A 288,358-nucleotide genomic window follows, 5' to 3' on the forward strand; every position below is an offset into this window, starting at 1 on the left:
GGTGGATTGGCCATGCTAAATTGCCCTTAGTGTCCAAAAGGTTTGGGTGGGGTTGCTGGGTTACGGGGATGGGTGGAGGTGTGGGCTTAGGTAGGGTGCTCTTTCCAAGGGCCGGTGCAGACTCCATGGGCCGAATGCCCTCCTCTTGCACTGTAAATTCTATGATGGCCCACCTCTCATGGTTTAAATTTTGTCAGCTGAGATTCCATTCCTCTGGATCTATGAATACATGCACTCAAGCACCAAACTTGCGAACACAACTTGAGCTCTTCGGCCATGCCGAGCAAACACGACCGTTCCAAAAGGGTAGCTTAACACTAATGCATGGAGTCACCAACCTTCTGCCACCATCTTGGATCTTCTGGGCTTCTCCTTAGCCCTCTTTGATTACGAGGGATTCTCTTGAGCCCTCTTTGATTACCAGGACTTCTTCTGAGCCCTCATCAATTAAAGTATTCTCCCCACAGCCCTTTTCCTGTTTCGAGACTCTTTTTCTTATCCTCTCTTTTAAAATTAACTGGGACCTCATCCTGTCCCTCTGTCTTGTCTGCAACTCTTTTTTTGAGGATTGCTTCCTGCCCCTTCCCCATTTGGAACCTCTACCTGTCCCATTCATGGGACATTTTGTACAGTCATATTTCCAGTCATATGACTACTACTTGTGGTGTTGGGTGTTCTGACACACAGATGAGCCAACACAGTTGCATATGGTACAACGCTTCTTTATTTAAACTCACTATTTACAGTTTGGTCTTTGCACTCTGCACGTGGGGGGTTCCCTGCTTGTGGTGTTTCAACAGCTCTTTCTTGTTCCCTTCTCCCCAGACCTACTGACCACCAGGTGTCGTGCTCGTGCTTTTTATGTGGTTGGTGTTCTTGTCTGTGATTGGTTGTGGTGTTGTGTACTCTGATTTGCCTGTTAGTGTGTCCATCATGATGTGTGTGTTTGAATATCATGACATCCCCCCTTTTTACAAAGATATGTGCCTACGTGGTAATAAATATGGTCGTGACGTGAGTGCATCTAAGAGTGTGTGTGTGTCGTGTGCAGCATGTGTCTATGACGGAACTATGTACATGGGGCGATGTCGAGTGCGTCACATGAATCCAGTTGTACCATAACATAACAGAAATGCGAACGAGAGAAGAAGAAAAAAAACTTGAACAGTTGTCCAGTCAGACGACATCTGGAACGATAAACAACAACAGGTTATCATGTAAAATTGTGCAACTTGTTAAACATATGAACTGTATTATAAGTCCAGTCTAATGGGTTTGCGACGAATTCGGGTTGACCGCCTCAAGGGTGGATCAAGAACCACCGGCTGCTGTGCAGGCATGGCCATGGGTGGCGATGGAAAGGGCGTGATGTGCGGCAGCTCCACAAAGTCATCCTCGGAAGCCTGTTGAGGATCTGGCGTGCTCTGTGGCTGTGAGCGTGGAAGTCGGCGAAGGGCGCGCCGATTGCGGCGACGCACGGAACCATCCGGCATGCGAACCAGGAACGAGCGGGGAGCCACTTGTCGGAGGACTTCGGCCGGTGCTGACCAGCCACCATACGGTTGATGGATGCGTACCTTGTCTCCGGAGGACAGGGGGGGCAGGTCCGTCGCTCGTGTGTCGTACCGACCTTTCTGGCGATCACGCTGCAGTTGCATGTTCCGAAGAACCGCCTCATGGTCTGTTGTCGGTGCCAGGACGGAAGGTACCGTCGTCCTGAGGGAGCGACCCATTAGTAGCTGCGCTGGCGAGAGGCCCGTGGATAACGGGGCCGATCGATAGGCCAGCAAGGCAAGGTTAAAGTCCGATCCGGCATCAGCCGCCTTGCACAGGAGCCGCTTTGCGATGTGGACACCCTTTTCAGCCTTCCCGTTCGATTGTGGATGCAGAGGGCTGGATGTCACATGAGTAAAACCATATGCTGCGGCAAAGGACGACCATTCACGGCTGGCAAAACAAGGTCCATTGTCTGACATGACAGTCCTTGGAATGCCATGGCGAGCAAACGTTTCCTTGCAGGCCCCAATGACTGCGGACGACGTCAGATCATGGAGAGGCATGACTTCCAGGCAGTTTGAGAAGTAGTCTATAATAACAATGTAATCTCTGCCGAGCGCGTGAAATAGGTCAACACCCACCTTCGCCCAGGGGGACGTCACCATCTCGTGTGGTAGAAGTGTTTCCGGAGGTTGCGCCGGCTGAAACCTCTGACAGGTTGTGCAGTTGAGCACCATGTTGGCTATGTCTTCATTAATACCCGGCCAATATACCGCCTCCCGGGCCCTTCGTCTGCATTTTTCGACGCCCAAGTGGCCTTCGTGTAGTTGATGAAGGATCATCTGGCGCACGCTGTGTGGAATAACGATTCTGTGCGATTTCATAAGGACCCCGTCTATATTGGTGAGATCATCCCGCACATTATAAAACTGGGGGCACTGCCCTTTTAGCCACCCTTCCGTCATGTGGCGCATCACTCGCTGCAGAAGGGGGTCAGTCGCCGTCTCTGCGCGTATGTGGGCCAGACTAGGATCATCAGCTGGCAGATTTGCTGCTGTCAGAGTCACGTGTGCCTCAATTTGACGCACGAACCCCTCTGCATCTGGTGGTGTGCTCACTGCTCGGGAAAGAGTGTCCGCCACGATGAGTTCGTTCCCCGGAGTGTAGATCAGTTCAAAATCGCACCTCCTGAGTTTAAGTAAGATGCGCTGGAGGCGAGGAGTCATGTCATTCAGGTCTTTGTTAATGATGTTGACCAGGGGGCGGTGGTCAGTTTCGACCGTGAATCGTGGCAGGCCATACACATAGTCGTGGAACTTGTCCAGTCCAGTTAACAAGCCCAGGCATTCTTTTTCGATTTGCGCGTAGCGCTGTTCGGTAGGGGTCATGGCTCGTGAGGCATACGCAACCGGGGCCCATGATGACGTGCTGTCTTTTTGCAGGAGTACCGCTCCAATACCAGATTGGCTGGCGTCTGTTGAGATCTTTGTAGGGCGAGTCGTGTCAAAGAAGGCCAGCACTGGTGCCGTGACCAGTTTGTGCTTGAGCTCCTCCCATTCCCGCTGATGCGATTGGTGCCAGTTGAATTCCGTCGATTTTTTTACGAGATGGCGCATATTTGTTGTATGAGAAGCCAGGTTGGGAATGAACTTCCCAAGGAAGTTGACCATGCCCAGGAATCTTAAGACAGCCTTCTTGTCAGCCGGTCGTGGCATGGCTGTGATGGCGCTAACCTTGTCTGCATCGGGACGGACCCCGGACCTTGAGATGTGGTCCCCGAGGAATTTCAGCTCCGTCTGGCCGAAAGCACACTTCGCACGGTTGAGACGCAGGCCATTTTGTCGTATGCGGGTAAAGACACGTCGTAGACGATGCATGTGTTCCTGCGGAGTGGTGGACCAAATGATGATATCGTCCACATATACACGTACCCCTTCGATGCCTTCCATCATCTGTTCCATAATGCGGTGGAATACTTCAGATGCCGAAATGATGCCGAATGGCATCCGGTTGTAGCAGAATCTGCCAAAAGGGGTGTTGAATGTGCATAGTCTTTGGCTGGCCGGGTCCAGTTGGATCTGCCAGAATCCTTTGGACGCATCCAATTTAGTGAATATCTTGGCTCGCGCCATCTCGCTGGTGAGGTCTTCTCGTTTCGGGATGGGATAGTGTTCCCGCATGATGTTGTTGTTCAGATCTTTTGGATCTATACATATACGGAGCTCGCCAGAGGGCTTCTTTACACAGACCATGGAGCTGACCCATGGCGTGGGCTCCGTGACCTTGGATAGGACCCCTTGGTCCTGAAGAATCTGCAGTTGTGCCTTGAGGCGGTCTTTGAGAGGCGCAGGAACCCTGCGAGGTGCGTGAACGACAGGGATGGCGTCCGGTCTGAGTCGAATCTTGTACGTGTGTGGCAATGTCCCCATGCCTTCAAAAACCTCCTGGTTGTGAGCGAGGAGGGAATGGAGATTCGCGTGGAACTCAGCATCCGGGAAGTCGGATATCTCATCTGGAGAGAGAGACATAATGCGCTGTACCAGGTGAAGGACCTTACACGCTTGTGCGCCCAGTAACGAGTCCTTTGATGAGCCAACAACTTCGAAGGGGAGTGTGGCCGTGTACCTCTTGTGAGTCACCTGTAGCTGGCAAGATCCTATGGACGGGATAACGTTCCCGTTATAGTCAACCATCTTAAGCCGGGATGGTGTGATGGGTGGTTTGACCTTCATGGCCTGGACTGCAGAGTAAGCAATCAGGTTGGCGGATGCGCCGGTGTCCAGACGGAAGGCGACGCGCGATCGGTTGACCGTCAGGGTGGCACACCACTCATCGGCTGGATTGATGGCATTGACCTTGTTGACATCAATGACGGAAACTCGGAAGGCATCCTGGTCATCTGCATCACTTAACTGGAAGTCTTGATGCGTGGGCTGGACGGTCCTGACTCGTGTGCGAGGTTGTCGAGGATGCGCCGGATCCATGGGTTGAGCCGCACGACAGCGGGCTGCGTAGTGGCCCATCATGGCACATCTGTGGCACTGTCGGTTTTTTGCAGGACATTGCCCTTTTAAGTGTAGACCTCCACAATTGCTGCACGTCATGACGTCACGGCGTTCGTTGCGCCACTGCGCATGCACAGTGCGATCTTGCGGTGGGCGCGCCTGCGCAGTGCGTCCCTCGTTGTGGCCGTTATTTTTGGCGCGCACCTGCGCGGGAGACCGCGAAAAGCGCGGGAAGCGGCCGCTGTCGTCCGGGCCGTGGGTCGGGAGGTAATCGACGGCCTGGATGCGTTCGACGTCGTGGGCGGCCTGGCTTGCCGATTCGACGGCTGGGGACCCCCTCCGTGCCAACTCGGACGCCTGAAATCGGGCAAAACGGCAGGTAGCATTTTCATGGAGGACACAGGCTTCCACAGCAGACGCTAAGGTGAGGCTTTTCATTTTAAGAAGCTGCTGGCGTAGGCCACTAGAGGCAACGCCAAAAACAATCTGGTCCCTGATCATGGACTCTGTAGTGGTGCCGTAACCGCAGGACTGCGCTAGAATCCGGAGGTGCGTCAAAAAGGGTTGAAAAAGCTACTCCTTACCTTGCAGGCGTTGCTGAAAGATGTATCTTTCAAAACTTTCATTTACTTCAACTTGAAAGTGCTGATCCAATTTGAGGATGACCGTGTCATATTTGGCCTGGTTTTCGCCTTCTTCGAACACCAGTGAGTTAAAGACATCGGTTGCGTGCGGGCCTGCGTAGAAGAGGAGCATTGCAATCTTCGAGTCATCCGAGACATTCTGTTTTTCGGTGGCACGGATGTACAGGTCAAATCGCTGCCTGTAGAGCTTCCAGTTGGTGCCTAGGTTCCCCGTGACTTGCATCGGCTGCGGTTTGCCGGTGTGGTCCATGTCCAGAATGGCAGGTTAGTAGGCAGGTATCGATCCACTCCTGTACCATGTGGTGTTGGGTGTTCTGACACACAGATGAGCCAACACAGTTGCATATGGTACAACGCTTCTTTATTTAAACTCACTATTTACAGTTTGGTCTTTGCACTCTGCACGTGGGGGGTTCCCTGCTTGTGGTGTTTCAACAGCTCTTTCTTGTTCCCTTCTCCCCAGACCTACTGACCACCAGGTGTCGTGCTCGTGCTTTTTATGTGGTTGGTGTTCTTGTCTGTGATTGGTTGTGGTGTTGTGTACTCTGATTTGCCTGTTAGTGTGTCCATCATGATGTGTGTGTTTGAATATCATGACACTACTGTTTTCCCTTTCTGTGCCAGCGAGCTGGGCCCAAAGAACCTACAAATGCAGAGCTGTGCACATGCAGCCCGCTCCGAGTCTAACTCTGAGACCTGTTGGACCCTGTAGTTCCCGGCCCCAGCTCTCAACTTCAAGGTTAGCCTGGCTTTCATAACAGGCTAGACAAAGGTTTTATCAATATTTGGAATAATCCTCTTGCTTTTTTACTCTATTACATGCCAAGAGACCAGCAAGGCGCTCAATCCGATTCAAGAAAGCTGTCAAATGATACAGGAAAAGCCTCAACATCAACCATGATAATTGGGAAACTCTAGTTGAGGTCAGATGCAAATGGCGACTCTTGCTGTGGGCAGGAGTTTGCAGCGACATGTGGTTTCAGAAGCTCCAAAGCAGACACCTACTCTGCAAACAAAGCAGAGATCGTCCTGGATCACCGGCAAGGGATAACTTCATGTGTGGTGCTTGTGGCAGCCTTTGCCTTTCAAGTGTCAGCTTGTTCAGCTTTCAAATCAAGTGTGACAGATGATTTCATCTGACCTGAGGCTGCGTTCCCATCAGTTATCACACATTGAAGGGCGCCAATCAATCGATGCTCTATTAAGGAAGTCAAAAGTCCTATTTGCTGAATTAACAGTCTTCTGAACTTGTTACGTTTCCATCATAGTTTTTGTGAACCTTTAAAATTTTGAGGGGTCTTGACAGATTGGATATGGAGAGGATGTTGGCAGAATCTCAAACTGTTTAAAAGTAAGGTGCCGCCATTTAATCCAGAGAGGAGGCAAATTTATTTTCTCTCTCAGAGGGGAATGAACTTCTGTCTCAAAAGGCAGTGAAATATTTTTAAGGCAGGGCTAGATAGATTATTTAAAAAATATATATATATATTTTATTCAAATTTTTTTTCCTTCGGCCAAACAAAACAGTAGAAAAATGTTTCCCTTTTTACAACAATAAAACAATATAAATAATAGTGACCGTTTTTTAACAAATAAATAAATAATATATAAACTAAATGGCAACTGCCATATCAAAATATTAACTCTCCCAAATAATAAAGTCAAACAAGCCAATATACATATCCAAGTAAAAATATCCATACAAAAACACCCCTGAGGACCCACCCAAGTCCTCCGCACCCACCCAAGTCCTCCGCCCCCCCCCCCTCCCCCCCTGGGTTGCTGCTGCTACTTTCCCAGTTCCTTTATCGTTCTGCGAGATAGTCAATGAACGGTTGCCACCGCCTGGTGAACCCTTGAGCCGAACCTCTTAATGCGAACTTTATCCGTTCCAGCTTTATAAACCCTGCCATGTCATTTATCCAGGCCTCCACGCCCGGGGGTTTAGCTTCCTCCCACATTAACAATATCCTTCGCCGGGCTACTAGGGACGCAAAGGCCAAAACATCAGCCTCTCTCGCCTCCTGCACTCCCGGCTCTTCTGCAACCCCGAATATAGCCAACCCCCAGCTTGGCTCGAAACGGACCCCCACCACCTTCGAAAGCACATTTGCCACCCCCACCCAGAACCCATGCAGTGCCGAGCATGACCAAAACATGTGGGTGTGGTTCGCTGGGCTTCTCGCGCATCTCCCGCACCTATCCTCTACCCCAAAATATTTACTGAGCCTTGCTCCGGTCATGTGCGCCCTGTGCAAGATCTTGAATTGTATCAGGCTAAGCCTGGCACACGAGGACGAAGAGTTTACCCTGCGTAGGGCATCTGCCCACAGCCCCTCTTCAATCTCTTCCCCCAGCTCTTCTTCCCATTTTCCCTTCAGCTCATCCACCATGATCTCCCCTCGTCTCTCATTTCCCTGTATATATCTGACACCCTACCATCCCCCACCCATGTCCCCGAAATCACTCTATCCTGAATCTCCTGCGTCGGGAGCTGCGGAAATTCCCTCACCTGTTGCCTCACAAAAGCCCTCAATTGCGTATACCGAAATGCATTCCCCTGGGGCAACCCGTATTTTTCCGTCAGCGCTCCCAGACTCGCAAACGTCCCGTCTAGGAACAGATCTCTCGGTTGCACAATCCCTGCTCTCTGCCATGTTCTAAATCCCCCATCTATTCTCCCCGGGACAAACCTATGATTATTCCTTATCGGGCACCGCACCGAGGCACCCGTCATTCCCTTATGCCGTCTCCACTGCCCCCAAATTTTCAGCGTTGCCACCACCACTGGACTTGTGGTGTATTTCTTCGGGGAGAACGGCAACGGTGCCGTCGCCAATGCTTGTAGGCTGGTTCCTTTACAGGACGCCATTTCCAGTCTCTTCCACGCCGCTCCCTCCCCTTCTCCCATCCACTTACACACCATTGAGATATTGGCGGCCCAATAATAATCACTTAAGCTTGGCAGTGCCAGTCCCCCCCCTATCCCTGCTACACTGCAAAAAACTCCTCCTCACTCTCGGGGTCTTCCCAGCCCACACAAAGCTCATAACACTCTTCTCAATTTTTTTGACAAAAGCCCTCGTAACCATCACCGGGAGGCACTGGAACACAAAAAGAAATCTTGGGAGGACTACCATTTTGACCGCCTGCACCATACCCACCAGTGACAGGGACACCATGTCCCATCTCTGAAAATCCTTCTCCATCTGTTCCACCAATCGTGTTAAATTAAGCCTATGTAGGGTTCCCCAGCTCCTGGCTATCTGGATCCCTAAGTACCGGAAATCTCTTATTACCCTCCTCAGCGGTAAATCATCTATTCCCCTGCTCTGCTCCCCCGGATGCACCATGAACAACTCACTCTTCCCCATATTCATTTTGTACCCCGAAAATTCCCCAAACTCCCTGAGTGTCCGCATTATCTCAGGCATCCCCTCCACTGGGTCCGCAACATACAGCAATAGATCATCTGCATACAATGATACCCGGTGTTCTTCTCCTCCCCTGAGTACTCCCCTCCACTTCCTAGAGCCCCTCAGTGCTATCGCCAGCGGCTCAATTGCCAATGCAAACAGTAACGGGGACAGGGGACACCCCTGTCTTGTCCCTCTATAAAGACGGAAGTAGTCGGACCTCTGCCTGTTCGTGATCACACTTGTCACCGGGGCCCTATATAGCAGCTGTACCCATCCAATCAACCCCTCTCCAAAACTAAATCTCCTCAACACTTCCCATAGGTAGTCCCACTCCACTCTGTCAAATGCTTTCTCAGCGTCCATCGCCACCACTATCTCCGCCTCCCCCTCCGGCGGGGGCATCATCATCACCCCTAGCAGCCTCCGTATATTCGTGTTCAGCTGTCTCCCCTTAATGAACCCAGTTTGATCCTCGTGGACCACCCCCGGGACACAATCCTCTATCCTTGTCGCCACCACCTTGGCCAGGAGCTTAGCATCCACGTTCAGGAGGGAAATAGGCCTGTAAGACCCGCACTGTAGCGGGTCTTTTTCCTTCTTTCAGAGTAATGATAGCGTCGCCTCCGACATAGTCGGGGGCAACTTCCCCCTTTCCCTGGCCTCATTAAAGGTTCTCGTCAAAAGCGGGGCCAGTAGGTCCATGTATTTCCGATAAAATTCCATCGGGAACCCATCCGGTCCCGGGGCCTTCCCCGCCTGCATGCTCCCAATCCCCTTTACCACCTCCTCCACCTCAATCCGTGCTCCCAGTCCCGCCCTCTCCTGCTCCTCCACCTTCGGGAATTCCAGCCGATGTAGGAAATGCATCATTCCCTCCTTCCCTTCTGGGGGCTGAGCCTTATAGAGCCTCTCGTAGAATGCCTTAAGCACCCCGTTCACCCTCTCCGCTCCCCGTTCCATCTCACCTTCCTCATCCCTCACCCCACCTATCTCCCTCGCCACTCCCCTCTTCCTCAGTTGTTGGGCCAGTAACCGGCTCGCCTTCTCTCCATACTCATAATGTACTCCCTGTGCCCTCCTCCATTGTGCTTCTGTTTTGCCCGTGGTCAGCAGGTCAAATTCCATATGTAGCCTTTGTCTTTCCCTGTACAGTCCCTCCTCCGGAACCTCTGCCTATTGCCTGTCTACCCTCAGAAGTTCTCTCAACAGTCGCTCCCTTTCTTTGCTCTCTTGCTTCCCTTTATGGGCCCTTATGGATATCAGTTCCCCTCTGACCACCGCCTTCAGCGCCTCCCAGACCACTCCCACCTGGACCTCTCCGTTATCATTAAGCTCCAGGTACCTTTTGATACACCCCCTCACCCTTAGACATACCCCCTCATCCGCCAACAACCCCATATCCAATCTCCAGTGTGGGTGCTGCTCCTTTTCCTCTCCTATCTCCAGATCTACCCACTGTGGAGCGTGGTCCGAAATGGCTATGGCCATGTACTTCGTCCCTGTCACCTTCGGAATCAGTGCCCTTCCCAGGACAAAAAAGTCTATCCGCGAATACACCTTGTGAACATGGGAGAATAATGAAAACTCCTTACCCCTAGGCCTAATAAATCTCCAGGGGTCTACTCCTCCCATCTGCTCCATAAAGTCCTTAATCACCTTGGCCGCATGCCGGCCTCCTCCCGGTCTTAGACCTAGACCGGTCCAGCCCTGGATCAAGTACCGTATTGAAGTCTCCCCCCATTACCAGCTTTCCCGCCTCCAGGTCCGGGATATGCCCCAGCATACGCTTCATGAAGTTTGCATCATCCCAGTTTGGGGCGTATACATTCACCAGAACCACTGCCTCCCCTTGCGATCTGCCACTCACCATCACGTATCTACCCCCACTGTCCGCCACTATGGTCTTTGCCTCAAACAGTACCCGTTTCCCCACTAAAATAGCCACCCCCCCTATTCTTCGCATCTAAGCCCGAATGGAACATCTGCCCCACCCATCCTTTACGTAGTCTGACCTGATCTGCCAGTTTCAAGTGCGTCTCCTGCAACATGACCACATCTGCCTTTAAGTTCTTTAGGTGTGCGAGTACCCGTGCCCTTTTAATCGGCCCATTCAGCCCTCTCACGTTCCACGTGATCAGCCGGGTTGGGGGGCTCTTTACCCCCCCCCATGTCCTAGCCATCCCCTTTTCTAACCCAGCTCCTCACCCGGTTCCCATGTACCCGTATATCCCACCGACGGTGCTCTCCCGTCCCGACCACCCCGCCCCATAACAGCTCCCCCTTCCCCTTAGCAGCAGCAACCCAGTTAACTCTCCCCCCCCCCCTCCGCCAGATCCCTTTCTAGCGTAGTTGCACCCCCCATGTTGCTCCCAGAAGTCAGCAAACTCTGGCTGACCTCGGCTTCCCCCGTTTGTCCTCGGCCCCTCATTGTGCGAGGCCCCCTCCTTCCTGCGTCCCCGTTCCCACCACAATTACCATAGCGCGGGAGCAAAGCCCGCGTTTCCCACTCGGCCCGCCCCTAATGGCGCAGTTCCCTTCTCCTTCCCCTTTCCTTCCCACCGGCGCCCACAGTTCCCCATACTCCTCCCCCCCCCCTCGAGGGGAAAAGAGAAAAGTTACAAAATTGAAAATATCCCCCCCCCTTCCCCTTCCTCATCCCACATAATCACCCCACCACTTTATTACAGAAGCTTTTTCTCTCGCCAGACTATTCCAACTTCTCGTCCACAATGAATGTCCACGCCTCTTCTGCCGTCTCAAAGTAGTGGTGCTTCCCTTGGTGTGTGACCCACAGTCGCACGGCTGCAACATTCCAAATTTAACCTTCTTTTTGTGGAGCACCGCCTTGGCCCGGTTGAAACTTGCCCTCCTTCTCGCCACCTCCGCACTCCAATCCTGGTACACGCGGATCACCGCGTTCTCCCACCTGCAGCTCCGAGTTTTCTTCGCCTATCTTAGAACCATCTCTCTGTCATTATAGCGGTGAAACTTCACCACTAAGGCTCGAGGTATTTCTCCTGCCCTGGGTCTTCGCGCCAGAACTCGGTAAGCTCCCTTCACCTCCAAAGGGCCCGTCGGGGCCTCCGATCCCATTAGCGAGTGAAGCATCGTGCTCACATATGCCCCGACCTCCGCCCCCTCTATGCCTTTGGGAAGACCCAAGACTCTTAAATTCTTCCTCCTCGAGTTATTCTCCAGGGCTTCCAACCTCTCCACACACCTTTTGTGCTGTGCCTCGTGCGTCTCTGTCTTTACCACCAGGCCCTGTATTTCATCCTCATTCTCCGCAGCCTTTGCCTTCACGACTCGAAGCTCCAACTCCTGGGTCCTCTGCGCCTCCTTTAGCCCTTCAATCGCCTGTAGCATTGGGGCCAACACCTCCTTCTTCAGCTCTTCCACACAGCGCCGCAGGAACTCTTGTTGCTCCGGGCCCCATATCGAACAGCCACCTTCCAACGCCATCTTGCTTCGAGCTTCCCTTCCTTGCCGCTGCTCCAGTGGATCCACTGCAATCCGGCCGCTATCCTCTCCTTTATCCATATTTATCCGGGGGGATTCCCTCCTATTTCACCGCACAATGATTTTGGCCGTTAAAAATTGCTGTTGGGGCTCTTAATAAGAGCCCAAAAGTCCGTTTCAACGGGAGGTGCCGAAACGTGCGACTTAGCTGGTCATCGCCGCACCTGGAAGTCGGCTAGATAGATTATTGATCAACAAGGGAGTGAAAGGTTATCAGGGCATCGGTGGGAGTTTGCATTCAGATCAGCCATGATCTAATCGAAGGGTGAAGCAGGCTCGAGGGGCCGAGTGGCCTTCTCCTGCTCCTGATTCCTTTGTTTGAATTTTCATATGAATACATTTACTCAAATCTCTTTTCAAATTGTACCATTTGGTTCATATTGCCTCTCCTCATTCTACCGACCAAAATGTGTCACTTCACACTTCCCATATTAAATGTAATCTGCTATGTGCCTGCCAAAGTCACCAGTCTGTTCCCTCCTGCCATCCTCTCTATTGCTTCGTGGATTTTTCAAATTTTGTGCCAGCTGCAAGGGTTGACATGGCTCTGGAGAGATACCTGGATCAGGGTCTTCAGTTAATGTGGAGAGCCTAGAATGGCAGGGGTTGTTCTCCTTCGAGCAGAGAAGGGTGAAAGAGAGATTTAATAAAGATGTTCAAAATTAGGAGAGGTTCTGATCCCAGTGTCAGGAGTGCCGGTCACCAACTGATATAGATTGAAGATAATTTGCAAAGAACTAAAGAGAAAAGGAGGTCGTGCCGGTACTGACTCTGAAAAATCTGTCCGATGGTGAAAATGTGGAATTTGCTCCCATAGGGAGTGGTTGAGGGGAACACTGTAGATACGCTTAAGGGGGAAGCTGGATAGATACACAAGGGGGAAGTAATAGAAGGATTTTCAAAATGCATTCATGGGATGTGGGCATCACTGGCTAGGCCAGCATTTGTTGCCCATCTCTAATTGCCATTTGGAAGGCGGTAGTGAGTTGCCTTCTTGGATCACTGCAGCCCCTGAGGTGTAGATACACCCACAGTGCTATTAGGGATAGAGTTCCAGGATTTTGACCCAGCTACACTGAAGCAACGCCGACGTATTTCCAAGTCAGGATGGTGAGTGGGTTTAGAAGATGCTGCCTTAGGAGCCTTGGTGAGTTCCTGCAGTGCATCTTGTCAATGATACACACGACTGCTAATGTTCGCCGATGGTGGAGGGAGTGAATGATTACGGAAGGGGTAGCAATCAAGCCAGGACTGCTTTGTCCTGGACGGTGTCGCATTTCTTGAGTGTTGTTGGAGCTGCACTCAACCAGGCAAGTGGGGATCATTCCATCACACTCTTGATTTGTGCCTTATAGATGGTGGGAAGGCTTTCGGAAATTAGGAGATGAGTTACATGATGTGCCAGCCTCTGACTTATTCTAGTGGTCACAGTATTTATATGATTAGTCCAGTTCAATTCATGTTCAATGGTAACTCCCAGAATATTGATAAAAAGATATGGTAACAGAGTAAGAGGAAGAGTGAATGGGAGAAAGCTTGTGTAGACCATAAATACTGGCACAGAGTGGATGGGCTGAATAGTCTGTTTCTGTGCTGTAGAGAGAAGGGTGTTAACCCAGGAATGGGAGATGGAATTAGTTTTGACTGGAACTGGGGACTTCCGGTGACGGTGATGTGCTGGTCAGATGCACATCAGGTGGCTCTCCTCCAAACCAGAACCAAAAAACCTTTAGTCAAATTTTGCCCAAAATTCGAAGACCAAACTGCCTCAATAATGAGAGGAAAACAACCACGAGAGTATGCCGCCAAACGGGAGCTCAAAAGGCTGAGAAGATGGCAGAAGTGGCAGAAAAAGCCACGAGCAGCAGGCGGGCAAGGCAGCGGACCCATGAGGCGATGGAACCCCGGCCACGCAAGAGAGAGGGAGACCAATGACCCGAGCACCAGCCTCCCACCCCCCCCCCCCCCCCACCCCAATACCACCTGGATACGGATGGAAGAACTTCCTGATGAAGGTGCTGACCGCCATGAAGGAGGCGATCAGGATAGAAATCAAGGTGGCGGTGGCAGAGGCGATGGCCACCAAGCAAAAGGCTATCGATGGACTGGGGAACGGAGTGGAGACACAGGAGAAGATGATCCTTGACCTGAAAAAGGCTTTGATGGACCAGAGCGACAGGATCGTCGCCCTGGAAGCAGAAGTGAAAAGGTTGGTGGCATCCCAGGGGAACTTAAGGGGGAAAGTCGAGGACCAAGAGAGCAGGTCCCGATGACAGAATATTCGGATTGTGGAAGATATCGAGCGCATGGATCTGACGGGCTATGTCGCCCAAATGCTGGGTGACTTTGTCAGGAGAAACAATCTCTCCAACCCTCTAGTGCTCGACAGAATGCACAGGTCGCTTAGGACGAAACCCAAAGCCGGGGAGCAGCCGAGGGCGATCATTGCAAAGCTCTACCAATACCAGGACTGTGAGAGCATTCTGCGGTGGGCGCATCAGATGAAAGTGAGCACCAAGGAAGGACATAAAATCAGTATCTATCAGGACATTGGGGCCCAACTAGCAAAACAGAGGGCCGAGTTCAACCAGGCGAAGTTGGCCCTGTACAAGAACGGGGTACGTTTCGGTTTGCTGTTCTCGACCAGGCTCTGGGTCACAAACTAGAAGAAAGAACATTACCTGAACAGTCCGGAGGAAGACAATGAATTCATTAAAAAACAACGGCCTGGACAAGAGACAGACAATGCAGCGGTGAGGATTGTGCAGAGAGCGGTGAGGATTGTGCAGAGAAAGACTGAGAGGGAAAATCAAAGACTCATTGGACTGTGAGCATGTTTGTGCAGGCTTGTGCTGCCTTGCTCTGATAGTAAGGGGAAGACTGGTGAGAGGCTAGACAGGGAAAACAGGCAGTCAGCGGGCATAAGGTAGGGGCTAGACCAGCCCCGGGAAGGGAGCCACCACACTAGCAGAAATAGCTAGCAGGGGAAGTCAGGAAGCAAGGGGCAGGGGCGCACCCACGTACATACAGTTGGCAATCATGTTGGGTGCCCCCTGGACAAAGGGAAGCCTTGGAGTGCGGGGGCCTGACCTCATGGTGAGACCGGTGACTGTGGCCATTTTGGATGGCCCTCTAACAAAGGGAGACCCCGAAGTGCAGGGGCACATCCACCAAGTAAGTGTGGTTGATCCTGCAGGAGTGGGGGGACAGAATCCTCCCCACCATGATCATCACCTGGAATGTCAGGGGACTTAACAGCAGTGAAAAGATCCAGAGTCTTCGCCCACCCAAGAAGTTTGAAGGCTGACATAGTCTTTGGATTGGATTTGTTTATTGTCACGTGTACCAAGGTACAGTGAAAAGTATTTTTCTGCGAGCAGCTCAACAGATCATTAAGTACATGAAAAGAAAAGGAAATAAAAGAAACTACATAATAGGGCAACACAAGGTACACAATGTAACTACATAACATCAGCATCAGGTGAAGCATACAGGGGTGTAGTGTTAAACAGGTCAGTTCATAAGAGGGTCATTTAGGAGTCTGGCAACAGTGGGGAAGAAGTCCAATGAGTCTTTGATTCCTCACAGTCCAATGAGTATTTGATTTTCCCTCTCAATCTTTCTCTGCACGACCCTCACCGCTGCCTTGTCTCATGTCCGGGCCGTTGTTTTTTTATGAATTAATTCTCTTCCTCTGGGCTGTTGAAGTAATGTCTTCCTGTAGGAGACACACCTGAGGGAGAAGGACAGAATGTGGGTAAGAAAGGGCTGGGTGAGTTAGACGTACTATTCATGCTACGGGACGAGGGCTAGGGGTGTAGCCATGGGTGATTAGCAAGAGGACAAGATTCACGGCGACAAGGATGGTTACGGACCAAGAGGGATGGTACACCATGGTCAGCAGTGTCCTGGATATGTACGCGCCCAGCTGAAATGACACAGATTTCATAAAAAAGACCATGGTGGAAATCCCCGACTCTGATATGCATCAACTGGGGAGTGACTTTTAACTGTGAACAGGGCCCATTGACGGACTGTTCGAACCCCAGATTGGGGAAAAGGACAGGCATGGCTTGGGAACTGGGAGCATTCATGAAACAGATGGGGGCAGTGGACCCTTGACTGTTCTTACACCCCGGTGAGAAGGAATTCTCGTTCTTTTCATCGGTCCACAAAGCGTGCTCAAGAATAGACTTTTTTGCAGTGGGGAAAGCGGTATTTTCAGGAATAGTAAGAGCGGAATATTCTGCGATAGTTATCTCCGACCACGCTCCACAGTACATGTGAGGTTGGAGACAGGCCATGCCAACGGCCCACGTGGAGGTTGGCCATGGCACTACTGGCTGATAAGGTCTTCTGCCAGAAAATATCACAAGCCATAGGCGAGTATGTTGCAAATAACCGGATTGGAAAGTCTCACCTTCCACATTCTGGGAGGCACTGAAGGCGGTGACTAGGGGAGAGATTATAGCCTACAAGACACGTCCAGACAGGGAAGAGAGGGTGGCCAAGCAACAACTGATTGACTCCATTCTGGAGGTCGACAGAAAGTACTTTGAAGCCCTGACCATTGAGCTTTTGGCAGAGACAAAAAGCTACAGATGGACTTTTAAAAAATAAATTTTGAGTACCCAATTATTTTTTTCCAATTAAGGGGCAATTTAGTGTGGCCAATCCACCTACCCTGCACATCTTTGGGTGGTGGGGGTGAATCCACACAGACACGTGAAAAATGTGCACACTCCACATGGACAGTGACCCAGAGCTGGGATTCGAACCCGGGCCCTCGGTGCCGTAGGCTGCAGTGCTAATCACTGTGCCACGTGCCGCCTTCCAAATGGACTTTAACCAGCTGTCCACCAGGAAAGCAGTGCACCAACTCCGCCACACACGAGGGACTGTCTACGAACACGGGGAAAAGGCTGGCCGCCTAGTGGCTCACCGGCTGAGAAAGCAGGCAGCCACGAGAGAGGTAGTTCAGGTGAGGAACAGCAGAGGCAGAGTGGTAACTGAACAAAAAGAGGTCAACCGATCGTTCAAGATCTTTTACTGAGGGCTGTACATCTTCGAGCCCCCCGACGGGGATGTGGGGATGAAACTGGATATGCAAGTCATGAGGGAAGATAGACGGGGTGAGCTGGAAGCACCGATAGGATTGGGAAAGATCATGGAGAGTATCAGCTCCATACAGGCAGGGAAGACGCCAGGGCCCAAGGGTTCCCGGTGGACTTCTGTAAGAAATTTGCACCAGCCTGGCCCCACATCTACCGGACATGTTCGCAGACTTGCTAGTGAGGGGCACCCTGCCTCCTATGCTAACACAGGCCACTGTATCATTGATACCCAAAAAAGACAAGGACCCGATGGACTGCAGATCATCCAGACCCATTTTGTTACTCAATGTAGGCGTGGACTTACTCGTAAAAGTCCTGGCCAAGAGGTTGGGGAACTGCATACCATAGGTGGTCGCAGAGGACCAGACGGGCTTTGTCAAGGATAGGTAGCTAACTGTGAACATTAGGCGGCTGCTGAATGTATTAATAATCTCCCAGAACACCATAGCTGACTATCCCCCCTGGACGCCGAAAAGGCCTTCGACAGAGTCGAATTGAAGTACCTCATCGAGCTATTGGAGTGGTTTGGGCTGGGGACGGGGTTCACCTCATGGGTGAAACTCATGTACAACACCCCCAAGGCGAGCGTTCGGACCAACACCACCAGGTCTGAATATTACCAGCTGCACAGGGGCACAAGGCAGGGGTGCCACTTTCCCTGCTTTGTTCGCCCTGGCAATTGATCCTCTGGAAATTGCCCTGAAAGATGCGAAAAGTTGGAAGGGCATCCAAAGAGGGGGCAGAGAGCATAGAGTATCGCTCTATGCAAATGACCTGCTCTTCTACGCATCGGACCCACAGATAGCCTGAAAGCAATCATGCAACTGCTGGAAGAGTTTGAAGCCTTTTCGGGCTACAAACTCAACCTGAGAAAAAGCGAGGCATTCTCAGTGAACCCTACCAGGGGAGGGATAGAGTTGAATGGGCTATCATTCAAACTAGCCCAAAACAAATTACGCTACCTGGGGCTCCAGATAGCCCATAACTGGACACGGATTCACAAGTGGAATCTGGCCAGCCTGGGAGAGGAAGTTAAAAAGGACCTACAGAGATGTGTTCCCACTTTCCGTGGTAGGGAGGGTGCAGACGATCAAAATAATAATAATCTTTATTGTCACAAGTAGGCTTACATTAACACTGCAATGAAGTTACTGTGAAAAGTCCCTAGTCGTCACATTCTGGCACCTGTTCGGGTACACAGAGGGAGAATTCAGAATGTCCAAATTACCTAACGACACGTCTTTCGGGATGTTCGGGAATGAACGTTCTGCCGAGTTTCCTCTTCCTGTTTAGATCCATACCCAATCTTCATCCCTAAGGCCTATTTCCTCAAAGTGGACAAAACGATCATGGCGTTTGTGTGGAGGGGCAGGAACCCAAGGATCCCCAAGACAACACTGCAAAGGAGGAAAAACTTGGGCGGTCTGGCCCTGCCGAACTACAGTATTACCACTGAGCAGCCACAGCCCAGAGGGTGAGAGGATAGATCCGAGAGCCAAACATGGAATGGGTAAGGCTGGAGGAGTCCTCCTGCAACGGAACGACCCTCCGAGTCCTCGCTACGGCAGGACTCCCATCCCCCTCAACAAAGTACATATCCTGCCCAGTGGTAGCTGCCACTCTGAAAATGTGGAACCAAATGAGGCAGCATTTCGAATTAACTGGGATGTCCCCCCTGTCCCTCATCTGTGGCAACCACAGATGCCCACCAGCCATGCTTGATGCACATTTTAAAAATGGAGACAGGATGAGGGGACCCCAGCGGTCTGGGACTTTTTCATAGGAGACAGACTCGTGACCTTGGATGGACTAACAGAGGACCTGGATCTGTCAACAGGATAGGAACTCAACACCACCAAATTAACCACTTTCTCCGCAAGGAGATGGCAAGATAACCCAGGGCCCCAAGAGACATACTACTGGAGGAACGAATAAATACGGACAGCAAGGAGGGAGAAACTGGGAACATATACGGACGGTTGCTGGATGGGACAAGACCACCACTGGATGAAGCCAAACAAAAATGGGAGGCCGAATTGGGGACGGAAGTGGGTTCAGGACTCTGGAGCGAAGCACTGAATAGGGCCAACTCCACCTCCTCCTACGCCAAGCTAAGCCTCCTGCAGTTTAAAGTGGTACTCAGAGCTCACCTAACCAGAACCCGAATGAGCAGGTTCTTCCCAGAGGTGGAGGACAAATGTGAAAGGTGCCAGGGAGGCCCAGCCAACCGTGACCACATGTTCTGGGCCTGCCCCAGACTTGAGGTGACGTCCAAGGTTGTGGAGGTGATGATGGAGCTGCGCCTGAGAGTGGCAGTCTTCGGGGTATTGGACAGCCAGAACTGCATATGAGGACACCCTAGTTTTTGCTTCTCTAATCGCACGCCAGAGAATCCCGCTCGGCTGGCGATCAGCAGCACCGCCCACAGCTGCAGACTGGCTCGCTGACCTCTTGGAATTCCTCCACCTGGAGAAGATCAAGTACACCATCTGCGGGTCGAACGAGAGCTTCCACAATATGGGGAGCCATTCATCAGCCTGTTCATAGACATGTTCGATGCCAACAGCGACTAGGGAAAGAGGAGACGGGGGGTGGGGGAAGGGAGGGAGGAAGACAAGGGAAGACACCCACAGGTGAAAGAGGCATAGGAGGGGAAGGAGAGAAGGAATCCCAAGGGGGCCACAGAGTGGAACACAGGGGGTAAAAGGAGAGATGGGGAGGAGCCGTGCAGCCGCCCCCCCCCCCCCTCCCACCAATGACAAAAAACTGAAGACCCCAACAGATAAACGGAACGCAGTGTGTGACGCCAAAGGTTGAAGGCATCACTAAGAGGGAAGGGGAGGGGAGGGCAGGGAGTGCAGTGGGGTGGTGGGGACCACATGTAAAAAGAGGTGTCAATAAGGAACAACGTTATTTGTAAATATCAGACACACTTGAGCCGTTATTCTGTAAAAACTGGAAAATACCAATAAAAACACTTAATAAAAACAATTTGACTGGAACTTCCAAATGGACATAATTTTGAAGAGGATTCATTATCAGAGCTTTGGTGCTAGGGGTAATTAGATTTATTTTGGGGCAGTGAGTTATTATGATCTGGAATGAGCTGCTTGAGAGGTTGGGGAACAGATTTAATACTAACTTTTAAAAGGGAATTGGACTTAATAAGAGAGAAAAATACCAGGTTTCGGAGAAAAATCTGTTAACAGATTGAGTGAGCACTAGAGAGATGTGGAAGGCCAATTTCTAACTCTACACATTAAATATATTATCAAATTGTGAAGTTAGCTGTCGCAAACATTTAATTTTGCTGGATTTAATGATAGTGTTAATATTTGTGTTCAAGAGAAGGTAACACCCATGAGAAAGTGAGAACAACACTTGTAAGGACGTATCACAGGAAGGGATTCAGATGCTTGGGGAAATACTTACCCCATGACCCCTGTCCATTTTTTGCACAACGCCAGACTGGGCAACGTGAGTACGACTGTTTAGTTGGATGACATTGGATTAGTAATGCAAAGATTGAAGTCTAACCATGGTAAATTATGGAATTGAATATGGTGAGCGTGGTAATCATGTAAACAGCCAGTAAACAACCTGAGATCTGCCACATTGTTGTTTAAAATCCCAACTGGTTTATTTGTATCCTTCAGGGATGGAAACCCCTTACTCCCTCAGAAGCCCGACTTCCACATGACTTTAGTCCCAGGCTACATAGTTGGTATTGGCCATTGGCTCCAGCAGCGGCATTAGAGCCTCTTGGTCAGAAAGTTGTGGCTTCCAGTTCCACTCTGAAAGTGTAAAACCTGTCTGTGACACCCCAGGGCAGTACTAATGAAGTGTCGCACGGCTGGAGCTGCCCTGTGTCTGATGAGTCATTAAACTGAGGCCTGACCTACCCTCACAGGTGGACAAAATTGTTCCCCCATGATTTCTAAGATGAGCAGGTCAATTCTCCTCACTGTCCTGTGGCAATATTCAAACCTCAATCAACATCACTGGAACAGTTTATCTGATCATTAGATGTTGCTGTCTGTGGGAACTTGCTGTATGTCAATTGACTGCAGTTTCATAGAATCCATAGAATCCTTCCAGTATAGAAGGAGGCCATTCAGCACATCGAGTCTGTACCAACCCTCCGAAAGAGCACCCTACCTAAGCCCACACCCCTGTCCTTTCCATGTAACTCCACCTAACCTGCACATGTTTGGACGCCAAGGGTCAATTTAACATGACCAATCCATCTTTGGACTGTGGGAGGAAACTGGAGCACCTGAAGGAAACCCACGCAGACATGGTGAGAACCTACAAAATACACACAGTCACCCGAGGCTGGAATTGAACCCGGGTCCCTGGTGCTGTGAGGCAACAGTGCTAATCACTTTGCCACCGTGAAATGATACGGGGTGGATTGGAGATAATGTAGGGGCGGAAGTGAAGGACAAGGATAGCAATGGGTTAACGCAACCAATGTTTTCATCGACAAAGTCTGATTGTAAACACTTGAGGTCATACCAAAACATAACAGCTTAACTGTATGATTCTTTTTATTGAGAAGAATGCTTTCTGGCCATTGACATTTAAGATGTCAATCTTAATTTAGCCTCACCTACTGAAGATGTGCAAGCCACGTGTCTGCAGACAGCAATGACAAAAATAACCACATCACATTCTTACGCTATTGACAGGCTTAAAGATAAAGGTATGAGAGACAGGAGGCTAAAGCTTGGGTGTGAGGCTATGTTTGACATCCTGTGTTCCTGCAGTTCTTTCATTGTTGACATTCAATGCCCATGGAATAATTAAGATAGATGTTTGATATCGCCTTGCCCATGTTATCCACATAAAAAAAACAAATATGAAGGATAAAAATGGCACTCTTCGCATTAAGCTCCAATACCTAATCAAGTCTGGACCATATTTTAGAGTGTACTGTGCAGTACCAGAGTGTACCAAGCAGACTATACACAAGGCCATGCCATTTATCCTCACAGTGTGTCAAAGGTTTCCACTCACATAGGATTTGTTCAGACATTCCTCCCTTCTGAGTCAGAAATCCCTGGCATGAATACGGCATACCGAGTCTGGTGTATTTCTATTCCTTGCTAATATGGAGGCCGTTAAGTGTGTGATCATTATGATAAGGAAGACGATACAGCTCTGGGTTAAGTATTTTGAGCAGCCGCCAGTAATTATCTGTGTAAACTGAAACTGGAATGAGTGAAAGGAATGCATAATTTCACCCACATTGATTGGGACCGCCCCAGTTAATTCCCTGCTTTACTGGTAAGGATCCAGCATGCAAATCTAGAAGCATCGAGAAGGAGGGCATTTGTCTGTTGAGCAGCCCACTTCCCCACCGTGCCCCAAGTAGGAGATAATTCCAGAACTGGTGCAAAGACAGGTGCAGATCCACATTCTTTTTCATGTCATATTGTTTTGTCCCCCAGAATAAAAGTAAATCACAATCATTTCAAAATAACAAAAAAACAATGAAATTGTATCAATATCATTAAAAAAACTCTCCAAAATACCATTGAAATGGATAATTGATGAATAACCAATTTTGCGGCAGTGGGATTTTCCACTCACGTCGAAGTCAATGGAATTTTGAAAGACTTTCTGCATTTTCCACCCCCCCCTCCAAGCGACAGTGTCATTCTGTCCAATATGAATAAATAAATGTTGGGGGGGACATCTGGATTCTTCGTTTGTTCCCCCCCGACCTCGCCGCTCCCACGGAGCCCCCACCGTTGGATCATTTCCATCCACCGGAACAACTTTTCACCTCAGCCCCGTCTCCTTTGACACTGCGGCACACTCCCAGTACTGGAGTATCAGCCTGGCTTATGCCTTCAGTTCCTGGAGGGGGAGTTAGACTCCCAGCCTCTTCTGAGAACAAAGCGACAGGATTACCAATCGAGTCAGGCTGTCACTTGCGAGGGGGAAGAGGTGTTGGGCGGACTTAAGGCCTTTCTCACCAAAGATGAGGCCCCAGCCCCTCTCACCTCTCCCTGCCTCCACCCCACACTTTCCCCCGCACCTCGCCCGCGTGGCAGGTTCTGTAGATAACAATGGGACGGAAAATCCTGGGCGGTATTCTCCCTTCTGCAGGTTAAGTCCCCACGTGCGCCGGAAAACGGGCGAGAACCACTCCGGACTTTTTCCTTGAAGGTCCGGGGTGATTCTCCGTTTTCCAGGGGGCTAGCAGAGCCCTGGTGTGTGTCCCGCAGCTCTGGCATGCGCGCAGTGGCCGACCTAGGCGCGGGCGCCGCTGACATGGTGGAGCCACACAGCGGGCCCGCGCGGAGGAAGGTAGGTCCCTCCCAGATCGCGATGGCCCGCCGATCAGTGGTCCCCGACCACGGGCCTGGTAACCGCTGAGGCCTCCCCCCCACTCCCTGGAGTCAGATACCCTCGCCCTCCACCAGGACCGCCACCGCGGCCACGTGTCCCAGCTCCCGCTGGGTGGTACCACATATAAACCACGGCAGTGGGAGTTCGGCTGGTCGACCACGGAGAATCGCCGCGGGGGCCTGTTCCAATGGACCCGAACCTGCGCCTCGTCGACCGCGCGCAGGACTGGCGGGTCCGCGGAGAATCACGGAAACGCCGTCGTGCCGGATTTCCGGTGAATGGCTATTCTCCGCCCCCGCGCCGGGCGCGATTCCGGCGCAAAGGATCGGAGAATCCCGCCCCTTACTTCCTCCAATAGTGGGCCACTAGCAAACAAGCCGTGGCCGGGGTGGGTGGGTTCAAAATCTCACCTTTGGTGTGCGAGTTACTAGCCAATTTTACTGGTCAACCTGTCAATCTGTCAGCGCCGTCAATCTGATGATTGGCTATTTGGGGGCTGATATTGCCAATTTGTTTTACTACTTTCATACCCTTTTTGAGTTTTGCCCCAAATCAAGATTCAGTTTTGTGCGTGGGATCGTTGCCGGTTTGAAGCTGCCGTGTTTTACCCTAGACTAGTTGCTTATTTATCACCTTCCGTCATAAAATCAGAAGTGGGTGTTGTAGCGTGTTGGTTGCAGCTCGGTAGGTCTGTGGAAGTCTTTATAATCATTTTGAGGTTAACTGTAAGTCTTTATTGACTCTTAGAGCTATTCAAGAATATACTGTAAAGGGTAGAAGATAGGAACTGTCTCCGTGCTTGCTGGTACACACCACTCATTCCAACACTCGATTGACCCTGGGTGTGGGTCACGTGCTCTCTTACATACTGTGTGGGTGGTACTCTAACAGTTCCACATTAACCATATGTGTGCCAGACCCTTAGACTATAGTGAGGATGTTTACTAATGATTGCACAATGTTCACTCCCATTCTCAACTGATTAGATAATGAAGCATTCCATGCCAGGATGCAGCAAGACCGAGACAGTGTTCATGTTTGAGTTGATAAATGGCGGGTAATATTCGTGCTGCACAAGCACTAGGTAATAATCATCTCTAACAAGAACGAGTCAATCGACCTTGATATTCATGACATTACCATTGCTGAATCCCTCATTACCACCATCCTAGCAGTTTACCATTGACTAGAAACTTAACTGGACCCATTGTATAAATACTGGGGCTACAAGAGCAGGTCAGAGGCGAGGAATTCTGCAGAGAGCAACTCACCTCCTGATTCCCAAAGCCTGTCCACAATCTACAAGGCATAAGTCTGGCGTGTGATGGAATACTCTCCACTTGCCTGGATGAGCGCAGCTCCAAAAACACTCAAGGAGCTCAACACCATCCAGGAGAAAGAAGTATTACTTGATTGGCACTTCCTCAACAAACATTCACTCCCCCGACAAACATTCACCCACTCCACCACCTTAAACATTTACTCCTAATTAGGGAAGGGCAATAAATGCTGGCCAAATCAGCGACATCCATATCCCCTAAAAGAATAATTAAAAATAAATACACATGGTTGTCCTGTCTATGATTAACGTCAAATTGGAGGTTGAGGGATGAGCCAAGTTTTCATTTTTCAAACTTCACCCAGACAAAGCAGTTTACTCGATTGGCACGCCTCCCACCATCATGGCTGCTTGTATGGCATCTACACGATGCACTATATAAACTATTGATGGCACATCACAACCTGCAGCCTCCATCATCTAAAACTTCAAGGGCAGCAGTCACATAGGAACATCGTCATGTGCAAGCCCCCTCCAAGCCACTTGGAAATACCATTCCATCACTGTCATTGGGTTAAAATCTTGGAACTCCTCCCTAACAGCACAGCGGGTGTACCTACATCATATGGACTTGAGCGGTTCAAGAAGACAGTTCACTACCACTTCTCAGGGGGCAATTAGGGATGGATAACAAATGCTGGTCTCCCCAGGAAGCCCACATCCCATCAACAAATGTAACAAAACAAAATTATTCACCTTCCTCAGCTGAATGTGTGAATGTGGGAACAGTGGGATGAATATGACTAGTATCAGCTGGCAGAGTGGTTTTACATGGTCAGTAGATGGGGAGACTTTCAAGCTTATGGCAGTGCCCCTAACCAGATTCAAGAGGACAACGTGAAAACTGGCCACATGGGTCAGGTGGTATTGAAGGCTGAACTCTCGAGCACAAAATCAGAAGTTAGCACCTCCACCACTGAAGTAGTGAAGAACTAAATCTGAGGGAAGGGGTGGAGGATTGTAACACCCTTGGATATTTATTCTGCAGCTGGATAAATGATCTTTGAAAAGCCATAATTGTCCAAGAGGTGAGCGTGATCAATTGACCGATGTACCAACGGTGTTCAAATCTTCAGCAAAATAAGCTAGCAGAAAGAGAGAATGAAGAAAAAATCTCCAGGGAGGTTCATTTCCTGGATCCTCTCCCTGAGCTGTCACCCTTCACCTCCCAGTCCTTTTCAGTGAGGTGACTCTGAACCAGATTGTTGCCTATCTCTGTTCAGTTTAGTTAATACCTAATCTGGTTCATTGACCAGAGATTTCTAGCTGCTCTCTCTCTCTCTCTCTCTATCTCTCTCTCGCTCTCGCTCTCTCTCTATAACGGGAACCAACATTGCTCTGGCAGGATGGAGAGAGTCTGCCTCGCCGCCCTGGCTATCCGGTTATTCCTGCCTGCTGGTGAGAATAAATTTCCTAATCTATGTTAAGTATCATTACACTTTTTGTAATGACCATTGTGAAATGCCTGAATTGTTCATTTGACTGTATTGAAGGAACTCAGAGTGCAACATGATCCATGTAGAAAAACTAGATGGAGACCCAGGTTCGATTCCAATCTGGGGTCACTGTCTGTCTGGAGTCTGCACTTTCGCCCGTGTCTGCGTGGATTTCCTTTGGGTGCTCTGGTTTCCTCCTACAGCCCAAAGGTGCACAGGTTTTTAAAAATTCATTCATGGGATGTGGACGTCGCTGGCTGGGCCAGCATTTATTGCCCATCCTTGAGAGCAGTCAAGAGTCAACCACATTGCTGTGGATCTAGAGTTACATGTAGGCCAAACCAGGTAAGGACGCCAGACTTCCTTCCCTAAAGGACATTAGTGAACCAGATGGGTTTTTGCGACAATCGACAATGGTCTATGGTCATCTTTAGACTTTCAATTCCAGATTTTGTTTTTATTGAATTCAAATATCACCATCTGCCATGGCGGGTTTCGAACCCGGTTCTCCATGACTCTGGGTCTCTGGATTTTGAGTCCAGCGACAATATTACTAGTCCAGTGACCCAGTGACTCTGGGTCTCTGGATTACGAGTCCAGCGACAATACCACTATGCCACTGCCTCCCTATAGGTGGCTTGGTCATGATTAATGTGCAGGGTTATGGGGATAGGGCAGGGGAATGGACCTAGTTGGAGTGCTCTTTTGGAGGGTCAGTGCAGACTCGATAGGCTGAATGGCCTCCTTCTGCACTGTAGGGATTCTATGGATATGGATTATTGCAATCTCTGCAAAGGCCAGTTTGAAATGTTTGTAATTTTCTTTCAGATACTTTATGAATAAAATATATTTTGCAAAAAAAGAATTCTCATGTCAGGCATGGTGGGGGTGGGGGGGGGGGGGTGTGGGGGGGCGGTTGCAATGGTCGGGATTAAGCAGGCAGGGGAGGATAGATTAAATAAAACTTCACTAATATTACTGATGTTGATGATGATTTTACAATCTGCCCGCTTCTGTCTCCATCTAGTTTTAATTTAAATTAACATATTAACAAAGGTTTCTTAACTCCCCCCACCCCACGTAGTTGAATGTCAAGACCTGACTATCTCGGTGAGTGAGAGTCTTGTGAATGCAGCAGTCGAAGACCCTGTGCTCCTGTCAGTGAGACCGTCCATCAAGGTGAGGAGTGGGAGCTGGAAACACAATGGAATGGATGTCATACTGTGGATCGGGACAACTGTAGATATAAACAATCAGTATGTAGGTCGGGTGGAGTTAGCCCATAACTTCTCTCTCCTGCTCAAGTCAGTGACTGTTGGAGACAGTGGAGAGTACATTGTTACAATGAACTCACACTCAGATGCAGAAAGTAAAGCCAGAATTCATCTTGTTGTGTTCGGTGAGTAACATCAATGTTTTGTTTGTCCATATTGTGAGGAAATAATGAATCAGAGCCTTCCTATTCACAGGCTGCCTGGAGCAAATGAATACACTTGTGGTGGGTTGAGGCAGTTACTGATTAAATCGAGGAGGTTGAATTCTGGCTGATGGAGTGGGTGAAACAATGCACTAGTTGGTCAGTTTGAACCCGGCAGACTTTTAACTCCGGGAGTTTCATCTCCTTGGCGCTGATCAAAGAGGGAGGGTCACACAGTCAGTTGGAAAGGCTGAGGCCATCACCCCCACTCCCCCATCCCCCCATCCCAAACCAACATACAAAGGAAAGTCTTGGTGAAATCCTCTTACCTGCATTAACCTGGCAGGGCCTTCCACATTCAAACCCTGGTTTAAAAGGCAACCGGGTCCCATTGACCCGACAGTACCAGGGTTCTCTCTGACATCCCACAGCAGCTGTAGGGTAATGCAGATGTTCAATTTCTGCATCCCATCCCCACCAAAATAAAACTATTGATGTCAATTGAGAATCTTAATCCAGGATCATTAACAATTATAAACAAGGGCATCAAGGAATATACATAAATATACATTGAAGGTGACAGGGGCAAGTTAATAAGGCAGATTAAAAAGTAACATTTAGAATCCTTCTACAAAGAGCCAAAAGAGGACAAAAACAATGAAGTTAATGCTAAACATTTAAAAATTACTGACTAGTCTTGAGCTCGAATATTGTCTTCAACTCCGAGCACTACCCTTTGAAAAGGGCACCGATGTCTTAGAGAGGGTTCAGGGGAGATTTACTACAATGATTCTAGAGATGGGAAACTTCCGTCATTAGGTGAGAGGAGGTGGCAACATGGTGGCACGATGGTTAGTACTGCTGCATCACCGTGCCAGGGACCCGGTTCAATTCAGACCTTGGATGACTGTCTGTGTGGAATTTGCACATTCTCTGCATGGGTTTCATTCTCTGTGGGGGTTTTCTTTGACTGCTCCGGTTTCCTTCCACAGTCCAAAGATACGCAGGTTATGTGGATTTACAGGGATTGGGTTGGGGGGGGGGGAGTGGCACTAGGCATGGTGCTCTTTTGGAGGGTCGGTGCAGACTCGATGGGCCAAATGGCCTCCTTCTGCACTGTAGGGATTCTATAGATTCTCTGAAAGAAGCTGGGTTTTCCTCTTCAGAGCAGCGAGACATACTTAGAGTTTTAATAGCAGTGTAAATGTTTTCAATGTGTGGGATTTTCTGCCTTCCCCCGACATGTTTTTTTGTCAGTGGAGGCAGCTCACCATTGGCGCCAGCAGGCCCTTCTAGACCCTGCTGTTTTACATGGCTCACCCTTCCTGCTTGTGATGAATGTAACAATTGTTAGACATTATGTTTTACATTTATTGCGGTAATGTTTTAAAAGCCTGGGTTAAGGTATAGATTTGTTGCAGTAATATTATTAAAGAACCTAGATTAAGGATCCAGAATGTGTGGCTGCTGAAGCTGTAATTAAGGAGTTGTAAAATGTGAGACAATTATTGACCACTTACTGGTTAATGGAATTGCATTTTGATTGCTGGAGATTCCCTGGAGTGTAGATAATTTAAGGGGGAGTGGTAATTAGTCCCAACTAAGCAGGTCATGGAACTTAGTGGAATACAGATGATGTAATTAATGGGAGGAGCCAGATATGTCTGTAATTTTGCAGTTGTCACAGGATTTGTGTCTGACAAGACAGAAGTGTACTAGATCTGTTCTTGAAATGAACTCTCTCCAAAAGTCTCTTCACAGCTAAGCAAGTAACATGTTTGTTAATTTTATTTATAAGTGGCATTTGAACTGTATTGGGTTGCTTAATTGGAGTTAGTAATAGGTATAGATAGTATGTTCAAGTTTTTCCTTTTATTTCAGAACTGTTTAACTGTTCATTGTAAAGCTATTTCTTTGCTGTTAATGTGGTTAATTCTGTGTTTAAATTAATGTTATTTGAACATAAAATGTACCTATTGGTCAGAATCATCACTCCTGGGGTGAAATATCCTTTCCTCACAGTTTTACAAACAGAAAAATGGGTTGGGGTTCACGTTTGGTATTCTAACAAACATTGGGGTCTGGTCTGGTATCCTAACATGCTGACGGGGACCCACAGTGGGGTCGGCTTTGGCAGGACCAGAATATCCCACCAGCAGAAATGGCTGGAAAATCCCACCCTCAGAAACAATAAGGTGATTCCACTGATGGGAGGGCTGTTCTTCCAAAAACTGGAACAAGTATGTTGGACTGAATGGCCTCCCTTCCATCAGATTTTGAAAAGATTTAAAAAAGATATTGCTGTCACTGGTATCTCCTGAGGCCACCAGCAACATCACATTGTAAGATTCTGTGCTACTGCATCAACAAAGCAATGTTGGAAACCAGAAATGACTGTGTAAATATATTAAAGATTTAAGTGTCATTGCCCTTGAATACTTTATCACCTGCACAAGTTTTCTTGATGGCCTTAAGGGGCTCAGATTTAATAACAATAATAATCTTTATTGTCACAAGTAGGCTTAAATTAACACTGCAATTAAGTTACTGTGAAAAGCCCCAGGTCGCCACACTCCAGCGTCTGTTCGGGTACACAGAGGGAGAATTCAGAATGTCAAAATTACCTAACAGCACGTCTTTTGGGACTTGTGGGAGGAAACCGGAGCACCTGGAGGAAACCCACGCAGACACAGGGCGAACGTGCAGACTCCGCACAGACATTGACCCAAGCCGGGAATCGAACCTGGGACCCTGATGCTGTGAAGCAACAGTGCTAACCACTGTGCTACCATGGCACCCATACTTCAGGGGATCATTATCAAATTGAATTGGCAATTGGGCTTAATGGGATCTGTATGTGGGATCTGTGGCTAGCAAGCCTAATTGACAACCAAAGGTATGGTCTCACATTAGTCCCTGAGAGGATGATGACACTGAGCACTGGGAAACATTTGAGACTACCAATGTGAAGATAGCTGAGAAAGTGAGAGTCAAGGTGGCTTTGGAAGCTGCAAAACCTTCTTCAGCAACTTCCAAGTTGTCATACAACATAGAACATAGAACATTACAGCGCAGTACAGGCCCTACGGCCCTCGATGTTGCGCCGACCTGTGAAACCAATCTAAAGTCCATCTACACTATTCCATATGTTTATCCAGTGACCATTTAAATGCCCTTAATGTTGGCGAGTCCACTACTGTTGCGGTAAGGGCATTCCACGCCCTTACTACTCTCTGAGTAAAGAACCTACCTCTGACATCTGTCCTACATCTATCTCCCCTCAATTTAAAGCTATGTCCCATCGTGCTATTCATCACCATCCGAGGAAAAAGGCTCTCACTGTCCACCCTATCTAATCCTCTGATCATCTTGTATGCCTCTATTAACTCACCTCATAACCTTCTTCTCTCTAACGAAAACAGCCTCAAGTCCCTCAGCCTTTCCTCATAAGATCTTCTCTCCATACCAGGCAACATCCTGGTAAATCTCCCCTGCACCCTTTCCAAAGCTTCCACAGCCTTCCTACAATGCGGCGAGCAGAACTGCACGCAATATTCCAAATGCGACCGCACCAGAGGTTTGTACAGCTGCAACATGACCTCATGGCTCTGAAACTCAATCCCTCTACCAGTAAAAGCTAACACACCGTACGCTTTCTTAACAACCCTATCAACCTGGGTGGCAACTTTCAGGGATCTATGTACACCAAGATCTCTCTGCTCATTCACACGAGCAAGAATCTTACCAATACAGTACTCTGTATTCCTGTTACTCCTTCCAAAATGAATCACCTCACACTTTTCTGCATTAAACTCCATTTGCCACCTCTCAGCCCAGTGCTGCAGCTTATCTATGTCCCTCTCTAACCTGCAACATCGTTCCGCACTGTCCACGACTCCACCGACTTCAGTGTCATCCGCAAATTTACTCACCCATCCTTCTACGCCCTCCTCCAGGTCATTTATAAAAATGACAAACAGCAGTGGCCCCAAAACAGAACCTTGTGATACACCACTAGTAACTGAACTCCAGGCTGAACATTTCCCATCAACCACCACCCTCTGTCTCCTTACAGCTAGCCAATTTCTGATCCAAACCGCTAAATCACCCTGAATCCCATGCCTCCGTATTTTCTGCAATAGCCTACCGTGGGGACCTTATCAAACGCTTTACTGAAATCCATATACACCATATCAACTGCTTTACCCTCATCCACCTGTTTGGTCACCTTCTCAAAGAACTCAATAAGGTTTGTGTGGCACGATCTACCCTTCACAAAACCGTGTTGACTATCCCTAATCAAATTATTCCTTTCTAGATGATTATAAATCCTATCTCTTATAATCCTTTCCAAGACTTTGCCCGCAACAGAAGTAAGGCTCACTGGTCTGTAGTTACCGGGGTTGTCTCTACTCCCCTTCTTGATCAAGGGGACAACATTTGCTATTCTCCAGTCTTCTGGCACTATTCCTGGAGACAATGACGACATAAAGATCAAAGCCAAAGTCTCTGCAATCTCCTCCCCAGTTTCCCAGAGAATCCTAGGATAAATCCCATCCGGCCCATCCCATACTAAGTAGCCATTGAACATTGAGAGATAGATTTCACCTGGGCTTGTTGAACGCCTTTTAGTAAGCCCCACGTGAACATCTATTGCATTCAAGATCTTGGTGGCATCCAAGGTACAACTTGGAAGCTGATATGTCAATTAACTGAAGGAGGAGGCAGCATCAATTGACTGAAGGAGGAGGCAGCACAGATGAGTTGAAGAATTATGCTGGATAAGAGCAAAGTGGAGGATTAGAACCATAAACCATAGAATCCCCACCTTAGAGAAGGAGGCCATTCAGCCCATTGATTCAGCACTGACCCTCTGATGAACATCCTAACCTAGGCCCACTCTCCCACCCTATCCCTGTAACTCCACTTACCCTGTACATCCTGCACACTAAGGGGTAATTTAGTCTGTCCAATCCACGTAACCCAGATATCTTTCGACTGTGGGAGGAAACCCACGCAGACATGGGGAGAAAGTGCAAACTCCACAGTTACCCAGGGTCGGAATTGAACCTTGGTCCCTGGTGTTGTAAAGCAGCAGTGCTAACAACTATGCCACCATGCCGTCCAGGGAATTTTGTTGGAGTTTCATTTGTTTCTCATTTATGCAAATGTTCTAACTTTATAAAACATAACTTCTTTTTAATTTATTCTTGGGATGTGGGTGTCGCTGGCTAGACCAGCATTTATTGCCCTTGAGAAGATTGTGCGAAGCTGCTTCTTGAAATGCTGCAGTCCAGGTTTGCAGGTACATCCACAGTGCTGCAAGAGAGAGAGTTCCAAGATTTGGAACCAGCAACAGTGAAGGAATGGTGATATATTTCCAAATCAGGATGCTGAGTGACTTGGAGGGGAACTTGCAGGTGGAAACTGCTTTTGGAAAGAAGGTCTGTAGAGGGATGAGGTGTTTTTTGCTGAGATTCATCCCAAGCAGCTCCGTGACACGGGACCCTGTGCTCAACGGGCTCTTCACACTCACTGAGACAAACATCAACTGCTGTGGGAGGATCATCAACTCAGTTAAAAATGTGTTTTGGATTGTTTGAAATTTGTTGGTCTCCCAGAGCAAAGAGTTGTCCCTGACCGAGTGTTGCAGACTGGCACATTCCAAAGCTCAAGACACGTGCTGAGGGACGCACTAAAGCTTGGGGGAGATATCGCCAAGGTTCAATGGGGAAAGACCAATATGTAAGGCCTAGCATGCATAGTTCACTGAAGGGCTAGTAAACATGTGGAACTCCTCGAACTAAAAGCTTGTTCTTGATTGTACATTGTAAATACAACTGTGTTGAAACACCTGAGTACAATATGATTTCTTATTATGACAATCCAAAATATTTTGTAATGCATCTTTTGGATATTTTATATATAAAATATGTGTTTGAAATTGAAAAAGAAATCCACGTTGTGGTGTTCCCATGTGTCTGATGCCCTTGTCTTTCTAGGTGGCAGAGGTCAAGGGTTTGGAAGGTGCTTTTGAAGGAGTCTTGGCCAGCAGTGCATCTTGTAGTTGTTATACATTTCTGCCATTAGGCACAGTGGTAGAGGAAGTGAATGTAAGATTGTGGAGTGTAACATCGCAGCCAAGAAATTACAGACAACATCCAGATGTCCCTGCCCACCTTTGGCTTCTGGGTCATACTGGGGTAGGTTGGAGTGGAAATGAGATAGGTAGATGCCAATCAGTTTCACATACCTCCACCCATATTTGGTAAGCACTTTAAACAATTTTCAAATAACAGATGTGTGTTAGTTGATGTATTTTCCACAGTTTGGCATGCATTGACACTGGATGAAGTTTATTGATCGCAGAGCCTATGCACCAGATTTTGAAAAAAATTTGCTATCACTGCTGTCTCCCGAGACCACCAGCAACAGCATGTTGTCTTCTGCTAAGGAGTCGATTTGCACTAGCTGCAACGAGTCCACAAAAATTATTGGAGCAACTGAGAGGATGGAGGGCGAAGTTCCTGTTATTTTGAAGGTTCACCTCCATTTTCAGAGCAGGGGGATTTTCAAATAGGCAGAATTATGGCAAGCCTAATTGTGTAAAGCCTTACCCATTCTCTTCAACTATCCACTGGGCATGCTGGAGAAAGGACCAGGGAGAAATCGAAATGGAATGTGTTCCAATACATGCAGATAGGTTGTTAGGTACATAATTCCTTAATGCAGAACAGCAAAACATTGAAGACCAAATTACCTCCTTCACACATTGATGAAGCATTATAACATATTCCCCCAAAACATGTTCTGTGCATAGTTTTGGAATACACATGGGACTTGAATTTCAACACCTTACCCACCTGTAAAACTGGCAACATGGTTTACCTGCCCACTTCTTCCAATGGAGAACTAAAATCTACAAAGGGCAGTGGATGCACAATGTCAGGCTTTATGTCAGTTGGCAAGTTGCAAATCTATTTCATGACAAGAGGGCACAGATTTGCAAAAGATGCAAATGTGATGTGAGAAAAATCTGTTTTCCACATAGCGAGTGGTTTGGGGTCTGGAATGCACTGCCTGCAAGTGTGGTTTAGGTGAGTTCAATCAAGGCATTCAAGTGGTCATTAGAAGATCACTTGAATAGAAACAGTGTGCAAGGACAAGGGGAAAATGCAGGAAAATGACACTAAGTCATAATACTCGTTTGGAGAGCTGGTGCAGACATGATGGGCCAAATGGCTTCCTTCTGCACCGTAGCAATTCTGTGGTTCGGTGATCTCTGAATAAGAGGGAAATTTAAAAGCATATCAAGTGGGACTAATCCAACATCTTTTATTAAATTTTGTACCTGAATAAGGCTGTGAGGCTCAATGTGGATGGAGCAATTTTATTGCCTTTAAGATAAAACAAAATAATTTATTTCAATATTCTATCCAAGGTTGATGATTAATTCTTCATTTCTAATTGCATTCACAGAACCGATCTCCAGTGTACATATTACATCCAATGATTCAAACACAGTGAGAGAGAATGCCTCTGTTTGCTTGACATGTCATGTGGTTGGAAATTGGACTGAAATAATTTGGTCTTTCAATGGGAGCGTTGTGGACAGCAACGAGAGGATAATACTTGCTTCAGAAAATTCCACGTTGACAATAATTGGTGTTAATGCAGTCAATGTCGGTGAATACCAATGTGTTGCACGCAGCCCTGTTGGTGAAAAAGCAAGCGAGCTCTACTCCTTGCACATTGGTAGTGAGTACAGTAAATTCACATTATTCCTATTGAACAATACACAATACATGTTGTCTAATAATTGTCCGTGAGCTCCCTGGGACATTTTGACAGTGCTGAAAGCACTATATATATCACAACTTGCATTTGTATATTTCAAGTGAACTAATACTGTTGCAGCAGGGTTATCCATTGACATGCAATTAGGTTTAATTCCTGTACCTTTCAACTTAAATTCTTGCACCTTATAAACTACTGGAAGCTCAAACTGATGAAGGTGAAATTAACAGTGAACATTGAAATCAAAATTCCTTCTGCTTAACAAATGAGTTTTTAGGATTCAGAAGGGATCAGAGGTATGAGAGAACATGGGAGTGACTCCCTTTCACAAACATGCACTCCCTCCCCCACTTGAAGGCACAGTGGCAGCCGTGTGTACATCTACAAGATGCACTGCAGGAACTCACCAAGATTCCTCAGACAGCGCCTTCCAAACCCATAACCATCGAGATGGTCAAAGGAAGCAGTCGATTTCGGCGGGAGAACAGCTGGTGAGTCAGTTTCAGCGGGAGCAGTGCGGAAGTGGCTGCTGGGAGGTAAGTCTGTCCTTGTCCTGTCCACTTGTCTTTGCAGGGGCAGGCCAGTCGATTTCGGCGGGAGTGGAGCTGGCTGGTTAGTCAATTTCAGCAGGAGCTGAGAATTTTTTTTTTTTTAAATTAGTGTTTTAGGCGGGAACAGGAAGTCGACCCGCGGACGTCTGGGAAGACCCTCACCAATAAATTCTGGTGGAGAGGAAACCCGAGGCACTACACGTGTAGTGTCTCCCACCCGCCCTCCTCCTCTAACCTAATAATAAAACCCATTGGTCTGAGGTAAGTACCATATTTTATTATATTATTATTATTTTTTATAAAAAATTTAATTTAGTTGTTAGCCAGATCTTGGTAGAAAGTTAGAGGAATGGCAGGGAAGGGAGTGCAATGTTCCTCCTGCAGGATGTTTGAGGTGAGGGATGCAGTTAGTGTCCCTGCTGATTTTACCTGCAGGAAGTGCTGCCATCTCCAGCTCCTCCAAGACCGAGTTAGGGAACTGGAGCTGGAGTTGGAAGAACTTCGGATCATTCGGGAGGCAGAAGGGGTCATAGATAGCAGCTTCAGGGAATTAGTTACACCAAAGATTGGAGATAGGTGGGTAACTGTAAGAGGGACTGGGAAAAAGCAGTCAGTGCAGGGATCCCCTGCGGTCGTTCCCCTGAGAAACAAGTATACCGCTTTGGATACTTGTGGGGGGGGACGACTTACCAGGGGTAAGCCATGGGGTACGGGCCTCTGGCACGGAGTCTGTCCCTGTTGCTCAGAAGGGAAGGGGGGAGAGGAGCAGAGCATTAGTAATTGGGGACTCTATAGTCAGGGGCACAGATAGGAGATTTTGTGGGAGCGTGAGAGACTCACGTTTGGTATGTTGCCTCCCAGGTGCAAGGGTACGTGATGTCTCGGATTGTGTTTTCCGGGTCCTTAGGGGGGAGGGGGAGCAGCCCCAAGTCGTGGTCCACATTGGCACTAACGACATAGGTAGGAAAGGGGACAAGGATGTCAGGCAGGCTTTCAGGGAGCTAGGATGGAAGCTCAGAACTAGAACAAACAGAGTTGTTATCTCTGGGTTGTTGCCCGTGCCACGTGATAGTGAGATGAGGAATAGGGAGAGAGAGCATTTAAACATGTGGCTGCAGGGATGGTGCAGGCGGGAGGGATTCAGATTTCTGGATAACTGGGGCTCTTTCTGGGGAAGGTGGGACCTCTACAGACAGGATGGTCTACATCTGAACCTGAGGGGCACAAATATCCTGGGGGGGGAGATTTGTTAGTGCTCTTTGGGGGGGTTTAAACTAATGCAGCAGGGGCATGGGAACCTGGATTGTAGTTTTAGGGTAAGGGAGAATGAGAGTATAGAGGTCAGGAGCACAGATTTGACGTCGCAGGAGGGGGCCAGTGTTCAGGTAGGTGGTTTGAAGTGTGTCTACTTCAATGCCAGGAGTATACGAAACAAGGTAGGGGAACTGGCAGCATGGGTTGGTACCTGGGACTTCGATGTTGTGGCCATTTCGGAGACATGGATAGAGCAGGGACAGGAATGGATGTTGCAGGTTCCGGGGTTTAGGTGTTTTAGTAAGCTCAGAGAAGGAGGCAAAAGAGGGGGAGGTGTGGCGCTGCTAGTCAAGAGCAATATTACGGTGGCGGAGAGGATGCTAGATGGGGACTCTTCTTCCGAGGTAGTATGGGCTGAAGTTAGAAACAGGAAAGGAGAGGTCACCCTGTTGGGAGTTTTTTATAGGCCTCCAAATAGTTCTGGGGATGTAGAGGAAAGGATGGCGAAGATGATTCTGGATAAGAGCGAAAGTAACAGGGTAGTTATTATGGGAGACTTTAACTTTCCAAATATTGACTGGAAAAGATATAGTTCGAGTACAATAGATGGGCCGTTTTTTGTACAGTGTGTGCAGGAGGGTTTCCTGAAACAATATGTTGACAGGCCAACAAGAGGCGAGGCCACGTTGGATTTGGTTTTGGGTAATGAACCAGGCCAGGTGTTGGATTTGGAGGTAGGAGAGCACTTTGGGGACAGTGACCACAATTCGGTGACGTTTACGTTAATGATGGAAAGGGATAAGTATACACCGCAGGGCAAGAGTTATAGCTGGGGGAAGGGCAATTATGATGCCATTAGACGTGACTTGTGGGGGATAAGGTGGAGAAGTAGGCTGCAAGTGTTGGGCACACTGGATAAGTGGGGCTTGTTCAAGGATCAGCTACTGTGTGTTCTTGATAAGTATGTACCGGTCAGGCAGGGAGGAAGGCGTCGAGCGAGGGAACCGTGGTTTACCAAGGAAGTGGAATCTCTTGTTAAGAGGAAGAAGGAGGCCTATGTGAAGATGAGGTGTGAAGTTTCAGTTGGGGCGATGGATAGTTACAAGGTAGCGAGGAAGGACCTAAAGAGAGAGCTAAGACGAGCAAGGAGGGGACATGAGAAGTATTTGGCAGGAAGGATCAAGGAAAACCCAAAAGCTTTCAAGAGGTATGTCAGGAATAAGCGAATGACTAGGGAAAGAGTAGGACCAGTCAAGGACAGGGATGGGAAATTGTGTGTGGAGTCTGAAGAGATAGGCGAGATACTAAATGAATATTTTTTGTCAGTATTCACTCAGGAAAAAGATAATGTTGTGGAGGAGAATGCTGAGCCCCAGGCTAATAGAGTAGATGGCATTGAGGTACGTAGGGGAGAGGTGTTGGCAATTCTGGACAGGTTGGAAATAGCTAAGTCCCCGGGACCTGATGGGATTTATCCTAGGATTCTCTGGGAGGCCAGGGAAGAGATTGCTGGACCTTTGGCTTTGATTTTTATGTCATCATTGGCTACAGGAATAGTGCCAGAGGACTGGAGGACAGCAAATGTGGTCCCTTTGTTCAAAAAGGGGAGCAGAGACAACCCCGGTAACTATAGACCGGTGAGCCTCACGTCTGTAGTGGGTAAAGTCTTGGAGGGGATTATAAGAGACAAGATTTATAATCATCTAGATAGGAATAATATGATTAGGGATAGTCAGCATGGCTTTGTGAAGGGTAGGTCATGCCTCACAAACCTTATTGAGTTCTTTGAGAAGGTGACTGAACAGGTAGATGAGGGTAGAGCAGTTGATGTGGTGTATATGGATTTCAGCAAAGCGTTTGATAAGGTTCCCCACGGTAGGCTATTGCAGAAAATACGGAGGCTGGGGATTGAGGGTGATTTAGAGATGTGGATCAGAAATTGGTTAGCTGAAAGAAGACAGAGGGTGGTGGTTTATGGGAAATGTTCAGAATGGAGTACAGTCACAAGTGGAGTACCACAAGGATCTGTTCTGGGGCCGTTGCTGTTTGTCATTTTTATCAATGACCTAGAGGAAGGCGCAGAAGGGTGGGTGAGTAAATTTGCAGACGATACTAAAGTCGGTGGTGTTGTCGATAGTGTGGAAGGATGTAGCAGGTTACAGAGGGATATAGATAAGCTGCAGAGCTGGGCTGAGAGGTGGCAAATGGAGTTTAATGTAGAGAAGTGTGAGGTGATTCACTTTGGAAGGAATAACAGGAATGCGGAATATTTGGCTAATGGTAAAGTTCTTGAAAGTGTGGATGAGCAGAGGGATCTAGGTGTCCATGTACATAGATCCCTGAAAGTTGCCACCCAGGTTGATAGGGTTGTGAAGAAGGCCTATGGAGTGTTGGCCTTTATTGGTAGAGGGATTGAGTTCCGGAGTCGGGAGGTCATGTTGCAGCTGTACAGAACTCTGGTACGGCCGCATTTGGAGTATTGCATACAGTTCTGGTCACCGCATTATAGGAAGGACGTGGGGGCTTTGGAGCGGGTGCAGAGGAGATTTACCAGGATGTTGCCTGGTATGGAGGGAAAATCTTATGAGGAAAGGCTGATGGACTTGAGGTTGTTTTCGTTGGAGAGAAGAAGGTTAAGAGGAGACTTAATAGAGGCATACAAAATGATCAGGGGGTTGGATAGGGTGGACAGTGAGAGCCTTCTCCCGCGGATGGAAATGGCTGGCACGAGGGGACATCACCTTAAACTGAGGGGTAATAGATATAGGACAGAGGTCAGAGGTAAGTTCTTTACGCAAAGAGTAGTGAGGCCGTGGAATGCCCTACCTGCTACAGTAGTGAACTCGCCAACATTGAGGGCATTTAAAAGTTTATTGGATAAACATATGGATGATAATGGCATAGTGTAGGTTAGATGGCTTTTGTTTCGGTGCAACATCGTGGGCCGAAGGGCCTGTACTGCGCTGCATTGTTCTATGTTCTATGTTCTATGAAGCAGATGCATGGAAACATCACCAGCTACAGGTTCCCTGCCAAGCCACTCGCTATCCTCACTTGGAAATATAACTTTGTTCCTTCAATGTCGCTGGGTCAAAATCCTGGACGTCCCTCCCGAACAATGTTGTGAGTTTACCTACACCATGTGGACTGCAGCAAATCTATGAAGGCAGCTCACCATCACCTTCTCAAGGGCAATTAGGGATGAACAATAAATGCTGGCCTAGCCAGGAATTCCCATATCCAATGAATAAATAAAAAGAGAGTCGAATCAGGGACAGAAAGAAATAATGGAGGAAAAGGAAGATTGAGTTAAGCGAAATAAAAAAAGATAAAGGACGGGATTCTCTGGCCGTGTCCACCTGGCGACCAGAGGTTCCCGCCCGAGATCAATGGACTTTTCCATTGTCCACCTCTTGCCCGTAGCATTCTTGCGGCAGGTGGGGCGGAAGAATCTATCCCAAAGTCTTTGGCCCTTGGCTGCCCAATAATTACAGTTGGCAGGATGTAAATGTAAACATAATTGCTTTTTATTAATAACAAGAACTGTAATGAAATATATAATAATCCTTATTAGTGTCACAAGTAGGCTTACATTAACACTGCAATGAAGTTACTGTGAAAATCCCCTAGTTGCCACACTCCGGCGCCTGTTCGGGTACACAGAGGGAGAATTCAGAATGTCCAATTCACCTAACAGCATGTCTTTTGGGACTTGTGGGAGGAAACCGGAGCACCCAGTGGAAACGCATGCAGACACAGGGAGAACGGGTAGCATGGTAGCACAAGGGAATAGCACTGTGGCTTCACAGTGCCAGGGTCCCAAGTTCGATTCCCCGTTGGGTTACTGTCTGTGCGGAGTCTGCACATTCTCCCCGTGTCTGCGTGGGTTTCCTCTGGGTGCTCCGGTTCCCCCCACAGTCTAAAGACATGCAGGTTAGGTGGATTGGCCATGCTAAATTGCCCTTAGTCACCAAAAAGTTTTGGAGGGGTTATTGGGTTACGGGGATAGGGTGGAAGTGAGGGCTTAAGTGGGTCAGTGCAGACTCAATGGGCCAAATGGCCTCCTTCTGCACTGTATGTTCTATGTGTCATGTGAGAGTACCTTTAAGAAATGGATGTTCAAGCAATGTACCTTTAAGAAATGGAACTGATCAGAGGGTGGGGGGGAGCTGAGCTCACTTCTGCTTTTGAGTTTCAATTTGAGGAGGCAGCTGGGAGTGTCTATGTGTTTTGCTGAGAGCTGCAGGAAGAAACACAAATCTGGTCTGTTGATGTCTGCAATCCAAAGAGTATAAATATATTGAATGTAACCTCATATCTGTTTTTGAAGGTTTGAAGTCGTTTGGATGTTTAAAGGAACAATTTGAAGGATTATTTAGTGTTGTAGTCTTTTGGGGTCATCTTTGAAGTAATGGGTGTTAAGATATTCAATGTTTGTTTTTAAAAGGTTAACTTGAGTTCATAGAATAAACATTGTTTTGTTTTAAAAACCATTTGTCCATAATTGCTGTATCACACCTGGAGAGTGCGCCGTGTGCTTCCCACACCACAATCTATCAAAAGTTGTGGGTCGGTTGAACTCCATGAAACACTTTGGCGTTCTGTAAACCCGGACCCATAACAATTGGGGGCTCGAGGGGGATAAAAGTCTATCTATTGGATTGGCTTAGTGAACTTAAAGACAGTGAGGGGTAAGCATATTTTGGTTGCTTTTCAGGTGTGGTATTTTAGTTTAAGTGGGAGTGTATTGTGGACAATGGCTCTTTCAGAGGCTCAGAAGTTTTTGGGAGTGGAGACGGTCACACACAGTACCTTACGGACAGAGATTTAAAGCAAACTGTTAGATTTGGCAAAAACATTGCAGTTAACATTACCTGACAAAATGCGAAAAGATGAGGTAATTATGCCGGTGGTTAAGCATTTAAAGTTGCCTGAGATATAGTTTGACTCATTGGAAATGGCAAAAATTCAGTTGCAAATTAAACAAATGGAACATGAGAAAGAATTAAAGCAGCTTGAATACGAAAAAGGTAGAGGGGAAAAAGAAAGAGAGAGAGAGAGGAAAAAGAAAAGGAGAGAGAAGAAATGAGAAAAGAAAGAATAGCCCGAGCAGAACAAAAAGAAAGAGAAAGGGAGATACAGATCAGGGAAATAGATAAAGAGAGAGAGTTTGAACTTCAGAAAATGGTCATGAAACATGACAGTCAGTTAAAATTGGCAGACGTAAAGGGAAACGTACAGTTGGATGATAGTGATGAGGATAGTGAGAAAGAGCTTCAAAGTCAAAGGCTTGGTGGGAATCTATTTAAATATGTCCAAGCATTGCCAAGGTTTGACGAGGAGGAGGTAGAAGCCTTTTTCATTTCATTTGAGAAGGTAGCTAAACAAATGAAATGGCCACAGGACATGTGGGTATTACTGATTCAAACAAAACTGGTAGGTAGAGCTAGTGAAGTGTTTGCATCACTACCGGAGGAGGTATCTGGAACTTATGAGGAAGTGAAAAAATCCATCTGAGGTGCATATGAACGAGTGCCTGAAGCCTACAGACAAAGGTTTAGAAATTTAAGGAAAGAATTTGGTCAAACATACATGGAGTATGAAAGGCTCAAACAAAGTAATTTTGATAGGTGGATAAGGGCTTTGAAAATAGAAGAAACGTATGAAGCTCTCAGAGAAATTATAATTTTGGAGGAGTTTAAAAATTCAATTCCTGATGTAGTGAGAACGCATGTGGAAGAGCAGAGGGTTAAAACTGCGCGGTTAGCAGCAGAAATGGCAGATTATTATGAATTAGTTCATAAATCAAAGCTTGGTTTCTGACATCAGTTTCAGCCTGTGAGGGATAGAAACTGGGGACATGAGAAAGATTCAAGTGGTAGAGGTAAAGGAGATCTGATGGGAGATAATAAGGTGAGTGTACCTCAGATTGAAAAAGGGGTCCAGGAGGGTGGAAAAGAAATGAAAAGTTTCAAATGTTTTCACTGTAATAAACTCAGCCATGTAAAGTCACAGTGCTGGTGGTTGAAGAAAAGCACTGGGAAGGCTGATGTGGCAAAACAGGATAAGACAGTGGGGTTTGTTAAAGTGGTAAAGGAAAGCCCAAGTGAAGCGAAGGAGGTGCAAAAGACTGTACAGCCTGATCAAGAGGTGATTGATAAGAAGGTGCCAGATCTCGTCAAAGAATTTACTTGTATGTGTAAAGTTTATGTGAATCAGGAGGAGCAGGTAAAGAAGTCATAATTTTTGAGAGATACAGGAGCTAGTCAATCTTTAATGGTAAGAGATGAGGAATTATGTAGTTTGGGAAGAATGTTGCCAGAAAAGGTGGTAATATGTGGAATTCAGGGTGAGAAGAGTAGTGTTCCATTATATAAGGTAAGGTTGGAAAGTCCAGTGAAGAGTGGTGAAGTGGTAGTAGGAGTAATAGAGAAACTACCTTGTCCAGGAATACAGTTTATCTTGGGTAATGATATAGCTGGATAGCAGGTGGGAGTGATGCCTACTGTGGTTGATAAGCCAGTGGAAATTCAGACAACTGAAGTGTTGAAGGACAAATATCCTGGGATTTTTCTGGATTGTGTAGTAGCAAGGTCGCAAAGTCACATGTTAAGACAAGAGGAGAAATCAAAGAGTGAAGATGAAGTTGAAGTGCAATTATCAGAAACGATTTTTGACCAGATGGTTGGAAAAGAACAAGAACAAGTGGAGGATGAGGCAGATATTTTTAGTTCAGGAAAATTGGCGGAGTTACAACAGAAAGATGTAGAAATAAAATGGATATATCAGAAAGCATATACGGAAGAGGAATCTGAGAGTATACCAGTGATGTCTTGATGAGAAAATGGAGACCTGTACATATGCAGGCGGATGAAAAGTGGGCAGAAATTCATCAAGCAGTATTCCGGTAGGGTATGGAAAGGAGGTGTTGCAAGTGGCATATGAGGTACCAGTGGGAGGTCATTTGGGGATAAGGAAAACTCAAGCTAAAATCCAGAAACATTTTTATTGGCCTGGACTACATAAAGATGTAGTTAAATTTTGTCAATCATGTCACACATCTCAAGTGATAGGGAAACCTCGAGCAGTGATAAAACCAGCGCCCTTATTATCCATTCCAGCATTTGAGGAACCTTTTACAAGGGTCCTAATTGATTGTGTAGGACCGCTTCCTAAAACAAAAAGTGGGAATCAATATCTTTTGACTATAATAGATGTGTCTACTAGGTTTCTAGAGGCCATCCAGCATGTAATATTACAGCTAAAAAGATTGTGGAGGAGTTACTTAAATTCTTTACTAGATATGGACTACCCACAGAAGTTCAATCGGATCAAGGATCAAATTTTACCTCAAAGTTATTCAAAGAAGTTATGGATAGTTTAGGAATAAAACAATTTAAATCAACTGCGAACCATCCAGAATCGCAGGGAGCGTCAGAAAGGTTGCATCAGACATTGAAGACAATGTTGAGGGCTTATTGTCAAGATTATCCAGAGAATTGGGATAAAGGAATTCCATTCGTACTGTTTACAATTAGGGATGCACCGAATGAGTCAACCAAATTTAGCCCTTTTGAACTAATTTTTGGTCATGAGGCAAGAGGACCACTTAAATTGATTAAAGAAAAATTGGTGAGTGAGAAATCGGAAATTACAGTATTGGATTACGTGTTAAATTTTAGGGAACGATTAAATAGAGCAGTTGAATTGGCTAGACAACATTTGAAAGTTGCACAAAATGTGATGAAACGTGTAGCGGACAAGAAATCCAAAGTTCGTAGTTTTGCCAGTGGAGATAAAGTTTTAGTGTTGTTACCAGTGGTATGTGAACCTTTAAAAGCTAGGTTTTGTGGACCGTATCAGATTGAAAGGAAATTAAGTGAGGTGAATTATGTGGTAAAAACACCAGATAGAAGGAAGACTCACCGAGTGTGTCATGTGAATGTGCTTAAAAGGTACTTTGAAAGGGAAGGAGAGAAAAAGGAGGTTTTAATGATTCTGACTCAAAGTGATGAACCAAATCCAGATGACTGTGAATTTGACATACCTCAAATTAAATTGGAAAATGAGGATGTTCTTTAAAATTGGGATATATTGTTGAGTTATCTTCCAGAGGAAAAATGAACTGACCTGAAAGAGTTATTGATATCACATGGGCAAGTTTGTGTAGATAAATTGGGAAGAATTAAAATGGCTATACATGATGTAGATGTGGGAAATGCTGTTCCAATCAAACAACATCTATAAAGACTTAACACTTTAAAATTGGCACAGGTTAACAAAGAGATTGAGAGTATGCTTGAAAATGGCATAATTGAAGTGGGTTGCAGCCTTTGGAGCTCACCCATAGTGATGGTACCTAAACCAGATTGGATTGGATTGGATTGGATTTGTTTATTGTCATGTGTACCGAGGTACAGTGAAAAGTATTTTTCTGCGAGCAGCTCAGCAGATCATTAAGTACATGAGAAGAAAAGGGAATAAAAGAAAATACATAATAGGGCAACACAACATATACAATGTAACTACAAAAGCACTGGCATCGGATGAAGCGTACAGGGTGTCGTGTTAATGAAATCAGTCCATAAGAGGGTCATTTAGGAGTCTGGTGACAGTGGGGAAGAAGCTATTTTTGAGTCTGTTCGTGCGTGTTCTCGGACTTCTGTATCTCCTGCCCGATGGAAGAAGTTGGAAGAGTGAGTAAGCCGGGTGGGAGGGATCTTTGATTATACTGCCCGCTTTCCCCAGGCAGCGGGAGGTGTAGATGGAGTCAATGGATGGGAGGCAGGTTTGTGCGATGGACGGGGCGGTGTTCACGACTCTCTGAAGTTTCTTGCAGTCCTGGGCCGAGCAGTTGCCATACCAGGCTGTGATGTAGCCTGATAGGATGCTTTCTATGGTGCATCTGAAAAAGTTGGTAAGAGTCAATGTGGACATGCCAAATTTCCTTAGTTTCCTGAGAAAGTATAGGCGCTGTTGTGCTTTCTTGGTGGTAGCGTTGACGCAGGTGGACCAGGACAGATTTTTGGAGATGTGCACCCCTAGGAATTTGAAACTGCTAACCATCTTCACCTCGGCCCCGTTGATGCTGACAGGGGTGTGTACAGTACTTTGCTTCCTGAAGTCAATTACCAGCTCTTTAGTTTTGCTGGCATTGAGGGAGAGATTGTTGTCGCTACACCACTCCACTAGGTTCTCTATCTCCCTCCTGTTTTCGGACTCATCGTTATTCGAGATCCGGCCCACTGGTCGTATCGTCAGCAAACTTGTAGATGGAGTTGGAACCAAGTTTTGCCACGCAGTCGTGTGTGTACAGGGAGTAGAGTCGGGGGCTAAGTACGCAGCCTTGAGGGGCGCCGGTGTTGAGGACTATTGTGGAGGAGGTGTTGTTGTTCATTCTTACTGATTGTGGTCTGTTGGTCAGAAAATCGAGGATCCAGTTGCAGAGTGGGGAGCCAAGTCCTAGGTTTTGGAGCTTTGATATGAGCTTGGCTGGGATTATGGTGTTGAAGGCGGAGCTGTAGTCAATAAATAGGAGTCTAATGTAGGAGTCCTTGTTTTCGAGATGCCCTAGGGATTAGTGTAGGGCCAGGGAAATGGTGTCTGATGTGGATCGGTTGCAGCGATATGCGAATTGCAGTGGATCAAGGCGTTCTCAGAGTATGGAGGTGATGCGCTTCATGATCAACCTCTCGAAGCACTTCATTACGACTGAAGTCAGGGCCACTGGTCGGTAGTCATTGAGGCACGTTGCCTGGTTCTTCTTTGGTACCAGTATGATGGTGGTCTTCTTGAAGCAGGTGGGAACCTCGGAGTTGAGTAGGGACAGGTTAAAGATGTCCGTGAATACCTCTGCCAGCTGGTCCACGCAGGCTCTGAGTGCATGACCAGGGATCCTGTCTGGGCCCGTCGCCTTCCGAGGGTTCACTTTCAGGAAGGCCAATCTGACTTCGGAAGCTGTGATGGTGGGTATGGGTGAATTATGGGCTGCTGGGGCACTCGCCAGCGGATTGTTGGTTACCTGCTCGAACCGAGCATAGAATGCATTGAGTTCATCGGGGAGGGGTGCGCTGCTGCCAGAGATACTGTTCGGCTTCGCTTTGTAGCCCGTTATGTTCTTTAGTCCTTGCCACAACCGCCGAGAGTCTGTCTGTGACTCTAGCTTGGTTTGATATTCTCTATTGGCATTCCGGATGGCTTTAAGACCATAAGACATAGGAGTGGAAGTAAGGCCATTCGGCCCATCGAGTCCACTCCACCATTCAACCATGGCTGATTTCAACTCCATTTACCCGCTCTCTCTCCATAGCCCTTAATTCCTCGAGAAATCAAGAATTTATCAACTTCTGTCTTAAAGACACTCAACGTCCCGGCCTCCACCGCCCTCTGTGGCAATGAATTCCACAGACCCACCACTCTCTGGCTGAAGAAATTTCTCCTCACCTCTGTTCTAACTTTGCGGAGGTCGTACCTAGATTTCTTGTATAGGTCAGGGTCGTCTGCCTTGAATGCCTCAGATCTGTCCTTCAGTAGGGAGTCAATCTCGCGATTGAGCCATGGTTTCCGGTTGGGGAACGCACGTACTGCTTTCTTTGGCACGCAGTCGTCCACACATTTACTGATGAAGTCTGTGATGGTAGTGGCATACTCATTTAAGTTGGTCGCTGAGTTCTTTAAATATGGACCAGTCCACTGTCTCTAAGCAGTCACGTAAGAGCTCTTCTGTCTCCTCGGACCAGCACTGCACAACCTTCTTAGCTGGATTCTCCCGCTTGCGTATCTGCTTGTATGCCGGGAGAAGGAGCACCGTCTTATGGTCTGATTTCCCAAAGTGCGGTCGGGGGATGGAACGGTAGGCGCCCTTGATTTTTGAGTAGCAGTGGTCAAGAGTGTTGTCGCCCCTGGTGGGACAGGAGATGTGCTGGTGGAATTTTGGCAGTACACTCTTGAGGTTGGCCTTGTTGAAGTCTCCGGCCACGATGAACAAGGCCTCCGGGTGTTCTGTTTCGTCGTTGTTTATTACTGTGTACAGTTCGTCCAGCGCCTTCCTCACTACTGCCTGGGGTGGGATGTAGACCGCTGTGATAATGGCTGAAGTGAACTCACGTGGAAGATAATATGGGCGGCACTTCATGGTCAGGTATTCCAGGTCGGGGAGCAGTAGGTTGCCAGAGTCGCCACATCCAAGCACCAGGAGGAGTTGATAAGGAGGTAAACCCCTCCACCCTTCGCTTTGCCTGATGATGCCGTGCGGTCCGCCCGGTGAATTGAGAAGCCTTCAGGTTGTATGGCACAGTCCGGTGAGGCAGGGGTGAGCCATGTCTCTGTGAAACAGAGCACACAGCAGTCTCTTACTTCCCTCTGAGAGGTAAGTCTGGCGTTAAGTTAATCCAGCTTGTTTTCGATCGCTTGGACGTTTGCCAGGAGTATGCTGGGGAGAGGGGTCTTGAAACCGCGTTGCTTCAGTCTAACCTGCAGACCGCCACGTTTCCCTCGCTTCCTCGGTCGGCGGCTGCTGCTGGATGATCCTGGGATCCGATGGCCGACGTCAGCTCTTGTGGAAGGTAGGTGGTTGCGTCTGGCGGGGTCCAGATGGTACCCAACGATTGTGTGTGGACTATAGAAAGGTGAATGCAGTACAAGAACGGACTCTTATCCTATCCCACGTTTGGAGGGTTGCATTGAGAAAATGGGACAATCCGCTTTTATTTCCAAATTGAATTTACTTAAAGGTTACTGGCAGGTACCTTTATCCGAAAGGGCGAAGGAGATTTCAGCTTTTGTGACTCCAGATGGTATATACCAATTCAAAGTTATGCCATTTGGTATGAAAAACGCCCCAGCCACATTTCAACGGTTAACTAATACAGTTGTTTCAGGATTACCCAATTGTGCGGTATACATCGACGACCTGGTCATTTTCAGCCAGACATGGAAAGAACATTTAAAACATTATGGAGTTATTCGATCGACTTCAGGAGGCGGGTTTAGTGATAAACCTAGCCAAAAGTGAATTTGGAAAAGCCCAAGTCACTTTCCTGGGCCATACAATCAGACAGGGTCAATTGGTCCCACGGGATGTGAAAACTAAAGTTATTGGGGAGTTCCGATACTCTTGACACGATGGGAAATAATACGATTTCTTGGTATGAGTTGATTTTACCGGAAATTTGTACCAAATTTTAGCAGTGTGGTCGCTCCACTGACGGACTTGCTCAAGAAGCCTAACAAACTCCAGTGGACAGCGGAGTGTCAACAGGCATTTGACGGCCTGAAGGCTGTGTTAACCACTGCTCCTGTGTTAGTTATCTCAAATTATCCCAAACCATTCAAAGTGGCTGTTGATGCGAGCGATGTGGGCGTAGGTGCGGTGCTTCTACAAGACGACGACGAAGGGCTAGAGCGGCCTGTTGGTTATTTTACAAAGAAATTGAATTCTCACCAGAAAAAGTATTCAACGATTGAGAAGGAGACTTTGAGTTTGGTGCTGGCTTTGCAACATTTTCACATTTATGTGACCAGCAATCCGTCTGACACCATTATATATACTGATCATAATCCGTTGACGTTTTTGGAGCGATTCCAGAATAACAATGCGAGGCTGTTTCACTGGAATCTATTGTTACAGCCATTTCATTTAAAAATAGTACATGTGGCAGGACGGGAAAACGTGATAGCCGATGCTTTTTCACGAATGTGATGAACGGAAGGATTTTGGTTGGAGGAAGAAGAACGGAAAATGAAAATGGACTACATTATTATACCTGTTTGTGTGTTGTTTTTTTTGAACCAGTAAAGTGTTTTTACTGTGTGCATTTCTTAATTGATGGTGCAAAGGTGAAAAATGAAACCATCTTGAAGTTGATGGTTTATTTATTTTTCTTGGGGGGGGGAGGTGTCATGTGAGAGTACCTTTAAGAAATGGATGTTTAAGCAATGTACCTTTAAGAAATGGAGCTGATCATATTACTGAAGTGATGTCAGAGGTTGGGGGGAGCTGTGCTCACTTCTGCTTTTGAGTTTCAGTTTGAGGAGGCAGCTGGGAGTGTCTGTGTGGTTTGCTGCGAGCTGCAGGAAGAAACACAGAGCTGGTCTGTTGATGTCTGCAATCCAAAGAGTATAAATATATTGAATGTAACCTCATGTCTGTTTTTGAAGGTTTGAAGTCTTTTGGATGTTTAAATGAACAGTTTGAAGGATTATTTAGTGTTGTAGTCTTTTGGAGTTATCTTTGAAGTAATGGGTGTTAAGATATTCAATGTTTATTTTTAAAAGGTTAACTTGAGTTCACAGAATAAACATTGTTCTGTTTTAAAAACCATTTGTCCATAATTGCTGTATCACACCTGGAGAGTATACCGTGTGCTTCCCACACCACAATCTATTAAAAGTTGTGGGTCGGTTGAACTCCATGAAACACTTTGGGGTTCTGTAAACCTGGCCCCATAACATGTAACGTGCAGACTCCGCACAGACAGTGACCCAAGCGGGAATCGAACCTGGGACCCTGGTGCTGTGAAGCAACAGAGCTAACCACTGTGCTACCATGCGCAACAAATACAACTGGTTAACTATTATCTAATTCTTAATTCCCCACTTTAACTTGCTCCCACTCTCTACACATGCACACTCACAAGATAGACAAACACAGAGGGGAAGAAAGGGATTAAAAAAATCATGGAAAAATGAGTCGCCACTGCAGATGCTGGTTTCCAACACCTTACTCCTATTCGAACTCTACTTTCAGTCCGCGGTTTTACTGTAGATTCATTCAAGCCTCAGTAGTTTCAGGGGGAAACAACACAGCCTTTGCAGAGAGAAAGAGGGTCCTGGTCTTTGTTTGCAGCCTGTCATGGCTTTCCTGTGTACTCATTCATTCAGATTCTCTGCAGACCCATAAATATAGCCTTTCTAAAGAAAACCCAGATAGGAGAAAGAGAGAGAGCCTTTGTTGCTGTGCTTCCAGGATTCAATCAAGCCGAGCCCCTTAGGGCTCTGAAAATCGTTCCAGTGGGATAGGATCCAGTCACCACCTGTTACTGGGCAGAGTACGGCCTTTTGGCCAACTCATTGGACACCATCCAATTGATCAAACCACCCATCTCTCTCTCTCATGCTGAAAGGTCTGAGGCATCCTGTTCAAACAAACAGAGACGAGCAGGGTGTTCTCTCCTGTAACTTCTGAATTCCTTTCTCCTCTCTGCTGCTTGACTTAAAGATGCATGTCCATTAGTCATCCATGGATCAAAAATGATAATGGCAAAATAAAATAAAGAGGCAGGGTCCGTAAACTTTCTGCCATGACCGTATTTTGCAACTAACGTGCAAATCTTGCAAGGGTTTTAAATAATAGGGAGGCTGAAGGAAGATGCTATTTGTACAAAAACAGGCAGTGTAATAGTGTAAATTGACCACTAAGTTCCAGAGATTTGCAACTCCTGGCTTGTTGCTTAATCATTGAATTAGCAGGCGGAATGACACATCAATAACAACATGATGTTATTTTTCCAGCAAGATTCGGCCTATTATTTTTCAATAAAATATTCATTAAAAAATACCCATGGTCAATTATTGTTTAGTGTTATGTACAGGACAGTGACAGACCTGAGTGAACCACTTCTGAAAGTTATTCCATAGCACTGCATATTGTCTGGAATCCATGGCCGGATCATTACAGGTCATTTACTTTCAGCGTTTCCATTCGACCAACTGCGTTTCTCATGTTGATATAAACGTGTGACAGTCTCATGGTTGCCTTAAACTATTACCAAAAAATGGTGGCAGCAGAGATTTGATCAATCAATGTGGTTGACTCTTAACTTCCCCCTCAAGGCAAATTAAGGATGGGCAATAACTGTTGGCCCAGCCAGCAACACCCACATCTCATGAACAAATATATTAACAAAAATAAACTGAAGCATCCACCAGCTTGTCACAGATATGACTTTGAATGCATGCACCTAGCAACATCAGGAATGGCATAACGCATTGGAAATCTGCAGTCAGTCTGATCTCCGATGATGCAAGGAAGCCATTTTATTGATCATTCCATACCGATTCATTTAGTAAAAGTACTAATCTACTATTTAAAACCCACTCGTCTTTCAAAGAGCAAAGTTACCCCCAACAGGGACAACATTAATGATCAAATAATCTGCTTTTGAGATGTTGGCTGAGTGAAGGAATAATTATTGCAAAATAATGATACCAGAGAATGTTTGAATAGTGCATGAGGATCTTTTGCATCCACCTGAGAGGGAAGACGAGGCCTGAGTTTCGTATCTTTTTTGGAAGACAGCATTTCCAAAAATGCAGCACGCCTTCAGTACTGCACTGACATTTCAGTTTAGATTATGTGCTCAATTTGGTGGATTGAAGTTTGAACCTATGACTTTATGACTCAGAGAGCAGCGAGCTATCAGTGAACGCCAAAAATCAAATAGTTCTTCTAAAGTGCATGTTATCCACTGGACTATACTTGGTTGGTGAAGATGAAAATGTCATTTGTGAGGGAAAATTTATTTTGGCCATGAACGAACCATTTGAAATTAGCTTATTTACAATTCTACGAGAGAGTTAAACACATCTCTCCTTATTTAAGGAAGCATGTAAATACGTTGGAACAGTTCAGAGAATGTTGACCAGATTAATACTTGGAATGAACAGGTTGTCTTCTGAGGATAGATTGGACAGGTGAGGCTTGTGCCTGCTGGAGTTTAGAAGAGTAAAAGACAACTTGATTGAAAAATTTAAGATCCTGAGGGGTATTGGTATGGTGGATAGGGAGAGGATGTTTTCTCCTGGCGGAGAATCTAGAACTAGGGTGTCATTGTTTAAAAAAAGGGATTGTTCATTTAAAATGGATATGAAGCAAAATCTTTTCTCCCAGAGGGTTGTGAGTCTTTGGAACTCTCTTCGTCAAAAGGCAGTGGAAGCAGAATCTTTAAATATTTTTGAGGTTGAGCTGGATAAATTCTTCATTTACAAGGAGGTGAAAGGTTATCGGGGTTGGCGGGAATGTAGGGTTGCGGTGCCAATCAGATAGACCATGATTTAATTGAATGGCATTAGCTTGAGGAGCTAAGAGACCTTCTCCTTCCCCTAATTGATATATTTGTATATTTATGATGTTATTACAAAGAGCAGGTCGAATTTCTACTCTTGTGAGTGTACTTGGAAAATCATAATACCTCCAACTGTAATTCTGTGAACTTCTTTCACAGCTACTTCCGACCAGGAGGATCTTAATGATGGCATGCTCAAGTGGGCCATAATTCTGGCTGTACTCATACCATTTATGCTGATGTAAGTAACCCTAGCTGGCATCATTTTACCCAGTTGGTTTTAACTGTGTTACCTACTTAATGAAAGCAGAGCAGCAGTTTCAAATAAATGCACCATGCTCGGGCACATTTATGTTCAACCTTTAAAAATGGGAAAGGTTACGCTAACGCTGTGTTATTCTGATTTTTTTTGGCAGATTCTGCACAATACTTACCAGGGTCAGGACACACTGTTGTGATCGACAATGTTCCTGCTCTTTTCTCAGCAGGTGAGCTTTGAGTTTTTTTCAGACTAAAGCTGCTGATTTTCAACCTGTGAGTAAAGCTGTGTGTTTTGAAGGCAAGTTAGTGAAATTACCCAATCTTAGAATTCATAGAATCATAGACTTTTACAGTGAAGAAGGAGGCCATTCGGCCCATCGAGTCTGCACTGGCTCTTGGAAAGAGCACCCCACCTAAGGCCACACCTCAAACCTGTCCCTGTAACCCCAACTAAGGGTAGTTTAGCATGGCCAATCCACCTAACCTGCACGTCTTTGGATTGCGGGAGGAAACCGGAGCACCCGGAGGAAATCCACGCAGACACGGGGGAGAACGTGCAGACTCCACACAGACAGTGACCCAAGCCGGGAATCGAACCTGGGACCCGAGAGCTGTCAAGCAACTGTGCTAAACACTGTGCTACCGAGCTGTTCTTTCATCAGAATTTCTAAAGGTGGCCCCAAGGTTTCTGAGCCTTACTTATGGCTGAGTTTCTTTTCCCCCTTCCGTTGTTTTTTGATGGCATGGACACTGGGACATGTTGGATGAAAGGTGGTCAATTCAATATCACCCAAAGCTAAAATCACTCCCAGTGAGTTTTACACCCAGGGGGCAGATTTGAAAATCTACGACAGCATTTCCATCACAGGTTTGGTGCAATGAAACTTCATCATCAGCCTAATGGTGCACTAAGGCAAACTTTTGTCAGTTTCCGTGGCTAATAATTCCTGGAACAGGTCCCTAGTCTGTCGCCAGAGGGTTATAGCCTGAGGGGTGCCACTCCACATCAGGCATGGCTAACAAGGAGTTTCTCCTGTTCTTACCGCCAGCCATTGGCGTGTTTGGAAGTTGACACACTCAGTCTGTTTGACTGCGTTATGAACGCACCTTCCTTGGCTGTCAAGTCCTGCTGTGGGACCCAAACCCAGAGCTTCTGACTCAGAGACAGGGACGCTACCCAATGCATCGCAAGACCTCCCCAAAGTCAAGTTACACCCCTGTAAAAATATTAACAATTTTCCTGCACACAGCACATAAAGCAGCCACAAAAGATTAAGATCACAATCCAACAAGTAATTAGAAAAGCCAATAGAATGTTAAAGTTTATTGCGAGGGGAGTGGAATACAAAAGAAGTTAGTATGTTTCAGTTGCACAGGACGTCCGGTGGCGGCCATGGAGGTCGCACATTTCATATCTCCCATCAAGGTGGGAATTTTTGGTCCTTTCCCCATCTGAGGGTTGGAATATTTGGATCAAAAGAGATGTAGGAGTCCCAGGAGACGATGTAACACCTCTGGTGTGGCTGGCAGAAGAATCTACAAACAAGGAGTGGGTCAAGAAGAAGGATGTTGTTGGGGCAGGACAGTCTTCGAAGTGTGCACATGTTAAGATGGCGGAGGGCCTGTTCTGCCCACCCAGTGGTCAATGGAGCTGCTGGTAAACTTTCTAAATGATATGTTCAACCAGCAAAGAAGGGAAGCCCTGGAGGACCTGGCCAGGGTTATAGAGGAGATGGTGGGGGAGCACGAGGAATAGCTCACCTCGTTGGTGGCCGAGGTGGGGGTGATGCGGGAGACCCAAAAGAGGCTAAAGGAGGTGGAGGATCTGGAGAACCGCTCCAGACGTCAGAATTTGAGGATGTGGGGATGCCCAAATGCATTGAAGGAGCGAAGGCCGGAACGTATGTGGTCAAAATGTTGGGGAGGCTGATGGGAGAGGAGACCTTTGACCGGCCTCTAGACATCGCACAGCGTGCTGATGAGGAGGCCGCAGGCAGGCGAGGCCGCCGAGGGCGATGGTGGTGTGGTTGCATAGCTTCCTGGACAAAGAGAAGATTCTTTGGTGGGCGAGGCAGAAGAGGAAGTGCACCTGGGAGGGGAACGAGCTGTGGGTGTATCAGGGCTTGGGCGTAGAAATGGCGAAGAGGAGGGCTGGGCTTAACCGAGTCAAGGCTGCCCTCTTGAAGAAGGGGTTGTAGTTTGGAGTGCTGTACCTGGTCCGCCTTTGGGCGACCTTCCAGAATCGAGAATATTATTTTGGTTCGCCAGAGGAGGAGATGGAGTTTTTGAGGGACAATTGGGTTTGCTGGTGGGGTGCTTGGGGAGAATCAAGGGTGTGTTCATCAATTTCTGTCTCTTTATTTATTGAGGGAGTGTGGACGGTGGGGAGAGAGGAATTGGGGGGTGTAAGGGGTTTGGAGGTCTTGGGAAGTAGCTGCTATGCTAGCTGGGTGGGCTAGTTAATGGGAGCACAGTGTGGGGTGGTCAGGAGGTAGGTACAGGAGAGAGGGATGGGGTTGTTGTTTTGTTTGGGGAGGGGTGCTGACAACATTGTGGTTGTTGTGGCGCAGTTGGAAAAGCAGTGATGACGGTGGTCATCCGAGGATGGGCCTGGAGGGTCGCGTGACACGGGCCAGGGGCTGGCCCAAAAAGGTATATACTTGATCAGCAGGGGAGGGAGGTGGGGAGCACTCCAACCAGGCTGGACACATGGAACATGAGGGGTCTGAATGGGCCGGTCAAATGGTCACGTGTGTTGTGCACCTGAGGAGTCTGAAGGTGGACGTGGCTTTTCTGCAAGAGATGCATTTAAAGATTTTGGACCAGCCGGCTGAGGAAATGATGGGTAGGGCAAGTGTTCCATTCTGGACCTAACATGAAAGGGAGTGGCGGTGCTGGTGAATAAGCAGGTGGCGTTCAAGGTGGGGAATATTGTGGCAGATTTAGGGGGGAGGTTGGTGATGGTGAGTGGGAAGCTGGAGGGAATGCCGGTGGTGTTGGTAAATGTTTATGCCCCAAATTGGGATGATGTGGGATCTGGGGAAGATTCCTGATACTGGACTTGCACCTGATGATCATGGAGAGGGATTGTCACAAGGTCATTGAGCCAAGCTTGGACCAGTCCAGCCTGAGGTCGGCGAAGGTGTAGGCGGCAGTGAGGGAGCTGAAGTGGTTTGTGGAGCATCTGGAGGTTTGGGAGGCCGACAGCAAAAAATGTTTCGTATTTCTTCCATGTGCACAGGGTGTACTCCTGGATTTTCCTTTTAGTGGTGGACAAGGAGTTGCTGGCGGGGGTGGTCGGCGATTGTGGTCTCAGACCACGCGCTCAACTGGGCGGATTTGCGAGTGGACTGGGGGAGGGGGACCCAGCGCCCGCAGTGGAGACTGGATGAGGAGGTATGCGAGTGGGTGAGGGACGCCATTCGGGGGTACGTGCAGCTGAACGACACGGGGGAGGTCACGTCCACCACCCTGTGGGAGGGACTCAAGGTGGTGGTTTGAGGGGAATTTATTTTGATTCGGGCACAAAGCGAAAAGGCAGAATGGGCAAGGCAGATAGGTGGAAGAGATTCTGAGGATGGACAGGAGGTATTCGGAGGCCCTGGAGGCAGGGTTGTTGAGGGAGAGGCAAAGGCTCCAGATGGAGTTTGGATTGGTGTCCACGGGGAAGGTGGTGGGGCAGTTGCGGAGGGCCAGGGGGGCAGTATATGAGCATGGGAGTAGGCGAGCAGGAGGTTGGTTCACCAATTTAGGAAACAGGAGGCGGCGAGGGAGATTGGCAGAGTGAATGACGGGAATGTGAAGGGTGGTGCTGGGTCCGGTGGAGGTGAATGGGGTGTTTCAGGAATTCCACAGGAGGTTGTATGAGTCAGCGCTCCCGGCCGGGAAAGAGGGATTGCAGTGGTTCATGGATGGCTTGGCCTTTCCCAGGGTGGACGAGGAGTTGGTGCAAGAATTGGGGGCCCCCATTGGGTTGAGGCAGTTTATGGAGAGTGTGGGGCGATGCAGACAGGGAAGATCCCGGACCCGGATGCGTTCCCGGTGGAGTTTTATAAAATGTTTACGGGGGACCTGTGGCCGTTGCTGTTGAGGGCCTATAATGAGGCTAGGGAGAGGGGGGAACTCCCTCCAACACTGTCGCAGGCATCCATCTCTCTGATATTGAAAAAGGATAAGGATCCGGAGCAAAATGGATTGTCCCGACTGATATCGTTGTTGAATGCGGCGCTAAGTTGTTGGCTTCACAAATTGAGAACTGTGTCCCGTGGTGATAGGTGACGACAGAACAGGGTTTTTGAAAGGGAGCCAGTTGTCGGCAAGTGTGAGGAGGCTGCTTAATGTGATTAAGATGCCCCCGGAGAAGCAGGAAGTGGAGGTGGCAGTGATAATGGATGCAGAGAAGGCTTTTGACTGAGTGGAGTGGGAGTATCTGTGGGGGGTGCTGGCACGGTTTGGGTTCAGGCAAGGATTTGTGGACGTGGTACGATTGCTGTATAGGGCGCTGGTTGCAAGTGTGCGGGTGAACCGGGTGAGCTTGGGATATTTTGGGCTGTACCGTGGGACAAGGCAGGGGTGCCCGCTCTCCCTGTTGCTTTTTGCCTTGGCTATAGAGACATTGGCAATGGCGCTTAGAGGATCAAGGGACTGGAGAGGGATTGTGCGGGGTGGCGTCGAGCACAGGGTTTCGCTATGTGTGAACGACCTGTTGTTATATATTTTGACCTATTGGGTGGCATTGGGGGCATTATGGGGATTTTAGCGGACTATGGCCAGTTCTCAGGGTACAAGGAGAATGGTTTCAGGTACCTGAAGGTCTGGGATTTCTTGAGGAGAGAGGCGGCGTCCTTTCCTGGGTTGTTGCCCTTGCGCTGCAAGATAAGGTGCTGTCAAGGGAGGGGATAGGGGAGGGGAAGGTGTATGAGGTCTACAAGGAGCTGATGGACTAGGAGGGGGCCCGGTGGAAGACATTAAGCGGAAGTGGGAGGAGGAATTTGGGGTGGGGGATGCGGGGAAGATAAAGGCTGGGACGTCGGAGGAGGCTCTGTGGAGGGTGAATGCATCCTCGTGTGCAAGGCTCAGTCTTATTCAGTTTAAAGTAGTGCACAGGGCACATCTAAGGTGGGATGAGTAGGTTCTTTGAGGAAGTAGAGGACAGGTGTGGGTGGTGTACGGGGAGGCCTGCGAACCATTTCCACATGTTTTGTGAATGTCCGAATCTGAAGGGGCTCTGGCAGGGTTTTGTAATGTCCGAGGTGTTGGGGGTGAAGGTGGCTCCCAGTCCAGAGATAGCCATATTTGGGGTGTCGGAAGGCCTGGGAGTCCAGGGGGCGAGAGAGGCCGAAGTCTTGGCCTTTGCCTCCCTGATAGCCCCGAGACGGATTTTGCTTGGGTGGAGGGACACGGAGGTGTGGGTGAGTGACCCGGTGGAACTCCTGAGGCTGGGGAAGGTCAAGATCATCCTGAGTGGGTCGGTTGATGGGTTCACTCGGAGGTGGAAGCTGGCCACGATTCCCGCATGAACATTTATTCTCCGCCCCTGCGCCAAATGCGATTTTTTGCGTGGGGCTGCGGAGAATCCCGCCCCACATCTACAGGAGTGTGTACAGTATTTGTCCCCTTATTTAAGTGAGGATTTAAATGCTTTGGAAGCAATTCAGAGATGGTTTAATAAACTAATACCAGGAATGGCCGGGTTGTCTTATGAGGAAAGGTTGGACAGGTGAGGCTTGTATCCACTAGAGTTTAGAGTTTCGAAGTGTAAGTGGTGACTTGATTGAAACGTATAAGATCCTGAGGTGCTTTAACAGGGTGGCTGTGGAGAGGATCGGCGGGATTCCCCGGTCCACCAGCTGTGTGTTTCTCAGCCGCGTGGCGTTCGCCGGCTGCGGGATTCTATCTTCCCACCGATTGTCAATGGGACTTCACATTGTAGCTACTCCACGCCACCAGGAAACCCGCAGGCTGGGGTGTGCTGCCAGCGGGAAAATTGAATTGCAGTGACTAGAGAATTCCAGCTAATATTTCCTCCAGCAGTCAGTGTTTAAAAATAAGAAGGCGGCCATTTATGAGCAATGAGAACTTTTTTCACTTTGAGGATCATGAATCTCTGGAACTCACTTCCTCAAAAGGCAGTGGAAGCAGAATCTTTGAATACTTTAAGGCAGAGCTGGATAGATTCTTGATTAACAAGGTGGTGAAAGGTTATTGGGGGCAGGCAGGAATGTGGGGTTAGGTGGCAATTATATCAGCCATGATCTTATTGTGGAGATGCCGGTGTTGGACTGGGGTGAGCACAGTACGAAGTCTTACAACACAAGGTTAAAGTCCAACAGGTTTGTTTCGATGTCACTAGCTTTCGGAGCGCTGCTCCTTCCTTAGGTGAATGAAGAGGTATCTTCCAGAAACAAATATATAGACAAATTCAAAGCTGCCAGACAATGCTTGGAATGCGAGCATTAGCAGGTGATTAAATCTTTACAGATCCAGAGATGGGGTAACCTCAGGTTAAAGAGGTGTGAATTGTGTCAAGCCAGGACAGTTGGTAGGATTTCGCAGGCCAGATGGTGGGGGCTGAATGTAATGCGACATGAATCCCAGGTCCCGGTTGAGGCCGCACTCATGTGTGCGGAACTTGGCTTTCAGGACGCGCGACAATGCAGAATCGCCGAGCAGAAGCTTATAGCCAAGTTCCGCACACATGAGTGCGGCCTCAACCGGGACCTGGGATTCATGTCGCATTACATTCAGCCCCCACCATCTGGCCTGCGAAATCCTACCAACTGTCCTGGCTTGACACAATTCGCACCTCTTTAACCTGAGGTTACCCCATCTCTGGATCTGTAAAGATTTAATCACCTGCTAATGCTCGCATTCCAAGCATTGTCTGGCAGCTTTGAATTTGTCTATATATTTGTTTCTGGACCATACCTCTTCATTCACCTGAGGAAGGAGCAGCGCTCCGAAAGCTAGTGACATCGAAACAAACCTGTTGGGCTTTAAACTGGTGTTGTAAGACTTCGTACTATGATCTTATTGAATGGTGGAGCAGGCTCGAGGGGCCAAGTGGCCTACTCCTGCTCCTAATTCGTATGTTTGTATCTATGTTCATTGCTCATACCTTTGAAGATTATAGGTTTCCATAAAATAGCAACAACAGAATGACATGGCAAACATTAAGTGATATTCCAAAGTTATCGGATAAAGTAATTTTCATTGAATGTGAGGCACAAAATTAGGCCATTCAGCCTGACTGGTCCATGCCAGCATTTACGCTCCACAGGAGTTTCCTTACAGTCTTCTTCATCTCAACCGATCATTGAAACCTCCTCTCCTTATCAAAAATCCTCTCAAACACATTCTCTTGCCCATTTTGATCCTATTCTAACCTATCATGTCTTCCACCCTGTTCCATTGTTGCTTTTGACCATGGAACAACTGTGAAAGTGTATAAATATTTTGCGATTTGACCTTTCCACATCCCACATCTCTTCTCAACAGTCTCGTCAATGAATCTTTGCTGGAACACACTTCAGATTCTGTGCGCACGTCCGTCTCCATATTGCAAACAGGATGTAGGGACACTGGAGAAAGTGCAAAAAACAATTCACAAGGATTGTGCAAGAACCAGAGACTGCAGCTATCAGGAAAGACTAAACAACTGGGATCCTGGTAAAGAGAAACACCTTCCAATATGGGGCTTCAAAATAATTAACAGATCTGGGGTTGGATTTTCCATCGGCAGGATCCTCCGCTTCGCCAGCAACGCACTCACGCCCGCAGAGTTAATGACAGCATGGGGGTGCCCACAATGGGAAACCCCATTTGCCGGCTGCCGAGACGGAGGATCCCGCTGCTGGTGGGGGCACGCCGCGCCAGGATCTCACCCCTGGTGTTTCTGCTCTTGGAGAATTCCAGCAATATGGATCATATATTTAAGGTAATCAAGAATAAATCTGGGGGAGTTCCGGTGATGCCATGTAAGCAGAGGTTGTGCATGGGGAAGTTCCTACCCAAAGTTTTGGTTTTTCGATCTTTACAGCCCGATCCCAGGGGCGATTTTTGTATAAATCGGTCTTGGAAGATCTTAGATAAGGGTGGGATGTTGAAGGCCCAGAAGAAGAATGGCGGAAAGAAAGGGGCAACTGGAAACCCGTCGTCGAGTGAGTCGATGTCTCAGGTGGTAAAAATATGGCAGGGGAAGGAGCAGACTGTGACTTCACCCCCCTCGTGGTGGATTCTTTAATTGAAGTGATGTCCAGTGAATTTGAAAGACGGTTCGCCAAGCAAATTGAGTATTTGAAGAATTTTATTGAGATCTATGTAGGTTGGAGCCTCCAGAGGAGGAACGGAAAATGAGGGAGTACTTGGAGGGATTACAGTACCCGAGATTGGGAGAGGAGGGTGGAGCAGGCTTGGAGGAGCAGGTGAGGGTGCAAGAGGTGAAGGAGGCAATTGGGAGGATGAAGGCAGGGAAAGCGGGGAGGCCTGACAGGTTCACAGTTGAATTCTGTATGAAATTTAAAGACAAGCTGGCTCTACTGATGGTGGGCATGTTCAAAGATGCGATTAACAGGGGTGTCTTGCCGCAAACAATGGGGCAGGCTTCCATCTCGTTACTGCTGAAGAAAGATAAGGACCCCGTGGCGTGTAGACCCATTTCACTGCTGAATGTAGATGCCAAAGTTTTGGCTGGAGAGGTGTCTCCAGTAGGTGATCAGGGAGGACCAGACGCTGTTCGTTAAGGGAACACAGTTGTTTTTGAATATGAGGAGGTTGATGAATGTGCTCCTCTCACCAGCAGAGGGAAGGGAGACAGAAGTCGTGGTGGCTTTGGATGCAGAGAAGGCATTTAAACGGGAAGAATGGGGTTATCTGGTGGCGGTACTGGAGTGGTTTGGGATCGGGCCAAAGTTTGGGGTATGGGTGCGTATGCTTCATAAGGAACCAAAGGCAAGTGTGCATACAAATAATTCAAACTTGGGGGCTGGATTCTCCGTCCCACCGCACCAGATTTCTGTTCCAGCACGCCGGCGGGATGCTCCGTTTCGCCGGCTGGTCACTGGGGTTTCCCATTGTGGGGCAGCCCCAGGCCATCGGGAAACCCCCAGGCTGCCGACAAAACGGAGCATCCCTCTGGTGGAGAATCCATCCCCAAGTATTTTGCATTGCTTTGGGGTACGAGGGAGGGGGCATAGTGCACCCCTCGTACCAGGAAGGGGTGCCCTATGCCCCCTCCCTTCTGTTTGCATTGGCTATAGAACCCTTGGCCATTGCTCTAAAGAGCCCAGGGTTGTGGAAGTGGTTAGTGAGGGGGTGGGGTGGAACATCGGGTGTCCCCGTATGCAGATGATCTGCTCCTATACGTCTCGGAGCCAAAGGTATTGATGGGGGGTATAATGGAGCTGCTTCAGAGGTTTGGGAAGTTCTCGGGATACAAGTTAAACCTTGGGAAAAGTGAGGTTTTCATGGTCTCGGGGGTGGGAGGGTTGCCATTTCCTTGGCGACATCTCACTTAAAGTATCTGGGGGTGCAGATGGCTCGGGACTGGGTACAGCTCCGGAACTTTAACTTTACTCGTTTGGTGGGAGGGTAAAGGCTGATTTGGCAAGTGGGCCTACTTCCCTTTGTCTCTGGCAGGCCGGGTAAAGGCTGTCAAAATGAATGCGTTGCTGTGGTTCCTGTTTCTGTTCCAGTGTCTGCCGGTCTTTCTACCCAAATCGTTCTCCAAGGGGGTGGATAAGTTGATATCCTCGTTCGTTTTGGCACGGTGGGGGCAAGATTCCCAGGATTAGAAAGGTGATATTACAGAGGGGAAGGCAAAAGGGGGGACTAGGCCTCCCGAACTTGCTTTACTATTATTGGGCGGCAAATGCTGAGAAGGCAAGAAGATGGTGTAAGGAAAGGAGGTCTCTATGGGTAAGGATGAAGGCGGGCACTTGTCGGGGGTCGGGGTTGCAAGCGTTGGCAATGGCACTGCTCCTGATGGCCCCAGGAAAGTATTCAGGGAGTCAGGTGGTGGTGGCCAAACTGAGGATTTGGAGGCAGTTTCGGCTGCACTTTAAATTGAGGGCTGAGTAAGGGGGGTTGTCGATTAGGGGGAATCGCGGGTTCGGGTCTGGAAGGATGGATTAGAGTTCAGAAGAATTGGGAGAGAAATATGGATTGACAGAGAGAGAGGGATTTAGGTATGTGTGTGGTGAATGTATTACGCAACCATTCACCACTGTATTACATTATATTACATTGTACTATGTTGATGCCTTGTGGGCTACACCTATGGACCATTGTTTTCCATTACATTACATTGTATCATGTTGGTGCCCTTGTGGGCTCCGCCCCCTCGGGGGAGGTATATAGATCTGTTGCCTGCAGGCGGCTCTCAGTACAGAGCAGTCACAGGCAGGCACAGTTCTAGCTGATTAAAACCACTGTTCACTTTAACTCTCCATCTCGTGTGAATTGATGGTCGCATCAATTTAATCAGCTACAACATCGCGATGGAAGCAGCCCTCAAACCTGATCGACTGGAACTCGACCCACAGACCGCTGAAGCCAAAGGGATTTTTTTCGCACTGGCTCCGCTGTTTTGAGGCCTAACTCGTCGCCTCCTCCTTGCCCTCCATCACCGAGGAACAGAGACTGAGCCTCCTCCACGCCCGGGTGAGCCACGGAATCTCCGTGCAGATCGAGGAAGCGACCACGTACGTGGTTGCGATCCTGACAAGGCAATACGTGAGGCCGGTGAACGAAGTGTTCGCGCAGCATCTCCTCACCACTCGCCGTCAATGCCCTGGGGAATCGCTGGAGGAATATCTACGCGACCTGAAAGTACTCGCACGAAACTGCAATTACAAGGACGTCACGGCCTCACAGCACATGGAACTCGCCATCCGGGACGCCTATGTGGCTGGAGTCCGGTCCAACTACGTCAGACAGCGCCTGCTCGAAAGGGTGCCCTCGACCTAGAAGAGACGGTAAAACTATCCACCTCCCTAGAAGTAGCGTTTCAGAGCCACAACGCTTTCCCCTCCGACCACGCGACCCCCTTGTGGACACCCGACCAGAGGGTGCCCCAGGCCTGTGCCGCGCGGCTGCACGCCCAACCCGGGGGACACTTTGCCAAAGTTTGCCTGGCCAGATCCCAAACCTCTAAATCACAGGCCCGACTTTCAGACTCACAGGCCCGCAGACCCCGCAGCGTGGCTGCATGCCTGCTGGCACGCCCCCCCCGGACGCGTCACCTGCCTCGTGCTGTCTGTGGGGGCAGCCATCTTTGACTCTACCCAACACGTGCGACTCACGGGGGCCGCCACCTTGGCCGCCATCTCCCACACGGCCCGCCATGTGCGACTCATGGGGGCCACCATCTTGGCTGGCATCTTCATTGCCGCCCGACCTGTGCGAACGACGGGAGCCGCCATCTTGGCCGCCATCTTCATCACCGCCCGACACATGTGACCGACGGGGGCAGCCACCTTGGGACCACTTCACCACCTCCGACCACGCCGGCTATCCGCAACTCGGCGTGGTCACCCTCGACCAGTCACGCCCCAAGCACCTCAGGAACTCGATGATGACCGTCCGGGTCAATGGGCACGAAACACCCTACCTGTTTGACTCCGGGAGCACGGAGAGCTTTGTACATCCAGACACGGTAAGGCGCTGTTCTCTCCAAATTTCCCCCGCGTTCCAAACAATCTCCCTCGCTTCTCAATCGCATTCAGTGCAGATCCGGGGGTACTGTATCGCGAACCTCTCTATACAGGGCATCGAGTATGTCAATTTTGAACTATATGTCCTCCCTGATCTCTGTGCTCCTCTCCTGTTGGGACTGGAATTCCAGTGCAACCTCAGGAGCCTGACCCTGAAGTTCAGCGGGCCCCTACCCCCTTTCACCGTATGTAGCCTCGCGACCCTAAAGGTCGACCCTCTCCCGCTCTTCACGAACCTCACCGCCGACTGTAAACCCGTCGCCACCAGGAGCAGGCGGTACAGTGCCCAGGGCAGGACTTTTATCAAGCCCGAGGTCCAGAGGCTCTTGAGGGAGGGGATCATCTAGGCCAGTAATAGCTCCTGGAGAGCCCAGGTGGTGGTCGTCAGGACTGGGGAGAAGAACCGGATGGTTGTAGACTACAGCCAAACCATAAACCGGTACACGCATCTCGATGCGTACCCCCTTCCCCGGATAGCGGACATGGTAATCAGATTGCACACTACCGGGTGTTCTCCACGGTAGATCTGAAGTCCGCATACCACCAGCTCCCAATCCGCCTGGAAGACCGCCACTACATGGCCTTTGAGGCAGACGGCCGCCTCTTCCACTTCCTCTGGGTCCCCTTCGGCGTCACCAACGGGGTCTCGGTCTTCCAAAGTACGATGGTCCGAATGGTGGACCAGTACGGGCTGTGGGCCGCATTTCCATACTTGGATAACGTCACCATCTGCGGCCACGATCAGCAGGACCACGGCGCCAACCTTCAGAAGTTTCTCCAAACCGCCCAAGCCCTCAACCTCACGTATAACAAGAAGAAATGCGTTTTCCGCACAACCCGACTGGCCATCCTCGGCTATGTCGTGGAAAACGGAGTCCTAGGGCCCGACCCCGACTGCATGCGCCCCCTCCTGCAACTCCCCCTCCCCCACTGCCCCAAGGCACTGAAAATATGCCTCGGGTTCTTTTCGTATTATGCCCAGTGGGTCCCCAACTATGCGGACAAAGCCCGCCCACTGACCAAAGCCACCATCTTCCCACTGACGGCTGTAGCCCGCCAGGCCTTCAGCCGCATCAAGACAGATATTGCCAAAGCCGCAATGCGCGCGGTGGACGAGTCCATATGCTTCCAGGTGGAGAGCGACGCGTCAGAGGTCGCCCTGGCTGCTACCCTTAACCAGGCGGGCAGGCCCGTAGCCTTTTCCCCCCGTACCCTCAACGCCTCCGAGATTCGACACTCCTCAGTCGAAAACGAAGCTCAAGCCATTGTGGAAGCTGTGTGGCATTGGAGGCACTACCTCACTGGTAGGAGGTTCAACCATATCACCGACTAACGGTCGGTAGTCTTCATGTTCGATAATACACAGCGGGGTAAGATCAAGAATGATAAAATCTTGAGGTGGAGGATCGAACTCTCCACCTATAATTACGATATCGTGTATCGTCCTGGGAAGCTCAAGGAGCCCCCAGATGCCCTGTCCCGCGGCACATGCACCAGCGCGCAAGATGACTGACTCCGGGCCATCCACAATGACCACTGTCACCCGGGGGTCACTCGGCTTCTCCACTACATCAAGGCCCTCAACCTGCCCTACTCCACCGAGGAGATCAGGGCAATGACCAGGTATTGCCAAAGCTGCGCGGAGTGTAAGCCGCACTTCTATCGACTAGATAAGGCCCACCTGGGGAAGGCATCCCGGCCTTTCGAGCACCTCAGCATCGACTTCAAAGGGTCCGTCCCCTCTACCGACTGCAAAGCGTATCTTCTCATCGTCGTTGACGAGTACTCCCGCTTCCCCTTTGCAATCCCTTGCCCCGACATGGCAGCGGCCACTGTCATTAAGGCCCTGCATAGTATCTTCACCTTGTTCGGTTTTCCCACTTACTTCCCCAGTGTCCGGGGCTTCTCGTTTATGAGCGACAAACTGCGTCAGTACCTGCTCGGTAAGGGCATCGCCTCGAGCAGGACTACCAGCTACAACCCCCGGGGAAAGGAAACAGGTGGAGAGGGAGGACGCGACAGTATGGAAGGCCGTCCTCCTGGCCCTACAGCCTAGGAGTCTCCCAGTTTCCCGCTGGCAGGAGGTCCTCCCCGACAGGCTCCACTCCATTAGGTCACTCCTTTGCACAGCCACGAACGAGACCCTTCATGATCGCCTATTTGTTTTCCCTAGGAGATCCACCTCCGGGGTCTTGCTTCCTTCCTGGCTGACGACACCGGGGCCTGTACTCCTCCGAAAACACGTGAGGAGCCATAAGTCCGACCACATGGTCGAGAGGGTCCAGCTCCTTCACGCCAACCCCCAGTATGCCTACGTGGCGCACCACAACCTCCAGCAAGATACAGTCTCCCTTTGGGACCTGGCACACGCAGGTTCCCCTACGACCATCATCTACCCCCCCCCCCCCCACCCTACACCGAACATCGCCCCCGCCCCTGCCTGGCCTACCCCCCCCCCTCCTACACCCCCTCCCCCATCGCCGACCTACAGGGGTGAAGCTCCAGACGACACGCTCCCGGAGTCAACACCCGTGCCCGCAGCGATGAGTTCAACCTGTGCCCGCAGAGACGAGTTCAACACCCATGCCCGCAGCAAAACCGGAGCTCAGGCGATCGCAGCGAACGGTCAAGGCGCTGGACAGACTCAACCTGTGAGCCACTTCACCCCCGCTGGACTTCAATTTTTAACAGGGGGTGAATGTGGTGAATGTATTACGGCAACCATTCACCACTGTATTACATTATATTATATTGTACTATGTTGATGCCCTTGTGGGCTCCACCTATGGACCATTGTATTACATTACATTGTGTCATGTTGGTGCCCTTGTGGGCTCCGCCCCCTCGGGGGAGGTGTCTAGATCTGCTGCCTGCAGGCGGCTCTCAGTACAGAGCAGTCGCAGGCAGGCACAGTTATAGCCATTAAAACCACTGTTCACTTCAACTCTCTGTCTCGTGTGAATTGATGGTCGCATCAATGTGCAGGTGCGGGACTTCTCCAGGAAAGTGCTCGTGACCTTCCCGATAGCGACGGCTCCTTTGTTGTTGGAGGAAGTGCTGTCAGTGAGGGGTCTGGAGAAGGGAGTCATCTCAGTGATTTACGGGAGGATCGTGGAGGCAAATGGGTTGTCCATGGAAGTGATTAAGATGAAATGGTAAGAGAAGCAGGGGATGGTGCTTGAAGAGGGATTGTGGTGTGAGGTGCTGCGGAGGGTGAATGCCTCAACTTCTCCAGGGTCCCAGGTTCGATTCCCGGCTTGGGTCACTGGCTGTGCGGAGTCTGCACGTTTTCCCCGTGTCTGCATGGGTTTCCTCCAGTTTCCTCCGACAAGTCCCGAAAGATATGCTTGTTAGGTGAATTGGACATTCTGAATTCTCCCTCTGTGTATCCGAATAGGCGCCGGAATGTGGCAACTAGGGGCTTTTCACAGTAACTTCATTGCAGTGTTAATGTCAGCCGACTTGTGACAATAATAAAGATTATTATTATTGTGCGACATTGGAGCTGATACAGCTGAAGGTAGTGTTTTGGGCATACCTCTCTACATCAAGGATGAGCCGGCTGTTCGAGGGGGCGGAGGATACCTGTGAGCGATGTGGGAGGGGTCCTGCAAATCACGTTCACAAGTTTAGGTCCTGTCCGAAATTAGAACATTTTGGGAGGTGGGTATTCAGGACAATTTCAGGGATCCTACATGTGGATGTGAAGCCCAGAAGCCATATTCGGGGTATCGGACAAGCTCGAGCGGCAGGCGGGAGCAGAGGCAGATGTCTTATCCTTCGCCTTGTTGATCATTTGAAGGATGGTTTTGTTGGGGTGGAGGTAAGCCTCTCCACCCTGCGCCTTGGCCTGGCGGAGGGATTTACTGGAGTTTTTGACCCTCGAGAAGGTAAAGTTCGAACTGAGGGGGGTGAAGGAGGGGTTCTACAATCGTTGCGGTTTGGTTACTGTTGACTGTTGAGGGGGGGGTGGGGGTGATATGGGGGGGGATGTTTTGTTTGTTTGTTTGGTTGGGGGTTGTTTGGGGCTGTTTGGGTGTTGTATTGTGAAAATGTTGAAAATTTGCTGAATAATGGGAATATGATGTTATTGGTATTACTGAGACTTGGTTCAGGGAAGGGCAAGACTGGCAATTAAATATCCCAGGGTATAGATGCTTCAGGAGGGATAGAGAGGGAGGTAAAATGGGTAGAGGAGTTGCATTACTGGTCAGAGATGATATCACAGCTGTGATTAAGGAAGGCACGATGGAGGATTCGAGCACTGAGGCAATATGGGTAGAGCTAAGAAATAGGAAGGGTGCAGTAACATTGTTGGGACTTTACTACAGGCCTCCCAAAAGCGAGCGTGAAGTAGAGGTACAAATATGTAGACAGATTATAGAAAAATGTTGGAGCAATAGGGTGGTCGTGATGGGAGATTTTAACTTCCCCAACATTGAATGGGACTCATGTAGCGTTGGAGGCGTAGATGGAGCAGAATTTGTAAGGAGCACCCAGGACAGTTTTTTAGAGCAGTATGTAAATAATCCAACTCGGGCAGGGGCCATACTGGACCTGGTATTGGGGAATGATCCCGGCCAGGTGGTTGAAGTTTCAGTCGGTGATTACTTTGGGAATAGCGATCACAATTCAGTAAGTTTTAGAATGCTCATGGTCAAAGTCGAGAGTGGTCCTAAAGGAAGAGTGCTAAATTGGGGAAAGGCCAAGTATAACAAAATTCGGCAGGAGCTAGGGAATGTTGATTGGAAGCAGCTATTTAAGGGTAAATCAACATTTGAAATGTGGGAGTCTTTTAAGGAAAGGTTGATTAGAGTGCAGGACAGACATGTCCCTGTGAAAATGAGGGATAGAAATGGCAAGATTTGGGAACCATGGATGACAGGTGGAATTGTGAGACTAGCTAAGATGAAAAAGGAAGCATACATAAGATCTAGGCGACTTAAAACTGATGAAGCTTTGGAGGAATATCGTGAAAGTAGGACAAATCTCAAAGGCGCAATAAAGAGGGCTAAAAGGGGTCATGAAATATCTTTGGCTAACTGGGTTAAGGAAAATCCCAAAGCCTTTTATTCGTATATAAGGAGCAAGAGGGTAACTAGAGAAAGGATTGGCCCACTCAAAGACAAAAGAGGGAATTTATGCATGGAGTCAGAGGAAATGGGTGAGATTCTTAATGAGTACTTTGCATCGGTATTCACCAAATAGAGGGACATGACGGATGTTGAGGCTAGGGATGGATGTTTAAATACTTAAGGTCAAGTCGGCATAAGGAAGGGGGAAGTTTTGGGCATTCTCAAGGCATTAAGGTGGACAATTCCCCAGGTCTGGATGGGATCTATCCCAGGTTACTGAGGAAAGCGAGGGACAAAATAGCTGGGGCCTTAACAGATATCTTGAAATGAAATGAAATGAAAATCGCTTATTGTCACAAGTAGGCTTCAAATTAAGTTACTGTGAAAAGCCCCTAGTCGCCACATTCCGGCGCCTGTTCAGGGAGGCTGGTAAGGGAATTGAACCGTGCTGCTGGCCTGCCTTGGTCTGCTTTCAAAGCCAACGATTTAGCCCTGTGCTAAACTAGCCTCCTTGCAGCATCCTTGAGCACGGGTGAGGTCCCGGAGGACTGGAGAATTGCTAATGTTGTCCCTTTGTTTAAGAAGGGTAGCAGGGATAATCCAAGGAATTATAGACCTGTGAGCTTGACGTCAGTGGTAGGCAAACTGTTCAAGAAGATATTGAGGGATAGTATCTATTCACATTTGGAAGAAAATAGACTTATCAGTGATAGACAGCATGGTTTTGTGCAGGGAAGGTCATGTCTTACAAACCTAATAGAATTCTTTGAGGAAGTGACAAAGTTAATTGATGAGGGAAGGGCTGTAGATGTCACATACATGGACTTCAGTAAGGCGTTTGATAAAGTTTCCCATGGCAGGTTTCTGGAAAAAGTGAAGTCGTATGGGGTTCAGGGTGTACTAGCTAGATGGATAAAGAACTGGCTGGGCAACAGGAGACAGAGAGTAGTGGTGGAAGGGAGTGTCTCAAAATGGAGAAAGGTGACTAGTGGTGTTCCACAGGGATCCGTGCTTGGACCACTGTTGTTTGTGATATACATAAATGATCTGGACGAAGGTATAGGTGGTCTGATTAGGAATTTTGCAGATGATACTAAGATTGGTGGAGTTGCAGATAGCGAAGAGGACTGTCAGAGAATACAGCAAAATATAGATAGATTGGAGAGTTGGACAGAGAAATGGCAGATGGCGTTCAATCCAGGCAAATGCGAGGTGGTGCATTTTGGAAGATCTAATTCAAGAGCGGACTATATGGTCAATGGAAGAGTCCTGGGGAAAATTGATGTACAGAGACATCTGGGAGTTCAGGCCCATTGTATCCGGAAGGTGGCAACGCAGGTCGATAGAGTGGTCAAGAAGGCATACAGCATGCTTGCCTTCATCGGATGGGGTATTGAGTACAAGAGTCGGCAGGTCATGTTACAGTTGTATAGGACTTTGGTTAGGCCACATTTGGAATACTGCGTGCAGTTCTGGTCGCCACATTACCAGAAGGATGTGGATGCTTTAGAGAGGGTGCAGAGGAGGTTCACCAGGATGTTGCCTGGTATGGAGGGTGCTAGCTATGAAGAAAGGTTGAGTAGATTAGGATTGTTTTTGTTGGAAAGACGGAGGTTGAGGGGGGACCTGACTGAGGTCTACAAAATTATGAGAGGTATGGACAGGGTGGATCGCAACAAGCTTTTTCCAAGAGTCGGGGTGTCAATTACAAGGGGTCATGATTTTAAGGTGAGAGGGGGAAAGTTTAAGGGAGATGTGCGTGGAAAGTTTTTTACGCAGAGGGTGGTGGGTGCCTGGAACGCCTTGCCAGCGGATGTGGTAGAGGCGGGCACGATAGCATCATTTAAGATGCATCTCGACAGATATATGAACGAACGGGGAACAGAGGGAAGTAGATCCTTGGAAAATGGAAGACAGGTTTAGATAAAGGATCTGGATTGGCACAGGCTGGGAGGGCCGAAGGGCCTGTTCCTGTGCTGTAATTTTCTTTTCTTTTAAAATTTAAAGAAAAAGAATAAATCTGGTCGGGAATTCATCCAAAGAATGGTGAATGTGACATTATGTAGAATGTCTAACATACAAAGGGTTAATGTAATATTATAATTGACCACTAGATGGAGCTGTAAAAAGGCTTCTGGGAGAGAGTGGGAGAGAGTGTAGGAGAGAGCAGAGTACAGTTTAAGACAGAGTGCATGAGACAAATATTAGTGTAGTGTAGATTGTAGTTTAATGGATTATTGCTTGTTATAGGAGTAAGTGGTTGTGTTGTATATCAAGTAGTATAATAAATGTTAGTTTTGTTATTGAACTTAGCTTGTGTAGTCATTGTGAACACTACAACATCCATCCTGAGTATAAGAAACACAAAGAACAGCACAGTGAGAACGTGGAACTTACTGGTACATGCGGAGTAGTTGAGGTGAATAGTGTTTGAGGGGAAGTTAAATAAATACATGAGGTGAAACGTAACAAAAAGTTATGCCAGTGGGTTTGACAACAAGGGACTTGTGTGGACCATTAACGCCAGCACAGAGCAATTAAGCCAAGTGGTCTTATTCTCTGCTGACAATTCTATGCAATATTTACATATAAAATTGTTAATATTTATTCAACCCTTAATTCTGCCCAGCCTCCTGATAATTCGGTTCCTTGCTAAGAGATTAACTGATGCTAAATTAGATAGGTTTTCTTAATGGTGGGCTGTTCCAGAACTACTTTTCGGAGTCAGGGGAAGCAACTCTCCGGAATGTCACATAGACATTTAAGAATGTCTTCTAACTGCATGCAACCTCTTTCCCCCTCCGCCCCTGAGGTATCACTCTCTGCCCCATTGGCTGATGGACAATCGATAATGTCTTCTTCAGTGTACATAACTTTAGAAATAGGTATTGATGTGATGAATACTATGTCAAAATGGAACAATATTGCTTGCACTATTAAACTTTGGCATCAAGAGTTCTGTGTCAGCAAAGTAAGAAGTCTTATAACATCAGGTTAAAGTCCACTAGGTTTGTTTTGAATCATTAGCTTTCGGATCGCAGCTCCTTCATCAAGTAAGTCTCACCTGATGAAGGTGTTGCGCTCTGAAAGCTAGTGATTCGAAATAAACCTGTTGGACTTTAACCTGGTGTTGCAAGACTTCTTATTGTGCCTACCCCAGTCGAACGCCGGCATCTCCATATCATGTGTTAGCAAAGGAACAGGTGTTGCAAAATTTATATTGTTTCTTCAACATATACATCCCAGATTAATCTCAGAGTGAGGGGGCCGCCCATTTAAGGCAGAGATGAGGAGGAATTTCTTCCCTCCGAGGGTAGTGAATCTGTAGAATTCTTTACCTCGGAGAGCTTTAGCGCCTGGGTCGTAGTAAGTTCAAGACTGAGATAGGCAGGTTTTCAATCAGTAAGGGAATCAAGGATTATGGGGATAAGGGGGGGAATGTGGAGTTCACGATTATCACGTGATCAGTCAAGATCTCATTGAATGGTGGAATTGACTGGATGGGCTGAATGGCCTACTTTTGCCCCTATGTCTTATAGTCTTAAGGTTTTATACATCTTTTATCACTGGGTATCTTTGCTGACAATAATTACTGCATTCTTAAATGTTGTCATCAGATTTAATTAATAGACAATTTGCTTTTAATGTAAATGATCTGTATTAACAAAGCATTAACAAAGTATTAACAAATGCTGCACACTTTTATTGTTTCCCCAACAGATACATCTTTTATTATTGGGTATCATGCTGCAACAAAAATGCTTTGGAGAACATCTGTGACAACCAGGAAATTGGGTAAGAGGGCCTTCCTGTGTGAAATGAGGGCATTCTTCCTTTGAAACGGTTAGCTTAGTGTATGTTTAAAATCCATTCAAATAAATTATTTAACCCACGTCAGTGTGACACAGGGAAGACAAGCCTCCAGGGTTATAGTAATCTTTATTAGTGTCACAAGTAGCCTGACATTAACACTGCAATGAAGTTACTGTGAAAATCCCCTAGTTGCCACACTCTGGCGTCTGTTCGGTTACAATGAGGGAGAATTCAGAATGTCCAATTCACCTAACAAGCACGTCTTTTGGGACTTATGGGAGGAAACCGGAGCACCCAGAGGAAACCCAGGCAGACACAGGGAGAACATGCAGACTCCGCCCAGACAGTGACCCAAGCCAGGAATTGAATCTGGGCCCCTGGCACTGTGAAGCAAGAGTATTGCTACCATGCTGCCCTGACATCCGGAGCAATGTAAGGCAAGTTTTTCTGGAGGGCAGAATGTTTGACTGCTTGGATTTGATGGCACATGGTGCTTCTCAGCTTGTCTCCCAGGGGGTTAAAACAGTTGACAAATCCTGTCCAGGGCCGAACAAATATTGTGGATGCTTGTTCCCAGTGAGGCAGAAGTACATTGTGCTTAACTAGACAATGTAAACCTTAATGTAAAGTTTGTAAACCTTATGTTTGTAAATCTTAACGTAATGTAAACCATTATTCTGTCTATCCGGCTGGAAGACAAAGTGAACTCGAATTCATAGCTTCGAGGTGAAGTTTGTGCACAAATGTGTGTGGGTTTTTTGGGCCAATTCTCATGATTTGGAGAGTATCAAGATTGGAGCTTTAAACTTTGCTCAGCGCCAATTCCCCTGTTTACTTTATTTTGAGGCCCTTTGGAAATTCCTGTCCCTTTTCTTTTAATAGTTTTGTTTGTTTACATATGCTCTGGTTCTGGATATCTCAATTCCCATATTTCACACTGCTTCTGTTCATACACCGCATCAAAAGCAGCTAGTGTAATCCTCCAATGGACTCTCTAAGCTGTCAATCAAACTGTGAACTCAGACACTCTAACTGAGATAATTGTAGTTTTTGAAAGTCCGTCAAGCCTTCAGCAAGAGATGTTTGGAAATTGTCAGCAATCAGTTATTGAAAGTGCTCGAACAGATGTTGCACTACCTGGCCAAACAATCAAGGCAGACTAGCATATATTTTTTAAACTAACTGGCAGCAGGAACCAATTGTTTTTATGGTTTGAAGAATGAGGGATTTAATAAACTTTAGATCACCAGAGTTAAATAGACCTATCTGCACTTCAAGAGCATTGACATCTGTTCCATAGACTTATGACTCCCACGCTGCAGATTAAAGCCCTTGCAACAGCCAATTGAACTCAGCACTGAGTTTGGATTTTCATCGCATGTGAATCACGTCTCACCCGTTCCGCTACCCTCAAAAATGGGTGTTGGAAATGGGGGCGGGGCTTGTGCATCCAGATACCTCCCACCATTTTTAAAGGTCCACAGTGTCACACTGACTCTGTGAAAATCTGTCCCCTTGTGTCTGTTACACACCCTCTACCACCATTTATCTCTTTTGATTCTGATGCCTCTGTGAATTTGCCGCCCTTGTCACATTGCTGCTCTCACTATTTCTGCAGCTGTAGTTTGGTCTGGAGTGCAATCTTCTGCATTTGTCTCTGTCCATCCCCAGTTACTTCATTCTTCCCCTTAAATCCCCTCTTCTAATTCTCCTCCAATTCTTTTTATCGATCTCTTTTCTGCTGCATAGCATTCATTAGTCTTTAATTCTGTACCTCAAAATTGTAAATAAATGAAGTGTCATGTTTCCTCCTTCATACCTGTCTGTATTATGTATGTATAATTTCAATGTAAGGAACAGCCAGTATTAAGTGAATTTTTGAATGTCTCACTCTCCTATATCAACATGTTATTGGCAGAAATATACAAAGATTCATGGCACAGAAGCTGGCCAGTCAACTCATCGTGTCCATGCCTTTCTGTTCAATTTATCAGAGTTCCAGTGTGTAGATTAGGATGGTTGTTTCTCTATCTCACAGCAGGCTTGCAGGCGCCTGGGTGGCATGCTGCTCTAGCCGATTGAAGGAAGAGTGCGACTCACCCTGTGTGGAGGAGCCCAGGTAAAAGCCCAGTAACAGAGAAAACTATTGCACTGTGAATGGAAGGGAAAATTGAACTTCAAGTGTGTGTGGTGTGTGCATGTGTGTGTAGAGATTCTATATTAATAATCTCACCTTTGCTGCTCAGTAATGTTTGTACCCACCCGAGTAAATAAGATATATAGTTAATACATATTGCTGCAGATGCTGGCTATCTGAAATAATGGAATAAAAAGTTGGAAGCACAAAGGAGGCTGTGCAGATCTGTGGAGATAGCAGCATAATTAGCACAGTTAAAAAATCAGAGTTCCATTGAGTGGTCATCCACTTTAAACTTTAATTCCGGACTTGATTTTCTGGCGTCGACATTGGCAGGCATCGCTGCAGGTGGGACCGGGAAATCTGGAGAGTTGGAGAGCTGTCGGTTAATGGCTAACCCAATTTTCTCTCCCGCCCGCAACAATGCCCGCTGGTGTTGCCTTTTGTTTCTCTTTTTACAGCATCTCTTGTTTTTGTTTTATTTTTATGATGCATGTCCTTGAAGTTGGCACTCACAGGGCAGGACTTGTCAGAGTGTCAGGCTCTGACTGAAAACCAGCGTGTACCTTTTCAGATTCACAGCCCAGTTTTCAGATTGGCACTCTGACAAAAAAACCTTGGGCTGGATTCTCCCAAAATGAGAGCATGTTCCCACGCTGGTGTAAAAACGGTGGAGTTTACTCCAGAAATTCCTTCCAAAAACTTGAACAAATTCAATGCCCTGCAGGAGGCTAGCAGGGACCCGGAGTGAATGTTGCAGCTCTAGCTGCGGATATGGGTCCCGCACTTCTGGTTCGGAGTCCGCGCATGCACACGGTGGTGTCCTCCAGCGGCTGTGCCGTGCTCCATGGCGGACCCGGGCCGCGGAGGCACACCAAAAAAAGAGACGCCCCCCAATCGGCCACGCGCCCGAGCCTCAACACCTGCACAGTTAATTGCTGGCTGCCTATAAGGCACTCCCTGGTCTCCAATTCGCCCGCCCCCAACCAGCATCCTGACTGGTAATAGGTGGTTAGTTCCACGGCGTCGGGAACTCGGCCGGTCGGGAGCGGAGGTTTGCTGAGCGGGCTTCTGGCAATGGCCCCCCCGCGGCACGGCGTCCTCTGCGATCACCCCGATTTTCGGGGCCTGGAGAATTGCCGAACCAGCGCGGACCTGGATCACGGTTGAAAGTGAATTCTCCACCCCCACATGGGCCGCGATTTTGCTGCCCAGCTGCGGAGAATCCAGCCCCTTGGGCATGGTTTATGACAGCGGTCTGGCAAGGCAAAGCTGTCTCCACAGAGACTGGGGTGTCATTTTTAAAGGAGGCCCCAATCAGCAGGGTTAAATTGCCCTCCCCAGTAGCCCCCCCAACAACACCCCACCATGAAGGTATCGCGTACGGCAAAATCATCGTAGGATGGCCCCTTCCCTCCCCTATGGCGCAATCATTGAGGACTCCACCCCCCCCCCCCCCAACACCCCCCCACCCCCCTCCCCATGGTCAAAACCAGCATGGCAGGACTCCGGCTCTCCACCCCATCAATTCTGCAACAGGTCCACAGCAGACGGCATCTCCATGGCCCTGCACTCTACCCTGGAACACCTAGATAACAAAGGCACCTATGTCAGACTCCTATTTATCGACTATAGCTCAGCCTTCAACACCACCATTCCTACGAAACTCATCTCCAAACTCCGTGGCCTTGGCCTCGGCTCCTCCCTCTGCGACTGGATCCTGAACTTTCTAACCCACAGGCCACAATCAGTAAAGATAGGCAACAACACCTCCTCCACGATCATCCTCAACACCAGTGCCCCACAAGGCTGTGTCCTCAGCCCCCTACTATACTCCTTATACACCTATGACTGTGTGACCAAATTCCCCTCCAACTCGATTTTCAAATTTGCTGATGACACCACCGTAGTGGGTCGGATTTTAAACAATGACGAGACAGAGTACAGGAATTAGATAGAGAATCTGGTGAACTGGTGCGACGACATTAATCTCTCCCTCAGCGTCAACAAAACGATGGAGATTGTCATCGACTTCAGGAAGAGTAGTGGAGAACATGCCCCTGTCTACATCAATGGGAACAAATTAGAAAGGGTCGAGAGCTTCAAGTTTTTAGGTGTACAGATCACCAACAGCCTGTCCTGGTCCCCCCATGCCGACACTATAGTTAAGAAAGACCACCAATGATTCGACTTTCTCAGAAGACTAAGGAAATTTGGCATGTCAGCTACAACCCTCGCCAACTTCGACAGATGCACCATAAAAAGCATTCTTTCTGGTTGTATCACAGCTTGGTATGGAGCCTGCTCTGCCCAAGACCGCAGGAAACTACAAAAGTTCGTGAATGTAGCCCAGTCAATCACGCAAACCAGCCTCCCATCCATTGACTCTATCTATAATTCCTGCTGCCTCAGAAAGGCAGCCAGCATAATTAAGGACCCCACGCACCCCAAACATACTCTCTTCCACCTTCTTCCATCAGGAAAAAGATACCAAAGTTTGAGATCACGTAACAACCCACTCAAGAACAGCTTCTTCCCTCCTGCCATCAGACTTTTGAATGGACCTCCCTCGTATTAAGTTGATCTTTTCTCTACACCTTGCTATAACTGTAACATTATATTCTGCAGTCTCTGCTTCCTTCCCTATGTACGGTATTCATTGTTTGTACAGCATGCAAGAAACAATACTTTTCACTGTATACTAATACATGTGACAATAATAAATCAAATCAAATCAAAAGCAATATGCCCCCTCCCTCCTCACTGCCAGCTCCCCCCTCAGTGCCAGGTGCCCCTTCTCACTACCAGCTTTCCCCCTCAATGCCAGGTGCCTTTCACTGCCAGCTTCCACTCTCAATGTCTGCTCCCAACCCTCCCGTGAATGCAAGCTCCCCAACAATATGGCCACTCCCCTCCCCGTCACTGCCGAGTTTCTCCCTTCAACAGCCTCAGTAGTCTATTTCCTCTCCACCACACATAACATGCTGGGGCAATGCCCAGGCACGTCCCTCTCTCCCTGGGGTCTCTCTGCTCAACCTTCCCCCCACCCCGCTCGTGAGATCACCTCGACTGTTTCATGTCTGCAAAGTTTCAATATTCCGCTTGGTGATCAAGTTGCAGGGAGTCCCTTTAATAAGATTAAAATGTTGAGATGTGTTCTGAGGTTCCTTCCCTTTATTGGTGGGAATCTCGTTATGTCACCAACGAGGGCGTTGAAAATCGGAAACCACGAGCCACTGGCACGAATTGTGATTCCCGTCTCTTGCAATATTTCTCTCCCGTGTCGCCATTCTCTCTGATGACTAGCGTAGGTGCAAAATCACCCCCACCATGTGCAAATTATGCCTGGTTTATTTTTGATCATCGCAAAAGATTTATCCAACTCTTCTTTGACAAATTTATTTGGTGGTTTAATTGATTTTTGTTTTCTTTCTTGGAGCCTAATCGGCACTCCCACTTTTTGATTTCTTTCAAAGACTGGAACGTCTGCTTTCAATTCACAGGGAGTTTGAAGCATGAATTTTATTAGTATGTTAATAACCTTGTGTTCACTGGATTGTGCCAGTATATAATTAGCAGTCAATGCCAATGTGTCAATGTATCAATAAGTGCATGCTCAGGCAAATACATTATTAAGCTAATTGCCTTCTGGTTATTGGCTCCACCTCACGAAGATTATAGAAGGACACAGCTGGAACACTTGTGGTGGGGAAATCGTAAGGAGTTGGTATCTTTGCTGAGCTGCATGCAGAATAAACTTGCTGAAAGTAGAAGACAAGCTGTTGTATTATTCCTCCATCTTTTATTAACATTTGACATTAACAGTCAATCCACATCCTTGCCAAGTTTTGTTCCTGGGATGTCCTTTTAATCAGGTGGATTTGTTGTTTCTTGTTCATATAATGAATTAGCTTGATGATTTACATTTTCAAACCTGTCCCATGGCTGAAATCATAGAACATAGAACAGACAGTGGAGAAGGAGGCCATTTGGCCCATCGAGTCTGCACCAACCCAGTTAAACCCTCACTTTCACCCTATCCCTGTAACCCAATAACCTCTCCTCACCTTTTTGGTCGCTAAGGGCAATTTATCATGGCCAATCCACCTAACCTGCACGTCTTTGGACTGTGGGAGGAAACCGGAGCACCCGGAGGAAACTCACGCAGACATGGGGAGAATGTGCAGACTCCGCACGGACAGTGACGCAGCGGCGAATTGAACCTGGGACCCTGGCACTGTGAAGCCACAGTGCTATCCACTTGTGCTACCGTGCTGCCCAATCATCCGGATAATTTTGAATGTCGCTTATCTCCTACATGTCTATCCTGGCGGCCACATGCTGCAGCACATGTTGTAACATTGCAAGTGTTCTCCTTCATGCTCCCTCACAGACAGCACGTTGGCACAGTGGTTAGCACTGCTGCCTCACAGCTCCAGGGACCCGGATTCAATTCCGGCGTCGGGTGACTCTGTGGAATTTGCACTTTCTCCCTGTGTCTGCGTAGGTCTCTTCCGGGTGCTCCGGCTTCCTCCCACAGTCTAAAGATGTGCAGGTTAGGTGGATTGGCCATGCTAAATTGCCCCTTAGTGTCCAAAAGGTTAGGTGGGGTTATTGGGTTACAGGATAGGTGGAGGCATGGGCTTAAATAGGGTGCACTTTCCAAGGACCGTTGCTGACTCGATGGGCCAAATGGCCTCCTTCTGCACTGTATGTTCTGTGATTACATCCTTTGTCAATGGTTAGAGAACGAGTTCTGTGCACTGACCATCCATTCATACACAGGACCCTGAGTGGCCTCTCGATATCATGCTGCAGCAGTGTCTTGCGACACAGGAGTGAATTTCAAGAGGAAACTAAAAGAGGGTAAGTCTTAACATTGGAGCAGAAATGTATCATCTGATTTAGTTTGAACAGCAAAAAGCACAACTAAACCCAAACCGCTTGCAGTAAGCTTGCCCACATTTTACATACATCCGACAGACAAAAGATCCAGACCTCTGTTTTCAACATTGCTCACTTTTGTATCATCTGCAAACCTTGGAATGATCATTCTTAGGTTATTAATATACAGTTTCAGGTTATATATATATCAAAAGATATGATCTTAAATTACACCTATTTATATATCCTGTAGGACACATAACACTTCTTTCATGAACGCTTTAACAATATCCACGTTCACAAATTCAATTGCATTATCTCATCAATCTTCTTTATTATTCAGTTGAAGATCTCGATACAGTTTGTCAGACACAATTAGCCAGCGCCAATTTGTTAAAAGCAGTCTTAATCATATTCTTCCAAGTGACAGTTAACTTTGTTCCAGAATATGGTCTACAGCTCCCAGCCACTAATCTGTTTTGATGGAGCATCTTTCACAATTTTAAGACGCCCTGTAGTGTTTGACTACCAGTGACATACATTTCAAGCGGTATCACAAGTTATAATGTCGGGAGAGCCACAGTCAATTTGACCACAGCAAGGTCCCACCAACAATAATGAGATGATGATCAACATTACTGTTGGCTGAAGGATATATGTTTAGTTTCTCCCTTTCTCCCATTTTGAAAAGGGAGGTAACATTCACAGCCTCTGGCACCATTTCCGTATCCAAGGAGAATACCTGGGAATACTGTGTGCAGTTTTGTTCCACATGTCTGAGGAAAGATTTGCTGTCATTGGAGACAGACCAGAGCAGGTTCATTATGTTTCTCCTAGGTATGGAGGGATTTTATTTGAGGGGAGTGAGTAGGTTAGGCCTGTACTCACTGGAGTTTAGAAGAATGAGAGGTGACCTTATTGAGACATATTGGATTCTCAGGGGGTTTGACAGGGTAGATGCTGAGAGGATGTTTCCCCTTGTGAGAAAGTCTATGACCAGAGAGCATAATCTCAGAGTAAGGGGGTCACCCATTTCAGACAGAGGTGAGGAGTAATTAGAGGGCAGCACGGTGGTGCAGAGTTTAGCACTGCTGCCTCACGGCGCCGAGGTCCCAGGTTCGAACCCGGCTCTGGGTCATTGTCCGTGTGGAGTTTGCACATTCTCCCCGTGTTTGTGTAGGTTTCGCCTCCACAACCCACAGATGTGCAGGGTAGGTGGATTGGCCACGCTAAATCGCCCCTTAATTGGAAAAAAATAATTGGATACTCTAAATTTATTTTTAAAAATAGAGATGAGGAGTAATTTCTTCTCTCAGAGGGTTGTGTATCTGTGGAATTCTTTATCACAGAGAGCTGGAGAGGCGGGTTGTTCGGTATGTTCAAGGCTGAGATAGACCGATTTTTAATCAGTGAGGGAAACGAGGGGTATGGTGATAAGGGGCGAAAGTGGAGTTGCGGATGATCATATCAAATTAGTAATGACCTCATTGAATGACAGAGCAGACTCGATGTGCCAAATGGCCTCCTGCTCCTCCACCTTATGGAGATTTGAAAGATTGTGTGCAACTTTAGCTCAGTAACTTAAGATGCATACCAACTCGTTGGGGAGACATTTTTACATTCAATGCTGCAAACCTCTGTACCTACTCTTTATCTATTTTCATTCTAGCCACTTGCTCTGCTAATTCCTACTTTACTGCGACGTTTGTTAAAGATGAGTGCAAAGTGCTCATTTAGAATCGCAGCCATGCCCCTTTCCTCCCCAAGAAGATTCTTCTTTGTCCCTAATTGGTAGCAGCTTCCTTTGACTATTCTTTTCAATCTCCACTCATTACCTGTTTTATTGAAGGTATTATGTTCCATTTTACATTACCTGTTAACCTTTCTGCGTTTCCTTTCTTTGACCCTTTCAGTTTCCTGTTCTTCCTCTGCTTGATTCTCTGCTGTCACAAGTCTAACATTTACCACAAGCCTCTTTTTTTACAGGAAGCACAGTGGTATCTTGCTATCCTGCTGCAGCAGCAGGTCACCAGATGAATCGGAGTGGACAAGGTAAAAGCTAAGATTTTGCGGGGATGGGGTAGGGGGAGAGGCCCGTTTGTTCACTTCTGTACAATTCGCAATTCTGGGGCGAAATTCTCCCCAAACGGCGCGATGTCCGCCGACTGGCGCCCAAGACGGCGCCAATCAGACGGGCATCGCGCCGCCCCAAAGGTGCGGAATGCTCCGCATCTTTGGGGGCCGAGCCCCAACATTGAGGGGCTAGGCCGGCGCCGGAGGGATTTCCGCCCCGCCAGCTGGCGGAAACGGCCTTTGTTGCCGCGCCAGCTGGCGCGGAAATGACATGTTGGGGCGGCGCATGCGCGGGAGCGTCAGCGGACGCTGACAGTTTCCCTCGCATGCGCAGTGGAGAGAGTCTCTTCCGCCTCCGCCATGGTGAAGACCGTTGCGGAGGCGGAAGGGAAAGAGTGCCCACACGGCACAGGCCTGCCCGCGGATCGGTGGGCCCCGATCGTGGGCCAGGCCACCGTGGGGGCACCCCCCGGGGTCAGATCGCCCCACGCCCCCCCCAGGACCCCGGAGCCCGCCCACGCCGCCTTGTCCCGCCGGTAAATAGGTACTTTAATTTACGCCGGCGGGACAGGCAATTTATCAGCGGGACTTCGGCCCATCCGGGCCGGAGAATCGAGCGGGGGGGCCCGCCAACCGGCGCGGCCCCATTCCCGCCCCCGCCGAATATCCGGTACCGGAGACTTCGGCAACTGGCGGGGGCGGGATTCACGGCAGCCCCCGGCGATTCTCCAACCCGGCGGGGGGGTCGGAGAATGACGCCCCTTGTGTCAGACAGGCTGGCCAGTGGCAGCTGATGAAATCACGCCATCAAATCTTCTCTTCCCTGTGGTACATGCCTCAATGCCACATGTCAGAACAGTTCACTCCTTGGGTCGAAGAGATTTACAACTTGCGATTCTGCAATATTTTCTCGGAGTTCAAAGTTGATGTACAACAACTTTAGTTGGGGGTCAGATGAATGGATGATCCTTTATACTATTCACTCAGATTTCCACTGAAGACAATAGAAAGGAAAATTGGGCAGCTATTAGAGATGGGCAACAAATGCTGGTCTAGCCAGCGAAGCCCACATCCTGTAAAGATGAATTTAGAAAAAAGCTGATCTGCCACCACCTAGTTTTACATCTTGCTCAAGTTGAATTTCATTGTATGATAGATAGTATTGGGGTAGATTCTGTCTTGATGTAAAACTGATGTTTTGATCAATGGAAATAAAAATTGGGGGATTTCTAAATTGCCACTGACACCACATAAAGCGACCAAATGTTTTCAGGGTTGTTTGAGGAAGTTCAGAGATACAGTTTTATCCAATTACAGCCCAGCTAACAATGTGGCGCTAAGACAACATAGAATGCTGCAGAATCGCTTTTAATGGTATATTATTTAGAACGCAATATGCAATTAAATATCTGTTGAATCTTTATAAGCATGAGGTCCACAGACTTGAATAGGGAATCCAAGCTGAGTTTTATTTACATGTTTTTATCTTCTGTTAATATGTGATTGTTGCTTCTCTTCCCGCACCTAATGTTGCACAATGCAAACTTTTATCTGTTTCCATCGCAAGATATTTTCCTGGAACAGGTCTCTAGTCTGTCGGCAGAGGGTTATAGCTTGAAGTGAGTCACTCCACCATCAAGCGTGGCTGGCCAGGAGTCTCTACCACTTTTACTGCCTGCTATTGGTTTGGAAGGGTTTTTACAGGTTGATCAACCTTTTTGACCGTGTTATGAATGCACCTTCCTCGGCCATCAAGTCCCAGGGTGGGACTTGAACTTGGAATTTCTGTCTTAGAGGCAGGGACACTACCCACTTCCTCACAAAACCTCCACGATGTAATTGTATCTCTGGTGAGGTTTTTCAACATGAGGTCGACAGAGTTGAACAGGAAACTCTGTTTTGTTAATATCTGATAGCCTGTTGAAAGTAATTCACATTTTTCTGCTCAGCCTATATATCAAAGGATTATGAAAAATAATCTGATTATAATTCGCTGGAAACAGGATATTAGGAAATAGTTTGTGGTAATTTTCAGTATAAAGGCATTTGCTCTGTTTTGGAGTACACTTTCTTTTTCCCACCAGAACATTTCTAAGCAGCATTAATATCATGTGGGCCTTAGCAATGAATGTGACTGAGCTATTGAACTAATAGTTCAAACATGACCCTGTCCTCAGAGTTACCACCACACCAAGCGATCGCTGGACAATGATCATGAACTGGAATTTTCCCCGCCCATCCCTAACACAGAGGCACTCGGGCAAGTTGTCCTCCAATTGCTATCCCAGCCAACAAAAGGAAAGGTACCTCTGAGGGAGGCAGTGGTATAGTGGTATTGTCACTGGACTAGTATTCCAGAGACTCAGATTAATGCTCTGGGGACCCACGTTCGAATCCCATCACGACAGATGATGAAATTCAAATTGAATTTTAAAATCTGGAATAAAAGGATGACCATGAAACTATTATCGATTGTTGTAAAAACCCATCTGGTTCATTAATGTCCTTTAGGGAACGATATCTGCCAGCTTATCCAGTCTGGCCTACATGTGACTCCAGATCCACAGCCATGTGATTATGCTCAATTAGTGATGGGCAAAAAATGCTGGCTAAGCCAATGATTCCCTTATCTCATGTATACTTGCTTTTAAAACATGGGGCCATTCCTGTTCTGTGGCTCAATTTCTCACTGGGGTTAATTAATTTGCCTGTTGGACCAACTAGAGAAGAATTTTAAATATATTTGATACATTGGACATCCCGTACACATTGAGCATCCTGTACAAAGTCTACACAGATCAGTTTCAGAATACCCTTCGGAATTCAATCAAGTGCAAACATTCTAAATATGAATTTTTGAACACTCATTTCAAATGGCTGATTTTGTTCAAATTACATATTTAACACCAGCTATTACATTTCAAAACAAGTTTCTCTTCTACTTTCATTGGAGCCTGTGTTTTCTCCATAGGTCTTGCTGTTGTACCTGGCTGTCTTGCTGCGAAGCTGGATTAAACGGGAATGTTGAAGCGAGGTGAGCGGATACTGAAGCAAAAGCAGAAATGCCCTACTATTAACTTCTCAGTATTTCTGTCTTTGTGGGCTGTGGGCATTGATGACAAAGTCAACATTGGTTGCTCATTCCTAATAGCTCTTCAGAAGATAGTGGTGAGCCACCTTCTTGAACTGTTGCAATTCACATGGTGTAATGTCAAGGATAATTCAGGGATCATACTTGGAATGGGCAGGTCATCCTGGAAGGAAATGTTGGAGACATTAAGCTTGTATCTGTTGGCAGTTTAGAAGAAAACGAGGTGACTTGATAGAAACATTTAAGATCCTGAAATTGACAGGGTGGATGTGGGAGAATCTAGAATTGGGGTCACTGTTTAAAAATAAAAAGTAAAGATGAGGTGAAATTCTTTCTCTGAGAGGATCGTGAGTCTCTGGAACTTTCTTCCTGAAAAGGCAGTGGAAGCAGAGCCTTTGAATATTTTTTAGACAAAGTAGATAGATTCTTGGACAGCAAGAGGATGATAGGTTATCAGAGGGGAGGCAGGATGCAGATTTGAGGTTACTCTCAGATCAGCCACGATCATAATGAATGGCGGTGCTTGCCTGAGGGCTGAATTTTTTTCTTTATTCTTTCATGGGATGTGGGTGTCGCTGAAAATGCCAGCATTTATTGCCCATTCCTAATTGTCCTTGAGCTGACCTTGCTAGGTAATTTCAGAGAGAAGTTAAGAGGCTGGAGTCACATGCAGACCAGACCTGGTAAGGACGGCAAATTTCCTTCGCTCAAGGACATTCATGTTTTCACGGTCACAATTACGTTTTAAAAAAATTTGGAATACTCAGTTCTTTTTTTTACAATTAAGGGGCAATTTAGCATGGCCAATTCACCTGCCCGGCACATCCTTTTGGGTTCTTGGGGTGAGACCCACGCAGACACAGGAGAATGTGCAAACTCACAGGGGCTGTTTAGCACAGGGCTAAATCGCTGGCTTTTAAAGCAGACCAAGGCAGGCCAGCAGCACGGTTCAATTCCCGTACCAGCCTCCCCAAACAGGCGCCGGAATGTGGCGACTAGGGGCTTTTCACAGTAACCTCATTTGAAGCCTACTTGTGACAATAAGCAATTTTCATTTCATTTCAAGATATCTGTTAAGGCCCCAGCTATTTTGTCCCTCGCTTTCCTCAGTAACCTGGGATAGATCCCATCCAGACCTGGGGAGTTGTCCACCTTAATGCCTTTAGAATGCCCAAAACTTCCCCCTTCCTTATGCCGACTTGACCTTAAGTATTTAAACATCCATCCCTAGCCTCAACATCCGTCATGTCCCTCTATTTGGTGAATACCGATGCAAAGTACTCATTAAGAATCTCACCCATTTCCTCTGACTCCATGCATAAATTCCCTCTTTTGTCTTTGAGTGGGCCAATCCTTTCTCTAGTTACCCTCTTGCTCCTTATATACGAATAAAAGGCTTTGGGATTTTCCTTAACCCAGTTAGCCAAAGATATTTCATGACCCCTTTTAGCCCCGAACAGGCGCCGGAATGTGGCGACTAGGGGCTTTTCACAGTAACCTCATTTGAAGCCTACTTGTGACAATAAGCGATTTTCATTTCATTTCATTTCTTGGTCACCATGACGAACAAAGTTTATATTCCAAACCTGTTGAGTGAATTTAAGTTCCAGAAGCTGCCGTTGTGGGATTTGAACCCATGCCCGCTGAGCATTGGCCTCCCTCCTCCTCCTGATCCTTGTTTGCATGTGTTATAACAGGAGACCCAGGGATCTGCAATATCAGAGTCCCTGTGGCCTCACCTGAATACAATCTACCCAGATGAGGGGAGACCCATCCACAAGATGCATTGCAGCAACTCACCAAGGTTTCTGAGACAGCACATTCCAAACCCACGACCACTACCTTCTAGAAGGACAAGAGCAGCAGAGACCTGGGAACCCCACCGCCTGGAGATTCCCCTCCAAGTCACTCACCATCCAGACTTGGAAATATATCGGCCGTTCCTTCATTGTCGCTGGGGCAACATCCTGGAACTTTCTCCCTAACACCACAGGGGTATACCTACACCTCAAGGCCTGTAGTGGTTCAAGAAGGCAACTCGCCACCACCTTCTGACCGGCAACTAGGGACGGGCAATAAATGATGGCCTAACTAGCCACATCCCTTAAATGAATAAATGAAACCGCCCTTTTCCTATGACTGCTGGGATATAAATACCCTGACCTGGGTGTTGATCGGGCATGGGAGACACTTCGACGAGTAGGAGGAGTGTATGGTAGTCAGAATAAACTAAACCTTTCTACAGACGTCGCTTCCAAGTGATTGTTTGCCTGAGACTTTACACTGGCAACAAGGGTTAAGCGGACATGCAGGAGGCGCTATTTCCCCCAGACAGGGCTCACCTTGATTAGGCCTTTGGAGGCCTCCACTCCGGTAACAGATATGCCACTCATCGGTAAGCTTGAGATGTTCGACTCTGAGACTGGGGATTGGACCCAGTATATAGAATGAACAAAATAATTTTTTCATCTGAACAACATAATCGGGATGGCAGACAGACGGTGACCCTCCTTGCAGTCTGTGGTGTGGAGACTTACAGCATTATCAAAAGTTTAGTTTTTCCCGACTCACCCGACAACCGCCAGTTCGTGGAACCCATTACACCGGTTGGCAACTATTTTGACCCGAAACCACCGCTAATCATTTGCCGTCTTCATTTCCACATGGCTTCTCAACACCAGGACGAACCTATAATGTAATTCCTGGGCGGTTATGCAAACACGCCTAGTCCTGTGAGTTCAAGCTGGCATTATCAGAGGCTCTCTGAGACCGGTTGGTTTGCAGGATCAGAGACAGGGCAACCCAAGAACATTAATTGGGTGGAACTCATCTGGACGTGAAAAAAGTGACTGAGATAGCTTTGTCCCGGGAAGGCTGGGAAGGTGGTGTCCAGGAGCTCCGAGCAATGACCGCCCTGAACCTTGGTCATCCAGCAGGATGTGGAGCGCTCTTCTCCCGCACAGAATTTCAGACTCCTGTCGTTGTTGTTTTTGAAAACTCACCACTATTCTTAGAAGTCGCCCTATATCAAAAAGGGCTGACATTCAAAATGGTGATCAGGGATTCTCACTCCCTGACTCCTATACAGGCTTCAGTGAATGCTATTCAGGTCAAACTATGTTTTCAAGTTATCCCCTGGTATAACCCATACCTTCACCAAAGATTTCATCTACTTACCACTTAGTAGCATTGATCCTGGGTCCCGCATTGCTAAGTAAGTAAAGTAGACTTTGGAATAACCGCTATTTGAGGTTAAATTAAGCTATTTTATTATTATATTTTTTCTTTTAAAAGCTGCAAATACTTTCTTTACAGAAAGGAAAAAGATCTTGCTTCTGGATCCTTCTGGTTGGTTGAAGGGACCTTCAGGTCCACCTTGACAATCAATCTTCTTTTTAAAGTCTGGTCTTCTTTAGACGTATTCGCTGGTGAGCTCGGTTACTGTGTCCCATCTTTCCCATGTACCGAGCTGTGAGAGCTGGCTCTTCTGGCTGTCTCTGAGCTGACTCTGAGCTGACTCTGCCTACTCTTTAAATTCTAGTCTTCTTTGGATGTATTAGCTATTTTAGCTCGGCTGCTTTGCCCTGTACCTTTCCCATGGCCGAGCTGACTGTAATCTGACTCTGAGCTGCTTGTTCCTTCTCTGCTTCTCTCTCTCTCCCTCTGAGTTCTGGTTCTCGTTCTGGTAGTTCCTGCCCTGGTCTCTGGGTTTATATATTTTTCTAACAGTTATCTAGTTTTTATGACTTTATTGTAAAGTAACTTATTTCACTTTGATTGTAAAAAGTATCTTTGATCTAAACCTTCTAATCCAACTAAGTGTTCATTTTGACATGACTTCATCTCATAGATCTGATTACATTGTGTCCTTTGTGATGTTCAAAATGCTTTGGTTTCAAGAGGTGTTACTTTTAATTCCTGTCATTTCTATAGTTTTATTTTCCAATTGTGTCCTCAGCTCATAATTTTGACTTTGATTTTGGCTTTGAATTATGTTTCTCATAGACTAATAGTCTCCAGTTTTCTTTAATTTACCTGGTATTAGCAAATTTTCACACTTAGAATTGTCACCAAATTCAACTGAACCTCATCCATACCTTTCCAGCTGCTCACTAAGATAGTTACTTTCAATGAAGGTGTGAGCCATTGTTTTTGGCTTCATTCAAAATCCTGTTTGTCTTGTTTGCTAAGCCTGCTTGACCAAGGCTATCTGCATTTTACAATCCTGCTCTTTGCAGCTGCTGTTAACCCTTTGTGGGATCTTTCCCTGTATTCTTTCATGATTCTCACAGACCAGATATTGCGAGACTTCCATGTTTCAAATGACACATCTTTCCATATTTTCAATAACATTGTTACCACACTGGGGACCAGGACCAATGGCACCAATTCCCCGCTGACGGACACCGGAGTTACCTGAATGTGCCGGCACCAGAGGGAGGCAGCAGGACAGGCACCAGCAGGAAACCCCACCCACCTGCAACCACCGCACCGATGACCGCCCAGAGCATGGACACATTTCATTGATGACAGCCCAAGGAGGGCCACCGCCTTTATGCATTTCAGCACCACGGGTGGCACCTATCCAGGTTACAAACCTGATCAATGGGTTCCCGATTCGGATGGAATTTGATACTGGAGCCGTGGTATTTGATCAGCCGCCGCACGTACAACACAATTCACTCAGGGATATGTGCCTTAACGATGAAAGATACCAATGACAGGCGGGCAATGTACACCGGGGAACCATTGGAGATCCTGGGCACCTCGGAAGTCCCCGTGGATTACGGGTGTGGTGTTGGGTGCTCTGGTGCACAGATGAGCCAACACAGTTGTATGTGGTACAACTCTATTTTATTTTAACTCTTGTATACAGTTCGTTCTGGATACTCTGCACGTGCTGTCTCCCTGAGTGTGTCGTGTAGCAGGTCTGTCCTTGTCCGTGTCTCCAGCTAATACTGACCACCAGGTGTCGTGTTTGTGCTTTTATATCTTTCTGTGATTGGTTGTGGTGTTGTGTGTTCTGATTTGTCTGTTGGTGTGTCTATCATGATGTGTGTGTTTGAATATCATGACATCCCCCCTTTTTACAAAGATATGTGCCTACGTGGTTATAAATATGATCGTGTCGTGAGTGCATCTAAGAGTGTGTGTGTGTGTTGTGTACAGCATGTGTATATGACGTAACTATTTACATGGGGCGATGTCGGGTGCGTCACACTAACAAGGTTGTACCATAACAAAACATGAATGCGAGAAAAAAAACAACTTGAACAGTGGTCCGGTCAGACGATATCTGGAACGATAAACAACAACAGGTTATAATACAGAAGTGTTTGACTTTTTTGAACGTATGAACAGCGTTATAAGTCCAGTCTAATGGGTGACCGCCTCAAGAATAGGCTGGTCTTCAAGCCGGTTCAGCTGTGGAGATTTGGGGTCACACTGGTTCACCTTGGACTGTTGGAGGTGATGCTGTTGCCGAAGTCTCTACTTTTCCATTTGTTGTACTTCGTGCAGTGCTTGGTTTTTCATTCGTGCAAATATAACATTCAACATCTTTGTTAGTGTTGCCTTGGCTGTGGTTTGGTTTACTAAGTTTTTTTGCTGGCCAGGTGTATATTGTAGCGCGTTCTAACAGCCTGTAACACAGTTCCTTCGTGTATTTCTATGTGCTGAGATGTTACTGTAGTTAGTAAGGCCTTAATTATCTGCAACTGAACACCTTCGTCGGTTTGTGGTCCTTGAGAACAACCACATATTGTCTCTATAATTCTATCAATTAATTTCTGTAAACAGTCAGATGATGTGCTGACTATGCGGGGACATTTCGACTGGCATGCCAACTCAAAAGGGAGAAAATACTTGTCTGCTTCAATAAAGTTTGCCCTGGATTTGACAGGTGGCAAGGTCCCAGAAACAGCCTTAGCTTCTGCATGCCAGGAACAAGGTGGAGTCTTTTTTCTTTTTATGTTTGTGGTGGACGGCATCTTGTAGCCGATGGGTCGTTGCCATCGAAGAAGCGCCATCACGAATATCATGCAAGGCGATGACTGTGCCAGATGTGGAGGTTGGCCGAGACCGTGCACGCTGGTTCCGGCCACCTGCTGTGCCGGAAGGGCGACTCCGCAGAGAAACGTCGAAGCATGTCGCCTTGGAGAGAGAATTGTTGCTCGCAGCAACGTCTGGCGATGGCGCGAATTGGTGTGTCCGTCTTGGACCGCCGGTGCTGGTCGCCACTGCCGACCCAGTGGGACTGCCACGCGATCCATTCCCTGTCGCCGTGGCATCCGCCGTCACCCTGAGCGTGCCATCACCGAGGCCGCGACACCGCCCGTCCGGAGCAAGGTCTGGCGTGCGCGAATCAGAGTCGGCGCTTGGCTGCTCCCCATCTGGAGTCCCAACAGGTTCACTGGAGGCAGCCGAGATTCCCTGAAGCTGCACTTCTGGAGTCGGAACATGCAGGAATGCACCGACCAGTGGAGAGGCTCGAGCCATCGAGGGTGGAAGCGGTGCGCCGCCACCGCAGTCGTCAGTGGTCCCACCGTGATCGTCGAGTGCCTCGGTACGCACTAGGCGAGGTCTGTCACCTTGCACCTTTTGCATGGGAAGTGGGATGCTGTCGTCACTCATCTCACATCCCGTGGATAGATCCTCATTAGCAGCTTGCTGTTCACTCGGGTTGGGTAAATTGTCAGAGTTTTCATCTGGTGGTGCACACCATGTCGGTGGACTGTCATTGTCTTGCCGTTGTCCTTCATTTGGGCTTTTCTTCTTTGGAATTTTAAATCTTCCCCAGACATTGCAGAACCTTGTTTATTACCCCCAAATTCTCCCATATGTATGGTCTCGAATATAGGATCCAATGTTTCTATCGACATTGTACTATTTTCCAAAGAACATTCCGTTTCACTTTTCTTCTCAGGTACCTCATATGTATCTTTGTCTAATGTACATGCCTTCATGGTCTCTGGGTCTTGCAAGGACTGCGCATCGGAGTCAAGCGTTTCTTCTATCGTGGAGGCTGTCCACGAGCTCTCTGTGGAGGCTTGTGACACTGGAGTCACTTCTTGTTCGTGCAAGGACTGCGCTCTGGAGTCTTGCATTTCTGCAATTGTGGAGTCTTTCCACGAGCTTGCTGTGGAGGCTTGTGACTCTGGAGTCACTTCTTGTTCGCGCAAGGACTGCACTCTGGAGTCTTGCGTTCCTTCTATCGTGGAGTCTGTCCACAAGCTCGCTGTGGAGGCTTGTGACTCTGGAGTCACTTCTTGTTCATGCAAGGACTGCGCTCTGGAGTCTTGCATGTCTTCTTTCATAAAGTCGGGAACGTTGAGCGGGACGTGGACCACGCTCTGTGTGGCAGCAGGCCGCTCTCTGTGGGCTTGCACCGCTCCCTGTCTGTTAATTTCAGGCTGCAGCATCATCCGGCACTGATAAGTTGGGACGTCATATCTGCTGGGTTGAAGATCCTCAAATCCGAAAAATGAATCCGCATCTGCGTCGGATTCAATGTGGGGGCCGCCTATGTGCAACACGAAAGTTTCGTCCGAGTCATAGTCGTATAGGACCACGGAGCTATCATTGGGCTCGCGAGGTCCGGAAACACTGTAAAGATCGTCATCGAAGTATTCGAGGTCGGAATCATCGGCTTGTGCGTAGGTAACTGCTTGTCGGAGGGTTCTTCGGAGGTCAAATTCATCTCCTGGGTCAATTTGCGCCAATGTGCTGTCATTCCAGGTGAGGGAAGGTTGTTTTACAGCTTTAACAGATTTTTGTTTTTTTGATTTGGGACGTTTCCCTTTTAAATTGGATTTGGGACATTTCCCCTTTAATATGGTGCGGTCTGGGGCCTCTGACATCCTGACGCTCGGTATGTAGCACGTAGGAAGCGACTGCGCATGCGCAGATCGCTGTTCCTTTACCGATGGCCGTTTTCTTGACTGCGCATGCGCAGCATCTCGCGCATGCGCAAACGAAACTTCCGGTTCTGCGCACTGCTCGCGCAACTGTGCTAGCGTGATACCTTTAGCAAGATGGCCACCGACCTTGACCCAGCCCTCTCTCAGGCCCGGGATTTCGGCCTCTGGGAATTCGGGCTCCGGGATCCCGGCCACGAGGTGAGTACTGCCGCTTTTCTTACCTTTGCTTGCCGATTGGATTGCGTTTTCTTCACAGTACTTGGAGAATTTGTCCAGGACTGCCTGGTAATTGTACCTTTGCAGCCTCCTGAAGAACCTGAACCTTGTGAATATTTCTCTTGCCCTTGCACTGGCGATGGTGAGGAGAAATTCAATTTTTTCGCTATCATCCAGGTCTTGGAGTTCAGCTGCCACCAGGAACAATTCGAACACTTGCCGGAATCGCCGCCAGTTTTCGCGGAGATCGCCGTAGCACTGGAGCGGCTGCGGAACCGGGAGCTCTATCATTTTGCCTGGGCACTACTGGTTGTCTGTGTACACTGAGGTATGCCGGCAGGTATCGATCCACTCCTGTACCATGTGGTGTTGGGTGCTCTGGTGCACAGATGAGCCAACACAGTTGTATGTGGTACAGCTCTATTTTATTTTAACTCTTGTATACAGTTCGTTCTGGATACTCTGCACGTGCTGTCTCCCTGAGTGTGTCGTGTAGCAGGTCTGTCCTTGTCCGTGTCTCCAGCTAATACTGGCCACCAGGTGTCGTGTTTCTGCTTTTATATCTTTCTGTGATTGGTTGTGGTGTTGTGTGTTCTGATTTGTCTGTTGGTGTGTCTGTCATGATGTGTGTGTTTGAATATCATGACAACGGGCTCAGTCGCCGAATCTACCACTGGTGGTGGTGAAAAGTTCTGGCCCAGATTTGCTGTGGCCCGACTGGCTAAAATGCTGGCATGTCTCCCGGGGGTATTCCAAGAGGGCCTCGGTATCATCCGGGAGGCCTCTGCCAGAATATAATAACAATAATAATCTTTATTGTCACAAGTAGGCTTACATTAACACTGCAATGAAGTTACTGTGAAAAGCCACTGGTCGCCACACTCCGGCGCCTGTTTGGGTACATAGAGAGAGAATTCAGAATATCCAAATTACCTAACAGCATGTCTTTTGGGACTTGCGGTAGGAAACCGGAGCACCCGGAGGAAACCCACACAGACATGGAGAGAACGTGCAGACTCCGCACAGACAGTGACCCCAGCCAGTAATCAAACCTGGGATCCTGGAGCTATGAAACAACAGTGCTACCCATTGTGCTACCGTGTCCCCCACTAATATCAGTTGACCCAGAGGCCCAACCACGCTATTTCCGGGCTTGCACCATTCCTTGCGCTTTGAAACTGTCGATCGATGGCGAACTGGACTGCTTGGAGAAGTTGGGAATCATCCACCCAGTGCAATTTGCAGATTGGGCTGTGCCAGTCATGCCGGTAATGAAGCCTGACAGGCCTTTGCGGGGATTCCAAAATGACAATAAACCAAGCGTCCATCTGGATCGTTACCCGGTGCCTAAGATTGAGGACCTATATGTGAGTTCAGCGGAGGAAGGACTTTTACCAAGCTCAATATGAACCACGCCTATCTCCAGATGGTTTTGGACCCATCCTCATGCAAATTCATGACTGTCAACACGCAAAAGGGGTCGTATGCATACACCAGGTTGCCATTCGGGGTCTCGTCGGCATGTGCCATATTACAAAGGATGATGGAAAATATCCTCTGCAGATTGCCACAAGTGGCAGTTTACCTGGACCTTGTGCTGATCACTTGTTCATCTGACCAGAAGCATCTGAAAAACCTGGAGGACGTGCTGCGTAGGTTCGAGGCGGCTGAGGTACGCCTGCAGCATAAAAGGTGCATGCTCCATGTGAAGGAAATAGTCTATTCAGGCTCCAGGGTTGACAAGCACGGACTACACCCAGTGGACGATAGTTCAAACCATCCGGCAGGCACCCGTGCCAAAGGATCCCACGGAACTCCATTCATTTTTGGGCCTGGTCAACTATTACGGGAAGTTCATCCAGAACTTGGCAAGGGTCTTGGCCCCACTGCACCTGTTGTTAAAGAAGGGATAGAGGTGGATTTGGGACCTGCCGCAGCAGGGCACCTTCGACGAAGTAAAGCAGCGGCTGTCATCCTCCCACTTGCTGACTCACTTTGAGCCATTGAAGACCTTGTGATGCCTTGCCCTACGAAATTGGAGCTGTCCTGATACACACGATGGACGATGGTACCGAGAGGCCCATCTCGTTCACTTCACGCACTTTGGCGGAGACGGAGCGAAATTACACCCAAATAGAAAAGGAAGGATTGGCACTGGTGTTTGGCGTAAAACACTTCTATCAATATGTCTATGGACGACCGTTCACGACATATACCTACCATAAATTCCTCTTGGGGTTATTCAAAGAGGACAAGGCAATTTCCCTGGAGGCGTCCACCCACATTCAGCACTGGGCTTTCCTTCTGGAGGCTTACGAGTGTATTTTGGAACATCACACAGGGACAAAGAATCCCCACGCCAACGTTCTCACCCACCTCCCGCTACCCACCAGTACGCCGATGCTGATGGCATTCGATAAAGTAGTTGCAACTTTACATTTTATGGACTCATCATTGGTAACAACGGCCCAAGTAAAGGCTTGGACACAGACAGACCAGATACTGCCCAGGGTCCGCCACATTGTACTGTACAGGGCTCAGCACAGATACACACAGATACACAAAACATAGAGTGCAGAAGGAGGCCATTCGGCCCATCGAGTCTGCACCGACCCACTTAAGCCCTCACTTCTACCCTATCCTCATAACCCAATAACCCCCTCCTGACATTTTTGGACACTAAGGGCAATTTAGCATGGCCAATCCACCTACCCTGCACGTCTTTGGACTGTGGGAGGAAACCGGAGCACCCGGGGGAAACCCACGCAGACACGGGGAGACCATGCAGACTCCGCACAGCCAGTGACCCAGCGGGAAATCGAACCTGGGACCCTGGCGCTGTGAAGCCACAGTGCTAGCCACGTATGCTACCGTGCTGCACTGTGCCCTCCCGGAGGACCTGAGGGCTTTTACCACAAAAGGGTCGGAACTCAGTGTGGTGGACAGTGGGGTTCCCTGTGGGGGTGCTCCTGTATGGTTCCCGAGTGGTCATCCCCAAATGCAGTCGGGGGAGGGCAATTTTGCAGGACCTCCACAGCAGATGCCCAGGTGTCTCCAAAGTGAAAATGTTGGCCCGGAGCTGTGTGTAGTGGCCCAGCATTGACGTGAATTTGGGAAAACAGTGTGTCCAGTACCAGGAGCATCAGAAGCTTCCCCCAGCAGCTCCACTTCACCCATTGGAATGGCCTGGCCGGCCAGGGTCCTGCCTCCATGTGTATTTTGCGGGTCCTTTCCAGGGGGCAATGTACCTACTAATAGTTGACATGCAATCCAAATGGATGGATATACACTGGATGATGACGACTACATTGAGTGCCACCATTGAGTGGCTCCAGCAGAGTTCTAGTGTTCACAGACTGGCACTGTGGTTACTAATTCGGGATTTTTGGATTTTTTGAATCAAAATGGGGTCCATTATGTCTGCACCGCGCCCTATCACCCGTCCTCGAATTGATTGGCAGAACGTGCTTGTGGTAGTATGCATTAGGGGTCATGTGGGACTGTGAAGCCGTGATGTCATTGGCTGACAGATCCCGGGTCCTGGTTGGCTGTTGATCTCTAGCTCCGCCCTGAAGGCGGAGTATAAGAACCAGGAGTTCTCCCCCGCAGGCCAGTCTGTTGCTGAACTGCAGGGAACAAGTCATGCTTAATAAAGCCTCATCGACTTCAACTCTATTCGTCTCTCGTGAGTCTTTGTGCGCTACAATTTATTAAGCGTGCTTAAAGGACTATGGAGCTCAGGATCATCTCGGAATGCCTGAGGATCAGCCCACACGCAGTGAACTCAGCAGCAGTTTTTAAACACTGGCAGACTTGTTTCGAAGCATACCTCCGAACGGCCCCCGGCCGGGTCACAGAAGACCAGAAACTACAGGTCCTGCACTCGAGGGTAAGCCAGGAAATTTTCCCTCTCATCGAAGACGCAGAGGATTTCCAGACGGCGTTCGCAGCACTAAAGAGCATCTATGTTCGCCCAGTGAACCAGATCTACGCACGCTACCAACTCGCAACGAGACGGCAAAGTCCCGGAGAATCGCTAGACGAATTCTACGCCGCGCTGCTAAGTTTGGGACGGGCCTGCAGCTGCCCGCCGGTAAACGCGATTGAACACACGGACATGTTAATTCACGATGCGTTTGTGGCTGGTATGAACTCTCCCCAAATCCGCCAAAGACTTTTAGAAAAAGAGTCGCTAGGACTCTCAGAGGCACGGGCCCTTGCAGCCTCACTAGATGTGGCCGCGCGAAACGCCCGCGCGTAAGGCCCCGACCGCGCGGCAGCCCCTTGGGCTCCGTGGACCCCCGTTGCGACAAACCCCCCCCCCCCCCCACCCCACAGGCTTGCGCGGTTCAGACGCCAAGTCGTCCCGGAGGAGCCCGCTGCTATTTCTGCAGCCAGGTGAAACACCCCCGGCAGCGCTGCCCGGCCCGCGCAGCAATTTGCAAGAGCTGCGGGAAAAAGGGCCATTTCGCGGCTGTGTGCCGGTCCCGGGAGGTCGCCGCTGTCCCCGGAGAAGAAGGAGTCCTGCGCGTTTCTAACGCTCCCCAACCCCCCAGCGCCCCATGTACGACCCGCAGGCGCAGCCATTTTGGGTCCCGGCCACCGCTGTCCCTGGAGAACAAGGAGTCCTGCGCGTTTCAAACGCTCCCCAACCACCCCAGCGCCCCATGTGCGACCCGCAGGCGCCGCCATTTTGGGTCCCGGCCACCACGAGGGGAGGAGGGGCGCCGCCATCTTGGGACCCCCCAGGCCTGTGCGACGCATGGGGCGGCCATTTTTTCCACCCCCGCCGCCATCTTGTGACCCCCCAGCCATGTGCGATGCATGGGGGCGGAGGATCCCACTCCGTACAGATCAAAGGCTTCTGCATAGCGACCCTAACGGTGCAAGGGAGGGAGTTTAAAAACTACAGGCTCTACGTCCTTCCCCAACTCTGCGCGCCCACATTACTGGGATTAGACTTCCAGTGCAATCTGCAGAGCCTAACTTTCCAATTCGGCGGTCCAATACCCCCACTCACTATCTGCGGCCTCGCAACCCTCAAGGTTGAGCCCCCATCCTTGTTTGCAAATCTCACCCCGGATTGCAAACCCGTCGCCACTCGGAGCAGACGGTACAGCGCCCAGGACCGGACATTCATTCGGTCCGAAGTCCAGCGGCTACTGAAGGAAGGCATAATCCAGGCCAGCAATAGTCCCTGGAGAGCACAGGTGGTAGTAGTAAAGACAGGGGAGAAGCAAAGGATGGTCATAGACTATATCCAGACCATCAACAGGTACACACAGCTAGACGCGTACCCTCTCCCCCGCATATCCGACATGGTCAATTGGATTGCCCAATATAAGGTCTTCTCCACCGTGGACCTCAAGTCCGCCTACCATCAGCTCCCCATCCGCCCAAGTGACCGCAAGTACACAGCCTTCGAGGCAGACGGGCGATTATACCACTTCCTAAGGGTCCCATTTGGCGTCACAAACGGGGTCTCGGTCTTCCAACGAGAGATGGACCGAATGGTTGACCAACACGGGTTGCAGGCCACGTTCCCGTATCTCGACAATGTAAACATCTGCGGCCACGATCAGCAGGACCACGATGCCAACCTCCAAAAATTCCTCCAGACCGCTAAAGTCTTGAACCTCACACACAACGAGAACAAGTGCGTTTTTAGCACAAACCGGCTAGCCATCTTGGGATATGTAGTGCGCAATGGGATAATAGGCCCCGACCCCGAACGTATGCGCCCCCTCATGGAATTTCCCCTCCCTCACTGCTCAAAAGCCCTAAAACGCTGCCTGGGGTTCTTTTCATATTACGCCCAGTGGGTCCCCCAGTACGCAGACAAGGCCCGCCCCCTAATACAGACCACGACCTTCCCTCTGTCGACAGAGGCTTGCCAGGCCTTCAGCCGCATCAAAGCGGATATCGCAAAGGCCACGATGCGCGCCATCGACGAGTCCCTCCCCTTCCAGGTCGAGAGCGACGCCTCCGATGTAGCTCTAGCGGCCACCCTTAACCAAGCGGGCAGACCCGTGGCCTTTTTCTCCCGAACCCTCCACGCCTCAGAAATCCGCCACTCCTCAGTGGAAAAGGAAGCCCAAGCCATAGTGGAAGCTGTGCGACATTGGAGGCATTACCTGGCCGGCAGGAGATTCACTCTCCTCACTGACCAACGGTCAGTAGCTTTCATGTTCGATAATGCACAGCGGGGCAAAATTGAAAATGACAAGATCTTAAGGAGGTCGAGCTCTCCACCTTCAACTATGAGATCTTGTACCGTCCCGGAAAGCTGAACGAGCCGTCCGATGCCCTATCCCGCGGCACATGTGCCAACGCACAAATTAACCGTCTCCAAACCCTCCACGAGGACCTCTGCCACCCGGGGGTCACTCGGTTCTACCATTTTATAAAGTCCCGCAACCTCCCCTACTCTGTGGAGGAGGTCCGTACAGTCACAAGGAACTGCCACATCTGCGCAGAGTGCAAACCGCATTTTTTCAGGCCGGATAGTGCGCACCTGATCAAGGCCTCCCGTCCCTTTGAACGCCTCAGTCTGGATTTCAAAGGGCCCCTCCCCTCCACCGACCGCAACACATACTTCCTGAACGTGGTGGACGAGTACTCCCGTTTCCCCTTCACCATCCCCTGCCCTGACATGACAGCGGCCACAGTCATTAAAGCCCTTAACACCATATTCACACTGTTCGGTTGTCCCGCATACGTCCATAGCGACAGGGGGTCCTCCTTCATGAGTGACGAGCTGCGCCAGTTCCTGCTCAGCAAGGGTATAGCATCGAGCAGGACGACCAGCTACAACCCCCGGGGGAACGGGCAAGTAGAGAGGGAGAACGGCACGGTCTGGAAGGCCGTCCTACTGGCCCTACGGTCCAGGGATCTCCCAGTTTCACGGTGGCAGGAGGTCCTCCCGGACGCCCTCCACTCCATCTGGTCATTACTGTGTACCACCACTAACCAAACGCCTCATGAGCGCCTCCTTGTCTTCCCCAGGAAGTCCTCCTCTGGAACGTCGCTGCCGACCTGGCTGGCGGCCCCAGGACCCATCTTGCTCCGGAAACATGTGCGGGCGAACAAGTCGGACCCGTTGGTCAAGACGGTTCACCTCCTCCACGCAAACCCGCAGTACGCCTACATGGAGTACCCCGACGGCCGACAGGACACGGTCTCCCTGCGAGATCCGGCGCCCGCCGGCAACACGCACACCCCCTCGACACCAATCACCCCCTCCCTGCCACCGGCGCACCCCGCGACACCCCCCTTCCCGGGAGGATCGGTCCTCCTCCCAGGTCCGACCAGAAGTGAAGCTGAAGCAGAAACCGTAAAGCTCCCGGAGGCGACAACACTGGAACAAGCACCACCACCACCGGGGCTGAGGCGATCGACAAGGACGACCAGACCGCCCGCCCGACTCGTGGCATCGGTGTAACACTACAATGTTGTGGACTTTAACGAGAATGTTTTTTTTTTCCTTTTCCCTCTTACGAATACTGTAAATAGTTCAAAACAAAAAACCCTGTACATAGCCCAGTGTAGGGCACTGTGATGACATGCAAAAGTTTTTTTCCTCCCAGGACCAGCCTTGTAAACCCCTACCACCATGCGAAGCACCACCCCGCCGGGTTCATTTTTAACAAGGGGTGAATGTGGTAGTATGCATTAGGGGTAATGTGGGACTGTGAAGCCGTGATGTCATTGGCTGACAGATTCCGGGTCCTGGTTGGCTGTTGATCTCTAGCTCCGCCCTGAAGGCGGAGTATAAGAACCAGGAGTTCTCCCCCGCAGGCCAGTCTGTTGCTGAACTGCGGGGAACAAGTCACGCTTAATAAAGCCTCATCGACTTCAACTCTATTCGTCTCTCGTGAGTCTTTGTGCGCTACAGTGCTGTACAGACATTCAAACTTGGGATGAGAAAACAGGCCTCAGGCTCACCAGAAACCCACCTTACCTGTTTCCTGTTCTACTATAGGACCACGCCACACACTATCACCGGAGTGACACCCGCGGAGCTTTAGGTCGTCGCTTAGGCACGCGATTGAGCCTTGTTTCGCCGGACATCGAGGATAGGATCCGTGACCAGCAGGGACAGACCAGAGTGAAGCTAACCAGGCCAGAAAGAGAATTTGCCGCTGGTATCTCCGTTTACATCACTGATGGGGCGTTATGGATCCTGGGAATGGTCATTAAGACGCTCCGGGCCAATCTTGTATAGGGTGCGGGTGCAAAGGAAGGACTCGAATCGGCATGTGGGCCATCTCAGGAGCCAGGTGGAACAGATACCGGAGGACCAACCAAGGATCCAGAGCCTGGTGGTGCCATTCTCTCCAGAGCAGCTGGTGGTGGTATCCATCGGGGTGACCGAACATTGTGATTCTAAAATGCGGGAGAACGACCAGTCCAACCAGGAATTGGACATGGAGTTTTTGCCCATGCAAATCAACGCAGGTCCATGGATGACCGGCAAACAAAAGCCTGAGGAACCACCCCGAAGTTCGACCAGGAGGCGACGTTCCCTGGTACGTTACACCCCTCAGGGCCCAGAGCGGCGGGCGCCAGATAATCGGCCCTTGGCAAAGAGTGCAAAAGATTTTACCCGTTGTGTTGAAATGGATGATATATCGGACATGGGGGCGGGGGGGGGGGGGGGTTTATAACCCTACAGGAGGCCCAAGGATCTACAACATCAGAGTCCCTGAATACGATCTACCCAAATATGGGGATGGGGCGAACCTCCCCCCTTTTCCTTGGACTGCTGGGATATGAATATCCCGGTCCGGGTGTGGGCTGGGTGTGGGAGACCCTTTCGGAGTAGGAGGCGTGTATAGTAACCAGAATAAAGCCACATTTTTCTACAGGCATCGCCTCCGAGTGGCCGCTTGCCTGAGACTTTACAGCATGATTCACAGAAAAACAAATTACAGAAAGCTTACCAACATTGAGATTCAATGCCTTCTTTTGCTTACAGCAATTACCGCGGTTTATGGATGTCATGTTATGACTGTGGATTCAAAAAGGATGAGCAGGAGTCACAGGAACACAATGGAAACAGGTGAGTATGGTCTCTTCCTCTGGCTGAGCGTTGGAATTTGCTCTATGTGAACAGTAGGACTTGGAATTCAGCAATGGCGGCACGGTAGCACAGTAGTTAGCTCAGTTGCTTCGCAGCTCCAGGTTCGCAGGTTCGATTTCCAGCTTGGGTCACTGTCTGTGCGGAGTCTGCACGTTCTCCCCGGGTCTGTGTGGGTTTCCTCCGGGTGCCTCGATTTCCTCCCACAGACCAAAGATGTGTAGGTTAGGTGGATTGGCCATGCTAAATTGCCTTTAGTATCCAAAAAGGTTAGGTTGGGTTACTGGGTTACGGGGATAGGGTGGAGGTGTGGGCTTGGGTAGGGTGCCCTTTCCAAAGGTCGGTGCAGACTCGATGGGCCGAATGGCCTCCTTCTGTACTGTAAATTCTACGAATGTCTGAACAGAATGAGAGAGAATACTACATCAACAGTGTCTGCACCTTTGTATATTTAGTTAATGCGGGCAGGTTCCTGACCTTTTGACCCTCCTGTGTGTCGTATCATCAGAAACTGGTGTATTGACACCATAAACTGGTGTCATCACAGCCCATAATATGCTCCGCAGAGTGGGAACCGCTCCCAATTTTGTCGAGTGTTATTCGGCGCATTAACCACATTTCTCTCTCCGCAGATGCTGACCAGAGTGTTAATTATTTTGCTGTTTTCTGCCTGTGCTCTTTGTTGACTTAAATGTTTCATTGCCCATGTGGTTTGTCGCTTCACTACGAACTCCCCTTTTTGTACTGTGTCATGTTGTCTTCCTGTCGTTCTGACTGTCTCTTCCTGTTTGTTGCTTTCTCTCTCTTCCTGTTTGTTGCTTTCTCTCTCACTGTGGTCGGGAGGGATTTTCCAGCAAGACCTTCTGATCCCACTGACGACGAACCTCTGGTGGTGGGCGGAGGACGGTGGGGGGTGGGGGATGAGGAGGTGGATTCAATGGCAGGATCAGAAGATCACGCCAATGGCTGGCTGCCTCCCACCGCTGAGAAACATGTCGTGGGTGGAGGGGCACAGAAAATCTCCCCATACTCTTTAATTTTCTCTCTTTTCTGAGCGCTTTCCTGTTTTCTGTAATCTAAGGATAAGATTCAGTGAATTCAGAACCAGGATCACAGAATTATTATGGGGCAGAAAGAGGCCATCCGGCCCACCTTGTCTGCAAATGAGCATCATAACTTAGTGCCATTCCCCTGCCTTTTTCACTATGTCCCTGCACATTGTTTCTGTTCTAATGCCCTCCTGAATGCCTCGATTGAACCTGCCTCCACCACACTTCCAAGCACTGCATTCCAAACCCCAGCCACTCGTGTGGGGAAATGTTTTTTCTCATATTGTTTTCTTCTGCAAATAAGTTTGGGGAAGCGATGGCGTATTGGTATTGCCACTGGACTAGTAAACCAGAAACCCAGCGTAATGCTCTGGGGACCTGGGTTTGAATCCCATCACTGCAAATGGTGAAATTTGAATTCAATAAAAATCTGGAATTTAAAAAATCTGATGGTGACCATGAAACTATTGTCGATTGTCGTAAAAACCCATCGGGTTCACTAATGTCCTTTAGGGAAGGAAATCTGCCATCCTTACCTGGTCTGGCCTACATGTGACTCCAGGCCCACAGCAACGTGGTTGATTCTTAACTGCCCCCTCAAGGCAATTAGGGATGGGCAATAAATGCTGGCACAGCCAGCGACGTCCTCATCCCATGAACGAATTTTAAAAAAACTTTAAATCTATGTCCTCTCATTCTCGATCCTTTTCCGAGCGGGAAAAGTTTATCTTCTTCGCGCCCCCTCATGGTTTTGAACATCTCTATCAAATTCTCAAATTGGATAAAATGTGTGCGCAGATCTACATGTGCATTCTCTGCTAATATTGTGCATTTTAATGTTTCTGTCACTATGCAAATATACACTAGAAGCATTTATCTCAGGCTCCCATCCGGCTCCTGGATGTAATGAGATTGTTTGAATAGGAAGAGTGGGATCAATGTTGTAATACTTTACCATTCTTTATACCTTTGTTACAGGGAGTTTTGCAATTGCTGGATTGCGTGCTGCAACAAGGGATCAGAGGAGTCCATAGAAATATATGCTAATCCGATAACCAGGTAAAACCGTAGCCTTCGGACAATCAAAGCCTACCTAAGTTAGCAAAGGAGCTGCATTTCAGTGATCACACTAAGGTGGTAGTTCCGTGCATTCTGTCGCTTTATTGATCCATGGAAATTGCATGAAGAATTTGGCATGTCAGTATTCATTTTTATTCATTCATGGGATGTGGGTGTCGCTGGCTAGACCAGCATTTATTGCCCATCACTAATTGTCTCAGCACTGGGCCTTAGTGGTTTGCGAGACCCTTCAAGAGTCAACCACATTGCTGTAGGTTAGGAGTCACGTGTAGGCCAGACTAGATAATAACGGTAGATTTCTATCCCTAAAGGACATTCGTGATCCAAATGGGGTTTTACGACAATGACTTCATGGTCATCACTAGACTTTAATTCTAGATTTTTTTGAACTCAAATTTCACCATCTGCCATGACAGGATTTCACCCCAGAACATCCTCAACAGTTTCCTAATTACAGACTTAAAGTATTGCGTGTTTAGTTATCCAGGTCTGCTTGTCATTTTTTAAAAATAAAAAGTGGGCGGCACGGTAGCACAGTGGTTTGCACTGTTGCTTCACAGTGCCAGGAACCCGGGTTTGATTCTCTGCTTGGGTCACCATCAGTGCGGGGTTTGCACGTTCTCCCTGTGCCTGCGTGGGTTTCCTCCAGGTGCTCCGGTTTCCTCCCGCAGTCCAAAGATGTGCAAGTTAAGTGGATTCTTTGAGGAGGTAGCAAGGAAGTTAGACAAAGGAGAATCAGTGGACGTGATTTATTTAGATTTCCAGAAAGCCTTTGACAAGGTGCCGCATAGGAGATTGTTAAATAAGTTAAGAGCCCATGGTGTTAACGGTAAGTCCTGGCATGGATAGAGGATTGGCTGACTGGCAGAAGGCAGAGAGTGGGTAAAAGGGGTCTTTTTCAGGATGGCAGCCGATGACCCGTGATGTGCCTCAGGGGCCTGTGCTGGCACCACAACTTTTCACAATATACATTAATGATCTGGAAGAAGGAACTGAAGGCACTGTTGCTAAGTTTGCAGATGATACAATGATCTGTAGAGGGACAGGTACTATTGAGTAAGCAAGGAGGCTGCAGAAGGATTTGGACAGGCTAGGAGAGTGGGCAATGAAGTGGCAGATGAAACACAATGTGGAAAAGTGTGAGGTTATACACTTTGGAAGAAAGAATTTAGGCATAGACTATTTTCTAAATGGGGAAATGCTGAGTAAATCAGAAGCACAAAGGGACTTGGGAGTCCTTGTTCACAATTCTCCTCAGGTTAACGTGCGGGTTCAGTCGGCAGTTAGGAAAGCAAATGCAATGTTAGCATTTATTTCAAAAGGGCTAGGATACAAGGCCAGGGTTGTACTTCTGAGGCTGTATAAGGCTTTGGTCAGACCCCATTTGGAGAATTGTGAGCCTTGGAAAGGGTCCAGAGGAGGTTCACAAGAATGATCCCTGGAATGACTTGTCACATGAGGAAGGTTGAGGACTCTGGGTCTGTACGCGTTGGAGTTTAGAAGGATGAGGGGGGATCTTATTGAAACTTACAGGATACTGCGAGGCCTGGATAGAGTGGAATGGAGAGGGTGTTTCCACTTATAGGAAAAACTAGAACCAGAGGACGCAATCTCAGACTAAAGGAACGATCCTTTAAAACAGATATGAGGAGGAATTTCTTTAGCCAGAGGGTGGTGAATCTGTGGAACTCCTTGCTGCAAAAGGCTGTGGAGGCCTGAAGATTGAGTGTCTTTAAGACAGAGATAGGTAGGTCTTGATTAATAAGGGGATCATGCGTTATGGGGAGAAGGCAGGAGAATGGGGATGAGAAAAATATCAGCCATGATTGAATGGTGGAGCAGACTCGATGGGCCAAGTGGCCTAATTCTGCTTCTATGTCTTTGGTTACATGGTCTCATGGATTAGTCATGCTAAATTGACCCTTAGCGTCCAAAAGGTTAGGTGGGGTTACGGGGGTAGGGTGGAGGTGTGGGTTTAATAGGGTCCTTTTTCCAAGGGCCGGACCAGACTTGATGGGCCGAATGGCCTCCTTCTGCACTGTAAATTCTATGATTTATTCTATGATTTTCTCAATATAACACTGGGTCTCTGGATTAGTAGTCCAGTGACAATATCATTGCGCCACTGCCTCCCCGACTTAGCATGTATAACTAGGTGCATACAGACCAGAACTGTAGCCCCACTTTGATTCACTTTCGAGAACATTTATATGTATCCTACTTACTTCTGCCTATTTTTAGATGTGGGGCTGGATTCTCCGATCCCCGACACCGAAATCGCGTTCGGCAACGGGGCGGAGAATTCCCCATGACGACGAAATCAGGCGGCGCCGCTTTCACATTGCTCCGCCCCCCGAAAAGCGGCATATCCGCGGCTTCCGATCGTTGGCTGAGGCCCGCCCCACGATGCTCCGTCCCCGACCGGCTGAGTTCCGGACGCCGTGCGTCCCTCATGGTCTCATCCGTCGGGAACTCAGCGTGGCGGCTGTGGACTCAGTCCAGCACTGTCACAGTCGGGGGAGGGCCGATCCGCGGGCAGAGGGGGCATTATTCCGGGCTGGGGGCTGTGGGGGGGTGATCCGGGGTGCATGAGTCGGCCGAAGGAGGGGACTGTTTTTGTGGGCTGGTATGTGGACCCGGCAATTCTGGGAGCTCTACGCTGCCTGGCTGCTAGCTCCCCTGGAACAGGGAATTGGTGGCTGTTTTGCGCCAGTTTTCCTGGCGTAAAAAAAGAACAAAGAAACGTACAGCGCAGGAACAGGCCCTTCGGCCCTCCAAGCCTGCGCCGACCATGCTGCCTGTCTAAACTAAATCTTCTACGCTTCCGGGGCCCGTAACCCTCTATTCCCATTCTATTCATGAATTGGTATATGCCATCTAACACCACCATTTTCACGCTGGCATGGGGACTTAAGTCTCCAGAACGGAGAATCCAGCCCATGATTCTGGTGACTTGTTTGCACATTATTGACTAATTTTCTTGACCATTCAAAATATACTTCTTCAGTTCACTATCCCCCTAGTCAGAATGAAATAGTGTTAACGCTATTTAATAACAGATTGAAAATGCACTATTTCGACTTGATGAACCTTTCTGTTTTTATTTAGCAACACTGGACAACAGCAGTCGCGTCATTTCAGTTGGACCTCAACTGCCAGCAGTAAGTAAAAATGTATAATAATCATCCAAATGCAATGAGCAACTGATGTACTTGCAGATTTATTTAAATTGAGGCTTCTGTAATCAGGGTTTTTGAAAAATTAATTTATGGGATGTGGGCGTTGTGGCTAGACCAGTATTTATTGTGCATTCTTAATTGTGCTTTAGAAGGTGGTGGTGGGCTGCCTCCTTGAACTGCTGCAGTCCCTGTGGTGCAGGTACACCCACAGTGTTGTTGGGGAGGGAGTTTCAAGAGTTTGACCCAGTGACAGTGAAGGGACGGCGACAGGTTGGTGAGATGCTTGGAGTGGAACTTCCAGGTGCTGAGGTTCCCAGATATCTGCAGTCTTTGCCCTTCTAGATGGTAGTAGTCCTGAACAAGGTTAGCCTATAGCCATCAGTGAAAAGGTTCTGAGGTGTCCGTTTGTTGCTCCCTGTCTCCATCACGCAGATAATTTAATGTTGAATTAACAACAATCGCCAAAGTTTACACGATCTAGGGCACTGAGTTTTACCTTCCAACTTTGAGTCATTGACCAACACCAGCTTCATTTTAATTCCTAGGCCTGTAGAGACAGTGAGAAACCAAAAGCTCACAGCCATCAGTTTAGCTGTTCAAGGGATGCTGTCCAGTCTTACTGGGCATGTTCTGCTCGGTTTCTGAGTAACGGAGGAAAGGAGAAATGAGAGCTCGAGGTCATCAGCACCATAGACCTCATCAGCACAATGTCAGCTCCAGTGACATTTTATCAATTGTCATAACCCCCACGAGGCCCATGGGGAAACCATTATCGATCTCCTCATGTGGCTCGTGGAGTACGAGCTTCTTGAATAGGGGGTGGAGGCCCTGGGCTTGTTAAACCGAGCATAAGTGCCGGCCCGAGCAGGGACTGGCATGTTGGTTGTCCCAACGGAGACTGTGATTGTAGATAGTTACTGCTGTGTTCAGACTTTATGTTAAAAGTAAATAAATCTTTATCCTTCCTACCGCTGGCTTCCATGGTCATTAAACCAACCTTACTGACAGAGTGGCACTGACGTTTATTGGCTACCAACCTCATTTTTTTTTTTAATAAATATTTTATTGAAAATTTTTGGTCAACCAACACAGTACATTGTGCATCCTTTACACAATATTATAACAACACAAATAACAATGACCTATTTTATAAACAAAAAATGAATAAATAATAAATAACAAAAATGAAAACTAACCCTAATTGGCAACTGCCTTATTGGCTACCAACCTCATTGACAGTCTACTTACTTCAGTACAACAGTATCAACCTTGGCAACAGTCTACCAACCTGGGCATAATGGAGCTTGGCATGTGCTTGTGATGTTGAAGATACCTCCATGTCTTGACAAGATTGTTGTTGAGCATCAGCAATAAGCTGCACATGAAGTAAATAGTACAAGAATAATACTAAATATGTGCAATTAATCGTAGAATTGTATTTCGAAGAATGCCTGTGTAGCAGGGATTAGGTGGATTTTTTGAACGTGGAAGCAAGTTCTAAGGAAAAAAAAAGTTGAGAATCCTGATTTAACTGAAGCTTGCACTTGTAAAACATTGAATATTTTTTCTGTTCTCCTCTTAAGCATAAGGGTAAAATGAGAATGCAATTCTAACCGTTTGCACTGTGCATGAAGGTAATGCCCTGATAGTTGCTGAAGATGTTTTTGCACCAATTAATGAAAGGGATTAAATTAATATCCAATTATATGCTTGGGAGTAGCAACATACGGATCAAAAAAATAATGCAGGGAAGTTAATATTTAGCCACTTTTGGCTAAAAGTTAAACCTCTCTCCTTTATCCTTAGCCCCTGCGGCAGGAGAGGCAGCACCAACAGAAAATAATAAAGAACTTCCAATAACAAAATGCAAGTACAGTTTTAAGCGTTTTAAATTGGCAATCTTGTTTTGATTTGAACTGAATTTTACTCATGCATACATGCAAGGTTGCTAATCGTAAATGAATTAATTGAGTGACTAGAATTCCAGTGATACCGAGCTCCATTACATGGTACCTTTCATCACTGTGTTAAAGAAAATAGGAACAGGAGTAGACCGTTTGAGCCTTTGAGCCTGCTCTGCCATTAATGCGATCATGGCTGATCCTCCACCTCAACACCATACTCCCATATTCTTCCCATACCCATTGACACCTTTAGAATCTAGTTACTAGACCATTGGTTGGGGGGGGGGGGGGGTGCATTTGGTGGGCGATAGGCTGCGTGTGGCCCATTAGGGTTCTGAGTGTGGCCCGTAAAACATTTTCCATTTTCATTTAATTCACTATATGTTTCCATTATTGTTATCACTACACTTGCAATACCAGTACTCCCAAACCGCAGATAATAATAATTATAGTAATAGGGCAGGATTCTCCGACCCCCCGCCGGGTTGGAAAATCGCCATGGGGGGCAGTGTGAATCCCACCCTGCCGCTCTGACACTGGCTGCCGAATTCTCCTGGCGCGGTTTTTGGGCGTCGGGGGGGGATCGAGCCGGTCGGGGGCCGTTGGCAGTGGCCCCCCGGCGATTCTCCGGGCCCCGATGGGCAGAGCGGGCGCCCGTTTCTGGCCAGTCCCGCCGGCGTGGATTAGACAAGGTCCAAACTGGCAGGACCTGGCTTGGAGGGCGGCCTGCAGGCATCCTCAGGGGGGCGCAGGGGGATCCGGACCCGGGGGGGGGGATCCCCCGGTGGCCTGACCCGCGATCGTGGTCCACCGATCTGTGGGCGGGCCTGTGCCATGGGGGCACTCTTTCCCTCCACGCCGGCCTCTATAAAGCTCCACGATGGCCGGTGCGCAGAAGAAACCCCCTGCGCATGCGCAGGAAACACGGCAGCGGTTCTGCGCATGCGCCAACTCGCGACGGCCAGCAGAGGCCCTACGGCGCCGGCTGACGCAGCACTAACCACTCCAGCACCGGCCTAGCCCCCGGATGGGCGGAAGATTCCGCACCTTCCAGACGGCCCGACGCCGGAGTGGTTCACGCTCTCTTTGGTGCCAGTACGGCCCGCCCCGCCGATGGTGGGAGAATTCCGCCCATAACCTTTATTGACACAAGTAGGCTTACATTAACACTGCAATGACGTTTGTAGCCATCTGGGATGGCCACTTCCCGATTACAAAATGGACACTTTGCAAAGATTGCAGGGAAAATGGACAATACTGAGAAAACAAGCAGGTTCAGGGTTTGTCTGTTTATTGGCGCCGCAGCTCCCAGACAAGACCAAAACTGTAGGCCCATTAGCATACTAATGGCCCATCTCCAGGAAGAAAAGAGTAACATTTCAGTAACTGATACTAAGGCAGACACCCCGGCACCAGAGGAGACCAGAACAAAGCAGGCCAACGGCCACCTAGGACACGCCCAGCCATCAGGACACCCACCCCTTTATTGGATGAAATCGATAGGAACGATCGAGAAACGGCCCAATTGATTGGGGCCAAGTTCAAGGCCCGCCTAAAAGCGCGCGAAGCCACTTTGGGTATAAGAAGGAACCCCCAAGAGAGAATCGCTCTCTTCGCTCCGGCTCTCACCGAGGAGAGACCTGTCCAACAGCTGCACCAGAACAAGTAAGTCCAAGGTCAACGCACGCTACCAGACAGACGACCTTAGCTGTTCCCCTTCACCACTTTGACCCCAGCAGCCTCAGAACCGAACAACGGCCACTGTTCCTCTGACTGAGTGGGTGCCCAAGGCTAAGCATAGGCTTTAGCAGTAGTGATAGATTAGTCTGTAGTATTTGTGCATGAGTATATTTAACTGTGTGTGTAAATAAATAAGCATTTGACTTTGAACTAACTAACTGGTGTATCGAGTCTTTGATCAGTATTCGGTTTGAACCTTGTGGCGGTATCGAAAGATACCTGGCGTAATTAGAATTAAGGAAGGCGAACATATTGACCGCCATATTCAGAGCCAACGAAAGAGAGCAACATTCAGCAACATTTACTGGCGGTATCGAAAAATACCTGGTGACTCGAGAGCAAACATAATTAGAATTAAGGAAGGCGACCATATTGACCGTCATATTCAGAGCCAACGAAAGAGAGCAACATTCAGCAACATTTGCTGGTGACCTCTGACGGGACACGACCTATAAGTGGCCTAGTCACTCCGAGAGAACCCAAATTTGAATTGGAATCCAATTGGAAACAGAAAAATCACAAGTGTGAGAACGATACTGATCAAACCTCCGAGATTCGGAAGTGTGTTAATGCATGCGTACCAACAGGGATATAAGGTAAACCTGAGAGATTTTGTTGCGTAAAACAGTCGGGAGTTTTGTAGGCCGGAAAATAGTGTAAGCCGTAACCGTGTTTACATCACCGCTTTATCACCCCCTGTTCCAAATTCAGTAGAGAACCCAGAGATAGAGAGAAAATAGCAATGAAGGCAATGGAACGCCTTATGAACCACCAGGAATTAGAGGTCGCAGCGACCAGTAGAGTAGGACAGTGTCCCGTATGGGAAGAAGAGATCTGAAAATATCTCAAAGGGAAAGGATGGCCCCTTTGGAGTGAATTCTGCGCCAATGACGAAACAGGTCCCGGGAGTATAGGTCATACTTGGTGGGAGAACCTGTCAGAGATCCACAAGAAGAGCTTAGGGAAAGCTCGCAAGCCGATGGCAAGCATGCCCTGCTTGGCACAATTGCGAGGCACAGAGGAGGTCGTTAGGATGCTCCGTAGAGAGATTGAGGAGAGAGACAGAAATAGTGAGGGAGATGTGAGCGGATTTGAGAAGGAGAATAAGGAGTTAAGAGAACAGTTAGCAGCGAGGGACAGAGAGGGGATGATGCCAAGAGGGCACACCAGTCTTGTCTCGCCCATTTGAGTAGTTTTCAGACCCAGTACGATAAGGCCTACCAGGACACGCAACGCGCGGTCTTGGTAAGACAAGAGACTGAGCAACAGGTACAGCAATTGCAGAAGCAGTGCAATGATTTAAAAGCAGCCCTACGAGCCCTCCACACTTCCACGATGGAACAAAGGCAGAACTTCGTAGATCACGCAAAGTGCCGGAAGCAAATTGCCGAATTGCAATCTCTGCTTTCTGTCCAGAATGGGTTTCAAAGTACGTTTGGACCCCAATTAGACCAGGAAAACGGCCCCGATTGGCAGGAGTTAAATGAAACTGCCCACAGATACATACATGGGACATGTACGTAAGTAAAACCCCAGAAAAGGAAAGCACCCCAACCCCCGACTGAACAGACAGAACACACCCCCATGGACCCTGTAACCACACACAGCAGGGCCGCAGCCGAAAGAAACGCGGATTTCCTATATACAACCCCGTTAACCGTGACCCAATTACGGGACGCGTGTGGAAAAATTACACTGTTCCTTCCCACATCAAACCCCCACCAGTATTTCGCTAGAGTTAAACAGCAGGCTACCATGGACGGCCTGGACGAAAAGGAGCAAGTGAAGCTCACAGTTTTAAGCCTCAACCCTTCAGTCGTGGCAACCCTTCCCGACCCACAGAATGTAGGAGGAGACACACTCCAAGAAATACACACAGCGATCCTGGATGCGATCGGCTATAACAGAGGAGACCCCGTAGAAGGCCTAAACAAGTGTAGGCAAAAGAGAACTGAGCACCCCACAGCGTTTGCTGGACGCTTGTGGATACATTTCACAGCAGTATTTGGAGAGTTAGCCCGCGCCCATTTGTCTGCGGATAATATGGCCAAATGGACTTGAATCCTAATCTCTCAAGAGACAGAGGCAGGACAGAGAGCTTGCGCAAATTACGACCCCTCAGTTGAGGCCCACAACGGGAAATGGGTTTTGAAAAGATTGTCCCGCGTTTGGGAACAATCCGTCCAAAGCAATACCGCATTTGCAAAACCAGAGGAAGAGCAGGCTGACATGAATCCAGTCAGGACTACCAGAACCCTGCATGGGTAAATGAGGGTAGGATCAGCCCACCACAGCTTAAATCCCAGGAATGTTACAACTGTGGACAATTAGGTCACTATGCACGAGAGTGCAACGCTACCCAAAACCCAACAGACAGGCACCCGAAATAAGAACAGGGCAAAGCCAATCCATAGCGTTAGCGCCCGTTCAGAGAATGCAGACATGAATGGCACCAACTGACGGTGTTCGGGCTCCGCAATTTGTGTCTGCGACACCCTTTGGGACAAGTCCGGTAGACCGGTAGTAGCAGGCAAAGTCCGGGGACACCCCGTAGAATTTCATTGGGACACAGGAGGGTCCCGTGCCACACTCAATTCCTCCACGATGTTTCAGCGAGACACGTGGCCCACAACAGACACCATCACACTCAACGGCTTTACAGGTCATTTACAACAAGGACACATCACAGCCCCTGCAGCAATTCAAATAGGGAACATTACGACTAAACACCCCGTAGTTTTGGTGGATCTACCCCAGATAGATGAACACATCCTAGGAATCGATTTTATGAGCTCCCACAACCTCTCTTTTGATCCGGTTAATAAGTGTGTATGGAGAATGGCAAAGGCAGCACGAGGCCTCGACACACTCACAGTTGGAGACTATGAAAACAGAATTAGCTCAGTAGGAGACTTCTGGTTCGACCCTCGAGCCATTAGTCAGGACAAAAAGGTTAGGCAAGTCCTGCAGCAACACAAAGCAGCATTTGCACAGCACAAGCACGACTGTGGCAAGATCGCTGGCTTGGTGAACATTACTGGTCCCGACACCAGACCCCAAAAGCAGTACGGTTTTTCCTAAGAAGCAGAGGGAGAAATCTCAAAAGTAATAGAGAGTTTGCTTGATCAAGGCATACTCAGATCAGTAGCCTCCACAAATAACACACCAATTTGGCCCGTCAGGAAATCCGATAGATCATGGCGACTGACCATTGATTACCAGGAACTGAACAAAGTAACCCCGGAACAGCCCTCACCGTAGCCACGAGTCCCGAGACCATGCTCAAACAGAGACTCCAGTCAAATTTTTTTTCGGTTTTGGACATTAGCAACAGCTTTTGGTCCATTCCATTGGATAAAGCGTGCCAATATAAATTCACCTTTACATTCCAGGGACAACAATATACGTGGACGTGCCTTCCACAAGGCTTCCACAACTCCCCCTCCATTTTCCACCGACAGCTGGCAAATGGACTAGCAAAATTTTCCCGACCCAATCGTCTGGTCAAATATGTAGATGACTTGCTACTACAGACGGACACAAAGGGAGACCACATTTCGCTTCTCGCCGAACTCCTGCACCTGCTTGCTTTCTCAGTATTGTCCTTTTTCCCTGCAATCTTTGCAAAGTGTCCATTTTGTAATCGGGAAGTGGCCATCCCAGATGGCTACACACCCTCCTTGTGATCCTCAACTCGAAACGTGAAGGATCACATTACTGCGTTGTCTTTGTTCTCTGACCAAGCGGGACACCCGTAAGCAGTTCATGGGCTCAACACTGCCCTATCCTATGAAACGCAATTCTTTACCCAAAATCCTTTTACTTACATACATCAGTATAAAACTCTACGGGGCGCGATGACATTCAGGCATGCATTACAAAATAAAAAACTGGAACCTCTAACTATCCTCAATAAACTATCCTCACTCAAACAATCAACAATAATCTACAACATTTTAACTGTACAAATAGCAGGAACACAAGTTTCTCTGGCCTGGCAGTCAGACACAGAGGTTTACATTTCTTTATTGAATAAAACACACATAAAGAGAAGCGATGCACTTTAATTCCGGCCAAGGGGTTCGGGAGTTTGGTGAAGTCCGAAAATAGGGGACCTAAACGTGTATACCGGGGCGCTAGAGCGGTAGGCTCTCCTTCGCCATTTTCTGATTCTTAGTGTCTGCACGACACTGCAAAGTATCGCCAGTACTAAGAGGGTTTCTACTATGTAGGATAGTGAATACCAGGTGATAAATATATCACACCACGTCGGGGTATTGTTAACTGTCGCGGGGCTAACTATCTCGAGGTTCAGTGTATGGCAGGGGTGGGAATCATTCACGGCCTGTGTGGTAGGGGGTCAGGGGGGTAGCGTCCGCGCGCAACTGAAGGGATCCCGCTAAGATCCAGGTAAACATGAATATTGTCTTCATCTTTCCGTCTTTCTGTCTTCTTTTTCTTCCTCAAGGGTTCCTGAGGTTCCGAAGTTCTATGGATACAAGCATAATATCTGTTATTATCTTGCTTAAGATCTCGTATGTCTGTCTGTCTGTCCTTTGTTGCCAATTACCCATTATGATTGGTCACCATCTGTGACTCCCTCATTTTATTTTTAAACCAAATATTTGGGACAAGACATCTGAGAAAATTACTGAGATAGTGCGGGCTGTCTCGCAGTCTGTGCGATCTACCATCCTAGTGTTTGAGGATGTAAATAGCATACGGAAGCAACCTAAGGGTCGCCAAAACAAAAAAAAGAGTTTCGAACTGAAAGTTCAAAAATGGGGTGCATATGGGCCGCGGCGGGTAAGAAATGGGTGGAATCCTCGGGTGGTACGGTGATCAGTGCCATTTGTGCTCTCCTCGAGCGTAGCTGACCAGGGGGGGTCCTCAGGCAGGGCGGGGACCAGTGCCGTTTCTCCACTGCCTGTGCGACTGGCAAGAACTGGTAAGAATAGGTCATCGTGGGGGGCTGCCTCTCGTGATCGAATCAGGAGAGTAGCTATGAGTAGTGTCTGTCGACAAACTAGTTCCTCTGAACGGTTGTCTGTCGACAAACTAGTTTCTCTAACAGCCATTGGGTGTCAAAGGGGTGGTGGCGTGGGGCCATGAAAAAAATTCCAAATTTACACACAACAAACATGTACATTAAACGAACAAACATACACCAAACATGTTGCAGGTTCCATCAGAAAGAACACCGTATCTCCATCGGTTCCTTTTTGCCATCATCTGGACACCTCATTGCTCAGTAGCGAACAGGGTTGCAAAGGGATTAGTTTGGTGGGAGTCAGACTCTATGTCATCCTCTTCTCCCGGCTGCCATACTCTTGACTGGGGTAGTTTGGCTAAAGTTTGGGGTGCGTTGGGTCCATCTCATCATTTCAGATGAGCCTGAACGAATTGTTGCGGTGCCAGAACCGTGTGTCGAGGTTGGAGCTACTAGGTTGTAATCCGTAATCGTCAGGCGGTGGGTCTGGTTCAGGGGCTTTGATGTATGTGATTTTGAAGGGATCGCTGGAATCATGCTCGGATTCGCTGGGAGTGGGGTCTGGTGCACGGGTATAATTATAACGTGGTGTGCTGTGGCTGTTGTCATTGCTATCACTGTCGCTGTCGCTGCTGGTTGAAGGAAGGGAGATGTGGAGTCGTGCCTCTGGGGGTGGAGTTGAAGATGTGTCTGAGGACGGGCGGGACTGGCTGGGGGAGGGTAGGAATACGTCATCTGTGGGTGGGGCGTGCTCGTCTGCTGCTGCGAGTAAGATGTGGTGTGAATGGTTGTTCTGCGAGCCTTAAGCCTTAAGCTGGTTTATGTGAAACCACGCAGACGTGCCATTGGGATATGTGATTTTGTATACCAAGGGACTTACTTTGTCCGAAATGGAGTATGGTCCGGAAAATTTGGGGGAAAGGACTGAGGGTGGTAGGCTACACGAAGTTTCTGCCTAATTCCGAAAATTGTGAGGACGTTTTTCATTAATCGTCCTGTAAAATGGGAGCCTTGATCGGATTCTATACTGCGTGGGAGGCTCCATCTTGTAAAGATGTGCTGTGTTAGTATTTTAGCTTGTCTTGGTCGTATTCGTTCTCGATGGAAAAGCTTCCACCCATTTTGTGAAGGTGTCGATGACCACCAACACATACTTATAACCATTTCTGCAGGGGGGTAGGGGGTCCTATGTAGCCTATCTGCAAATTCGTCCAGGGGCCATTAACGGGGCGGGTGTGACTAAGCTGAGCCTTTCTTGCATATCTGTCCGGATTGTTCTGGGCACAGATCAAGCAATTTTCGATGTAGTGAGTAACGTCGGCTTTTAAATCAGGCCACCAGCAGAGTGGTCTGAGGTGGGCTAGGGTGGGTTCAATGCCTTGGTGTCCATGATTGTCATGGAACTGACAAATAATCTGGTTCCTGTCCTGGCTGGGAACTAGGTAAATGCCTTATTTTGAAATCACACCGTCGTGTGTGGCGATTGTGTTCTTAAACTTATCGTACGGGGCTGGGAAGGTTCCTTTTAAAACTTCCCTGAGTTTTTCAATCTTCCTTCTGTGCCTTTGCTAGATCCTGAATGTTGGTCTGTGAGACCTGAACCTCATGTACTGGGGTGCTCTCGGGGGAGAGGGGGGTTTCCAAAAGTAACCATGCCTGGAATCTGCCTTCGTTAGGGCGCCTGCTTTAATGTTACCGGGGTGGGGGTGGGGGGGGGTGGGGGGAAGAACGGTGATGACTGCGAACCTTAATTATGCCATATTTCCTATTTTTGGCTGTCTCTAGGATATGCCGGAGTAATGGGACTGAGGGTAGGGGCTTTCCGTCTGCGGAAACAAATCTTCTAGTTTCCCACAGGGGTAGGAATTCCGTCAAACTATTACAGACATACAAGCTGTCCGAATAGATGTCTGCTGGGGTCGGGAGTGAGTCGGGGTGGTCTACAATATAAGCGATTGCTGTCAGTTCTGCTGCCTGCAAGCCTAGATGTCCTGGCAACTTTAATGAGATCTCATCTAGGGCGCGTCCCTGCGCGTCCTCTACATAAATGCCGCAACCGGTAATTCTCTATCCATTCAAAACTGTGGAGGAGCCATCCACATTCATTTTCAGGGGTGCGCACGTGTCTGTGGGCTGGGGTCTCTGGGGTGGATTACCTGTTTTCGTGGGAGGTGTTTTAGGTATAAACTGGCCTGTGTTGTATTTTGTGGTGATGATCTCACACTCATGAGGGGTTCCCGCATATTGCAGATTATCGGCTAGGAAGGTATGGGTCTTGGTTCTTTTGACTATAATGTCCCGTTCATGTAAAAGAAGTGTCCAACGGGCTGCGTGGATTTGGCTGACTGTGCCATCTTTAAGTCGACCGTCTAATAATAGCTGTGTTGGGGTGTGTTCAGTGAGAATGGTGATGGGGTTGAGTCAGTTAATGTAGGTGAAGTACTGTACTTCCCAAAAAACCTTTCGCAGGCAGAAAATCCTTGCTCGACAGGGTCTAAAACGCGTGAGGCGTATGCCACGGGGCGTAATTGGTCATGGCGTTCCTGGAGGAGTATGGCCGAAAGGGTTTGGTTGGTGTTTCCAACTTCGATTGCGTACGGGGAAAGTGGATCTGGGACCTGTAATGTGCTGAGGGCTCTTTTTAAAGCATCCACAGCATCCGTGTGCTGTGGAAGCCATGCCCAAGGTGCCTGTTTCTTGAGAAGGTTGGATAGGGGCGCTGCTTGTGTGGCGAAACCATCGATATGGTTTCTGCAGTAGCCAAGCAGTCCTAAAAATGACCGGAGGGCTGAGACATTATGGGGAAGGGGCAATTTGACGATCGAGTCAATTCTCTTTTGCTCGATCTCGCGTTTACCACATCTGATTACTGTACCCAAGTAAATCACTTTTTCCTGCAAAATCTGGGCCTTCTTGGGGATGACTTTACAACCAATTTCTTTTAGGAGTGCTAGGAGTTCAGCGAGAAGCAAAATGTGCTCTCCCTTTGTGCCTGTCAGGAAGTCATCTACATACTGGACCAGACAATCGGGGCGGGAAAATTTTGCTAGTCCATTTGCCAGCTGTCGGTGGAAAATGGAGGGGCAGTTGTGGAAGCCTTGTGGAAGGCATGCCCACGTATACTGTTGTCCCTGGAATGTAAGGGCGAATTTGTACTGGCACGCTCCATCCAATGGAATGGAACAAAAGCCGTTGCTAATGTCCAAAACCAAAATTTTTTTTGACTGGAGTCCCTGTTTGAGCATGGTCTTGGGACTCGTGGCTATGGTGCGGGCTGCTACTGGGGTCACTTTGTTCAGTTCCCGGCAATCAATGGTCAGTCGCCATGATCCATCGGGTTTCCTGACAGGCCAAATTGGTGTGTTGTTTGTGGAGGCTACTGATCTGAGTACGCCTTGATCCAGCAAATTCTCTATTACTTTTGAGATTTCTCCCTCTGCCTCTTGGGGAAAACCATACTGCTTTTGGGGTCTGGGATCGGGACTTGTAATGTTTACCAAGCCAGCTATTTTGCCACAGTCGTGCTTGTGCTGTGCAAATGCTGCTTTGTGTTGCTGCAGGACTTGCCTAACCATTTTGTCCTGACTAATGGCTCGAGGGTCGAACCAGAAGTCTCCTACTGAGCTAATCCTGTTTTCATAGTCTCCAACTGTGAGCGTGGCGAGGGCTTGTGCTGCCTTTGCCATGCTCCAAAGACATTTATTAACTGGATCAAAAGAGAGGTTGTGGGAGCTCATAAAACTGATTCCTAGGATGTGTTCAGCTGTCAGGGGTAGATCGACCAAAACTATGGGGTGTTTAGTTGTAATGTTCCCTATTTGTATCGCTACAGAGGCTGTGATGTGTCCTTGTTGTAATGACCTGTAAAGCTGCTGAGCGTGATGATGTCTGTTCTGGGCCACGTGTCTCACCGAAACATCGTGGAGGAATTGAGTGTGGTGCGGGACCCTCCTGTGTCCCAAAGAAATTCTACAGGTTGTCCCCGAACTTTGCCTGCCACTACCGGTCTACCGGATTTGTCCCAAAGGGTGTCGCAGACCCAAGTTGGGGAGCCCGAACACCATCAGTCGGTGCCGTTCATGTCAATGTTCTCTGAACAGGTGCTAACGCTATGGATTGGCTTTGCCCTATTCTTATTTAGGGTGCCTGTCTGTTGGCTTCTCTGCTGCTTTTGGGGCGTGTTGCACTCTCGTGCAAAGTGTCCTAATTGTCCACAGTTGTAACATTCTTGGGGTTTTGGCTGTTGTGGGCTGTTCCTGCCCTCATTGACCCATGTGGGGTTTTGGTGCGCTTTAACTGGATTCATATCTGCCTGCTCTTCATCGGGTTTTATAAATGCGGTTTTGCCTTGGACGGATTGTTCCCAAGTGCGGGACAATCTCTTCAAAACCCATTTCTCGTTGTGGGCCTCATCTGAGGGGTTGTAATTTGCACAAGCTCTCTGTCCTGTGTCTGTCGCGTGAGAGACTAGGATTCGAGTCCATTTGGCCGTATTATCTGGGGACAAATGGGCACGGGCTAACTCTCCGAAAACTGCTGTGAAATGTATCCACAAGCGTCCAGCAAATGCTGTGGGGTGCTCTGTCTTCTTTTGTCTACATTTCTTTAGGCTTTCTGCGGGGTCTCCTCTGTTATAGCCGATCGCATCGAGGATCACTGTGTACATCTCTTGGAGTGTGCCTCCTCCTACATTCTGTGGGTCGGGAAGGGCTGCCACGACTGAAGGGTCGAGGCTTAAAACTGTGAGCTTCACTTGCTCCATTTTGTCAAAGCCGTACATGGTAGCCTGCTGTTTAACTCTAGCGAAATACTGGTGGGGGTTTGATGTGGGAAGGAACGTTGTAATTTTTCCACACGCGTCCCGTAATTGGGTCACGGTTAACGGGGTTGTATACAGGAAATCTGAGTCTCCTTCTACTGCGGCCCTGCTGTGTGTGGTTACAGGGTCCATGGGGGTGTGTTCTGTCTGTTCAGTCGGGGGTTGGGGTGCTTTCCTCTTTTGGGGTTTTTCTTGCGTACATGTCCCATGTATGTATCTGTGTCTCATTTAACTCCTGCCAATCGGGGCCGTTTTCCTGGTCTAATTGGGGTCCAAACGTACTTTGAAACCTATTCTGGACAGAAAGCAGAGATTGCAATTCTGCAATTTGCTTCCGGCACTTTGCGCGATCTACGGAGCTCTGCCTTTGTTCCGTCGTGGAAGTGTGGAGCGCTCGTAGGGCTGCTTTCAAATCATTGCATTGTTTCTGCAATTCCTCTACCTGTTGCTCAGTTTCTTGTCTTACCAAGACCACACGTTGCGTGTCCTGGTAGGCCTTATCATACTGGATCTGAAAACTACTCAAATGGCTGGGACAAGACTGGTGTGCCCACTTGGCATCATTAACCTCTCTGTCCCTCGCTGCTAACTGTTCTCTCAAATCTTTATTCTCTTTCTCAAACTCGCTCACATCTCCCTCACTATTTCTGTCTCTCTCCTCTATCGCTCTACGGAGCGTCCTAACGACCTCCTCTGTGCCTCGCAATTGTGCCAAGCAGGACACGCTTGCCATCGGCTTGCGAGCTTTCCCTAAGCTCGTCTTGTGGATCTCTGACAGGTTCTCCCACCAAGTATGTCCTATACTCCCGGGACCTGTTTCATCATTCGCGCAGAATTCGCTTCAAAGGGGCCATCCTTTCCCTTTGAGGTATTTTCTGATTTCTTCGTCCCATACGGGACACTATCCTGCTCTACTGGTCGCTGCGACCTCAAATTGTTGGGGGTTCTTAAGGCGTTCCATTGCCTTCATTGCCGTTTTCTCTATCTGGGTTCTCTACTGAATTTGGAACAGGGGGTGATAAAGTGGTGATGTAAACACGGGTACGGCTTCCGCTAATTTTCGTCCTACAAAACTCCCGACAGTTTTACGCAACAAAATCTCTCAGGTTTACCTTATATCCCTGTTAGTACGCATGCATTAACACACTTCCGAATCTCGGAGGTTTGATCAGTATTGTTCTCACACTTGTGGTTTTTCAGTTTCTAATTGGATTCCAATTCAAATTTTGGGTTATCTTGGAGTGATTAGGCCACTTCTAGGTCGAGTCCCATCAGATGTTGCCAGTAAATGTTGCTAATTGTGTTTCTCTTAATCTGGCTCTGAAGATGGCGGCCAATATGGTCGCCTTCCTTAATTCTAATTATGTTTGCTCTAGAGTCGCCAGGTATCTTTCGATACCGCCACAAAGTTCAAAACCGAATACTGATCAATGACTCGATACACCAGATAGTAAGTAGATACCCTCAATTACGACTCGAGAGAGACTTTAATTAGCAGAGAACCAGACGTTTGTGTGCTCACTGCACACTGCCCACTGAACATTACCTTATATACAGTTCCCTGGGGGGGCGGAGCCGGAAGCGGAGTCCCCCAGGGTTCCAAACCCGGTCTTAAAGGGATCATCACATTAAAGGCACAATTATACAGTTATCATTCATCACAGTAAGTTCAAATTCAATGCTCATTTATTTACACACACAGTCAAATATACTCATGCATAAAACTCTACAAACTAAACTATCACTACTGCTAAAAGCCTATACTTAGCTTTGGGCGCCCACTCAGTCAGAGGAACAATGGCCGTTGTTCGGTTCTGAGGCAGCTGGGGTCGAATTGGTACGGAATAACAGCTAGGAGCTTCTGTCTCGTAGCGTGCGTTGACCTTGGACTTACTTGTTCTGATGTTGCTTTGGCAGGTCTCTTCTTAGTGAGAGCCGGAGCCACAAGAGAGCGATTCTCTCTTGGGGGATTCTTCTTATACCCAACAGGGGCTTCGCGTGCTTTTGGGCGGGCCTTGGACTTGGCCCCATTAATTGGGCCGTTTCCCAATCGTTCCTATCAATTTCCTCCAATAGAGGGGTGGGTGCCCTGATTGCTTGGTGTGTCCTAGGTGGCCGTTGGCCTGCTTTGTTCTGGTCTCCTCTGGCGCCGGGGTGTCTGTCTTGGTATTGTTTACTTAAATGTTACTTTTTTGTTCCCGGGGATGGCTCATTCGTATGGTAATAGTTTTGCAGTATCTGTCTTGTCTGGGAGCTACGGCTCCAATCAACAGACAAACCCTGCACCTGCTTGCTTACTCAGTATTGTCCTTTTTCCCTGCAATCTTTGCAAAGTGTCCATTTTGTAATCGGGAAGTGGCCATCCCAGATGGCTACATATCGAGTCTTTGATCTGTATTCGGTTTGAACCTTGTGGCGGTATCGAAAGATAACTGGCGACTCTAGAGCAAACGTAATTAGAATTAAGGAAAGTGACCATATTGACCGCCATATTCAGAGCCAACGAAAGAGAGCAACATGCAGCAACAAGTTACTGTGAAAAGCCCCTAGTCGCCACATTCAGCGCCTGTTCGGGTACACAGAGAGTGAATTCAGAATGTCCAAATTACCTAACAGCACGTCTTTCACAACATGTGGGAGGAAACGGGAGCACCCAGAGGAAACCCACGCAGACACAGGGAGAACGTGCAGACTCCGCACAGACAGTGATCCAAGCCAGTTATCGAACCTGGGAACCTGGCGCTGTGAAACAACAGTGCTAACCACTGTGCTACCATGCTGCCCACCAGACTGTCACTAAGGCTGTTCATATATGGGATGTGGGTGTTGCTGTCTCGGCCAGCATTTATTGCCTATTCCTGGTTGGTAAAAGCATCACTGGAGCTAACAAGAGTGTTGATGAGACTGATTGTGTTGACGACCACACATGTTCCCACTTCTCTTACACATTAGGTATCAGCCATGGGAGACTAGATGGCTGCTAGACTAGATGCCCAGTGAGACAAGGCAGCATCTCCTTAAGAGCATGGCCAGTGTAAATAGTACTACAATGATAGATTTGTGGAAAATGTATTTTATCTTAAATCAAAGTCGACTTTCACTTTGTAATATACCTGAGTGAAAGAACGATTTGAATGGTTACTGTCTTAAAGGTTGCATATATAATGAACGGTTTGTTGCTATTGATCCTGTTAGCCTTGGCTCAACGGTAACATTCGCCGTTTTGATTCAGAGAGCCGCAAGTTCACGCACCACTCCAGACACGTCAGCCCAGAATCCAGACTGACACTTCAGTGCAGCACTGCGGGAGTGCTGTACTGACTGAGGTGCTGTTAAACTCTCTGTGGCCTTGCTCGGCTGATAACTGTTTCACAGCAACTTTGGATAACGTGTAAGGAACGTCTCATGATGTTCTGGTCAATATTTGTTGTATCGAGAGTAGCAGATCATCAACCATTTGCCTCTCTCTCTCTCTCTCTCTCTCTCGCTCTCTCCCTCTCTCTCTCTGTCTCTCTCCTTGTTCTGGATGAATTACATCTATTGCAATGCCACTGTCACACCAAAAATTCAGTGAAGAAATCACAATTGTTGGAAATGTCAAAACGTTCCTTAGGAATGATATATTTTGACAGTATTTTAGTGTACAAATAACTTGCATTTTTATGATATAGTACTGATGTTTTTAACTCTAGTTTGAACTCTTGTCTTTCACTGCAGCAACTGCAAAGGAATTTCCAGAGTATGCAATAGTTAATAAGAAAAATAAGTTGGGAAATGGTATGTATGACTCTGAGCCAAATTCTCCCATTTTGAAACTCAGCGCGGTGGTTAGTGGCTCCAGCAATGCCTATCCTGCCGACCAGAATGGCGGAATCCCGCACCAGATTCTGCACTTGGAACTTCATTAATTATGCACAGGCGAGTTCCCCTCCGACACTCCTGCTGGGCCTTCAGCTGATTCGACCATCCTCCCTCAGCTGGCAGATTTGAAGGTCTCAGTGCAATAGTTAAATGTCACTTACATCATTTTCTCCAGCCCAACTGTCTTCACCAGACCATGCAGAATGTCAGCAACCCAGAGGGAAAAGGCTAGCAGCCTCAAGAAGTTAGTTCCTCAATTCAACGACCCTCATTCCCGAGCCCATATTCTGCGAGGCATCCATGCCCCACTTGGACTTCTACCCCTTTTTCACCACTCCCCTCCCCACCTGGAGTCATTGTGCATTCCCTTCCAGTAAATAATGTGGCACTCCTTTGACCATTTATGAGCTTTAAATGCTGCCTTGTCAAGGTCCAATCTCCCTCCCATCCCCGGTCTTCCCTCTGCCTTTCATTGTTCGTCTTCATCATCCACCTCCTTTCCCCTCTATGTGCCATTGGGAGCCCTCGCCTGACACTACCCCCTCCTCCCTTGAACAACCTCAATGTAACCTCAATGCACAAAGACTAAAGTTGTGTACAACTGTGGCTTTATTCCAGTCAGATGCGAGGCCTCCTGCTGCAGCTGGGAAAATGGCAGGGCACTGGAGGTCATGCATATTTATACAGTTCTCCCTGGGCGGAGCCAGCCGGCAGGAGCTACCGGCGAACCTGTAGTGCAGGTCCGACCTTACATCTCCTATTACAGTGGATCACCACATTCACCCCCTGTTAAAAATGAGTCCGGCGGGGGTGACGTGAAACTATATACAATGAATGGAATTATGTACAGTGGTAGGGAAAGAAAAGTCCATGTTGACGGTCCGGAGTCCGTCAAAGGTTCAGCCGGTCCGGTGCTTTGGTGCTTCGTTGGGATCGGCGTAACGGTGACGGCGAAGTCGGTGCTGGCGGTGGTGGGGGTGGCGCCGATGGCGGTGGTGGCAGTGCTGATGCTGGCCAGTCATCGGGGAACTCCGGGAGCATGCAGAAGTCCTCTTCGTCCTCTTGTCCCTGTACCAGCCTCCCCGAACAGGCGCCGGAATGTGGCGACTAGGGGCTCTTCGCAGTAACTTCATTTGAAGCCTACTTGTGACAATAAGCGATTTTCATTTCATTTCATTTCATTGTGTGGAAAAGAGGAGGGGGGGTGGCGGTGGTCTGGTGGGGGGGGCGCATTGGTGGGGGTGTGTGTTGGGGTGGAACCTGATGGTGCCAGGTCCCTGAGTGAGACAGTATCTTGGCGGCCATCAGGGAACTCAACGTAGGCATATTGAGGGTTGGCATGGAGCAGGTGAACCATGTCCACCAAGGGGTCCGCCTTGTGGAGTCGGACTTGCCTATGGAGAAGGACCGGACCTGGAGCAGCGAGCCAAGCCGGGAGCGACACACCGGATGTGGACTTCCTGGGGAAGGTAAAAACACGTTCATGGGGTGTGTTATTAGTGGCGGTGCACAATAGTGACCAGATGGAGTGCAGAGCGTCAGGGAGGACCTCCTGCCAGCGAGAGGCTGAGGGGTTCCTGGACAGTAGGGCCAGCTGGACGGCCCTCCAAACCGTCCCATTCTCCCGTTCTACTTGCCCGTTTCCCCGGGGTTTGTAGCTGGTCGTCCTGCTGGAGGCTAAACCCCTGCTGAGCAGGAACTGACGCAGCTCATCACTCATGAATGAGGATCCCCTGTCACTGTGGATGTCGGCGAGGAAACCGAACAGAGCGAAGATGGTGCTGAGGGCCTTGATGACGGTGGCAGACGTCATATCGGGGCATGGGATGGCAAAGGGGAATCTGGAGTACTCATCGACTACACTGAGAATCTACGTGTTACGGTCGGTGGAGGGGAGGGGCCCTTTGAAATCCACGCTGAGGCGTTCAAAGGGGTGGGAAGCCTTCACCAGGCGTGCACGGTCTGGCCGGTAGAAGTGCGGCTTGCACTCCGCACAGACCTGGCAGTCCCTGGTGACTGTCCTTACTTCCTCGACGGAGTAGGGCAGATTGCGAGCATTGACCAGATGGTACAATCGGGTGACCCCCGGGCGACAAAGGCTGTCGTGTAGGGCCCGGAGTTGGTCCACTTGTGCGCTGGCATATGTACCTCGGGAGAGGGCATCTGGGGGCTCGTTGAGTTTACCGGGGTGATACAAGATCTCGTAATTATAGGTAGAGAGCTCGATTCTCCACCGCAAGATTTTATCATTTTTGATCTTGCCCCGCTGTGTGTTATTGAACATGAAGGCTACCGACCGTTGGTCCATAAGGAGAGTGAATCTCTTACCGGCCAGGTAATGCCTCCAATGCCGCACAGCTTCAACGATAGCTTGAGCCTCCTTCTCAACGGATGAGTGTAGAATTTCAGAGGCATGAAGGGTGCGGGAAAAGAATGCCATGGGTCTGCCTGCCTGGTTTAGGGTGGCGGCAAAGGCGACGTCTGAAGTGTTGCTTTCTACTTGGAAAGGCAGTGACTCGTCCACTGCGCGCATCCCGGCCTTGGCGATGTCTGCTCTGATGCGGGCGAATGCATGTTGTGCCTCGGCCGCAAGGGGGAATTGGGTGGACTGAATGAGTGGGCGGGCCTTGTACGCATAGTTTGGGATCCACTTAGCGGAGTAGGAAAAGAACCCCAAGCAGCGTTTGAGGGCCTTGGGGCAGTGGGGGAGGGGAAGTTCCATGAGGGGGCGCATGCGCTCGGGGTCGGGCCCGAGAAGACCATTTTGGACTATATAGCTGAGAATGGCTTACAGGGTCGTGCTGAACACACACTTCCCTTTGTTGTAGGTCAGATTGAGAAGGGTGAGAGTGCAGAGGAATTTATCGAGGTTGGCATCATGGTCCTGCTGGACATGGCCGTAGATGGTGACATTATCTAAGTACGGAAAGGTGGCCCGCAAACCGTACTGGTCGACCATTCGGTCCATCTCTCTTTGGAAGACCGAGACCCCATTTGTGACACCGAAAGGGACCCTAAGGAAGTGGTAGAGGCGACCGTCCGCCTCGAAGGCAGTGTATGGCCGGTCCGACTTCCAAAGAACAAAGAACAAAGAAATGTACAGCACAGGAACAGGCCCTTCGGCCCTCCAAGCCCGTGCCGACCATGCTGCCCGACTAAACTACAATCTTCTACACTTCCTGGGTCCGTATCCCTCTATTCCCATCCTATTCATGTATTTGTCAAGATGCCCCTTAAATGTCACTATCGTCCCTGCTTCCACCACCTCCTCCGGTAGCGAGTTCCAGGCACCCACTACCCTCTGCGTAAAAAACTTGCCTCGTACATCTACTCTAAACCTTGCCCCTCACACCTTAAACCTATGCCCCCTAGTAATTGACCCCTCTACCCTGGGGAAAAGCCTCTGACTATCCACTCTGTCTATGCCCCTCATAATTTTGTATACCTCTATCAGGTCTCCCCTCAACCTCCTTTGTTCCAGTGAGAACAAACCGAGTTTATTCAACCGCTCCTCATAGCTAATGCCCTCCATACCAGGCAACATTCTGGTAAATCTCTTCTGCACCCTCTCTAAAGCCTCCACATCCTTCTGGTAGTGTGGCGACCAGAATTGAACACTATACTCCAAGTGTGGCCTAACTAAGGTTCTATACAGCTGCAACATGACTTGCCAATTCTTATACTCAGTGCCCCGGCCAATGAAGGCAAGCATGCCGTATGCCTTCTTGACTACCTTCTCCACCTGTGTTGCCCCTTTCAATGACCTGTGGACCTGTACTCCTAGATCTCTTTGACTTTCAATACTCTTGAGGGTTCTACCATTCACCGTATATTCCCTACCTGCATTAGACCTTCCAAAATGCATTACCTCACATTTGTCCGGATTAAACTCCATCTGCCATCTCTCCGCCCAAGTCTCCAAACAATCTAAATCCTGCTGTATCCTCCGACAGTCCTCATCGCTATCCGCAATTCCACCAACCTTTGTGTCGTCTGCAAACTTACTAATCAGACCAGTTACATTTTCCTCCAAATCATTTATATATACTACAAAGAGCAAAGGTCCCAGCACTGATCCCTGTGGAACACCACTGGTCACAGCCCTCCAATTAGAAAAGCATCCTTCCATTGCTACTCTCTGCCTTCTATGGCCTAGCCAGCTCTGTATCCACCTTGCCAGCTCACCCCTGATCCCGTGTGACTTCACCTTTTGTACTAGTCTACCATGAGGGACCTTGTCAAAGGCCTTACTGAAGTCCATATAGACAACATCCACTGCCCTACCTGCATCAAGCATCTTAGTGACCTCCTCGAAAAACTCTATCAAGTTAGTGAGACACAACCTCCCCTTCACAAAACCGTGCTGCCTCTCACTAATGCGTCCATTTGCTTCCAAATGGGAGTAGATCCTGTCTCGAAGAATTCTCTCCAGTAATTTCCCTACCACTGAAGTAAGGCTCACCGGCCTGTAGTTCCCGGGATTATCCTTGCTACCTTTCTTAAACAGAGGAACAACATTGGCTATTCTCCAGTCCTCCGGGACATCCCCTGAAGACAGCGAGGATCCAAAGATTTCTGTCAAGGCCTCAGCAATTTCCTCTCCAGCCTCCTTCAGTATTCTGGGGTAGATCCCATCAGGCCCTGGGGACTTATCTACCTTAATATTTTTTAAGACACCCAACACCTCTTCTTTTTGGATCTCAATGTGACCCAGGCTATCTACACACCCTTCTCCAGACTCAACATCTACCAATTTCTTCTCTTTGGTGAATACTGATGCAAAGTATTCCGGATGGGGAGCTGGTGGTAGGCGGATTTCAGGTCAATTGTTGAGAAGACCCGGTACTGCGCAATCTGATTGACCACATCAGATATGCGTGGGAGGGGGTACGCGTCGAGCTGTGTGTACCGATTGATGGTCTGGCTATAGTCCACGACCATCCTGTGTTTCTCCCCAGTTTTAACCACTACCACTTGGGCTCTCCAGGGGCTGTTGCTGGCCTCGACAATACCCTCCTTAAGCAGCCGCTGGACTTCGGACCTGATGAAGGTCTTGTCCTGGGTGCTGTACCGTCTGCTCCTAGTGGCAACGGGCTTGCAATCCGCAGTTAGATTTGCAAAAATGGAGGGGGAATCGACCTTGAGGGTCGCGAGGCCGCAAACGGTAAAGGGGGGTAAGGGCCTGCCGAATTTGAGGGTGAGGCTCTGGAGGTTGCACTGGAAGTCCAGGCCCAAGTCCAGGAGTGCAGCACAGAGATTAGGAAGGACATAGCGGCGTAAGTTACTAAATTTTATGCCCTGGACCGTGAGGGTGACTGTACAAAAGCCTCGGATCGGGACAGAGTGGGATCCGGTGGCTAGGGAGATCCTTTGATTGGCCGGGTGGACCGCAAGGGAGTAGCGCCTTACCGTATCCGGATGAACAAAGCTTTCGGTGCTCCCGGAGTCCAGCAGGCACGAGGTCGCGTGGCCGTTGATTTTAACCGTCTTCGACGCGGTGGCCAAGTTGTGTGGGCGAGATTGGTCCAGTGTCATCGAAGCGAGCTGCGGGTAGCCATCGGATGCTTCGGTTGGCGAGTGGGTGCGGTTCCGATGTCAAGATGTCCGGGGAACCTGTGGGGAACAAGATGGCGGCGCCCATGGTGCGCACATTGCGGGGTCGGGACAAGATGGCGGCGCCCATGGTGCGCACATTGCGGGGTCGGGACAAGATGGCGGCCCGCATTGGTCGCACATGGACCTGGGAGGAGAAGATGGCGGCTCCCATTGTGCGTCTGGCATGGGGGAGGGGGCGATAGCGGGCGCGATCGCAGCGACTGCATGGGCCTGGCACACAGCCGCGAAGTCGCCCATTTTACTGCGGCTTTACAAACTGCAGTGCGGGCCAGGCAGTGTTGGTGGGGGTGCTTCTGCTGACCGCACAAGTAGCAGCGGGGACCCCCGGGGTGCGCGGATTGGCGTGCAGCGCAGGCGTATTGCGAAGGCAGGGCCCCGGCTGAGGAGGTAGGAAGGGGTAAAAGGGTGGGCAGCGCAGCGGGAGAGGTACGATTGTACGTTACGGGATGCGACCGTCATGGAGAGCGCCAAGGTTTTCGTCTGCGCCAGTTCGAGCATGGCCCCTTCCAGCAATCGTTCTCGGATGCGGTCCGACGCAATCCCCGTCACAAAGGCATCGCGCATGAGGAGATTTGCGTGTTCGACGGCCGTGACGGTCTGACAGTCACAGTACCGGACGAGTGGAATTAGGGCCCGCGGGAAGTGTTCGATGGACTCACCAGGTAGTTGCGAGCGGGTGGCAAGTACATGCCTGGCGAAGAGTGTGTTCGCCTTCTGTGTGTAGTGTTCTTTGAGGAGTTCCATCGCTTTTGTGTAAGTCGTGGCGTCTTGGATCAACGGAACATGCTGGAGCTCAGTCTGGAGTACAGGACGTTTATCTTCTGAGCCTCCATTGGCGCGGGGTCCGCCGCGTTGATGTAAGCCTCGAAACATGCTAGCCAGTGAGTAAAGTCTTTCCTGGCGTCGGGCGAGTGAGGATCCAGCTGCAGGCGATCGGGCTTAATTCGGATATCCATTCTGTGGAAAATCTGACTGTAATACATTGACGCACGATCAATTGCACAAAGACTAAAGTTGGGTACAACTGTGGCTTTATTACAGTCAGATGCGAGGCCTCCTGCTGCAGCTGGAGAAATGGCAGGGCACTGGAGGTCATGCATATTTATACAGTTCTCCCTGGGCGGAGCCAGCCGGCAGGAGCTACCGGCGAACCTGTAGAGCAGGTCCTACCTTACATCTCCTATTACAGTGGATCACCACAGTGCTTCTCTGGCAGAGTTCTGGTTTAATGCCTGTTGCAATTTAGCTTCACCCTCAAGTTTCTAATCTCGTCGCACTGTGGCAGAAAGTAAATATTTTAAGGACAGAATTTTCCCAAAAAAATTTCTAAGTGTAGCCCCTGGCGGGAAAGGAGTTGCAATTCCCGTCAAGCGGATAGGCACGATCCAGATCGCAATCCATCCATGCTTAGGAATATTTTTGGAGCCAGCGGTGATTTGTGCCGTGGAACCCGAAGACGTCGGCAAGGCCAGATCCTCCAAGACAACAACTCTATGACAAATGTCCACTCCTGAGGACAAGCATGCCATACAGGGTTTCCTTGGCATGTCAAATTATCTATCAAAGTTCATTCCCTGTTACAGTGAGCTAACTGGATCACCTCCGCCAACTTCTCCACCAGGATGTCGAATGGTGTTGGCAGGAGCACCACCGTGCCTCCTTCAACAAACTCAAGGATCTGCTGTCAGCCCCTTTCTCTTACAATACTTCAACGTCCGAGCACCTTTCCTCTTATCAGCAGATACCTCTCAGCATGGACTTGGAGCAGTGTGCATCCAGAATGGCAGACCAGTGGCTTTTACATCAAGAGCTCTCACTGACACAGAAACTCGCTAATCCCAGGTTGAGAAGGAACTCCTTTGCCAAATCTTCGCATGTCAGAAATTCCATGATTTCATCTTTGGCCCCTGTCAATGTTGAAATTGCTCACCAGTCACAACGGATGATGCTCATGTTCCAACATTACAACCTGAGTGTAATCTACAAGTGTGGTAAGGAGCTATGCTTCGCCAATGCCCTCTCCAGGGCTTACGTACCAACCACTGAGCATACAGATCGTGATTGACAATTCAAGTGCTGTCGTCCCGCAGTATTGAGGAACTTCAAAGCTGCCTGACACGCAGATCACATGCAGCAGCTTCACAACATCATTGTGAAAGGATGACCCGTGATGTGTGCAAAGAGTGCTGGCTGGACGAGAAAAACGCAGTTAGCTCCCCAGCTGCACAGCCAAGTTTTCTCTCCTGATTCTCTGGCACTCTGCACACAGGAAATCTGGGGGAGTGATTTCCACTGTCACGCCGGCAGAGTGGGGCATGATGGAGCCAGCAATACTGGCTCCACATGCCCCAGTCTGTGTTAAAAAGAAACTACCCCACCCCCCAACCCTGCATGGACATGGGGACCCCCAACCCTCCACTAGCACCAAGACAACCCCTTCACACAACAAGCACCAAGGCAACTCCACCCTCCCCAACACCCACACAAGGTTGGGGAAATTCCCCTTTCACAAGCACCGCGGCAGCCCCCCCCCTCCCACACACACACACACAAAACACCCACACACACTGTGGGGCAACTGTGGAAACAAGCATGAGGGGAATCCTCAAAAAATACTGACAAGGGTCCCCCCCACAGCAAGCACCGAGGAAACCCTGCCCCGGTTCTCAGAACACCCACAGTGGGGGGGAGCCCCTCCCCCCAAGAAGCAACGAGGCAAACTGTACCCCCACACAAGCAGTGGGAAAATCCCCCTCAATACCTAAGGGGAACAGCCCGATGGGGCTCCCCAGCGGGCCTGCCCCTGGCACTGCCACCTGTGCACAGGAATGAGGTGTCGGTAACATGGGAGGTTTCACCAGTGTGTCCACAGGCATGGCGTATAGGGCGGCTAAAGATCTTATCATAAATCCTTTTAAGCTGTGGTCCTCTGTCAATATTCCTACACAACCCAGCTACTTCGTAGTGAGCGTTAATCATTCCTAAATGTGAACTAACGGCAGTTATGTTTGAAGGTGAATGAGCCCAGCTGCCACCTTATTTGTGGATCTTTAATTTGCAGATACTGTTGACAACAGAAAAAATCCACCGATTGCAAAGGTAGGGGCTGGCAAACTTTTAATTTTGCTGAATGCATTTTAAATAAAAAGGAACACTGGTTACTTTTCTGGCCTCGACTGAGTGTGTGTGGAGTTTGCACTTTCTCCCCGTGTCTGTGTGGGTTTCCTCCGGGTGCTCCGATTTTCTCCCACAATCCAAAGACGTAGGGTGGGATTCTGCGGGAATTGGCGGGGCGGGCAACTCCGGCTCGAAGGAGTGGTGTGAACCACTCCGGCGTTGGGCCGCCCCAAAGGTGCGTAATCCTCTGCACCTTCAGGGGCTAGGCCGGTGCCGGAGTGGTTTGCGCCGCGCCAGCCAACGGGGAAGGGGCTTGGCGCCACGTCAAACGGCACCGAAGGGCCTCCGCCGGCCGGTGCGAGTTGGCGCATGTGCGGGAGCAGCAGCGTGTGCTGGCATCATCCCAGCGCATGCGCAGGGGGCGTTCATCTCTGTGTCGGCCATCGCAAAGGACCACAGTGGCCGACGCGGAAGAATAGAGTGCCGCCACGGCACAGGCCCACCCGCGGATCAGTGGGCCCCAATCGCGGGCCATGCCACCATGGGGGCATCTCCTGGGGCCAGATTCCCACACGCCCACCCGAGGACCCCGGAGGCCACTCGCGCAGCCAGGTCCCGCGGCAAATACCTGGTGCAATATACACTGGCGGGATTGGCTGAAAACGGGCGGCCACTCAGCCCATCGCGGGCCGGAGAATCGCCGGGGGGGGCGCTACCAGCGGCCGCCGACCGACGCGGCGCGATTCCCACCCCCGCCAAATCCCCGGTGCCGGAGAATTCAGCAGCCGGCGGGGGCGGGATTCACGCCGCGTCCCGGCGATTCTCCGACCCGGCGGGGGGGTCAGAGAATCCCGCCTGTACAGTTTAGGTGGATTGGCCAAGATAAATTGCCCCTTAGTGTTCAAAAGGTTAGGTAGGGTTACTGGGTTACGGGGATAGGGAGGAGGTGTGGGCTTAAGTAGGGTGCGCTTTCCAAAGGCTGGTGCAGATTCGATAGGCCGAACGGCCTCCTTCTGCACTGTAGGGATTCTATGATTGTATGATACTATGCACATTACAATCGGCAATTTGCAGGTTTATTATAACAGCAAAATTGCACCATTTGCCTGGTCCTTATGTTCCTCGATCCTAATCAATAAGATATAATCGCTGAATATGTGAACTAATCGCAACCACATGTGCAGTCTTTTAAAAAAATTATTTCTTATTTCTGATGCACATGTCATGCACTGTGAAGTGAGAATGCACTTTTGTTTTATGTTACGGAGTTTAAATTACTCTGACCTGTTATGGTGCTCAGTCTTTGGCTGCACATAAACCGCCAGCAATTTGGACTAAATTCCAGTATAAATCTAGGGTCCACTCCAGAAATATGTAGGCAGGAGTGCGGCACACCATCTGTAACTTGTTAGCGAGACTTTGGGACATTTCCAAAATCTGGCTTTAATGAGCAGCTTTAATATAAGACCCGCACTGTGCTTAACACAGTAAAAGGCACTTTACTGTGTCAGCATTCTGCATATGACATCCCTCCAGTTACGCCAAGAGCCTGTCTAATGTTTAATGTCCATGAACCAGCATGGTGAGGAACACATGCTTCGGTCTCCAGTAGAAATGGGGTTAAGAAAAGTACCTGGACTGTTAAGACAGAACCAGTAGTGATAGACTTATTCTAGGCTGGCTTTAAATAACAACGTTGGCTCAGACTAGTTGCCGTGCCTTTTATAAGAGCCCAATATATAATGTCAATCTCTTTGATTTTCAGCCAACTGAACATGCCTGTCACTATGCAGTCGTGCAACATCCAGACGCTGACTCTAACACCCCCAATGCAACTTCTTCCAGGAAGGAAGTGGACTTTGCCATTCTGAAATTCTGACCACCGGGACATGTTTGCCAGTGATTATTTGTGTACACTTCCTGATCCACCTTTTCACTTCTGAATTTGCACCAATACTCCAGCAAATGAGACTTTGACATGTGAATGCCACTTAGTATTTGTTCATCAGCCTCTGCTGCATCCTCGTGCAAACCAGGAGTGTGCATTTCTCTTGCGGTTTCTCTCCCTTTCGAACCTCCTTCAGTCTGAGACCCATCTCCTGCTCCCTTGATCCTGTCCCCACTAACCTGCTGACCATCCACTTTCTCTTCCTGCCCCCATTCTAGGTAATATTGTAAAATGTTTCTTCCCCCTGGGTTCTGCACCCTTACCTTCAAGTCAGTGGTTATCAGCCATTCCCTTCAGAAATCCACCCTTGACTCCTCCTATTCCAAATCCCCCCAAATCTTGAACCTCCCATGCCTTTGAATGTGTTGTCTGCCCCCCTCCATCTTTCGCACAAACTGAGTTTGAATCTCTGTAGTCAGGTTTCTTGCTCCACTGGTGCATTGAAATCACTCTAATCAGACATGGAAAGTTACTTCCTCTGTGGCTGTGTCTGTGATCATTGCTTCCCGTGCCCACCACCATGCCCCTCCGCTGTTCTCGCTGTTCTGCAATCTTTCACATGGTTGGCGATGCCACCCAGTTCCAACAGTTATTCTCTCTGGTGTAAATAAGCGTGTTTGTCCTTGCATGGTTCCACCCTTACCCATGCAAGCATAGCCAGAAAATCTCATGCGCTAGCTTCTCTTTCCCACGCCATACTATTTCCTCAGGGGTCCTGTCATGATCTATCTTTGGTGCACCCTTATTTCCATATGATGCCCCTCAGTGGTAACATCTCACCTCGGGCTCCACATGGACACTGCCGACACCCAGCTCTACCTCACTGCAACTTCTCTAAATCCCTCCAGCTCTGCGTGTGCATGTTGAAGTCAATGTGGATTTCTGAAAGAGAAATCAAGTCTAACAAACCTACTGGAGTTTTTTTGAGGATGTAACTCACAGAATAGATGAACCAGTGAGTGTGGTATGTATGGATTTTCAGAAAGCATTTGATAAAGTTCCACATAAGAGGTGAGTCCAAATAAAAGTGCATGGGATTTGGGCGTAATATATTGGCATGGATTGAGAATTGGTTAGCGGACAGGAAATAGAGGATAGGAATCAGTGGGTCTTTTTCAAAGTGGCAGTAGGTGGCTAGTGCTAGTGCGGGGATTTGTGCTTGGGTGGCAGCTATCCACAATATACGATAATTGTTTGGATGAGGGAACCAAAAGTAATATGTCCAGGTTTGCTGATGACACAGAACTTGGTGGGAAGATAAGTGCTGAGGAGGATGTTTAAGAAGCTACTGTGACATTTTGAGAAATGTACAGAAGTGTAAGGGTTAATGTTATGTCCGAATTAACCACTGGAGGGAGCTAGATGCAGAACTATATAAAGCATCGATGCTGAGCCTTCTGGGAGGGAGTTGAGGAGAAGGCTAGAGAACAGACTGTAGGAAAGATAGTATGAGTGAGAGTAGATCATACTTATTGTATTAGTGTAGAGATTAGTGATAAATGAGTGTAGATTGTATGGTTATTGTTAATTGTTCATAATATAGAAATAAGAGTTGAATTCAATTAAGTAGTGCAAATAAATCTTTATCTTTGTTTGATACAAAAGCTAGTTCCTAGTCTTTGTGAACACTACGATCCTAGGATCTGACCAACACAAAGAACACCACATGGTACCAGGAGTGTATTTCTAAAAAAAATGAGCAATTTAGTTAGACAGCATTGCTTTAAGACAATTCAGAAAAACAGTCACACTGCTACACCGATTGAAAAATCTGCACAAACGACAGATCGTAAGACCACTTAAGGATGGCAGGTAATCTGTCAAAATTGGCCATTTTTCAAACAACAGTTTCAAATGTTTTTATCTGCCTCTGCGCTAGAAGGTGCTTCCAAATCAGAGAAAAATTGTGCTTCTTCTTAATTTGGCTGGACCGCAGGCTTTAGAGTTGTTTAACTTGTTTGAATTTTCAGAAGAGGATAAAAAACAGTATAACATGCTACTGAAAACAATTGATGCTCACTGCAAAAAGCAAGTGAATGAGACATACGAGCGCTACATGTTGAGGAAAATGCTGCAGCTGAAAGGGGAGTCAGTAGATACTTTTATTACTGCTTTAAGATGAAGAGCGCAATCGTGTAACTTCTAATCCGTTGCTGAATCAATGCTTCGCGATCAAATTGTCTCTGGAATTAATAATGAACGTTTGCGAGAAAAAATGTTGAGACGAATGATATTGCCATTAGGTGAAGTGATTAATATTTGCAACGCCAGTGAACAAGCAACCTTTGAATATGTGGAGTTCAGGGCAAACGAAAAAGGCACGAGTCAGGAAGCGTGGCCGACGCCATTAATGCTGTGGCGCAGCACAATAAATTGTGCATAATGGCAGGTGGCCACTTTGAAATTGACGTCACGAACGTGATGATGTGCACACACTATGGCCACACCCACAGTAAAGAAACTGTCTGGCAAAAAGCAAACAATGTTCCAAATATTGCAAATACAATCACTTTGCAGCACAGTGTCGTTTCACAATAGTTTCAGGAGCAAATACATTTAAAAGATCCTACAACGATTTTAAGAAGATCCAGAGTATACAGAGTGAAGGAACAGAAAAAAAAGTCTTAACAGATAATAATGATTCCTCCCAATATGCACTGAAAGATACTTTTACTGGTTAATGTGATTACTATGGTCAATGCTCTGCACTGTGATAATAAGCCGATATATCAGCTCTCCAAAATTATTAAAGAGTGGACTGTACTACTTGATACAAATGGGTCTGAAATTCCATTTAAACTAAATGCAGGAGCACACACAAATTTAATATGGAAAAGGATTTAAGACTAATGCACAGTAAACCACAAATAAAGAAATCAACCTGTCGATTGACTGGCTATAATGACAATGCCATAGCCACGAGAGGTTCCTGCTGTCTCATAGTTCAGAATGATGACATCAGCATACCAATGGACTTCAAAATAGTAGAAAATGACAAATCATCACTACTTAGAGTGAATGCTTGCAGCAAACTTAACTTGGTTCAAAGGATACACGCAACCAATAGTTAAATTTCACGCTTAAAGAGCCAGGAAAATAATTTGTTGCTGCTGATACGTTATCAAGAGCTACAAATAATGTTGATACCACGGCTTCAGAAATAGTACAAATAGTGGAAGCATAAGCTTCATTCATTGCAGAAATGCTACCAGTGTCTGACAACGAGCTACGTCTCATACGAGAAGAAACAGCAAAGGACTTGACACTCCAAAAGATAATCCAATACCTGAAAGAACGATGGCCCAATGTCTGTTGTTCCAGTTTTTGTAGTGTCAAAGATGACCTCACTGTGATTAACGGATTCCTACTCAAAGGGGACAGAATAATTATTCCTTCCTGCCTACGGAAAGATATCTTGGAACAGATACATGAAGGGCATCAAGGAATTGGAAAATATCGCAGACGAGCAAGACAATTTGGGTACTGGCCTGGAGTCCACAAGTATGTGGACAATCGTGACCAGCCTGGTGAAGGAATGAAGGAATTAAGAAAAGACCTTCAACGGTGAGGCTCACTCACATTCTCTCTGGCGGGGAGAGTGCAGACAATCAAGATGAACGTACTGCCAAGGTTCCTCTTCCTGTTTAGATCCATTCCAGTCTTCATCCCGAAGCCCTTTTCACAAAACGTAGTCAGTCTAATCATGGCGTTTGTGTGTGGGGAGGGGTAAGAACCTGAGAATTCCCAAACTGATACTGTAAAGAAGAAAAATCAAAGGGGGCTTGGCCTTACCAAACTTACAATGCTATCACTGGGCTGCAACGGCAGAAAGAGGGAAGGGATGGGTACAAGAACCCGACACAGGCTGGGTACAAATGGAGGAGGCATCCTGTAAAAGAACGACTCTCCGGGCTCTGGCTACAGCAGCACTCCCATCCCCCTCAGCAAGATACACAATGAGCCCAGTGGTAGTGGCCATGCTGAGAACGTGGACCCATTTGAGACAGCACTTAGGGAATAACAAAAATTTTCTCCTTGGCCCCCATCTGCGACAATCACAGATTCCCCCCAGCCATGCTCGATACCACCTTCAAAAGATGGAGGCGGGACGGGGGCACACTGACGGTCGGGGACTTCTACGTTGGGCGCAGACTGGCGACACTGAACGAACTGACAAGGAAGTGGAAACTAGCAAAAGGACAGGAATTGAGACACCTCCAAATACTCCGCAAAGAGACAGTAGGATACCCCGGGTCCCAGAAAACACCCTACTAGAGGACCTGATAGGCACTAGCAGCGAGAAGGGGGCTATGTGGGAAAATATACGGACAGCTACTGGACAGAGCTCGAACACCACTGGACGGGACCAGACAAAAATGGGAGGACGAACTGGGGACAGAGGTAGGGTGGGGATTCTGGAGCGAAGCACTAAGCAGGGCAAACTCCACCTCCTCCTGCGCAAGGCTAAGCCTAATGCATCTCAAAGTGGTGCACAGAGCGCACCCGACCAGAACCCGAAAGAGCAGGGTCTTCCCGGAGGTGGAGGATAAATGTGAGCGGTGCCAGAGGGGCCTGGCCAACCACGCCCACATGTTTTGGGCTTGTCCCAAACTTGCAAGGTTCTGGACAGCCTTCTCCGAGGCACTGTCCAAGCTTGTGGGGGTGAGGGTGACGCCATGCCCAATAGTGGCAATCTTCGGGGTATCGGAGCAGCCAGAGTTACACATGGGGAGGGGGTGTAACGCCCTTGCTTTCGCTTCCCTAATCGCAAGCTGGAGAATCCTGCTCGGCTGGCGATTGGCAGCACCACCCACAGCTGCAGACTGGCTCGCTGACCTCTTGGAATTTCTCCCCCTGGAGAAGATTAAGTACGCCACCCGAGGGTCAGAGGAAGGCTTCCTGGATACTTGGGGGCAGTTTGTCGGCCTGTTCCAAAACCTGTGTGAGGCCAGCAACGAGGAGTAAGCTAAGAAAAAAAAAAAAGATAATGAGGAACCAAAGGACTGCGTAACCCGGGGTGGGGGGAGGAGTCGGAAGGAAGGTGGGGAAACCACAAGAGAAGAGGCAGGATGCCGAAGCCAAAGATGGGGGTGTAAGGGGGTGGGGCAAAATTATAGACCAATCCAGAGGGCAACAAAATGTACATAGAGTTAGTTAAATAAAGGACAAAATAAACCCCTCTGTACAATAAAGTAAATTAGCGCGGGCAAGAAAAATGTAATGTATACACACACAACTGTTTATAAATAAGAGAAAAGCCAATAAAAAGATTTTCAAAAAAAAAGATTTGTCCAGATGTTGATGGGAAGAAGAATTCGTAGAACTTACCAGAAATCACAATTCCGAATATGGATGAACAAGTACTGCATGACAGAATAAGGTTGCAAAAAAGGAAACAAAAAGCCTAATACAACAGGCATACCAAACCTTTACCGCCGTTACAAGAATGAGACTATGTCAGAATACAAAATCCTGATGGTGGATGGTCACATGTTGCTAAGGTATTAAGACAGATAGCACCAAGATCGCATTTTGTCCAAACTGAAGATGGCACAATGTTTCAAAGGAATCGAAGAGTATTATAGAAGATAAAAAATTACATTCCACTCCTCATATTATTGCTCCGGATGCCATGTTTCACAACATTGACTTTCCAAATCTTTCACTGTTGACAAGAAATCCAAACAACATGGAAAACGATTAGAACAATTCAACAAGTACACTGAGAAGATCAACGAGAACAAGAAACCACCGAATAGACTGAATTTTTAATGATATGTTGATAACTATTACTCTGTAATCACTGCTGTGATATGAAATTTAACTTTTACTATTGAATGTAAAAAATAATAATAATATTCTTGTCAGTATTATATTAAAAAAACATGTTAGTAACAGAATTTATAACCATTGTTTCTCAAAGAAAGGGGGGTGACATTATGAGAAATGTACAGAATTGTAAGGGTTAATGTTATGTCCAAATTAACCACTAGATGGAGCTAGGTACAGAACTATATAAAGCATCGATGCTAAGCCTTTTGGGAGAGAGTTGAGGAGAAGGCTAGAGAACAGAATGCAGGAAAGATAGTATGAGTGAGAGCAGATCATAGTTACTGTATTAGTGTAGAAATTAGTGATAGATGAGTGTAGATTGTATGATTATTATCAATTGTTTATTTTATAGAAGTAAGTCGAATTCAATTAAGTAGTGTAAATAAATCTTTAGCTTTGTTTAATATAAAAGCTAGTTGTGGTCTTTGTGAACACTATGCCAACCATCCTTGGATCTGATCAACACAAAGAACACCACAGCTTCAAGGTAATTTTCACAAATTGAGTGAATGGCAAATGCGTAGCAGGTGCAGCAAAACGTGGATAAATGTGAAGTTATCCACTTCGGACGGAGAAACAAAATGGCACAGTATTAGTTCAATAGTGATAGATTGGGAAATGTTGATGTACAAAGGGACCTGGGTGTCCTAGTACATCAGTCACTGAAAGCAAGCATGCAAGTATAGCAAGCAGTTAGGAAGGCAAATGTTATGTCGGCCTTCATTGCAAGAGGACTTGTGTATAGGAGCAAAGATGTCTGACTGCAACTGCACGGAGTCTTGGTGAGACCACACCTGGAGTAGTGTCTGCTATTTTAGCCTTATCTAAGAAAGGATATACTTTCCATGGAGGGAGTGCAGCAAATGTTCACCAGACTGGTTCCTGGGATGGCAGGATTGTCGTATGAGGAGAGATTGGGTTGACAGGGCCTGTATTTGCTAGAATTCAGAAAAATGAGAGACAATCTCATTGAAATGTATAGAATCCTGACAGGTCTGGATAGATTGGATATTGTTTCCCCTGGATGGGAGGGAATAAAACCAGGAGTCACATTATCAGGATATGTGGTAGACCATTTAGGACCGGGATGAGGAGAAATCTCTTCACTCAAAGGGTGGTGAACCATAAGAACATAAGAACTAGGAGCAGGAGGAGGCCATCTGGCCCCTCGAGCCTGCTCCACCATTCAATGAGACCATGGCTGACCTTTTGTGGACTCAGCTCCACTTTCCGGCCCGAGCACCATAACCCTTAATCCCTTTATTCTTCAAAAAACTATCTATCTTTATCTTAAAAACATTTAATGAAGGAGCCTCTACTGCTTCACTGGGCAAGGAATTCCATAGATTCACAACCCTTTGGGTGAAGAAGTTCCTCCTAAACTCAGTCCTAAATCTACTTCCCCTTATTTTGAGGCTATGGCAGGTGAGGACTGAGAAACGATCATTATCACTAAGGAGGTTGTTCTGGGCAAACTAATGGGGCTAAAGGTAGACAAGTCTCCTGGCTCTGTTGGAATGTATCCCAGGGTACTAAAAGAGATGGCAGGGGAAATAGAAAATGCGCTTGTGGTAATTTACCAAAGTTCGCTGGACTCTGGGACAGTTCCGGGCGATTGGAAAACATCAAATGTGATGCCACTGTTAAAAAAGGAGGTAGACAAAGACAGGTAACTATAGGCCAGTTAGTTTAACTTTTGCAGTGGGGAAAAAGCTTAAATCTAACATCAAGGAAGAAATAGCAAGACATCTGGTTAGAAATTCTCCCATTGGGCAGATGCAGCATGGGTTCATGAAAGGCAGGTCATGTTTAACTAATTAAATGAAATTTTCTGAGGACATTAAGAGCATGGTGAGCAATGGGGAACCGGTGGATGTGTTGTATCTGGATTTCCAGAAGGCATTTGACAAAGTGCCGCACAAAAGGCTGCTGCATAAGATAAAGGTGCACGGCGTTGCGGGTAATGGATTAGCATGGATAGAGGATTGGTTAACCAATAGAAAGCAAAGAGTGGGGATAAATGGGCGTTTTTCTGGTTGGTGATCAGTGGCTAGTGGTGTGCCTCAGGGGTCAGTATTGGGACTGCAATTGTTTACAATTTACACAGGTTATTTGAACTTGGGGACCAAGTGTAATGTGTCAAAGTTCACAGATGACACTAAGATGAGTGGTAGAGTAAAGTGTGCAGAGGACACAAAGTTTGTAGAGAGCTATAGATAGAACATGTGTGGGCAAGGGTCTGGCAGATGGAGTGCAATGTTGGTAAATGTGAGTTCATCCATTTTTGAAGGGATAACCGCAAAATTGATTATTATTTAAATGGTAAAAAATTGCAGCATGCTGCTGTGCATAGGGACCTGGGTGTCCTTGTACATGAATCGCTAAAGGTTTGTTTGCAGGTGCAGCAGGTAATTAAGAAGGCAAATGGAATTTAATCCTTCATTGCGAGAGGGATGAAATTTAGAAACAGGAAGGTTATGCTGAAACTGTATAGGGTGCTGATGAGGCCACACCTGGAGTACCGTGTACAGTTTTGGTCTCCTTATTTGAGAAAGGACGTACAGGCACTGGAGGAGGTACAGAGGAGATTCACTAGGTTGAAAGGAATGGCTTATGAGGAGAGACTGAGTAAACTGGGACTATACTCATTGGAATTCAGAAGAATGAGGGGGATCTTATAGAAACATATAACATTATGAAGGGAATAGATAAGATAGAAGCTGGGAGATTGTTTCCACTAGCGGGTGAAACTATAACTAGGGAGAATAGCCTCAAAATAATGGGGAGCAGATTTAGGACTGAGTTGAGGAGGAATGTCTTCACCCAAAGGGTTGTGAATCTGTGGAATTCCCTTCCCAGTGAAGCAGTTAAGGCAAAGGTAGATAGATTTTGAACACTAAAAGGATTAAAGGTTATGGTGAGCAATGGCGGGTAAGTGGAGCTGAGACCACAAAAAGATCAACCATGATCTTATTGAATGGTGAGCAGGCTCGAGGGGCCAGATGGCCTACTCCTGCTCCTAGTTCTTATGTTCTTATGGAGAAAGCAGACATTTTTTGCTAATTCAGAGCAGTGACTATGAAGCAGAACTCAACACACAAACCTCAGGCTGAGAGATGCAGACTCCGAGGATGGAATTTTCCAGCTGTTTATTGGCGGCGGGATTCTGTGTTCTTGCCGGCAGCGCACCTCCACGTGTGGATTTCTTGACAGCGTGCGGTGGTTTCAATGGGAATTCCTACTGACAGCGACAGGGGCAGAGAATACCGCAAATGGTGCGCCACCGAGAAATACGTGGCTGGGAGGGTGGAGAATCCCAACCAGCGTGTATTACTAATCCTGCTGTCTTCTTCGTGAATGATTTGTGTTGAGGCATGTCTGCTCTCTGTTTATGGTCCCTGTCCTCACAGAGCAACTTTCTAAATAGTTCACATGGGGAGGTGATGGCATAGTGGTTTAATCACCGGATTGGGATCCAGAGACCCGGCGTAATGCTTGAGGGATCTGGGTTTGAATTCAGAGTGGCAGATGGTGAAATTTGAATCCAATACAAAAGGATCTGCAATTAAAAGTCCAATGATAACCATTGCTGATTGATGTAAAAACCCATTTGGTTAACGAATACCATTCAGCAAAGGAAATCTGCTGTTCTTACCTTATTACGACACCCTGGGCAAGTTTTTTTATTTGTTCATGGGACGTGGGTGTTGCAGGCTTGGCCAGCATTTATTGCCCAACCCTAATTGCCCTTGAGGAACAGCCAAGAGTCAACCATGTTGCTGTATACCTGGAGTCACATGTAGGCCAGACCAGGTAAGGGTGACATAGTTCCTTCCCTAAAGGACATTAGTTAACCATAATAATAATAATCTTTATTATTGTCACAAGTAGGCTTACATTCACACTGCAATGAAGTTACTGTGAAAATCCCCTAGTCGCCACGTTCCGGCGCCTTTTCGGGTGCACTAAGCGAGTATTCAGAATGTCCAATTCACCTAACAAGCACATCTTTCGGGACTTGTGTGAGGAAACGGAGCACCTGGCGGAAACCCACGCAGACATGGGGAGAATGTACAGATCCGCACTGACAGTGACTCAAGCAGGAATTGAACCTGGGACCCTGCCGCTGTGAAGCAACAGTGCTGACCACTGTGCTGCCGTGCCACCCAATCGGTTTTTACAACAATCGACAACGGTTTCATGATCATCATTAGACTTTTAATTCCAGATCTTCGTCGAATTCAAATTTCACCATCTGCATTACTCTTGGTCTCTGGTTTTACTGGTCCAGTGACAATACCACTATGCCACGCCTCCCCAGAGTGCTTAGTGAATTTCAGCCCCACTCATCTTGGAGTCACAACACAATTAAATTAACCAATAACTCTTATAAATAGTCCCAAGGTCTTTGGACCTTAGCTACCCAATGATTACAGTCACCAGGTTTGTAAGTTGAAACATGATTACTGTTTATTTATAAAAAGGATAATGATGAAATATGCAGTAAATGCAACTGAAGGACAACAAGCTAATCTATTACACCCCTTAACTGTTGCACCCTCTACACACACACACAGGAGTCAGACAATTACAGAGGGGGGGAAAAGGGGGAAATATTACGGGTAATTGCAAAAAGATAAGTCTTTGCTTCAAATGGTGGATTACAGCATGCTTTCGTAACAGTATGCTTGTGGATTAAAGTCTCTGGTTTACAACCGGCAATGATCTTCCTTGTAGTTTAGCAGCATTACTCACAACTGACATCAGAATTTGCTTCCAGGCCTCTGCCTTTTCTGGAGAAAGCATTGGTCCCCACACTGGCCTTTTGGTGAGAATGAGATGGATATTTCTGGAGTGAATTATCAAATTCTGAATCTTTCTTGCACAGGCTGTAATGATTCACCTATAAACTTTTTCATCCAGGCTTTCTGTGAGGTCAGAAACACAGTCTTTCTGGAGAAAAACTGGAATAGAAAGTCGTGGGCCTTCTCTCTAAGCTGCCAAAATGAAACTGAAAGCTCCTGAGGGCTCTGGACCATTTCAGTGGGATCAAATCCAGTCACTACCACTAAGGCAGAGCACAGCCTTTTTAAATTATTTGGACCGTAAGCCTCATCAATCAAACCGGGTTATCTCTGAGGTCAGCCAATCTCCAAACACCAGTCTAAAACAGCACAGCCTTCTGGCTTCTGCTGTTTGAATTAAAGGGACAGGCCATGGTTTCCTGCTTGAATTAAAATTGGAGGCTGCCTCAAAGGCACATGTCCATAAATCGTCCAAGGGTCAAAAATGTAATGAAAACAATAAAAGAAAGGGGAAAACAAGGGATAGGTAATAAACAAGAAGATAGTGAATAAACAAGAAGGAACGGGAAGGACCCTGACAACCTGTTCTATCCTTCATCTGACTCTAGGTGTCTAATTTCAATTGTCTTCCTGTACCACGTGGTGCACTAAGGCAGACTTTCATCTGTTTTCATAGCTAGTAAGTCCTGGAACAGGGCTCTACTCTGTCACCAGGGGCTTATATTTTGATGGACACCACTCCACATCAAGCGTGGCTGACCAGGAGTCTCACCCACTCTTGCCACTAGCCTTGACATGTTTGGAAGGATTTGCAGGTTGATACTCAACCTGTTTGATCGTGATATGAACGCACTTTCCTTTGCCATCAAGTCCTGGAGTGGGAATTGAACCCAGAGCTCCCGATGTGGTTGACTTGTAAAATGGTTCAGCAAGCTACTCAGCTTGGGCAATTAGGAATGACCAATGCATGCTATGCCAGCAACACCCACATCCCATGAATTAATTTTAAAAATCCAACAGAAAGCTGTAACCCATGACTATATCACAGACAAACTGGAACCTAATATTTCTGCTTTGCTAGAGTAGGATGGAATATCCTAACTCATCCTGATTTCTGAGTATGTAACTGTAGAATCCAATGGAAGAGATGCAGGAATGCACGGTGGGATGGGAATGAACACAGGTTTATTGTGGTTTACATAAAATCACAAAGCTATTACTCCCCTCCCCAAATGGCTACCCTTGCCGACTTGCACCCAGGTTAGGGTTTTTATACTGTTAAGAGCAAACTCTGCTCCCAATTACCGGGGGGTTCATACTCTGAGGTGATAGGGGTAGGGGATAATATAAAGCACAGCCTTTGGCCCCATGGATGTTGTAACAGTAACAATTATGTTAAGATAGATCTTTCCCCTGCTGTGCGTCATGGCTCGTCATCCTATGAATATGAAATTTGGTACAAGGACAAATCCATTGTCAGGACAGTTTCCACAATCGGTGAAGGTGCAGGAACCGGTGACTCTTCCCTCCATTTGACCAAAATGGCCCCAGGTAGAAATGAGTTTGGGAAAACTCACAACAAAACCCCCCACTGTTTTTCAAATCAAAAGGAAGTCTTGCCTTCATTAAAACAGTCGCTTCCACAACTCCACCAACCCCAAAGAACTTTATCGCCAATCGCGCACCTTTTGTTAACTATTAACCACAGACATTGAACGAGATACTTGGCACAGTGCAGCTATTCTTAGGGAAATGTCCCTCCTGCACTGAACTAAAACACTTCCAGGTTTGTGAGCCAGTTCACATATTGTTCAAGCAGACATTTATTGTTTGGTTAATACCTAACCGGTGTTTACTGACCAAGGAAGCCAGTGGTAGGAAGGAAAAGATTTATTTTACTTCCAATAGTAATTAGTCCACAACAGTAATGATCTCCAATCATGGTCCCCTTTGGGACCACCAACATGCCGGTCCCTGCTTGAGCTGGCTTTTATGCTTGGTTCTAACCGGCCCCAGCTGGATGGGTCTGCCCCCTACCTGGGAAGCTCATACTCCACGATCCCCACGGGAGGATAGATAATGGTTTCTCCTTGGGCCTCGTGGGGGTTATGACACCTTGCAAGAGAAATATTGAACAGACAATAACAGTGAGGACACTTGTTTTAAGATGGAGGTGAAAAGTATGAAATTGATTGAGCCTACGTTGTTTATCTCTCCAACCAGGTTAGTGTGCAGGAGAGGGATGTGGGGAAAGCAGAAACACAAATTCACGACAGATCAATGGCCATGAGATAGCGACAGAGTGAACACCAAGCTACATTTGTGATTTTCTGATACGTCATGTCAGAGAGGATCGGCACGGTGGGTAGCACAGTAGTTTGCACTGTTGCTTCACAGCACCAGGGATCCGGGTTCATTTCCCGGCTTGGGTCACTGTCTGTGCGGAGTTTGCACATTCTCCCTGTGTCTGCGTGGATTTCCTCCGGGTGCTACGGTTTCCTCCCACAAGTCCTGAAAGACATGCTTGTTAGGTGAATTAGACATTCTTAATTCTCCCTCTGTGTACCCGAACAGGTGACTCGGGGACTTTTACAGTAATTTCATTGCGGTGTTAATGTAAGCCTACTTGTGACACTAATAAAGATATTTATCTTTCCTTTGATGTAGGGATAATGTCCACTTTCTCTTCCCATTCCTCGTGGGATTAAACTGGCTGTTTATCTAGGTTAATAGGATTAGTAATCAAGAGACCCACTGAAATACTCTGGTGACGAGTGTCCAAATCCCATCATGGCAGATGGCGAAATTTGAATTCAATCAAAAAATAATGTGTACTTTGAATGCGAGTCTTTGCAGATAATGAAATCTTTACAAATCCAGACGGAACGACTGGAGAGAGGGAACGACTGGAGTTCCGTCTGAACCTGTAAAGACTTAATTATCTGCAACGCCTCGCATTCAAAGTATCGTCTTGCATCATTGGCTTTGTCTCTATATATGTTTCTGGAACCCACCTCTTCATTCACCTGAGGAAGGAGGTGTGCTCCGAAAGCTAGTGATTCGAAACAAACCTGTTGGACTTTAACCTGGTGTTGTAAGGCTTCTTACTGTGCTCACCCCAGTCCAACGCCGGCATCTCCACATCTTGTTCTTCTGGGTAGTGAAAGTTGAGGGTTTCGAAGGTGCTATGAAGGAGCCTTGGTGGGTTTAGTGGTCACAGAGGAGTCTGGTAAGAGAATTTTTTTTTTTTTTAATTCGTTCATGGGATGTGGATGTCAATGGCTGGAACAGCATTTATTGCCCATCCCAGAGGGCATTTGAGAGTCAATCACATTGCTGTGGAGCTGGAGTCACATGTAGGCCGTAAGGACGACAGATTTCCTTCCCTTAAGGACATTAATGAATCAGATGGGATTCTATGGAAATTAATAATGATTTATTGGTCACCGTTAGACTTTCAATTCTAAATTTATATTGAATTCAAATTTCACCATCAGCTATGGTGAGATTCAAACCCAGGTCCCCAGAGCATGACTTTGGGTCTCTGGATTACTATTCCAGTGACAATACCACTGCCTATCCTTGTCAAAGTAACTATGTACAAGCACTGTTCAAGTCCCAAACGTGACTGCACACAACAGCACGGCTCCTACCTGGGCTGGTATTTGTGTCCCAAGCCCAGGATCCTGGAGCAGGGTCTCTGCTCCTCAGCGGGGTAGCTCATACTCCATGAGGCTCACAGAGAGATTAATCAGTTCAACCCTGTGGGTCTCGTGAGGGTTACAACACCCCTCCCCCCAAAAGTGTGTTAAAGAGAGATAAAGAGAGAAGTGTCACTTCTGCAGAAAGTGGAGCAGGAGGCTGCCTGCTCTGCTTCACCCACCTCTGTGCTTCCAGCATCTGCAGGGCTGAGTCAGGAGGTGTGTAGCGCATCGGGTGCGCCATTTTCTAGACAACTGCCTGGGAGGGTACTAACACTGGCAGCTGATCCTCAACCACATAGCCGTCAGAAATCTCTGATGCCTGGATCTCTCGCACCTTGGTATTGGTACTCTCAAAGGGCAAAGCCCCAATGTGTCGAAGTGACGTGACTGGAAGCTGGCTCTACCAGAGGGGAGAGGCGCAATGCCAGTCCCCTGCCTGAATGTTTAAGGTGGTGGATGGGGTGCTGATCACTGGAACTACATTTTTACTCGATGGTGTAGAGCTTCTTGAGTGTTGTTGGAACTGTAGGCATCCAAGCAAGTGGAGAGTATTCCTTCACACTCCTGACTTGTGCCAGGTGTATGATGGACAGGTTTAGGGGAGTCAGGAGGTGACTTAATTACCTTGGAATTCCCAATCTCTGACCTGCTCTTGTAGTCACAATATTCACGTGGCTGGCCCAGTTCAATTTCTGGTCAATGGTGACCTGCAGGATGTTGACAGTGATGGATTCAGCTAAGGTAATGCATTTAAATGTCAAGGAGAGATGGTTAGATTCTCTTTTGTTGGAGATGGTCATTGCTTGACTTGCGTGGCACAAGTGTTAATTGGCATTTAACAGCTGAAGCCTGAATGTCGGCCTGTTCTACTCTTTAGAGAACTCACAGCCTTTTACCATGGGGCAGAGATTATATAATCATTACTATTGGGACTCCATATAGTTTCAACAAGGGACAGAAATAGGATAGGCAATAAATGTTGGCCTGATCAGCGATGCCCATATCCCATGAATCAATTTTAAAAATCGTGGTTTTCAGTTAGCCTTTAGTTCCTTTCAGTGATGTAACACTGACCTACATTCCTGCCCGAGTTTGCTTTAGTTAATACCTAACGTGGTTCATTGACCAGGGATATTTAGCTGGTGTCTCTCTCTCTCTATAACGGGAACCAGCATTGCTCTGCCAGGATGGAGAGAGTTCGACTCACTGCCCTGGCTCTCTGGTTATTCCTGCCTGCTGGTGAGAGTTAATTTCTTATGTTGGGATGCTGGGGAGGTGAGGGGGTGGTGGTGGTGGTGGTGGTGGTAGGGGTGGTGGGGGGGGGGGGGGGGGGGGGGGGGTGCGGGGGAGGGAATTAAACAGGCTGGTTTTACAATCTGCCCCATCCTGTCTCCATCTAGTTTTTATTTAAATTAACATATTAACAAAAGTTTCTGAACTCCCCCCACCCCCATGTAGTTGAATGTCAAGACCTGACCATCTCGGTGAGTGAGAGTCTTGTGAATGCAGCAGTCGAAGACCCTGTGCTCCTGTCAGTGAGACCGTCCATCAAGGTGAGGAGTGGGAGCTGGAAACACAATGGAATGGATGTCACACTGTGGATCGGGACAACTGTAGATATAAACAATCAGTATGTAGGTCGGGTGGAGTTAGCCCATAACTTCTCTCTCCTGTTCAAGTCAGTGACTGTTGGAGACAGTGGAGAGTACATTGTTACCATGAGCTCACACTCTGATGCAGAAAGGAAAGCCAGAATTCATCTTGTTGTGTTCGGTGAGTAACATCAATGTTTTGTTTGTCCATATCATGATGAAACGATTAACTGTAAACTCCCCGATCACTGGCTGCCTAAAAGAAGTGAATTCTCGGTGGGTCAAAATAGTTACATCATGAACTTAACAGGTTGAATTCCAGCAATCAATATGCAAACAAGGAGCAGGAGTAGGCCACTCAGCCCCTCGAGCCTGCTCCACCATTTAATAAGATCATGGGCACGATTCTCCCAAAAATTGTCTCAGTAATTTGTGGTTTTTCAGGGAGTTTCCTGCGGCTCTGCTGGCGAGTTCCCCGCTGCAATTCAATGACACTTCGGCGCATGTTTGGGCCCTGGAGAGTTTCTCACCACTTTAGCCCACACTTTTTTTTAGCACCTGGGAGCTGAACGCAGAGATCGGGCCGCCATTTTGAAAAGGTGCCTCGATCTCTGAGTGAAGTCCATGCTGGAAAATATTTGCACCAAACCACGTTCTCGTGGATCCTGGCCGAGAGGGCTGGAGCATCACGGAGGTATGGAGATTCAGGTCATCAGTCCGTAATCAATTGCAAATGGGTTCAAATGACCCAAGTGCATCCTTCCACTGGTGTGGGGTGTGTAGCTCGCTGCCGGCGGGAGGACCAGAGCATCGAAATGGGCGCCAATCCTATTTTTTGCCAGGCGCATGATTCGCCGCGACATCTGGAACTCCTGTTAACATGGAAAAGGAGGAGGTATTGGGTCTTTTAAAAGATATTAAGGTAGATAAGTCTCCTGGGCCAGATGGGATTTATCCCAGAATTCTGAGGGAAGTAAGGGAGGAAATTGCTGGGGCCTTGACTGACATCTTTATATTCTCATTGGCTACAGGTGAGATCCCAGAGGACTGGAGAATAGCTAATGTGGCGCCACTGTTTAAAAAAGGTAGCAGGGATAATCCAGGAAACTATAGGCCTGTGAGCCTCACGTCGGTAGTAGGTAAATTATTGGAGAGAATTCTCAGGGTCAGGATTTATGCCCATTTAGAAACAAATGGACTCATAGGCGATAGACAGCATGGTTTTGTGAAGGTGAGGTTGTGCCTCACTAACTCGATTGAGATTTTGATGAACAAAGATGATTGATGAGGGGAGGGCAATGGATGTTGCTTACATGGACTTCAGTAAAGCCTTTGACAAGGTGCCACATGATAGACTGGTACAAAAGGTGAAGTCACACGGGATCAGAGGTGAGGTGGTAGGATGGATACAGAACTGGCTCTGTCACAGAAGGCAAAGGGTAGCAGTAGAAGGGTGTTTTTCTGAATGGAAGCTATGACTATTGATGTTCCACAGGGAATTTTGCTGGGGTCGCTGTTGTTTGTAGTGTACATAAACGATTTGGAGGAAAATGTAGCCAGTCTGATTAGTAAGTTCGTGGATGACACCAAGGTTGGTGGAGTGGCAGATAGTCAGAAGATACAACTGGACATAGATAGGTTGGAGACTTGGGCAGAAAAATGGCAAATGGAATTTAATCCGGACAAATGTGAGGTAATGCATTTTGGTAGGTCTAACATAGAGGGGAAATATACCGTAAATGGTAAAACTCTGAGGAATATAGAAAGTCAGCGAGATCTGGGCATTCAGGTCCGCAGATCTTTGAAAGTGGCAACACAAGTGAACAAGGTAGTCAAGAAAGCATACGGAATGCTTGCCTTCATTGGACGGGGCATCGAGTATAAAAACTGGCAAGTCATTCTACAGTTGTATCGAACCTTGGTGACACCACACTTGGATTATTGTGCACAATTCTGGTTGTCACGCTACCAGAAGGATGTGGAGGCTTTTTAGAGGGTGCAGAGAAGGTTTACCAGGATGTTGCCTGGTCTGGAGGGTGTTAGCTTTGTGGAGAGGCTGAATTAACTCGGACCGTTTTCATTAGAAAGACGGAGGTTGAGGGGTGACCTGATAGAGGCCTACAAAATTATGAGGGGCATGGATAGAGTAGATGGGCAGGCACTCTTTCCCATGGTGAAGGGGTCAGTCACCAGGGGGCATAGGTTTAAGGTCCGTGGGGCAACGTTTAGAGGAGATGTGCGAGGCAGGTTTTTTACGCAGAGGGTGGTGAGTGCCTGGAACACGATGTCAGGGGAGGTTGCAGAAGCAGATACATTAACGGCGTTCCAAAGGCATCTTGACAAACACATGGATAGGATGGGTGTAGAGAGATATTGCACAAGGAAGTGCTGAGGGTTTTGGCAAAGGTTGGTATCATGACCAGTACAGGCTTGGAGGGCCGAAGGGCCTGTTCCTGTGCTGTAGGTTCTTTGTTGTTCTTTGTTCCACTATCGGCGGTGGGAGACCCCTATATTAAGCAGCACATGTCCAAAATGTGTATTAAATGTTGCTCCTGAAAGAAATGGTGGGGTTCCAATTGGATGGAGATATTTTATTGCCTTTAAAATTAAATAATGCCATCCAAGGTTGATGATTAAGTCTTCTTTTCTAATTGCATTCACAGAACCGATCTTCACTGTACATATTACATCCAATAATTCAAACACAGTGAGAGAGAATGCCTCTGTTTGCCTAACATGTCACGTAGTTGGAGATTGGACCAAAATAATTTGGTCTTTCAATGGGAGCGTTGTGAGCAGCAATGAGAGGATAATACTTGCTTCAGAAAATTCAACATTGACGATAATTGGTGTTAATGCAATCAATGTCGGTGAATACCAATGTGTTGCACGCAGCCCTGTTGGTGAAAAAGCAAGCAAGCTCTACTCCTTGCACATTGGTAGTGAGTACAGTGAATTCACATTATTCCTATTGAACAATACATACTAAATGTTGTCTGATAACTATGTGTAGTAGTCCTTGTTAAAGGCCCTACATAAATATCAATTTGCTGCTGTATATTTTATAAGAACACATTTGTTTCAGTGGGAGCATCTCACGGTTTACAATAGGACTCATGGGCAAGATTCTCCGACCCCCCGCCGGGTCGGAGAATCGCCGGGGGCTGGCGTGAAACCCGCCCCCGCCGGTTGCCGAAGTCTCCGGCACCAGATATTTGGCGAGGGCGGGAATCGCGGCACGCCGGTTGGCCAGCCCCCCCGCTCGATTCTCCGGCCCGGATGGGCCGAAGTCCCACCGCTAAAATGCATGTCCCGCCGGCGTAAATTAAACCACCTACCTTACCGGCGGGACAAGGCGGCGCGGGCGGGCTCCGGGGTCCTGGGAGGGGGCGCGGGGCGATCTGGCCCCGGGGGGTGCCCCCACGGTGGCCTGGCCCGCGATCGGCACTCTTTCCCTTCCGCCTTCGCCACGGTCTCCACCATGGCGGAGGCGGAAGAGACTCCCACAACTGCGCATGCGCGGGAATGCCGTCAGCGGCCGCTGACGCTCCTGCGCATGCGCTGCCCGGAGATGTCATTTCCGCGCCAGCTGGCGGGGCACCAAAGGCCTTTTCCGCCAGCTGGCGGGGCGGAAATTCGTCCGGCGCCGACCTAGCCCCTTAAGGTTGGGGCTCGGCCCCCAAAGATGCGGAGCATTCCGCACCTTTGGGGCTGCGCGATGCCCGTCTGATTTGCACCGCTTTGGGCGCCAGTCAGCGGACATCGCGCTGTTTCTGGAGAATTTCGCCCCAGGTTTCTTTCCTCAATCATTCAACTCAAATTCCTTCACTGTAGCTTCCTGCAATTGTAAATCGATGGAGGTGTGGTGAGGCCAAATGGGAATTTAGAACCTCAGTAAATGGCAGGTGTGACACATCATCTAATTTAATAATGAGGTTTAGGATCCAGAAGTAAACCAAAGAATGACTGGAAAGGGGAGGTGAATTGGATTGAAATCAGACAGAGACAAAGTAAATTAAGAGAGGGAAAGTAAAATGCTGAGGAGCATCTTAAATAAGAGCAGATGATTGGAGAGTAGAGGAATTTTAGAGCTTTGGTTGTTATATAATAACCAGCATAATGTAAAGAAAGGTTTGTACATAGTAATGAGGGAGTAATATGGAAAATATCAAAGGAACGCATAAGAAAATATTAGCAGCTACAAAAAGGGAATACAATAAAAGCTTTCAACCAATGTAAAGATTGATAATAAAATATTTTATTAATGTATTGATATGATCTTCTCCAGCATCACAAAATGCCAGTTTAAGCCAATTTGATATCAAGAAATGGCTGAAGGCATTGGATACTGCAAAGGCAATGGGCCCTGACAATACTCCAGCAATAATACTGAAGACTTGTGGTCCAGAACTTGCTATGCCCCTAGCCAAGCTGTTTCCAGTACAACTACATTACTGACATCTTCTCTGCAATGTGGAAAATTGCCCAGTTATGTCCTATCCACAAAAAGCAGCATAAATCAAACCCGGGTAATTACCATCCCATCAGACTACTCTTGATCTTCAGTAAAGTGATTAAAATAAACAGGAAGGATCTCTTCGCATAAAGGCTAATGGGGGACAGCATGGTGGCGCAGTGGTTTGTACAGCAGCTTCACGACATTGAGGACCCAGGTTCGAATCCCGTCCCTGGGTCACTGTCTGTGTGGATTTTGCACATTCTCCCCCTGCTTGGGTTTCACCCCTACAACCCAAAGATGTGTAGGGTAGATGAATTGGCCATGCTAAATTTTCCCTTAATTGGAAAAAAATAATTGGGTACTCTATATTTCTGGAAAAAAATAAAAGCTAATGGGATGGTAAAGCTGCTCCCACAAGAAGTGGTATAGTGGGGTGCAATTGATATTTTCAAAATTAGGATTGCTAAATTGACGTCAGGCAGTGGTGCCAAGTGATATGGAAGAAAATGGGGAAATGGATTGAGTTACGGATCATCTGTACTTTTCAGTCAGTGCTTTGCAAATATTTTGGTGGTGTGACCCCATTTGAATGCCTCAGACTTTGTGTGACCCCAGAGGGAAACTTTTGGGTGTAGTAGAGTTGTTGAGCAGAGGTGAAGGGGCAATCTTCAATCTGCAGCAAGGAGAGCGGTCCTAAGGTTCACCAATGCCGAGCTTGAGAGCCACCTGGATGCCTTGGAGGGGAGGCGGGCCAACCTATACTGGAAAGGAGGCTGCCAGCCACTGCCATTCGCCATGCCTGGATGCAGGTGGCAGAGGCCATCAGAACCATTAGCAACACCATCTAGACCAGCCTGCAGTGCTGTAAAAGACTGCACGACCTCCTCAGGGTGGCCACGGTAAGTAGGCAACACTGTGCCCCTGTCACCAACCCCAGTCCCACACACCCGTTTTCCCACCCCACCCCCAACCCAGAGGGCATCCGAACCCCACCCTGCATCACATGCCAGCGCCAATACCAGCCGACATGGCCGGGTGCCCTGGCCACTGAAGCCACCAGTTACCCAACTCCTGAGCTGCATGCGTCGGCTGTCTAACACTGTACATTTTCTGTTCACCTCAAACCCTACAACCTCTCACCACAGCAGAATAGCGGGCCCTGGACATGATCGGTGGGCACAGGAAAAGGGCAGTCGCTGGGGTGGCGATCAACGAGGAAGTGAGACCCTGCTGAGTTGCGGTTCTCCATGACACATGTGTCACCCCCATCCCCCTCACCAGCCTCAGACCCACACAAACCTCAACCTCACACCACCCCCACTACCCCCCGGCGCGCGGTCTAATCATGCATCTTGTCTTGTGTCTTGTAGCACCTGCTGACGATTGGGCAGGACCTTCTGGTGTCCCCTGCCCCCAGCCACAGCTAAAGCTAGAGCCTCGGGTGCTGAGTAATGTGAGAATACCGACATGGAGGGGACCCATATACCCGAGACCCAGGACACCCCGGAGCTCAAGCCCGATGATGACAGTGATTTCTCGTCACAGCTGTCTCCAACACCCTCCACCATCTCAGGGACACTCACCTTGGTTCGGCACTTTAGTGAAGAGGCTCCTGGGACACTGTCTGGTGCTTAACACCCAAATATTCTGGTACATCAGGTGGAGGTAGGAACTCCCGAGGGGACAGACGGTCGGAATGTGGAACCCCGGGACTAGCTGCTGCCCAGGTGGGTTTGGGGCTTCTGGAACGAACAGTGCCATCGATTGTGGAGCTGCAGTTGCAGGGCCAGGGACTACATGAGGAGTTGTCGGCAAGCATCCAGCATCTGCAGGCGCAGGTGGAGGAGCCCAATGACGTGCAGGAGCAGGACGTGGTGCCGACCATGTGTGCGACCCAGGCCAACACCGCATGGGTGCCATCCACGGTGGAGGCCTTGGGGAAGAGGGGGCAACAGCTTGGCCATAAATCAGCATGTCGGGGCCTGGGACATTCTATGCAGGTGAAGTCCGAGGCCCAGGGCAGGGCTGCCCATTCACAGGCAGCCATGTCCCAGAGCCACATGAAAATTGCAGTGGTGCTCCTGAGCGTGGCCCAGTCACAGTGGGCCATGGCTGAAAGCATCAGTGGCATTACCCAAGGGCTGGCCAACATGGCACAGATCTCAGTTCCAGAGGGAGATGGTTTGGTCACTGGCTGATGTGGCACAGACCCAGAAGGTGGTGGCACAGTCGCAGCATGATGTGGTGCAGTTCCAGATGGAGATAGCCCACTCCCTATGCTCCATGGCTGCGAGAATGCAGTCCCTAGTAGAGATGGCAGAGGGACTCCAGGACTGGCAATGGCAGGTGGTGGGGGAGCCTCAGGAGATAGCTGCGCTCGCACCCCACCCCATGAAGTAGCCTGGGGGCCACTGGATACCCCGAGGGAGGAGGTGATGGGGCCTCTGTCAGTGATTTTGACAGGAAAGGTGCCGGTACACCGCAGCACCTGGACTACCCTCTTGTCCTTGTGCATCTGTTGGGCAGCGGGCAGAACAGGGAGGCACCACCTGGGACACCTGAGCAGCAGCCGGGCCCATACAGGCCCAGTCGCCCCAGAAGGTGACCGGCAAAGGGGACACAGGTTGCACAGTAGGCTGCCCCATTCCTGATGTACCTTCTGGAGGTCTAGCTAGACATAGCGTTCGGGCCCGTAAGGCTAGAAAAGTTTTCGCCAGTTAAGTTGGCACATGTGCAGGGCACAGTTTAGTGATAGAGGCTAGGACATGTATCTGTATTTCTGTTTTCACATTAAACACATGTGCACAATGTTACAACCTGCCTTGGTTCTCTGTCAGAAGTGTGTGAAGGGTGGGCTGATCTGGGCTGTCTGCAGAGAGGGCTAGGATGGGGGCGGAATTGGTGGACTTTGGGGAGGGCTTGGCTCAGGGACTGCAGTTCAGCCAGCGCTCACCGCCCCAGTGCCCCCCCCCTCCCTCCCCACTGTCCTCACCTCTGCCACCCCATGGATTCAATGGGCCTTTTTCACCACCCTACTAACCTGCCTTTCTGCCTTCAGAGTCCTACGGACAAAGCTGCCAAGGTCCCTTTGTTCCTTGGAACTTCCCAGTGTCAGGCCATTCATTTAATACTTCCTTGTCGAATTACTCCTTCCAAAGTGTATCACCTCACACTTCTCAGGGTTAAATGTCACCTGCCACTTTTCTGCCCCGTTAACCATCCCATCTATATCCTCACTGTTAATCACGCAGCCAATCTTTGTGTCATCCATAAACTTACTGATCCTACCCCCCACATATAGTCACCTATGTCATTTATATAAATGACAAACAATAGGGAACCCATCACAGATCCCTGTGGTACACCACTGGACATTTGCTTCCAGTCACTAAAGCAACTATCTGTCATTACCTTCTGTTTCCTACAGCTAAGCCAATTTTGAATCCACCTTATCATGTTCCCCTGTATCCCAAGTGGGACCTTGTCAAAGGCTTTGCTGAAATCCATGTAAACTACAACTGCACTACCCTCATCTACACACCTGGCCCTCTCATTGTCAATATTCAATAGAACTCTTAATTTAAAGTAAGCAAGAATAATAATCAGCACATCAATTTGCAGGAGGTTGATGCCATTTTGTGTTTTGTAGAGTCAGATGCTGAAAGCTGCAACATCGATAAATGGATAGTGGCTGTGGCAGTTTTGGGAGTTATCTCAATGGCAGCTCTCGTCGCCATCGGTGTTATAGTCTTCAAAATGTGGAGCATGGCACCCAAGGAAATATCAGGTGAAAACGATTCATTCTTTGAACAACCACTCATATTGATTGATATTAAGACAGTACCAACTTATAACAAATAACTCAAACACTGCCAGATCAGAATATCTGGGCTGGAATTCTCCAGCCATTGGGATTCTTTTTTTCCATTGACAGAGCACCTACGCCTACGGGTTTCCCAGAAGCATGGAATGGCTTCAATGGGAAATCCCATTGACAAGTGGTGGGAAGAGAGAATCCTGCCACCAGCGAACGTCGCTGCCGAGAAATGTGCGGCGGGTGACGGGAGAATCCAGCCCCCGTGGATACCGGTGAAATTATGGTGCGAGATTAGTCATGATGGTGAATAAGACTGAAGGTTCATATTGTGTCACCATTAACGTCAGCTGGAGAACTCTTAAAGGAGGAAGGTGCTGCTGTGTTAGATAATTTAATTGACGCATTAGTTGGATTCAGCTGTGCGTGGCTAAGTCTGTAAACGAGTCTATGAGCGTTTCCTTTCTTCAGCAGTTCTAGAGAACGATGAACAATTTCCAGTTGACAATGTTTCAAGACTTTAACCTGTGGATGGCTGGTTCCCGGTAATTTTCCATCTGGAAACAATTCACTATGATGAACATGTGAATGATAACGTGAATTATCGGAACGCTCTACCATTGACTTGACCAGTTACCAAGCTGCTCCAGGAAGTTTAGCTATTGCCCCCTGAGTTCCCAGAACAGGACCGTTTAATGTGTTGGCAACCATGGGTCATCTCCCATTTCAATCATTCAGAAACAGAAATATTGCACCAACGTATCACTTTTTCAACCTTTCTGCACCCTGACGGTGCATTTGTCAGACTTTCGTCTGTTTCTGCAGCTAACTATTCTAGAGCAGGACACCAGTTTGTTGCCAGAGGCTTTTAGCTTGAGAGGCATTACACCACATCAAGCATGCTACACACACATACACACACGTTAGCATAGCCAATCCCCATTACCTGCACGTGTTTGGGCTGTGGGAGAAAACCAGAGTACCGAACAAAAACCCTTGTGGACCCAGGGAGAACGTGCCAAACTCCACACAGGCAGACCCCAGGCCAGAACTGAACATAGGTCCTTGGCGCTGTGAAAGAGCAATGCTAACCACTGTGCCACCATGCTGCTTGCACCAAGTATAACATGTTTATAATCTACTGACTGTACAAGAAACTGTGCTGTATTGATAATGTCACTGGACTCGTAACCCAGAGGCGTAGGCTAATCTCTTTGACATGTTCAAATGCCAACGTGGCAGCCAGTGGGAATTCATAGAATCCCTGCAATGCAGAAGGAGGCCATTCGGCCCATCGAGTATGCACTGACCCCTTCCCACCATAAGAGGACCCCACCCAGGCCCAGTCACCTGCCCTATCCCCAGAAACGCACCTAACCGTTGGAAACTAAGGGGCAATTTAGCAAGGCCAATCCAATTAACCAGCGCATCTTTGGACTGTGGGAAGAAACCAGTGCACCCAGAGGAAATCTAAGCAGACCACGGGAGAATGTGCAAACTCCGCAAAGACAGTCACCCAAGGTCAGAATCAAACCCGGATACCTGACACTGTGAAGGAGCGGTGCCACGCACTGTGCCACCGTGCTGCCCATTTCAGTTCAGTTGATAAGCTAGGCTCAGTAATGTCGACGTGAGTTGATGGACATGTAAACCCATCCGCTTTACCAATGTCCTCTTTAGGGAAGGAAATCTGCCATCCTTACCTCGTCTGGCTTACATGTGACTTCAGAGCTACCACAATGCCATCTGACCTCTGAAATAGTGTGGTAATCCACTCAGTTCAAGGGCAATTAGTTATGGACAATAAATGCCAGACATCCACAAATGCCTATCAAAAAGAAACAGAGTTGTACAATCTGCTGACAAACCCCAGGCTGCAAAAAGCAAAGGTAATTTGATGCTCATGCTCTTTGATTTCCTAGTGAGCCCAACTGCTGCCAATTGAATTGCTTCCTTATGTGCATTGATTCAGAATTTGTACTCTCCCAGGTCGCATTTTGATTGTTTTGGCACCGGCAAATAGCCTGTCACATTGGTTACACTTAGCTAATGCTTAATAATAGGCAAAATGGCAGCTGAATTAGATGATAGGGTTTTGCAAAATTCCTTTTCTTTTCTGTTTATCAGCTTTTAACAAAAATCATAATGAATAACAACACAGAAAATAGCTTAAAGTACAGCAATAATTTAATAATTTTATGTTTTGGAAAGATAATAAATAGAGAAGGCAAAAGATGTAGGAGGAAGAAGACAAAAAAAAGAAGAAAATCAACAAGAATCAGAGAGCAGAAACTCTTCCTTAAACAATGGGCGAGACTCTCCAGTTCCCTAGCCTTGAGTTTCCCAGCGGCGTGCCATTTTCTAATGGTGGGATTCTGTCTTCCTGCTGTTTGTCAATGGGATTTCCCATTGAAGCCAACTCAACCGCTAGAAAATCCTGCGCGGAGGTGCACCAGTGAGAAACGGGAATCGCAGCAGCCAGAGAATTTCAACCTATATCTAGCAAGAGGAGTTGAGTAGGAACAGTTGGTCAGTGTTACAATCCCAGTCCCCAATGGTGGCTAGGCGATTGAACCAAAACCCCAATATTTTAGTTCATGTCAATCTGCATTCCTTCGCTCCACCCATCAATTACATCATTTCCCAGGCTGAAACGCAAATAAACTCTCCAGGCTGAGAGTACATTAACTCTCCAGGGACTTCTCCAGTCAAACCACAGTACATTAGCCCAGACTGAAAACCCCATTCTTCTGGTCAAATTTACCTTCTGGCACCTATAAGCTCCCAAGTCCTGCAGAACCAAATTCCTTTTTAAAAACATGACAACTGAAGTCAAAAACACTGTACTCACAGGCTTTTAACCCTTAACTTGTCCCTATATTTAGAATCCAATATTCCTGAAATCCTCCATTCGTCACAGTCAGGACTATTGGATATTGACGTGCACAATATTGTTTTGCAACTTTCACTGTTGAAACAAACATCCCTCAGAGGTACAGAATGAGAGAATGGTCGCAGCACATGACGAAAGTCATTTGGCCCATTGTTCCTATACTGGCTCTCTGCAAATGAGCAATCCGCCTGGTGCCACTAACCCACCCCCTCCCACCTTCTCCCTGTAACCCGACATATTCTTCCTTCTTCAGATTCTAAACCAATTCCCTCTTCAATGACGTGACGAAACCCCACCACAGCTCATTCCAAATCCCACCCACTACTGCCAAAAAATGTTTTTCCTCATGTTGCCCTATTTTTTTTATTTTGTCTTAAATGGGTGTCCTCCGGTTTTTAGTCCTCCGTGTCTGTGGGAACAGTTTCCCCCTCACCACCTGCCCTCCCCATCCCCTAATCTACTCTGCCCAGATTCCTCGTGATTTTGAATACCTTTCTCAAATCTGAAGTAAATGTCTTGAGCTCTGTGTGTGTTTGCTGCGATTTCAGGACATTTTACTCTTCCTACTGTGAGCGGTTCACTCAGCGCAATGCCAGCATACGAAAACTGCATGTTATCAGTAAACAAGGAGGTAAGTACTTGTGCTAATCCTATTGTTATTTGTGTGTGTTAACCAAGGATGCTGGACTGCGGTGAAAAACTGTATCCGGTGATGATGAAGATGGGGAACTAACGAACAGATCCCGAATAAGCGGAGAAAACGTAGAACAAGACAGTAGACAGTTATTATTTTGGACAGCTAGTCCTTACGTCCTGGAAGGTATTCCCTGTGAAAGTAGCTGAGGCAAATTGAGTGGTCTCCTTCAAAAGGGAGTTGGATATAGATTTGGAAATGCAGGGCTATTGGGAATGAGTGGGGGAGTGGGTCTAATTGGATAGTAATTTCAAAGAATCAGCACAGTCACTGTGGAGAGAATGGTCTTCAGCTCCACTGTAAGATTCAATGAATTGCTGAAGTCTAAATGATGAGGCAGAGGTGTCCAATCTGCTTACCTTATGTGGTCTGCATTTTCCTCTTGTTCCTTCAGGATGCAGCTATGGGAAGAGGCAGCGATGGATGACTTGGGGAAGCAATGGCGTTGTGGTATTGTCACTGGGCTAACAATCCAGGCTAATTCTCTGGGACCTAGGTTTGAAACCTGCTGATGATGAAATTTGAATTCAGTTGATTCTAACTGCCCTCTGAAATGGCCTAGTGAGTCATTCTGTTCAAGGGCAATTAGAGATGGGCAATAAATGCTGGCCCAGCCAGTGACGTCCACATCCCATGAATGCATTTTTAAAAACTTGTTGCGCGTTGCTTGTGCAAATTAACTGAGGAGATGAGTGTTTTTGAAACCCTGTGATCTACATCTCAATGATGTTTTGAGGAGTTGACGGAGCAAGAAAAAACTGGTGTGTGAATAGTGTCGGAGTGACTCCACCAACACACGCAGATGGGGCAGAGGCAGTCACTGAGTAGATGAAATGACAGACAAAGTGGTGAACTGTGATAAACCAACAATGCAAGATGTGGGACAGGTTAAGTTCAAAGTAGGAAAATAAATAACTACATGGTACCAGAATTATTCAACACGTTGTGCATTCTTCAATTGGTTTTAAATTCAGCCCAGGAGGAAGAGATTGAACTTCAGTCTTCCTGCCTTAACGGTACAGAACAAGGGTTGTTTGGCAATCCAATCAGTCGCATTCACCTTCTCCATCACCATAGCTCTGCAAGTTATTTCCCTCAAAATCCGTCCAAGTTCCCTTTGAAATCACCATCATCTCACTTCCACCACCTGTCTAGGAGATGTGTTCCAGGTCATTGCCATTCGCTGTGTGAAATAAAGTTTTTCCTCTAGCAACCCTGCACCTCTCGCTCAGTGCATTCAATCTGTGGCTCGATCCAAAGTGCTATCAGCCAATGGGAGCAGTTTTTTTCTTGTCTATCATCGAGGAGACAGCGGTGTCGCGGTGAAATCACTGGACTAGGAATCTATGTGCTTTGCAGGCACGGGTTTGAATCCCAATGGCTGTTGGTGGAATTGAAGTTCAATTAGTAAATCTGAAATTGAGTGTTAACCCGGTGACCATAGTGGTATTGTCATTGGGCTAGTAATCCAGAGACCGGGGTAATAAACTAAGAATCAGGTTCAAATGCCGCCATGGCAAATGGTGAAGTTTGCATTCCATAAAAGATGACCAAGAGTCGTTTGTTGTAAAACCCCATCTGGCTCATGAATGTCCTTTTGAAGGAAATCTGCTCTACATCTTACTTCCAACTGACTGCAATGTGATTAATACCATCTGCAATAGCCCAGCAAGTCACTCAGGTCAAGGCAACAACAACTGTTCTTGCCTGCGAAACCCACAACCACAATAGAATAAAGAAAGTAATCTTGTACACCTCTATCAAATCTCCTTTTTCTTCCTTTTCCTAGTAAGCTAGAGGTCCAGAGGAATGTTCTGCGGACCCAGGTTCAAATCCCACCACTTGAGATGGTGAAATTTGAAGTCAATAAAAATCTGGAATTAAAAGTCTAATGATGACATTAGATTCATTCATCTAATGATGACCATGAAACCATTGTTGAAAAACCCATCTGGTTTACTAATGCGCTTTCGGAAAGGAAATCTGCCATCAGGTCAAGGACATTAGTGAACCAGATAGGTTTTTAATGACAATTAACCCTTGGTTATTTTTTATTCAAATTTCACCATCTGCTGCGGTGAGAAACCTGGTTCCTAGAGTATTATCTTGGGTATTGTTACCCCAGTAACAATACCATTTTACCACCGCCTCCTCATAAAAATTAAACCTCCAGAAAGTTCAAACTGACACTGAGGTAACTCAAAGAGTAGAAAACTATGGCCCAATACTATCTGCTTACAACTTGTTCAAATACATGTTTGCAAGTTTGATCATGTAGGATACAGATTTTCCTCATCCAAAGTCCATCCCCCCACAAGACACACACACACCAATCCAATTTTCCTTTACCTGTGGATGACAAGCAACAGGAAAAAGCCTCCCCTATTGCAGCCAACCTTCTGGTTTAGCACTTTCTATAGTGTGGCAGGATTCAGAAGACATTGCTCACTGCAAAATTGCACAGTCGGTTTCACCCCAATCCATTTCACTTGTTGTGATGTTCATTCCTTGGATAGCGTGATTTCCAGGTTGGAAGCCCCCTGTAATGAATGACTGCCCCAATGGGACATTATTACTGATCCTTTAACATTGTTAACGCTCTGAATATTTAAAGTGTGTCAACATTTCCAAGAGATGTACGTGAGACTGTTGCACCTCTGATTATTTTTTGCAATATTTATGTATCTTTACAGCAAAAATGTGGAAATGAGGATCAGAGCGATTCAAGCTACATGGTACATTTCTACTTGCTTAATTCATTTCAGAAACCTTTACTGGCAAAACCAATAGAAATCAGTTTTTTTTGTCTCTCTTCCCAAAGGCCCTACAGTTCAGCAATGAGTCAGTTTACGATCAGCTTGACAGGTGTGTTCTTTTCCATGATCCCTAAATAATTAAATAAAGTAGCATTTAAAATCATTACTTGGAAGTGTTTGAGCATAACTGAAAAAAGAGCCTTGCTGTCAAAGCTTTTCACCTTGCACTCATCAGATCAGGTTCACAAGAATAGCAAATATCAAAGAGAACAGCGATTTGTATCAAATATTTTGGTAGTATTGCGAATCTGCCCTGCTGAGTGCAAGAGACCATGACGCAATGGTAACGTCGCTGGACTAGTAACCCACAGGCCCTGGTTAATACCCTTGGCACAAGTGTTCAAATCCCACCAAAGTGGCTTGTGGAATTTTAATTCAATTGATAATCTGGAATTGGAAAGCAGGTCTCAGTAATGGTGACCATGTAAACCCATCCGATGTCCCTTCTGGGAGGGAATCTATCATCCTTACCTGGTCCGGCGTTCAGGTGATTCTAGAGCCACAACAATGCAGATTGACTCTTGACTGCCCTTCTGAACGGGTATGGCAATCTATTCAGTTCAAGGGCAATTAGGGATGGATATCAAATGCTGGCCTTGCTCACATCCCATGAACGAATCATTAAAAAAAAAAGACAAAGCTCTTCAATAGCATGTCTGTTTTCTCAGCAACAGCAGTAAAATGTTATTGGTAGACGTTACATCTTCTGTCTGGCTCAAAAGCTCATCAGGATCAATTGGAATGGAATTTGGGCGGTTCTTTGAATGGGTGGTCCATCCTCAATGTTTATTGGCAAGTTTAATAGCCATTGTAGGGGAACAGAAAGGAGCATTGGACAGTTGGATAAAGAACTGCCCATTCACTGTTGCCTCCTCACCGACTGCCCCCACCACCCCGCTCCCATCACCACCATTTTGACCTCTCAGGATGTGTGGTCAACACTATAGTCTAAATGCTGGAGGCTGACGCAAGCACAATGGGCCACAGGGCCTCTTTTTGTGCTGTAAAACTCGATGACTCTGTGACACTGTTGCCAAGGAGAACTGGGGGTGGAGATCCGGGCTGATGTTTATCCTTTAAGCCAACACCGGTTTAGAAAGCTAGTTATTTGGCCATTAGTCACCTTGTTGTTTGCGGGATCTTGCTGTGCACAAATTGTCTGTAATGTCTCTCACATTGCAACAGTGACAGCACTCCCCTCTCTCCCACCCTCTACTAAATATAAGGTCTTCATGAGCTTAAAAGCCCCTCTGAATGCCCCAAGGTTGTGAAGGACGCTATCTAAATGGCAATCTTTCTCTTTTTAATCTGTCAGCTGAACTCTGTCAGAAGGGACAGGGGTGGAGCTGCAGTTTCCTGACCAAGCCATGTGCAAACAGCTGATTCTCGGTTGCTGGGTTGGACATGCAACAGGAAGGTTGGAGAAAGGTACAGTTACGTTCACACCACATTGAACTGGAGGCTACTGAAACTGACAATGGAACCCGATCAGCCCGGCGATAGAATACTTCAATCATCCCTTTGTCTCATCACCTCGTTGGATCTAGATTAAAATGAAACTGTTTTTATTCCGCTATAGCCGATCTGAGGGTTGGTACTGTTCCTCGCTATGAGTTTCAAGTTGTCACCAGAGCTTTTGAAATTGAATCACAATGATCATTTCAATTATACTGCTCAGGTATCTATAGAAATGTAAGAGCAAAATACAGCAGATGCTGGAAACCTGAAATAAAAAACAAAGTGCGAGATAAACTCAGCAGGTCTGGTAGCATCTGTGCAGAGAGAAAATGAGTTTGTTTTGAGTCTGTATGACTCTTCTACATAACTGCAGAGTGGTAGAAATTTTCCCCTTCTACCTCTCTTCAGTTCTGGAGACGAGCAATAGGGACTCAAAATATTAACTCTGTCTCTCTCTTCACAGATGCTGCCAGACCTGCTGAGTTTATGCTGCATTTTCTGTTTTTATCACCAAAATGTAACATATTTTTAAAAAATTACTCCTGGTGTTGAAGTACCCTTTGTATTCCTTCATAGTCTAGAGTCAAAATGGATTTCTAAAAGGTCGTATTTGATTGCTTGCTCAGATTAAATTCTCCAGAACATGGCTTCTGAAGGATTCAGCCGAGTTTTGGTTATATTACAATCTTGTAAATACAGTATTAAAATATATTGACAATGTGGCCCAGCGATTATTCAGCTCCACTTTCATTTGTCCACCCTGTGTTCTATCCCATCAAAGCTATTCAGATAAGGAGGAGCTAGAAAAGCCTTTATTGGTAGATTTTTGGTTTTTAGAAATTCTTTCTTGGGACATGGGTGTCACTAGCAAGGTCAGCATTTGTCATCCATCCCTAATGCCCTCGAACTGAGTGCCTTGCCACACCATTTCAGAGGGCTTTGGTAATCAACTATATTGCTATGGGATCTGGAGTTACATGTAGGCCAGACCAGGTAAGGATTGCAGATTTCCTTTTCTAAATGATATTGGATTCTAAGTATTGGGCATTTAAGGGTTAAAAGCCTGGGGTTCAAGTGTGTTTGACCGCAGTGGTCATGTTTTTCAAAAAATAATTCTATTTTGCATGGCCTGGGTACTTTTAGCAGCCAGAAGGCAAGATTGACAAAATAATGTATTTTCAGTCTGGGCTAATGGATTATGGCTTGACTGGGAAAGTCCCAGGGGAGTTAATGTGCTTTTCAGCCTGTATTTTTTTTTTCTTGTTGTTTAATGGGAACTTGAGCAGTAGTGTTTAAGGCGTAAATTGTAAGCTGTTATTTTTGAATGTGAGGTTAAAATGTTTAATATTGTACACATAATAAAATTTTGTTTTAAAATAACCAAGCCTTATTTCTTCATGCAATCACTCCTGAAGCGAATCATTCTCTCTGCACCGTCTTACAAATAAATTAAAATATTAGGGTTTTGATTCAGTATTCTAGCCACTGCTGGGGTCTGGTCTGGGATCCTAATACATGAGTGAATCAGATGGGTTTTTACGGCTATGGTGTTATGGGACTAACTTTTCAATCCTGATTGTAAATTGAATTTTAATTCCACCAGCTATCATGGTGGGATTTGAACCCATGTCCCTAGAGCATTAGCTTGGACCTCAGGATTACTAGTCCAGTGACATTACCACTGTCCCTGCCCAAAAAAAGATGAAGGGGCATGAGAGGATGCTCTACTGCCAGGCACTGGTTGAGCTGAATGTTTTTTTTCTGTGCTCTATATCCTACATAAACTATGGTTATAAGGGGCTGGATTTTCTGGTTCCCCAGCTGCATATTTCTCAGTGATACACCATTCACTGGTGGCGGGATTCTTCCTTACCGCCACTTGCCAGTGGGACTTCCCGTTGAAGCTTCCCCACCACACTGTGAAATCCGCTGGCAGGGGTGTGCGGCCAGCAGGAAATGTGAACCCCGACAACCAGAGAATTCCAGCCAAGTTCTTTGCTCAGGTCCCTGTAAGTCCCCGCTCCAGGTAGCTACTTTGTTCCCCTACTTTGTCAGTCATCGCTGTATTTGGACCTGCGTCACCTACCTTTTTTGCCAGTAGGTCTGCCAGCCTATTGTAGGCCTGTCTTTAGTGTTCTCCTGGACTTGCAGTGACGGTGATGTGCTGTGCAGACGCACATCAGGTAGTTCTCCTCCAGAACGTAGCCGAGCAGGCACTTTTAGGTGAACTTAGCCTGAAAATTCTGTAGCATCACACCCTCAATTAAGAATGGAAAGCAACAGAGCCAGCATGCCAGCAAATGGGAGCTCGAGAGGCCAAAGAGATGGCAGGAGCGGAGGAAAAGAACAAGGCCAACAGGCGGGTGCGTTGGCGGACCCACAAGGCAAGGGGGCCCCAGCCCCCCCAGAGAGAGGGGGACCAACGGCCCGAGCATCAGTCTCTGCCCCCCAACCTGGAGATGGATGGAAGGCATTCCTTATGAAGGAACTGGCCATGATGAGAGAGGCGATAAAGGTGGAAGTCAAGGTGACCGTAGCGGAGGAATTGGTCGGCATGCAAACAGCGAGCTATGGACTGGGGAAGAAGGTGGAGACGCAGGGATGAAACGGTTCCTTGATGGACTGGACATGCCAGTCATCGGGGCCAACAGACAGAGGGAGTTGGAAGCACCATTAGGTCTGAGGGAGAACATGTAAAGCATCAGCTCCATGCAGTTGGGGAAGGCGCTGGGACCTGATGGATTCCCGGCGGACTTCTATACAAAATTCATGTCAACCCTGGGGCTGTACCGATGGGAAATGTTCGCAGACTCACTGGCAAGGGGCAGTCTGCCTCCAACACTAACACAGACCACGATATCGCTGATACCCAAGAAAGACAAAGACCCGATGGAATACGGATCGTATGGACCCATTTCGCTGCTCAATGTCGATGCAAAAGTACTTGTGAAAGTTCTGGCTAAGAGACTGGAAGTGGTCGCAGAGGACCGGATGGATTTGTCAAGGATAGGCATCTAACTGCGAACATCAGGCAGCTGCTGAATGTGAAAATGACCCCATCCGGGGATAGAACACCAAAGATTATCGCCTCCCTGGACGCAGAAAAGGCCTTTGTCAGAGTCGAATGGAAGTACCTCATAGAGGTACTGGAGGGATTTGGGCGAGGGATGGGGTTCACCACGTGGGTGAAACTCCTGTACAATGTCCCCAAGGCATGTGTTCAGACCAACAGCACCAGCTCTGAATACTTCCAGCTGCATAGATGAACCAGGGCAGGGATGCCCGCTGTCCGTGCTCCTTTTTGCCCTGACGATCAAATCCCTGGCGATCGGGCTGCGAGATGCTGGAATGGCATCCAGAGAGGAGGCAGAGAGCACAGAGTCTCACTTTATGCGGATGACCTGCTCCTCTACATCTCGGACCCACGGAATGGCCTGAAAGTAATCCTGAAGCGCTTGGAAGAGTTTCTGGCCTTCTCGGGCTCCAAAGTCAACCTGGGTAAGAGCAAGGCACCCCCAGTGAATCCAAATGGGGGAGGGACAGAGCTGGAGGGTCTACCATTCAAACTAGTCCAAATCAAATTCTGCTACCTGGGATCTAGGTAGTCCATGACTGAACATGGATCCACAAATGGAACCTGTTGGAGGAAATTTAAAAGGGCCTACAGAAATGGGATGCACTCCCACTTTCCCTGGCGGGCAGGTTGCAAATAATCAAGATAAACGTGCTACCAAGATTCCTTTTCCTGTTCAGATCCAGACCGATCTTCATCCCCAAGGCCTTTTTCCAAGGGATAGCCAAAATGATTATGCCGTTTTTGGGAGGGGGGGGTGGGCGCCCAAGGACCCCCAAGAGTACACTGCAGAGAAGAAGAAACATGGGTAGCCTGGCCCCTCCGAACCTGCAATACTACCACTGGGCAGCCACAGCTGAGAGGGTGAGGGCATGGATACGAGAACCCGACACGGAATGGGTGAGGCTGGAGGAGTCCTCCTGCAAGAGACCAAACCCTCGCCATGGCAGTGCTCTCATCCCCCGCACCCCCCCCCACCCAAGCAAAATACACAGCCTGCCCAGTGGCGGTAGCCACACAAGGACATGGAACCAAATGAGACAACATTTTGGTTTTACCGAGATGTCCTCCATGGTCCCCCATCTGCGGTAACCACAAATTCCCGCCAGCTATGCTTGATGCCACCTTAAAGAAGCGGAGATAGGATGGAGGGATGCTAGCAGTCAAGGACTTTTGCACTGGGAACAGACTTCCGACCTTGGATGAACTAACGGAAGAACTAGAGCTACTGAAAGGACAGGAGCTCCGGCACCTTCAAATCAAAAACTTTTTCCGCAAGGAGACGACGATGCACCCTCGGGCTCCGAGAGACACTTTACTGGAAGAACTACTGAATGTGGACAGTAGGGAGAAGGGGAACTGTGGGTACATCTACAGACGACTTCTGGAAAGGGCAAGACAGAAATGCGAAGACGTACTTGGGACGGAAATAGGGTGGGGACCCTGGAGCGAAGCATGAAGTAGGGCCAACTCCCTTCCTCCTGCACAAGGTTAAGCCTCATGCAGTTTAAAGTGGTGCACAGAGCGCACCTCACCAGAATCTGAATTAACAGGTTCTTCCCGGAGGTGGGGGATAAATGTGAATGGTGCCAGGGAGGTCCGGCCAACCATGCCCACATGCTCTGGGACTGTCTCAAACCTGCAGGGTTCTGGACAGCCTTCTTTGAAGCGATGTCCAGGGTTGTAGGGCTGAGGGTGGAGGCAAGGATGGAACCCAGGGGAGTATCAGGGTGAGACATAGAAAAAGAGTGAGGGGGGATGGGGCAGTGAGTCCTCCTCCCCCCCCCCCCCCCCCCCCCCCTCCAGCGAAGCCACAAGAATAACAACAAGAAGCACAAAATGACGGAAAGAAGTAGCACAATACAACAGCCAGGGCAAAAGATGGGGCCAGGATTTGCCCGACTATCAATAGGGGAGGGGTGGAGGGGGAGCAAGAAAAGATGGGGGACCAGTAAAAGGAAGACGTGTAAAATTGTGCATAAGAAACAGCATTCTCTGCAAATATTATGTGCTTTATATGTCAAATGGTCAAACTTTTAGAATTGGAAAATGCCAATAAAAATATTTTTAAAAATAATATACTGTTCTCCCGCACACCAACTCCCAACCACCCCCTCCCACCCCCATCCATCCACCACATGAAAATATCACATTTCTTTCTTTTTTTAAAATTGTTTTTATTGAAGTTTTTAATTTATGACAGGGAAGTCTTATCATCACACAGTTTAATTCTAGAGTTGTTTAATCATAATTGAGGTTATAAGTAATTTACACCCTTTTACTGTACATTTGGTCGGAATTTACATTAGTGTTCTCAAACAAAAACAGAGAGCAAAAGAAAAAATACGACAAAAGAGATAAATGGTCTCTTCACACTGCAGTGAGTAGCGTAGTATGGATATAGTCTGAGCTGCCCCTTTGTAACCTGAGGCAGTGGATACCCAACAGGTATCGCAACCCAGGATGGAGCGAGAAAGAAGATGAGGTCTGGCACAGAGGTTACGCCCTTTGTATGGCATCACTGTTCTGTTGCAGTATGTGGTCACCCGCGCCCCTCGGTGTGTTATGCAGATTTTACGTTATTTCTCCTTGCTGTGGTGCTCCTTCCCTCACCCCACCGCCCAGCTGCTGGTCACAAACAGGTCTTCGAAGAGGCTTCCACATGTGCTGGAAGACTTCCTCTGATCCCCTGATGGCCAATTTGATTTTTTCCAGTTTTAGAAACTCCACTACGTCAGATAGCCGGTCTGAGGCCCGGAGTCGTGCTGCCGACCTCCATCCAAGCAGAAGTCTCTGCCGGGCAATCAGGTAGGCGAATGCCAGGGTGTTGGACCCTCTTCACACAAAGAGTTCTGGGTGATCTGATACCCCGACGACCGTCACTGAAGGGTTTTGCTCCACCTTCACTCCCACCACTCCGGACATGATTCCGAAGACAGCCCAGAACCCAATGAGTTTGGGCAGGAACAGAATATGTGGGTGCGGTTGACCAGACCCCCCTGACATTGCTTTCTCTGATCCTCCATCTCCGGGAAGAACCTGCTACCTGTGTCCTGGTTAGGTTCACTCTGGATACTACCTTTAGCTGTGTTAGGCTCAGCCCTGTGCATGAGGAGGTGGAGTTGATCCTGTGGAGAGATTCAATCCAGAATCCTCCCCCAATCTCCATGACCAGTTGCTCCTTCCATCTTTCTAACGTTTCGTCCAGTGGTGCCCTCACCTCTTCTAACAATTGGCCATATGTCACTACATTTATCATCCCCTGGCCGAGGAAGTCTCACGCTTGCAAGTATCAGAACTCGTTCCCTTTCGGGACAGCCTAATCTACCATCTGTCATAATATACATCTATGTATATAATGGAGTGCAGTCAGGCAGTGATTGACACACAGGATGACCAGAAAGCACACAGAACAGAGCAGCCAATCACCAGACAGGACACGGCCATTATAAACCCAGAGGGCACCAGTTTTCCCGCTCTCTCGGGACCCAGCCTCTGAGACAGTCAGAGTTCGTGAGCTGGCCAGTGCAAACACCATATGGTAGCTAGTAAGTCTGGTTAGGCTAGTATCAAGTCTCCAGTCAAGTCAGCATAGTGTCAACCCACAGTTGAACATGTATAATAGTTTAGATGTTAAATAAAATCGTGTTGCATCTTATCAAGTGTTGGAGGTCTGTCTCTAGCTACACGGCATTAAGTGCAGTCCTCATCGACCCAGCCTACCAAATACATCTCCACCCGTCCTTCCTCCACATTTTGAAGGTGGCGTCTATTTTCACTGGGATAAATGTGTGGTTCCTGCAGATGGGGGCCACGTCATCCAGTTTGAAGTTGTGTTTGAACTGGTTCCAGATCCATAATGTGGCTACTATCACCAGGCTACTCGAGAACTTGGCTGGAGGGAATGGGAGTGAGGCTGTGGCCAGCCCCCAGAGGAACATCCCAGAACAGGAGGCCTCCTCCACTTGCACCTATTCCGCCTCTGGCTCTGTCAACCACCCTCGCACCCTCTCTGCGATTGCTGCCCAGTGGTAGAATAGGGGGTTCCGCAGAGCCAAGCTCCGTGTGTCACCCTCTTTGAAGGATGGTTTTCCGTATCCTAGGTCCTTTCCCCTACCACAGCCGAAGGCCATGATCAGTTTATCCACCCAGGTGGAGAAGGATTTGGGGTGAAGATCGGGAGTGATCTGAATAGGAAGAGAAACCTTAGAAGCATTCTTACCGTCTGCATTCTTCCCGTCAGGGTGAGTGAGAGCAAGTCCCATCTCCGTAGGTCCCTCTTCACCTCCTCTCTCAGGCTGGACAGGTTGCAATTATGGAGCCGCATCCAGTCATGAGCGATCTGTATCCCCTGAGCTTGTTTTGGGCAGTTTAACAGTAGTGTCTCCAGCTCAGCTCCTCCCCACCCCCCGGGGGTTCACCAGAGAACATTTTGCTCTTGCTCAGGTTTAATTTATATCGCGAGAAGGCACCAAACTCCCTCAAGAGTTCCGTTATCTTGCCCATGCTGGTCAGGTGGTTTGATACATAGAGGAGAAGGTCATCCGCATGGAGTGAAACTCTGTGCTCCCTTCCTTCACTCTGAATGCTCGTCCACCCTTTCACTGATCAAAGAGTGATGGCCTGTGGCTGAACTGCCAGTGCGAACAGCAGCATGGACATCCCTGCCTTGTGCCTCTGTGCAGCCGGAAATATTCAGAGCTGGTGGTGTTCAACTCGCCATGGGAGCTGTACAGCAGTTTCATGGACGAAGTGAACACTGCCCAAACGGTTCAAGCACCTCCATGAGGTACCTCCGTTCTACGCGATTGAAGGCCTTCTCAACATCCTGGGTGATGCTCACTTCTGGTGTCCCCCTCCCCGGGTGGGGTCATAATCATGTTCAGCAGGCGTCTGATATTTGCCGTTAGCTGTCTGCACTTGACAAATCCGGTCTGATCTTCCACGATTATTTCTGGCAAGCGGCTCCTCCAGTTGCCTCGCCAGAGCTTTCGCCAGGACTTTGGCGATAGTCGTCAGGAGTGAGATGTGTCTATATCAGTCATTTTCAAAGTTGGGATGACAACGCGTGGGTGGGTCACGGGCGGGTTTCGGGAGGGTCGCGGAGCAGAGGGCCCAGAGGTGCACAGTAAATTGCCCTTAGTGTCCAAAATTGCCCTTAGTGTTGGGTGGGGTTACTGGGTTATGGGGATTAGGGTGGAGGTGTTGACCTTGGGTAGGGGGCTCTTTCCAAGAGCCGGTGCAGACTCGATGGGCCGAATGGCCTCCTTCTGCACTGTAAATTCTATGAATTCTATGTTTTCTGCACTGGGGAGCTCCGTTCGCTAGAATTTAAAATGAGTCCCGGTCTCTCGGGACTCTCTCGCGACCTTCAACACCCCCACCCCCCAACCTGCAGTGCCCCTCTGGCCCGATCACCACCGCATGAAAAATGCCAACATGACACCCTGGCAATGCCCCTGCCAGATGACAGTGCCAGCTGGTCACCTTGGCAGTGGCAGGCCCTGCACCCAGGTGTCACTCCTAGGGTGGCAGGATTGAGTGCCTGAGTGCCCACGTAGCACCAGCAGTGCCAGGATACCACACTGCCCAAAAGGCATGTAACTGGGGGCTTCCAATCCCCGGGAAATCCTCATGAGGACCATTCCAACTGGTTCCTATTTGTGAGACCAGTTTTTTTTTTCAAAAAATATACTTTATTCATAAAATCTATATTAAACATTACAGAACATTTTGAATTGTCTTGACTGTACATTTCCATCAGAATTACACATTCCCTTGACTTTCTTCCATTCAATTTTGATAACATTACACACATATCGCTCTTTACGTTACAATTCCTTCTTAAACATTTACATTGTCATGTTTCTTTTATACATTGGAGTGTTAATGACCCAGACCAAGGGGGGTTTACACTGTTACCCGCCCCTCGGTGTACATTTGCTGGTAAGACCTTACAAAGTGGTCTTTCCCCATTGATCCTTGGTGGCAGCTGCCCCAAGCTTGAGTGCGTCCCTCAGTACGTAGTCCTGGACCGTGGAATGTGCCAGTCTGCAACACTCAGTCGAGGACAGCTCTTTGCACTGGAAGATCAGCAAGTTTCGGGCAGACCAAAGAGCGTCTTTCAGCGAGTTGATGACCTTCCAGCAGCAGTTGATGTTTGTCTCGGTGTGAGTCCCTGGAAACAGTCCGTAGAGCACAGAGTCCTGTGTCACAGATCTGTTCGGGATGAACCTTGACAAATACCACTGCATCTCTCTCCAGACCTTCTTTGCAAAGGCACATTCCACAAGGAGGTGGGTGACTGTCTCATTACCCCCACAGCCACTCCGAGGGCAGCGTGCACCGGCGCTGAGCCTTCGGGTATACATGAAGACTCTGACGGGGAGGGCCCTTCTCACCATCAGCCAAGCTAGGTCTTGGTGCTTGTTTGTAAGTTCTGGTGATGAGACGTTCTGCCAGATGACTCTGACAGTCTGCTCAGGGAACCATCCAACGTCCTCCACAGTCTGTTTTTCCCTGAGGGCCTCGAGGACATTACGTGCTGACCACTGCTTCATTGCCTTGTGGTCAAAGGTGTTTTTCTTCAAACACTTTTCCACAAGGAACAGGTGGTACGGCACGGTCCAACTACTTGGAGCGTTCCGCGACAATGAGGCCAGGCCCATCCTTCGTAACACCGGGGACAGGTAGGCAGCACGGTAGCATTGTGGATAGCACAATTGCTTCACAGCTCCAGGGTCCCAGGTTTGATTCCGGCTTGGGTCACTGTCTGTGCGGAGTCTGCACATCCTCCCCACGTGTGCGTGGGTTTCCTCCGGGTGCTCCGGTTTCCTCCAACAGTCCAAAGATGTGCAGGTTAGGTGGATTGGCCATGATAAATTGCCTTAGTGTCCAAAATTTCCCTTAGTGTTGGGTGGGGTTACTGGGTTATGGGGATAGGGTGGAGGTGTTGACCTTGGGTAGGATGCTCTTTCCAAGAGCTGGTGCAGACTTGTTGGGCCAAATGGCCTCCTTCTGCACTGTAGAAAAAAAAAATTCTATGAAAATAACCTCAGTATGTAGTGACACTTGGTGTTTGCATACCGGGGGTCCACCAGGCACAGCTTGATGCAGCTGCACACAAAGGTGGCCATCAGGATGAGGGAGACGTTGGGTACGTTTTTCCCTCCCTTATCCAGACGTTTGTACATGGTCTCCCTTCAGACACGGTCCATCTTGGATCTCCAGATGAATTTGAAGATGGCCTGGGTGACTGCTGTGGCGTAGGGTCGGGTAATGGGCCAGACCTGCGCTACATGCAGTAACACCGAGAGTGCCTCACACCTGATGACCAGGGTTTTGCCCGCAATGGAGAGGGAGCATTGCTCCCACCCGCCCAGTTTCTGTCTTACCTTGGCGATGCGCTCCTTCCGGTTTTGGTGCACGCCCTGGCCGCTCCGAACCATTTCCCCAGCATCTTCAGATAATCTGACCTGACAGTGAAGGGGACAAAGGACATGTCGGCCCAGTTCCCAAAGAACATGGCCTCGCTCTTGCCGCGGTTTACCTTGGCTCCCGAGGCCAGTTCAAACTGGTCACAGGCATTCAAGAGCCTGCGTACAGACGTGGGATCCGAGCAGAAGACGGCGACGTCGTCCATATACAGGGAGGCCTTAACTTGCACGCCTCCGCTGCCTTGGATCGTCACTCCTCTTATACTCGGATCCTTCCTGATGGACTCGGCAAAAGGTTCTACGCAGCACACAAACAGGGTCGAGGAGAGTGGGCAGCCCTGCCTGACTCCAGATTTGATCTGGAACTTTTCTGATTCCCACCCATTGATTGAGACTGCGCTATAGATGTTTGTGTAGAGCAGTTTGATCCAATTGCGAATTCCCTCCTCAAACCCCATTATGAAGAGCACATCCATCATGTAGGTGTGCGATATTCTGTCAAAAGCCTTCTCCTGGTCAAGGCTGATGAGGCAGGTGTCCACCTTCCTGTCCTGCACGTAGGCGATCGTACCCCTGAGTAGCACGAGGCTATCAGAGATCTTCCTGCCGGGTACAGCACAGGTCTACAGGTCTGGTCAGGGTGAATCATCGACTCCAGAGCAGACCTGACCCGATTGGCGATGAGCTTGGTGAGAATTTTATAATCCACATTCAACAGTGAAATGGGGCGCCAATTTCGAATTTCTTCCCTTTCCCCCTTCTGCTTGTAGATGAGGGTGATGATGCCTTTCCTCATGGATTCTGGCATGCTGCCGTCCAGAAACATACTCTCGTACACTTCCAGCAGGCCTGGGCCCATCCAGTCCCACAGAGCCGAATACAACTCAACCGGTAAGCCGTCGCTTCCGGGAGTTTTACTCGTCTCGAAGGACTTGACGGCCTTTGTCAGCTCTTCCAGAATTAGCGGTTTGTCCAGGTTTTCCCACTCGCTGTCACCTAAGACCTCCGTGATAGACGACAAGAAGGTCTGAGAAACAGTGTTATCTGTTGGCTTCAGATCATACAGTCCGGCATAAAAGGATTTGCTGATCCTCAGGATGTCAGACTGCGATGACTTTACAGAGCCATCTTCTTCCTTCAGGCTGCTGATCACAGAGGTCTCTCTATGCACCTTTTGGAAGAAATAGCGTGAGCACTTTTCATCCTGCTCCACGGAGCTGACTCTGGAACGGAAGATAACCTTGGAGGCCTCCGAGGTGTAGAACGAGGCTTGCTGGCTCTTCACCTCTTGGAGATCCTCCTTGACATCAACCCCCATCGACTGCAGCTGGAGCAAATTTTGCATACATTTCTGGAGCCTGGACATGGCCCCTCGTCTCTCTCTCATCTTTTGAATGCCTTTGAGGATGAAAAACCTTTTGACGTTCCCCTTGATTGCTTCCCACCAGAGATGTGGTGACTCAAAGAGGGGTTTCACGGTTCTCCAAACTTTGTAATCCCTTTTAAGTTTCTCGAGGTTCTCTGGAGTCAACAGTTTTACATTCAGCTTCCATGTCCCCATGCCTGCCCCCTGGTCTTCCTGCAGGTGGCAGTCGGGCAGTAGGAGGCAGTGGTCAGAGAAGAACACTGGCTTAACGACGGTGGACCTGACCGTGAAAGCACTGGACACAAAGAAGAAGTCTATCCTGGAGCGGACGGACCCGTCTGGCCATGACCATGTGTATCTACGCTGCGCTCCGTCTGCAGGTTTGCTGAAGACGTCGAGCAGCTTGACGTCTTTTGCCGTTCCCATCAGGAGCCTGGACGCAGCGTCTAGTTTGCTGTTGGCTCTGCTGGATCGTCCAGCCGCATCGATGATGCAGTTGAAGTCACCCCCCAGAATGACAGGCTTGGAGGTGGCCAACAGCAGCGGGAGTTGCTGAAGGACTGCCAGCCGCTCACTCCTTACGGCCGGGTCGTACACGTTAATGAGTCTGAGAGGGACGTTTTTGTATTTAATGTCTGCTACAAGGAAGCGTCCACCCACTACCTCCTTAACGTCGGAGATGGTGAAGTTGCCCCCCCCGCAGCAGAATACCCAGGCCGGAGGAACGACAGTCGTTTCCTCCTGACCAGATGGATGGCCCGTGGGACCACCAGCTCGACCAGCGCCTGTAGTTGCTGAGGTGAGGAATTCCACACTCCTGCAGGAACAGTAGGTCGGCTTTCACGTTTGCTAAGTAGCCTAGAGTGGCTACACACCGCAAAGTATCTTTACACATTAATAGATGCTTTTCAACCCCATTTTAAAAAGGTAGATTTACCAGTCTCAGAGTCCAGAATCTATACAGTTGGCTGTTCCAGCTGTTGGATGTTCCCCAGCATGCCGATGGTGCTCGCAAACTGTTGCACAGTTGCAGGGCTAAGAAAGCTGTCCTGGTCCGCACTGGGCCCGTGAACTCGACGGGGATGCATTGGGGGGGTAGTGTAGCACTGGCGTCCGTCGTGGCATCAGTGGCTGTTGGGGTTGCAGGCCGGCTTTCGCCTGGGTTGTTGCTGCTTGTTAATTTCTGGAGTTAGTCTGTGACCTTATTTTTAATATCCTGCGTTTGGTGTCCGTTGGTCATATTGCTGTTCCCATCCACCAGAGGTTGATGATCTTGGCGTGCTTTATTTCCTTCCCTGTCTGTGGTCTGGGGGGTCTGTGCATCCCGTTCTACATTGGTACTTTGCCTCTTTATTTGAGACTGATTCTTGTCTTGTTTTCCCTCATCGGAGGAGGTGTCGGCGCTAAGTCCGCTGGCTGAAAGGTGCCGCTTTTTGCCATTCCCCATCGGGGGTTTCTTCAGTTCATTTTTTTGTTTCCTCTTTTGTTGGTCCCTGTTCACCGTTTCCCAGGGCCCTTGATTCTTCGTTCCGTCCTCTTCCATTGAGTCTTCCTCATCAGATGAGGTTGGGGTTGAGTTGTCAGGTTGAGCTGGGGCCTCCACTTTTTGTTGAGGACCCTTCTGTTGATTTTCAGCATTCTGTGCTGTGGTGTCTTTGTCGATGGAGGGTGCATGAACCTCCTCTGTGGGCGTCTTTTTGACTCCGCCGCTGATGATTTGTGCGTACGTTGCCCCGCGTTTTGGGCAGGCCCTGTAAAGATGGCCGGCCTCCCCACACAATAAAGCGTTACATGCAACACCTATGTAAGAGGGGGAGGGCTGACTGGGACGTGGGTTAACAGCCAATCTGACAGCTGGAATCTCCGACAGCACGGCACTCCCGCAGCGCTGCATTGAGGTTTCAGAGCTGCTTTTAGGATCAAGGCATGCAGTGTCATTTGGGGAATTTTTGATTTTTGAGGAGGAAGTGCTGCAACCGAGCAACTCCGGCCACTAGAGGGTGCCAGTAATCTGCATCATTGAAATAGGAACAGTCCAAGGTGAAACCGACACAAAAGCAAGTCCAAGGATACATCTGTTGGACTGGCATGTCGATAAGCGACAAACTGAGTAAAGATCCCTGCTTAATATTCACTTTTTGTGAAAGTTAAAGTCACTGTCAGAGTTAGAAATCAATGCAAACTTTGTTACCAACTGTACAGATAGACTTTTAAAAAATTATTTTTTTACAGGATATGGGTGTCGCTGGTTAGGCCAACGTTTATTACCAATCCCTAATTTACCCTTGAAAAAGTGGTGGTGAGCCGCCTTCTTGAACCGTTGGAGTCCCTCTGGTGTAGGTGCGCCCACTGTGCTGTTACGGAGGTGTAGCAATATATGTATTGTAAGGAATACAAAGGGTTAACAATAAGATAACTTCTCACCACCAGGTGCAGATATAGAGCAGTGATATAAATATCGTGTGTCTTCTGGGATTCTGGGAGAAGGTTGTGAGGCATGAGTGAGATTAGCTGCATAGCACAGAGTTCTGTTGTAACAGATATCATATTGTTTTATTGAAGAACTTATCAAATGTTGACTGGTTAAATCTTTATTTTAGTAGTGTAAATAAATCAGCTTTGTTCAGTAACTCAGCTCGATGTTCTTTGTTAACACTACGTTCTCATAGCACCCAGATAGATCCAACAGAGAACAGCTCAGAAGGGAGTTTTTTTGACTCAGCAACAGTGAAGGGAGGGAGTATTTTGACCCAGTGACAATGAAGGAATGGTGATATATTTCCAATTCAGGACGATGTAGTGCAGAATGAGGCCAGGGTACATACTTAATTCCCTTACTGAGTGCGGTACCTCATGAGGGGCTCCCTTCTCACTTTGCACCGTGCTTCGTTTGGGAGGGCACCCCTCAATCTGCAAAACCAATTGTTTCTCCTGAATGGACTTGGCCGAATTAATCTTACCTCTGAGTCAGTGTATTTAATCGTGGCCAATGGGAACCTCATTCTGTTATGAATCAACATCCAATCAATGTGGGTTCTGCCCTCTCTTTCAGATGAGTTGGGAGAGCCTACAAAACTGACGTGCTGCAGGGAACTAACTATCTTCAAGCAGGGTATAGCAGTATTTCACTCAATTTTCAATGTTCATTCACCCTGCAAAGGATTAGCTTCCTTCTTGAACCACCACAGTCTCTGTCACGTAGGTACACTCACTGTGCTGTTAGTGGTGGGGGGATGGAGTTCCATGATTTTGACCCAGCGACAGTGAAGGAAATAGAACATACAGTGCAGAAGGAGGCCGTTCAGCCCATCGAGTCTGCACCGACCCACTTAAGCCCTCACTTCCTAGAATGCATTCTTAGAATGCATTAAGCATTCATTCTTAGAATGCATTAAGCCAAACTTGTGCACAAAAATAAAACTTGTATTCATGTAGCACTTGTCATTAACTCAGGATGTCCCATTTTTTTGAAGGAGTCAGCGTTGAAGAGAAATGCGACAGCCAATTTGCAGAGTAAGATCCCACAATCAAAAATGAAATAAATGAAACCATTAAACTCTGCATGATGTTGTTTGATGGATAAATGTTGGCCAGGACACCAGGAAGAACCACTCTTCTTCGAATAGTGCCATAGGATCATTACATACATGGAGAGTAAATGGGACTGTGATTTGATGTCTCATCCGAAAGGTAGCACCTCCAACATTGCAATTGCGTTGGACTGTCAGTCCATATTCATAGAATCATAAAATTTACAGTGCAGAAGGAGGTTATTCGGCCCATCGAGTCTGCATCAGCCCTTGGAAAGAGCACCCCACTTAAGCCAATTGCTCCACACTATCCCCATAACCCAGTAACCCCACCTAAACATTTTGGACAATGAGGGCAATTTATCATGGCCAATCTGATGTGTTGGGTGTTCTGGATCACAAACAGGTCACCAACACTGGAAGTGGTGCAACTCTATTTTATTATAAGGTTAACTATATTAACATACTTGAACTGTGGGTAAATGCAATACCAGCTTTAACTGTTGACCCTTGCCTAGTCCTAACCAGGTGATGCACTCAGCACATGGTGAGTGTCTGTGTTGCAGGCTGTGAGCTCTGTGCTCCGAGCTGGCTGCTACTAGAATGAGCCGGAACTCTCCTGTCCCCTGTCTTTATAGTGCGTTTTGCTCTCACTGGTGATTGGCTGCGGTGTTGTGTGTGCTGATTGGTCCCACTGCATGTCCATCAGTGTGTGTGTGGGTGGCTGCACCATAATATACTGGTGAATATAATGACATCCCCCCTTTTATATAAAGAACATGTGCCTGCGTGACAATAAATATCGTGTAGTGAATGTACCTGACTACGTGTGCGAGTTATTTACATGACGATGTACATGAGGCTGATCTATTTACACGGGAAGGTGCCTGGTGCAGAGAAATAGGGTGTCACACCAACAACGAAATGAACATTATATACAAACTACCGGAACGATGAAACAGGATAACAGAACAGATCAAAGTGTCCAACATTGTAAAACTCATAAGTCAAGTCTCTGAGGTGGGTGACGAATTCTGATTGACCGCCTCAAGGGTGGGTCAGGAGCCACCGGCTGAGGAACGGGCTGGGCCACAGCAGAGTGAGGAGGCTGCAGAGTACTCAGAATCTCCACACAGTCCAGGTTGGGGACAACAGGAGGGCGTGGCACCGTTGGAGGATCATGTAGTGAGAGTGGAACGAGACAAAGGGCACGCCGATTGCGGCGGCGAATGGAACCATCTGGCAGACGAACCAGGAACGAACGGGGAGACACCTGTCAAAGAAACACAGCAGTTGCAGACCAGCCACCCTCCGGAAGATGGATGCGGACATTGTCATCCGGTGCCAGAGCAGGGAGATCAGTTGCCCGAGCATCATGCGTCGCCTTGGGTTGTGCACGAGATTGTTGCATCCGCTGAAGGACCGGAATGTGGTCGAGGTCTGGGACGTGAATGGACGGCACCATGGTCCTGAGGGTGCGACCAATGAGCATCTGGGCTGGCGACAGGCCCGTGGAGAGTGGGGCCAAACGATAGGCCAGCAAGGCGAGGTAGAAGTCGGATCCTGCATCGACAGCTTTGCAGAGGAGCTGTTTGACGATGGGGACACCCTTTTCCGCTTTGCCATTGGATTGGGGGTGCAGGGGACTGGATGTCACATGCACAAAGTTGTACCTGCTGCCAAAGTTGGACCATTCCTGGCTCGCGAAGCAGGGCCATTGTCCGACATCACAGTGAGTGGGATGCCGTGACGAGCAAAGGTCTCCTTGCAGGCACGGATGACCGCTGATGATGTGATGTCGTGCAGGCGTACGACCTCCGGGTGTGGTGTTGGGTGCTCTGGTGCACAGATGAGCCAACACAGTTGTATGTGGTACAACTCTATTTTATTATAACTCTTATAATACAGTTCGTTCTGGATACTCTGCACGTGCTGTCTCCCTGAGTGTCCCCGGCTATAGCTGTGTCCTGGTTCTCCTCTGCCGCTCTTACTGACCACCAGGGGTTGTGTCTGTGCTTTTATATCTTTCTGTCATTGGTTGTGGTGTTGTGTGTTCTGATTTGTCTGTTGGTGTGTCTATCATGATGTGTGTGTTTGAATATCATGACATCCCCCTTTTTTACAAAGACAAGTGCCTACGTGGTTATAAATACAATTGTGTCGTGAGTGCATCTAAGAGTGTGCGTTTGTGTTGTGTACAGCGTGTGTTCATGACGTAACTATTTACATGGGGCGATGTCGGGTGCGTCACACTAACAAGGTTGTACCATAACAAAACTTGGATACGAGAGAAAAAAAAAAACTTGAACATTGGTCCGGTCAGACGATATCTGGAACAATAAACAACAACAGGTTATAATACAGAAGTGTTTGACTTTTTTGAACGTATTAACAGCGTTAGAAGTCCAGTCTAATGGGTGACCGCCTCAAGAATGGGCTGGTCCTCAAGCCGGTTCAGCTGTGGAGATTTGGGGTCACACTGGTTCACCTTGGACTGTTGGAGGTGATGCTGTTGCCGAAGTCTCTACTTTACCATTTGTTGTACTTCCTGCAGTGCTTGGTCTTTTTCATTCTTGCAAATATAACATTCAACATCTTTGTTAGTGGTGCCCTGGCTGTGGTTTGGTTCTGGTGGCGATGGAAGGGGCATGATCCGTGGCATCTCCACGAAGTCATCCTTGGGAACCAGTGGAGGATCCGGCGTGTGCGTACGGTGCAGTTGCGAGCGTGGAAGGCGGCACAGAGCCCGCTGATTGCGCCTACGCACCAATCCATCCGCCCTGCATGCCAGGAACAAGGTGGAGTCTGTTTTCTTTTTATGTTTGTGGTGGACGGCATCTCTGTGTGTGTTTGAATATCATGACACCGGGTAGTTCGAAAAATAGTCAACAATCAGAACATAGTCCCTGCCGAGCGCATGGAACAGGTCAACGCCTACCTTAGACCAAGGGGACATGACCAACTCATGGGGCTGTAGGGTCTTACGTGGTTGGGCCGGCTGGAACCGCTGACAGGTGGGTCAGTTGAGCACTGTGTTGGCGATGTCCTCATTGATGCCGGGCCAGTACACAGCCTCTCGCGCCCTCTGTCGGCACTTCTCCACGACAAGATGGCCCTCGTGTAGCTGTTCCAAAACGAGCTTGCGCATGCTGTGCGGGATCACGATGCGGTCCAGCTTCAGGAGGACACCATCGACTACTGCCAGATCATCTCTGATATTGTAGAACTGTGGGCATTGGCCCTTGAGCCACCCGCCCGTCATGTGGCGCATGACACGCTGTAGTAGGGGGTCAGCTGCAATCTCGCGGCGAATGTGGATAAGGCGTTCATCCGTGGCCGGCAGATTGGAGGCCGTGAAGGCCACATGGGCGTCAACCTGGCAGACGAACCCCTCTGGGTCACACAGGGTGTTGACTGCCCTGGACAGAGCGTCGGCTATGATCAGGTCCTTGCCCAGGGTGTATAGGAGCTGGAAATCGTACCTCCAGAGTTTAAGCAGAATGCGCTGGAGGCGAGGAGTCATTTCATTCAGGTTTTTTTGTATAATGTTGACCAGCGGGCGATGGTCGGTCTCGACAGTGAATTGGGGGAGGCCGTACACGTAATCATGAAATTTGTCGACCCCAGTCAACAGGCCCAGGCACTCCTTTTCGATCTGCGCGTAGCGCTGTTCCGTGGGGGTCATGGTACGTGACGCATATGCAACGGGGGCCCATGATGAGGCCTCATCGCATTGCAGGAGCACTGCCCCAATGCCGGATTGGCTGGCATCCGTTGAAATTTTTGTTTCCTTCGTGGGATCAAAAAATGACAATACCGGGGCCGTGGTAAGCTTGGTCTTAAGCTCCTCCCATTCGTGCTCATGGGTGGCAAGCCATTGGAAGTCTGTCGTCTTCCTGACTAGGTTCCGGAAAGCTGTGGTATGGGAGGCGAGGTTGGGGATGAACTGCCCCAGGAAGTTGACCATGCCCAAAAATCGGAAGACCGCCTTCTTATCCACTGGCTTCTGCATGGCCGTGATGGCTGCCACCTTGTCCGCATCCGGCCGCACACCCAACCGGGAGATGTGGTCCCCTAGGAACATGAGTTCCATCTGGCCGAAGGAATATTTTGCTCTGTTGAGGCGAAGGTCTTGGTCCCGTATTCGTTTGAAAACGCGCTGGAGGCGACTGATATGCTCCTGCGGGGTGGTGGGCCAAATGATGATGTCGTCAACATAGACGCGCACACCCTCAATGCCCTCCATCATTTGCTCCATGATCCAGTGGAATACTTCTGATGCCGATATAATCCCAAACGGCATCATGTTGTAACAGTATCTGCCAAACGGGGTATTAAAGGTACACAGCTTTCTGCTGGGCCTGCCCAGTTGAATTTGCCAGAATCCTTTCGAGGCGTCAATGTTTGGTGAAGATGTTGGCCTGAGCCATCTCGCACGTGATCTCATCGCGCTTGGGGATAGGGTTATGCTCCCTCATTATGTTGCGATTTAGATCCTTTGGGTCAATGCAGATCCAGAGCTCGCCGGAAGGCTTCTTTACTCACACCATGGAACTGACCCAGTCGGTTGGTTCCGTCACTCTGGAGAGCACTCCTTGGTCCTGGAGGTCCTGCAGCTGCTGCTTGAGGCGGTCCTTGAGGGGTGTTGGGACTCTGCGAGGTGAATGAGCCACAGGCGTGGCGTATAGTTTGAGCAGGATTTTGTAAGTGTATGAAAGCGTGCCCATGCCTTCGAAAACGTCGCGGTGATGGTTGATGATGGCATTGAGTTGCGCCCTGAAGTCCGCATTCTGGAAGGCAGACGTGTCCTCTGGAGAGAGAGAGAGTGTACTCGTTGAACGAGATTTAGGAGTTTGCATGCCTGTGCGCCTAGCAGAGAGTCCTTCGAGGAGCCCACGATCTCGAAGGGAAGGATGGCTTTTCGCGAGTTGTGCATCACTTCGAGTTGGCATGAACCGGTAGCAGGAATGAAGTTCCATTGTAGTCCACTAGTTGGCAGGTCGACGGAAGAATGGTTGTTTTAACCCCAAGGGTCTGAAAGTCTGACCACTCTAGGAGATTAGCGGAAGCACCAGTGTCCAGGCGGAATCGTATCTGGGATCGGTTGACTGTCAGGGTGGCACACCACTCGTCGTCTGGATCAATGCTGTGCACCGACAGCGGCTGGTGGTTTTGATTCGGGGACAGCTTGTTCTTTGTTATAACAGCGACTCGAAAAGGCTCCCTCGGGTCCTCGGTGTCACTGATCTGCGGGAAGTCGGAATCGGACTCGGTGAACGTGGGTTGAATTGCCCAAACGTTCCTGTGAGGCTGGCTGAAGCGATGCGAATTGGCAGGCTGAGCTGCTCGACAGCAGGCAGCATAGTGGCCAAGTCTGCCACATCGTAGGCATTGACACGATTTTGCAGGACATTGCCGCTTTAAATGGGCGGAGCCACAGTTGCCTCACGACGTGACGTCAGTACGCTCGTTGCGCCACCGCGAATGCGCGGTGCGGTCCTGCGTGGTGCCGCCTGCGCATCACGTTCCTCCACGTCACCGTCCCCTCGTTTGGCGCGTACAAGTGCAGGAGGCCCCGAAAAGCGCGTGAAATGGACGCCCTCATCCAGGCTGCAGCCTTGGAGGTGTTCAAATGTTTGGACCCGTTCCGCCTCGTGGGGACCTTGCCGCGCCGTTTCAGCCGCCTGTATGTGGGAGTACCGGCTGGTGGCATTTTCATGCAGGACACAGGTCTCGATGGCAGTCGCTAGGGTGAGTTGCTTAATTTTGTGGAGATGCTGACGCAGGGGGTCCGACAGAACACCAAATATGATCTGGTCGCGTATCATGGAGTTGGAGGTGGGCCCATAGCCGCAGGACTGCGCAAGGATGCGGAGGTGTGTTAAAAAGGATTGGAAAGACTCGTCCTTACCCTGCAAGCGCTGCTGGAGATTGCCGGAGATGCGGAACGGCGGCAGCGGGTTGATGTTCTCCATACTTCAGGATGCCAGAATGCTGATTAGTTGCAGGTGGGTCTCAGAAGTGCTAGTACGCAACCACTCCTTGTACCATGATGTGTTGGATGTTCTGGATCACAAACAGGTCACCAACACTGGAAGTGGTGCAACTCTATTTTATTATAAGGTTAACTATATTAACATACTTGAACTGTGGGTAAATGCAATACCAGCTTTAACTGTTGACCCTTGCCTAGTCCTAACCAGGTGATGCACTTAGCACATGGTGAATGTCTGTGTTGCAGGCTGTGAGTTCTGTGCTCCGAGCTGGCTGCTACTAGAATGAGCCGGAACTCTCCAGTCCCCTGTCTTTATAGTGTGTGTGCTCTCACTGGTGATTGGCTGCGGTGTTGTGTATGCTGATTGGTCCCACTGCATGTCCATCAGTGTGTGTGTGTGTGTCTGCACCATAATATACTGGTGTATATTATGACACAATCTACCTAACTTGCACATCTTTGGACTGTGGGAGGAAACTGGAGCACCCAGAAGAAACCCATGCAGACACAGGGAGACTGTGCAGACTCCGCACAGACAGTGACCCAAGCCGGAAATCGAACTTGGGATGACCAATATATTTCCAACTCTTCATGGCATGTAGCCTGGAAGGGAACTTCCAGTTGATGGTGTTCCCAGGTAGCGTTTGACCTTGTCCTTCTAGATGGGAGTGGTTGTGGGTTTGAAAGGTACTGTAGAAGGAATCTTGGCAAGTTGATGCAGTGCATCTTGCAGATGCTACACACAATTGTTACTATGTGTTGGTAGTGGAGGGAGTGAATGTTTCAGGTGGTGAATCGGGTGCCAATCAAGTGGTCTGCTTTGCCCTGGATGATGGTGAGCTTTTTGAGTGTTAATCAAGCTGCACCTGTCCAGGCAAGTGGGTATTGCATCACACTCCTGACTTGTGCCTTGAAGATGGTGGACAGGCTTTGGGGGGGTCAGGAGGTGAGTTACTCTCCACAGAATCCTAAGCCTCTGACCTGCTGCGGTAGCCACAGTATTTATATGACTCATCCAGTTCAGTTTCTGGTCAGTGGTAACGCCCAAGATGTTGATCGTGAGGGGATTCATCAATGGTGATGCCATTGAGTGTCAAGGAGTGCTGGTTAGATTCTCTCTTGTTGGAGATGGTCATTGCCTGGCACCTGTGTGGTGTGAATGTTACTTGCCACTTATCAACACAAGCCTGAATATTGTCTTGGGTCTTTCTGAACATCGACACAGACTGCTTGAGTATTGAGGAGACGCGAATGGTGCTGAACATTGTGCAGGGAAGTCACTTGAAATAACGGTACTCAGTTAGTTAGAAAGATAACAATTGGTTTTATTGCTGGAGAGAAATGTGTTAGGTGCACACTGAAGCAAACGCGCCCATGGACCACGGACCAGTTAGAAGCCATTTTGTGAGTGTTAACCCGAGAATACCCGTAATCCTTCATATTCAGCAGTGTCCATTCTTATTTCGGTGATTGATATTTTTTGGTGAAGCACTATGGCAGAAGGTAAAAGTCAGTAGCTGGTATAAATTAGATTAGCACTACCACAAAACTCTAATGTAAGATTATCATTGCAGTGACTTGCCCCTTTGAAAGTAAACCGTCAGGACAAACATTCATTGGCTGGTCTATCAAAGTCAAGATAGCCTCCATATTGTCCCAGCCCCTATGGGGTTGCAACAACAAGATTCGTTGATTGGTACATTTGCCCACAGGATTTCAGCAGTTGATTGACATTCCAGAGAGAGACGTTTTCAGCGTATGCTTCTGATGGTCCCTTCATGGAGCCTGCGACATCAGCAAAAATGCCTTCGCAATCTTAGCCTGTCCAACAGAAAGGAAACAACATTAACTGAGAAACAACCAGAAGGTATTGACACTCATCATTTGCCACAAAGGAAAAATCTAATCGAAACTGCACAGAGAGGCATCTGGGGAGCGCCGGTTAATGCATTGGTAACAATTACATACTGGTAATCTTTGAAAATGGTTTGAAGGATATTGAACATGTGCTTTCCACCACTCACAGGTATATGGAAATGCATAGATGTTAGGGGGACCCGCAAAGCACTTTCAGCCCAGACAGTGTGTGAACTTCCAGGCCACCATGTTGCCCAATCACATTAACTTACACCACTTTTTCCAATCAGCACTCCGATCCCTTACTCCAAGTTTTGCTCGTGTATATATAACAAATCCAGTTCCATGACCTGTGGGCCCCGTTGGGGCTGGGGTGCATCCTCACCCTCCCCCCCCCTCCCCCCCCCAACCCCTCTCCACCCCACCCCGGAAATTAGATTTGGTTCAGATAGTTAAGTTTCCTTTGACATTTTGTTTTGGGTACAGTGACCCACTTGGGGCTGTCACTCCCTCCCCCCACCCCTCATATTTGTTTCATTTATTGATTTTTAGTTTTATTAAAAGAGTACAAAACAAGTCTACTTGATCGCATTCCTCTCTGGGTTAAAATCCCTCTGCAACCACCCCCCCTGCTCCCCCGCCCCATTTGTCGAATGTAGTTGCACATCACAAACAGTGAAATCCTGAACGGGATAGGAAAGAGTTTCAAAAACACAATGGGTCTCGATGTTTAGAGCAGGAGTGATATCCTCTTGATCAATAACTGATCCGTGGCATCACCACCATTATTTTGATCCCCATAATGTTCCTGAATAAAATGGTGACAGAGTTGAGTCGGACGTCAGAGGAATTCACATTGAAACGCCACCAACTTGTAAGAGTCTAAAATCGCACAGAGGACACTGCAAACAGAGCAGAGCAAAATGACACAAAAGACTAACCACAAATAGGTTATAGGCAGGAAAACAAGCACTTGTGGTGGATTATCCACCACAAGATAAGATCTTTGAAAAAAAGAGATGGGGTTTGAACTTGCAAACTTTACTGTTTTCTAATGTCGCGTGAAATGATGACTGTTTTCTTCCAACCACAGATAGCCTTGTACACCATCTAAAAGATACACTGCAGGAACTCAACAATCATAATCATCTTTATTAGTGTCACAAGTAGGCTTACATTAACACTAACACTGCAATGAAGTTACTGTGAAAATTCCCTAGTTTTCTTTTATAAACCAAGATGGCGCCGGAGCATGGCGACTCTCTGCGAGCTCTCTCCCCCGGACCCTTTTCTTTTATCTCCTGTCACCGTTCTGACCTACTAAAACTATTTTCCACTTCTTATATAATTATTAATAATGTTCCACACTATAACCAATCACTGTTTGTCAATGTACCATTTGTCAATGTACTCTGTTGATTATTCTTTTTGTCTACTATGTACGTACTGTGTATGTTCCCTCGGCCGCAGAAAAATACTTTTCACTGTACATCGGTACATGTGACAATAAAGCACCCAGAGGAAATCCATGCAGACACGGGGAGAACGTGCAGACTCCGCACAGACAGTGACTCAAGCCGGGAATTGAACCCGGCTCCATAAGCAGCATCTTCCAGACCCATAACCGCAACTACCTAGAGGGGCAAGGAGAGCAGACACATGGGGACATTGACACCTGGAGATTTCCCTCCAAATTATACTATCCTAAATATATCCCCGTTCCCTCACTGAGTCAAAATCTTGGAACTCCCTCCCTAACAGCACTGTGGGTGTACCTACATCACATGATTTGCAGCGGTTCAAGAAAGCACCTTACTACCACCTTCTCAAGGGGAATTAAGGATGGGAACTAAATGCTGGACCAACCAGCGACATCCACATTTTTTTTTATTCGTTCATGGGATGTGGGCACCGCTGGCTGGGTCAGCATCTATTACCCATCCCTGAGAGCATTTAAGAGTCAACCACATTGCTGTGGGTCTGGAGTCACATGTAGGCCAGACCAGATAAGAACAACAGATTTCCTTCCCTAAAGAACATGAGTGAACCAGATGGGTTTTTACGACAATTACCTTGGTTACCTTTATGACGTCTAATTCCAGATCTTTATTGAATTCAAATTTCACCATCTGCCATGGCAGAATTTGAACCCGGGTCCCCAGAGCATGACTCTGGATCTCTGGATTGCTACTCCAGTGACAATACCATTACACCACTGCTCCCCACCCCCCCATCCCCATCCTGTGAATGAATTAAAAACTCCATGTGCATTTTAAATCAATGATTGTTTTTCCCCGCCAATTAAGTTGCTTGAGAAAATAACACATGTACACAGAATATATGGTACAGAAAAAGGACCAGTTGCACCCAATAAGCAGTCCTTGCTCCACAGAGCCTTGGGCGATTATGCTCCACTGGAGCCTCATCCAATCTTTTCTCCTCTAAACCTATCACAGTGACCCTCTTTTACTTTCTGCCTCATGTGTTTCTGTGTGTTTGCCTGAAATGCATGTGTATGATTTGCTTCAAACACCCTTGTGGAGTCAGTTCCATATTCAGATTGCTCTCTGGGTAAAGACGTTTCTTTTCAATTCCCTATTGGATTTCTTGGTGACTATTCCACCAGTGGAAACATTTTTTTCTGTATCCCCACTCTATCAAAATCTTGCACCGCTTCAAAGACCTGTGTTGGGTCAACCCTTGGCCTTCTTTTATCAAGAAAAAATGATGAGTCAGCTCATCCTTTTCTGGTCATGTTTTAGGCATCATCCTTGTAAACCTTCCCTGCAGCCTCTCCAGTGCCTTTATATCCTTTTGATAATTTGGTGACCAGAACTGTACACAATGCTCCCAATTGTGATCTAACCAAGGTTTGATACTAATTTAGCATAACTCCCTTCTTTTTCAATTCTGTTCCTCTTAAAAACATCAAGCCAATTGCTTTGGTTTGATGTTTTTACGGTCCTTGCTAACCTGTGGTGCAACTTTTACTGATTGGATGTATTAGCATTCTGAGACCCCTTTGTTCCTCTGCCCCATTTAGACTTGCAATGTCCAAGTAATAAGTGACCTTCCTATTATTTCGACCAAAATGTACTTCCACGTGTTTTACTGTATCCGAATTCTCGAGCCTTCAAGAACATCATAGCTGATCTGTTTGTGTTTCGAGTTCCACACTCCTATCTATCCCGATGTTCCTTGATTCCCTTGTCTAACAAGAATTTACCTACCCAGAATCATAGAATCAAAGAACAGTACAGCACAGAAACAGGCCCTTCGCCCCTTCAAGCTTTCATAGCTTTCAAGCTGTGCCGATCATGATGCCTGTCTGAACAAAAACTTCTGAACTTCCGGGGTCCATATCCCTCTATTCCCACCCAATTCATGTATTCATCAGGATCCCTCTTAAATGTCACTATCGTATCTGCTTCCACCACCTCCCCCGGCAGCGCATTCCAGGCACTAAAAGCCCTCTGTGTAAAAACTTGCTTCGCACATCTCCCCTACACTTTCCCTCTCGCACCTTAAACCTATGCTGCATAGTAATTACTTTTCCATCCAATGAAGGTGGTGGTTAACCTTCACTGTGCCCAGCGATGCTGATTGGTGACACTCTCGCCGTGGCTGTCGGAGAGATTCACTCCGGAATCGTGGATGCAGAGGGTGTGCTGCAGTGGCAGAGGTGTGATTTTTGTTGTTGTTCAAGTAAAACATTTGAAGTGTTTACTCAGAGGTGGAAACTGTTCATCGGTTTATTCACAGAGGATTGAGGGGTCAGCGGGGTGGGGGGGTTTCGGGGGGTTAAAAAGGGAAAGGCGGGATGTGGTTGAGGGTCAGTGTCAGGGGGGCTAGAGGGTTGTGGTTGTTTGTTCGGTTGATGTGATGTTCTTCTGATGTCTTTGGTTGTTTTATTGATATTTCGTATATTTATATTTTCATAGAATCAAAGAATTTACAGGTGCAGCCACTTAAAATGGCCAACTCCCGATTCAAAATGGCGGACGGCAAAGGCTGATGGGAAAGTCAGCCAACAAGACAAAAACGATCAGCTGCAGGTTGGCTGTGTATTTACCTCTGGAAAGGCCAGACAAGATCGATACCAGCTACCATCAGCATAACAAAACACCAGCCATCTGCCTACTAATGAGCAATCCCCGGGAATAATAAGCAACATTTAGACACACAAAGCATAACCAGACTCTTTGGCGCCAACAGGAGCCTACACAAAAGGAGGTGAACGAGCACCTCAAGACCGCCCATCGATCAGGGAACCGCTCCAGCATTGGAGAAAATCGAACCAAGCGATTGGGACAAAGTCCAATCACTTGGGACCAGGTACAGGGTCCACCCCGAAAGGCGGGAAGCCCCTGGGAACTATAAGAATTGAGTCCCAAGTTCAAATCGCTCTCTTCTCCACCGCTTCTCCAGCTCTTCACTCTTCAGCAGCTGGTCGAAACTGTAAGTCTTACTTCAACGCTCGCTACGAGATAGGCGCTCCTAGCTATCAATCTGTACCAACTTCGAATCCCGCAGGCTCAGAACCCGAACGAAAGGCCATTTGTTTCCCTGACCTGGTGGGCCAGTTCCGAGTTAAGTATAGACCTGTTAGTTGTAGAAGTAGCTTAAACGTAGAATTTGTGCATGAGTAGTGATTACTGTGTATAATAAATATGCTTTGATTTAAATCTTACTAATCGGTGTATTGGATTATTGATCATTACTCGGACTTGAACCACTTGGCGGTATCATAAAGATACTTGGCGACTCAAGAGCAAAGGTGATAAAACAGAGCAATTAAACCAAGGAGAAAATTAGCAACACAGGGCAGAAGGAGGCCATTTGGCACCGGCCCTTAGAAAGAGCACCCTAACTAAGCCTACACTATCCCCGTAACCCAGTAACCCCACCCAACCTGTTTTCTTTTGGACATTAAGGGCAATTTACCACGGCCAATCCACCTAACCTGCACATCTTTGGACTGTGGGAGGAAACCGGAGCATCCGGAAGAAACCCACGCAGACACGGGGAGAACCTGCACAGACAGTGACCCAAGCCGGGAATTGATCCTGGGACCATGGAGCTGTGAAGCAACGTTGCTAACCACTGTGCTATCATTCCGCCTTGAATAAAAATATAAAACAAAAAAATTAAACCAGAAGCATACATGTATTTAAAAGAAGAGGGCACAATATTGAAAAAAGACCACAGTAATTCTCTCCCAGTTTCCTAACCAATATTTATTCCTTGGTCCACAAGACTAAAAATGGATTATTTGCTCATGAGCAAATTAATGTGTGTCGGAGCTTGCTATAGAACTACAGAACCCCTACAGTGTGGAAGGAGGTCATTCGGCCCATCAATTATGCATCCCCCCTCTAAAAGAGCACCTTACTCCAGCCCTCGCCCTATCCCCGCAACCGGGTAAAACCACCTAACCTGCACATCTTTGGACACCAAGGGGCAATTTTAGCATGGCCAATCCACCTAACCTGCACGTCTTTGAACTGTGGGAGGAAACCGAAACACTAGGAGGAAACCCAGGTGCACGCAGGGAGAATGTGCAAACTCCACAGTTATCCAAGGCTGGAATTGAGACTGAGTCCCTGGAGCTTGTCATGATATGCAGACATGCAGATAATTATATACAGACAGGCACAGACAGGCAGCTAATGAACACAGAGAACATGACATGACCAATGAGCAGGCAGGACACTCAGGGGTGGTATTTCACTATAAAAGGCACGAGGCACTCACACTCCACCTCTGCATGTCTGCATATCATGTCAGAGCTGTGAGGCAGCAGTGCTCACTGTGCCACCATGCCGCCCTTTGGTGTCTTTATTTCTTGCACTACAACAGCAGCAACACTTCGATTGGCGGCAAAAACCCTGAGGCCGTGAAAAGCGTGATAGAAATGCGTGTTCTTTTGCAGCTGCCATGTTAACTGATATAGTCAAATATTCTGACAAGAGTTGGCACCTCGTCAGGTTAGGAAATTATTTTGTTTGACGCGTTGTCGGATGAAAGTGAGTGAATGAAAATCATATACTTCGCTGCTTGAAGATTACACAGGCACAGATGGCAATCAGGACCAGGACACCGACAACAGCAGCAGCTATCCAAGACTTGTTCTTGTAATCTTCAAGGTCGTCCGTCTCTGAAAGAAAAGAAGTTGGGGGGTAGAATAATTGACACAATCCTGCCACAAAAATAAGTACAAATAGCCGTTTGGTTGTGTAACTCCTGAGCATTGCTGGAAAAAGAGACTGGTTGTTGAAGCTTTTTTCCTTGCACTTATCATAACAATTCACCAAATTGTATAGGGAGCAACAATTTATATTGCATGTGAAGAGAGTGTTGATTGTTTGGCAAGTGGTGTCTGATGCAAACCAATCAGCACTCTCTTCATGTTCCGTATACAGTGTTCCGTTTCAAATTTGGAACTCTTGCAAATTATCCCGATCTATGCATGATGAAAAGCTTCAACAGCGTGTCTCTTCTTTCAGCCATATTCAGAATCAAGTACACCTCATACATCAGGGAGTATCAGTCAAGTTTCATTTCTACATTAATAATCATTAACACTATTGATAAATTAGCTCCAATTATAAGTCAAGTTGTCAATTATGGAAAATGTACGTCTCAATTAAACCAGTGGTTGCCTAGTGCACTTTGTCCCATCACTTGTCTATTTCTCTGAGCGAAACACTGGGTCCATCTGAACCTCGACAATGAACCCAAACTCAATTCCCTACATGAAAATTTATGTCGTTGAATTCGACTAATCTGGCATTTTGTAGCTCGAAGCTCAAAAGTGATGAGGAAGCTCCCTCGGTGTGGTAAAAATGTAATTGCCTCGCTAAAATTCTGATGGGACATAAACCATAGAACCATAGAATTCCTGCAGTGCAGAAGGAGGCCCTTTGACCTTTCAAGTCACTAGATTAATTCTGGGGATGAAGGACTTGTTTTAATAGTAATAATTTCTATTGTCACAAGTAGGCTTACATTTACACTGCAATGAAGTTACTATGAAAAGCCCCCAGTCGCCACACTGCGGCACCTGTACGGGTACACTGAGGGAGAATTCAGAATGTCCAATTCACCTGACAATACGTCTTTCGGGCTTGAGCAGTTTAGGCCCATGCTCGTTGGAGTTTGGAAGAATGAGAGATCTAATTGAGGCATATAAGGGGGTACAGAGATTGACAGGATAGATGTGGAGCAGATGTTTCCCCTTGTTGGATCCTCTCTTGTTGGAGATGGTCATTGCCTGACACTCATGTGGTGCAAATGTAACTTGTGGCGGGTTTTGCAAGTAGTTTTCTGCCAGCTCTGCTGGTGAGTTCTCCACCTCAATCAAACATCACTTAGTCACAGGGTCCCCTGTGTTTTTCGACGGCGGAGGCGACCCCGTTGTCAACGGCATTTCCTGGTGACAGCCCCCCTCATCGCCGGGAAACACGTACGCCAGCGTGGGACTCGAATTTCCCATTGGCGTGAACAACCTAACCGGTAAATCCTGCCCATTTTTTGGGCCCTGGAGAGTTTATCTCCGGTTCAACCCACACTTAGAGGGCAGAATTTAACTGAAAAATGTCTAAGTTCATTTGTGGTGGGTTTCGCAGGGTGCTTCTGCCAGCTCTGCCGGCGAGTTCCCCACCGCTATCCAATGACACTTTGGGCCCGATTTAACCAAAATGTTTTGAACTATGGAAGCGAGTGGGTACTGAGCGAGCTTTCCTACACTCGGCCCGGTGAGGCCATTACCACAATAAAACATTAATTGGTCCACAAAACAAGGCCCCACAGGCTTCTCACCACAAATGATGGTCCCGCCGGCTGATTCGCTGGGACTGCGCTCACCAGCCCCCTGCAAACAAGGGACAGCAGCACTTAAACCAATCCTGCACACACAACCCACTTAGCTCACAGCCATGCCGCCTCGATGATCAGCATCACACTTTGGCAACCTGGGCAGACTACTCAAAGTGGTAGTGGCCAAATGGGATGCCCTGTTCCTCCGAGGGTCTCGGAAAGTCAACCACAGGGCAGCCAGCGCTGCCTGGGAGGAAGTGGCAGTGGCAGCCATCTCGGGGAGCGTGACCAAGTGGACCGGCACCCAGTGCCGCAAGAAGGTCAACGACCTCCACCGGGCCGCTCGGGTGAGTCTGCACTGGCCCCCCGACCCTCCCACCGCCGACAAGAGAATGCGCCTGCAAGCCCCGCCCAGCACCGTTCTGTGCCCCATCCCACCCATGTCCAGCAGTGCCGCCCTATTCCCCCCCCATACTCACCCCATACTCCCCACCATCCCCCATACTCCCCATCCCCCCCATACAGTCCATCTCCCCAAATCCCCTCCCCCAACCCCCAAATACCCCCACTACCCCTCCGATGAAGAAGGCATGCGGCAACGATGACCCTTCTGTGCCCCACAGGAGAAGTTGGCCCACAACTGACGGGAGACCCAGATGGGCGGCGGGCTGCTGGACCTCAGAGCCCTGACGCCCAATGAGGAAAAGGCCCTGGAGGTCCTGGTGGCCAAGGACAAAGGAGAGGTTGGATAAACTTGGTTTGTTCTCACTGGAACGACAGAGGTTGAGGGGCGACCCAATAGAAGTCTATAAAATTATGAGGAGCATGGACAGGTGGATAGTCAGAAACTTTTCCCCAGGCTGGAAGAGACAATTACTAGGGGACATAGGATTAAGGTGTGAGGGGCAAAGTTTAGAGGAGATTTTTCGAGGCAAGATTTTTACACAGAGGTGCCTGGAATTTGCTGCTGGAGGAGATGGTGCAAACAGGTACAATAGTGATGTTTAAGGGGAGTCTTGACAAATACATGAATAGGTTGGGAATAGAGGGATATGGATCCCTGACGTGTAGAAGGTTTTAGGTTAGAAGGGCAGCATGGTCGGCAAAGGCTTGGAGGGCTGAAGGGTTTGTTCGTCTGCTGTACTCTTCTTTGTTGTTTGTTGTTCGGCTGTAACGTGAGATTCAGAGGGAGTTGCCAGCGACACTCCAGCAGGTCCATAGGCAATTGCAGGGGTCCCAGAGGCTACGGACACAGAAGATGGCACCGGCAATGCGTGGCACCGAGGCCAACACTGCTAGGGTGGCGGCAGCAGTGGCGAGCCAGGTGCACGATATCAGCAACATGAATGGAGGTGTCCAAGGCATGGCTCAGTCAGTGATGGCCATGGCTGAGCTCCTCCAGAGCATGACCCAGTCGCTGGAGGATGTTAACCGGTACCAGGTGGACCTTGATTAGGTGCTGCGGAGCATGTCGCAGTCTCAGGTGGGCATCGCCACGGTGCTGCAGAGCATGTCCCAGTCACTGGGGGGCAATCCCAGTCACAGGTGGGCATTGCTGGGGCTCTCTAGAGCATGTCCCAGTCACTGAGGAGCATCGGCAAGGGCTGCAGACATTGGGGAGCCGCCAGGTCTGGCAGGGCCAGATGACGCCGGGGCAGCCTGGGCTCGATCCAGCTGCCCCATCGCCCCGAGGTGAACCCGAGGGCCCGATGGGCACCAATCAGGACGTGGTTCTGAATCCCCTGAGTTCCACCCTGACCACAGCGCGTTTCGTAGTCTGCACCCAGTACAGTGTGGCACAACGGGGCATCATAGTTAACATAGAATTTACAGTGCAGCAGGGAGCCATTCGGCCCATCGAGTCTGCACCGGCTCTTGGAAAGAGCACCCTACCCAAGGTCAACACCTCCACCCGATTCCCATAACCCAGTAACCCACCCAACACTAAGGGCAATTTTGGACACTAAGGGCAATTTATCATGGCCAATCCACCTAACCTGCACATCTTTGGACTGTGGGAGGAAACCGGAGCACCCGGAGGAAACCCACGCACACACGGGGAGGATGTGCAGACTCCGCACAGACAGTGACCCAAGCCGGAATCGAACCTGGGACCCTGGAGCTGTGAAGCAATTGTGCTATCCACAATGCTACCGTGCTGCCCACAAACCATGTGTCACCGGCAAGTGTGTTGTACCCTCCGGCCCCAGAGCCCCCAGAGGATACCCGCCAGGGGAATTAAATGCCATGAGACAAGGTAAGCAGCAGGATGCCTCCACCTTTGATTTGCATCCTGCGGACACACATAGATGCAGCGGTAGAGCATGACAGGCTAAGCATGTCGAGGATCACTGAGAGAGCACTGGGGGAGGGGGTGGGGGTATGGCGGGATAGAGGGTAAAGGGGGTGCATTGTGAGGAAGCATGTGGGAGGGGTGGGAAGAGTGGGGCAGCAGCATTGGGATAGTGGGTTGGGGACACCTCTGTAAATCACTAAAAATAGTCGACCTCGACGAATATGACACCTCTGGCACTGTCTTCCGCTATGCGGGCCGAGCACCAATTCCATTCTCTATATCCCCAGACATGGTGGTCCTGGACTCCTCCCTCCACACACACACCCCCAGGCCAGCACACAACGTACAGGTGATGGGTGTGAGCGAACATTCAGCAGTCAGGCAGGCAGGGCCAAACTATGGAATTGAATCAGTAGCACCAATGCCCGGCTCCCTGTGGGTTATCATCACCCCCCCTGCCCTCACCCATGACCTGCTGACAGTCTTGACATAGTCCCATTACCCTAGAATGCTGTTATACTGACTCTGCGAGGGTGCGAAATGTGGCGGAAAAGTGGGAAGGAAGAGGGATAGGGGGAGAGGGGAGTGATGGAACTGGGTAGGGATTGGGGAGAGGGGGAGTGACAGATGAGTCCACGTTCTATGTGAAGTTCTGATGTCCATGGTCCTCCGGGCTTTCTGGTCCCTTGCCACTGCCACCTGTCCTCCAATCTCCGGCTGGTCCTGCAGGTCCTCCCCGGGCTCCTCCTCCAGCCCCTCCTTGTCCGATGTCTCCTCATCCTCTTTCCTGGAGGTGGCCACATATTCCTCTCCCTCCACCTCCAGCACATTGCCCCGCTGCTGTGCCAGGATGTGGAGGACACAACAGACCACCACAAAACGGGTGACCCTCTGGGGGGGTAAACTGTAATTTGAGCAGTCCGATGCACCGCTGAATGATAGACCGGATGGCCGCATGGGCCTCGTTGTATCAGGTCTCCGCTTCGATTTCCAGCCTCTGTATTGGCGCCATTAGTCAGATCCTGAGTGAGTACCCCTTTTCTCCAAAGAACCAATCGGCCATCCTGAGGTGGTTCTCGAAGAGGCCTGGGATGTCTGATTGCCCCAGGATGTAGCTGTTGTGCACACTCCCTGGGAAGCTTGCGCCCCCGTGCATGATCTTCATGTGGTGGTCACACATGAGCTGTATGTTCATGGATTGGAACTCTTCCTGTTGATATGGGCAGTCCCAGATAGCCATCGATGCGTGCAAGGTGACATGCGTACCATCTATTACCCCCTGGACCTGGGGCACCCTTTGATGGTGGAGAATCCAGCTGCCTGAGCACCTTGTTGGGCCTGGTCCATGTCAAAGTTTATATAGTTTTCTGTCCGGCCAAACAGGGCATCCGTGACCTCAAAAATGCACTTGTGGCTGTAGCTTGTGAGATGTCGCACAAATCCCCGCTCGAGCCCTGGAATGATCCTGAGGCATCAATGTTCAGGGCTGCGGTGATCTTGACAGCCACCGGGAGCGGGTATCCTCCTCCTCCATGTGGTGCCAAGTCCGTGGGACATGACACAGGTGCTGCACCGACTCCTAATTGAGGCGGAGCACACACGGCCGGTCGTCTGTTCGAAAGACCAGTGACGTCTGCACACCTTGGGCCATTGCAGGCCTCCCCATCTGAGTCCAACTGCTAGATGGGCGGCTGGGTCCTCGGGCCTCAGGGTGTGGGGCAGTGCCCTGCACGAGGGCCACCATCTCAAGCCTCTGTTGACGCTGCATCTGCTGCCTCCTCTGGCGTCTGGCCGCCTGGTCTGACAGCAGCACCATTAGGGCAAGTTCCCTGGGGTCCAAGATATCATCCATCACGTGCAATATCTGTAAGAATTGGGAGAGGGTGTGAGACTGACAACTATCAGTGTCTTCCAATCCAAAACACTCCAGCCCCCCTATTGCTCCTCCTCCGCCCTCCCCCCACCCCCATTGGACATTCTCAGCACATGCACTCCCGGCTGTAGTGGGGGCCTCTGCTCACCGGACCCAAGATCCTGTACTTCAGACACCCAGTGGCGCCGGGTTCTTTGCCTGTGAGCAAATATGGGTACTCACCTTCTCTGGACCCCGCAGCAGCCCTTCTGCCAGCTTCACATTTTTAAAATGGAGATGCCACATTACAACTTGCTGGAGAGGCGGAGTAGGTTGAAAACCGACTTTGGTGCGCGCTGTTTGGTCACGCCGCTTTTTGACGATATGACAATATGTATCTTGTAAGAATAATGATGGGTTAACAATTTACTGTAACTGCATCCAACCACTAGATGATGATCAAGCGCATACATGTGGATCACATGATACTCTTGATTCGGGGAGAAGGTTTTTAGGCGAGGTAGAAAATAGTCATGTTATCAGGAACTCTGTAACTAGAATCATAGTTTTAGTGAATCTGTAATCTTTTATATCTTAGCAAGCAAGTCAAATCTATTTAGTTGTGATGTAAATAAATTGGCTTTGTTCAAACACAGCTTGATTTTCTTTGTGAGACACGACACTTCGTAGCCATCCTCATTCAGAAAGCAAAGAACACCACATGCATGATTCTCATTCCAATGACTCGCGGGTCCTGGATAGGCCCTGCGCTGTGTGAAGACTGTCGGGAAGCCAGCGGGAGCCCTCTCGTGGGATCTACCAGCCGTGCTGCGCTTGAGTGAGAGTGCAACAGGGCCGGCAGATCGCGCCCAGATTTTTTTCAGCAACGAGGAGCTGAACACAGAGATTGGGCCACCATTTTGAAAGGGTTCCCCATCTCTAAGTGAACTCATGGGTCGCCCACTACCCCCATCCATGGGCAATGTCACCCCAAACACATGGGCATTACCGCACACTCTCCCCCAAGTGAGGACAAACCACTATGGGGTCCCTAGTGGCCCACCCGCCCTCTTCAGGTCTCCTCACACCGTCTTACAGGCCCCCCCCTCCTCCCAGGACCGCCATCTGTCGCCCTCAAACATCTCAGAGGCCCCTGCTTACCCACCCTGCACCGCACCCCCCCCCCCCCCCCCCCCCGCCTCCACCATAATATCTCTCATTCCACCTTCCTTTCATGGGCATGGCCCCCTCGGGTCTGACCCTTGGCAGTTCCAGCCTGGCACCATGGCTGTACCAGAGTTAACATAGAACATAGAAGCACACTCCAGGCCCTTCGGCCCACGATGTTGTGCTGACCATTTATCCTAATCTAAGATCAACCTTACCTCCACCCAGGGCGGCATGTGATGCAGTGGATAGCACTGGGACTGCGACGCTGAGGACCTGGGTTCGAATCCCGGCCCTGGGTCACTGTCCATGTGGAGTTTGCACATTCTCCCCATGTCTGCGTGAAGTTTGTCATGATATGCAAACATGTAGCTAATGAACACATAGAATAGGACATGAGCAGTTAGGACACTCATGGTGGTATCTCACTATAAAAGGGATGAGGCACTCATACCCCACCTCTTTCCACAGACCAACATCTACAGAGTGAGACAAGGTGTATCCTCAGCATCACACCCCAGCACATGGCTTAGAGCAAGGCTGGTTGAGTTAGACTGAGTTACTACACTTAGATTAGCAGAGAGTCGAACTCATGGAGAACTGTGCTAATAGTTCAATAAAACACTTTGAACTCACTTCAAAGTCTGGAGCATCTTTTACTCAAAACTGCATCAAGAGTGGCTAAGGTAAATATTGGTCCTTTAGAGGATGAGAAGGGTGATTTAATAATGGGAGATGAGGAAATGGCTGAAGAACTGAACAGGTTTTTTGGGTCGGTCTTCACAGTGGAAGACACAAATAACATGCCAGTGAAGGGTAGGTCATGCCTCACAAACCTTATTGAGTTCTTTGAGAAGGTGACTGAACAGGTAGACGAGGGTAGAGCAGTTGATGTGGTGTATATGGATTTCAGCAAAGCGTTTGATAAGGTTCCCCACGGTAGGCTATTGCAAAAAATAGGGAGGCTGGGGATTGAGGGTGATTTAGAGATGTGGATCAGAAATTGGCTAGCTGAAAGAAGACAGAGGGTGGTGGTTGATGGGAAATGTTCAGAATGGAGTACAGTCACAAGTGGAGTACCACAAGGATCTGTTCTGGGGCCGTTGCTGTTTGTCATTTTTATCAATGACCTAGAGGAAGGCGCAGAAGGGTGGGTGAGTAAATTTGCAGACGATACTAAAGTCGGTGGTGTTGTCGATAGTGTGGAAGGATGTAGCAGGTTACAGAGGGATATAGATAAGCTGCAGAGCTGGGCTGAGAGGTGGCAAATGGAGTTTAATGTAGAGAAGTGTGAGGTGATTCACTTTGGAAGGAATAACAGGAATGCGGAATATTTGGCTAATGGTAAAGTTCTTGAAAGTGTGGATGAGCAGAGGGATCTAGGTGTCCATGTACATAGATCCCTGAAAGTTGCCACCCAGGTTGATAGGGTTGTGAAGAAGGCCGATGGAGTGTTGGCCTTTATTGGTAGAGGGATTGAGTTCCGGAGTCGGGAGGTCATGTTGCAGCTGTACAGAACTCTGGTACGGCCGCATTTGGAGTATTGCGTACAGTTCTGGTCACCGCATTATAGGAAGGACGTGGAGACTCTGGAGCGGGTGCAGAGGAGATTTACCAGGATGTTGCCTGGTATGGAGGGAAAATCTTATGAGGAAAGGCTGATGGACTTGAGGTTGTTTTCGTTGGAGAGAAGAAGGTTAAGAGGAGACTTAATAGAGGCATACAAAATGATCAGGGGGTTGGATAGGGTGGACAGTGAGAGCCTTCTCCCGCGGATGGATATGGCTGGCACGAGGGGACATAACTTTAAACTGAGGGGTAATAGATATAGGACAGAGGTCAGAGGTAGGTTCTTTACGCAAAGAGTAGTGAGGCTGTGGAATGCCCTACCTGCTACAGTCGTGAACTCGCCAACATTGAGGGCATTTAAAAGTTTATTGGATAGACATATGGATGATAATGGCATAGTGTAGGTTAGATGGCTTTTGTTTCGGTGCAACATCGTGGGCCGAAGGGCCTGTACTGCGCTGTATTGTTCTATGTTCTATGTTCTATGACTGATGGAAATGAGGCTATGACAGGTGAGGACCTTGAGAGGATTGTTATCACCAAGGAGGTAGTGATGGGCAAGCTAATGGCGCTAAAGGTAGACAGGTCTCCTGGACCTGATGGAATGCATCCCAGAGTGCTAAAAGAGATAGCTAGGGAAATTGCAAATGCACTTGTGATAATTTACCAAAATTCACGAGACTCTGGGGTGGTCCCGGCGGATTGGAAATGAGCAAACGTGACACCACTGTTTAAAAAAGGAGGTAGGCAGAAAGCGGGTAATTATAGGCCAGTGAGCTTAACTTCGGTAGTAGGGAAGATGCTAGAATCTATCATCAAGGAAGAAATAGCAAGGCATCTGGATGGAAATTGTCCCATTGGGCAGGCGCAGCATGGGTTCATAAAGGGCAGGTCGTGCCTAACTAATTTAGTGGGATTTTTTGAGGACATTAACAGTGCGGTAGATAACGGGGAGCCAATGGATGTGGTATATTTGGATTTCCAGAAAGCCTTTGACAAGGTGCCACACAAAAGGTTACTGCATAAGATAAAGATACATGGCATTAAGGGGAAAGTAGTAGCATGGATAGAGGATTGGTTAATTAATAGAAAGCAAAGAGTGGGGATTAATGGGTGTTTCTCTGGTTGGCAATCAGTAGCTAGTGGTGTCTCTCAGGGATCAGTGTTGGGCCCACAACTGTTCACAATTTACATAGATGATTTGGAGTTGGGGACCAAGTGCAATGTGTCCAAGTTTGCAGACGACACTAAGATAAGTGGTAAGGCAAAAAGTGCAGAGGATACTGGAAGTCTGCAGAGGGATTTGGATAGGCTAAGTGAATGGGCTAGGGTCTGGCAGATGGAATACAATGTTGACAAATGTGAGATTATCCATTTTGGTAGGAATAACAGCAAAAGGTATTATTATTTAAATGATAAAATATTAAACATGCTGCTGTGCAGAGAGACCTGGGTGTGCTAGTGCATGAGTAGCAAAACGTTGGTTTACAGGTGCAACAGGTGATTAAGAAGGCAAATGGAATTTTGTCCTTCATTGCTAGAGGGATGGAGTTTAAGACTAGGGAGGTTATGCTGCAATTGTATAAGGTGTTAGTGAGGCCACACCTGGAGTATTGTGTTCAGTTTTGGTCTCCTTACTTGAGAAAGGACGTACTGGCACTGGAATGTGTGCAGAGGAGGTTCACTAGGTTAATCCCAGAGCTGAAGGGGTTAGATTACGAGGAGAGGTTGAGTAGACTGGGACTGTACTCATTGAAATTTAGAAGGATGAGGGCGGATCTTATAGAAACATTGAAGATTATGAAGGGAATAGATAGGATAGATGCGGGCAGGTTGTTTCCACTGGTGGGTGAAAGCAGAACTAGGGGGCATAGCCTCAAAATAAGGGGAAGTAGATCTAGGACTGAGTTTAGGAGGAACTTCTTCACCCAAACCGTTGTGAATCTATGGAATTCCTTGCCCAGTAAAGCAGGAGAGGCTCCTTCATTAAATGTTTTTAAGATAAAGATAGATAGTTTTTTGAAGAATAAAGGGATTAAGGGTTATGTGTTCGGGCCGGGAAGTGGAGCTGAGTCCACAAAAGATCAGCCATGATCTCATTGAATGGTGGAGCAGGCTCGAGGGGCCAGATGGCCTACTCCTGCTCCTAGTTCTTATGTTCTTATGTAAGTGGCAGCTTGTGTTATTCCAAATTACATAACACAACATGATACCAGGAGTCTGTTCCATCTAGTTAGCTCAACTCAGCAAGATCCGTGACGACCAGCGAATGTATACCAGCACAATGGAAAAGATTCAGGCTCCTCACCAGCTCAGGACCTCCGGCAATCTCAGTGCCAACTGGCGGACATTCAAGCAGAAATTTCAGCTTTACGTCAAAGCATCAGACCTCAATGATGCCTCTGATGCAAGGAAGATAGTTCTTTTCCTCACCAGAGCGGGTGATCACGCCTTGGAAATATTCAACTCCTTTCACTTCGCCGAAGACCTGGACAGGTTTGACAGCCACTGTGAGGTGGACACCAACAAAATCTTCGAGCCCTACATATTCAAGCAGCGATTGCAACGTAAAGACGAATCCTTCACCTCATATTTAACAAAACTTAGACTGCTAGCGCAACTTCGGTGATATCACTGACTCCATGATCAGAGACCAAATCGTTTTTGGAGTTCACTCTGATCCTCTTAGAGAGCAGTTACTGAAAATCAAGCATATGATCCTGCCGGTCACGATTGAAACATGCACAGTGCATGAGCACGCTAAACATCGCTATTCCCAGTATAAAACAGCAGAAAATGATAGACTAGCCTCCCACGAGGCGTAGAGTGTGCAGGCCATCTCCCGGATGAAGTTCCTCAACATTGACGATAGCAGCCATTTCGCGCGCTCGTCCCGGTTCCCGACGCATACGCGATGCGAACGGGATAACAAAGCATCCGAAACCCACACTGCGCAGGTGCAGACGTCTGAGAACCGCACTGCGCATGTGCAACAATGCACGGAGCGTCAAGACATTGACGCATGACGCTGTTTAAACTGCGGGAAGCCAGGCCACTATGCAGCCCTGTGCAGTTCTGCACCACCAGTCAGGAGCCAGCGCTCCCAATTCCGACGACGTGCATCCGGAGTGTGCAACAACGCCTACATGATTCTGATCCTGGCAGTGCTACGGATCCAGATGATGAATGCCTGGACAACACCTGGACACAGGTGCCTCTGCCAACCTCCTCTCACTGGCAGATTCAGACGCATTAAGAAGCAACCCATGGTCCTTCCAGCTGCCTGCAAGCTCCTGGATTACAATGGGAATGCCATCACGGCACTGGGATCCTGCCATCTGCACGTATCACACAAGCACGGTTACGCTTTGAAATTGTTAAGCCGGACAGGGCATCCCTACTAGGTGCGCACGCCTGCAAGCAGCTGAACCTCATTCAAAGTGTTTACACCACAACATCCTCCCATGTGTATCTTCAGGCCGGCATCGACGACATCCTTGCCCAGTATCCAGTTGTGTTCAACGGGATGGGCACGCTGCCATATCGATACAAGATTCAGCTACGACCTGATGCCAAGCCAGGGGTCCACGCACCACGACGAGTCCCTGCTCCACTGAGAGAGCGCCTGAAGGCACAGCTCAAGAATCTTCAGCAAAAAGGCATCATACCCAAGGTTACCGAACCGACTGACTGGGTCAGCTCGATGGTGTGCGTAAAGAAGCCTTCGGGGAAGCTGCGCATCTGCATTGATCCCAAGGATCTCAATAAGAATATCATGCGGGAACACTATCCCATCCCAAAGTGGGAGGAACTCACGAGTGAGATGGCACACGTGCGCTTCTTCACCAAATTGAATGCATCACAGGGATTTCGGCAAATCCAGCTGGAAGAGTCCAGCAGAAGGCTCTGTACCTTCAACATGCCTTTTGGCAGATACTGCTACAATTGCATGCCATCTGGCATCATCTCGGCATCGGAGCAGATGGTGGAAGGCATTGAAGGGGTTCGTGTGTACGTGGACGACATCATCATATGGTCCACGACTCCTGAAGAACATGCTCCCGTCTCCGGAATGTATTCCGCCATGTACATGCCAACGGCCTAAAGTTAAACAGGTCCAAATGTTGTTTTGGCACATCAACGCTCAAGTTCCTAGGCGACCAGATCTCACAGCATGGTGTGCGCCCGGGCAGAGACAAAATTAAGGCCATCGAGGCGAGGACCAAAAGGCGGTGCTGCGCTTCTTGGGTATGGTCAATTTTCTGGGCAAGTTCATTCCAAACATGGCCACACACACCATGGCCTACGCAACCTGGTGAAAAAGTCAACTGCCTTTGAGTGGAAGGCGGCACACCAGACAGAATGGCTGGAGCTGAAAGCCAAGCGCACCACTGCACCAGACCTGGCATTCTTCGATCCGGACTGGGAAACAAAGATATCCACAGATGCGAGTCAGGGTGGCATCGGTGTGGTGTTGCTTCAACGAGATGACACGTCATGTTGGGCACCAGTAGCCTATGAATCAAGGGCAATGGTGCCCACTGAAACCAGATATGCACAGATTGAGAAGGAGTGCTTGGGTCTTCTCACCGGCATCCTCAAATTTCATGATTATGTCTATGGCCTGCCGACATTCACTGTCGAGACACATCATAGGTCTCTGGTCCACATCATCCACAAGGACCTGAATGACATGACGCCTCGGTTGCAGAGAATCCTGTTTAAACTTAGGAGGTATGACTTCAACTTGGTGTATACACCTGGCAAGGAGATCATCATCGCTGATACATTGTCCCGCTCCGTCACCTCGCTCAGTGAGCCGCTGGAGATCATCCAGCACATCGAATCACAGGTGCAGCTGTTTGCTAGCACTCTCCCGGCAACAGATGAGAAGGTAGTTCTCAGCCGTGATGAGAGAGCCAAAGACCCCCTCTTGCAGCGCGTCATCCACAACCTCACAAATGGCTGGCAGAAAATGCCCACAATTTTACAATGTGAAGGATGACCTGATGGTGATTGATGGTATCCTCCTCAAGCTAGACAGGATTGTCATTCCGCTCAGTCTCCAGAGCTTGGTGCTGCGCCAGATTCATGAGGGACACGTGGGCGTCGAGAAATGCAGACGCAGAACCCGGCAAGCTGTCTACTGGCCCGGCATCAGCCAGGACATCATGAACATGGTCCTGAACTGTGCCACCTGTCAGCGGTTCCAGCCAGCGCAGAGCAAGGAGACGCTCCAACAGCATGACATAGTGACCTCTCCGTGATCCAAGGTTGGCATTGACCTCTTTCATGCGAATGGTCGTGACTACGTATTGATCATCGACTATTTCTCGAATTACCCTGAGGTGCTGAAGCTCCCGGATCTCACCTCTCGGACTGTCATCAACGCCTGTAAGGAGACGTTCTCAAGGCATGGCATCCCAATCACCGTCATGAGCGACAATGGCTCGTGCTTTAGCAGTCGAGAATGATCCACGTTTGCCAGGTCATACAATTTCCAGCATGTCACCTCCAGTCTGCAGCTCAATGGAAAAGTCGAGAAAGGGGTGCACATTGTGAAACAGCTCATCTGCAAGGCCGCGGACTCTGCTTCCGACATACACCTTGCACTGCTCGCGTACAGGGCGACCCACTGTCCATTGTCATGTCGCCGGCTCAACTCCTGATGAACAGGGACCTGCGGACGACGCTTCCAACCATATACTACCCAACCTGGATCACCTCCCGGTTCTGCAGAAGATGCAGCAGCTCAGAGACCGTCAAAAGCAGAACTATGATGCCCATGCCACCGATCTGCCCGTGCTATCCCCGGCAGACACTGTCAGGATCAAGATACCCAGCTGCAGTTGTTCGACAGGCCGTGCCCCCGCTTGTACGTATGTTGTACGTATGGCTGATGGCTCCACCGTGCGAAGGAATCGACGGGCACTGCGCAAAGTTGCCTGCCCGTAACCACTTTCTCCTCCATTTCCATACGTAGAATTGCCAGGCTTCCATCCCGCCTGTCACGGCGCCGTCGTCCCCTCCGCCACCTCTCCGGCGGTCGACCAGGATCAGACATAAGCCTCAGAGACTGGACTTGTGAACGTTTGTTTTGTTTGCTCTGTGGTCCTCCGTCAGTCACGTTAGACAGGCTCATTCACATGTAAATACATTCACATACGCCAACAAACATAAAAAAGGGGCAATGTCATGATATGCAAACATGCAGCTAATAAACACATAGAATAGGACACGACCAATGAGCAGTCAGGACACTCAGGGGTGGTATCTCACTATAAAAGGGATGAGGCACTCACACCCCGCCTCTTTCCACAGACCAACATCTACAGAGTGAGACAGGGTGTATCCTTAGCATCACACCCCAGCACATGGTTCAGAGCAAGGCTGGTTCAGTTAGACTGAGTTACTACATTTAGATTAGCAGAGAGTCGAACTCATTGAGAACTGTGCTAATAGTTCAATAAAACACATTGAACTCACTTCAAAACTGGAGCATCTTTTACTCAAAACTTCATCAAGTGGCAGCTTGTGTTATTTCAAATTACATAACACAACAGGGTTCAGCCCCACAACCCAAAGATGTGCAGGTTAGGTGGATTGGTCATGCTAAATTGCCCCTTAATTGGAAAAAAAAATGATTGGGTACTCTAAATTAAAAAAAAACCTCCACCCCTTCAATTTACTGCTGTCCCATATGGCTGCCCAGGAGTTCCTTAAATGTCCCTAATGACTCTGACTCCACCACCTCTGCTGCCAGTGCATTCCATGCACCCACCACTCTCTGTGTAAAGAACCTACTTCTGACATCTCCCCTGTACCTTCTTCCAATCACCTTAAAATCATGTCCCCTCATGACAAACATTTCCGCCCTGAGGAAAATTTTCTCTGCCTATCCACTCTATCCATGCCTCTCATCACATTGTGCACCTCTGTCAAGTCACCTCTCTTCCTTCTTCACTCCAGTGAGAAAAGCCCTAGCTCCCTCAACCTTTCTTCATAAGACATGCCCTCCAGTTCAGACAGCATCCTGGTAAATCTCCTCTGCAGCCTTTCCAAAGCACCCTTCCTGTAATGAGGCGACCAGAACCGGACACAATATTCCAAGTGTGGTCTAACCAGGGTTTTATAAAGCTGCAGCAAAACCTCGCGGCTCTTAAACTCAATCCCCCTGTTAATGAAAGCCAACACACGATACGCCTTCTTAACAACCCTATCAACCTGGGTGGTAACTTTGCGGGATCTATGTACGTGGAGCCCAAGATCTCTCTGTTCCTCCACACTTCCAAGAATCCTGCCTTTAACCCTGTATTCAGCATTCAAATTTTACCTTCCAAAATGAATCACTTCACATTTATCTAGGTTGAACTTCACCTGCCACTTCGGAGCCCAGCTCCTGTCAATGTCCTGTTGTAACCTGCAACAGCCCTCGACACTATCTACAACTCCAATCTTCGTGTCATGGGCAAACTTACTAACTCACACTTCCACTTCCTCATCCAAGTCATTCATAAAAACCACAAAGGGCAGAGGTCCAAGAACAGATCACTGAAGGATATCACTGGTCACCGACCTCCAGGCGGAATACTTTCCATCCCCTACCACTTGCTGTCTTCTTTAGGCCATCCAATTCTGTATCCAGACAGCCAGTCTTCCCTGTATCCCATGCCTCCTAACTTTCTGAATGAGCCCACCATTGGGAACCTTATCAAATGCCTTACTGAAATCCATATACACCACATCCACTGCCCGACCTTCATCAATGTGTCTTGTGTCATCCTCAAATAATACAATGATGCTTGTGACGCATGATCTGCCCCTCACAAAGCCATGCTGACTATTTTTAATCAAACTATGTTTTCCACAATAATCATAAATCCTATCTCTCAGAATCTCCCCTTTCCAATATTTTGCTCACCACAGACGCAAGACTGACTGGTCTGTAATTCCCAGGGATTTCCATATTTGCTTTCTTGAACAGGGGAACAACATTCGCCTCCCTCCAATCATCCAGTACTACTCCAGTGGAGAGTGAAGACGCAAAGATCATTGCCAACGGCACAGCAATCGCCTCCCTCGCTTCCCATAGTAACCTTGGGGTATATCCCATCAGGCCCAGGGGACATACCTATCCTGATGTTTTTGAAAATTTCCAGCACATCCTCCTTCTTAATATCCACCTGTTTGTGTCTATTAACCTGGTTCACACTGTTCTCATGAGCAACAAGGTCCCTCTCTCTAATGAATACTGAAGCAAAATATTCATTTTGGGGCCCCCCCTATCTCCTCAGACTCTAGGCACAACTTCCCTCCATTATCCCTGATTGGCCCTACTCTCACTCTGATCATCCTCTTATTTCTCACATAAGTGTAGAACGCCTTGGGGTTTTCCTTAATTCTTCCTACCAGGGCTTTTTCATGCCCCCTTCTAGCTCTCGTGAGTCCATTTTGGAGTTCCTTCCTGGCTACCTTGTAACCCTCTACAGCCGTACCAGATCTTTGCTTCCTCAACCTTACGTAAGCTTCCTTCTTCCTCTTGACTAGAAGCTCCACTTCTCTTGTCATCCAAGGCTCCTTCACCTTACCATTCCTTCCTTGTCTCAGTGGGACAAAACTATCCAGCACTCGCAGCAAGGTCTCCTTAAACAACCCTCACATTACTGTTGTGCATTTCCCCAAGAACAAACTGTTCCCACTTTATGCTCCTCAGCTCCTGTCTAATAGCAGTATAATTTCCCCTCCCCCAATTAAATACCTTCCCATACTCTCTGTTCCTATCCCTCTCCATGACTATGGTAAAGGTCAAGGAGTTGCGGTCACTGTCACCGAAATGTTCTCCCACCGAGACATCTGACACCTGGCCTGGTTCGTTGCCGAGCACCAAATCCAATATGGCCTCCCCCGCTAGTTGGCATATCTACGTATTGAGTCAGGAATCCTTCCTGTACACACCTGAAAAAAATCTGCTCCATCCAAACCATTTGCACTAAGTAGGTTCCAGTCAATACTAGGGAAGTTGAAGTCATCCATGACAACAACTCTGTTACTTCTGCACCTTTCCAAGGTCTGCCGCCCAATCTGTTCCTCTATCTCTCTGTTGCTATTGGGGGGTCATTAGAAAACTCCCAGGAAAATGACTGCTCCTTTCTTGTTTCTGACTTCCACTCATACTGACTCAGTAGACAAACCCTCCTCAACTAACTCCTTTTCTGCAGCTGTGATGCACTCCCTAATTAACAGTGCCACTCCCCCTCCTCTTTTACCTCCCTCCCTATTCTTCTTAAAACATCTAAACCCTGGAACACCTAACAACCATTCATGTCCCTGTGAAATCCATGTCTCCGTAATGGGCACAACATCATAGTCCAAGTACTGATCCATGCTCAAAGTTCATCTCCCTTATTCCTGACACTCCTTGCATTGAAACTGACACACTTTAACCCATTCCACTGACTGCAACTGCCTATCCTTCCTCACAGACTTGCTGCACACTATTTCTGCCTGTTCAACAGCTACCCTATCCTCTGATCGATAGTTCTGGTTCCCAACCCCCTGCCAAACTAGTTTAAACCCTCCCAAAGAGCTCAAGCAAACCTCCCACCAAGGATATTGATGCCACTCCAGTTTAGGTGCAATCCATCCTTCATGTAGAGGTCCCAGCTTCCCCAGAAGGTATCTCAATAATCCACAAATCTGAAGCCTTCCCTTCTGCACCAGCCCTGTAGCCACGTGTTCAGCTGCACTCGCTCTCTGTTCCTTGTCTCACTTGCACGTAGCATTGGTAGCAATCCTGAGATTACTACTCTGCTTGTCCTGCTCTTTAGCTTCCAATCTAACTCCCTAAAATCACTTTGTAGATCCTCATCCCTTTTCTTTGCTATGTCGTTGGTGCCCATGTGCTCCTCCTCCCCCTTCAGAATCCTGTAGACTCGATCTGAGACATGGCACACGGTAGCATAGTGGTTGGCACAATTTCTTCACAATTCCATGGTTCCAGGTTCGATTCCCAGCTTGGGTCACTGTCTGTGCGGAGTCTGTACGTTCTCCCCGTGTGTGCCTGGGTTTCCTTCGGGTGCTCCAGTTTCCTCCCACAGTCCAAAGTCCACAGGTTAGGTGGATTGGCCATGCTAAATTGCCCTTAGTGTCCAAAATTGCATTTAGTGTTGGGTGGAGTTCCTGGGTTATGGGGATAGGGTGGAGGTGTGGCCTTGCGTAGGGTGCTCTTTCCAAGAGCCGGTGCAGACTTGATGGGCCGAATGGCCTCCTTCTGCACTGTAATTCCATGATCCCTGGCCCTGGCACCCTGGAAGCAACATATCTTCCAAGAGACTTGTTTCCAACCACAGAATTTCCTTTCCGTCCCGCTAACCATTGAGTCTTCTATCACTAATGCTTTTCTATTCTCCCCCCTTCCCTTCTGAACCACAGAGCCAGGCTCAGTGCCAGAGACCTGGCCGCTAGGGCCTTCCCCTGGTAGGTCATCGCCAACAGCATCCAAAACGATATTCTTGATTTGACGCAAAACGGCCACGGAGGATCCTGCACTGTCTACCCATTTCTTTTCCTTCCCCTGAGTGTTACCCAGCTACTATTGTCCTGCACCTTGAGTGTGGCTACCTCCCTGTAACTTTTCTCTATCATCCCCTCTGCCTCCCGGATGATCTGAAGTTCATCCAGCTCCAGCTCCAGTTCCCTAACGCGGTTTCTGAGGAGCTGGAGTGGGGTGCACTTCCCACAGGTGTAGTCAGTGGGGATACCAGTGGTGTCCCTCACCACCCGCATCTTACACGAGGAACATGCAACTGCCCTAGCCTCCATCCCCTCCGATCTGAATTCCCAGAGAGGTTTAAAAGGAAAAAAAAATTAAACGTTCGTTGCAGTGCCAACGTGCCAGCTGGGAAATGCCAAGGTGCCCGCATTCCAGGGGAGGGCCAGGGATGCACCCTGCTCTGTCCCTGACCACCCAGAGACCTCTGATGGCCCAGGAGACCACATGTTTTTATGGACCAGTACTGAACGGCGGCCAGCTGGGGCCACATTGGGGAGGCTGATAGAATCTGGGAGGCCTGTTGATCCCAGTTGGTTTAAAACCTACTTAGGTGTGTACCATTTGGTCAAGACTCCTTTGGGTGGGATTCTGATTTTGACACCTCACGGGGTTTGCGTATATCCTATAAGCTGTAAAGGTTGCCGAGTAGCCTGCGGGAGGCGCTCCCGGGGTCTACAGGTCGCATTGCACTCTCGCTCAAGCGCAACGCAGTCGATAGATCATGCCCAAGTTGATCCTGTTGAATGGCAGAGCAGATATAAGGGACTGAATTGCCTGCCTCCTGCTCCTATTTATGGGAGAAGGAGTGAGAGGGAAGGGGGAAGGGAATTTATTCTGGGGATTCCATGAATCTTCCTTCTCCTGTTTTCTGCAAAGTAACCCCAGCCAAGGTCGCGGACCTTGCGATAGGACCATCACTCATTACAAGTTAAGATCCTGCAAACTCCCTCCCCACTGAAGAGTTTTCCCAGGCCAATGATGACATCTACATCAGCACAAACTAGACCGGCACATTTCACAGACCTGAGATATGAATTCTGTTTTCCTATCACAGCACAGATGCTACCAGACCTGCTGTGCATTTCCAACACTTTCCGTTTCAATGTTTTGATTCTTGCAGTCCAGCTTAAAGACTCTTTTTTTTTAACAAACAATTTTATTGAGGTATTTTTTGGCATTGTAAACAGTTACAGATAACAGAAATGTGCAAACATCAATATAAAACCAATACTTCAATCAAACCATACTGCACATGCCCGCTCCTCTCTCATCTACACTCCCCGCCTGTTTATCCCTCCTACTCTACCCTAATCTCCCCCCCCCCTCCCCCCCCACTGCTGATGCTCACTCTCCCGCGAAGAAGTCGATGAATGGTTGCCACCTTCGGGCGAACCCCAATACAGATCCCCTCAAGGCGAACTTGATTTTTTTCCAGACCCAGAAAACTTGACATGTCCGAAAGCCATAGTCTGGTCTTTGGGGGTTTTGAGTCCCTCCATGCCAGCAGTATTCACCGCCGGGCTATCAGGGAAGCAAAGGCCAGAACATCGGCCTCTTTCTCCCCCTGGACTCCCAAGGTCCTCCGAAACCCCGAAAATTGCCACCTCTGGACTCATCACCATCTTGTTCTCAGCACCCGGGACATGACATCCACAAATCCCTCCCAGTACCCCCTAAGCTTAGGGCACGCCCAAAACATGTGGACGTGGTTCGCTGGTCCTTCAGCACATCTAGCACACTTGTCCTCTACCCCAAAGAATTTGCTCATCCGAGCCACCGTCATGTGGGCCCGGTGAACGACCTTAAACTGAATCAGGCCAAGCCTTGCACACGTTACGGTTGAGATTACCCTACTCAGGGCTTCCGCCCAAGTTCCCCTCCAGGAACATATCACCCCCCTCCTCACCCCGCCCGCCGCCATGCTCGAAACCCTCCATCCATGTTCCCAGGGACGAATCGATGGTTATCACAAATTGGAGCCCAGACCGAATCTCCCACTTCCCCTGCGTGCTTTCTCCACTGGCCCCAAATCCGCAGGGCCGCCCCCACTACCGGGCTGGTGGAGTACCTGGCCGGCGCAAGCGGTAGGGGAGCCGTGACCTGGGCTGCCAAACAGGTGCCCCTGCACGAAGCCGCTTTCACCCGCTCCCAAATAGACCCCGTACCCACCATCCACTTCCTTATCACGGCTATGTTAGCCGCCCAGTTGTAGTTGATCAGGTTCGGCAATGCCAGCCCCCCTTGCTGCGGCTCCTTTCAAGCACCTCCTTCCTCACCCGCGGGGATTTTCCCGCCCAGACAAAGCTCATGATGATTTTGCCGGTCCTTTTGAAGAAGGACCGTGGGATAAAGATCGGGAGGCACTGGAAGATGAACAGGAATCTAGGGAGGAGTGTCATCTTTACCGTCTGCACCCTCCCCGCAAGTGACAGCGGGAGTGCATCCCATCTCCGAAACTCCCTCTTCATTTGTTCCACCACTCTAGTCAAATTTAACTTATGTAACCTGCCCCAGTCCCGTGCCACCTGTATCCCCAAGTACCGAAAACTTTCCGCAACCAGCCTAAATGGCAGCTCCTTCCGTCTATTCTCCTGGCCCCTTGCCTGCACTACAAACATCTCACTCTTGGCCATATTTAATTTGTACCCTGAGAACCGGCCGAACTTCCTCAATGTTTCCAGTATATTTTCCATCCCGGCCAGTGGGTCCGACACGTACAGGAGCAGGTCATCCGCATAGAGAGAGACCCTGTGCTCCACCCTCCCCCCTAGTCATTCCCTTCCACCCCTTTGCAGCTCTCAGTGCAATCGCTAACGGTTCTATGGCCAGCGCGAACAGCAATGGGGAGAGTGGGCATCCCTGTCTGGTCCCACGATGTAGCCTGAAATAATCTGACATTATCCTGTTCATCCTTACGCTAGCTTTTGGGGCCTGGTACAATAGTCTGACTCAATTAACCAGTTCCTCCCCGAACCCGAACCGTCCGAGTACCTCCCACAAATAGCCCCACTCCACCCGGTCGAAGGCCTTCTCAGCGTCCATTGCCACCACCACCTCCACCTCCTTGCCCGTCGGGGGCATCATGATCACATTAAGCAATCTTCTCAAGTTAGTGGTCAGCTGCCTGCCTTTCACAAACCCTGTCTGCTCATCCCCATCACCTCCGGTACGCAGTCCTCAATTCTAATCGCCAGGATCTTGGCCAGGAGCTTGGCATCTACATTGATCAGGGAGATTGGCCTGTATGACCCGCAGGATTCCGGATCCTTGTCCCGCTTCAATGTCAGCAAGATGGTGGCTTGCGACATCGTCGGTCGCAGGCAACCAACATCCCTCTGTCCCTCGCCTAATTAAAAACCCTAGTCAGGACCGGTCCCACTATTTCCGGGAACTTCTTGTAAAACTCTACTGGGTATCCATCCGGGCTTTCCCCGACTGCATGGCCTTTAGGCCCCCCAGTACCTCCTCCGCTCTAATCGGGGGCCCCAGCCCGTCCACTAGCCCCCACCTACTTTTGGGAAGGTTAGTCCATCCAGGAACCGTTCCATCTCCTCCGTCTCCTCCGGGGGTTCTGAAGTGTACAGCTTACTATAAAAGTCCCGAAACACCTTATTCAGTCCTGCCGGGTCCTCCACTCTGCTCCCCTCCCCGTCCACCACCCTACTTATTTCCTTGGCCGCCTCCCTCTTCCTGAGTTAGCAATCTGCTGGCCTTCTCCCCATGCTCATACACCACACCCCTTGTCTTCCTAAGTTGTTCCATGGCCCTACTCGTGGATAGCACTCCCAGTTCCGCCTGCAGTCTCCGGCTCTCCCTGAGTAGGTCCTCCCCTGGGGACCCCGCTTGCTCCTCGCCTATCCAGTGAATCTCCTTAACCAATCTATCCATTTCTGCTCTGTCCGTCCTATCCTTGTGAGCCCGAATTGAGATCAGCTCCCCCCTCACTACTGCCTTCAGCGCCTCCCACAGGGTCGCTGCTGAAACCTCCCCTGTATCATTCACCTGCAAGTAATTTTGCATACACTTCCGCAGTCTCTCTCATATCCCCATCTCCGACAACAATCCTACGTCTAACCTCCTTTGCGGGCGTTGGTAATTCGCCCCACCGACCTGCAGGTCCACCCAATGTGGGACATGGTCTGAGTTAGCGATTGCCGAGTATTCTGTATTCTTTACCTCCCCCACACAGTCCCTGCTCAAGATAAAGAAATCAATCCTAGAGTATACTTTATGAACATGCGAGTAGAACGAGTGGCCCCTTCCCGTCGGCTGTCTAGCTCTCCATGGGTCCACTGCCCCCCATTTGCTCCATGAACCCTTTCAGCTCCCTTGCCATTGCTGGGAGCCTACCCGTTCTGGGACATGACCGGTCTAGCCCCGGGTTGAGGACCGTACGTGAGTCAACTTACGTGAGTCTAGGTCTGGGATCTTCCCCAGCACTCTTTTAATAAAGTCAGCGTCGTCCCAGTTCGGAGCGTATATGTTCACCAGCACCACTCTCCTCCCCTTCAGCTTGCCCCTTACCATAAAGAATCTGCCCCCGCCATCTGCGATTACGACCTCCGCCTCAAATTGAACCCGCTTATTGATCATAATTGCTATCCCCCTGGACTTAGAATCCAAGTCCGAGTGGAAGACCTGGCTGATCCAGCCCTTCCTTAGCCTAGTCTGGTCAGACACTTTCAGGTGTGTCTCCTGCAACATAATTACGTCCACTTTTAGAGCCCGCAAGTGCGTGAACACAAGTGCCCTTTTAACTGGCCCATTTAGTCCTCTGATATTCCAGGTGATCAGCCTGGTTGGGGGGCACACCGCACCGCGCACCCCCCCCCCCCCCCCAATGCCAGTCAGCCATAACCTTTCTTGGGCCCGCCCCCGGCCCATGCGCCGCGCCGCTCTTGGCTCGCATCTTGGCCGCCTCCACCCCCGCCCTCCTCTCCATTACCTACTTCAGACCCCTCACAGGTCAGCAGAATAACTTCCCCCCCTCCCCCCCCCTTCTCCCCCTAGCAACATTTCTCGATATCCCCACCCCTGCCATCTACTGGCTGTATTCTCCCCCCCCCCACTTGACTCCCTTGACTAGCCAATCTGCTAGCCCGGTGACTTGTCATTCCGGCGCCCACTTGTCTCACTCCCATTGTTTCCCCGGCCTCATCTCCCCACTCCCCAGTACACCATCCCCCACTCCGACCCACTGGAGCAGCCTCAGTAAAACGGGAAAGATCAAAGCTGGAAACATCAAACAGCACCGCGAGGCTGCTCCAGGTACAATACATTTCCAGCTGTGTACACAGATAAGTGTTAACCCACGTCCCTTTCTGAGCATTAATATAATAACAACACAGTAACCCCGTACCATACATCACCCTCCCAATACCAAACATAAAAACCATAGACATAAAAAACGAAAACCCTCAACCAACATCTTTAATCCCCATTGCTGATCGGCCACCCCTATGTTACAATGAAGGCTCCAGCACCCTCAGAGAACATGATAAAAGGCACCCACCACAGCAGAAAAACGAAAAAAGCACCAAAAAAGGAAAAGAACATACGAGAGGGGGATCCCCCCCCCCCAGGGATCCCCCCCGCCCCCCCCCCCCCCCCCCCCCCGCACCCCCCGTAGGCAAAAGCTGCCCAAAGAATACTACACATGGCACCTTTAAAGCAGTAAACAGTCGACCGATAGTCCAGGCACAGGAGGCATCCCCCCAAACGATAACTCACGGACTCTAGCTTGCGTCCGTGGGTCCTTTTTTCGGGACCAGCCCCTGATCCCTCGCGAAGTCCATCGCTTCTTCAGGCTCGGAGAAGTAGTGGTGTTGGCCCTGATGTGTGACCCAAAGACGGGCCGGGAAGAGCAGACCAAACTGCACGTGCTTTTTAAATAGCACTTCCTTAACTTGTTTAAAGGCTGCTCGACGCCTGGCCACCTCCTGGCTTAGGTCCTGATAAATGCGAAGAACACTGTCATTCCACGTGCTGCGCTTAGCGCTCTTTGTCCACTGCAACACCCGCTCCGTCTCCACAAACCTGTGGAACCTGATCACCATCGAACGGGGGGTGGGGGGCCAGACGCATCTGCCTCGCCTGTACTCTGTGTGCCCCCTCCGGCTCCGGCGGTCGTGGAAAGGCTTCAGCCCCCATCAGCTGCATCAACAGTTCAGCCACAAACGCTGTGGCATCAGCTCCCTCAGCCCCCTCCGGGAGGCCGATGATCCTCAGATTTTGTCTGCGGGCTCTATTTTCCAGCTCCTCCACTCTGTCCAGCAGTCTTCTCTGTCTCTCCTTCAGCCCATCGACTTCTAGCGCAGCAATCGTCTGCGCATCCACCTGCTCCTCCACCGCCTCTCCCAGCTCCTTAACTTTTTCGTCCTGCGCATCCAATCTCTGGTTCAACTGATCCACTGCCTTCTGAAGTGGGTCCACGTTATCCCGCTTCAATGACTCAAAACTGCTTTTTATCACCTGCAGCATGTTTTCCAGCGCTTGCTGGATCGCCGGGCCCGAGGCCCATAGGTCCGACATCTTTGCTCCCGGGTCAGCTTCCCCTGCACTTTGCCTTTGTCCCTTCCTCTCCTGTTTTCACTGCTTTCTGCTCTCCCGCGGTTCCATGCAGCCCTGCCCTTTCCTCAGCACCTCTGTGGCCGTCTTTCCAGCGCTCCACAGTCCCGCAAAACCAGGGAACCAGGTCCTCAAATCCCGCCGGAGTGAGAGCCACCGAATGTGCACTCACTCACTCATCGCCGACACCGGAAGTCCCAGCTTAAAGACTCTTGCAATCGAGCCCAACACAACCAAGAACACGGGGTGGGTTATTAAAAATGTCTTCAGTTCCAAGAGTCGCTAATTCTCTGGTGGAGGGACAAGTGTGAAACTCTTGCTGCCAGCTCCAAAGGGGACATCTCAGCAACATGTCATAAATAATAAAAAAGAACTATATCAGATTATTGACAGGATTAGAAAGAGAGTCAAGAGTCGGCTCTAACAGTGAGCGCCTCGTGGGTCTCCAGGAACTCTGGGCTAATCTAACTAAAATTATTTTTTCCCCTTTTCCTCATATTTTGCAAGTAAGGTTCACAGTTACACAGTTGGCTACTTACCTGATGGGAATATTCTCATAGATTTTTGTTGGGTGTTTCCTGTTTTCATGTTGTGGGTTTTACACGTGTAATTGCCCGAGTTGCCCTGGGTAATGTTACTGATGATCAACTGTTCTTTGTCATGTGGAAGCTGGACCCCATTCCGATACCATGTAAACGCAGAAGGTGGAAACGACTCCACTTGGCAAGTTAGAGTGACGTTGGATCCGTAGAGAATTGTATTTTCTTCTGACACCATCAGCAACTGGATTTGATCGGGCCCATCTGTAAACATATTAGTGGATCAGAATAATTGGGGGTAAAAATGTAATATCGGGACAATGAGAGATTTTAAAGCTGTACCTCAATGGAACGACTGCTTGAGAATGAAATTTAAAAAGTTTTAATCTGCTTTACGATTACGTAGGGCATACTCGCATTTTTGTATTGTAACCAAATCATCGATCAACCAAGCATTCTATCAACCAATCAGATTATCAATCAACCAATTTCACTATCCAGCAGATGATTGGTTGAAGTTTAAATCAGTTAACAATAATAATAATCTTGATTATTGTCACACGTAGGCTTACATTAACACTGCAATGAAGTTACTGTGAAAATCCCCTCGTCGACACATTCCGGCGCCTGTTCGGGTACACGGAGGGAGAATTCAGAATGTCCAATTCACCTAACAAGCACGTCTTTCGGGACTTGTGGGAGGAAACTGGAGCACCCGGAGGAAATCCACGCAGACACGGGGAGAATGTACAGTAACCCAAGTCGGGAATCGAACCTGGGGCCCTAGTGCTGTGAAGCAACAGGCTAGCATGTGCTAGCATGCCACCCATATCAATCGCATTGTCAATCAGTCTATCAGTTGGTTCATAGGAACACAGGAGCATATAATTTAGGAACAGGAGTCAGCCATTCAGCCCTCCTAGCCTGCTCTGCCATTGTATAAGTTAATGGATGATCTGATTGTGGGTTCAACTCCATCTTCAGCTGCTTCATCAATGATCTCCTTTCCATCATAAGGTCAGAAGGGGGATGGTTGCAGATGACTGCACAATGTTCAGCACCATTCATGACTCCTCAGATAATAAAGCAGTCCATGTTCAAAGGACAATATCCAGGTTTGGGCTGAGAAGTGGCAAGTTACATTCACACTCACAAGTGCCAGGCAATGACCATATCCTACAGAGAGGGCCTAACCACCACCGCCCCTTGACATTCAATGGCTGAATCCCACACAATCAACATCATGGGGGTAACCATTGATCCGAAACTGAACTGGACTAGCCACATTAATACTGTGGCTACTGGGGCAGGTCAAAGACTATGAATCTTATGGCGAGTAGCTCACCTCCTGACCCCCCAAAGCCTATCCACCATCTACAAGGCACTGGTCAGGAGTGTAATTTATCATAGAATTTATCATAGAATTTACAGTGCAGAAGGAGGCCATTCGGTCCATCGAGTCTGCACCGGCTCTTGGAAAGAGCACCCTACCCAAGGTCAACACCTCCACCCTATCCCTATATCCCAGTAACCCCATCCAACACTAAGGGCAATTTTGGACACTAAGGGCAATTTATCATGGCCAATCCACCTAACCTGCACATCTTTGGACTGTGGGAGGAAACCGGAGCACCCGGAGGAAACCCACGCACACACGGGGAGGATGTGCAGACTCCGCACAGACAGTGACCCAAGCCGGAATCGAACCTGGGGCCCTGGAGCTGTGAAGCAATTGTGCTATCCACAATGCTACCGTGCTGTAATGGAATACTCTCCATTTGCCTGGATAAGTGCAGTTCCTACAATACTCAAGAAGCTTGACACCCTCTGGGACAAAGCAGCCCACTTGATTGCTCCCCCTTCCACAAACATTCAAACCCTCCACCCCCGATGAACAGTGGTAGACATGTGTATCATCTACAAGATGCACGGCAGTAACTCGACAAGGTTCCTGAGTCAACACTTTCCAACTCCACGACCTCTACCATCTAGAAGGACAAGAGCAGCAGATACCTGGGAACCCACCACCTGGAGGTTCGCCTTCAAGTCAATCACCATCCTGAGCACAGGGCTAAGTCGCTGGCTTTGAAAGCAGACCAAGGCAGGCCAGCAGCACGGTTCAATTCCCGTACCAGCCTCCCCGAACAGGCGCCGGAATATGGCGACTCGGGGCTTTTCACAGTAACCTCATTTGAAGCCTACTTGTGACAATAAGCGATTTTCATTTCATTTCATTTGGAAATATATTGCCGCTCCTTCACTATCGCTGGGGAACACCCTGGAATTCCCTCCCTAACAGCACAGTGGGTGTGCCTACACCTCAAGGACTGCAGCGGTTCAAGAAAGCAGCTCACCACCACCTTCTGAAGGGAAACTAGGGATGGGCAATAAATGCTGGCCTAACCAGCAACATCCACATCCCGTAAATGAATTTAAAAAAAATGTTTTTCATAAATAAAAGCAACATATTACTGCGGATGCTGGAAACCTGAAATAAAACAGAAAATGCTGAAAAAACTCTATGTGTTGGGCAGCATTTGTGGAAAGAGAGAAATAATTAATGGTTCTGTATGACCCTTCTTTGGATGTGGATTCATACATGTGAAGCTGGATGATATGTTTCTGTTGTTCTAATTGTATGTACATATGTATTAATAGCCCAGAAATGAACAAAACTCCTGAAAATGGATAAGAAATATCGCTGAGTGAGGTGATCTGCAGGAGGGGAATGCCAACCAAGGCAATAGCAATCAGATGATTCCAGTAGCCTTTGTATGTTACCCACCGTATGTAATCAAGGAATTCTCATTAGAAATAACGAGGGTAACTAACAATTAATTGTGAGAAGTCAATGAGGACATTTCCTACTCAAAGAAATGACACCTTTAACAAATGATACTTTCTGGAAGAAGAATAGGCCTCTTATGGATTTGGTCGGTGTAAGGTCACCTTGCCAGAGAAATAGTCTGTAATTCTCCATCCATTGGGATTCTATTTCCCCGCTGGCTTCGCACCCCTGCCTGCAGGTTTCCCAGTGGCGTGGGGAGGCTTCAATAGGAAATCCCATTCACAAACAGTGGGAAGGGAGAATCCCTCTGCCAGTGAATAGCCCGCTGCCGAGAAACAGGCGGCTGGGGGACCGGAGAATCCCACCCAGGGCTTTATTTCTCTCTCAGAAACAAAAACACACAAACACTCCCTGGAAATATGAAAGTTTCCTGAATCAGGTTCACATTCCTGAGTCAATAGACTGGCCCCTTTTATCTATACGAGTGCCTGGCAAGGGCTCGCAAATGATTCTCAATGTGATATTACATAAAAGGTGACCTTGAGCTAAAGTGATTGACGGCGGATGGGAAGGGAAGGGGCATGTTGAGTGAAGTGTGCATCTTGGGTACCTGTCCTGTATTCGTTGGTTAGAAGGGTTCAAACAAGCGATTGCCATGAGGTGAACTAGCCCTTACCAGACACCCGCACACATAAAAGAGGCACGGTTTAAAATAAGGGGTCGTCCATTTAAAACAGATGTGTTTTTTCTCAGAGGGCTGTGAGTCTTTTGGACTTGTCTTCCTGAAAAATATGGTGGAAGCAGAGTCTTTGAATATTTTGAAGGTAGAAGTGGATAGATTTTTGGTGATCAAGGGGTCGATAGGTTATTAGTGGGATTGGTGGAATGCAGATTTAAGGTCTCGATGAGATCAATCCAATGGTGGAACAGGCTAGAGGGGCCAAAAGACCCACTCCTGCTTCATGTTAGTATGTACGACCAGCCTGGAGTAATAAAGAATATTCTCGAGTGCTCACAGACAAAGGGGCAGTTCTCATCGGGTAGCTACCTTCCTCAAATGGAGGATGGGCCAGGGAAGATGGAGGAAAATCAGGGTTTGGTGTGAGTGGGGGTGGGGTGGGTGGGGGGGAAATGGGATTGTTGGGGAGAGTTGGATCTCCAAACACTTCAGCTAGGGAGCAGAATGCTGCCCTCACACGCCACTATGTTCAACAAACTCTTTGCCAACCATCCATTTGTCATCTGGGATCAGTGAACTGCCTCAGCTGTCCCAGGTTGTATTTTTCTTGTCTATTTATCTGTAAAACAATATTTAAACTATTGTTTCTGAATAGACTCCCGTGAAATTACTACAAAAACTCGATGCCTAGTTTCGGTAACTGTGGCTCCCAAAACTTAAAATCGTTCACATTGAAACATCCTGAGAGAGCTGGACAGGGAAGAAGTTGTTTTCCTATGGCACAGTTTCTGGATAAGGTTTCCGCCATTTTGAACTTGAAACGAGCAGTTGTGAATCTTCGAACATTGTCTACCCAAGGACTGTGAAAGCTCTATCCTTGACTATATTCAACGTTGCAATTGATAGATTTGTAGATGCTGTGGGGTAATCGAGGGGTATTGAGGATTTGGAGTCGTGGATGAAGGTCAACCAGAATGTTAATTCAATGGTTATGCAGGCTCATGGGGTCAGATGCTACTCCGTTTTGGGAAGCGGGGAGGGGGAGGTTTACCCCTTCCAAACCTCTTCCAGTTATCCCTTCTTTTCAGGTCAATGGAGAAGAAACCAAGCCGGAATCAGGTCAGGCCAGATTATTGGATGGGAATGGGAAACAGTGGCTATTCATTCTGATGGAAATTCAAGCGTGACATCATTCCGTTCGAGTTTTGACATTCCAAATGATTCAAACCAATGTTGGGATTCAGCAGCAGGAGCAATCCTATCTCTTTGGTGTCTCTACACTGGGGAGGTGAGGGGAGTCCGTGTTCCTGATTCACAAGACAAAGATTACGAGGACTTTGAACTTCAATGCACAAAGGGATATGATTCCCCACAGGTTGTACTGTTTTCAACAGGGAAAAAGGGCCAGATTGTCACTGGGATATAGGGATTGGTGCATTTTCTGTCAGTTCTGGGATGTAGCTTCATTGTTTGAATGAGGAGATTTGAGCACCGCTTAGCATCAAATTATGAAGTTTTCTTTGATTCATTCACAGGATCTGTGCATCGCTGGCTGGGCCGGCATTTGTTGCCCATGCCTAATTGCCCTTGAACTCAATGGCTTGCCAGGCCATTGCGAGGGTATTAGAGGCCAGAATCAGGTAAATCATAGAATTTACAGTGCAGAAGGAGGCCATTCGGCCCATCGAGTCTGCACCGGCCCTTGGAAAAAGCACCCTCCCTAAGCCCCAGGCCTCCGCTCTATCCCCGCTATCTCCTTAACCCAGTAACCCCACCTAACCTCTTTTTTTAGACACTAAGGGCAATTTTTAGCATGGCCAATCCATCTAACGTGCGCATCTTTGAACTGTGGGAGGAAACCGGAGCACCCGGAGGAAACTCACACCGACACGGGGAGAACGTGCTGACTCCTCACAGACAGTGACCCAAGCCTGGCATCGAACCTGGGACCCTGGAGCTGTGAAGCAACTGTGCTAACCACTGTGCTACCGTGCTGCCCAAAGGGCATTAGTGTACCAGATGTTTTTCAGACACTGGTTTCATGGTCACCATTAGACTTTTAATTCCAGTTTTATTGAATTCCAATTCCACGATCTACCCTGGTGGGATTCAAACCCTTGGTCTACTGGGTTACTAATACAGTGACAATATCCCTACGCCACCACCACCCCCAGGTGCAAGCAGACAAGAGTGACACACCATGACAGTAAATCTCCTGATAGGAGTAGTTACAAGCAGCAGCGACAACATCCTTTGGGTTTGCACTACCCAGCCAGGCAAATTTGTCCCCAATCGAGTTTACAAGTGCACGGGCGTGGATTAGACTACACTACTGAAAAATCCTAATTCTTATCCTGCAGCTAGTGCTGCGTAAGGCAGACTTTCATCTGTTTCCATAGCTAGCAATTCCTGGTCGCTCGTCTGTCACCAGGGGTTTATAGCTTGGGGGGCACCCCTCCACATCAAGTGTGGCTGACTAGGAGACTCGCTCATTTTTACCTCCAGCCATTGGCACGTTGGAAGGATTTACAGGTTGACACTCAACCTGTTTGACCACATTATGAACCCATTCACAATGTGCATGCATTGATGTATCCCAATGAACTACACACAAGGTGAGCTATCCCAACTTACATTTGGTGTTCTCTTTTTTTCTCCACTCTACCTCCTACCCTTCATCACTTCTTCATACAATTTCCACATGCAATCGGTTACCACCCTAACTCATTCATGAGCCACGCAAAAACTTCACAGTCCAATATAATGTTTCAGAACATCTTTAAAACAAAAATTTAACATTCTCACTTATTCCAGGTGTTACAGTAAGTTGCTTGTTCGTTTTTTTTTCTTTTGAACAATCATTTATTCTCTCAAAAGTAACTCGCTAGATTGTGCCTGACACTTAATTTAAATTTTAAACTGATCCCACATTCAGATATCAGTATTATGTGACTAAGAGACTTGGTTAGTGCTCTTACCGCCGGTCATTGGCGTGTTAGAAGGATTTGCAGATTGACGTTCAACCTGTTTGACCGCGTTATGAACGCACCTTCCTGAGCCATCAAGTCCTGAGACGGGACTCACACCCAGAGCTTCTGGTTCAGAGGCAGAGACACTACCCACTGTGTCTCAATATCCTACTAAAAAGTAGCAGGATACAATTCAGTGAAAAAGACAGTTCAGTACTCACAGGAAATGGTTAGTTCGAACACATCACTCTTTTTGCTGTCGATCGGGCTCTCTGCCCTACAGGTGTAGTTCCCTGTGTCAGATCTGTTCACCGCACTGATTGTTAATGTCCTGTTCTGCTCTGAAAGTTTCATGTTTCCTCCTCCCACGAGCACCTGCTGGTTCCTCTCCCAAAGAAGCAAACGCAAATGGCCAGACACATCACAGGTCAGAGTCACGTTGTCATTGTGTTCGACCAGATTCGAAACAGTGGTAGTGATTTTTGGTTTGGTAATGCCTTCTGAGACGAGAAAAAAAAGAAATCACAGTTTTATTCTGAGAAAACAATCCTGTTTATTGATTGGCCATAGAACTGGAAGCAACATTGGGTAATTCTCACAGTCTGAGAAATAAAATTGCAAGTTGAAGCAACAATGGTTTACTCATTTATTTTGTACATTATTTAATGTACAAATCACTACACGGCAAGGCAGTGTGACAAATGAGTTGCATCCCACTCACGTCATTAGTTTTTTGGGGGCAGGGCACAGTGGGTTAGCACTGCTGCCTCATAATGCCAGGGACCCGGGTTCGATTCTGTCCTTGGGTGAGGTACTGTGTGGAGTTTGTACATTTCCCCCGTGACTGCGTGGGTTTCCTCCGGGTGATCCAGTTTCCTCCAAAGATATCCAAAGATGTGCAGGTTAGGTGGATTGGCCATGCTAAAATTGTCCCATTGTGTCCAGGGATGTGCAGATTTATTGGGGTTACAAGGGTAGGGCAGGGGAGTGGTCCTAGGTGGGGTGCTCTTTCAGGGGGTCAGTACAGAGCTGATAGGCTGTATGGCCTCCTTCTACACTGTAGGATTTCTATGATTTTACGATGCAACAATCACTTTTTACTTAATTTACGTAACAAACCAAATGTGATAATTGCATCTTGCAGGAAATAGACTTGGCAAATAATTCTGCAAGGTCAGGGACATGACGTTGGTCACACAAAGCAATTCCTTTCACAAATTATCTCTTCATGGAACGCAGGCATCACTGCCTATTCCAACACTTATTGCCCATCCCTAAGTTCCCTTGAGCATTTGGTGGTAAGCCACCCTCTTGAACCGCTGCAGTCCGTGTGGCGCAAGTATACCCACAGTGCTGTAAAGGAGGGAGTTCCAGGATTTTTACCCAACGACAGTGAAGGAATGATGATGTATTGCCAAGTCAGGAAGCTGTGTGGCTTGGAGGGGAGCTTGCAGGTGGTGGTGCTCCTATGTATCTGCTGCCCTTGTCCTTCTAGTTGCAGAGGTCGCAGATTTAGAAGGTGCTGCCTAAGGACCCTTGGTGAATTACCTCAGTGCATCTTGCAGATGGTACACACGGCTGCCACTGTTCGTTGGTGGTGAAGGGAGTGAATGTTTGTGGATGGGGTGCTAATCAAGCGAGGCTGCTTTGTCCTGGATTGTGCCAAGCTTCTTGAGTGTTGTTGCAGTTGCACTCATCCACAAAAGTGGAAAGTAATCCATCACATTCCTGACTTGTGGCTTTTAAATGGTGGACAGATTTTGGGAAGTCAGGAGGTGCATTACTCTCTGCAGGAATCCCAGCCTCTGACCTATTCTTGTAACCACAGTATTCATATAGCAATATAAACCAACATGATGAATGCTAAATCAGGCAGGGGACAAATTAAAGAGCTGGTGGACACATAAAATCATCATTCCAATCTCAAATGCCTGATATTGCACTGTGTATAATAGTGAAAGGGGTAGAAAAACTGATACTGGAGTCCTATTTAACGTCATTTCATTTACCTAATTGTATTACAGTAATTAATCCATTATCGCCAGGAGGTAATGGCCGGAATTCTCCAGCCGTTGAGATTCTTTTCCTGCTGACAGTGCACCCTCACCCCCGGGTTTCCCAGTGGTGTGGGGTAGCTTCAATGGCAAATCCCACTGACAGCGCTATGGGCCCAGATTCAATTCCGACCTCGGGTGACTGTGTGGAGTTTGCACGTTCTCCTCGGGTCAGCATGGGCTTCCTCCGGGTGCTCCAATTTCTTCCCACAGTCCAAGGATATGCAGGTTAGTGGATTGGCCATGCTAAATTGCCCCTTAGTGTCCAAAGAGTCGGTGGGGTTATGGGGATAGAGTAGGGGGTGGATTGGGCGGAGGTCGGGTGTTCTTTCGGAGGGTCGGTGCAGACCCGTCGGGCTGAATGGCCTCCTTTTGGACTGTAGGGATTCTATTCTATAGATTGAGATTAATCAGTTTTTAACTTCAAACCAATTTGATTTGACCTCCCCCCGCGAACCTTCTCCAATTCCGTCAACAAATACAACAACAAGGGAGGAAGCATGGAAGCACAACAAAGGTCTTGGGGGTCTCACTGAGGCACCTTGCATTTGTTCAAGGGGAGAGTGGACGTAGTGGTAACATTATTGGATTAGTAATCCAGAGTTTAATTGCACTGGGGAACATGGGTTGAAATATCACCATAGCAGTTGGTACAATTTAAATTCAATTCATAGTTATGAAATTGTGTTTTTTTAGATGATCATGACAACAACTAAAAGTTCCTATTCGTGGGGGTCTTTCCCAGGCCACAATGTGACTCCAGACCCACAGTCTACTTATTTTGCAGAAGATGTAAATGCATTGTAGACGGTTTAGAAGAGGTTTACTGGATTGATATCTGGAATGAGTGGGTTATTTTATGAGGAAAGGTTAGAGAGTCTGGGCTTGTTTCCACTGGAGTTTAGAAGGGTGAGGGGCTGACTTGTTTGAAATGTATAAGAACCTGTTTGATGCTGAGCAGGTGGACTGTTGTGTTATGCTTCTTCATGTAGCATAAGCTGCTTCCTTGATGTATGCTCTTACAAAGGAAGGTTCAGACTTGGAGATAGGTTTAACTCATTTATTGAACAGTTCACAATTCTCCTACTAGAGATCGACTCTCCTGCTAACCTTGCTATAGTAACTCAGCCTAACTAACCAGTCTGCTCCAAGGTGGGTGTGATGCTTCTGATCTGCCCCTGTCCTTCTCCCTAAGTATCCCCTGTGGAAAGAGAAAGAGCATGTGTGCCCTGTCCTTTTATATGGGTTGCCCCCTTGTGGTCGTGTCACCTCTGGGTGTCTTGACTGCCCATTGCTCATGTCCTATTCTATGTGTTCATTAGCTGTATGTCTGCATGTCATGATGTCTCTGGTGCTCCCTCTAGTGTTTACTTAGTCTTAGTGTATTTACATTAACCCCTTGAGTATTTATAGTGATGCATATCACCACAGTGCACGTGGAAATGATGCTCGCTCTTGTGGGTTGAGTCCAGTAGCCAGAGGAAATGCTTTAAAATTAGGGGTGAACATTTTTTGACAGGGGTGAGGAGAAATTCTTTTCTCTCAGAGCTTTGTGCGACATTGGAACTTGTTGCCTTAGAAGGCGGTGCAGGCGGGGGTCACTGAATACTTTTGAGGCGGAGGTAGGTAGGTTCTCATTAAGCAAGGGAATCAAATGTTATTTGGGGTAGATGGGTAGAACTCGAAACAAAAACTGATCAGCCATGATCTTGTTGAATAGTGGAGCAGGCTCAAAGGACCGAATGGCTTACTCCTGCTCCTATTTCGTATGTTCACAGCAATGGTCAAACAAGACACTCAGTTTAAGGGCAATTAGGGATGGGCAACAATTGCTGGCCCAGCCAGCAATACCAAAACCCCATGAAAGAATATTTTAAAGATTCACCAGAAGAAAATATAGCTAATGATTCACATTAACTTAGATAAGGCTACCAGCTGGTCTATTAGAAATATTGGGGGGATACATCTGATTGAATATATATTCTGGTATTTGTATTCTGGGGTTGATTCACATGTGGGTAGTCTTTCTGGCCCACGTGGTTTTCTGTTGCACAACTGGAATATGAAAAAATGTGGTTCTGCAAATACATATTGAGAGGAAGCTGAGAAAAACATCACCACAAACACCTGGCAGGGAAATTTATTTGGGGAGAAAAAATGTTTGCAGTTCTTTTAACAGATTTTAGTAAACCTTTTGACATAGTACACATTGGTGATACGAGGAAAAAATGTGCACCTAGATCTGTATGAGCATGAAGAGGACGATAAGAGGCCAGTTTCAGCATGAGACGCAATGGTTTGGAATGCAGAAACATGATACAAAATCCAGTGGGATCACTTGCCAAGTGTATGATCATTTGAATACCATTTGAACTTTTTGTAGTGGGCATTTTGAAATGTTTGCAATATTCCCTTTCCTTTCAGTGTATTGAAGTAGCTTGGGGTGTAACATGATCTGTGTAGAACATTTTAGTGCCATTGCACATTCTTTATTGGCCATTTTGAAATGTTTTGTGATATACTTTAAGATTTTTAATGAATAAAATATATTATTTTCAAAAAAATAACTTGCCAAGTGTAAAGATCATACTGAACTAAAGCACCCCAGAGTGCAACATGATCTGTGTAGAAAATGTGAATATAATTGCACTTTTGCGATGGCCATTTTGGAATGTTTTGTAATGTTCTTTGTTACTTTATGAATAGAGTACATTTTTGCCAAAAAAAAGGTACCAAACTTGGATGAACTTCAAAGTTACACCTCAGGTTATTAAAAATGCAGAAATTGTCAGTAGATTTAGAAACCTCAGTGATTAAGAGCCGAGAACATTTAATCGGGGAGAATGCTAATGAATGGGATTAGGGAATATAGAATGCGGATTGACAATGTTAATGGGACACCTCATCATGAAGATGAAAGAGTTGGTGCGATTAATGCAGAGGTCATTGAAACCATCAGAAGTTGGGAGAGGAACTCCCAAGAATTGGTGTGCCCAGGTGTCTGCTGCTCTTGACCGTCTAGATGGTAGTGGTCGTGGGTTTGGCGAGCTCCTGCAGTGTATCTTGTAGGTGGTACACACGGCTGCCACCGTTCGTCGGTGGTGAACGGTTTTAATTTTTTTTCTTTATTTGTTCATGGGATGTGGGTGTCGCCAGCTGGGCCAGCATTTATTGCCCATCCCGGAGGTCATTTAAGAGTGAACCACATTGCTGTAGATCTGGAGACACAGGCCAGACCAGGTAAGGATGACAGATTTCCTTCCCTAAAGGACATTAGTGAACCAGATGGGTTTTTACAAGATTGACAATGGTTTCATGGTTGTCATTAGACTTTTAATTCCAGATTTTTAAAAATTGAATTCAAATTCCACCAGCTGCCCAGGTGGGATTCAAACCTATGTCCCCAGAGCATTACCCTGGGTCTCTGGATTACTAGTCCAGTGACTATACCACTACGCGTTTGCCTCCGCTGTTTGTGGATGGGGCAACAATCAAGTGGTCTGCTTTGTCCTGGACAGTGTTGAGCTTCTTGAGTGTTGTTGGAACTGCACTCATCCAGGCAAGTGGAGAGTTTTCCATTGCACTCCTGACTTTTGCCTTGTAGCTGGTGAACAGATTTTGGAGAGTCAGGAGGTGAGTTACTTGCTGTGGGATTCCTAGCCTTTGACCTGCCCTGGTAGCCACAGCATTAATATGGCTAGTCCAGTTCAGTTTCTGATCAATGTAACCCCCATGATGTTGATTGTGATGGATTCAGCTTTGATAATGCCATTGAATGACAAGGGACGATGGTTAGATCCTCTCTTGTAGGACTTGGTCATTGCCTGGCCCTTGTGTGGCACGAATGTAACTTGTTACTTACTGCCCAACGTAAATTTCACCCATTCTGTAATTGTGAAGAGCACCAAAGTGTCAGATCTCTTTCTGATCACTTTATTGCACTGCATAAAAGAATTAAAGGAAAAATAATCTGTTATCTGGGGGACATGGACTTAGACTGTGATTGAATGAAGGATAAATTGAACCTCGTTTAAGCCCATTTCAAAGATCTATGGAAAGGTTGCAGTGCAGAAAGAGGCCATTGGTTTAGCACACTAGGCTAAATCGCTGGCTTTTAAAGCAGACCAGCAGCACGGTTCAATTCCTGCACCAGGTGCCGGAATGTGGCGACTAGGAGCTTTTCACAGTAACTTCATTTCAAGCCTACTTGTGACAATAAGCAATTTTCATTTTATTTCATTTCATTCAGCCCATCATTTCTGCCCCAGTCAATAAAGAGAAAAAAGCAACTCATTTTAATTCCATTCTCCAGCCCCTGGCCATAGCGTTGCAGATTACAACTCTTCAGATGCAGATCCAGGGACCTTTTTAAATGAGTTGAGTGTTTCAGGCACAACCACCAAACTCCCACCACCCTCTGGGTGAAAAAGATTTTCCTCATGTCACCTCTAATTCTTCTACCAATCACTTTAAATCTAAGCCCCCTCCTTGGAATTCACCCCTCAGCTTGGAGAATCAAGTCTTTTAATATGAGCCCAACTAATTACAGCGACCGACATGTTGTATCCCAATGGGTGGCTCAAAGTTGGCTGCCATCATTGTTCAGAGCCCTCCCCCCCCACCACACCCGACTGCTAAGACAGATGTTGAGCTGTATGCATGGTGGGGTGGAGGGGGGGTGGTGGTGGCTGGGAGGTGGGGGGGGTGGATTGGAGAGGTGGTTAACATCTGTTTTAGGTCCCATTGCTAAATGTCGCACATCAGTGTAGTCATGTTTCTCAAAACCCAGACAATGGCCGCCAACATTAACGTGAAATCAATAATTTTTTTTCTGTAATGAAGGGTGTTCTTGTGGGTCTTCAGAAGAAACTCAGCCCATTCCTGCTCACAGAGCTCACATCAGTACCCCGACAAATGACTGTCGCGCTCCACCCATTCCAGGACATGCCTTCACACTGCTATCGAGCAGACAGATGCTCATTGCCTTCAAGTTGGAAACAGGTGCAGACGAGCTCTCAGAGTAGGAGGCGAGGTGACGTTGGAGGAGGTTACAGTGCATCGCTTAGTCTTAATTGACGCTTCCACAGCTAGCAAGAGAATCCTCTTACAGGTGGTGGACAATTTTTTGTATCACTTTGCCTTCCATCTTTTATCTTTCACATGATGTGAAAGATAAAAAAAACAGCCCTGTGCTAAACCTGGGGCTGGTTTAGCACTGGGCTAAGTCGCTGGCTTTGAAAGCAGACCAAGGCAGGCCAGCAGCACGGTTCAATTCCCCTACCAGCCTCCCTGAACAGGCGCCAGAATGTGGCGACTAGGGGCTTTTCACAGTAACTTCATTTGAAGCCTACTTGTGACAATAAGCGATTTTCATTTCACTTCATTTCATGTGGCCGTTGCACATTAGGCCGGCCTTTCCTACCCACCCTTCATCACCCCTTGAACTGAGTGGCTTGCATTTAAAAGGGAAGTTCAGCGTTAACCCCATTGCTGTGGTTCTGGAGCCCAAACCAGGCAATCGGTGGCAGAATTTCTTTGTAACCAAGTAGGTTTTTAAGACAATCAATAAGTTTCACGTTCATTTTTGTTGAGCGGAGCTTTATAATTCCAGATTTTATTACTTTAATTTAAATTCCACCACTGATGGGATTTGAATCCATGTTTCTCCCCCTCCACACAGTTAACCTGGGTTTTCTGGATTACTAGTCTAGTGACAGTACCTCCAGGCCACCATCTCCCAATGGATCGGTGCTCACTACAGTTGATACCTGCATTTGGGATTCTGGAACAGGTTTACAGTTTTACTTCCATTTGCTCAACCAGTGGTCAAGTCAGCTGACTGCCTCGCATCAAGATGTACTGCCCATTGACTTCCGGGTGAAAGATGGGTGGGTCATGCAATTATGTTCATTTCCAGCCTTATGGGTATATTTAACACTTAACTTGTCCCTGGATCCTGGCGTGAATAGGTCATTCATCGGAATAACAACTTTATTTTCTGTGGACCATGGGTCACAAATGCATTAATATATATGCTGAGCAATGGGATCTTCCCATCACATCAAGATGCATAGGTGGTAAGTTAGGAGGAAAGGGTGACAGTGCTTTAAATTTCTGCACTGGAGAAAGGACTATTCCACATGCTCTCACTGATGTTTCCAAAACGTGGACATGATAGAAGTCAATGCAGTCATTAACTCCACAAAAAAGTGTGGTCCCATTCGAGAGGCTGAAACCTTTGAACAATAGTTTATATTTCAACAATTCACACAGGGTGGGCATCTTCACTTTGAGTATGATGCGGAATAGCTGACTGGTCACTCCTTATTCGTTTCCATCCACTCGAGCAGATAGGCTATCTGGGTTTGGAGTGCAACTGATATGTAAATTTGGTATTGCTGCTTTTAAACTATTGCCCTAACTTGAAATTAGTTTAAGAGGCTGGGGAACGGATTGAACTTTCAAGGGGATTATTAGGATACCAATTATAAGGGTGAATTGAAGAGTTTGTTAAAGACATGGAAAGAAAATAACTAACAATGTCTGTGCATCTTGAGAGGCAAGTTGGAACATAAACCTCCTCATTCAAAAGGTTTCATAATTCAGACAGTCTTGGATTGAAGACTTGTTATACTACCTGACTGATAGCCTCTGGCTTTCTATATATGGGGGTGAGGGTTGGGGGAAGTAGACAGGGGGGTGAGGATGGTGGGGGGAGGTTGTGTGTTTCGTTGTGTGTGTGTGTTTTTTTTGTGTGTTTGTGTTTCTGTGTGAGAATGTATTTCTGTGTGAGTGCTTCTCTCTGTGTGCATGTGTTTTTGTGTTTCTCTGTGAGTGCTTTTCTCTGTGTGCATGTGTTTTTGTGTTTCTGTGTGAGAGTGTGTTTCTGTGTGAGTGCTTCTCTCTGTGTGCATGTGTTTTTGTGTTTCTGTGTGAGAGTGTGTTTCTGTGTGAGTGCTTCTCTCTGTGTGCATGTGTTTTTGTGTTTCTGTGTGAGAGTGTGTTTCTGTGTGAGTGCTTCTCTCTGTGTGCATGTGTTTTTGTGTTTCTGTGTGAGAATGTGTTTCTGTGAGTGCTTCTCTCTGTGTGCATGTGTGTTTGTGTTTTGGTGTGCTTGTTTCTTTTTTTTAATAAACATTTTATTGAGGTCTTTTTTGGTTTTACAGCGACAACACAATAAACAATATCCATGAACCTATAAACACAGTGCAAAAGCCGTCTTCCTCCCTTACAGGTCCCACCTTTATTAACCCCCTACTCTAAGCTAAACTAACCCCCCCCCCCCCCACCCCCTTCTGCTAATTATTAATTTTCCACAAGGAAGTCGACGAACGGCTGCCACCTCCGGGTGAACCCTAACATTGACCCCCTCAAGGCGAACTTGATTTTCTCCAAACAGGGAAAGCTAGGCATGTCAGATAGCCAGGTCTCCGACTTCGGGGGCTTTGAGTCCCACCAGGCTAATAATATCCATCTTCGGGCTACCAGAGAGGCAAAGGCCAGAATGTCTGCATTTTTCTCCTTCTGGATTCCCGGATCTTCCGACACCCTGAAAATCGCCACCTCTGGACTCAGTGCCACCCTTGTTTTTAACACCGTGGGCATGACATCTGCAAACCCCTGCCAGAATCCCCTAAGCTTTGGACATGTCCAGAACATGTGGACATGGTTCGCTGGCCCTCCTGCACACTTTGCACACTGATCCTCCACCCCAAAGAACCTGCTCATCCGGGCCACTGTCATGTGAGCCTGGTGAACAACCATGAATTGTATCAGGCTGAGCCTGGCACATGTTGTGGACGCGTCCGCCCACGGACCATCCTCTATCTCTCCTCCCAACTCCTCTTCCCACTTGCGCTTCAGCTCCCCAGTCTGCGTCTCCTCCGACCCCATAAGTTCCTTATAAATGTCAGAGACCCTCCCTTCTCCCACCCACCCTCTGGAAACCACCCTGTCCTGTATCCCAGTTGGTGGTTGGAGCGGGAAGGTTGAAACTTGCCTGCGTAGGAAGTCCCGCACCTGCAGGTACCTGAATTTGTTTCCCCTCACCAATCCAAATTTCTCCTCCAGGTCCCTCAGGCCAGGAAAGCTCCCATCAATAAACATATCCCCTATCCTCTCAATCCCTGCTCTCTGACATGTCCGGAACCCCCCGTCCATCCTTCCGGGGGCAAACCGATGATTATTACAAATTGGAGACCAAACTGATGCACCCTCTGCTCTCACATGCCTCCTCCATTGCCCCCAGACTCTCAGGACCGCCACCACCATGGGGCTGGTGGAATACTATGCCGGTGGGAACGGCAGAGGCGCCGTTATCAACGCCCCTAAGCTGGCGCCCTTACATGAAGCCGTCTCCATACGCTCCCATGCCGGCCCTCCCCACCACCCACTTCCTGATCATGGCTATATTCGCTGCACAATAGTAGTTACTGAAGTTTGGTAGCACCAGCCCGCCCTCTCCCCGGCTCCGCTCAAGCATCCCCCTCCCTACTCGTGGGGTCTTGTCCGCCCATACAAAGCCAGTGATCACTTTGTTGACCCGTTTAAAAAAGCTCCGCGGCATAAAGATGGGGAGACACTGGAACACAAACAGGAATCTCGGGAGGACCGTCACCTTCACCTCTGCACCCTCCCGGCTAGTGACAGCGGGAGTGCGTCCCACTTTTGAAAATCGTCTTTCATTTGGTCTACTAGTCCGGCCAGATTTAGCTTGTGCAGCCGTTCACATTCCCGCGCCACTTGGATGCCTAGATACCTAAAGCTTCCTCCTACCACACTAAACGGCAGCTCCCCCAGTCGCCTCTCCTGTCCACTCACCTGGACCGCAAACGTCTCACTTTCCCCCATATACCCCGAAAACCGGTCAAATTCCCCCAGAATCCTCATGATTTTTTCCATCCCCTCTGCTGGGTCCAATACATACAGACACAGGTCATCTGCGTAAAGCGAGACTCTGTGCTCCACCCTTCCCCCCCGGACCAACCCCCTCCAGCCCCTTAAGGCTCTCTGAGCAATTGCCAACGGCTCTATGGCTAATGCGAACAACAGTGGGGAGAGGGGGCACCCCTGTCTCATCCCCCGATGCAGCCTAAAATAGTCCGATGTTGTCCTATTCGTACGTACGCTCGCCATAGGATTCTGATACAGCAACCTGACCCAGTCAATAAAGCCTTGCCCAAATCCAAACCATCCCAGTACCTCCCACAGATATTCCCATTCTACTCGATCAAAGGCCTTCTCTGCGTCCATTGCCGCCACTACCTCCACCTCCCTACCTTCCGGGGGCATAATGATCACGTTTAATAGCCTTCTTACATTGGCCACCAGCTGCCTTCCCTTAACAAACCCCGTCTGATCCTCCCCAATAATGTCCGGAACACAATCCTCAATCCGAGAGGACAAAGTTTTGGCCAGCAGTTTGGCGTCCACATTCAATAGGGATATCAGCCTGTAGGACCCACACAGCTCCGGGTTCTTGTCCCACTTCAGACTCAGCGAAATCGTGGCCTGTGACATCGTCGGGGGACGCACCCCTCTTTCCCTTGCCTCATTGAATGTCCTCATCAACAACAGCCCCAATATTACAGAGAACTTTTTATAGAACTCCACTGGGTACCCGTCCGGCCCCAGGGCTTTGCCCGACTGCATGGCCTTTAGACCCTCCGCCTTCGGACCTCTCAAATGCGTGAACACGCGTCCCTCTTGACCGGCCCATTTAGCCCTTGTACATTCCAGGTGATCAGCCTAGTTGGTAGGCTCATCGCTCCCCCCCCCCCCCCCCCCACCTTCGCCGATCAGCCATCACCTTTCTTGGGCCAGTCTCCAGCATGTGCCCCGCGCCTCCACCGGCCCGCCCCCAGGCAGCGTCCGCCCCCGACTTCCTCTCTGTCCCTCAGCAACAGTCCCTCCCTTGTCAGCAGAACATTTTGCCCCCCTCCCCCCAGTAACAGCACAATGTAAATCAACCTCTTTGATAAGCCTAACATCTGCTCACCCCCCACTAAGCTTCCATGAGCTAGCCCGCCCAGTTAGCTTGGTGGCCCTCACCCCTGGCGCCAGACATTCTCCCACCTATTGTTCCCTCCCCATCGTCCCGTCCCCCCACCCCGTCCACCCCCGTTCATACACACATATTCAAATGACAAACAATCCCAACACAATTGCCCAACAGAAAAAAAAGAACGCTAAACAAAGAAAATATCAAGCAAGAGATCCAGCACCTGGACAAACACACCTCCATCCCACAACAGTGCAAATGTCAACTTTAACTCACTCAGCTCTGCAACTGGCCCCAAATCAGTACAGAAGGCATTACAAATAGCGTCCACAAAACGAAAAAACAAGAAACTTTTTTAAATATGAATGTTGCGGCAAAGTTCAAGAGCATTGCAGTCTCACGGCACCAAGGTCCCAGGTTCGATCTGGGTCACTGTCCGTGTGGAGTTTGCACATTCTCCCCTTGTTTGCGTGGGTTTCACCCCCACAACCCAAAGATGTGCAGGGTAGGTGGATTGAACACGCTAAATTGACCCTTAATTGGAAAAAATGAATTGGGTACTCTAAATTTATTTTTAAAAAAAGAGTTCTCAGTCCGCCACCAGTCCTTTCCTTTTCGTGAAGTCCAGCGCTTCCTCAGGTGACTCGAAATAAAAATGTTGCTCCTCGTATGTGACCCAGAGGCAGCAGTCTGAACTTCACCTTTTTCTTAAAAAGGGTCGACCTGATCTGGTTAAATCCCACTCTTCTCCTGGCCCACACTCAGGTCCTGATAGATCCGCAGGATATTGTTCTCCCATTTGCAGCTCCGTGTCTGCTTGGTCCACTGTAAAATACGCTCCTTGTCCAAATACCTTTGGAATCTCACCACCATTGCCCTCGGGGTTCTCCCATTTGCGGCTTCCTCGCGAGCACTCTGCGAGCCCTGTCTACCTCCAAGGGTCGGGAGAATGCCCCATCCCCCAGCAGCGTCTCGAACTTGCCGCTATGTATGCCCCAGTGTCCGCTCCTTCGGACCCCTCTGGGAGCCCAACGATTCGCAAGTTCTGCCAGCAGGACCTATTCTCTAGGTCCTCCACCTTCTCCAGGAACCTTTTCTGCTGGTCTCTCAGCATCCCCACCTCCAGCTCTGTCATGATATGCAGACATGCACATAATGAGATACAAACAGGCAGCTAATGAATACAGAGAACTGGACATAACCAATCAGCAGGCAGAACATTTGGGGTGGTTTCCCACTATAAAAGGCACGAGGCACTCGCACTCTGCCTCTTTCCACTGGTGACATCTACAGTGTGAGTCAGGGTGTACATATCATATACCTCCTACAGCACGTGGCTCAGAGTTAGTCTGGTTCAGTCAGACAGATTAATCATACTAGGTTAGCAGAGAGTCGAAGTCACAGAGGATTGAGCTAACTGTGTGACAGGTTCAACAAATCATATTGAACTAACTTCCAAGGTGTGGAGATCTCTCGGGTAAAGCTGCATCCAGTTGCAGCCCGTGTTATCTTACTGTGCTTAACAGGACATGATACCAGGAGACTGCAATCCCTAGGTGATTTACCTCAATCTGTTCCGTGATGACCAGCAAATGTATCCCGGCACCATGGAGAAGATCCAGGCTCCTCAACAGTTGCGGACCTCTGGCAAGCTCAGCGCCAACTGGCGGACTTTCAAGCAAAGGCTTCTGCTGTACATCTAAGCCTCAGACCTCAAGGGTGCATCTGATATAAGGAAGATCGCGCTCTTCCAACTCCATCCAACTCTTCAACTCGCTGAACTTCACCGAAGGCCACGACAAGACAAAGTTTCAGACTGTCCTGGACAAGTTTGATAGTCATTGTGAAGTGGACACCAATGAAATCTTCGAGCGCTATATGTTCAACAACGCCTCCAAGATAAAGATAAATCTTTCAACTCCTTCCTAACTAATCTCCGACTACGAGCGCTGTCCTGCAACTTTGGTGATATTGCTGACTCCATGATCAGGGACCAGGTCATTTTCAGAGTTTACTCTGATCCTCTGATAGAGCTGCTTTTGAGAATCTGGAGTATGACCCTACCAGTCGCGATTGAAACATGTACGGTGCATGAGCACGCCAAAAACTGGTATTCCCAATATAAATTGGCTGAAAAGGAGAAACTTGCCTCCCACGAGGCGGAGAATGTGCAGGCCATCGCCCGGATGCAGTGCCTCAGCCTTGATGAAAGCGGCCATTTTGCACGCTCTTCCCGGAGCCCCACGCATGCGCGATGCGACTGGGCCGATGAAGCGGCTGATCACCACTCTGCACAGGTGCGAACATCTGCCGACCGCACTGCGCATGTGCGACGACGCACGGAGCATAATGACATCATGACGTGCCCGAACTGCGCACTGCCCACTTAAAGAAACACTGCTCTGCAAGAGGCAAGCGATCTTTCAATTGCGGGAAGCCTGGACACTATGCAGTCATGTGCAGGTCTGCACCATCAGTCAAGGGCCAGCGCTCCCAATTCCAACGCAGACGCGTTCTGAGTATACAGCAAGGTTTACAGGATTCTGATCCTGGCAGTACAATGGACCCAGAGGACAGCTGCCTGGAGTCCCCCTACCATGTGGGCATCATTACCACATGTGAACGTGCCTCACCGAAATCATCACGACGCCTGCCCATCCTCACTCTGGGTTCTGCGGACGAATGGCGTGCGGTGATGCAAGTAAATCAATGCTCAATCCAGTTCAAGCTGGACACAGGTGCTTCTGCCAATCTCCTTTCACAGGCGGATTTCAACTGCATCAAGAAGCCACCCAGGCTCCTTCCAGCAGCCTGCCAGCTCCTGCACTATAACGGGAATGTCATCACAGCACTGGGATCCTGCCATCTGTTCGTCTCCAACAAGAGCAATCACGCAAGGCTACGGTTAGAGATCGTCAAGCCAGCCACGGCCTCCCTGCTCGACGCACAGGCATGCAAGCAGCTAAACCTTGTGCAGCGAGTCTACACAATGACCTCCCCCAACGGGGATCTTCAAGCCGGCATTGACGACATCCTTGCTCAGTATCCGGATGTGTTCGACGGGATGGGCACTCTGCCATATCGGTACAAGATCCTGTTATGGCCTGATGCCACGCCTTTGCTCCACGCACCATGCCGGGTCCCGGCTCCACTGAAGGAGCGCCTGAAGGCACAGCTCAAGGCACTTCAGGACCAGGGCATCATCTCTAAGTTACAGAACCGACTGACTGGGTCAGCTCGATGGTATGTGTGAAAAAGCCTTCGTGGGAGCTGCGCATCTGTATTGATCCCAAGGATCTCAACCAGAATATAATGTGGGAACACTACCCCATCCCGAAGTGGGAGGAACTCACAAGTGAGATGGCACACGCCCGGTTTTCACAAAGCTAGATGCGTCACAGGGATCCTGGCAAATCCAGCTGGATGAGTCCGGCAGAAGGCTCTGCACCTTCAACACACCGTTTGGCAGATACTAATACAATCGTATGCCATTTGGCATTGTCTCGGCCTCGGAGATCTTCCATAGAATCATGGAGCAGATGATGGAGGGCATTGAAGGTGTTCGTGTGTATATGGATGACGTTATCATATGGTCCACGACCCCCGAAGAGTACATCTCTCGTCTCCAGCAGGTATTCCGCCGTGTCCGTGCCAATGGCCTTAAGCTGAACAGGGCCAAGTGTTGCTTTGGCATGTCGATGCTTAAGTTCTTAGGTGACCAGATATCTCAACAGGGTGTGAGCCCGCACGCAGACAAAGTCAAGGCCATCAAAGCCATGAAGACCCCTGAAGACAAGAAGGCGGTACTATGCTTTTTAGGCATGGTAAACTTCTTGGGCAAGTTTATCCCAAACCTGGTCTCACACACCATGGCCCTCAGACACCTGGTAAAAAAGTCTACTGACTTTGAGTGGCAGGCAGCTCATCAAGCAGAGTGGTTGGAGCTGAAAACCAAGCTCACCACTGGACCTGTACTGGCATTTTTTGACCCTGACTGGGAAACTAAAATCTCGACAGATGCGAGCCAGGAAGGCATCGGCGCGGTGTTGCTCCTGCGCAATGACACCTCATCCTGGGCACCGGTTGCCTACGCATCACGGGCAATGACACCCACCGAGCAGCGGTATGCCCAAATTGAAAAGGAATGCCTGGGCCTTCTCACTGGAATTCTCAAGTTCCACGATTATGTCTACGGCCTGCCGATGTTCACCGTCGAGACGGACCACAGGCCTCTGGTGCACATTATCCACAAGGACCTGAACGACATGACGCCCCGGCTGCAGCGCATCCTCCTCAGGCTCAGACGGTATGACTTTGAGCTCGTGTACACGCCTGGCAAGGAGCTCATTATTGTGGATGCCTTGTCCCGCTCCATAACCTTGCCTGCTGACCCGCCGGCATTCGTCCTACAGATCAAATCACAGGTGCAGCTGTGGGCCAGCAACGTCCCGGCGTCGGATGAAAAGGTGATTCGCATTCGCGAGGAGACAGCCAAAGACCCTCTTCTGCAGCATGTCATGCGCCACCTAGCCGGCTGGCAAAAAGGGCAGTGCCCTCAATTCTTCAATGTGAAGGACGACCTGACGGTGGTTGATGGCATCCTCCTCAAGCTGGATCGCATTGTCATTCCACGCAGTCTCCAGAGCTTGGTGCTCCGGCAAATCCATGAGGGACATCTGGGTGTTGAGAAGTGCAGGCGCAGAGCCAGGCAAGCTGTCTACTGCCCTGGGATTAGTCAGGATATCTCAAATATGGTCCTCAACTGTCTGACCTGTCAATGTTTCCAGCCAGCGCAGGGCAAGGAGAGGCTTCAGCAGCACAAAATCGTGACCTCCCCGTGATCCAAGGTGGGCATCGACCTCTTTCATGCCAATGGTCGTGATTATGTGTTAATCATTGATTATTTTTCTAACTACCCAGAAGTTGTGCAGCTCTCAGACCTCACATCCAAGACCATCATCAAGGCTTGTAAGGAGACGTTCTCCAGGCATGGTATTCCACTCACTGTCATGAGTGACAACGGTCCTTGCTTCAGCAGCCAAGAGTGGTCAAGATTTGCCCAGGTATATCAGTTTCATCACGTCACTTCCAGCCCTCATTACCTGCAGTCCAACTGGGAAGGTTGAGAAAGGGATGCACATAGTGAAGCAGCTCATCTGCAAGGCCGCGGATTCTGCTTCTGACGTCAACCTAACGCTGCTTGCGTACAGGGCAACCCCTCTGTCTACTGGCATGTCACCGGCTCAACTCCTGATGAACAGGGCCCTGTGGACGACTCTTCCAGCCATACACTTGCCTGAGCTGGATCACCTCCCGGTTCTGCAGAAGGTGCAGAAACTCAGGGACCAGCAAAAGCAGAGCTGTGATGCTCATGCCACTGATTTGCCTGTGCTACTACCAGCAGATGCTGTTAAAATCAAGCTACCTGATGGAGGCTGGTCAGCTCCTGCTGTTGTTGTTCGACAGGCTGCTCCCCGATCATATGTTGTGCGTATGGCTGATGGCTCTGTTGTACGGCGCAACAGACGGGCACTGCGCACAGTTGCCTGCCCGCAACCACACTCTTTATTGTTTCCATCCGTTATTGTGCCACCTCCTGATACCTCGAACCATGAGGCCACCAGTCTGGCTGCATTCTCGCCCATCAAGGCGCCGTCGTCCCCACCACCACCTCTCCGGCGGTCGACCAGGATCAGACGCAAGCCCCAGAGACTGGACTTATGAACACTTGTTTTGTTTGCTATGTTCTGTTTTCACATCTTAGACACCTGTTTTCACATGTACCTATGTTCCCATCTGCTACTGTATGTAAATAAGTTAGTTTTTCGGCCTACACATGTAAATACTTTCACATCGGCCACAGAATAACATTTCAAAAGGGGAGATGTCATGATATGCAGACATGCACATAATGAGATACAAACAGGCAGCTAATGAATACAGAGAACAAGACATAACCAATCAGCAGGCAGAACACTTGGGGGTGGTTTCCCACTATAAAAGGCACAAGGCACTCACACTCCACCTCTTTCCACTGGTGACATCCACAGTGTGAGTCAGGGTGTACATATCATATAACTCCTACAGCACATGGCTAAGAGCTAGTCTGGTTCAGTCAGACGGATTAATCACACTCGGTTAGCAGAGAGTCAAACTCACAGAGGATTGAGCTAACTGTGTGACAGGTTCAATATATTCTATTGAACTGACTTCAAGGTGTGGAATATCTCTCAGGTAAAGCTACATCCAGTTGCAGCCCGTGTTATCTTACTGTGCTTAATACGACAAGCTCCACCGCAGTTTGATGTTCCTCCTGGTCAGCCAGCGCCTTCTTGACTTTCTGGATCGCCCGATCTTGGGCATCCAATCTAAGCTCCAGCCATGCAATTGACTCTTTAATCGGGTCCAAGCAGTCCCACTTCTGTTTGACGAAGCCCTCCTGGATAAATTGCATCAGCTGCTCTGTTGACCGCTAGGTCGACAAGCCAGAGGTCCGGTCATCCGCCATGCTTTCTCTCCCTGCAGCTTCAACCCAAGCCTTCTCTGTCTTTTTGTTTCTGCCTTTACGAGCACTTCTAGTCCTTCTCGCCATGCACCGATGTGGGAATGCAGTGTCCAATTGTCTCGGTCATCGATTTTTCAAACCAGGTCCGTGTTATAACCTGCCTACTGACGATTGGCTGGGGACTAATGACTATCCCACAATCCTATGGGAGTATGAACTTCCCCAATGAGGGGGGGCGGAGAAACTCCTACTATAAATAAGCTGGCCAGTCCAGGAACCAGGAGGAAGGAGAAGGTAGCAAGGGAAGTTACTGCTACTGTTATGTATATATTGTTATAGTAAATAAACGTTATTATTTTGTATCCTTAAAACTCGTGCTGGATTCTTCGGGGCCCTTACAAAACTGGCGACGAAGGTTAAAGTGAATAGCTGTCTACACTGCTGAAGCCACCTCCCTGGATTTTTGTTGGATACAGGTTGGAAGTTGTTTTCTATTATACCATGCCTCTGTACGGACGTTTGGATGTTTTTGATGCTGCGCTGGAAAGCTGGAACCAGTACACACAACGGATGCGTTACTATTTCCGGGCAAACAATATCACTGAAAACGAGCGCCAGGTGGTCATATTGCTCACCGCCTGCGGACCGCATACGTTTGGGGTGATTAGGAGCCTTACGTACCCAGCTGCGCTGGACACCAAAACGTTTGACGAACTTGTGAATATAGTGGGGCAACACTTTAACCCAACCCCGTCCACGATAGTCCAGCGTTACCGGTTTAATACCGCTGAGAGGACCCCTGGAGAATCCCTTGCCGATTTTTTATCCAGGCTGCGCGGGATTGCGGAATACTGTGACTATGGTGAGACCTTGTCAGAAATGTTACGCGACCGTTTGGTTTGCGGTATTAACAATGCGGCCACCCAGAGAAAGTTGTTAGCGGAGCCAACATTGACTTTTCAACAGGCAATACAAATAGTCTTGTCCCGAGAGAGCGCAGAGCGAGGAGTACAGGAGCTACATGCCTTGGGGCGCAACCCTTTCCGCCCAAAAACGTCCCCCCGCACTCCTGCGGTACCTTGGGCGAGGCAACGACCAGACCGACGCCAGTGGCCATCGGACATTCCTCCCCGAAGGGAGCCTTCTCCAGAGCCAATGGATGAGGAGCCATGTCCGTGTCAGATTTGAAGGCGCCGACCCCGTCGCGAACGGCGGTCCTGGGGACGCCAGAGGCGCTGTCGTTCCGACCGAAACTGGGACCAGCCCAGGGGCCGTAACTGGGACCAGCCCAGAGGCCGTACCTTCCATGTGGATGAACCTGCGGCGACCACTCCTGAGGACGTGGAGACGGAGGACGACTGCCTGCAGCTGCATTGTGTGGCAGCTCCCCGTGTGCCCCCATTAAGGTGACAGTACGGGTCAATGGCCACCCGCTGGAGATGGAGTTGGATACTGGCGCAGCGGTCTCAGTGATCGCCCAGAGGACATTCGACCGCATCAAGCAGGGTATACAGACCCTTACATTAACTGACTCACAGGCCAGGTTGGCCACCTACACGGGGGAACCACTGGACATTGCAGGAACTACAATGACCCCTGTTGTCTATGGACGCCAGGAGGGGCGTTTCCCACTTATCGTAGTGCGTGGCCATGGGCCCAGCCTGTTGGGTCGGGACTGGTTGCGCCATTTGCGGTTGCAATGGCAGCACATCCTCCAAACAGTTTCTGGAGGGTTGACTGAGGTGCTAGGACGATACCCAGATGTATTCCAGCCTGGTTTGGGGAAAATAAAAGGGGCCGTAGCCCGTATCCAAGTTGAACCAGGAGCCACGCCGCGCTATTTCCGGGCGCGCCCAGTGCCTTACGCTTTGCTCGAGAAGGTAGAAAGGGAGCTCACTCGTTTGGAGAGTCTGGGTATTATCAGGCCCGTCCGTTTTGCTGACTGGGCAGCACCAATTGTACCAGTAATGAAGCCAGATGCCACAGTTCGCTTGTGTGGCGACTATAAACTTACAGTGAATACAGTTTCCCGACTCGACCGATACCCAATGCCTCGCATAGAGGATCTCTACGCGAAACTTGCAGGCAGATTCTCATTCACAAAATTAGATATGAGTCATGCCTACCTGCAGTTGGAGCTGGACCCTGCCTCCCGACCATATGTAACAATTAACACACACCGGGGCCTGTATGAATATACACGGTTGCCCTTTGGAGTATCCTCTGCCTGCGCAATTTTTCAACGTGTTATGGAGGGCATTTTGAGAGGTTTACCACGTGTGGCTGTCTACCTAGATGACGTGTTGATTACAGGGACGTCGGAGCAAGAGCATTTGGAAAATCTGGAGGCTGTCCTTAAACGCCTTTCGGAGGCTGGAGTCCGTTTATGTCACACAAAGTGCGTATTTCAGGCAAAAGAAGTAGTCTACCTAGGTTATCGGGTGGACCGCGAGGGTCTGCACCCCGTCGCAGAGAAGGTGCGTGCAATTCAACATGCCCCCACCCCGACTGACACTTCGCATCTTCGTTCTTTTCTCGGTCTCGTAAACTATTACGGGAAGTTCCTCCCCAATCTGGCAACTACGCTGGCCCCCTTACACCTGCTGCTAAAGAAAAATCACACCTGGGTTTGGGGTCAGCCGCAAGAAACCGCTTTCCGGCGGGTAAAGCAACAATTGTCGTCGTCTGGGTTACTAACCCACTATGATCCGGGAAAGCCTTTGCTCGTCACATGTGATGCATCCCCGTATGGTATTGGGGCTGTCCTGTCCCACAAGATGGAGAACGGGGCCGAGCGACCGATAGCTTTCGCCTCCCGCACATTGACTGCAGCGGAGAAAAAGTATGCGCAGATCGAGAAGGAGGGCCTGGCAGTGGCTTTCGCGGTGAAACGCTTCCACCAGTATGTGTACGGCCGCCATTTCACTATCGTGACTGATCATAAGCCCCTGCTGGGACTCTTCAGAGAGGATAAGCCAATACCGCCCATTGCTTCTGCACGGATCCAGCGCTGGGCTTTGTTGCTTGCTGCATATGAGTATTCTCTGGAGCACAAACCAGGTACGCAGATAGCAAATGCCGACGCACTGAGCCGATTGCCTTTATCAACCGGCCCCATGTCGACCCCCACGACCGGTGAGGTGGTCGCAACCCTAAATTTTATGGACACCTTGCCTGTCACGGCATCACAGATCCGTGAGTGGACCCAGACGGAGCCAGTCCTGTCAAAGGTTCGGCACATAGTCCTGTATGGTGGACAGCATAGACAGCTCCCAGGCGAGTTGCGGGCATTTTCCTCCAAGCTGTCAGAGTTCAGCGTGGAAGACGGCATCCTCTTGTGGGGGACGCGTGCGATTGTCCCGGAAAAAGGCCAGGAGCTGATATTATCAGACTTGCACAATGGGCATCCGGGCGTGACCAAGATGAAAATGTTGGCCCGGAGTTATGTCTGGTGGCCAGGCCTCGACACCGACATTGAGAAGGTGGCCCAAAACTGCTCCATTTGCCAGGAGCATCAGAAGCTTCCGCCGGCCGCGTCCCTACATCACTGGGAATGGCCAGGGCGGCCTTGGGCACGCTTACATGCAGATTTCGCAGGCCCTTTTCAGGGATCCATGTTCCTTCTACTAATTGACGCCCAGTCCAAATGGCTGGAGGTGCATAAGATGCAGGGGACAACGTCCTGCGCAACAATTGAAAAAATGCGTTTATCATTTAGCACGCATGGCCTCCCCGAGGTGCTGGTCACAGATAATGGCACTCCATTCACGAGTGAGGAGTTTGCTAGGTTTACAAAGACGAACGGCATCCGCCATATCTGCACTGCCCCTTACCACCCGGCTTCAAATGGGTTGGCAGAGCGTGCAATGCAAACATTCAAAAGAGGCCTAAAGAAGCAGTCTTCCGGATCAATGGACACGAGACTGGCTCGGTTTTTGTTTACGTACAGGACCACCCCCATACAGTGACTGGGGTAGCTCCCGCAGAACTCCTAATGGGCCGGAGACTTCGCACCCGCCTTAGTATGGTCTTCCCGGACATTGGCGCAAAAGTACGCCGCACACAAGAACGGCAGGGACCGGGATTGTCTCGGCATCGTCCGATTCGGCAGTTTGCGCCCGGTGACCCAGTATTCGTGCGGAATTTTGCTGGTGGTGCCCAATGGGTTCCTGGTGTAATCTTTCGCCAAATGGGCCCTATATCGTACCAAGTGCAAGCCCAGGGTCGTCTCCAGCGAAAACATGTAGACCACGTCCGGTCCAGAAGATCATCCCCGCAAAAGATTCCCCGCCCCCGGAGCTCAGTTCAACAGCGGCAAAGACCAGAAACAAGGGAAGGTAGTCCTCCAAATCTTCCACTGGTGCCTCACTCGAAGCCTGCGCAGGTCGTGACGGGACCGAATGGGGATAGAGACGCTGACATGACGGAGGCAGCAGACTCTGACTCCAAGATGGAGACACAGGATGAATCAGAGGGGGAATCCTCGGGTCCACAGGCCGTGGATGTAAAACCGCGACGTTCATCACGGAAGCGCCGGTCTCCGTCTCGTTATACGCCGCCTGATCCAGCGCTGCGTGCAAATGGCGTCCGGCCTGCGGCCAAACGAGTTTGACGCCTTCCTTCGCCAGGGCCTACGGTGGATTCCTTGGACTTTGGGGGGGGAGGGATGTTATAACCTGCCTACTGACGATTGGCTGGGGACTAATGACTATCCCACAATCCTATGGGAGTATGAACTTCCCCAATGAGGGGGGCGGAGAAACTCCTACTATAAATAAGCTGGCCAGTCCAGGAACCAGGAGGAAGGAGAAGGTAGCAAGGGAAGTTACTGCTACTGTTATGTATATATTGTTATAGTAAATAAACGTTATTATTTTGTATCCTTAAAACTCGTGCTGGATTCTTCGGGGCCCTTACAAAAGTCCGGTAAAAAATTGGGGAAAAAGGTCCAAAAGTCCGACCCAAGCAGGAGCCACCAAATGTGCGACTTACTCCTTCATAGCCGCCCCCGGAAGTGGTGTGCTTGTTTCTGTGTGTTTGTGTGTATTTCTGTGTTTGTGTATCTGTGCACATCTGTATGGCTATTTCTGTCTGTGTGTATGTATGTGTGTGTCTATGTCTGTGTCCGTGTTTGCGCGTGTCTGTTTCTGTGTGTATGTGTGTGTATGTGTGTGTATATGTCTGTTTCTGTGTGTGTGCGCATGTAGTATTTTATGGCAAGCTATATTGATATGTTGATATCATGCTCTATGTTAAAAACGATATTACAAATATCACCCTGTCTCTTTCAGGCGCTGACTATTTAATTTGGCAATTTAATTCTATTTTGATCTTAATGATTGCAATATTTCAACCAATAAGCAATGCCAGTGATTTATAACTCGCTGATTGGCCACTTTGATCTCAATCAGTTCTCCGTCTTTTAATTCCTTCTGAATTCTAACTTAGTTGTTTAATTAAAAAGCATGTTTACATCTGAGAATTGAACTGTTAATGTAACATTATACAAATACTGATGACAAAGTGTACCGGTAACACCCACTGACTGCAGTGCTAATGCACAGGGTATGTTCCATTGCAATTTTCCAAATGTACTTTAAAGGGATGCTATTAGCTCTCAATCTTCGGATCCACCCTAAACTCTGCGACTTTGCAAATGATACATTTCCCATTCATTGTAGAAAGGCGGAGTTCAATTACTTACCGATTAGGGAGATTTGTTTTGTTGCCACTGCATACAAATTGGTGCGGTTATTATGAGCCTGGCAGGTATAATTCCCAAAGTCATCTATGGTGATGTTGACAAGGGCAAGTTTTGGACCTGTCTGCTGAAGAGGTTTGTCATTTAGCAGCCATTCAAATGTTGCCGGCGGAACTGAATCCACAGAACACATGAGGGTGACATTAGATTCGGGAACATAGGCTTCCTTCTCGTCCTCAATGGTTAGCTGGGGGGTGCCCGGTCCGTCTGGAATGAGATAAACTCTGGGTCAAGGAGCATATTCATTAAAGCAAACAAACTTGAATTTCTAACTGTAACGGTAATAAAATGAAGAATTGCTTATTATAAAGCAACTTGCTAACAGCAAGCACACAACGTCAGGGCAAAAGACAGTGGTCATAAGAAATATCTGTGTTATATATATTCAGCAAATGGGGTGGAAAATATTTGGACAAAAGTGAAATGATTCATGTCCCCAAATTCTTCAGTGTCTACTCCTTCCAGCGTTTGAGAGGCCTATGGTCTGGCGGTGGCCAACATTACTGCATTAAGAAGGTATTGTGTGCGGTTCTGGAATCCACATTATAGGAGGGATGCGATAGCATTGGAAAGAGTTGAGAAGAGTTGAAAGAGTTACCAGGATGTTGCCTGGGCTGGAGAGTTTTAGCTAAGAAGCGAGATTGGATCAGGGTTGTTTTTCCTTGGAGCAGAGGAGACTGAGGGGGGTGACGTGAATGAGGGGCAGAGATAGAGTAGGCAGGAAGAAACTTTTCCCCTTGGTGGAGCGATCAATGATCAGGGTGCATGAATTTATGGTTTGGAGGGGATGTGAGTGTGGTAGTATGCATTAGGGGTCATGTGGGACTGTGAAGCCGTGATGTCATTGGCTGACAGATCCCGGGTCCTGGTTGGCCGTTGACCTCTAGCTCCGCCCTGAAGGCGGAGTATAAGAACCAGGAGTCCTCCCCCGCAGGCCAGTCTACTACTGAACTGCGGGGGAACAGTCACGCTTAATAAAGCCTCATCGACTTCACTCTATTCGTCTCTCTAGTGTCTTTGTGCGCTACAATTTATTAAGCGTGACTAAAGGACTATGGAGCTCAGGATCATCCCGGAATGCCTGAGGATCAGCCCCCACGCAGTGAACGCAGCAGCAGCTTTCAAGCACTGGCAGACTTGTTTCGAGGCCTACCTCAGAACGGCCCCCGGCCGGGTCACAGAAGACCAAAAACTACAGGTTCTGCACTCCAGGTTAAGCACGGAGATTTTCTCTCTCATCGAAGACGCAGAGGATTTCCAGACGGCGTTCGCAGCACTAAAAAGTCTCTATGTTCGCCCAGTAAACCAGATCTACGCTCGCTATCAACTCGCAACGAGACGGCAAAGTCCCGGAGAATCGATAGATGAATTCTACGCCACGCTACTAATTTTGGGACGGGCCTGCAGCTGCCCGCCGGTGAACGCAAATGAACACACGGACATGTTAATGCGCGATGCTTTTGTGGCAGGTATGAACTCCTCCCAAATCCGCCAAAGGCTTTTAGAAAAAGAGTCGCTAGGACTCTCAGAGGCACGGGCCCTAGCAGCCTCCCTGGACGTGGCCGCGCGAAACGCCCGCGCCTACGGACCCGACCGCGCGGCAGCCCATTGGGCTCCGTACGCACCCGTCGCGACAAACCCACCCCCCCCCCCCGGACACCCCACAGGCTTGCGCGGTTCAAACGCCAAGTCGCACCGGGGGAGCCCGCTGCTATTTCTGCGGCCAGGCGAAACACCCCCGGCAGCGCTGCCCGGCCCGCGCAGCGATCTGTAAGAACTGCGGGAAAAAGGGCCATTTCGCGGCTGTGTGCCGGTCCCGGGAGGTCGCCGCTGTCCCAGGAGAACAGGGAGCCCTGAACGCCTTTTACGCTCCCCAACCCCCCCAGCGCCCCATGTACGACCCACAGGCACAACCACTTTGGGTCCCGACCACCGCTCTCCCCGGAGAAGAGGGAGTTCTGCGTGTTCCTAACGCTCCCCAACGCCCCCCAGCGCCCCATGTGCGACCCTCAGGCACCGCCATTTTGGGTCCCGGCCACCACGAGGGGAGGAGGGGCGCCGCCATCTTGGACCACCCCAGACCTGTGCGACGCATGGGGGCGGCCATTTTGTCCACCCCCGCCGCCATCTTGTGACCCCCCAGCCATGTGCGATGCAGGGGGGCAGCCATCTTGTTCACCCCCGACGCCATCTTGGACGGCAACAACGGACCCCAGTGTCGACGGCTCCACGGGGTTCGAAGAAGACGCTCAACCATTACGACCACGTCTGGCTTCAACGACGCTGGACCAAGCACAGCCCCGGATGCTCCAGACAACGGTGCTGATAAACGGGCACGAGACACCATGCCTGGTCGACTCCGGGAGCACGGAGAGCTTTATCCACCCCGACACGGTAAGACGCTGTTCTTTGACCATCCGTCCCAGCGCACAAAAGATTTCCCTACCTGCAGGATCCCACTCCATACAGATCAAAGGCTTCTGCATAGTTACCCTAACGGTGCAAGGGAGGGAGTTCAAAAACTACAGGCTCTACGTCCTTCCCCAACTCTGCGCCCCCACATTACTGGGATTAGACTTCCAGTGCAATCTACAGAGCCTAACCTTCAAATTCGGCGGCCCAATACCCCCACTCACTATCTGCAGCCTCGCAACCCTCAAGGTTCAACCCCCATCCTTGTTTGCAAACCTCACCCCGGATTGCAAACCCGTCGCCACTCGGAGCAGACGGTACAGCGCCCAGGACCGGACCTTCATTCGGTCCGAAGTCCAGCGGCTACTGAATTAAGGCATAATCCAGGCCAGCAATAGTCCCTGGAGAGCACAGGTGGTAGTAGTAAAGACAGGGGAGAAGCAAAGGATGGTCATAGACTATAGCCAGACCATCAACAGGTACACACAACTAGACGCGTACCCTCTCCCCCGCATATCCGACATGGTCAATCGGATTGTCCAATATAAGGTCTTCTCCACCGTGGACCTCATGTCTGCCTACCATCAGCTCCCCATCCGCCCAAGTGACCGCAAGTACACAGCCTTCGAGGCAGACGGGCGATTATACCACTTCCTAAGGTTCCCATTTGGCGTCACAAACGGGGTCTCGGTCTTCCAACGAGAGATGGACCGAATGGTTGATCAACACGGGTTGCGGGCTACGTTCCCGTATCTCGACAATGTAACCATCTGCGGCCACGATCAGCAGGACCACGACGCCAACCTCCAAAAATTCCTCCAGACCGCTAAAGCCTTGAACCTCACGTACAACGAGGACAAGTGCGTTTTTAGCACCAACCGGCTAGCCATCCTGGGCTACGTAGTGCGCAATGGGATAATAGGCCCCGACCCCGAACGTATGCGCCCCCTCATGGAATTTCCCCTCCCGCACTGCTCAAAAGCCCTAAAACGCTGCCTGGGGTTCTTTTCATACTACGCCCAGTGGGTCCCCCAGTATGCAGACAAGGCCCGCCCCCTAATACAGACCACGACCTTCCCTCTGTCGACAGAGGCTTGCCAGGCCTTCAGCCGCATCAAAGCGGATATCGCAAAGGCCACGATGCGCGCCATCGACGAATCCCTCCCCTTCCAGGTCGAGAGCGACGCCTCCGACGTAGCTCTAGCGGCCACCCTTAACCAAGCGGGCAGACCCGTGGCCTTTTTCTCCCGAACCCTCCACGCTTCAGAAATCCGCCACTCCTCAGTGGAAAAGGAAGCCCAAGCCATAGTGGAAGCGGTGCGACATTGGAGGCATTACCTGGCCGGCAGGAGATTCACTCTCCTCACGGACCAACGGTCGGTAGCCTTCATGTTCGATAATGCACAGCGGGGCAAAATCAAAAACGACAAGATCTTAAGGTGGAGGATCGAGCTCTCCACCTTCAACTACGAGATCTTGTATCGTCCCGGTAAGCTGACCGAGCCGTCCGATGCCCTATCCCGCGGCACATGTGCCAACGCACAAATTAAATGCCTCCAAACCCTCCACGAGGACCTCTGCCACCCGAGGGTCACTCGGTTCTACCACTTTATTAAGTCCCGCAACCTCCCATACTCTTTGGAGGAGGTCCGTACAGTCACAAGGAACTGCCACATCTGCGCACAGTGCAAACCGCATTTTTTCAGACAGGATGGTGCGCACCTGATTAAGGCTTCCCGCCCCTTTGAATGCCTTAGTCTGGATATCAAAGGACCCCTCCCCTCCACCGACCGCAACACATACTTCCTTAATGTGGTGGACGAGTACTCCCGCTTCCCATTCGCCATCCCCTGCCCTGACATGACCGCGGCCACAGTCATTAAAGCCATGAACACCATATTCACACTGTTCGGTTGCCCCGCATACGTCCACAGCGACAGGGGGTCCTCCTTCATGAGTGACGAGCTGCGCCAGTTCCTGCTCAGCAACGGTATAGCCTCGAGCAGGACGACCAGCTACAACCCCCGGGGGAACGGGCAAGTAGAGAGGGAGAACGGCACGGTCTGGAAGACCGTCCTACTGGCCCTACGGTCCAGGGACCTCCCAGTTTCACGGTGGCAGGAGGTCCTCCCGGATGCCCTCCACTCCATCCGGTCACTACTGTGTACTAGCACTAACCAAACGCCTCATGAGCGCCTCCTTGTCTTCCCCAGGAAGTCCTCCTCTGGAACGTCGCTGCCGACCTGGCTGGCGGCCCCAGGACCCATCTTGCTCCGAAAACATGTGCGGGCGCACAAGTCGGACCCGTTGGTCGAAAGGGTTCACCTCCTTCACGCGAATGCGCAGTACGCTTACGTGGAGTACCCCGACGGCCGACAGGACACGGTCTCCCTGCGAGATCTGGTGCCCGCCGGCAACACACACACCCCCCCCCCCCCGACACCAATCACCCCCTCCCTGCCACCGCCGCACCCCGCGACCACCCCCTTCCCAGGAGGATCGGTCCTCCTCCCAGGCCCGACCAGGAGTGAAGCCCAAGCTGAAACCGTAAGGCTCCCGGAGACGACAACACCGGAACAAGCACCACCACCACCACCGGGGCCGAGGCGATCGACACGGACGACCAGACCGCCCGACCGACTCGTGGCGTTGATCTAACACTACAATATGTGGACTTTTAACGAGAACATTTTGTCTTTTTCTCCTGACGATTACTGTAAATAGTTTGAAACAAAAAAAACCTTGTACATACTGTAATAACATGCGAAAGTTTTCCTCCCAGGACCAGCCTTGTAAACCCTTACCACCATGCGAAGAATCACCCCGCCGGGTTCATTTTTAACAAGGGGTGAATGTGGTAGTATGCATTAGGTGTCATGTGGGACTGTGAAGCCGTGATGTCATTGGCTGACAGATCCCGGGTCCTGGTTGGCCGTTGACCTCGAGCTCCGCCCTGAAGGCGGAGTATAAGAACCAGGAGTCCTCCCCCGCAGGCCAGTCTACTACTGAACTGCGGGGGAACAGTCACGCTTAATAAAGCCTCATCGACTTCACTCTATTTGTCTCTCGGAGTCTTTGTGCACTACAGTGAGGAAAAACTTTTTCACCCAAAGGGTGGTGGGAGCCTGGAACTCACTGCCTGAAAAGGTGGTGGAGACAGAGACCCTGATAGCATTCAAGGCGTATTTAGATGTGCACTTGCGATGCCAAGGCATACAAGGCTGTGGGCTAAGTGCTGCAAAATGAGATTTGATAATTAGACGGTTGTTTTTGATTGGCACAGACACGATGGACTGAAGGGTCTTTTCTGTACTGTGGAGAAATTTGCATTCACTCCAAAGGGAAAACAGTATAGCTGGACCCTTTACCGCAGGGATCCCATTACAGCCCAAATATCTTTCACCGAATCATATGTAGGGCCTTAGAGAAGTACGACCTCGCCCCATACAACAGCAACATTTTATAATACGTCGATGATACGTACAATACTGGGGGGATTTGGGAGCCCTGACTACCACATTGGATACACAAGATAGAGAAGGCGGGTTTCAAGGTGAACCTGAGAAAAGCTCAAATTGGACAAACTACCATTCGATACTTAGGACATGACATAAGTCAAGGAAGAAAGATCCTTCCGACAGATCGCAAAACCGCCATCGCCGACATGCCCTGACCCACAAGCGCAGGGAACACGATGAATGGTATGTTTGTTGAACTACTGCAGAAACTTTATTCCCCAGTTCGCCACTCTGGCAGACCAATCTATCGCTTTGTAAAAGGAGGAAAACCAGGATTGGAAGCTGTGGACTGGGGCCGGAACAAGAAATCACATACGGCAGTTTAAAGGCCTGGCTGCTTGAAACCCCAGCCCTAAAACTATAATAATTTTTATTGTCACAAGTAGGCTTACATTAACACTGTAATGAAGTTACTGTGAAAAGCCTCAAGTCCCCACATTCCGGGGCCTGTTCAAGGACACTGAGGGAGAATTCAGAATGTCCAAATTACCTACCAGCACGTCTTTCATGATTTATGCGAGGAAACCGGAGCACCCGGAGGAAACCCACACAGACACAGGGCAAACTCCTCACAGACAGTGACCCAAGCCGGGAATCGAACCTGGGACCCTGGAGCTGTGAAGCAACGTTGCTACCTATTGTGCTACCGTGCCACCCGCTACCAGATATGTCAAAACCATTCCACATATACTATAAAATAAATAAATAAATAAATGACCTAGAGGGAGGTTTTTACAGTGCAGTAGTCACCCAGGAAAATGGGGGTCATGAGACTGGTAGCTTACTACTGGACCCGAGAGTCCCCAGTTGTTAAATGGCTGCACCGATGCGTCGCAGCACTAGACTGTGCTGCCTGGGCAGTACGGGTCTGCGAGCCTGTCACTACGTCAAGCCCGTTAGTCCAACAGACTAAACACACCATCGTGGAACTGTTGAACACCGGCAAACTGAAAACAGTGTCCGATCCTCGACGGGCCCCATGGGAAGCAGTACTCCTATCCTGGGAAAAGTCCATCAGCATCATCAGCGATACAGGCCTTAACCCAGCGGAGGGATTAATCACTGAGGGGGAACCACACCAATGTCAGACTAAAATAGATGAAGAAATAGAGGGAGGAATAGCCGATGAACCCATTTCCAACCCTGTTCTGATCCTCTATGTCGATGGTTCCAAGCGGTATGTGAATGGCAATATCGCACGGGATGGGCGGTGGTAAACCAGGAGGGTGACACCATCCTACAGGGGGGATTAGAGGGATCTGTCTCAGCCCAGGTAGTCAAACTTACAGCCTTAACTGAAGGCCTGAAGTTAGCACAGGGACAGCATGTGAACATCTAGACCAATATATGTCTTTGGGGTCATGCACGATTACAGGACCATCTGGAGTCGACGAGGGTATGTTGTTTGGGGAGGGGGTCACATCAAGCATGAGAACATTGCCCAAGAGTTAGTGGAGGCTGTCATGTGCCCGGCTGCAGTAGCCGTGATAAAGATTAAAGCACACCAGAATGTTGAGAATGAAGAACAGTGGGTGAACATGATGGCTGACCTGGCAGCCTGAATGGCTGCCAAAACCACAGTGCCGTAGCCCCTTCGAGTGGCAGCGATAGGGCTTGAGGAACTAAATATCGTTAAAGTACAGGGAGAAGCCAGTGTAGAGGAGCAATCCCAAAAGGATTAGAGAGGAGCGGAAAAGGGGGGGACGAGATATGGAGGAAGGTATCCCAGGTTGTTGTCCCATCCTCAATCCAGACTGAATTGCTCAAACTATACCATGAACCAGACCACACATGATGCGATGGGATGCCGAGTCGTATACCCAGAGACTGGTGGTGGCCAGGGGTCGATAGGGAAGTTGCAAAACATTGTGAACGATGTATTATATGCGCGCAACCCAACCCCGGGAGATCCATAAAGGATAAAATGGCCTATTGGCCACTACCCAAGGGTCCATGGGAGAATTTACAGATTGACTTTACCGGATCACTGCCTAAAAGTCGGGGGAAAGATTCTGCCTGGTGGTCATCGACCAGTTCCCCCAATGGGTGAAGGCATTCCCCACTCAAGACTGTGGGGACGCTACAGTCACACATATCCTAGCATTCGAGATAATCCCTCGATAGGGGACCCAATTGGGCAGGCAAGGTAATTTGGACCAATTTAATTTGATACAACCGACCAGTATTCCTGAAAAAACGTAGCTGCAGTGCAATGAGGCAGAGAATACTGAGCGATCCAAAATCTATAGTATACACATCCCAAAGTTTTTCTAAGGGTTCGGTTTCGGGGGCCAGGGAGAAACAGCCCCTTATCGAAAGGGGGGATTGTTGAAGGTAGATTTAGAGAGAAAGTTTTAGACAAAGGGTACCCTAGCTTAGGTGCCTGTACAGAGGCACATTTGTAGGAATAGACATTGTATAAACCTGAATGTGCGTAATTTTATAATCTAAAAATCACTATACTATCAGAAAGGACAGACATGCAGCTCCACCATGTTAACAGAGGTTCAGAATACTAAAGACACAAAATGACTGTTGGCTGCATTGGCCACATTCCTGAGCACAATTAGCTGGGTGAGTCGCAAACTGGTATAAACAAGAGACAATTAATACAGACAGAAGGAATGTTCAGGGAGATAATGGTGGCTGGTAGCAGCAGATGATCTCGGGTCTTTAATGAAAAACATACATGTAGGATTAAGGGAGGTATTCACAGTGAGTGATAAGGCGCATTGCAGACTCAAGAACTCTAGATGGAGACAAAGAAGATAATTTCAACGAGGTACCACGAGTCGCATCCATGAGGTCATGGACTGATCATGTACAAACCCACCTTACTCAATGCGAAATGTCATGAGATACGTGACTAATGTATGTAATTTATAATTGATATTATTGGACAAGGTCCAGCCGTGATACGCCATGTAGATGTTTGAAAAATATATAAGAATGGATATTTTCCTTTGTTCGGTGGAGAGAAGCACTGGGTTTTAACAGGCGCCCTCTCCCCGCCGGCATAATAAAACATTTGGTGCGAGGACCAGCCCTGAGCGTTGAGTAATTTCTTTGAGATTCTCTCCCGCTAACAATATCATTAGACTTTTAAACCCAGAGCATGACCCTGGGTCTCTGGATTACTCGTCCATCGTAAATTCACTTGTTTATTGTTAAAAGATTGGTTTGGGTACAAAGTTCACTTTTTATGAATATATTCTTTTTTTTTTTAATGTTTCCAATTAAGGACAATTTAGCATGGCCAATCCACCTACCCTGCATGTTTTGGGTTGTGGATGTGAAACCCATGCAGACACAGGGAGAATGTGCAAACTCCACACGGACAGTGACTCGGGGCCAGGATCCACTATCCGCTAACCACTGCACCACCGTGCTGTCTTGATGAATATAGTCTAACACGGTTGTGGTGAGACAATTGGAAGCCAAAGTGGAGTAGGGGTTTGTACAAAATGTGTTGTCAAACGGCTCCTGGGTCCTGGAATCCTGTGGTCCAGTTGGCAAGATCAGCAATGCTTTCAAAATAAACCATTCCAATTGAACATTAGATCATCAGGGTTTAGTTTTTGAATGAGCTCTTGTCTTGTACAGGAACAAGGATGTTTTCTTACTGCAGCTGTACAGGGCCTTGGTGAGACCACACCTGGAGTATTGCAGGCAGCTCTGGTCTCCTTATTTAAGAAAGGATATACTTGCCATAGAGGGAGAGCAGTGAAGGTTCACCAGACTGATTCCTGGGATGGCAGGATTGTTGCATGAAGAGAGATTGGTTAGACTGGGCCTGTATTCATTGGAGTTTAGGAGAATGAGAGGGGATTTCATTGAAGTGTGTAAACTTCTGACAGGGCTGGACAGACTGTATGCAGGGATGTTCTTTCCTCTGGATAGGGGTTCTGGGGCAATGGAGCAATGCCTCAGGATACAGGGGGGGGCCATTTAAGACTGAGATGAGAAGTTTCTTCACTCAGAGAGTGATAAATGTGTGGAATTCTCTACGACAGAAGGCTATGGAGGCCAAGTCACTGAATATACTTAAGAGGAAATTGATTTCTAGACTCCAAAGGTATCAAAGGTTATGGGGAAAGCACGGGAGTATGACGTTGAGATAGAGGATCAGCAGTGATCATGTTGAATGGCAGAGCAGGCTCGAATGGCCTACTCCTGCTCTTACTTTCTGTGGGTTTTTTTTTTGCTTCTATGTTAGCCATCACTGGGTCTGTACTTACAGCAAATCTTCAGTGAAAATGGGTCACTGCTTTCATTATTACTGTGACCCCATGCCTGGCACTTGTAATCGCCTCCATCAGACCTCTGCACTGATGTTATAGTCAACGTCTCATTACCCACTGATAACTGCATCCTCTCCTGAGTTAGAAGTAACTGGTTGGTCTTAATCCAGTAAATGAGTCTCACATCACCAGTCACATTGCAAGTTAAGATCACGGTGTCATTGTGTTCAATGGGGTCTGAAATATTTGCAGAAATGTTTGGCTTGGAAACCGGCACTGTAAGAAAGTGAAAAAAAAGCACCAGATTATTTATTCTGTAGTTGTATATTCATTGATTCCATTATATTCACTGATTCCATTGCAAACAGTGTATCAACAGCAAAGTCACAGGTAGAACCATAGAAAAGATACGGTGCAGAAAGAGGCCATGCAGCTCATCATGCCTGTGCCAGCCAAACAAGAAACTAGCCATTCATTTTAATCCCACTTTCCAGCACCTAGTCCGTAGCCAAGCAGGTTCCAGCTCTTCAGATAGAGATCCAGGGACCCTTTGAAGTGAGTTGAGCATTTCAACTTTAATAATGAACCTGGTCAGTGAATTCCAACTGCCCACCACCCTCTGGGTGAAAAAGATTTTTCATCAAGTCCCCATTATACATGGAAATAAACGTGTTTCGAAAGATTTCCTTCTAATGCAAGTTTCCAAAATATCGAAGTTGGAGAATGTTAGAATGATATGATGTTTGCTATTAATATCTGAATGTGATGTCTGCGCTGGCTGGAACATAAGAGCAGGAGTAGGCCATTCGGCCCGTCCAGTTTACTCCACCATTCAGTGAGACCACAGCCTACTTGGTTGTGGCCTCAGCTCCACGTTCCTACCTGAACCACCAGATAACCCTTGACTCCCTTCAGAGAGGGGAGAGTTCTCTTAGGAGGCTTACTGGGCCTGGTTACATTGCAGATACAAATGGAGATGTCACTAATTTCAGCTTTCTGCTTTTAAATCCATTTGTTTGTCTGATTTATCAAAGTTGTGATATTAATTGGCGGGATGGGGGGGGGGGGGGGGGGGCAGGCGGTTGCCAAAAGAAGGGAGGGTAGGAGGACCTCCTCATAAGCCTGCTCATGGGCCTGGCCAACCTGTCCATTAAGAAGACTGGACGGGGGGGTCACCTGGCCTGGCTGTCTGCCCCTCTTCTGCGGCTATGTTAGTGGCTGGCTGTCCCTGAACAGGGAGCACATAGCACCCACCAGCACCACAAAGGCCTTCCGTGCCTGTTGCGCACCGCAGGGGTTGGAATACATCGTTGATCCCCAAAACCTGATTTGGATTTAAAGTTTAGTGAGTTTGCCTTTGGGGGTTTTAGTTTTGTTTGCATGTTTAAAGAAATATCTCCCACTCCCTCATTCATCTAATTGCCTAATTTGTTAATTTTGTCATTTGACCCATTTTGTTTTATTCAAAAGAGTATACAATGGACATCAGATGCAATTTCTGTTCATTTTGCGTTACTTTCCGATTGAAATTGCATTTACATTATGATTTGTTTGCTGAGTTTTTATAGCTTCACAGGTTTAACATAATGTTTCTCAATTAAACGTTCACACATATGAGGGGGACTTTACAGAGGTAAGAACATAGATAGAACATAGAACAGTACAGCACAGTACAGGCCCTTCAGCCCACGATGTTATGCTGACCATTTATCCTAATCTAAGATTAACCTAACCTACACCCCTTCAATTTACTGCTGTCCATGTGCTTGTCTAAGAGTCGCTTAAATGTCCCGAATGATTCTGACTCCACCACCTCTGCTGGCAGTGCATTCCAAACACCCACCACTCTCTGTGTAAAGAACCTACCTCTGACATCCCTCCTGTACCTTCCTCCAATCACCTTAAAATTATGTCCCCACGTGACAGCCATTTCCACCCTGGGGAAAAGTCTCTGGCTATCCACTCTATCCATGCCTCAGCACATTGTACATCTCTATCAAGTCACCTCTCTGCCTTCTTCGCTCTGGTGAGAAAAGCCCTAGCTCCCTCAACCTTCCTTCACAAGACATGCCCTCCAGTCCAGGCAGCATCCTGGTAAATCTCCTCTGTACCCTCTCCAAAGCATCCACATCCTTCCTATAATGAGGCGACCAGAACCGGACACAATATTCCAAGTGTGGTCTAACCAGAGTTTTATAAAGCTGCAGCAAAACCTCACTGCTCTTAAACTCAATCGCCCTGTTAATGAAAGCCAACACACCATATGCCTTCTTAACAACCCTATCAACCTGGGTGGCAACTTTGAGGGATCTATGTACGTGGACCCCAAGATCCCTCTGTTCCTCCACACTTCCAAGAATCCTGCCATTAACCCTGTATTCAGCATTCAAATTCGACCTTCCAAAATGAATCACTTCACATTTATCAAGGTTGAACTCCATCTGCCACTTCTCAGCCCAGCTCTGCATCATGCCAATATCCTGTTGTAACCTGCAACTACCCTCAACACTATCTATAACTCCCCCAACCTTCGTGTCATCAGCAAACGTACTAACCCACCCTTCCACTTCCTCATCCAAGTCATTTATAAAAACCACAAAGAGCAGAGGTCCCAGAACAGATCCTTGTGGAACACCACTGGTCACTGACCTCCCGGCTGAATACTTTCCATCCACTACCACTCGCTGTCTTCTTTTGGCCAGCCAATTCTGTATCTAGACAGCCAAATGTCCTTGTATCCCATGCCCCCTAACTTTCTGAATGAGCCTACCATGAAGAACCTTATCAAATGCCTTACTGAAATCCATATGCACCGCATCCACTGCCCGACCTTCATCAATGTGTCTCGTCACATCCTCAAAGAATTCATTGAGGCTTGTGAGGCAAGACCTGCCCCTCACAAAGCCATTCTGACTGTCTTTAATCAAATTATGTTTTTCTAAATAATCATAAGTCCTATCACTCAGAATCCTTTCCAATATTTTGCTCACCACAGACGTAAGACTGATGGGTCTGTAATTCCCAGGGATTTCCCTATTCCCTTTCTTGAACAGGGGAACAACATTCGCCTCCCTCCAATCATCTGGTACTACTCCAGTGGAGAGTGAGGATGCAAAGATCATCGCCAACGGCACAGCAATCTCCTCCCTCACTTCCCGTAGCAACCTTGGGTATATTCAGTCAGGCCTAGGGGACTTATCTATCCTGATGCTTTTCAAAATTTACAGCACATCCTCCTTCTTAATATCAACCTGTTCGAGTCTATTAACCTGGTTCACACTGTTCTCATGGGCAACAGGTCCCTCTCTCCAGTGAATACTGAAGCAAAATATTCATTTCAAGCCTCCCCTACTTCCTCAGACTCTAGGCACAAGTTCCCTCCACTATCCCTGATCGGCCCTACTCTCACTCTGATCATCCTCTTATTTCTCACATAAGTACAGAACGCCTTTGGGTTTCCCCTGATCCTTCCCGCCAGGACTTTTTCATGCCCCCTTCTAGCTCTCCTCAGTCCATTTTTGAGTTCCTTCCTGGCCACCTTGTAACCCTCTAGAGCCATGCCAGATCCTTGCTTCTTCAACCTTACGTAAGCTTCCTTCTTCCTCTTGACTAGAAGCTCCACTTCTCTTGTCATCCAAGGCTCCTTCACCTTACCATTCCTTCCTCGTCTCAGTGGGACAAAACTATCCATCACTCGCAGCAAGTGCTCCTTAAACAACCCCCACATTGTGCATTTCCCCAAGAACAATTGTTCACACTTTATGCTCCTCAGCTCCTGTCTAATGGCAGTATAGTTTCCCATCCCCCAATTAAATACCTTCCCATACTGTGTGTTCCTATCCCTCTCCATGACTATGGTAAAGGTCAAGGAGTTGTGGACACTGTCACCGAAATGCTCTCCCGCTGAGACATCTGACACCTGGCCTGGTCCGTTGCCGAGCACCAAGTCCAATATGGCCTCCCCCTAGTCGGCCTATCTACATATTGTGTCAGGAATCCTTCCTGTGCACACCTGACAAATTCTGCTCCATCCAAACCATTTGCACTAAGGAGGTTCCAGTCAATATTAGGGAAGTTGAAGTCACCCATGACAACAACTCTGTTACTTCTGCACTTTTCCAAGATCTGCCGCCCAATCTGTTCCTCTAGCTCTCTGCTGCTATTGGGGGGTCTGTAGAAAACTCCCAATAAAGTGACTGCTCCTTTCTTGTTTCTGACTTCCACCCATACTGACTCAGTGGACAAACCCTCCTCAACTACCTCCTTTTCTACAGCTGTGGTGCACTCCCTAATTAACAGTGCCACTCCCCCTCATCTTTTACCTCCCTCCCTATTTTTCTGAAAACATCTAAACCCCGGAACATTTAACAACCATTCCTGCCCCTGTGAAATCCATGTCTCCGTAATGGCCACAACATCGTAATTCCAAGTACTGATCAATGCTCTAAGTTCATCTCACTTAATCCTGACACTCCTTGCATTGAAACAGACACACTTTAACCCGTTCCACTGAGTGCAACTTTGCCCTATCAACTGTCTATCCTTCCTCATAGACTTGCTGCACATTATTTCTGCCTGTTCAACAGCTACTCGATCCTCTGATCCATAGCTCTGGTTCCCATCCCCCTGCCAAACTAGTTTAAACCCTCCCAAAGAGCTCTAGCAAACCTCCCACCCAGGATATTGGTGCCCCTCCAGTTTAGGTACAATCCGTCCTTCATGTACAGGTCCCACCTTCCCCAGAAGAGATCCCAATGATCCACATATCTGAAGCCTTCCCTCTTGCAGCAGCCCTGTAGCCACGTGTTCAGCTGCACTCGCTCTCTGTTCCTTGCCTCACTTGCACGTGGCACCGGTAGCAATCCTGAGATCACTACTCTGCTTGTCCTGCTCTTTAGCTTCCAACCTAACTCCCTAACATCAGTTTTTTAGATCCTCATCCCTTTTCTTAGCTATGTCGTTGGTGCCTATGTGCACCACGAACTCTGGTTGCACCTGGGAGGCAACATACCTTCCGGGAGTCTTGTTCGCGACCACAGAATCTCCTATCCATTCCCCTAACCATTGAGTCTCCTATCACTATTGCTTTTCTCTTCTCCCCCCTTCCCTTCTGAGCCACAGAGCCAGGCTCAGTGCCAGAGACCTGGCCGCTCGGGCCTTCCCCCGGTAGGTCATCCCCCCCCAACAGCATCCAAAACGGTATACTTGTTTTGAAGGGGAACGGCCATGGGGGATCCCTGCATGTCTGCCTCTTTGTTTTACTTCCCTGACTGTAACCCAGCTATTCTTTTCCTGTACCTTGGGTGTGGCTACCTCCCCCGTAACTCTTCTCTATCACCCCCTCTGCCTCCCGGATGATCCGAAATTCATCCAGCTCCAGCTCTAGTTCCCTAACGTGGTCTCTGAGGAGCTGGAGTTGGGTGCACTTCCCGCAGGTGTAGTCAGCGGGGACACCGGAGGTATCCCTCACCACCCACATCCTACAGGAGGAGCATGCAACTGCCCTAGCCTCCATCCCCTCTGAACGTAGCTGCGCAGTGAACCAACTGGAACTCCACCCTCCGACTCTGCTCCCTGTCAGCTGCACTCTCTGTAAACCCCTGGCTCCCTTCATGCTCTTTGGGAAAGTGTAGGAAACAAAATGAAAGGAGCATCTTGCTCCTTCCTCACTTAACTCCCTCAGTCACTAAACTCTCACTGTAGCACTCAAATTCAGCACTCAGTGCAAACAAAGTCAGCACCGTAAGCTGGTTCACCTTTATACTGTGTGACTAGCCTCTGAAAACTGGCCTAATTCAATTAACTAATTAACAAGCTCCAACTGTAAGTAGAACCTCTGTTTAAAGCTGATTGAAAACTCACCTTCTTCTAAACCCTAACAACAACATTTAAGTTAATTATCTAAATAAAAGAAAGACTAGACTTTAGATAAAAATGAACCCTTAATATCCCTCAGTCACCAAACTCTCACTACAGCACTCAAATGCACCCAAATTCAGCACTCAAATGCACCCACATTCAGCACTCAGTGCAAACAAAGTCAGCACTGTAAGCTGGTTCACCTTTATACTGTGTGACTAGCCTCTGAAAACTGGCCTAATCCAATTAACTAATTAATAAGCTCCAACTGCAAGTAGAACCTCTGTTTAAAGCTGATTGAAAACTCACCTTCTTCTAAACCCTAACAACAACTTTTAAGTTAATTATCTAAATAAAAGAAAGACTAGACATTAGATAAAAATGAACCCTTAATATCCCTCAGTCACCAAACTCTCACTACAGCACTCAAATGCACCCAAATTCAGCACTCAGTGCAAACAAAGTCAGCACTGTAAGCTGGTTCACCTTTATACTGTGTGCACAGTAAGAAGTCTTACAACACCAGGTTAAAGTCCAACAGGTTTGTTTCGATGTCACTAGCTTTCGGAGCGCTGCTCCTTCCTCAGGTGAATGAAGAGGAATGTTCCAGAAACATATATATAGACAGATTCAAAGCTGCCAGACAATGCTTGGAATGCGAGCATTAGCATCCCCCACCATCTGGCCTGCAAAACCCTACCAACTGTCCTGGCTTGACACAATTTCACACCTCTTTAACCACATCTCTGGATCTGTAAAGATTTAATCACCTGCTAATGCTCGCATTCCAAGCATTGTCTGGCATCTTTGAATCTGTCTATACATATGTTTCTGGAACATACCTCTTCATTCACCTGAGGAAGGAGCAGTGCTCCGAAAGCTAGTGACATCGAAACAAACCTGTTGGACTTTAACCTGGTGTTGTAAGACTTCTTACTGTGCTCACCCCAGTCCATGGTCTGCAGACGCTGCGACAACGAATGAACGGACATCGCGCAACAATCACCAGGCAGGAATGTTCCCTTCCAGTCGGAGAACACTTCAGCAGTCAAGGGCATTCAGCCTCTGATCTCCGGGTAAGCGTTCTCCAAGGTGGTCTTCAGGACACGCAACAACGCAGAATCGCAGAGCAGAAACTTATAGCCAAGTTCCGCACACATGAGTGCGGCCTCAACCGGGACCTGGGATTCATGTCACATTACATTCATCCCCCACCATCTGGCCTGCGAAATCCTACCAACTGTCCTGGCTTGATGTAATTCACACCTCTTTAACCTGGGGTTACCCCAACTCTGGATCTGTAAAGATTTAATCACCTGCTAATGGTCGCATTCCAAGCATTGTTTGGCATCTTTGAATTTGTCTATATAGGTGTTTCTGGAACATACCTCTTCATTCACCTGAGGAAGGAGCAGCGCTCCGAAAGCTAGTGACATCGAAACAAACCTGTTGGACTTTAACCTGGTGTTGTAAGACTTCGTACTGTGCTCACCCCAGTCCAACGCCGGCATCTCCACATCATCATTTATACTGGGTGACTAGCTTCTGAAAACTGGCCCAATTCAATGAACTAATTAACAAGCTCCAACTGCAAGTAGAACCTCTGTTTAAAGCTGATTGAAAACTCACCTTCTTCTAAACCCTAACAACAACTTTTAAGTTAATTATCTAAATAAAAGAAAGACTAGGCTTTAGATAAAAATGAACCCTTAATATTCCTCAGTCACCAAACTCTCACTACTGCACTCAAATGCACCCAACATTGATTATTTAGAAAAACATAGTTTGATTAAAGACAGTCAGAATAGCTTTGTGAGGGGCAGGTCATGCCTCACAAGCCTCAATGAATTCTTTGAGGGTGTGATGAGGCACATTGATGAAGGTCGGGCAGTGGATGCGGTGCATATGGATTTCAGTAAGGCATTTGATAAGGTTCTTCATGGTAGGCTCATTCAGAAAGTTAGGGGGCATGGGATACAAGGACATTTGGCTGTCTAGATACAGAATTGGCTGGCCAAAAGAAGACAGCGAGTGGTAGTGGATGGAAAGTATTCAGCCTGGAGGTCAGTGACCAGTGGTGTCCCACAAGGATCTGTTCTGGGACCTCTGCTCTTTGTGGTTTTTATAAATGACTTGGATGAGGAAGTGGAAGGGTGGGTTAGTACGTTTGCTGATGACACGAAGGTTGGGGGAGTTATAGATAGTGTTGAGGGTTGTTGCAGGTTACAACAGGATATTGGCATGATGCAGAGCTGGGCTGAGAAGTGGCAGATGGAGTTCAACCTTGATAAATGTGAAGTGATTCATTTTGGAAGGTCGAATTTGAATGCTGAATACAGGGCTAATGGCAGGATTCTTGGAAGTGTGGAGGAACAGAGGGATCTTGGGGTCCATGTACATAGATCCCTCAAAGTTGCCACCCAGGTTGATAGGGTTGTTAAGAAGGCATATGGTGTGTTGGAATAAGGAAGGAGAGGATCAAATATGAAGGTAGGCTAGCCAGTAACATTAGGAATGATAGTAAAAGTTTCTTTAAATACATTAAAAACAAACGGGAGGCAAAAGTAGACATTGGGCTGCTCCAAAATGATGCTGGTAATCTAGTGATGGGAGACAAGGAAATAGTTGAGAAACTAATTAAGTACTTTGCGTCAGTCTTCACAGTAGAAGACATGAGTAATATACCAACAATTCAGGAGAGTCAGGGGGCAGAGTTGAATATGGTAGCCATCATAAAGGAGAAAGTGCTAGAGAAACTAAGAGGTCTAAAAATTGATAAATCTCCGGGCCCACATGGGCTACATCCTAGAGTTCGAAAGGAGATAGCTGAAGAAATAGTGGAGGCGTTAGTTATGATCTTTCAAAAGTCACTGGAGTCAGGGAAAGTCTCAGAGGATTGGAAAATCGCTGTTGTAACCCCCCTGTTCAAGAAGGGAACAAGAAAAAAGATGGAAAATTATAGGCCAATTAGCCTAACCTCGGTTGTTGGCAAGATTCTAGAATCAATCGTTAAGGATGAGATTTCTAAATTCTTGGAAGTGCAGGGTCGGATTAGGACAAGTCAGCATGGATTTAGTAAGGGGAGGTCGTGCCTGAAAAACATGTTAGAGTTCTTTGAAGAGATAACAAATAGGATAGACCAAGGAGAGCCAATGGATGTTATCTATCTTGACTTCCAAAAGGCCTTTGATAAGGTGCCTCACAGGAGACTGCTGAGTAAAATAAGGGCCCATGGTATTCGAGGCAAGGTACTAGCATGGATTGACGATTGGCTGTCAAGCAGAAGGCAGAGAGTTGGGATAAACGGTTCTTTTTCGGAATGGCAACCGGTGACAAGTGGTGTCCCGCAGGGTTCAGTGTTGGGCCCACAGCTGTTCTCTTTATATATTAACGATCTAGATGATGGGACTGGGGGCATTCTGGCTAAGTTTGCCGGTGATACAAAGATAGGTGGAGGGGCAGGTAGTATTGAGGAGGTGGGGAGGCTGCCGAAAGATTTGGACAGTTTAGGAGAGTGGTCCAAGAAATGGCTGATGAAATTCAACATGGGCAAGTGCGAGGTCTTGCACTTTGGGAAAAAGAATAGAGGCATGGACTATTTTCTAAACGGTGACAAAATTCATAATGCTGAAGTGCAAAGGGACTTGGGAGTCCTACTCCAGGATTCACTAAAGGTAAACTTGCAGGTTGAGTCCGTAATTAAGAAAGCAAATGCAATGTTGTCATTTATCTCAAGAGGCTTGGAATATAAAAGCAGGGATGTACTTCTGAAGCTTTATAAAGCACTAGTTAGGCCCCATTTAGAATACTGTGAGCAATCTTGGGCCCCACACCTCAGGAAGAACATACTAGCACTGGAGCGGGTCCAGCGGAGATTCACACGGTGATCCCAGGAATGGTAGGCCTAACATACGATGAACGTCTGAGGATCCTGGGATTATATTCATTGGAGTTTAGGAGGTTGAAAGGAGATCTAATAGAAACTTACAAGATAATGAATGGCTTAAATAGGGTGGACATAGGGAAGTTGTTTCCATTAGCAGGGGAGACTAGGACCCGGGGGCACAGCCTTAGAATAAAAGGGAGTCACTTTAGAACAGAGATGAGGAGAAATTTCTTCAGCCAGAGAGTGGTGGGTGTGTGGAATTCATTGCTACAGAGGGTGGTGGAGGCCGGAACGTTGAGTGTCTTTAAGACAGATGTTGATAAATTCTTGATTTCTCGAGGAATTAAGGGCTATGGAGAGAGAGCGGGTAAATGGAGTTGAAATCAGCCATGATTGAATGGTGGAGTGGACTTGATGGGCCGAATGGCCTTACTTCCGCTCCTATGTCTTATGGTCTTATGGACTGCAGCAGTTCAAGAAGGCAGATCACCATCACTTTCTCAAGGGGCAAATAGTGATGGACAATAAATGCTGGGCCTCGTCAGTGACGCCCAAACTCCTTGAATGAATTTAAAAATTCAGTTGGGTGCATAGTTGGTGGCAGAAAATTGAATGGCCATGATGCACGTGCAGGTTTGGTTCTCCATTGAGGACCACTGGGACTTTGTTTTTTGGTGTCATTTGGAAAGCCTGGTCTGGATTTTGAAATGCAAGCCGCTAAGGGAAAGCATAGTTATGGGAGAAGATTTTAAAGTGTACTTTTGGGAGGGAGAGTTTGGAAACTCTCTCCTAACAATCATCTGGGAAGATTTTGAGGAGAAATCCACAAACATTCACTTGCGTTCAGAGTGGAGAGTGTATTTTCCTACCAACATTCTGCGTGCTTAAAATAAACTTTGTGTGAATGAGACGAATGTAGATGAAGATGTATTTTGTAATCCGTGTTAATCCTAAAACCTGCGTGTAATTGTTAAACTAAGGGGGAGTAAAGGTGTATTGTATCATAATCAATTTTTTTCATGTTTAATAAATGTTCCCTTCTTGTTGCTAAAACTAATTAGCACTCCTGTGACTCTGTTCCTCCATATTTTATTTTGAAAAATAAAAAATACAGTCTTTTGAGCCAGAGTTCCATTCTGGGATCTTCCTGTCCAGTTATTCCACCAACTGGGATCTAAAGGCTGGTGATGTTGCATGACTTGAAATTTCCTCAAGTCAGTGAGTGCTTCATGGCTGACCAACTGTATACTGCCAGATGTATACACTGAACATCGCCTCCAGGGTCAGCACTTATGCTGTGTGACAACCATTTCTTTTGAAAGCCATCCATCTGGGTATAGATTGCATATATTAAATGTCCACTGTTGCTGAACGGCACAGGTTCACAATGAGTCAAAATAAAAACAAAAGATTGGAACATCTGTGGAGCATGAAACATTTCCAGTCCACATTGAGTCTTTTTCAGGGCTGGGGGGTTCTGGCAACGTGATAGGTTTCATGCTGTTGATGAGAGGGGGTGGAGCAGAGGGAATAAGATCTAAGGTCAGGGATAGGGGTGTGCTCAGGAGAGACAAAGTGCCAAATATGTCATGGGCATAAGACAAAGGGAGTGGTAATGACAATGTTAAAGACTAAAGAAGGTGTCAATAGCAGCATAAATATCAGAGTTAACTTGAGCTCGTTGTCTCACCTATGACGTGTATTTGTTCTGATACACTGATGTATTTTCTGGTCATGTTGTTATAGGCCTGACACATGTAATTGCCGCTGTGATCTGGGACAATGCCAACGAGCATCATTGCTTGCCCTGTTTGGTTCAGGGGGTCACCATTGAAAAACCACTCGAATGTGGAAGGAGGGACCGACTGCACAGTACACGTGAAAGTGACATTTGATCCCAAAATAATGTCTCCTTTGTCCGGATCAATGGATAATCGAGGTTCTTCTGGTCCATCTGCATGGGTAAAGGATGCAGGTATTAATGTAAATTTCACAGGAACAAAATGCAATCACAGGAACGGAATAGAATCACAGAATCCCTACAGTGCAGGAGGAGGCCTTTCGACCCATCGAGTCTACACCGACCCTCTGAAAGAGCACCCTACCTGGATCCACTCCTCCACCCTATCCCTGTAATCCCAGCTAACCATTGGACACGAGGGGACAATTTAGCATGGCCAATCCACCTAACCTGTACACCTTTTGGACTGTGGGAGGAAACCAAAGCACCCAGAGGAAACCCATGCAGACTCGGGGAGAATGTGCAAACTCCAGTCACCCAAGGTCAGAGTTGAACCCGGGTCCCTGGCACTGTGAGGCAGCAATGCTTGCCACTGTGCCACCCAGTTAACTGCAAAGGGCTCATTCCAGTTTTGAACCCGGACCTCTTGCAAGCACTCTGATTGCTACACCCAAAGTGAGAATCATACTCCCAGACCAACGAGCCACTACTAGCTTGGACGGAGAAACAGAAATCAAGTGCAAGGAACCTTGCAGAGAAGAACAAGATGATTGGGTGGAGCTGTAAACAGGGAATATGAGGCACTTTCTTCAGCTCTGTCATTTGCAGTGTTAAAAAGTCAGATGGATTGAAATTACTAATGTATTTCACTTTCGTTGTGACTACACACAACAGTTTAGTCTTGGGAATTTCCTGCAGGGACAACGCCTTTGCATTCCCTCCCTCCCTGTGCACAGCAGCAGCTGCGCCGTTGAGATAAGCCCCGGCTCTTTTTGACAATCTGCGAGTGCTGGAAGTTCAAGCCTGGGAACAGAGTATCCAGGGGGACAGGACACGGAGGTCACAGGGCACTCCTCTCCACAGGTATTATCACCCATGTTAACGAGTGCCAGGGATGTTGATAAGGTACGGCTGTGAAGAATGCATGAGGGGCAAATCCTTTGAAAGGATCATTCACTTCTGGGGGACAGCATTTTGCAGTTTGTGCATGGCTGTTTGAAGGAGTTGATTTTTAATCAATCGATAGATGTCGGTCACAGCCTAGTCCAGTTAGATAGACAGATTAATAGATATTTAGATGGATGGACAGCAGGTAGGTGGATGGGCAGACGGGAAAGTAGAGCCAGACTGTGGATCTGCCGAACGGGTAGATAGATAAGCAGGGAGATATATAGCTATTCATACTTACAGTAAATCATCAGAAAGAATGGATCACTTGTTTTGTTGCTCACAGTGTTGTGGGCCTCGCACTGATAGTTCCCTGAATCGGAACGATTCACTGTTGCTATTGTTAATGTCTGATTGTCCAACGACACATTTATCCTGTCGTTGTACTGGAGGTAAAGGCCGTCTTTAATCCAGCGGATGGATGGGGAATCACCAGACAGGTTGCAGTGCAGGATGGCAGTCTCATTCGACTCGAAGGTGTGAGAGTCGTTGGGAAGGACTTGAGGCTTGGAAACAGGTTCTGAAAAATAAAAAGTGGCACACGTGTGGAGCACAGTATTAAATATAAAACAGTGACCGAGCCGAACATCACAGACAGCATTTAATCTCCCGCCTAAAGGGAAACATAAACCACATAACTGGTCCATTCATCTTATTGTTTGGTGTTCCTCTGGAGCTCCGAAATAAGCGCTTTGCCCACATTGTTTAGGAATCTGTAACAATGCACACTGAAGGCTAGCACAGAGAACCTAAACATCCGTGCTGATCAAACAACAGAAAGTGCACCTGAATTTAAAAACAAACTTGGGCAACTTGATAAACTATGTTTAGAAATATAATTAGTTCGTGTGGGAAACAAATGAGCTCTTGTGACATGTTTATTGCCACAGGTCATATATTATACAAACACATGGTCCTTAATAAAGGGAAATAACAAATTGTCTCATTGTTCAGCCTTTGTCTGCGAACAATTGGTTGTCCTGCCCTGTACTTTGCCAGACATCGCTGGGGAATGAGTAATAAGCCAGTTTCTCGCTCGCTCCGAGGTGAAATTGAAGAGAGATATACACCCAGGATAAGGCAATAGGACGTCCAGACCCAACCCTGCCCCCCGCCCGCCCCCCTTTCAATGGTAGCTTGGTGACAGTGCGGACAGGTGGAGGCAGCAGCAATTCGCGGCCCTGGGTTGAAGCCCCGCTCCAAAACATCAGCACAAAAGCTAAACTATAATTTATGGGGCAGTGCTGGGCCGATCCAGGACTAAACAAAGTGGCGAGGGGTGGGGGATGGGGGGGGGGGGGGGGTGGCGGCGGTGGAGTGGAAGAAGGGGATGTATTAGGGGCCATACAGTCTCCCCAGTGCACGAGGAGCCTATTCGGGCCATCGAGTCTCCCAGGTCCTCTGCACGCCCACCCCCCCCCCCTCCCCCGCCCCAACCCCTCTGCCCTATCCCCGTAATCTCGTAATCTAACCTTTGCATTCCTGGACACCAAGGAACAATTTAATATGGCCAATCCACCTAACCTGCACGTCTTTGAACTGTGGGAGGAAACCAAAACATTCTGAGTAAACCCACATGCACGCAGGGAGAGCTGGTGAACCGCTTTACGAGTGGAGAGCAGGTCAAAGTCCATCTGTAGCTTTTTTTTCTCTGGCAGTAGTTCCATGGTCGGGGTTGAGGATTACCACCGATCCACCTTCCGTGTGGAGTTGACCACCCCGTGCCTGGCTGTCCTCTCCTGCCCATGTTTGCGCGCCTTGTATGCAGTAGTTCCTTCTCTTATCACCACCTTCAGTGCCTCCCAGAAAGTGGAGGGTGAGACCTCCCCATTCTGGTTGTTGCTAATTTACCCATCTATGGCTGTGATATCTGATCGCAGAATGCATAATCGGCTATGAAGACCATGTCCAGCCTCCATAGCGGGGACGGGGGGGGGGGGGGGGGGGGGGGTTGTGCCCAGCCCATCTCCACATAGTGTGTGGAGTGTGGTCGGAGACTACGCTCCTATTGCCCCTGGAAACACCGCTTTCCCCAGAACAAAATGTTGATCCTAGTATATACCCTGGGAGAACCTCCATGGGTCCACTACCCCCATCTGTTGCATGAAAATATTCAATTCCTTTGCCATGTTTGTTTTTTCCCCCCAACTTTGGGTTTGATCTGCCTGCCTGTGGATCCTGTACATAGTTAAAGCCCCCCCCCCCCCCCCACACACACACACCTAGCCATGATGAGTCGGTGTGTGTCGATGTTGGTTTTCTTCATGAATTCCACGTTGTCCCAGTTGGAAGTGTACATGTTTACCAGGACCACAGGTACCCCTTCCAGGACACCGCTAACCATGACGTGCCATCCCTTGGTCCATAACTGGCCTCGGCGCTGCAAATGCTGTCCTCTTATTGAGCAGTATGGCCCCTCCCCTAGCCCTCGTCCCGTAGCTCAATTGGTAAGTCTGTCCCACCCAGCTCTTTCTTAGCCGCAGTCAGTCCTTCTCCCTCAGGTAAATCTCCTGGAGGAAGACTATGTCGGCACTCAGACTTTTCAGGTGGGTGAAGACTCTGGATCTTTTCACTGGGCCGTTAAGTCCCCTGACATCCAAGTGACTATTCTGATGGGGGGTTTCTGTCTCCCACCTTCTGCGGGGTCAACCATACTTACCTTCTGGATGTGCCCCTGCACTCCAGGGTTTCTCTTTGTTTGGGGGTCATCCAAGATGGCCGTGGTTACCGTCTTTGCCTTGTGACTGTGCCCCTACGCTCCAGGGGGCTACCATCATTGTGTATGCCCTTCAAGATGGATGTTTGAAGTGCCCTTTTTTCCGCTGTCATAGCCAGCCTTCTACCCCTCCCCACCCACCCCTCAACATTCCCCCGGGCCTGTCGACCCTCTCCCCCTCCATTCCCCTGCAGACTTCCGCCCCTACAGCATTTACCCTTTCTTCCCCCCCCCCTATTTTCCACCCATCCAGAGATTTCTCCCCCCCCCCCCCCCACCCCCCTGCTGCCAGGCACTCTCTCCCTGTTGGGAATTGTACCATGGCCCACTCCTCGCTCGAACTTTCCCGTGTTAGCTCATCCACTGGTGTGTTGCCCTCCCCCACCCCCCACCCCCCCGGAACAATCTACACTTTCCCCCGATCATTGCATTTTTCTTCCCCCCCCTTTCCCCTTCCTCATCCCTTTTTGCATCCTACAGCTCTCACCCCTCCTTTCTGAGACTCATCGTCATCGTCAGATCGAAGGCAAGGCAGATCTGTCCCATGCAAGTAGTCTCTCCTTTTTTTTAAAACAATGAGAGTAGAGTTCTGGTTCACTGCTGGTGTCATTGCTTTCCCAGCCCGTGCTTGTGCATGAAATCATGTGCTTCTGCCTGTGCAGTGAAGTAATACTCCCAGCCCTGGAAAGTCACACAGAGCTTGGTGAGATACAGCATCCCAAACCGCACATTGTTCTTGTATGGGGTCTCCTTGGTGTTAAATTCGGCCTGCCGCTTGGCCAGGTCTGCCCCAATGTCTTTGTACACACGGGTCGAGAGTCCCTCCCACTTACAGGACCGTGTGTGTCTTGCCCAGTTCAGGATCTTCTCCCGGTCTTGGTACTGGTGCAGTTTCACGATGATGGTCCGCAGCTGCTCTCCAGCTTTGGGCTTTGGCTGGAGTGAAAGGTGGGCTCTGTCCACCGGTGTGGACTTGGGAAACCTTTCCCCACCAACACGTTTTCCCAGCATCTGTGCCACGTACTCCGTGGGGTTCCTGCCCTCATTACCCTCTGGTAGGCCCACAATGCGGAAGGTGTGATGCCGTAACCGGTTCTCCTAGTCCATGACCTTCCCCTTCGGCGTCCCTGTGTCACCAGCAACCTTGCCATCTCTGTCTCCAGTCAAGGCGATCCGGTCACTCTGGTCAGTTGCGGCCTTCTACTGCTCTCTGATCGTCACCTCCTGTGTCTCCAGATGCTGCTCCGTCTTTTCCAGCACCGCTTGAAGGGGGACCAGCGCCTCCATTACTGCCACTTTCACTGTTGTCATCATTTCCCGCTTGGTGGCGTCTCTGAGCACTTGTAGCTCCTGTGTTCGGAGGTCCCTCCATTCATTTATCGGGGTTAGCTTCGAATATGTTGTGGCAACCCATCCTGCTTGGGTATGTCCAGATCCGCGTCAACCTGCGCATTCGCCATCCCCTCAATCTTACTCTCCAGTCTTATTGATTCTGCCATCTTTTCGGCTCCACAGGTTGTTGCCTGCATTCCTCGTTCATTTTGGTGGTGTTGGAGGAGGGTGGGAAGGGGTGGGGATGTTTGTTCTCCGGGTTAAGCGGCCTATTTTTGGACTAAAATTCTCTCTTTCTCCTCTTAGAAGTTCACATGTCCGCCACTAGTTTCCGAATATTTTCTGAACAAGTCCTCGTTGCCTCTTTTAGGAATTCCAATGCTTCCTGTCCGTTGTTTCCTTGCATTGTGCACACATTTTTAAAAATGTAATTGAATCATAGGAATGCACTGTACTTAAGAATGTCATTCGACCCATCGAGTCTGCGCCGGCCAAAGGCGTGTCATCCTGGTGATCCATTTCTCGGAGTTTACAATATTTTCAAGTCCATTCTCGAATGCTTGCTATAAGGAACAGGCACTTCTGACTCTAACAGGCAATGAGTTCCCACTGTTAACTCCAATTAAAGCATATTAATAGATTAGAAAAATGAATCCAGTGCTGGTCTTTACATTATTTAGGTTTATTTTACATAGGGCCAGACAAACAAATACACAAACATACGAATTAGGAGAAGTAGGCCATTAGGCCCTGCTCCGTCACTCACTAAGATCATGGCTGACCTGATTATAACCTCAGCCCTACATTCCTGCCTTCCCCTGATAACCTTTCACTGCCTAGTTAATCAGGAATCTATCTTCCTCTGCAAAGACTCTGCTTCCACTGCCTTTTGATAACAATAGTTTCTGAGATTCACAACCCTCTGAGAGAAAGAGAATCTCCTACTCTCCGTCTTATATGAACAATCCCCTTATTTTTAAAAAGTGACCCCTAGTTCTAGATTCTCTGACAAGAGGAAAATTCCTCTCTCCATCCGCCCTGTCAACACCACTCAGGACGTTCAAGGTTTTGATCAAGTCGCCACTTACTCTTCTAAACTCCAGCTGATACAAACCTAACCTCTTCAACCTTTCCTTGTAAGATAACCCGCCCATCCCTGGCATTAGTCTTGTAGTCTAGGGTGGCACGGTGGTTAGCACTGCTGCCTTACAGCGCCAGGGACCTGGGTTTGATTCTGACCTCGGGTGAATGTCTGTATGGAGTTTGCACTTTCTTCCTGTGTCTGAGTGGATTTCCTCCGGGTGCTCTGGTTTCTTCCCCCAGTCCAAAGATGTGCAGTTTAGGTGGATTGGCCATGCTAAATTGTCCCTAAATATCCAGAGATTAGGTGGGATTACGGGGATAGAGCCTAAATAGAGTGCTCTTTTGGTGGGGCGGTGCAGACTCAATGGGCTGAATGGCCTTCTTCTGCAGTGTAGGGATTCTATGACTCTAAACCTTCTCTGAACTGCTTCTAATGCATTTATAACTTTCCTTAAATAAGGAAACCAGTACTGTACATGATTCTCCAGATGTGGTCTCACCAATGTCCTGTACAATTTAAGTTTAACCTCCCTACTTTTGTAATCAATTTCCCTTGCAATATCTATTAGTTTTCATCGCATCATAGAATTTACAGTGCAGAACGAGGCCATTCAGCTCATTGAGTCTGCACCGGCTCTTGGAAAGAGCACCCTACCCAAGCCCACACTTCCACTCCCTCTCCGTAACCCAGCAACCCCATCTAACCTAAGGGAAATTTAGCATGGCCAATCCACCTAACCTGCACATCTTTGGACTGTGGGAGGAAACCGGAGCACCCGGAGGAAACCCACGCACATGCGGGGAGAACGTGCAGACTCCGCACAGACAGTGACCCAAGCTGGGAATCGAACCTGGGACCCGAGCGCTGTGAAACCATCATGCTAACCACTATGCTACTGTGCTGCCCCAAGTCTTCAAGGCTGGTGAGTAGAGAGACAAACTCTCCCAGCTCATTTCCCACCTCCAACACACCAGAAAACCTGTGCCTGCTCCATCTTCCAAATATACAATTGAGTACCCTCCAGGTGTTCCAGTTTCCTCCCACAGTCCAAAGATGTGCAGGTTAGGTGGATTGGTCATGCTAAATTTCCCCTTCGTGTCCAAAGTGGGTTTACATGGATGGGACGGGGGATTGGGCCTGGGTGGGTGCTCTTCCACAGAGGCAGAACAGACTAAATAGGCCAAATTGCCTCTTCTGTGCTATAGGGCTTCCATGGTTCTATGGAACAAATCAACACCCAACATCTCCTCACCTTGTTACCTTCAAGTGCAGGGGGTTCAACATTAAACAAAGTTTAGAAGAAGGCCATTCGGCCCATCGAGTCTGCACCAACCCACTCAAGCCCTCACTTCCACCCTATCCCCGTAACCCAATAACCCCTCCTAACCTTTTTGGTCACTAAGGGCAATTTATCATGGCCAATCCACCCAAACTGCACGTCTTTGGACTGTGGAAGGAAACCGGAGCACCCGGAGGAAACCCACGCAGACACGGGGAAAACGTGCAGACTCTGCACAGAGAGTGACCCAGTGGGAAATTGAACCTGGGACCATGGCGCTATGAAGCCACAGTGCTATCCACTTGTGCTACTGTGCTGTCCTAAATTAATGTGCAAAAAAATCTTTATGCAAAAAATTAAAGTACATTTATCTTATTATACAATCAGTCTTTGAGGTAATCCAAATTCCCCTTTTTCCTACATAAAACCAAAACATGTTACGAAGGTTATAACATGAAAACGTTCATGTTGTCACAATCCACAACAATGGCAGCTGCTCTTCCTCACGGATATTCAACACTTCCTTTGGACAGGCAGTTCTCTTCATAAAGCCATCGAATGACTGGTGATTTGCGTCAACGCATTTAACTTTGCAAAATTCCTTCTTTTCTGACATCTCTTTTATACTCGTGAGATCGATCCTCAACCTCTTTGCTACAACACTCTTTGTGGAATGGATAATGTCCCAGAGCAGATGATTATCAATGTAGTACCCTCATCATAGAATCCCTACAGTGCAGAAGGGGGCCATTTGGCCCATCGATTCAGCAGCCACCCTCTGATTGATCCCCCTCCCTAGGCCAAGTCACTCACGCTATCCTCTTAACCATATAAGCCCACCTAACTGTTGGACACTAAGACACAATTTAGTATGGCCAATCCACCTAACCTGCACATCTTTGTACTGGGGGAGAAAACCGAAGCACCCAGAGGAAACCCATGCAGACACGGGGAGCATGTGCAAACTCCTCACAGTCACCCAAGATCGGTATCGAATCCGGGTCCCTGGCTCTGTGAGGCAGCAGTGCTAACCACGGTGCCACTGTGCTGCCCTTGGGCACCTTTCTCCTCAGTTATCCCTTATAGAGGAAATCCTTTAAAATACTCGCAAAATATAAAGCCATATCTGTCGCCTCTACTAGCGAAAGAGTCTCCACAGCGAAAGTGTTATCTACCTTGATTCCCAGGTTAATGGAAAATTTGTATTGTTCATTCCCACTAAAAATCTAATAAATTCTACTGCATATGAATAACCACTGGGCAGTTGGCGTGTGAGGAGTCACTAAAAATTAGTAATTTTATGCCTTCCCAGTCACCCAGGTCTGGAAATCCGATGTACCTTCTTCTGAACTTAATTTCTTCAATGTCTTAATTGCTTTTCACACTTCCCCAGCGGCAGTATATTTCAGCATGGTGCTCAACTTGAGTGCATGAGAGCATACATCTGGTCTGGTTTCTGTGCATAACCAGTTTAATTTCCCGGTTCAGCTTCTTAACTGATCTGCTTCTTCCTTAGTTGCACAGTCTTCCTTTTGCGAGGTCCTAGCCCGATTCATCGGGATCCTATTACCATTCTCTCGGTAAAACTTTTGAGACAAGATTATTCCCAACTTGGTGTGTCCGATATCCAACCCTATGTACTTAAAACCGACAAAAGCCTGGCTCCCGATTTTGAATTCCTTCAAATTTTATCTGTTAGAAATTTCTCAAGTACCACATATCCCCCATTCCCTCCACAGGAACTCATTCACATGTGTTAAGAAAATTCCCACTGGGTTCCCTTCATAGTACCTACAAAATATTGGTGGATCTACTTTCAATTGAACTCAATCAGCTTTTAATCGGATGGACCAAATCCTGTTGCATCATTTAGCCCAAAAACACATGTATTCAACCGTCACAGCTCCCTCTTTATATCTCCCAAGTCTATTGGAGGTTTTAAAAATAATTGTTTGAAATTGTTCCCCTTGCAAAATTGCTGCTTTGACATCAATGGAATTACATTCCCAAGCACATATCATGAGGAAAGGTGGAAGGAAAATCGTCAAACATATATTTCCTGCTGCTGGAGGAGTCTGCTCTGATTTCCGGTTTGCCCAGTATTTCTTTGAATCCCGGGGCACCATTCAAGCCACAACCTATGCATAACATTGGGAAGTACTTTTTCTGTACGGATCCTTCAATGGGACAATGCTGGCCATCTATTGTCTGGCACCTCTGTGTAAACCCCAAACTCTCTCCAACTATCCAGTTCTTGTTGTTTTGCCTCCTTTACTATCTGCCATCTACCTTAAGTAGTCATGAGTGCCCGTCTGTTATTCGAGCTGCTAATTCTCGAGCCACTTCTCACTTGTTGTTTGGCTCTGTCTCTAGTTAAACTGTGTCCCCTAATAGTTCTCCTGTTCCTTTCTGGATTGTGTTCCCTCCTCGATCTCCTGTTCCTTTCTGGATAGTGTCCCTTCCTCGTTCTTCTGTTCCTTTCTGGATTGTGTTCCCTCCTCGATCTCCTGTTCCTTTCTGGATTGTGTTCCCTCCTCGATCTCCTGTTCCTTTCTGGATTGTGTTCCCTTACTCGATCTCCTGTTCTTTTCTGGATTTTATCCCCCACTCGATCTCCTGTTCCTTTCTGGATAGTGTCCCCTACTCAATCTCTTGCTCCTTTCTGGATTGTGTTCCCTCCTTGATCCCCTGTTCCTTTCTGGATAGTGTCCCTTACTTGATCTCCTGTTGCTTTCTGGATTGTGTCTCCTACTTGATATCCTGTTCCTTTCCAAATTGTGTCCCCTATTCGATCTCCTCTTCCTTTCTGGATTGTGTCCCCTACCAGATCTCCTGTTCCTTTCCAAATTGTGTCCTCTATTACAGCTTCTGTTCCTTTCTGGATCCTATCCCCTACTTGATCTCCTGTTGCTTTCTGGATTGCCTCCTCTACTATATCTCCTGTTCCTGTCTGGATTGTGTCCCCGACTAGATCTCTTGTTCGTGTCTGGATTTTATCCCCTTTTCGATCTCCTGTTGCTTTCTGGATTCTGTTCCCAACTCGATCTCCTGATCCTTTCTGGATTGTGTCCCCTGCCAGATCTCCTGTTCCTTTCTGGATTTTGTCCCCTACTCGATCTCTTGCTCCTTTCTGGATTGTGTCACCTACTCGATCTCCTGTTGCTTTCTGGATTTTGTCCCCTACTCGATCTCCTGTTCTTTTCTGGATTGGTTCGCCTAATAGATCTCCTGTTCCTCTCTAGATTGTGTCCCCTACTCAATCTCCTGTTCCTTTCTGGATTGTGTCCCCTACTTGATCTCCCGTTGCTTTCTGGATTGTGTCCTTTACTCGATCTTCAGTTCCTTTTTGGACTGTGTTCCTTACTCGATCTCTTGTTCCTTTCTGGATTGTGGCCCCTACTCGATCTCCTGTTCCTTTCCTGATTGTGTCCCCTACTCGATCTCCTGTTGCTTTCGGGATTATGACCCTTACTCTATCTCCTGTTCCTTTCTGGATTGTGTCCACTACCAGATTTCTTGTTGCTTTCTGGATTGTGTCCCCCTACTCGATCTCCTGTTCCTTTTTGGATTGGGTCCTCTACTCGATCTTCTGTTCCTTTCTGGATTGTGTGCTCTCCTACAGCTCCTGTTCCTTTCTGGATCCTATCCCCTACTCGATCTCCTGTTCCTGTCTGGATTGTGTCCTCTACTAGATCTCCTGTTCGT

General features: G+C 48.4%; 3 protein-coding genes across 8 annotated transcripts in view; 2 read left to right on the forward strand and 1 right to left on the reverse strand.

The window, feature by feature from the left end:
- Window positions 1–26,209: 26,209 nt before the first annotated feature.
- LOC140386585 (uncharacterized) lies at window positions 26,210–139,626 on the forward strand. 3 transcript variants are annotated; one of them, XM_072469032.1, is made up of 17 exons: window positions 26,210–26,295; window positions 27,418–27,732; window positions 35,230–35,508; window positions 53,576–53,657; window positions 53,833–53,904; window positions 74,184–74,258; window positions 76,315–76,395; window positions 81,199–81,279; window positions 83,284–83,349; window positions 86,342–86,404; window positions 103,574–103,657; window positions 105,703–105,783; window positions 108,913–108,965; window positions 110,790–110,849; window positions 126,154–126,213; window positions 134,975–135,012; window positions 136,796–139,625. In XM_072469032.1, the coding sequence occupies exons 1-17, from the start codon at window positions 26,244–26,246 to the stop codon at window positions 136,907–136,909; spliced, it is 1,656 nt and encodes a 551-aa protein (XP_072325133.1). In that variant the 5' UTR covers window positions 26,210–26,243; the 3' UTR covers window positions 136,910–139,625. The 3 variants fall into 3 exon arrangements, with proteins under 3 accessions (XP_072325133.1, XP_072325134.1, XP_072325136.1); XM_072469033.1 differs by lacking the exon at window positions 110,790–110,849 and having other exon boundaries at window positions 136,796–139,626; XM_072469035.1 differs by lacking the exon at window positions 35,230–35,508 and having other exon boundaries at window positions 136,796–139,626.
- A 12,861-nt stretch (window positions 139,627–152,487) lies between these two features.
- Window positions 152,488–170,425, forward strand: LOC140386586 (cell adhesion molecule CEACAM1-like). Of its 3 annotated transcripts, XM_072469036.1 has the most exons (8): window positions 152,488–152,558; window positions 152,778–153,092; window positions 155,575–155,853; window positions 161,020–161,157; window positions 164,626–164,708; window positions 167,465–167,506; window positions 167,593–167,636; window positions 168,903–170,425. In XM_072469036.1, exons 1-8 carry the CDS (start codon window positions 152,507–152,509, stop codon window positions 168,904–168,906), a joined length of 957 nt encoding a protein of 318 aa, XP_072325137.1. In that variant the 5' UTR covers window positions 152,488–152,506; the 3' UTR covers window positions 168,907–170,425. The 3 variants fall into 3 exon arrangements, with proteins under 3 accessions (XP_072325137.1, XP_072325138.1, XP_072325139.1); XM_072469037.1 differs by lacking the exon at window positions 167,593–167,636; XM_072469038.1 differs by lacking the exon at window positions 161,020–161,157.
- Window positions 170,426–191,749: 21,324 nt separating this feature from the next.
- Window positions 191,750–288,358, reverse strand: part of LOC140386587 (cell adhesion molecule CEACAM5-like) — a 126,252-nt gene continuing 29,643 nt past the window's right edge. Inside the window, exons 3-10 of one of the 2 annotated variants that reach the window (XM_072469040.1) lie at window positions 278,484–278,762; window positions 277,025–277,288; window positions 265,587–265,865; window positions 255,362–255,625; window positions 231,320–231,595; window positions 224,663–224,926; window positions 198,352–198,459; window positions 191,750–192,266 (exon numbers count right to left, since the gene is read on the reverse strand). In XM_072469040.1, the coding sequence (XP_072325141.1) occupies window positions 192,262–192,266; window positions 198,352–198,459; window positions 224,663–224,926; window positions 231,320–231,595; window positions 255,362–255,625; window positions 265,587–265,865; window positions 277,025–277,288; window positions 278,484–278,762 (1,739 nt within the window). In that variant the 3' untranslated portion in view covers window positions 191,750–192,261. Of the gene's footprint in view, window positions 192,267–198,351; window positions 198,460–224,662; window positions 224,927–231,319; window positions 231,599–255,361; window positions 255,626–265,586; window positions 265,866–277,024; window positions 277,289–278,483; window positions 278,763–288,358 lie in introns of both variants that reach the window. The other variant, XM_072469039.1, reaches the window with a different exon arrangement.

The sequence above is a fragment of the Scyliorhinus torazame genome, chromosome 12, assembly GCF_047496885.1.
Source record: "Scyliorhinus torazame isolate Kashiwa2021f chromosome 12, sScyTor2.1, whole genome shotgun sequence".
In the NCBI taxonomy this organism is placed as follows: domain Eukaryota; kingdom Metazoa; phylum Chordata; class Chondrichthyes; order Carcharhiniformes; family Scyliorhinidae; genus Scyliorhinus; species Scyliorhinus torazame.

Coding starts and splice junctions, on each gene's coding strand:
- LOC140386585 (XM_072469032.1), top strand. CDS start 26,244: ATGGAGAGAGTCTGCCTCGCCGCCCTGGCTATCCGGTTATTCCTGCCT. Junction 83,350..86,341: donor GATGAATCGGAGTGGACAAG/GTAAAAGCTAAG, acceptor TTTTCTCCATAG/GTCTTGCTGTTGTACCTGGC. Junction 103,658..105,702: donor CAGGAACACAATGGAAACAG/GTGAGTATGGTC, acceptor CCTTTGTTACAG/GGAGTTTTGCAATTGCTGGA.
- LOC140386586 (XM_072469036.1), top strand. CDS start 152,507: ATGGAGAGAGTTCGACTCACTGCCCTGGCTCTCTGGTTATTCCTGCCT. Junction 161,158..164,625: donor GGCACCCAAGGAAATATCAG/GTGAAAACGATT, acceptor CTGCGATTTCAG/GACATTTTACTCTTCCTACT. Junction 167,507..167,592: donor AGAGCGATTCAAGCTACATG/GTACATTTCTAC, acceptor CTCTTCCCAAAG/GCCCTACAGTTCAGCAATGA.